The sequence below is a fragment of the Dermacentor albipictus genome, chromosome 1 (assembly GCF_038994185.2).
Source record: "Dermacentor albipictus isolate Rhodes 1998 colony chromosome 1, USDA_Dalb.pri_finalv2, whole genome shotgun sequence".
Taxonomy (NCBI): Eukaryota; Metazoa; Arthropoda; class Arachnida; order Ixodida; family Ixodidae; genus Dermacentor; species Dermacentor albipictus.
In genome coordinates this window covers 92,915,012-93,203,369 of record NC_091821.1, presented here as the reverse complement: position 1 = coordinate 93,203,369, position 288,358 = coordinate 92,915,012, and the positions used below count along the sequence as shown (strand labels likewise).

Here is a 288,358-nt window from a genome sequence, read left to right as displayed (position 1 = left end):
GATTATGTGCACCTGACATTTCCCTGGCATAGCGAATCCTGTAACACAAACATGCTTGAGGTCTCTCTCACCAAATCACGTTACCGCATTCCCTCCCTGAATTTCTAGTTGTACAGGTCGGGTTTGGCTCCCTCCCACCTCTGCTCGTTTTGCAATGAGGAGGAGACGATACATCACTTTCTTTTATCTTGTCGCCGCTTTACTGTGGCAAGAAAAAGATTGTTGGAAATACCTTTTCGAAGAATTGGCCTGGACTTGACAGAATCTGCTATTCTTTCGTTCTGGGCGTCCGCTTTGGGATTCAGCCACAGGGATGCTTGTTTCACTGTCCAAATATTTCTCACAGAATCCAAACAAATGCCCTGCTAAATTCTATTTTTATGTACTTCATACTAATTATTACTGATTCGATATAGCTTTCCTGATTTTATTTTAACTGATAATTCTACGCTATTCAATGCTAATTCCATATATATTCAGAAATTTATGTTCCATATCAGTTTGGAATAATCCACCCATTTCTTGGACAATCCCCCATCGTGGGTAGGAGCCACACACGTGTAGACAACAACATCAAGTACGCCCTGTGGGTATGCCCTATGCTGGACGATGGGGAAAAGGAAATGCCACCGAAAGGAAAGTTGAAAAGGGAAAGTTCAACAGTAAATATATGCACCAGACATGCACAGCAGACCTGCGTTTCGGAAATACTCTACTCACCACACCATGCTTTAAGTATCCAAACAAGACAGAAGCTCACAGGAAGATCAAGAGGAAATTATCAACATGTCTCTGAAGCCACCGTTTTGACAAGGACGAAAATAAGCCCTGTTGCCCAAACGTTGGCTCCAGATATATCACCTATTGTATTTGGGGCACTTAGACAACAGGCCCTTCACAGAGGAGAAGATCATGGGCCCGTCGCCTCGTGCGTCTGCTATGTGAAAGGCCACAAAGACGCTGGTGCGTTTCTTGAAATGCACTAGCCTGTGTGACCACCTGTGGGTAACTCGGCTATGAACGCTTGTGCATGTAACAGTGCAAACTGTGAACTTCTTTCTTCTTTCTCCTCTTTCCACCTTCCCCGGAGCAGGGTAGCCTACCGAGCTCAGCCTGGTTAACCTTCCTGCCTTTCTCTTATGACTTCTCTCTCTCTCTCTCTCCGAATACATCCCTTTTTCGACAACTGTTGACGTAGTTTAAATATTTTTCTGAATATTTTGGTATTTAACCAATACGCTTGCAAAGTGATATTGATATTGTAAATAGAGTATTTGCGGTTGCATTTTAGTACTATTTCTTAAGATACTCTTCAAAATATACTTCAAACGAAGTGCACTGGTTGCTTGTGCAGAAATGTATTGTGGCATTAATTTCTTGGCCGATGACGTGCACTTGCATTTTACGAACTGTGTGCCCTGATTTAGTGACAGATGACACAAAATCAGAGCACGACAAGCAGGTACGCTGTCGTTTATTTTAATTATGATGGTTGTGTGCAACCATTTAGAGTTACCGCTAACCGCAACGGTCCACTGTGTAAGGCACCTGGCTTCGCTGCGGGAGGTGCGCCGTTCGAACGCCACCGCCTGGCAACGACTGGTTTATAAGGTGGGTACAAGCAGCCCCACCGACCGGGCATCCGGCTTTTCAGGTGTGCGTTTCTCGGGAAAGGGTTCGCCCAGACGACGGTCATTGCTGGGCAAACAATAAAACAAAGCACAACACAACCATTACAAGGGTACCTGCCGGCCACATGCCGGCACTTTTCCAAGTGGGTGCCCTTCTCAAGCGCTGAGGGCCCGTATTTGAAGAGCGGCTCTCCAGGAGCGCACTTTTATTTTTTTACGGGTAGGTACCAGGTGGCAGTCCTCGTATCTCACCTACGCGGCTGATGCTCCACCAGACTGAGGCCATCTGTGACTGGACAAGGGTCGTCCAGAGACTGCGAAAACTCTTCAGGGCCTCCATTCGAGATGAACCCCCACAAGAAAACGAGCACCAGGTTGGGGTACATCTCTACCGATAGAAAAGCCGGTGAGTTTCCAGTGGGACAAAGGTTCGAACTCAGTACCTCCTACATACGAGACGGAAGCCCACGTGGATGAAGATAGACGCCCACCCATGAAGGATGAGCATATGCTCAGCAGCAATCCACCACACGCCACGGCAGGTGCTCAATTCCAAGGCCCGTTGTGAGGCATGGTGAGACTCCTATGAGAGTTCTTTAAAACTGATGGTAGCGCTAAAAAGGACGAACACACGGCGAAAAGACGACACGACTACGAGGGGACGAGCGTTCCCTCGTCGTTGTGTCGTCTTTTCACCGTGTGTTCGTCCTTTTTAGCGTTACCATCAGTTTTAAAGAATGCATCACCAACTAGCCCAGCACCAAGTTTTATTGAAGCATAATCCTGTGAGAGGTTGCCCCTGAGCGTCGAGGTCCTAGAAGGCCGACAACATGGCCAGAAGCACGCTCAATCGCACCTATTTTACCGGCATGTACCCGGCATCAGTGCCGTTATGCCTCCATAGGATGGCGGATGCCCAGCAGTGAAGCCACCCGTGGTCGGAAGGATATGGGCACCTAGAGAGCTGGAAAGGAGCGTGCGGGACGTCCGCTAGAACCACAATACGCCACATTTGAGATGAGAATCCTCTTCATACAGCCGAGCACCAGGCCGGGAGGCCCTTCTACCGATAAGAAAAGCTGCTGCCAGCGCTGCGGGCACCGCTGCTGCAGTCGTCAAGTCAGCTGACTTGTTCCGCACTAAAGGACAAGAAGCAACAAGGTCAGGCACCGGAAGAACTACTGCTGCCTGCTACATCTCCCTTAAATGTGGATTTATTCGCACGAAAACATAAAAAAGAGAGATAAACAGAAAGAAATATATGAGCAATATGCTTGAGTACAGCACGTTCGCCTTTTCAAAATTTCTTGCACACATGAGCCAAGACAGCGCAAAAGATGCTCGAGACCACCAGCCGTTTTACACACGGGCTAAGTTCCACTTCATCCCGTTTCACTTTCGATTGATTCACTGTGTCGTCACCCTATATCAGGATATGGCTGTCAAGGCAGCGCAATGCTGTCTGTAGGCACCTTGCACGGAAGCTTTACACCGGGACAGCAGTGCCAGAACACAAAGCTTAGCGAATGGTAGAAACAAAATGGAGACACCCGATGCACAGGCTGGGCGTGGCAGCCCCGATTGCTTATCACGGGGGAACAGTGTCTGAGATATAAAAATATCGAGGTGCTCACGCCCCGAAACTGAGCATGGTTTCGCTCCAGACCATAAGTGTGAACATACCCGAACTTAAGCTCGGCAAAGTGCGTTGCACAACTGGCACAACACTCCGACGAGCCGCAAAGCGTGATTGCCTCTCTTTCATGTTGTTTGAAATGATGTCCCATTAGAGAGTTTTAGATTAGGGGACGCAAGCGGCTTGCGTACGTAAAAACTAGAGGTGATGGTACTGCGCATGTGCAGTACCGTCACCCTTAGTTCTTGTGTACCCAAGCCGCTTGCGTCGCCTAATCTAAAAGTCTATCATCTTCGCAGCCCAAGCGGCTAGTGTCGGCGACGCTGGGGAAATAAATGCAAGCGTCGCAGCGCCATCTGACCGGTGTGGGCACCTGAGCGGTTCGGTGTGTCGTGCGGCTCATCAATATCGCGTTGCGTTGACGTTGCTGAACGCCTCTTTGCTTGACTGTTAGGCGCTCGAACACCTGCTGTTGCCTTGAGTTCCTCGTTCTGACTAAATTGGACGGCGATGGACGTGCCTTTGGAATCGTCATTAGCCTCGCAAGAAATTACCGCTGCGGACGACATTTACGCGGCCAAAACAACGTAACTAACCTCAAGTCTGCTTCAAGCGTATAAGTTGTTTCGGACACATCAAGGAGAGTACAGGTACGTAATTGAACTTTTAATTCTACTCGACTTCTCGCAGAACGCAGTGGTCATACCTGTCTTCTTATTTTATTTTTCCCGCTTATGCTACACTTCGACAGCGAACAAATCACGTTTGTCGAACAAAAAACTTGGCTTGTTTGCTCAGCCACTACATCAGGTAGCTCACAGGCGGGCACGCGCACAAGTGAACCTCGACATAATCTTTTTTTTTTTTTCATCACGCAATGCCTTCTTAGCGAAGCTATGCAACTATACCAATGCCATTCGATAGCACGCTTCTGGTTCCTGTGAAAGAGCATTTTCTTATATTCTCCGTGGTGGGCCAGTGGCTACAACGTTCCGCTGGTGAGGATGCGGGATCACATCTCGCTCGCAGCGGTTTAACGACCCTGCTTTTCCTTTCTGTCTCCCTGATGGGGGCGGAATCTTAAAAAAAATAGTCTAGGTAGGTTTGCGCACACTTTACTGGCTCCAAGGTTATACCACTGCCATTAGACGCAACGGAGAACCAGAGCCAACTGTCTCTCAGGCAGTGTGTTCGAAAACTTTAAAACTGATGGTCTGTATTCTGCTGATATACGGTCGTACAGGTGCCGAAGCGACATAGTCGTAACTCAATAAATGTTGCATTTTTGGTCAAGAATAGCCGTGCAGTGCCGTAACATTTTAGGTAGATATGGCTGAACACAAAATCAGCTGACGTTAGCCACAACCTCGTCGTTCATCCCTATACTGCGAATTTCTTCTAGCTGTTATGCAGATGCTGGTTGTTGCTGGAGCAACAAATAATTTTTATTTTGTACTAAGTACCTGTCTTGGAAAACGTAGCTTATACAGAAGTTGCAGATTTCCTGTTAGTACATTGGTTATACGGTGCAGTATACTTCGTATTCTTTTTTAATAAAGGGCCCTGAACCACTTCTTATCGAAGTGGAGAGAGGCATTTGATGTGAAAATAGTGAATATCAGAAATACTTTGCCGCAAAATGCGGCAGCATTTGCGTTCAGCACAAGCGGAGTTATTGGCAATCAAACGCGGCCTCCGCCTTGCACTGCGAAGGCTACAGCGCAGTGGGGCGTGCCCACAACGCTCCACCTTCTAAATGTCACCGTGGCACGCAGTTCAAATTTCATTGTGGACGTTCACTTAGCGCGTCATAGGTGCCTACGACGCGCTAAACATAAGCCAAACGCTGTTGTCCTCGGCAAGCCGCAGTGCGCTTAGCCAGTGGAGTCGTGACGGCACCCCGCGTCTGAGGTATATATACGCCCTGTAGCCGACCGCAGCTTGATGTCGGCTACCGGCCAATAGCAGCCGTCTAAGGGAATGACAAAATAGTGCGTCCGATGACGAAACAGTGCGCCTAGAAGGGAGTGAGGACAGGGCCTTCTGTTGAAAAGCGAGCGTTTAAGAGAAAGTCGAATTCGCGATCCGCTTGCAAGCTCCACGCACCGCGTACGACAGCAAAACTTGGCTGAGATGTTCGCACCAGCGTATGCTACCCGCGGACAATGTTTCACCAAGTCTGAGGGGTGGTTCAGGGCCTCTTTAAATGCTTTGAAAAATGACGACATACGTACTTGACGTTAAGCATATTTCACACGATATTTTGCAGCCCTTAGATGCAACTTCCTAGAACTTGAGATTTGCGCTATCACAAGAATTAATATTTGCATTACTTAAAGATTCCCGTTTGCTATATTCCATTTTATTCCCTCAACGTATCTTTTAAAGCAAATTTGCAACAAGTAATTACATTATTCTAGAGGACTTTTACGGCTGTTCTGGTGGTTTTTCTTTACACTAAGAAAAATGACAATATTGGTCATGGCATGGTCACAGCGTTGGGATACACAAACCCATCATAAAGGACGCAAGTCCTCACTCTGTACGTGGGTCACTGTAATGCCTTCGCATTATCAGGGTCGGCTTCACCTCCACCTAATATTACAATGGCCCCGGGACCAACCCGCTTTGAGTCTACGCGAAGAACGGGGGCCTGCGAGCGTCTTGTACAACGCTATCGCATTAAAATAGACAATACAATGAAACCTGCATGTAGACAATAAGAATTATGGTTACAAATTCGAAACAGGCCGCAGTCGCGCATCACACCCACAAACCATAGAAGGGGCTGCGGGGAGGGGAATGAATTTATCTGCACAGATGGGCGCGTACTAAACAAGAAGAGTCGTTCCAGGGCGTGACACATATTGCGGGCGCCCGTACGCGCGTCGCGATGGAGCAAACACAATGCTTGGAGCTTATATATTTGGTTGCGCGCAGGGGAACTCATGCCGCCGCATCGAGTGCGGCTTTATCACAGTAGCCCGTTGCACAAATGGGCGCGCACGCAGGAGGAAAGACGATGCCTCAAGTAAACACGCGGCGTGAATACGCGCGCGCGAGGAGTGTTTAAAGAAGCAAGGTCTGCGCGGTCACTGGAAAAATGCTATGGCCCAGTAAAATAAAAGCAATAAAACACGCATACACACGGTACAATAAGTGTACAGGACGAACACCGGCGCCCTCTGGATTTCGTGTTAGTCTCATACCCGCATATTGCGTTGGCCGCACAGTTTGGGGCTCGGCACGCATCTTGGTCGGCGGTTGACGTAAGCATCAAGCAACGCGCCTAATAAGCAAGTGCGCCCACATGGACGACCTGGCGCTGTTGACGTTTTCAATGCCTAAGTATTCTACTTGCCTCAGAAATCTGTCCGTCTGTAACGCGTGACATGATGGTTCCATAAGTATGCATGGGCTCCTATGGGAGTATACAGGTGTCCCACGTAACTTGAGCCAAACATTAAAAATATGCAAATGCCATGTATAGCTGGACAGAGCCAAGGTATTCGGTCGCCTGGAGATACTCAGATTATTTTTTTCCTTCCACCTAATTAGATCAACTTCTGAATGTTATATTTAGATGAAAACTGTCAATGAGAAAATTGTAGGGCGACATGAAAAACTCCCGATACAGCTTTCTGTTTCTCGATACGTGCTACATAAGAAAGCAGTGGGTGAACAGTGGGGCTAGTTTCGGTATTGGTAATAAATCGTCGCCACGGCACTAGTAGCCAAAGGAAAATTCAATAACTTTAGCATATATGGCTCTCTTTTCGAACTACATAACATCAAAGTGAAGTGATGCAGTTATGTGTGGAAATAACATGTGCATTTGGCTATTCTCGTTTTCGGCGTCTTCTATCTTTATCTGGTCGCTTCAATTATTGTGCCAACGGGCGCCGTTTCCGCTCTTATTGCTTCGGCTGCCGTTCGCTTCGTCTGCTCCTGCCGCTTCCTACGCACGTGCACGATTTTTCGTATGATCTGCAGTTTAAAACTTTCATTCTGTGCCTACGAATGTTCCGGCAATGTCGGAAAAACTGAGGAAAGGATGCAAGGCTTGCTGCGCGGCGGTGTGATGTGGCAACTCGGGGAGCGACACAAGGGCAAAATTTTTCCGTTTCGCAGCGGACGAGAGGTGAGCACACTTTTTCTGCAGTCGTTATGAAAAAACAAGTGCTGTGCTTATCAAAACAGATATAGGACGAAACGAAAATGTTCCGCGCTTGTTTTCAAGTGAATATCCTGTTTGGTTTGGCGGGCCGCATTTTTCTGCGGTGCTGTAAAAAACTGAAGCTACTTGGCCGATTGATGCTAGCTGACGCGCAGACTGAAATTTCGCTTTGTTTTATGTTAGCGGTTGCTCTTCCTTTTTTCCACGAGTAGAAAACTTGCAATCTATATCTGCGGAAGGTATTGAATGCTTGCTGCACAAACTGGTTACGCTGGAGAGCATTCCGGTGGCCAGTCTTTTGTTAGTACATTACCATCCTTGAATGGTCATGAACACGGCAGAAGTAAAAAAAAGAAATCAATTACGTACCACTCACCGTTTGCGTTTTGAATTACAAGAAGTTCGCGTTAACTGTGTGACGACATAGGATCGCTTCACTTTTCAACCTGTGCCTACAAGGGCTGAATTTTTTAGTCACTTCTTCATGCTCTCAACTTTGGTTTCCCTCGTAATTGTTCTTTTATCATAACCAGGCTGTATTTTGATAAAAGAACAATTACGAGGGAAACCAAAGTTGAGAGCATGAAGAAGTGACTAAAAAATTCAGCCCTTGTAGGCACAGGTTGAAAAGTGAAGCGATCCTATGTCGTCACACAGTTAACGCGAACTTCTTGTAATTCAAAACGCAAACGGTGAGTGGTACGTAATTGATTTCTTTTTTTTACTTCTGCCGTGTTCATAACCAGGCTGTATTTTGGATGAGCCATGGTATGTGCTGACGTGTCTCACATGTGCTCCTCGATTTTTCGGCAAAAGGCCCGGTAATTCGCCCCAGCTCATGCAAGGTCTCACACAACGGCATCCGTGAAGTTACAAGGACCGTGTGGATATCGAAATCTGAGGTGCGAAACCATTTCTCTCCGATTTAGGAGGATTTTTTCTACGTGCACAGTGTCGCTGCGAGCTAAGCCTGAAGAAAGCAGGACCTAGCGGCCGTGCATAGGCGTGGTCCGGCGGGGCCATCGACCTTGCCGGGGACCTAGAGGCGACGTGCTTCAAGAAAATGGCGTCCGCTATGCGTGTGGAAGTGGACGGTGAAGAAATAATGCCGGATGAAGTTTCCGAGAAGTTTGGCTGGCGCGTCGCCGGTGAGAAGAAGACCCAAGCGCAAGAGAGCAAGCTAAGTCTAACCCCGGTCAACGGGGGGCCGGCGGCTGCCGGGCATCGTCGCCCGCAGCGGAAAAATTTCAAGAGCAAGCTACTCAAGGCAGCGAGGATGCCTGTGTTGCCGAGGCAAGATATCAAGATCGTCATGCGTCCCAGGGGAGGTCTGGACATTGGGGAAGTATCTAGATTCGAGATCAGCCGAGCCATCGTCGCAGCTGCGAATATGAGTGGCGAGGACGTGACGCAAGATGTTGTTTGCCCGAACAAACAGCAAAACATAGTTGTTATCAGCACGCCTAAGCGAGAGAACGCGGACCGCTACTCGGCAGTCAGAAGCCTCACTATCAACGGCACGGCACACGAAGTCAGCGCCTACGAGACCGCCCCCCACGGCACCGTTAAGGGCGTCATCAGGGGTGTCCCGATGACGGACACTATTTAAGAAATCAACGACTACATCGTTCAAGAGTATAACCCCACTGCTATGCAAGCCAACCGCATCGGCAAGACGACAACGGTGGTCATCGCATTCGACGGCGACAAGGTCCCGAACTACATCAGATACGGCAACCTGCTAGTCGAGTGTTCGTTGTATCGCAAGCAGATCGATATGTGCTACCGTTGTGGTCGCCTCGGTCACCGGATGGACGTTTGTCCTAACCCCGAAGACAAGATATGCCGCGGTTGCGGCATGAAGAATCCTGAAGAAAGCCATGTTTGCAGTAACCCCAAGTGCAGCCTCTGCGGGGGCAACCACTTCACCGCGGACAAGGAGTGTACAGCGAGGTTCAAGACGCCATACGTCGTTCGTAAACGGCGTTGGGAACGTCAGCAACGAGAACAGGTGCAGCAGCAGCGGCAGCAGCCGAGGGGGCCAGCGTGGCAGCAGACAGCGTGGCAGCCACCGAGCGGGCGTCGCAGCCGCTCCCAGACCAGGCGAGGGAGAAGCACGAGCGATACCAGGTCACCATCGGCAGCTGGGGCTCGCAGGCGAGAATCTCGTTCGAGGTCCAAGTCGAAGACCCGGCGGAGCAACGGCGCCGAGAAACAGGTGGGCTGGGCAGCGGGGTCTCCCGTCGCTCTCGACAATAGCAATTTCCCTCCCCTCCCCTCCTCCCGCCCTTCCAAAGACAACGAGTGTAGACACTGTTTGGAACTCAAGGAGATGATAGAGAGGCAGAACAATCAAATCAAGGACCAATACAATCAGATAAAAGCAATGATGGAGCGTATCGAGACGCTCAGTAGAACAAAGAACAGTGATAATGACGTCATTGCAGTTAAAAGGAAAGTACCCAAGAGAGACACCACCAGCGCTACTCCAGCGGGGACGAAGCTGATCACGTCATCGGCGCAGATCACATCACCGGCGTTGACGCAGTCAGTGACGCAAACTCCACAGACAGAAACGGCAGTGGTTGCCATGGAGGAAGAGAAGGCTGAGGCCGCCGTTGCTCCGACAATGGAGTCCGTCATGAGCATGCTTACGCAAATCTCCAGCCAAGTTTCCCAAATGTCTGCGCAAGTGAACAATCTAACAGTAAGAATGGATAATGTGGAGGCCAAATGCAGCCAACTCTCCGTTAGAGTCATGACGATGGATGCGAAAAATAAGCATCTCACCTTTGCCAAGATGAAGTCACCACGGCTTAATCTACGGGTCAGGCCGCGAAAAGTTGGTTCCGTGCGCAAATCTACCGCTCAAAAAGTAGAAAATGACGAACACTAAAGGAAAGCAGAAAGAGACTGCGGTGTTATTTCAATGGAACTGTAGGAGTATTAGAAACAAGATAGGGGAGTTACAACTATTCGTTGATAAATTGGACCAAAAACCGGATATCATAGCGTTACAAGAGACCAACGGCCGGGCCAAGCTCGCGGGATACATTACGTATACGGACCCTAGCGAAAAGGGTACTGCGATCTTGGTCCGCAGCAACATGGCGGCCACACAACACGTGACCGCTCAGCGAGGCTGCGAACATACGCTCATCGAAATTCACAGCAGAAGAGTGGGGGGGGACAAGAACTTTTTCGTCCTGAATGCTTATTGCCGACCGTCCAGCAGGGTCATTGACTTTGAAGGCACCATATTGGACTGCATTAAAGAAGCAAAAACAAGACCGATTTTAGTGCTAGGAGATTTTAACGCCGCCCACACGATGTGGGGTTATAAATATTCGTCCAAAAGAGGAAACCAATTGGCTAAAGCTATAGAGGACCACGACATGGAGGTGGTTAACGAACCGGGCGTACCAACCAGGACAGGCACTAGCACGGTCAGAGACACCACACCTGATCTGACGCTAGTTCGGGGGAACCTCGACGTAACTTGGCTTAACACGGGGGAAAATCTTGGCTCGGATCACGATATAATTTGTGTAACCCTCGGGGGGACTGACATCAAGGCGAAACTGGGTCAAGCCAACATTACAGACTGGGACCGGTTACGTAGAAGCGCAGACAGTGAAGGCGAGGACGAAAACCAAGACACCAAGACGTATGAGGCATGGGCCAAAAAGCAACGCGAATTTGTAAAGAAATTTACGCAGAAGATTACTACTACCACGCAAATTCCCTTCGTAGACAGCAGGCTTAGTCACATGTGGGCGGCCAGGCACGGTCTTACTCGAAGGTGGAAGAGGCAAAGACATAACAAGAAGCTTCGCAAACGTATACACGCGCTCAACAAGCAAGTGACCGAGTATGCGGAACAACTATGCAGGGAAAACTGGATGAAGATGTGTGATGACCTGCAAGGCACACTGTCTACGAAGAAGACTTGGAAGCTGTTGCGACACCTCATAGATCCATTCAAAAGCAAGAGCGCATGCGTCCGAGACCTCACAAGAACGATCAACAGTTACGACGGGGATGGGGAGAAGCTCATTCGTGAACTCACAAGTAAATACCTCAAGACTGAGAAGAGCGGTAACCCGACTCACGAGTATGAAGGCGATAGCAACGTCGAGATGGACGAAGCCTTCACCGAACTGGAGCTGGTTGCGGCCATCGATGAAAGTAATCAAGGCAGCGCACCGGGAATTGACGGCGTTACATACAAGATGCTAAAAAATATGGGCGACAAAAGCCGAGCTGAACTGCTAAACCTCGTCAACGCGTCCTGGGAGAAGGGCTCGTTACCAAAAGAATGGAAAGAAGCGGAGGTGCATTTCATTTCCAAGCCAGGGAAACCACCCCACGTCGACAATCTACGCCCCATCTCCCTCACGTCATGTGTAGGGAAGGTGGTCGAGCGTATGGTGTTCAAGAGACTTCAGAGACATTTGGATGTCACTGATCAGATGCCACCGACCATGTACGGATTCCGGAGGCACCTGAGCACGCAAGACGTCTTGGTGCAAATACACGAGCTGGTTATCAAGCAAGCGAAGACCCCTACGCCAAGAGCTATCCTGGCGCTCGATCTCAAGGGGGCCTTCGATAACGTCACACACGAAAGTATTCTTCGTAACCTGCACCAAACGGGATGCGGAAAGCGGACATTCAAATATGTGCAGGATTTCTTAACCAATAGAACGGCAACCATCAAAATTGGAGAGAAGTCGGAACCGATAGCCCTGGGAGACAGAGGCACTCCGCAAGGATCGGTTCTTTCGCCGCTTCTCTTCAACCTGGCACTCCTCCCTCTCCCGACTTTGCTTCAAGACATAGAGGGCATAGATCACGCTCTCTATGCAGACGATATCACTGTGTGGACGTCGAGGGCAGGGTCGGAGAGTTGGATGGAGGAGACCCTTCAGAGAGTGGCAAAGACCGTGCACGAGTTCGCTAAATCGTGCGGCCTCAGTTGCTCGCCACAGAAGTCCGAGTTACTCGTCATCAAGCCAAGAAGAAAGAAAGGAGACCAAGAGAACGTACGCATCACCATCGACGGGACGACCATAACACCAACCACGCAAGCACGTATCCTGGGTGTCATCTTCCAGAACAATGGCAAGGCGGGAGCGTCGATCGACAAAATCAAAGTTTCAACGGAACAAATTTCGAACATGATCAGAAGAGTCACAAACAGACAAAGGGGATTGAAGGAGGACGATGTACTGACGCTCGTCCAGGCCTTCTTGACGTCGCGCATCGTTTACGCGGCGCCGTACCTCAAGTTACTGAAAAAAGACAAGGACCAGTTGAACGTCATTATACGAAAGGCAACCAAGTTGGCGCTGGGCATTCCGAAGCATTCTTCGACCGACAAGCTTCTCGGCATGGCCAAGCACAACGTCGTCGAAGAGCTAATAGAAGCTCATCTATCTAATCAAAGAGTTCGGCTCAGTCAGACGTCGGCGGGACGTCGCGTTCTTTCCAAGTTGGGCTGGCAAGAGGCAGAGCGGAAGGAAACGGGGCCGTTACCCAGGTTGTGGGTGCATAAAATCCACAGTAAGCCACTGCCTAGAAACATGAGGTCGGGTCGTAACGACGGCCGCAGAGCAGCTCGTATAGCGGCCTTGACGGAGACTTTGGGTCAAATAGTAGAAGAGGAAGAGGGGGTCACTCTCTTCACAGACGCTTCGCTACCCAAGTTTTCATCGAAAGCAACGCTGGCAGTTACGACGCGGGATGTGCTCGTAACCTGCGCCTCCATCAAGACGTCTTTTCCAGAGGTAGCAGAAGAGGCCGCTATAGCGCTAGCACTCACGCAGCCCAAGGTGGGAAGAATTGTCACCGACTCGCAAAAGGCGTATAACAACTACAGGAAGGGGTGGGTGTCTCTTGCGGCACTAGATATTCTCCAAAGGAAACGCGACATACATGAAAGGAAAGTTGAGTTAATATGGACACCGGCTCACTCTGGGCTGGAGGGCAACGAACTTGCCCACCAGTTCGCCCGAGAGATGGAACACCGGGTTGAGGAAGATGAGCCACAGTCCATATTTACTTACAGAGACATTACGAACCATTATAAGACGGAGAGGCGCCGTTACCCCGATCCTCACAAATCGCTTAGCAGAGAACAGCAAGCGATCTACAGGCAAATACAGGCAGGATCCTTCCCGCACCCTTACCTTCTAAACAAGATGTACCCGGAGAGGTACGAGAAGGATTGTAACTTCTGCAAAACTCATTTAGGCACGCTCCAACACGTCATTGGAGTATGCAATTTAATCAAGGCGATCCCCCCACCTCTTAACTGCCCCACTACCCTACCCCATGCCTCATCCACCCTTACCGAGCGATGGGAGACCTTGCTAACCAGCACCGCCCTGGAAGACCAGCTCGTCCTGATCTCCAGGGGCCAGGCGGCTAGGGAAGCATATGGGTCCCGTGAAGAGGGAACCACTTCCATCAACGGCGTCTAAGAAGATGTCGAGCTCGGCTCAATAAAGTTGTTTCTCTCTCTCTCTGTATTTTGCCCATATTTCAGATGTGACATATGCCGAAACTACGCTAAATCGGGAGCCCTGGCTGGGCTGACATGGGAGCAGATGTATGTAGTACAACGGTTATACGCGGGATCGAATCCCGGCCACGGCGGCCGCATTTCGATGGGGGCGAAATGCGAAAACACCCGTGTGCTTAGATTTAGGTGCACGTTAAAGAACCCCAGGTGGTCAAAATTTCCGGAGTCCTCCACTACGGCGTGCCTCATAATCAGAAAGTGGTTTTGGCACGTAAAACCCCAAATATTATTATTATTACAACGGTTATACGGCCTCTGATCGGACCACTTCAGAGGAAGGAACTACGTCGACCCTCTGGTGGTCGGCTGTGGCGAAACGAAAGTATGCTGTACTAGAAACAAGTACTATTGAAAAAATTGAAATGCTTTTGCCTCCCTCGTGACGAAATTCTCGAAATTCTCGTGACGGATGACCTCCAGCCAATGATGGGACTCGTAACATAGCAACAATTGCCCTATGCTTCGAACAAGTTGCACGAAATTGAGCCTATAGGCTGTTAATGGCCCCCTCACCAGGTCTGAGCCGATGATCGGTCGGGACGGTGCTCTAGTAACGTCTGTTCACTCAGAGGGCGATCATCTAATTTCCTCAATGTGTTGGACAAAGATTGTCTTTGTGCTTGAAATTGAGGACAATGTCACAATATGCGTTCATTGTTCTCCTCGCATCCGCAAACATCGCATGCAGGACTATTAGCCATTCCAATTAGTGCTGAGTAGGCATTCGTGATGGCAACTCCAAGCCATAACCGACACAGAAGAGACGCTCCTTCACGTCGGTGTAGACGTGAAGGTAGTGAAGACACTTTTATGCTTTCTCAGAACTTCTGGTTTGCGCGAGCGACTTTGACTCAAGTGCTGTCCGTACACGTATCTACACCTTCTCTCTCCCTTTTCTCACTTCCCCTTCTCCCTTCCCCCAGCGTAGGGTAGCCAACCAGCCTATTGACTGGTTAACATCCCTGCCTTCCTATATTACTTCTCTCTCTCTCTCTCCCTCACCAGGTCTGGCCATTTTGAGCTGACAAGCGCAGAGCATACAATGCGCGCTAACCATCGTGCTTGAAAAGAATTACATCGCTACGCGCCACGGAAAGGTCTGAAATTTCAATCCGAACGCCATTTTCCCTTTCCCTAGCCGCGACCGTGCTCCAAGCCGGACGGTGAGGCACTCGTGTCCTTGCGCCTACGTACTTGTGTCCGCAGTGTGACGTCGCTCGTAGTGACACGTGAGTTCGAGAATTATTCAAAGCAACATGTTATTTGTGTGATCTGTTGATTGAATTCACGAAATGAAGTTTGGAGAAATAATAAAACTAAAACGGAATGTCTGCGTGTTTGTTTTACTTCGCACCGAAGCATTCGCTTCGTCTGCCTTTCCCACGGTCGTGCGGTCGCGTGCGCAGGTACCGAAACTATGCCATTTTCTACCGTGTTCCAACTCGTGATCATGCTCTGTGATACGCTTGTTCTGCCTCAGTATCCGTGTAGCACTGAATTATACCGCTAGTGATGTGTCCTTAGCGCGCGAAATCGTGCGCTGCGCGAAACCAGACAATCTGAACACTCGCGCGCGTCGCCGTCAGCGATAGGGTGCCTCGTTGCGCGCCGCCGTACAGGGTGGTGACACCTTTTGGCCTGCGCCGCGCTGCCGTTTTGCTCGGCGGTCGCCATATCGGGGCGAGTCGCTTGCTGCGCCCGTTCCTTCCAGCGCTGGTAAAGCAGCATTGTTGATTTTGCGAAGGTGCTGTGTTGTGCACCAGGTGCTGGGTGCTTGAACTGTGTTTAGTCCAAAAACCAGCATGCCAGGGTGTTGTGTACCGCTGTGTCCCGGTACAATGAAAGGCATGCGCTGTTTTCGCTTTCCATGGCATAAGGAACGGAGAAGAGTATGGGAGGCGAAAGTGGGGCGTATAGACTAAAATTCGAATGATAACTCGAAGATCTGCGAGGTAAGCCATAACCTTTAGGCTGCTTATGAGTATTGCACCTGTCTACTTTTAGGTACCAGCATTGTGTCGTTAGAATAATGCCACGAAGCTTGCTTTTGTTTGTTTGATCATTCTTAAAGCGGCCGGCACGCCGCATTATCAGTTTTTCTGTGACGCCAGATGCGACCAGATTTATCTCGATTAATCCGAGCCACGCGCGACTATATCGGGTTCCAGAATTTTGTCGTCTTTAGCGTGTTATCTCCAAGTTTCCTTAGCGGCTTTAAACCGAGCTCAGCCGAGAGCGGCAGGCATCCTGTTCATCGATGACAGCCGAGCACGTTCGCTGCTACCGCGGCCGCGAAGTTGTGCAGTTCTTAGTAGGCGCAAGTCAGCCTAATAAAGTGTTTCTTTCAATGTTTTCGTTCTCTTATTTGTTTGCGTGCGCACGACATTAGGCGCAAAGTGATTTTGTTTGCCTCTCATATTAGCGAGTAAATGTGCAAGATCTTTATACAACTGAATTTGCTGGCGCAAGCGCATGCTAAACAAGAATTTCGGCCGACGCTCCATTGTCCGCCATATCTCCGATCGCCCCAATATGGCGGTCACGAAGGCAGTGTCTCTGCCCTGTACGGCGGCGAAAGTGCGCAGCGCCGAAAAAGAAAAGCGAGGAGAAAAAAATGAAGGCGGAGCACGTGACGTATGCGTCACGCGATCCTAGAGGTCCTCGAGGTGTTACGCGTGTTGGTTTAGTTACTAATTGCGTTAAATTAAAGTTAAGGCAAACGTCAAGGAAGCCCTTAGCACCTGCTTGATTTGAACGTAATTGCGCAGTAGGCCAGTCAATGTTTGGATAGTTGAAATCTCCGAAGAGCAAGATACATGTATTCGAGTACTTTTTCGCTAAATGGACCAGGATATTGTTAAGCTGAGGGCTCGAGTGCAATTACCGCACAAGCAATTGCAGATTGTAGCTCCATATCTACTCCAGTTCCCCCGCAGCATTCTGGAGGCTACGGGCGTATAGCAGTAAGCAGCCTGCAACGGCATCCAGAATCACCTTATCCGCGCCCCGTCGCCTGCTTGCGCCATCGCTCCTAGCCCACGATGACGCCCTACGCACAATCTACGCGGTTCGTTTGTCAGGTAAAAACTGTGCACGACAGGCCGCAGCACACCGAGATCCAAACCCCAGGTTTATTTTTCTTATGTTGTTATGCGCTCTGCTCTTGCCGTTTGGGCAGCAGCACTTCCCCGGCTCGACCCCTCTTTCCAAAAAAAAAGCTACAATTGTTTTGCCGCACTTGTATTAAAACAATTTCGAGCGGGGTGGACGTCGCCCAACGTTATATCACACAAGATAGTGCACTGCTCAGTCGTCGACCTCCACTGTTTACTACAGCTTTCGCAATAAATGTTGACTCTTTGTTGTCACAGTCGAGCGTTGAACGGTTTCTCGTGTTGGGCGAGAAAATATGCTATAGGTGGTAGTTTCCTCCCCTTATTTGTGTTTCAGTATAAAAAAACTAACGATCCATGGCGGAAAACGGGACGAGAAAAACCAGACAGGACGAGCACGCACTGACTACCAACAGCTGTATTTATTTTGCGCGCACACAAATATATACGCTAATGGAGGAGATAGGCTGCTCAGACTTCGAAACCGCGCGTGCGTCCTAGCAGTGAAATAAAACCAGAGCACTGAATCACTCAGTCACTAAGATAGCTAGTCTCTTCGTTATGGCAACCGATTGTGGCTGCATTTCCACGGGGGCGAAATGCAAAAATGCCCGTGCACTATATTTAGCCGCACGTTAAAGAACCCCAAGTGTTCGAAATTATTGCCGGAGTCCCGCACTACGGCGTGCTTCGCAAACATAACGGCACAGCCTCAGCACGCCCCGCAGCCTCCTCCACGACGCACGTGTGGCTCTCAGCTGCATTATCTGAAGGCCCTCCTGAAGGAATATGCTCTTCTCACGATTCCCGTGGACAGCAAATTTGTCTACGGGAGCACATACTGTACTCCATGCTTAACGAATTAATATGAAATAAGAAGTATGGGCATGTTCTAACAGGGTACAGTTCGAATATAAAATGAGCGATCGAATAAACCGCATTACATGAGGATGGCTCCCTGAACTACATGGAAAGTCCACTTATTAAACGGCACAAGGTCAATGTCTTGTATTAAGAATAAATCCAAAACGCTGCTACACCTGCCGAAAAAGTATGGAGGCAACGGGTCCTCGCATAAGAGGCCGAAGGTAAGGGAGTGATCTTATTGGCGGCACAGATAAGTGTGCTCCCTAATTATTGCACTGGAACAACAAAATAAAGTACTTGTGCACTCCGTTCACGTGTGCTGCAAGTATTGTGCATTCCCATGAACAGTGTAGATGAACTATGGAGAAATACAATTAACCCCTCATCAGCGTTATATGGCTCGAGTTAAAATCAAATACTAATACATTACCATAAAAGTGCGTGCGTGCGTGCGTGCGTGCGTGCGTGCGTGCGTGCGTGCGTGCGTGCGTGCGTGCGTTGCAATTGACGTCGAGACCGCAGTCAGTCAGTTGCACTTCGCTCCTCAACGAAGCAGGACGTGTACCGAGTGAGCTCTTCATCACTTTGCAGTGCAGTGAACGCGGTTTAATTCATGGATCCGAAACCTCAGATTTGCTACGTAATGCTAACACATTTCTTTAGCAGTTACAGCTAAATCGCCACTAAATTTTTTGGTTCTTTGAATGCTGGTCTCCTGACTTGTTAGATCGCAGTATTCGGCATGTCAGTGAAATGTGCGAATAAAAGCGCGCAAATGTGTGCCCGTATAGACTCGTGTAAGGTCCGTACTTTTTTTCACAATTTTGACCATTTTGTTCAAAATGGTGCCGGCATAGCCCACGACTGTTGCCTCAGATCTATGTCAGAGGTCAATGCGTAGCTCTCGCCATCTAGTAGCGGCATGCGGAAGTGCGCAGTGCGCGGCATCGGGGCACCAAACGAGATTGCTTCTCCATTGGAAACTTGTTTTTTTTGCAAATTTCGGGCTGCCAAGCTGAGGGTGCGGCTCTTACACGAATCTACACGGTATATAGTAACACTTCAAATAACCGATCTTCACCCGGTACAGATGGCCATGGAGATTGTCGTGACTCCAGCCGAAGAAACGCCCCTGAGAGAGGAGGAGAGTCGGCACTCCTCGGACAGCTGCTCACCGCCGCCGCAGATGATGTGCAGCAACAATAGTTACGTGGGCGTTCACTCTGGCGCCTTCCTGGACATGCACAGCGCCATGGAGGTCTCCACGTCGGTGGTGCTCAGCTTCTGTCGGGAGAACGTGCTCCGCCACTACTTCCGACTCCTCTGCATGGTCGGCTGGCGGCCCCTGGTGGACGCCAGCGAGCACGAGCGCTGCCAGCCCGCGCTGCAGACGCTCAACATAATGTATAACGTGGTCGTCTTTGTCGTGCTCGTGATGGGACACCTGCTGCAGTACGCGTCCTGCTTCCGCAGGGACGGCATCGTCAACTACCGATCGCCGTCGCTCCACTTCCACACCCTCAAACACTACGGCTGGGTCGAAGGAACTGACGCGGTAATCCTGACGGCCTCCGCTATAATTTTGAAGGAGTAAAATGAAGGCGAGCTTACCAGTAACTCAGTATCAGCCGTGTACTTACATGAAAAATAATTACCAGGCTGATAAAGCTTAGGAGAGCGTTATAGAGTTCCATATGAAGAGCGAGTACGTTTTATTTGCAGGAAAGGCAGAGGTCGGCCTGAGCACGCGCGCTTTCGCCTGCTACCGTGTACTGGGGAAGAGGAAAAGGGAGAAAAAGAACTGGCATTTCGACAGTATACTGGAGCAGTAAATAAGATATAGGCCAAGGTGTATCCCTAAAAGAGCATAAAACTTCACTTCAGGCTTGTAGAAAAGATTAGGAGGTGAACGACAAAAACTTGTGCGTACACAAACTTATTTTCATTTATTTTTACGATGTCCTGTGAGTAGGGCAGCTATTATCCTCAGGTGCAGCACTCTCGTTCCATGGTAAAACTACCGCAGTGCTCAAAGTGATAATTTACGCATAAGGAGAACCGATAATGTGAGTACTCGTAATACTGAAATAACGAGAAATGCATACGCCAAAACAGTTCGTCATCTTGACGCACGCGGATCAGTCAATAACGAAAGTTAAGCCAGGGAATAGTTTGGTGGCGGAGTAATTACCATTAAACAAAATATTTTTGGCGCCTGACTGCGTCTTTCTATTGCAGACATGTGGCGGCAGCTGGTTCGCCGTGTACGTCCTACCCGCGACAATGCAGGTCTCTGCGTACGTAATCTTCTTGGTGCATATGCGCTCGCACGAGAACGAGCAGTTCCAGGCACTCGTGGAAAAGGTGTTCCTGCAGCTCACCGCCACCGGCGTCTGGAACGCCGCCAGGAAGCGCATAACGCGCCGTCTCCATGCGGTATACGCCGCCGGAGTGCTCTGGATCGTCGCCTCGGTGGCGTCGCAGGTGCTCAACATCTACGCCGGTGGCACGCTAGACATCGAGTGGATCTACGTCTCCGAGGGAGACGAGGACGTGCACTACTTCCTCCTCGTGGCGCTCGTGGTGATGCTCATGTTCCACGACGTCGTTGGCATGACCATCGCCACAAGCTACGCCATCCACTGCCAGCTGGTGCTCGTCTATCTGCAGAACATGTCGCAGGCCGTGCGCGAGAGGCGGATGACGTTCCTCGAGTTCTACCGCGGCGTCGGGGAGGCCCGCAAGAGCGTCCGGTATCTCAATAAGACGCAAGCGCTCGGGGTGACGGTGCAGACGACGTGGGTAGCCTCTAGGACGGTGGTCTGCTTCTACGCCCTGCTAGGCACGCCGTCGACGCAGTGGCAGCGTTTCTTGGCCGCCTGGCTCAACGTCGCCGTCTGGTTCTCGCTCCTGCTCATTCCCCTGGTGCAGGCGAGTCGACTCAGCTCTGTGTGCAACCACGTCAAGGAAGTTGGGCTGGAGCTGCTGGCGCGCCCTTTCGGCTACGCCAATGAGCCGCCGTCGGACCTGGACACGTTCCTCCTCTTCACGTCGTCGCTGAGGATGCAGGCCAAGCTCTGCGCCCTGCCCGTAACTAAGCGCACGGTCGTATTCGTGTTCCTGTTTATAGGACTCAGCTTGTTCATATCCGTGCAGCTTGACATCGTTCATTTCAGGCCTTAGGCGATGCTTTGGAGACATGTGCTACAGCGTGTTAACTTAAAAATGTGTTTTCTTTGTTTGTTCGTTTTTCTTTTTTACAATTTGCATGTGCTTAAAAGGAGCTTAACGTTTTGCAACTTCCCCTAAGAAATTTGTACAAAAGCAGCTGCAAACAAAATATTGATAGCGAGCTGTCCGATTTGAATGTTACTAAAGATGCGCAGCGTTTACAGTTCCCAATCCAGTTTACAGTGCTGTTTCTGCTAGTGCACAGCCAGTATCTCATCCCGTGTACGGTCGTCGGTAAAAGCGACTATCACAGGTGGCTAGCAGCTGTAGTGGTAAAATTCCCGTAAGCGACTCTATGTTTAAGAAACCATCGACAGCGAGAGTTCAGGGCACCACTGCTCGGAAAGCATATGTAATGGCCCATTTTCACTCACAAATATAAAGGAATGACGTAGACTGCCTTGTTAGAATGCCTCGGCGAAAGGACAAAAAAGAATTGCAAGCGGATAATGACTCTCTCAAAGAACACAAGATTGAAGAGAACATTGCCATCGGTGTGCTCCAAAAACCATAAAGCTGTATCGTCGTGAGCTGGAATCTTTCCGCTTCGGCCACCGGTCATTTGTGCTCATAATTGTTTTTCAAGAACTCTACCTATTTTATCGTGAACATTTTATTTCTGTGAACATCTATTGGTTTTATCAGATTAAATGCACTTCAAGTCCAGGAATCCGGGACACCTACTTCTGCGGCGAAGCCGCACCTGGAGCGATGCGGTCGGCGTATCTTAATGAGAACTATTAAATTTACTACGAAGCTGTATATACCTCTACCGTCCACGGAAATTTCGTGTCGTAAGCAAAAACACCCCATACGTGGGCCGATGCCGAAGATAGTGCAATGCCGGCCCGACCTGCGGCGGAGGTGCAGTTCGCCATTAAGGGGCCTACGTACACAGCTTCGCTGGTCAGCCTTCTTCAAAAAGTGGAGGGGCACATAGTTTTTTTTAAATTGATTACTGAGCTAAACCTCATTTTTCGCAAATTGCACTTTAGGCGCTTAATCCACACAACGGTCTGTTGGAAGCTCGCTCTGGTGGAGGTAAGGAATACACGCTTTGACCGCTTGGGAACGAAGAGTCGGCTGTCTTTATTCAAAAGTAAACAGGTTTGCTGAGTGGCAATGGTGTCGCCCCAGCCGGGCAGCCGCCTTCCTTCCAAGGGGCAATGTCCCCCACGGTGGGGACAGCGAAGTGGCGGACGGTAGATACAGGTCTGGCGCTATATGTTACGTCTAGTGAAGGGCTGAATTTTTTTTCCTGGGACACTTTTGTAGACCCGTTTTAAATGCATGGGACGATTTTTTAAAAAATTGCACTCCAGTGGCATATACTCTAGGTGACCCTCTATGTGTAGGTCCAGTTTGGTTTTATTCCGCTGGCTGTTGTTTTCTGTTTTTTTTTTGTTTTTTTTTTGTGGGGCGCTTTTGTTCGCCTACTATGCGGCAAAGGAGCCCTATAGGAGCAACTGATTTGTCCGTCGTTGTACTGAATGGAAAGGGTTCGTCGGTCGTGTTACAACTCATGTACTCGAATGTACAGCTATGATGCATATCCGCGCCCTGATGTATAAAGAAAGATGACACGGCCAGGTACTGCATCAAGCAGCGGAGCGAATGGCTGGTTGAACGAGTTCAACAATGAGGCCTGCTAAAACTGGCACGATGAAGTCAATAGTGATAATAAACCATTTATTTACTGAAACAATGCTAGTTTTGATTCGTGCACGTCGTCACTGGGGTCATTCGCACTTTTATTAAATGAGCATTTTGATTAACATTGCTAACTGATAACGCTGAGTCTACCTTTCATACAGCATTGCGTCATTGATATCACATGAAAAGTCAGTCAGTGACTCGATTGCGATAACTAGGAGTGGCACGACTGAGTTATTGATCACGAATCACTTTTAGTATGACATTGGTGTCATTTATTCATATGCGTCTTCATTGATATCAATCCAAAAGTTATTCAATGAATATTTCATTGGTTATCGCTGCTGACCGATTACGCCCGGTTATTAGTGACCCATAGTGACACGCTAAGTTCGATGTTCTCGTAATTTATACAGTATAGCTTAATGGATATCAAATGCAAAGCCATACAAACACTGATTTAAATACAACTAAGAGATGGTAGGGCCGAGTCACTAGTGATCACAAATCGTTTCGTATGAGTGCGGTAGCCTTGATTAGTGCACACCATCATTGGCATCAATCAAAAAGTGAATACATTAGTATATTTAGTTACAATTGATGACGCCGAGTCAATAGTTAGAACTAGTGATACGCTACGTTCGATGTCTAGTACTTTCAAGCAGCATAACGTCATGGATATCAAATGAAGTTATAAAATACTAATTCCCATATTACACCGAGGTGATAGGCATGAGTCATTAGTGATAACGAATCACCTTGTTTAACATGACAGTAGTAGCCTTCATTTATTCATTGTCATTACTATGAATCAGTTTCATTAAACTTCTTTTTTCTGAATATATATCAGACATAGTCGATCACATGGTAGACATGGTCACTATGGTGATCACTAGTAATTCAGTGTTTTAAGCTATTTACTCGTCTTAACTTTATGGATATAAAATAAAAGGTAATTTAGAGGGTGATTCAACTGATAATTACGAACAGAGAAGTCTGAGTCGCTAGTGACTACAAATCACTTTTCCGTAAGATTGCCTTTATTTAAAGACAGTAGGCAAAGGATAAAAAATGTCAATAAACAAGCAGTTAGCTGAACAATATGAATGATGCCTAGAGTGACTAGTGACAGTGATTTTGCAAATTTTGTCAGGTATATACAACCCATAACTTTAAGAGTACCACGTGAAGAGTTATTGACAGGGAAAATCACATTTCTACTGTGGCAGCTATAGCTGTCATTCGCCAGTGGAAGCTATTGAAGGGAGAATACGTGAACGAGTAGCTCAGAAATATTGCGAATAACGTCGGGTAGCTAGTGATCACTAATAATTTTGAGCAGTTCAATATCGTTGCATTTTTACACAGCACAGTATATTAACTTATGCTATGAAATGTCAATCAATGGCTAATTCATTTCATATAAAAGGAAATGGTGCGAGGAACAAGGAGCCGCAACACGCTGGCTGCCTGCCTCTGGCTGACGTCAGCAGAACGTTGCCTGGAGAAGCGCGGCTATGAGCGCGCGGAAGTCTCCAAGTTACGGTTTCGCGTGCTCTGATAGCCGAATTTTGTCGTGCCACAGTTCCGCGAGCAATCGCATTTTTTTCCTGGCCCAGAAAATGAAATGGCTTGTTTCTAAAATTTGTACGGAGATCTGTCTCCAATGGCCCACATCAAAGTTACAAGCTTAGATTTTTAATTAAAGCTTTGTTAAATAGCTCCTAATTACCTCGTATCATCTGTCACCCTGCAGTCGACATGTCTTTAACGGAACCGTCTTCTTGTTTTTTCAAAGCAGCTATGTAAAAATATTGCTGAAAGTTTTCGTAGAAACACCCGGTATAGGCGCACTGGCAGGCAGGCAAGGTAGTATGCTAGCAGCTCCCGAAAACTTTTAATTCTAATGCTTCCCCATGCACCGGCGGCTTTGTAGCAACAGGCGGGTTTAGCCTGGCGATCAAGGCCGGTAATTGCTCCGCCCCTAGCCAACCTTGGTTATAACAGATTTGGTTATAGTAGTGTCGTACAGCTGGCGCGTGCAGGCCGTGTCTTTTCATGGTCTTGCAGAGTCCCCATGTTGGGCTCCATGGTGCGTGGCTGGCGGCGCTGCTGAATTTTCGCATGTCTATGGCAAGTTCTTTTCCACCACTTCCTGATCGTCCTCATAAACGAGGGCGCACCGAAGAAGTTCAAGTTTTTTAGCCGAAACATTGGCAATTTCCAAGATTTCATGTAATACATTCAGATAAAAAAGAAAGTCAGATTGTTAAACCAGGAGTAGCGATGCTCTGCTTAGAATCGGCTCTTCGCAAGTCGTGTGTGCACAAAATGCAGCTTGCCTTTGACAATCAGATTTCCCGTCTTAACACGGCAGGGTTCCCCGACTCGATGGTAACGCCAGTGGTGGAAACCCTCCTGCAGAAGATAAAAGGATCTAGAAGCAAAGCAAGGGTGAGGACGACTACTATGGCCGTAAGACCTGAAGTGTTACCGTATATTCACAGGGTCACTCGAAACCTAAGGAAGGTGGCAGGCAGGTTTGGAGTCCCCCTTGTCTTTTCAGCCCATTTTAAGCTGGCGCGGCTCTGCCCCCGCACCTCCCGTGATCCTAAAGCAAGGCTAGACTTTGGCAAGAACCATATCAAGCCGTTTGCAAAATGCAATGTAGGAGTTGTGTACGAAGTCCCCCATGGCGTGTGGCAAGTCCTACATAGGGCAGACATTGGGCAGAGAGGGAACATGAACAAAAGTTAACGAAAGATGAATTGGCGCACTTGCCTGCGCACTGCAGTGCCTGTCACTGTGCACCTCTTTTTAAGGAGTTAAAGATTCTGGGGAAAAGCCAGGACCAGACTGCACGCGAATTGAAGGAGGCTTATCACACAAAAAAAAGAAAGGCCAATACTGTTTTAGTGACACTTCCATTAGGTTGTTTCAATCGGAAATATATTTTTTTCATAATTGGTTGCCCCGCTAGGCTGATGAGGGTTCTTGTTTGCTGCGTTCTGCGCATGTTCCATTTGTTTATATATGCGCACGGGCTGCCGTGAATCAACCAGTTGAACGTTACCGCCCGTGTTGTGTTTGTGTGTTCTCTTCCGCTGTCCCTGTCTTTATTTGCGGTCAATATGATATGCTGCAGGCCAATAGCGCTAACAACCTGTCTGTGCAAAGTTTTAGAAAAAATGTCAAACCGGCGCTTAATCAGCTTCCTAGAAAGTAACAACAAACTAGATTCTGTTCAATGCGGTTTCCCAGAGAGAAGGTCGACAATAGACCACCTTGTCCGCATTGAGGCAAACATTAGAGATGCGTTCATACATAAGCAGTTCTTACTTTTAGTATTTCTAGACCTAGAGAAAGCGTACGACACGACATGGCGATTTGGTATCCTCCGGGCTGTTTCTGCAATGGGCGTCCGTGGGATCATGTTAAACACAATTGAAAGCTATCTGTCTAACCGCACTTTTCGCGTAAAAGTTGGTAATGTTTTATCTAAATCATTCACCCAAAAAACTGGTGTTCCGCAAGGCGGCGTACTTAGTTAAACACTGTTTAATGTAAAAATGAACAGCCTGCATAGAGCCGTTCCACGCGCAATGTTTTATTCCGTTTATGTTGATGATGTACAGTAAGTTTCAAATCATGCAATATTGCTATCTGCGAACGACAAGTGCAGCTTGGGATAAACAAATTGTCTAAATGGGCGGATGAGAACTGCTTCAAAATAAACGCCCAAAAAAGTACCTGCGCACTCTTCTCAAACAAGCACCACTGCCTAGTATTACGATCAAGGGAGACCAGCTCTCGGTGAGCAGCCAACATAAATTCCTGGGAATTACTTTAGACTCAAAGCTCACGTTTAAATATTCAAAATCTGAAAATAAAATGTCTGAAAACAATGAACCTTCTCAAGCTTCTGTCACACACTACATGGGGTAGTGATCGAAAGTGCCTTCTGAACTTATATAAGTCTTGTCCGCTTCCGCCTTAAATACGGAGCATTAACTTATAATTCTGCAACACCAAGTGCATTAAAAATACTATACCCCGTCCACCATCTGGGTATCCGTCTCGCGACCGGTACTTTTAGGACAAGTCAAATCCAGAGCCTCTCCGTAGAGTCAAATCGGTGGTCACTTCATCTGCAGCGGTCATATAGCAGTTTTACATAGTTTGAGAGTACAAGCGAACATTGAACATCCTTGTTATTCAACCGTAAACGATATCGCCGCTGCTACGCTCTTCCATAACCGACCTGCAGTGAGGAAGCCGTTTGCTTTGCGTGTGAGGAACCTCATTGAGGAAATGGGTGTTCCCCTTCTTGAACATTGTCCTATGACTTAAGCGAAATTGTTACCGCCATGGAAGTGGCAGCTCATAGACATATCATAGACTGTGATATGTCGTTTGTAGATGTCACGAAGCGTGCACCAGAGGCACATATTAAAATGCATTTTTAGAACTCCATTATGAGTACTCTTGCACTGAGTTTTACACGGACGCTCCCAAGTCAGATGCAGGGGTTTCTTACGCAGCCATGGGCTCATATTTTTCAGAATCTGGCGCACTGCACCCGGAAACTAGTATATTTACGGCAGAAGCCCATGCACTATTGTCGAAAGTGAAGTATATAATAAAATGAAAACTTCAAAAAACAGTCATTTTTACAGACTCTCTAAGCGTCGTAAAAGCCCTGAAATCACTCTGGAAACACAATAATCCTGTACTTGTGGAGCTCTAGTCCGTTCTGTGTAGCTCATACATATCTAACCAGCATATCATTATATGCTGGGTACCTGGCCATAGAGGCATTGAGCGAAATGTTCTAGCAGATCAAATGGCCAGATCAACTACATTGCAAGCTACCCTTACCGCTGGAGTCAAAATTCAATGGAGGCTGGCGTTGCTACGCGACGGTTATTGGATATGACTTAGGTTGGTTCAGTTAAATATTAAAGCGATAGTTGTGCACTATGATGTAGCCAAACTCTACTGGTTGAAACGTTGGATTATGAACGCTATTACTGCGAAGATTTACTCCAAATATGAAAAATCTCCGCCCAAGCACCCCGTACAGACGGTTAACCAGCGAAGCTGAAACGTGCGGCCCCGGTTTTTATCACTGGGTTAATCCCGACGGTTTATTAAACGACGGCTTGGTAAGCTGCCGGTTCCTCGCTACGCAGTTGCTGCTTGCGCTCGGCTGCACGAGCCTGTTCTTGTGCACGGGCTGCAGCATCGGCACGGTGTAGATAAGCTCGTTCCCGGTTCTGCTCGCGGCGTTGCTGATCGAAAGCTGCCTGCTTCTCAGGAGTACGTGTGACGCGTGGCATACCCATTTCGGGGCCAGAGAGTGTAAAGTTTGGAGTCGGGCATGAAATAGATGGTAGCTGGCCCATGCCGTCGTCCAACTTATCCACGCTGAGGACGTTGTTGAAGAGAAGGGCTGCTTCTCATCGAGAATGAAGAATATGGGTTTATTTACAATATCTACATAAGGACGTTGTACACTCTAAGAAAAAAAGGACTGAAAGGGGTAGGGAGGTTAGTCCTTTTGGGGACTGATTTGCCACAACCATTAGTCCTTTTGGGGACGAACTGTTACTCCCCATGCACTTACTCCTTCGAGGACTAACAGTTGCCCTTTTCCGATGCTCCTCAAGGGAGGAACTGTAATTCTTTCCGATGCTCCGCAAAGGTGGAATTAATGAAATTAGGCATTTGTACCCTCATAAAAAAGAATACCGAAGCTGGAAGAAAGAAAAGAAATGTGCCCGAAAGTTGGATTCGATATTCGAAGCACCAGAACGCAAGTGCGCCAATATAAAAGCGACTCGGGATTTTGTGCAAACTGTGCAGTGGGAGTCTAACGTTGAGTGTAATTGCAACCATAAGCGACTGCGAAAAGAAATCAGCCCCAGTATTCTTAGGGTGATTAAGACTGAGGCACTACGCGATGTATACGTGTAGTGAGCTCAAACGGGGCACCGAAAACGACAGAGAAGGCCAATTTCTCTGTCGCTTAGCGTGTCCCGTTTGAGCTACACATCGCTTCATTTCGCAACCTCCTTGGAACGGAAGGAACTTAGGTACTATTTACCAGGAAAATCTAGCCGTCTATCAATGACTTGTGCGTTTAAAGGGTATTGCTCACTTATGGTGTGCGCACGAAGGGCATGGCTCTTCACATTCCAGCTTTTATGTTTCACGCAATTTTCTCACGATGAGGCAAGGTACTGCTTTGCATGTAGTTCAATAGACAGTGCACGAACTTCGAACTATTCAAGATTTACAGACAATGCCGTTTTCGCCGCATCGCTCCATGACACGGACAAAAACAGCGAAGTGCATGGGGAGTAACTGTTGTCGTTTGTCCTCCCATTCCTCTCTTTCTGACCAGGGACTAAACACTTACTCACCGAAATTTGCACACGGCACGCACATTATGCAGTTAGTCCTTTGAGTGACGAAAGCGCCCTTTTTAGGACTAACGGCCCAGTTACTCCCCTTTTCCCCGGGATTTTTCTTAGAGTGTAGTTCATCAGTCTAGCCTGACTGCGAGAGAAAGCACACTCAGCAGCCGCACAAGAGCTGCTTATAAACACTCTGTCCTCCCTAGATCCTTAGGTGAGGAAAAGACGGCCGTTCAACCTGTTGCAAACTCGGAGCGTTGAAAGTAATCGTAGCCGACCCGCTTTTGGGGGTGGGGGGAGTTAAACACACACGTTCCGCAGAGCTATTACTGACCACGCCGAGGAGAGCGCGTTTTCGCTGACACGTGTCTTGCCCCGAGCAGACGCCTCTTAATCCCCGAGCCAACCTCGCACAGTGCCCGCCGCGGCTCTCCATTGTCTGGCGTCTTCAAAGGCCTGTGAGATGGCACCGCAAAGCATCTCCTTCCAGGAATTCCCCCTGCTTCAGTCGAACCGTAAAGGCGTTGGCGATTTCACTAACAATAGTTGGTCCGCCGATGGCGTTTTGTCATAGCGGCGCCGAGGGGTTGTTGACGCGGCTCATCGTCGTCCCTACGAAACGAGTCGCCGCGGAGGGTGGTCAAGGCTTCCATGGTCTCTTCGGGGAAGCTCGCCATGCTCGAAGCTGGAGCTGGCTGAGAAAACTTTGCATGTCGGCACCTCTGCACGCCATCCCTAAAGCTCCTCCATGGCCCGGAAAATCTCGCCTGTCTAGCGCTAACAACCGCTGGGCAGGAAGAGAATGGCTGGTGGCAAGTGGGTGATGCCTTGTCTTGCAGCGACCACTTGTGCAATGATGTCACCGCCCCAAAACATCCAACAAGGACCGGCAACTGCAAAACGAACCCCACAACACGGCTCTGCGCCGAGATGACGTATCTTGGATCTTACTTTAGACCCGCTAACGGAGAACCGCTAACCCGCAGTTTTCTATAAGCTCTATATACAAAAATTACACATGCTTATAATTTATTTTTTTTTCAGCTGATGCCGTCCGGTGGAGCTTCGTTAGGGAACTGCTGTTGCTTATACCTGGTGCCACAAGATTGGATGAAAAGCACGGAACGATCATTTATATAGAGGAAAATAAACAATTCCTCATTTCAGGAGGCGTCTTGCGCTCTATGAAATTGCACGTTGCACAGATTCGATGGCGACTTGCAAAGATAGCTCGCAGTCATATTTATTTTACTAAATAAATAAAAAAAACGATTTCTCACCAAGGCGGCGCGCGGTTGAGCAGTAGAGGCAAAAAACAAATGCCATGCCGATCATTGCAGCCGGCGTAACGATCAACAGCTATAGCGTTCAAAACGAGCGCGTCCGAAACCGGACGTGTGGTTCAGGTGTTCACCCGATCCGCTTGGTACGCTACAGTCAATTCAGCTGCGAAGGTTTATGCACTTTCTTCGTGGGCGCGTTACGGGTCCCCGAGCCCACAGGGGTATCTGCCGTTGAGCTTGGACCCTTTCTGGACTATCACCAGGATTGGCCCACAGATGATTTCTTTTTGTCAACATCTCCAACACATTTTTTTTTCCAGATCCTAGCCAGAGACAACTTCAGACTAAAACTTGCCTAATGGGACAAAAATAGGTGTAGCACAGGTGAAGCAGTCACCCTCTTGCTGGCTTACGCGGCTCAATGTGGGGTGAACGTTAAGTGCAACTGGCCTGAACCGCAGTTCGCGCGCTAGCATGAGTGTCACGGCAAAATTCATAAGTTGAAGGCACGCTTTGCCCTCAGTTTCCAAGTCTTCCACCGCAGGACTTGCTCGTGCAATTAATCCGCACTGCTGAGGGCTAGTCAACTCTTGGCGAAAATAATGCGACATCGAAGTACATGTTTTGTACAGATGTGTAAATGCTATGAGATAAAGAAAAAAAATGGAAGACCCTGAAAGCAACCAACTTGTTCATGTGAAAGTGGAGCACTGCTCTCTCACGCAGTGCTCCATTGGAAACAATGAGGAAATGGAGTTTGCAGCAAAATGTGCTGTATTCACACACTCGAAGAAAACAAAAGCACACGGCGCATAAAAATCAAGTTCCTGTTTGAGTTGCTGCAATAACTAAAGCTTAGCCTGGGGCCACAGTTATTGGCAAAGCAGCAGCGAAGCGACGGAGGCAGCCCAAAAAGCATTGGCTTGTGAGGTACTGCTTGCCACCCTCCCCCACACTTTAGGGTTTACTGGAGGAAGATGCCGTATTCGAAGGGGGGCCAGCTGTGCTTCCGCTGCTGTGTTCCTGTGCCCTTGGGATGTACAGGTTAAGAAGCTTCAACTGGCATCCTCTAAGGGAAGCCAAGTGTGGCTCCATCAATTAAGAGCCGACCAAGCCATGAAGCGTGAGCATGCAAAATACTGCCGCCTTCCGCACAGAACTGTTGCTGTCGTCCTACGCCTTCAGCAAAACAGGCATCGTCTGAGGCAAGAAGCTCCGCAATCGTCCTTTTTGGACGCACTTCCGTGAGTCGGGACACGACCTTGATTGCAGCGATGGCGGCATCTTGGTCATCAGACTCACCGATGACCGAGTGCAGAAGCCGCCTTGTTTGCTCGGGTGGTAGCACAGCAGCAGCCTCCATAGAACACAGTTCAGCAGCACGGCTCACCTCTCTCTCAGGTTGCTTGAATGTTCCGAAGATCTTGATTATGGTGATCTCGGCATACTTATGGAAGTGTTGAACTGCCTCTTCAATTCAGCCAAGGCGCTTAAAGCAGCCGCTTTTACAGGCACCACTTGTTCTTCGAGATTCTCCAATAGGCACTGTAGCACGTTCCTGAAGTTCTTATCCCAGAACTCTGCTGAGCCATCCTTAGTGAGGATGGCTCAGCAGGCTCAGCAAGCCTTGTCTGAGCATGAGCTCAGACAAGGCTTGCTTGCGATGCTCCGTCCTGCTGTTGGGGTATTGAAGTATGGCAGAGATGTTGTTGAGGATGTCTTGTTCATTTTGGCCGACACCGCCACCTAGTTATGTTCGCCTGATCCGATGCATATCAGTTTCACTATCGTATTCCCAGCTCTCCATGCGCTTGACGTGCGAAGCGTCGCGAAGCCGGTCAGGCGCTGCTGCTGCGAGAAAGTGCACGGCTCCTCCCGGTTCTGGGCGCCAGCCGCTGCCTGAAGTTTCCTCCTACCAACGGCGACAGCAGCAGCTCGGCGCCTCGAGAAGGGGCTGAAGCAGAGTCTACCAGGTCTATCCCCCGTCTCGGGTCCAACGCCAGTCAGTGGATCTTGCCAGTGGCGCGGCGCAGCTTCCAGCTGTACAGCTCGTTCGGGTTCAGGTTGCTTGGTTGCTTGCTTGCTCCTCACTTGTGGGGCTCACCCACTACGGGGGATTGACGAAGAAGCAGGCGGTTAAAGGTTAGGGAAGGGGAGTGAGAAAATCGTAAACAGAAAAGTAAATCAGGGTGAAGTATAACGTTCGTGTTTATGAAGAAATAGATTCATGTGACAGGTATAGAAATAAAAAATATTTCTAATTATATATAAACAGGAAATTTTGTGTTCTTTTGGGGTGGTATTAGAATAATTTCGAAGACACAATCAGCGATTTATTCATCTATACAATTGCTTGCTTCCTATACCATGGCACGTACACACTACGGGGAACTGGCCAAGAAGCCGGCGATTAAACGGAATATAGTAAAAGGAAAACGTGCGTTTTTGAAAGGAGAGCAAGCTACCAGGTGATAAATTTTAATCAATCTAATTGGAATTTTGTAAATCAATACATAATAAATCAGTAAATTACAGTAAAATGTAATTTTGTGAAATAACGAATAATAAAGGAATAAATAACTAGGTATTCTCCTTGTGTGACCAAGGAACTTGCATACGGCCCTGCATACACTCCTGTGGCTAAAACCCAATATAGTTGCCACTAAGGAGAGAACGTTGTTATTGTTTCTAGCTACGCCTAATTTTCGGAATGGAATTTTAAAGTATTTCTCTCTCGATCGCGAATCGGCGGCAGGTTAATAGAAAATTATTAATGGTTTCAGGCTCTTTGCACAAATGACATAGAGGGGATAACGCCAGATCAGACCTGTGCAGATAAAGATTTAGGAGTGGAATACGGTATCGTAACTTTTTGAGGGAGATAGAGAGAAAGGCAGAAAAGACAGGGAGGTTAGCGAGTGTAAACACCGGCTGTATACCCTGTGCTGGGGAAAGCGGTAAAAGGAATAAAAGGTGAAAGAGGAGAAAAAAATTGAGAAAAAAATTACATAATAACGCGATGCTACGCGCTACAACATTCAAAGGCGGTCGCACAATTCAGAAGCCCTTAAAAATTTGAGCAGAGCCCTTAAGGCTGAGTGCCAAAACCCGTCTGGACCAGTGTCCTGGAACTTTTTCTTCTGTGAAAGCGCGATTGTCCAGTTTTTCGAGCACGATCGCGAGCTCTCTTCTTGACACATTATAACGGGGACTGGCACAGAGGAGGTGCTCGATCGTCTCCTCGCAACCGCAGGTGTCGCAAGTAGGGTTGTTGGCCTTTCCAATGCGCAATGAATAGGCGTTCGTGAATGCCACGCCGAGCCACAGGCGGCACAGAAGTTTTGCTTCCGCTCGTGGTAACACTGGTGGAAGACGGAGTTGCAGACGTGGATAAAATCTGTGGAGACGTGCGTTCGTGAATTCACTGGTGTTTCACAGAACGTACGCAAGCTCCCCTGAGAGGGAGCGAATACTTGTGGCTCGATGCCCGGGCTTTAAAGTTGGTATTACCACGGACGATTTCCATTCAGCAGGGATTACACCGGTTCTCCATACTGCATTATACTCGTCCAATATACGGTCATGGAAACTCTTATCAACGTTCCGCAATGCTTGATACGTCGCACCATCGTCGCCTGGAGCAGTGCGGCGTTTGCAGAGGCTCAGCGCGTGTCGCAGCTCCTCAAGAGTGAAATCTGCCTCGTCCATCTGGCAGGCTGGGCCGTAGGAAGCGGTTATCGTGCTGCGACTTGTCAAAGAAGGAAAGTCGCTAATTGTGGTGACATTGGATGCAGGAGAGACGAAAATGTCTGCAAATGCCTCCGCTATTACTTTTGGTGACTGCCCAGTCGCTATGCTCAATACAGCCGTAGGATTCTTGCAGATTTCAGGAGTGCGGAGAGCCTTCAGTATGCGCCATACATTTCCAAAACCACTTCCAGTATGCAACGAACTACACAAAGCTTCCCAGCTCTTGCGACGAAGCTGTTTTACATGCCGCCGTATGGCTGCATCAATGCTATTATATATAGTCCAGTCGGTGCGTCGTTTAGAGCGCTGTGCCCGTCTATAAGCGCGCCGTCGACATGCGCGGAGCGGGGTGGTACACGCCAACCGTAACAATACCTAATTCTAAGTACACTTTTGCTTTTATACGTTCTACACTCATCAGAATACAGGCGGACGATGGCGTTGGCAAATACCTATTTCTCCCCGAATTGCTAAAGAACGACACCAATACGTGCTTCTTTTGAGTGAGAAGCGAGTGAGAAATCGCCTCAGAAATGTGAATTCGACGAAAAAGCCAGATGTGTAAGAAATATTAAGACCAAGAATTGTTCTAGGAGCTGTCAGAAGCCGGAAGCCGTATGATGGTTGCATGTTCGCGGACAAAAAATTAACGTGTAAGTGCATTGTCACAGTGCAGCATTATTCGATTCGGCGAAGCAAAGATCAACGGGTGCCAAAAGGTCGTAGGAATAGAAACCGACGAGCAAGACGGTTATTGCCGGCCACTCGGGCAAGCGGCCGAAAGAAGTCGAAGGCAGGTTTAGAGATTATGTTGTTGTTTTTGTTGCCGCGACCGTGACGCCCGGACGGCTTTTTGTAGGAACCCCTGTGTATTCTCTGCCCCGCGCGTGCATTGAGAAGCTTGCTAATAAGGCAGGGGTGCGAATACTCCGAAATATGTGGTGTCTCTGTGCAGTCCTGTGTCCACGAATTGCTGACAGTGTATGTGTGCCGACAGCGCCATATGGCCAGCTGCCATCGTTTCTCCTGTGTTTGCGAACGAACAATAGAGGCCCGCCACGGACTCGAAAAACTAAAAAAATGACATTATGAAGTTTAACGTGCCAAAACCACTTTCTGATTATGAGGCACGCCGTAGTGGAGGACTCCGGAAATTTCGACCACCTGGGTTTCTTAAACGTGCACCTAAATCTAAGTACACGGGTATTTTCGCATTTCGCCCCCATCGAAATGCGGCCGCCGTGGCCGGGATTCGATCCTGCGAACTCGTGCTCAGCAGCCCAGCACCATAGCCACTGAGCAACCACGGCGGGTGCCACGGACTCAAGGGTGTGCGTGTGTGGTGCAATACGAATGCGTGAACTCTATCAGCAAAGGGGAAGCACCCGTTCCCTAGCCCCTAATTAAAAGAGGGCGCAGTCAGGACCTTGGCAGGAGTCGGGATACAATTGGGCGAACATGATCGCATCGTCACCAATATCTGCCGTTACCCAACACAGGAAACTAGGGAAAGGAGAAGTTATTCAAAAGAAGGTTTTAGACCGAGCTAAGCAGTCTAGAAACTGAGCCTACAATGTGCTGAAAAGCGTCAAGGAGCTAGCGCCGTCCAGTATCCCCTGGGCCACCTAGCCGCGTCTGAACTGCGAGTTACTAGCTTGACGTAAGACACGACAAACCAACGTCTGCAGCGAAGCTCACGGTAGTTCCCCTCAAGTTGACTCAAGCTGCTCAATGGAAAACGTCAGACCTAGACTCCCGGGAAACCCAGCCCAGCAATCGCATCCGCCTCAACGAGGTTGACTAGCCAGCCAGGGGCGTAGCCAGGAGGGTGGGGGGCTTATGGGGCTAAAGCCACCCCCCCCCCCCCGAAATTTTTTTGTGCTGGCATGCACCGCCGACCAAAACAACCCGCGGCGCCGGAAATTATGCTAGATTTTGTCTAGAATGTACTTTTCACGCTCGAAAAGACATTTTAGCGCGAACATTGCGAACTCGCGCTGGATTTCGCGGCAACCCCCATGCACCAGGAGTCGCATATCGTAACGCAAGGAGCCCCATCCTAGCACAAACTTACAAAGGCGTTTTGAGGGCGAGCGGGCTGGTCGCAGCATTTCGCGGAGGCCGTGGTATCTAGGGAGCGCTTGGATTTCAATTCTGAAACTTTATGGGCATAATGTTCTCGCAAACTTCTGATGCGAAAGGTGCATTGGCATTTCCAAAGTCGTGCTTTAGGTTTTCAATTCCAGAATTTTGTGGGTTTAATGCTGTCATAGACATTTGATGCCAAAGATGCATTGACTTTTCTAAAGTCGTAGATCGGACCGTACAACGAGACAAGCCATATCAACACACTATCAGACAAGTTGACAAAGCACACAGCGAGGTCCGATGAGGCAAAACATTGTGGTGGTTCATTTGTGCCGTCATTTTTTGCCACCTGCGCCAAAGAAACCATGTCAAGGCACTGATGTCAGCTACGTTGTCAACTACGATGTCAACTACGTTCTTTTTTATTTATTTTTTTTACTTTGGCTTTTAATGGCGAGCATACATTGAGTTTCTTCAGTTTTCTTTTTCTCCTACCCGCGGGCTACCAGAGCCAGCCAGAGCGCATGCATTTTTCTCGTGTTGCCCCGACCAACGCTCGGTGCACTTCGGCGCGCGTTCGTTTTTCTCTGGCCGAGTGGATTTTGGCCTGCCAGAGCTTTGGCCTCCTTCTGGCTAGCAGACGATAAAAAGAAACGGTGGTCACTCGCCGCCATCACTGTGGCGACTCGATGTGTTGCAACGCGTTCGCTTGAGCGCAACCTCTCCAGAAAGCCTTGTCTCGCTGGTGTAGGATAGCGAGCAGTATGAGTATGGTTTTTTGTGGACCAAGCGTCTCATGTTTTTTTTTTCTATATTCCTTCGGTAGCCCCACTAGGTGACCAAAGTAGACATTCGATAGTAGCGAACATGCTTTCCTTTCCGTTATTTCATTTCGGTGCCCCCCGCCCCCCGCAGCACAAAAGAAAAAAAGAACATTGTTGCGGCGCAGCGAATTGTCGCATGCTGAAAGTTCGATTTTGTCACTTCTTCTTTTGCGGAAAGTAATGGGCCACGGTGCGCTTCAGTTGCCGGATATTCTTATTACATTATTGCGATAGCAATTATACGGACACGCCAGGCGCATTCATGCCGTCGCCGTCGCCTTCATGTTCCGTATAAAGTCCAAGGGCGGTAACATCGTGACTACGCGCCGCATGCTGTATGTGTGAGTGAAAGGGGGTGGATGGGGGTAGCATGTATAGACACGTGTACTTGCCTTTCTCGGGCGACCCGTTTCACCACCTAACAAATGTTATCACACAGCGCAGGACGCGCTTGCATGTATCGGAAGTTTCTGGAATGTTATCGATGGTTCCATCCGCTGTCTGTTGTCGCTGAACCTTGTGCAATCTGATTGCATATATGCGCGACGCGAATGGCGTAGAACTTTGTGGAAGACACGCGGGTCCCAGCGATTACTCTGGAACATTCGACGACTGATCTATAAAAGCCGACGCGCTTGACCCGCTGATCAGATTTTCGACGATCGCCGAGTTTGTTCGCCGCTACGGTTGTTCTTTGAGTGTAGCCTGTTTTTGAGGGCACAAGTTCGCCCAATAGAACGCTCGTTTCGTTGATCACAGTTTTGCTGCCTTCTTAACCGTCCCTACCACGTGACAATATTTAACTATCTTGTTGCGAGGTTTTGTGCATATGTGCAGGGAACTTTGTTTTCAGTGTAACTTTTTTGCCCTTTATGAAGCTGTATCTTCGCATTTGTATATTCTATTGTACCTTCGCATTTCTAATTTACGAAGGCGAGTCATATGAAAGTGAGCCACCCCCCCCCCCCCCGCGCAATAATGGTTCGGTCCATTATCTGCGAGGCATCGAGCGGGGCACAGAGGCATCTCTCATTTCTCATTTACAAAAGTGACACGCAGGTGTGAGCATAAAGGTTTTTAATGCTCTCATACAGTGAATTGAACATGGTTGCCTGACATAATAGGCACTCCAAAATTTGAACAGCGTGGTATCGTGAGGTTTTTGACATAAATTTGTCGCCGTATGGCTGCCGTGTACAGTGAACATTGCATTTTATTTGTTACTGTGAAGCGTTGACGCAAACGGTTCAAAGAATGACGTGAAAATTGCATAGACGATCCAAGACCGGGCCAAAGCCACCGTGCAATCAGCCCCAACACAATTGCAAAGGCTGATTAGAAAAGAATGGAGGATAAGCATCGATGAATGGGCAGGGCTTGTGAACATCAGTCACGGTTCGGCGCACACCATAATTCATGAACATCTCGGTTATCGGTTCTTGTGTGCGCAATGGATGCCCAAGATTTTGAACCACCGCCAGAAGACGGAGAGGTTCGGCGCTGGCTTGACTTGATATTGCGTTATCATGAGGAGGGTGACGACTTTTTGTCTGCAATTGTGACCGGGGACGAATCATGGTGCCACTACTACGAGCCTGAAACACTATAGCAAAGCTTACAGTGGAAACATTTAAATTCAACACGCCCAAGGAAAGCAAAGGCCGTCATTTCTGTCGGAAAGGTGTTGTTGACTTTCTTTTTCGATCGTCAGGGGCCATTATTGACCGAATTCGCTAAGCCTGGAGAAACAATCAATCGTTTCCGATATTGTGAAACGTCAGATCGGCTGCGTGGCGCAATCAAGAACAAACGACGTGGAAAATTGAGGAATGGGGTCATCTTGCTCCACGATAATGCCCGTCCCCACGTCGCTGATATGGTTAATAAAAAACTGGCAAAGTTCATGTGGGAAACACTGCAACATCCGCCATACAGCCCTGACCTGTCGCCTTGCGACTTCCACTATTTGGAGCTTTTGAAAAAGCAGCCCAAGCGAACCAGATTCTTGTCGGACAATGACGTGAAAGATTAATTACAGACTTTTTGAAGCAGCAACCCAAGGAGTTTTATGAGACGGGAATCACGCGACTCGTTAGTAAGTGGGACAAATGTCTAAATGCTCATGGAGACTACTTTTAAATAATGTACCCCGTTTGTAATATATTCGCATTGGCTCACTTTCATTTGACTCACCCTCGTATATTTTGCAGAACTCCTTCTTTTTTATATGTTGCTCTCTGTTGCGACTTTTTGGAATTTCGGAGCAATTACTCAAAATACACGACCAGTGGCGGCTGTTCCTACGCAATACATTCTAACAAAGGACAGCGTCGTTGAGACTTTTCCCTGGTCGTTGCATATGTTCAGAAATGTAAACAATGCTCTTGAATGACAGAGAGATGCAAATGAGAGAAAGGCAGGGAGGCTAACAAAGTTTTATTAAAATATTTCTCCTCAACTTCGTGGCCTTTACATTTTTCATATCAGCGGCATGCACTGCTTTGCTTATTTCAAACTCATATAGTTCGAAAGTTCGTGTGATATTTGCTTTACCCATTAAATATACAAAAAACATAGAGGCACCCGCCGTGGTTGCTCAGTGGCTATGGTGTTGGGCTGCTGAGCACGAGGTCGCGGGATTGAATCCCGGCCACTGCGGCTGTATTTCGATGAGGGCGAAATGTGAAAACACCCGTGTACTTAGATTTAGGTGCACGTTAAGGAGGCTCAGGTGGTCGCAATTTCCGGAGTCCTCCACTACGGCGTGCCTCATAATCAGAAAGTGGTTTTGGCACGTAAAACCCCATAATTTAATTTAAAACATGGAAGCATTGATATCAGTTATTTCGGGCACAATTTTTGAGACATACGAGTATATTTTTTTATGAAAATTAGATATTTTATTTGTCTTGACAAGGCGTAGCGTTCAAGAAATCGTTTGCAGCATCTTTGGCAATCGCAACGCGGTTATTATTAATGTTTAATGTATTGGATTCCTCGACAATTTCTATAAGGAGGAGGCCGAGCTGCAAAGTGAGCCCCCCCCCCCCTAACGAAATTTCTGGCTACCCCATGGTTGCCAACGTTCTTCGGGCAAGCTCTACCATCGACTCCACGCTTTATGGACTTGCTGCTGCTGCGCGGCCATGCGTATGCCATCATTTTTCTTTTGAACTCTGTTTAGTTGACCACTGTTAAGTGTGTCTTGTGTAGTGTTAATTTATATATCAACTGTTAACTGTTCGTTGTATTTTTATTTATTAATACTGCAATCCCCACCGGGATTTTAGCAGGGAGGGATACAACAGATGAGAGAAAATACAACATAATGGCAAAAAAATATATGTACATGCCTAGGTCACAGTCAAGAAAGAACACAAAAAAAGTTTAAGCAAAACATTTATCAAATGTGCAAATGAAACAGAGGAACACTCAACGCATATATCATTTAGACAGTCACTATAAAATAACCAATTATGTTTCAGCCATCAAGAAGGGATGCGAAAGCTGACAAAGAGTCTGCCTGAACGATACAGCTGCTGAGGTTATTCCAGTCTCTGACTGTTCGTGGAAAAAATGAATACTTGAAAGAGTCATTATGAGAACGAAAATGTGTTATTGTTAGTTCATGTCTTTGGCGTGTTGAATGACCGGAAGAAAATGTAACCCATTCGCTAACGTCGATGTTATAGTGCCCCGTAACTAATTGATATAAAAATTTTAGTCGTGATGAGCGGTTTCTATCGGATAACGGGATTAGGTTAGCGCGAGCTTGTAGTTCAGTGACTGAGCTGCGTCGAAAATTGTTATAAATGAACTGTCCGGCTTTTTTTGACATTCTCTAGTTTCAGAATATTACCTTTTGTATAGGGGTCCCATATTATAGCAGCATAGTCTCAGACTGGGAGTACAATGGATGTGTATGCTAATCTTCTTACAGCAGGGGTAGCCAAAGTTAACGTTCTTCTTAAAAAAAATAACTTTCTATAAGCATTCGCTGTAACGTAGTGAATATGTTTATTCCACCTAAGATTGTTCGGAATCCATAGCCCAAGATATTTGTATTCAGACACTTCAGACAAAAGCACATCGTTAAAATTATACGGAAACGATAAGGGCATCTTCTTTCGAGTGATCCGCATGAAAACGGTCTTGTCGACGTTTATACACATCTTCCACCGCTTACACCACGAAGCAACACGCTGAAAATCATTGTTTAACAATGCCTGATCAGAATGATCATTAGCCTCCGTATATAGAACACAGTCGACCGCGTACAATTTTATTTTGACATAGATGTCTTCTACCATGTCGTTTATATACATAAGAAAAAGGAGTGGCCCTAGCACCGAGCCCTGCGGGACACCTGATTTCACTGGTAACTGGTCAGATTGATGGCCTTTGAATGCAACAAACTGGTGGCGATTGTTCAAATACACTGATATCCAATTGACAAGTTGAGAGTTTCTATGTAGACTATTTAATTTAAATAACAATTTACTGTGTGATAATTTGTCAAAAGCTTTCGAGAAGTCCCTAAAAATTGCATCAATTTGTTTTACGTTATTTACAGATATGGCAAAATCATGGATGGTAGCAACTAGCTGTGTACAAGTTGAGTACCCTTTCCGAAATCCATGCTGGCATTTTGTTAAGATGCTATGTGTATCTAAGAAATTCACGATATGTTTATGTATTATGTGCTCTAATAATTTGCAAGTGTTAGAGGTTAAAGAGACCGGACGGTAATTCTTTATAGACTGTTTGACGCCGTATTTATGAAGTGGTGTTACTCGGGCTGTTTTCCAGTCATTCGGGAGTTGACCTTCTTCTAAGGAACGTAAAAACACAATGTACAAGTATTTAGAAACCCATTCGGCATACCTTTTTAGGAAAGTGTTGGGTATATCGTCTGGGTCTGAACTTTTCTTTTCATCAAGTTTTAAAACCATGTGGAATATACCCTGTTTGCTTATTGAAACATTAGAAATAGGGGGCAAAAAATTCTCAAGCAGGGGTAGGATACCATCATCACAAGTAAAAACGGAGTGGAAATGCTCATTAAATAAGCTAGCAATTTTTTCTTGATCATTCAAGTGAATACCGTCAACTTCAAGTACATCGCATTGGTAATGTTTCGGTGACACCTCCCACCAAAATCTCTCTGAAGACGCTGTGATGAATTTAGGCAATGATTCTTCATAGTAATGTTGTTTCTCAGTAGATAGTTGGATCCGAAGTTTAGATGAAAGAGAAATTTCTGCCGTTGATCTGGTGAAGTACTGCTTGATTTTTTCATTTTATTTTTTAACCTCTTCAGCTGCCTTTTCAATCTCAGTGTCTCCCGACAATTCCAGGGATTCTTTTTTCTTTTCTTAACAATAGTTGGTACATATTTTTCAATGCATTCATTAACAATACTCTTGAAGCGTTCCCATAGTTCCTGCACATCTACAATATTCTCTGAAAATGAATCTAAGTAAAACGAAAGCGTATCTATAATCGAGACATCATCAGCTCGGGAGAAATTGCGGAATCGGACAGCGCTAGAGCTGTCTTTCCAATTCATATTATTTATTGTTAGTAACACAGTCTCTTGATCCGATATACCGGGAAATACATCCCACTTAGTGTGACTAATTATGGTCCCACTTACAAAAAGAGGTTCAGGATTGTTTCAGAATTACCCTGTATTCTAGTACAGGTATCCACTAACTGTAATAAATTAAAAGAAAAAGCAATGTCCAGCATGGCCTCCCCTAAACTGTCGTTATCACTTTTGACCGACATTGTTTCCCAATCAATGCTTGGCAAGTTAAAATTTCCCTAGAGAATAATGCGGTCAGCGGGTTTCACATGCTCGCTCATGTATAGCTTCAAAGAATCCAAAACTTCAACGCCAGATTTAGGAGGTCTGTACAGAGCAGCTATGACATATCGAATATTTTCATGGTAGGCCTTGCAAAAAATGCATTCAACATCTAATAAATCAGGCATTTTTAAGAGCTTAATGTTATCCTTGAAAAGGATGGCCACACCTCCGCCCCTGCTACCTCTGTCTTTTCTGAATGCGCTATACCCAAGTGGAATGAACTCGCTATCATATATTTCATTTACCCAGGTCTCCGTCAAGACAACGATATCTGTGTTAACGACAGAAGAATTCCCTCTAACTCTGTACGCTTGTTTATAACGCTCCTACAATTTACGTTAAGTATTCCTAAAGAGTCACGCTTGCGCTTAGTCTGTCAATTTTGAGGACCTCATTTCTTCAGCTTATAACGGCATCTTTTTTTCAGCATCCCAACCAAAGTGCCGATGATGCTCAACTTATCGTAATGCAGCTTTACTTTCATGTTTTTTCTGCCTTTCTTCCTTAGAACTCTCCCATAACAGCCTCCGTGTGTCACGTACTCGCTTAGAAAAGTCTTCAGATAGTGACAGTTCACTACCCTTTAGATTATGCGATGCTCTAAGCAGGGCATTCTTTTCTCGGTAGTCAAGGAATTTTAGAATCACTGGACGGGTTTTATTTCCGCCTTTTCTTCCGAGTCTGTGACACCTTTCGTTGCCTATTACGTGAATGCCTAGTTTTTTATCAAAGACTTCATCTTTTACATTTCGTTCTAAGTCTTTTGAAGTTTCAACTCTAGGTTCATGTAAGCCATAAATTATTAAGTTATTTCTCCTGCTTCTGTTTTCTAGATCATCAACATGTTCACTAATGTTGGCGAGTTGCTCCTCGAGGTTCGTTATTGTTGTTTCGATGCTTTCTACTTTAGAGTTCAGTGCACTTAAACCACCCAATCGCCGCTCGATGTCATCAGTTCTTTCTGTTAATTTTGATAGGTTCCTTTGCATTTCATTCTGTGTTGCTTGCATGTCCTGTATAGTAGAAAGAATTTTACTCTGCCCATTTAACAGTTCTCGCAAGAGATCGTTTTCTGTTGGACCTGGATTTTCTTCTAGGTCTCCGCAAACCAGAAGATCTCTAATTAATGTGCTAATAATACTAGACAAAAAATAATTTACACGAAGTGGGCAGGGCAGCAGCAGCAAAAACTGGTTATCCGATCGATAACCACGAGTTGGCATATATCTACTAACCTGCAGCATGAAGCAAAAGGGATTGTTCAGCATGTTGCCGGGATTGCTGCCGCCTCGCCCACTCGTGAAGCGCAGCTCGTCCGGCGTCTTTATAGCTGTCCGATGGGGCATGTGACTTGACGTCACTGTTGTGGAGGTGATACCCAGACTTGTCATCATCATCATCAGCAGCAGCAGCAGCCTGGTTACGCCCACTGCAGGGCAAAGGCCTCTCCCATATTTCTCCAACAACCCCGGTCATGTACTAATTGTGGCCATGCCGTCCCTGCAAATTTCTTAATCTCATCCGCCCACCTAACTTTCTGCCGTCCCCTGCTACGCTTCCCTTCCCTTGGAATCCAGTCGGTAACCCTTAATGACCATCGGTTATCTTCCCTCCTCATTACATGTCCTGCCCATGCCCATTTCTTTTTCTTGATTTCAACTAAGATGTCATTAACTCGCGTTTGTTCCCTCACCCAATCTGCTCTTTTCTTATCCCTTAACGTTACACCTATCATTCTTCTTTCCATAGCTCGTTGCGTCGTCCTCAATTTGAGCAGAACCATTTTCGTAAGCCTCCAGGTTTCTGCCCCGTAGGTGAGTACTGGTAAGACACAGCTATTATACACTTTTCTTTTGAGGGATAATGGCAACCTGCTGTTCATGATCTGAGAATGCCTGCCAAACGCACCCCAGCCCATACTTATTCTTCTGATTATTTCTGTCTCATGATCCGGATCCGCAGTCACTACCTGCCCTAAGTAGCTGTATTCCCTTACGACTTCCAGTGCCTCGCTGCCTATTGTAAACTGCTGTTCTCTTCCGAGACTGTTAAACATTACTTTAGTTTTCTGCAGATTAATTTTTAGACCCACTCTTCTGCTTTGCCTCTCCAGGTCAGTGAGCATGCATTGCAGTTGGTCCCCTGAGTTACTAAGCAAGGTAATATCATCAGCGAATCGCAAGTTACTAAGGTATTCTCCATTAACTTTTATCCCCATTTCTTCCCAATCCAGGTCTCTGAATACCTCCTGTAAACACGCTGTGAATAGCATTGGAGAGATCGTATCTCCCTGCCTGACGCCTTTCTTTATTGGGATTTTGTTGCTTTCTTTATGGAGGACCACGGTGGCTGTGGAGCCGCTATAGATATTTTTCAGTATTTTTACATATGGCTCGTCTACACCCTGATTCCGTAATGCCTCCATGACTGCTGAGGTTTCGAGTGAATCAAATGCTTTCTCGTAATCAATGAAAGCTATATATAAGGGTTGGTTGTATTCCGCACATTTCTCTATCACCTGATTGATAGTGTGAATATGATCTATTGTTGAGTAGCCTTTACGGAATCCTGCCTGGTCCTTTGCTTGACAGAAATCTAAGGTGTTCCTGATTCTATTTGCGATTACCTTAGTAAACAGTTTATAGGCAACGGACAGTAAGCTGATCGGTCTATAATTTTTCAAGTCTTTGGCGTCCCCTTTCTTATGGATTAGGATTATGTTAGCGTTTTTCCAAGATTCCGGTACGATCGACGTTATGAGGCATTGCGTATACAGGGTGGCCAGTTTCTCTAGAACAATCTGCCCACCATCCTTCAGTAAATCTGCTGTTACCTGATCCTCCCCAGCTGCCTTCCCCCTTTGCATATCTCCCAAGGCTTTCTTTACTTCTTCCGGCGTTACCTGTGGGATTTCGAATTCCTCTAGACTATTTTCTCTTTCGTTATTGTCGTGATTTGCACTGGTACTGTATAAATCTCTATAGAACTCCTCAGCCACTTGTACTATCTCATCCATATTAGTAATGATATTGCCGGCTTTGTCTCTTAACGCATACATCTGATTCTTGCCAATTCCTAGTTTATTCTTCACTGTTTTTAGGCTTCCTCCGTTCCTGAGAGCATGTTCAATTCTATCCATATTATACTTCCTTATGTCAGCTGTCTTACGCTTGTTGATTAACTTCGAAAGTTCTGCCAGTTCTATTCTAGCTGTGGGGTTAGAGGCTTTCATACATTGGCGTTTCTTGATGAGATCTTTCGTCTCCTGCGATAGTTTACTGGTATCCTGCCTAACGGAGTTACCACCAACTTCCATTGCACACTCCTTAATGATGTCCACAAGATTGTCGTTCATTGTTTCAACACTAAGGTCCTCTTCCTGAGTTAAAGCCGAATACCTGTTCTGAAGCTTGATCTGGAATTCCTCTATTTTCCCTCTTACCGCTAACTCATTGATCGACTTCTTATGCACCAGTTTCTTCCGTTCCCTTCGCAGGTCTAGGCTAATTTGAGTTCTTAGCATCCTGTGGTCACTGCAGCGCACCTTGCCGAGCACGTCCACATCTTGTATGATGCCAGGGTTAGCGCAGAGTATGAAATCTATTTCATTTCTAGTCTCGCCGTTCGGGCCCCTCCACGTCCACTTTCGGCTATCCCGCTTGCGGAAGAAGGTATTCATTATCCTCATATTATTCTGTTCCGCAAACTCTACTAATAACTCCCCCCTGATATTCCTAGTGCCTATGCCATATTCCCCCACTGCCTTGTCTCCAGCCTGCTTTTTGCCTACCTTGGCATTAAAGTCACCCATTAGTATAGTGTATTTAGTTTTCACTCTACCCATCGCCGATTCCACGTCTTCATAGAAGCTTTCGACTTCCTGGTCATCATGACTGGATGTAGGGGCGTAGACCTGTACAATTTTCATTTTGTACCTCTTATTAAGTTTCACAACAAGACCTGCCACCCTCTCGTTAATGCTATAGAATTCCTGTATGTTACCAGCTATATTCTTATTAATCAGGAATCCGACGCCTAGTTCCCTTCTCTCTGCTAAGCCCCGGTAGCACAGGACGTGCCCGCTTTTTAGCACTGTATATGCTTCTTTTGGCCTCCTAACTTCACTGAGCCCTATTATATCCCATTTACTGCCCTCTAATTCCTCCAATAGCACTGCTAGACTCGCCTCACTAGATAACGTTCTAGCGTTAAACGTTGCCAGGTTCATATACCAATGGCGGCCTGTCCGGAGCCAGTGATTCTTAGCACCCTCTGCAGCGTCGCAGGTCTGACCGCCGCCGTGGTCAGTTGCTTCGCAGCTTCTGGGGACTGAGGGCCGGGGTTTGATTGTGTTGTTCATATAGGAGGTGACACATGGAACTTGTGACTTGTGACCAGACTTGTGACACATGGAAAACTTTGTCGATTCATGATGCCGCATTCACCACGTGTCGATGAATGCACGCCAGCGTCTTGGTCCACGCTCACCAACGTTGTCGAAGCAGCACAGGCGCTAGTCGAAGCTTGGTTTCCGAGAGTAAGCACCGTAACCTGTAGCATGAAGCAAAAGGGATTGTTCAGCATGTTGCCGGGATTGCTGCCGCCTCACCCACTTTGATTTCTTTTGTCTTTATCATTGATCTAGATCAAGTGCATGTGTGGTAGTGTTCTTGTGCTTTTTGTGTTTCGTTTAAGTTGTGTGTCGTTGTCAGTCGATGAATGAATTTTTTTTCTTTCTTTCTCCTGACTCTTGACTCCTTCGCTGCGTTCGCTTGAGTACGGAACGACCAACCGGCTTGTATATCCCGTCGACGACTTCGCGCCGACGGCGAACGGTTGACAAGCCGTGACATGCACGAAGTCCGTACCGCTTGTATCTTTCTTTCCAAACCTTACCGCCCATCGCTGCGCAAATTTCCAGCTGCCCTCCGTTCCAACGAAGATGCCAACAATCGGAACATTGCAGCAGATTGACACAGTGTCAGCTCGTTTTGTTCCTGGAAGAGGCAGCGATGCTCTGCTTTGTGTTGCGGTGAAGGCACGCACTCGTGTCTTTCTTGCTGCCCCCAAACAATTGCGCTATTGGATCGAATGGAGGCACTCCTGGTGTTGTAGACTGGCACACCAGACCTATGTCCCAAAGTTGAACTTCCACCACCCGACCTGAGGTTCTCCATGGATCCATGACTGGACGCGAAGTACTTAAGGGACAAAGCTTGTGCGCTGTTAACTTATAATTGATCACTGAGTCTTTTTCCCAGAATATTGAAAGTTGTCATAAAAGTTGAGGCACGCCATCATGAGTTTCATGCTCTGATTACAGCAAAATGAAACTAAGCGAAATTAAAGCAAGATTCGTCAATGTTGCATGGGACGTCCTTCATTGCATGGTTCCAGCATCAGCACAGGCACTGCAGCATGTGCAGCATATGCAGCATCAGCATAGCCACAGGCACTGGGCACCTATTTTACCGTCACAAAACTAGTAGGACACTATGCAGCAGTGGCCAGGCTTCCCCTGTAGAGCTACCATGAAAAGGCAATTAAAGAGACGACGCAGCAGTTGCGCCAACAACGTCGCATGTTACATGAAATATTTTGCTAGACGAGAATTAAATCCTGCACACAGCGCTACTAGTAACCTGATCATTGTGAACACAACATTATCTCAATACTGCCTCTGATTGTGGCAGTCTTGCATGACACAGTCGAACATTACAAAAACATTTTTTGTCCTTCCACTCTGCGAACGATAACCAGCGAATCTGTATTGGGACGACTATATTGACAACTATATTGATTTATATGGTTATTGCTATACTGATTGAATAAAGACGCATGCACGGAACGCCGTGGTCATTATCGTTGTTTTGATTCATTCGTTACCACAGCGACTATAGCTTTGTGGTGGCTGTGGTACACCGCGACCGGTTGTACTGCTACGCTATAGACGTTCTTGCCAAAGGTTAAATCCATACACGACCGATCACACGTGGTCGGCACATTGACGCTCGTGTAGCACTCAAGTTCAATCCGTTCCAACTGCAAGATGGATACAATCCACTTACCGTCGGGGCGAGCTAGTTCGACGTTGAAGTGAACGATTGGTGGGTACAGTATTGCGTTTTATCATGCTTTTTGACACTCCAATGGGAGCGAAGGAGCGCCGCCATCCCACGTTTTATATATTGTCCTGAGGGTCATGCGTCATAACATGACCGATACGATGATAACATTCAGAGCGACCACCGCGTCTGACAACGGAATACGTGCGAAGTAACAATTACTTTACGCTGAGCATGCGCAAACCATTCCAGATCCCTGACGTTTCGACACGCTGAGTCATAGACTAGCGTTTCGGCAACAACCTTCATCGCTCCGGCGCATTGTTTTTGTCACCATCTCGGACAAATGTTTTTTCCAGATCCTAGCCATAAACAGCTTCGCTGTAAAACATCGGTTCTTGCGCTTGTGCCTGGGACCTCTTTGGGTCCCGCGAGTGACAAGGTAGTTCAAGTGCGCGTTCATTCTTTCTCCGAGGGTCTATGGGAGTGTCCGCTCTTGTTAAATGTCTTTCTCTTTGCTAGCCTGTTGACTCCGTGTTATTAAAAAGAAGCCGTGATTGCCTTTCGAGGAGCCTCTGAAAAGCCCGGAATGTACCAACGCTGGGTTTGCCTCGTCGCGTCTAACCACTAAACACTCTTAGGATAAGTCATTTCCAGCCGACGAGCGGCTACTCTTTATCAAGAACAGTGATAACGCTGGCGGGACAAGCTTTGTGGTGAAATTCAGAGCGCAGTGATAGCTTTTAATTCTTCTATTTTTGTTTCGTTGACGTCATCCCTGCGTAAGCGCGGGAAGTTTGAAAAGTTCAAGGTCAATACGCCGCGTGGTGGCACTCACGCGAACTAAACCCTGATGTACAGAAAGGCTGGATATGATGAAGTATTATTCCGCATATTTACTCTCGCGAGGTGAACGGAAACTCGTTTGTAGTATATAGAGCCTTGCTGTATCAGATATACGACCATGCTTATTGAAGTGGCTGGCTTCTGCTTTAGCTAAATTGTTTTGTATCTTCGCGATGGCCCTAGAGTCTTGTATGTAGTCCAGATTCACCTATGTATTGTTTGTTACAAGCGGTACATACTATACAGTACACCACGTTGCTAGGCGTGCAGGTGAAACTCGAAGTTACCTTGTGAATGTATCCGACGCTGTACTGTACTGTACTGTCATCATCATCATCAGCAGCAGCAGCAGCCTGGTTACGCCCACTGCAGGGCAAAGGCCTGTCCCATATTTCTCCAACAACCCCGGTCATGTACTAATTGTAGCCATGTCGTCCCTGCAAACTTCTTAATCTCATCCACCCACCTAACTTTCAGTCGCCCCCTGCTACGCTTCCCTTCCCTTGTAATCCAGTCCGTAACCCTTAATGACCATCGGTTATCTTCCCTCCCCATTACATGTCCTGCCCATGCCCATTTCTTTTTCTTGATTTCAACTAAGATGTCATTAACTCGCGTTTGTTCCCTCACCCAATCTGCTCTTTTCTTATCCCTTAACGTTACACCTATAATTCTTCTTTCCATAGCTCGTTGCGTCGTCCTTAATTTGAGTAGAACCCTTTTCGTAAGCCTCCAGGTTTCTGCCCCGTAGGTGAGTACTGGTAAGACACAGCTATTATACACTTTTCTCTTCAGGGATAATGGCAACCTGCTGTTCATGATCTGAGAATGCCTGCCAAACGCACCCCAGCCCATTCTTATTCTTCTGACTATTTCCGTCTCATGATCCGGATCCGTCGTCACTACCTGCCTTAAGTAGATGTATTCCCTTACCACTTCCAGTGCCTCGCTACCTATTGTAAATTGCTGTTTTCTTCCGAGACTGTTAAACATTACTTTAGTTTTCTGCAGATTAATTTTCAGACCCACTTTTCTGCTTTGCCTCTCCGGTTCAGTGAGCATGCATTGCAATTGGTCCCCTGGGTTACTAAGCAAGGCAATATCATCAGCGAATCGCAAGTTACTAAGGTATTCTCCATTAACTTTCATCCCCAATTCTTCCCATTCCAGGTCTCTGAATACCTCCTGTAAACACACTGTGAATAGCATTGGAGAGATCGTATCTCCCTGCCTGACGCCTTTCTTTACTGGGGATATTGTTGCTTTCTTTATAGAGGACTATGGTGGCTGTGGAGCCACTATAGATATCTTTCAGTATTTTTACATACGGCTCGTCTACACACTGGTTCCGTAATGCCTCCATGACTGCTGAGGTTTCGAGTGAATCAAACGCTTTCTCGTAATCAATGAAAGCTATATATAAGGGTTGGTGATATTCCGCACATTTCTCTATCACCTGGTCTATGGTCTATGGAATATGGTCTATTGTTGTGTAGCATTTACGGAATGCCGCCTGGTCCTTTGGTTGACGGAAGTGTAAGGTGTTCCTGATTCTATTTGCGACTACCTGAGTAAATACTTTGTAGGCAAAGGACAATAAGCTGATCGGTCTATCATTCTTCAAGTCTTTGGCGTCCCCTTTCGTACGGATTAGGATTATGTTAGCGTTCTTCCAAGATTCCGGTACGCTCGAGGTCATGAGGCATCGCGTATACAGGGTGGCCAGTTTCTCTAGAACAATCTGTCCACCATCCTTCAACAAATCTGCTGTTACCTGATCCTCCCCAGCTGCCTTCCCCCTTTGCATATCTCCCAAGGCTTTCTTTACTTCTTCCGGCGTTACCTGTGGGATTTCGAATTCGTCTACACTATTTTCTCTTCCATTATCGTCGTAGTTGCCACTGGTACTGTATAAATCTCTAAAGAACTCCTCAACCACTTGAACTATCTCATCCATATTAGTAATGATATTGTCGGCTTTGTTTCTTAACGCATACATCTGATTCTTGCCAATTCCTAGTTTCTTCTTCACTGCTTTTAGGCTTCCTCCGTTCCTGAGAGCATGTTCAACTCTATCCGTATTATACTTCCTTATGTCAGCTGTCTTACGCTTGTTGATTAACTTCGAAAGTTCTGCCAGTTCTACTCTAGCTGTAGGGTTAGAGGCTTTCATACATTGGCGTTTCTTGATCAGATCTTTCCTCTCCTGCGACAGTTTACTGGTATCGTGCCTAACGGAGTTACCATCGACTTCCATTGCACACTCCTTAATGATGCGCACAAGATTCTCGTTCATTGTTTCAACACTAATGTCCTCTTCCTGAGTTAAAGCCGAATACCTGTTCTGTAGCTTGATCTGGAATTCCTCTATTTTCCCTCTTACCGCTAACTCATTGATCGGCATCTTATGTACTAGTTTCTTCCGTTCCCTCCTCAGGTCTAGGCTAATTCGAGTTCTTACTATCCTATTGTCACTGCAGCGCACCTTGCTGAGCACGTCCACATCTTGCATGATGCCAGGGTTAGCGCAGAGTATATGAAGACTATTTCATTTCTAGTCTCGCCGTTCGGGCTCCTCCACGTCCACTTTCGGCTATCCCGCTTGCGGAAGAAGGTATTCATTATGGCGGCCTGTCCGGAGCCAGGGATTCTTAGCACCCTCTGCTGCGTCGCAGGTCTGACCGCCGCCGTGGTCAGTTGCTTCGCAGCTGCTGGGGACTGAGGGCCAGGGTTTGATTGTTGTGTGCATATAGGAGGATGTGGCCAGGTAGTACACCAGGGTGGCCCAATCCTGCTCTGGTGACGGAGTGCGTTACCGGTTCTGGTTACCGGGATCAGGCCACACTCCAGGCCTGTTTATGCAATTTTATTAACACGCGGATTTTTTTTTAATCCGGTGGAAAATTGCCGCCACCGGGATTCGAGCCACGGACCTCTTGCACGCGAGGCGGGTGTTCTTCCTCTACGCCACCGCTGCACTGTACTGTAGTAGTAGATAGAATATGTTTGCATGTAGAGCACCTGGGGCAGCCACAGGGACCGGATGTTGGCTTCGTCTTTGTCCTTAGTTTGGCATGTACAAGAGTCCCCTTGAAAGTGTTGCGTCTGGAGGCTACTCAGGGCGGGGCGGGAAAAGTCTTATTAAGTTTCTGGTTGCTGGTGAGAATTGGGTAGTATTTACTGCGGATGTTGTTCACGTTTGGGAGTGTGTTCGAAAATTTAGTAGTAAGAAGAGGTGTTGTTATGATCTTAGGGCGGGGTTTTACGACCTCGGCTTGATCACATATAGTTGCATCGGTGTATGGCTTTTGAAGGGCAGTGTTCGGGTTGTTCCTGTTTGATAGGGTTTCTTTAAGGTGATCGAGTCGATCTATGTATCATGGTTTTCAACGCAAATGCGACGTAGTCGCATGGTTTGACCTTTAAAGATGCCTTGTTTGTAACGTCTGGGATGGTGGCTCGTATATTCTAGGTACCGTCGTTTATCAAAAGGTTTGATATAGAGCTCTGTCTTTAGTGTCCCAATGTCTATATTGTTGCGTCCATAAAGTTTATGCGCTGTGTTGAATATTCTGATGTGAATTTAATAGTCGGGTGAAAAGAATTTACGAATGTTACAAATTTATCTAGGCTGTCCTGGCCATGTTCCCATATTATAAATATGTCGTATATGTATCGCATGTATGTTTTGGGCTTGACTGTGCAGCGAGACCATTGACCAGATGACACTGACCTATAACATTGACCAATTACAGGTGATCTGAATTTACTCCCATCGTTTACCAAGCCCTCAGAAAAGGTGCTCGGCTTGTACACTTCCTCTATGCGACAAAAAAGAAGAAAACTTATAAAATAATTATATGTCTGTGGCAGAAAACATAACGTGACCAGGCACCTGTACGCAAATGGATTCATAAACTTAGGTCAAGTGAGATTAAAGACGTCAATCTTGCGTCTGCATATCCACAAACATGCGCCGAATCACCACCATTTAGCATGTTTGCATTATTCTTTGAAAATCACCTCATGATCACCTTTTCAGATTGCGAGAAGTGCCGCTACAAAAGGACGTTGTTGCTATTATAAGAGGCCCGGTGAAGCCTAACGACAATTCGATCGGACAAGAAAGTTGGACGAGACGTAAGATAGACGGGGTGGGTGCGCGGTTGCGGGGGGGGGGGTGATGATTTTGCACCTGCTTTCTCGCCGCGCGACTGAGCGACTCAGCCTCTACACGGTCGGCTTGTGGGCCACTTGTCTTACACGCGCGGCGGTTATCAGGTCAGCCATTCCCGATTCGCGCCCGGCGGTGAAAGCTGATGGCGTGGTTAATTGGTCCCTTAGGACCAGCTAAAGTTTCTTGTCTGTCTGTCTGTTCAGTAGACTGCGTGTGCCGTCGCACGAATTTTGAATCTTGAACGTCCGTAGGCGACGTGGTGTAAAAGCTGTGAACTAAGGCGATGTCTGGAATTGCTGGGGTAAGTTACCCCAACCTTTTTTTACGGAAAGGATTGTTGTGTACCTATAAAGATACGCCTTATTTCTGCGTGTGACATCAAAAGATTTAGCCCAGGTCACGTTCTCCATATTACTGCTGTTTGCCGGATACTAGAATCGCATTGTACACGATAACAGCAGTAACCATGCAGTGGCATCCGCGAATTAAAGCGCATAACCTCCCTGACCTGGCCATATTACTCTGATCGCTACGGCCATTTGACGTTAGAGCTTGTTTCCTATAACGAAAATGGCGAATTAACTATTACGCAACTTGCCACTATATGACACTGGCTGTAGCATATATACTCCTGCTGAACATGATGTCACTGTCTTGATTTTCGGCTCCGGTGAACGCATTATGGCTACGGTGGAATGCAAACAAAACCCACCTGTACTGCCGTATTCTGGACTCCGTCCATTGGTCTTAGCTGGGATGCACAGCTTAATTTCATTGACGGTTTCAGAAGGTGCCGCTATCACTGCACTCTGAAAACTGGAGAGATCCTGACCGGCTCGAAGCACTCGTATGCACTACGCCCCTTATCGCATGGTGTTAGTAGTAAGTGATTGATTATACTAAATAAGATGGCTAAAAGGAAAGTAACGAAATTACTGGTGACCGCGCTGTGACTGTCTAGCTACATCTGCTGCAACCTGAACGGCAGTCAGCAGTGGAAAAGGAGTTGAGGAGGGGGAGGAAAGTGACATGAGGAGAGGATAAACTACAAGACTATTTACATAAAATGTAGATAACAACGCTATAGATATAAGGCTGAATGTGAAGTGTGCAGATAGCACGCAGGAATAAGACGCATGATGCCCCGACGCGCCAAGCTTTGTTTTACTTTGCCATAGATTGAGGATGAGGTGGCGATGAAACTAAGGCTAGCTAAACTGGATAGATAGACAACGAGAAGACGCACGCACACGCCCACACGCACACAAAAAACTCAAACAAACAACAGCTATTGATATAAGCAATATTTATTTTTGCTTCTGCAAATGATGAGAGCAAACAAAAATAAGGCGTCATGCCTCAAGGCATGTTTCCTTATGCTTGTCTGACGTAAGAGGATAGTGTTCAGTTGCTACACTTCGCGGGTTGATCGAGTTAAATCTTGATTTTCAGTAGTCGTATTTGCAGTCGAAAAACTTCGCTGAATAAGAGCTTCTGTGTTTGATTAGTGGCAATCGTTTTGCGCTTTCCCTTACCTTTTGGGTTGGCCGGCAGACTTCGAATGATCATCTTTAGGACACCGTCACAATGGGCGACAAGTTCGACAACGCTGCCTACGAGCAACGTCTCGTCATTCGCTTTGTCAGACAAATAAGTTTGACATGACAAAAACACACACACACATATATATATATATATTAGCAATTCTTATACCGGTGTGTCAGGGTCATTCACAAGACAATGTTTACGGACATTTTTGGCCAACGTGTTGCTCATGATGACAGCACCCGTAATATTCTAATGTAAGTAGGAACGATCACGGAAATACTCAGTGTCACATAGCGTCACGAAAGCGGAGCTCGATTACGCGTGCACGGGCGCGCCGTTTGATCCACGAGCCGAAACAAAGTAGCAACACAGCAGCCAGATCTCGTCGGGGCGCTGGTTGTTTGAAGAGCACCATGCATTACATCATTATATAACCTCAATCTTTCGCGTTGTTCGCGTACATGTGCACATTAACACCACCTTTACTATTTATAATTCAGTACACTTACGCGTGTCTGTTCCTCATCATAATTGCTGCCTTTCGTTGCTCGCATTCCTTCCGATGACAGCGGATAGCGTGACATGCGCTTTGTCTTAAGGTATTTCCCGATACGCCAAGTTACTTATGATTCTGAGGTGTTTCCAAAGGACCCCAATGCTGAAAAAAATAATATCGGACATAAAAGTGAATTTGATTACAGCGTCACTGAGGCATCGTGCTCAGCGTAACAAATTTAGTTTTAGTTTTAGTTTATTTAAGACTGTGCACTCGCACAAGTACGCAAGACCCGCCGAAGTATCTTAATGGCGTTGCGCTAATGAGCTCGAAGTCGCGGGTTCGATGCTTGCCGTGGTGTTCGTATTCCGATGGGTTGAAATATGGACCGCTTGTGTGCTTATTTTTAGGCGCACGTTAGAGAACCTCAGGTTATCAAAATTAACCGGCGTTCCCCACTATAGCGGGCCTCGCATTTATATAGCGGTTTTGCCACGTAAAACCCCAGTACTAGTTCGCAAGTCTTCGCGGGCTCTTATATAAAACGAGGTCGCCCGCACATTTAAGCGTGGCAGAAGATCAAGCAGTACTTTTCATATCAACAGCGGTTATAAGAACACAAACAGATCGTCGCGTAATTCCGTCGGTCGGCCGTCGCAAAATAAACGTTACTAGAGCGAATAACGCCTAATTAAGCACTGTGGTACCGCGTAAAGGACAAAGAGCAGCGATAACAAAGGACAACCTTGCCTCACAGAGGGACGAATGGACACAAATTGCCAAAGGTGACTAGTAACTATCGCGTCGAATAGTGATTGTAGCAGAGCTGTACATCTTTAAATATAGTGAGGTCAATGTTACGTGTTGGAGAACAGACAACCGAAAGAATGACAGGTTCGATCAGATGCCTTAGCTATACTTGAAGCATTGCTAGTTGTTCATGACCGAGAACAATGTTAGAGTACTTCATGGACAGTGGCGTAGCCGGAAATTTCGTTCGGGGAGGGGGGGGGCTCATGTTGCAGGTGGGCCTCCTCCTTAAGAGGAAACATTAGGTCGGATGCTCCTATCTAAATACATGTGGAAGGAGAATTCGTTTTTCTCGGCAACCACTGCACCAAATTTGACGAGGTTTGTTGCATTTAAAAGAAAACCTTAAATTCTAGTGACGATTTGTTTCGAATTTTCATTTAGGTCGTCAATATTTTATTGAAAAGTAGCAAAATCGCAAATTTTCAGAAAACGAAACAATTAAGTTTACAACTCTGTAAATCAGCGATGAAAATTGATATCACAATTCTGTGAATTGCACATAATAGTACATCTACAGCGGACAAAATTGATATGTTACACATGAGTCTAAAAATAAGTATTATGGAAATACGGCTTTTGCAAACCCTTGTACATAACATAACCAATTCATCTAAGATACAAATTGACATATGGAATTTGTCCGCTTTGAATGGTGTAATGGATGCCGTTTACCGAACCGCGATATCTGTTCTTGCTGCAGAGCTATTAACTTGTAAACTTCGTGCTTCTATTTTTTTCGAACTTTGCAATTTTTCAAAATATTTTAAACAGAGTTCAGGCCCTAAATCGAAATTCCGCTTCCAACAGACACCAAAATTTAACTTACTCTCTCAAAAGCAACAAATTTCATTAAAAGCGATTCGGGAGTTATCTCAGAAAACCGTTTCTGCGTTTTACATGTATCTGAATAGGCCGCGTCGGAGTTGGGCCCGAGCTAAAGCTTCCTCTTAAACAATTTGCCTAGGGATCAGATACATCAATAATAACTGCATTGCCATTGCCAAAGATGCTGCAAGCGAATTGTTGAACGCTACGCACTGTCAATACAAGTAAAATATGTATTTTTTCATAAAATAATAAACTCGTATGTGCCAAAAATCATGCCCAACATAACTGATGTCAATGCTTCCATGTATTTTGTCTATTTAACAAGTAAAGAAAATATAACACGAACTTTAGAACTACATCAGTTCGAAGCCAGCAAAGCAGTGAATGCAGCTGATATGAAAAATGTAAAGGCCATGAAATGAACACGTTGAGGGCAAATATGTTAATGACACTTTCTCATTCAAGATCCTTGTTTACATTCTTGTACATATGCAACGGCCAGTGAAAAATCTCAATGAGGCTGCCATTTGTTCCAAAGTATTACGCAGCAGCAGCTGTCACCGGTCGTGTATCGTGAGTAATTGCACCGAAATTATAGTCGCAACAAAGACCACGTATAAAAAGCAGGAGTTCTGCAGAATATACGAGGGCGAGTCAAATGAAAGTGAGCCAATGCGAATATATAACAAACGGGGTACTTTAATTAAAAGTAGCCCCCATGAGCATTTAGACATTTGTCCCATTGACTAAAGAGTCGCACAATTCCCGTCTCATAAAGCTCCTTGTGTTGCTGCTTCAAAACGTCTGCAACTGACTTTCACGATATCGTTCGAGACGAATCTGGTTCCCTTGAGCTGTTTTTCGGTTGCCCCAAAATGTGGTAGTCGCAAGGCGACAGGTCTGAGCTGTGTGGCGGATGTTGCAGCGTTTCCCGCTTGAACTTTGCCAGTTTTGTATTAACCACATCAGCGACGTGGGAACGGGCATTGTCGTGGAACAAGATGACCCCATTCATAAATTTTCCACGTAGTTTGTTCTTGATTGCGACACGCAGCCGATCCGGCGTTTCACAATATCGGAAACAACTGATAGTCTCTCAAGATTTAGCAAATTCTATCACTAATGGTCCCTGACGATCGAAAAATAAAAGTCAACAACACCTTTCTGGCGGAAATGACGGCCTTTGCTTTCTTTGGGGGAGGTGAATTTGAATATTTCCATTGTAAGCTTTGCCGTCGTGTTTCAGGCTCGTAGTAGGGCATGATGGTTCGTCTCCGATCACAACTGCAGACAAGAAATCGTCACCTTTAGTATGATACCGGATCAGATGAAAAAAGGCAGCGCCGATCTTCTCCGTATTCTGGCGGTGGTTCAAAATCTTGGGCATCCATTGCGCACACAAGAGCCGATAACCGAGATGTTCATGAATTGTGGCGTGAACCAAACCGTGACTGATGTTCACACGCTCTGCCAGTTCATCGATGTTTATCCTCCGTTCTTGTCTCATCAGCTCATCAACCTTTGCAATTTTGTTAGGGGTGATTGCACAATGGCTTTGGTCCGGTCTGGGATCATTTTTGCAACTTTCACGTCCTTCTTTGAACCATTTGTTCCAACGCTTCACAGTGGCCAATGAAATGCAATGTTCCATGTACACGGCAGCCATACGGTGACTAATTTCTTTTTGGAAAACACCTTCAGCTGTCAAAAACCAGACGGCACCGCACTGCTCAACTTCTGGAGAGTTCATTACGGCACGCAACCATGTTCAACCCAGTGTATGAGAGCATTAAAGAACATTTATCCTCACACCTGCGTGTCACTTTTGTAAATGAGAGATGCCTGTGTGCTACGCGCAGGCCTTGCAGATAATGAACAGAACCATAATTGCGTGGGGTGGGTAGGCTCACTTTCATTTGACTCACCTTCGTACATTAGAAATGCGAAGATACAATGGAATATACAAATGCGAAGATACAGCTTGATAAAGGGCAAAAAAGTGCCACTGGAAACGAAATTCACTGCACGTATACACAAAACCTCGCAACAAGATATTTAAACATACGTATAAGTAAGTCTCCAATAAGTCTACGTATCTAAGAAAAAGTCACAGTATATAATGCGTCAAACAAGGCAATGCGTCCAACAAGGCGCAGGTGAAAAAAAGATGTCGATATTTTTTTATGTGACATGACGGCACGAATGAACCATCCTAACGCTTCGTATCATCGGGCCTCACTGCGGGCTTTGTCAACTTGTCTGAGAGCGTGTTGATTTGACTTGTCTCGTCGTATGGCCCGATGTGCGACTTTGGAAAAGTAAATGCACCTTTGGCGTCAAATATTTATGGGAGCATTAAACTTACAAAGCACACGTTTGGAAATGTCAATGCACTTTTCACATCAAAAGTTTACGAGAACTTTATACCCATAATGTTTCGGAATTGATATCCACGCGCTCCGTAAATTCCATGATAGAGTGTAGATTCCGCGGCCTCCGCGAGATGCCGCGGCGAACGCGTTCGCCATGAAAACATCCTTGAAACTTTGTGCTCGGATAGGGCTGCTTGCGTAATGTGACTCCCGGTGCATGGGCGTTGCAGCGAAATTCAGCCCGAGTTCGCAATTTTCGCGGTGAAATGGCTTTTCGAGCGTGAAAATGACGCTCTAGACAAAATCCAGAATGATTTCCAACGCCGGGGGTTGCTTTTGTCGGAGGTGCATGGACAGCACGAAAAAATTTGGGCGGGGGGAAATGAAGCCCCATAAGCTCCCCCCCCCCCGCCCTGGCTACGCCCCTGTTCATGGACGATGTCTATATGGTTGTATCGAGCGGCTTTGCAGCCTAAAGTTTGGTGAGAACCAACAAAAACTGACATTAAAGATTGTAATCTGTTTCATAGTAATTTCGCAAAAAAATTAAAAGCAACGTTAGACAGTGTGATAGGTCTTTTATTTACCGTAATTTCACCGCGACGATTGTGTCGAAGACTGCTCCTTCACGGCCGCATTGCGTTCGCAGGGAATAAAAGTTGCGTTACAGGCTTATTCTCCTAGTTCACAAAATGATTTTAACGGGTTACATTTAAGATAACATCTGAAAATATGTAATCCCTTCTTTCGTGGTTCAAATTATGCCTTAAAGATGCTCAAGGGCAAATTCAGCAAACAACACGCCTACCCATTACCTTTTCCTATCTCTCAAAGAAAAAAAAAAACCTTATAACTTCACTGACGATCCACAAAATGATTCTAACTGGTCACGTTAGAGGTAACAAAAAATATTAAATTCCTTCTTTATTTATTTACATTAAAGCTTAGATGTATGCACAAGGGCAGATTAAACAACGAACTACACACCACGTTGCCTTCTTCAGTCCAGTCATCCCTTGCCCAAGATCGCGTGAGTGCCAGGTCAGCGAGGCAGATTAAGTAACATGAAATCAGATACTTCTCAAGATTTCGCATTATATTCGAAATAAATTAATATTTCCAATTTTGCTTCACCCTTGCAAACCATATATTTTGATAACAAATATGTATCTTCATAAATAGTTTGTGCAAATATTATCTGTACAAATATTATCTGTACTTTTACGCCCATTTTGCCTACCTTTAACCGCCGGTTTCTTGGCCAATCCCCATAAAGAGCGCCAATCTCACAGACTACGCAGCCACGAGTGAATGAGCAACTCCATTGCAATGAGCCCGTTCCCATGAACTAGCAACCTCAGTCGTACAAACTAACGAATGTTTACCTAAGCAACGTTCAAGTTTGTTCTTCGCTTCACACTTCATATTATTGGGTTCAAACCAACAGATGTATGGCCCTTGTAATTTTACTTTCCTAGAACACAAAATAGATTTAACAGTTCACATTTAAGGCAGAATGAGGAAACACTGAATCCCTTTTGTGATTGAAATCAAACCTGGAAAATATTGTGAAATGGACCAATGTGAACGTCAGCGGCGTTCAATTGGACATTAACGCTTTCGCGTTCACAACATATACGAAGTGCTGAGGTATCCTCGGATCTTTTTTTAATTTCCGCTGTACCCGCCGCGGTGGCGTAGTGGCTATGGCGTTGCGCAGCTAACCATGGGGTCGCGGGTTCGGTCCCGGCCACGGCGGCAGCATTCCGATGGGGCGGAGTGTAAAAACGCTCGTCGACCTTGCTTTGGGCGCACGTTGCAGAAAACCCAGGTGATGAAGATTAATCCAGAATCTATAAATCATTTTAGAATAGTGGCTAGCCGGGCTTGTTGGTACGAAGGCATAACTTTAGCAAATAGCGCAAATAACGGGACGCCCTTCCGCTCTGTGAAGAAGGATGACCAGCGAAGCTGTGTATGTGGGCCCCTCAATGGCAAACTGCACCTCCGCCGCGGGTCGGCCCCGGCATTGCACTATCTTCGGTATCAGCCCACGTATGGGGAGTGCTTAACGACTGCTTCACCTCCGCCGCGGGTCGGCCCGGCATCGCACTATCTTCGGGATCGGCCCACGTATGGGTAGTGCTTAACGCCTGCTTCACCTCCGCCGCGGGTCGGCCCGGCATCGCACTATCTTCGGGATCGGCCCACGGATGGGGAGTGCTTAACGACTGCTTCACCTCCGCCGCGGGTCGGCCCGGCATCGCACTATCTTCGGGATCGGCCCACGTATGGGTAGTGCTTAACGCCTGCTTCACCTCCGCCGCGGGTCGGCACGGCATCGCACTATCTTCGGGATCGGCCCACGGATGGGGAGTGCTTAACGACTGCTTCACCTCCGCCGCGGGTCGGCCCGGCATCGCACTGTCTTCGGGATCGGCCCACGTATGGGGAGTTTTTTGCTCACCGCAACAACACGAACATTTCCGTGGACGGTAGAGGTATACAGCTTCGCTGTAAAAGGGGCACACGACACAGGCGCTGACTTCCATCAACTACGTTTATTGCGCCAGCGTGGAATATATAGGCAGAGAAGCAAGACTGGAAACAAATGGCGTGAAAAACATGAGAAGAATGACTTGAGGTTGCAGGTGGGCGGCAATGAGTTAAATTTGCAGTCAGGTGCGGCTTTCGTCGTGCCTGCGCATCAAGCTATTCGACGGTTTCGTCAGCGTAAGAAGACGACACCAACATCCACGGAACTAGTCGCAATCAGAGAGACAGTTCAATATATTTCGCGACAGCCTCCTCAAGTATGGACAGTCTTCAGTGACGCGAACTCGGCTCTGCAGCTACCTATAGAGTTGTAATAAAATAAAGTTCTTACAGAGTGTCAGCTCTTCAAACTGCCGAGCTATACACTCCAGCGGAAGAGAACGACCACCACATTACATTTCAATGGATCTCCAGTCACTGTGGTGTACACGGCAACGAATTGGCCGATGCCGAAGCGAAGAATTCACTCTAAGAACCAGAGCCACTGCTTGCAATTCCTTTTTCAAGAGCCGACGCCAACTGCCTTCTCTCAAGTGTCATCCGAAAAGCGATGCGATTTCTTAATTAGAGATAGATCTTGCGTCCGAGCCAAATTGGTTTCATACCAGGGTATTCATTATGACAAGCTCTATTGACCTAGAAAGTTGCGTCAAACTCCCACGGCGCGAAAGTCAGTATATGCGGATTTCGTCACTCTTGACGTCCCAAAAACGTATGATCATGGGGGAATTTGTCAATACGCTGAAGAACCATAACTTCTCCAAGAACTTTCAAGCATACATTGAACGATTTTTTAACATATAACTTCATTGCTTCAAAAGCGGCAATTTCTTCGGCTAGGTACGGGCAGGTAAGATGCGTTCCACAACGGGCAGTGCTGTCTTCAGCGTTATGTAATATTCTACTGAGCTTCATCCCATGTAATGAGGATGCACATGCTTACGTCTATGCTGATGACATGGTAGTTTTTTCGTCGACAAAATGACATTCACGGACTTCGTCAAAAATTACAAGCACTTGTCTGTTCTAGAAAGATGGCTCGACACCATGCATCTATCTCTGTACATCAACAAATTCGCTGCGGGCCCATTCCATTCATATATATATATAAGCCCGCAAATACACGCAAAGTGCCTCGAGCGGCCAGTCGCGCGATAATTTTGCGTGAATTTGCGGGCTTCTTTCACGCTCAGAAAAACACTTTTTATGTAGCACGTATTGAACAACAGAAAGCTGTATCGGGAGTTTTTCATGTTGCTCTACAATTTTCTCATTGACACTTTTCATCTAATTATAATACTTGAGGAGTTGATTAATTAATTATGGCTAATTATGTAATTAGACGGAATGAAAAAAGTTTCTTCGAGCGACAAAACAACATTACCTTGGCTCGATCGAGCTACGTGGCATTTGGATATTTTTTTCAATTTTGGCTCAAGTTACGTGAAACACAATGTATATAGTAGAGTGGGTGACAAGACGCCGTGCCGCTTAAGACTTCTTATGCACTCAAGTGCAGCGATACTGCTCTGCTGTTTTTTAATAATAATTGAAGCTTAGTTTGCAGAATGATTGAAATTAATCTCACAACAGAAAGCGACAGCGTCAGCTGCCATACAGCACATTATTAACACTAAAGTTTTCAGGGCGCCTTGCACATGCGTAAAGAGAATTTACGACCCTGCATTGTCAGCGCTTAGGAAACGCGGGTTAATGGCCCATATTTCCTGTGTCACCTTTTTTTAACATTAGAACGCATCTACCAGTCTTCATGACATAGCATGAAATTGTGTCAACGTAGTCAAATTCATATTTATTTAGCTACACACAGCTCCGATTCAAGCATTACTTCGGAAGTGGAAATAAAAAAAAACAACAAGTACAGTGTAAATCCAATGCCTACATGCAAACACAACAAACGAACATGTTAGAAATTTGCTAGAAATATACCATTGCTTACACAATATCAATTTCCAGTTATATGAAATCTTACTCAACTTAGAACTCTGGCGATCGCCAAGAAACCGACCGTTTAAAAATGTTAGAAATGCTTGCCCTCTGCCGCAACACACCACATGAACCGCTCTCGCGTCGAGTCGACAATTGCGCAGCATTTTCGGGTCGATGCTTCTACAGGCGGTAACTATTCTCATCTTCGTGTCGTTGACATCGGTAGGCTCAACTGCATAAACGCGATTTTTCACGTAGCGCCACAAAAGATGGAGATAGACCAGTGGAGATAGATCAGGGGATTCTCGGCGGCCAAAACATCTCTCCTTCGCGTCCAATCCACTGCCGCGGAAAGTTAAACCAGTTCTTTGCAGTGGAGAGAAATGTGGTGGAGCCCCGTCATGCTGGAACCAAACTTGCCGCAGTTCGTTGAGAGGGAGACTCAAGGCATATTTATCGACGACACCAGCAAGAATTTCGTGTGCATAATTGTTTCCATCAAGGTTCCCTTCGAAGAAGTGAGGGTCAATTATTCTGTCCCCAACTATGCCACACCATATATTTAGACACCAGCGAATTTGGTGGTTGTGTTGCCGTAGCCAGTGAGGATTTCCTTGCGACCCGTAGTGAGCATTGTGAATGTTCACTGTGCCGTTCCTGCAAAATCGAGCCTCATCAGTCCAAATCACTCTTTGTACGAAATCCTTATCTTGGTCAATTAATATTATGGTAAAATTACAAAAGTCTGCCTGTTTTTCAAAGTCTGCCTCACTTAGGTCCTGATGAAGGCTCGCATGGTATGGATGAAACACGTGCTTTTTTAGAGCGTTGTGCACTGTTACCACGCTTTCACCACATTGTTTAGAAATCTCTCCGATGCTTACATTTGGCATTGAATGCACGCAGACAAGGACGTCAATTTCAAAGTCCTCAATAATGATGCTCTTCTTGGGCTGTCTTTTTTGGTGAACTGAGCCTGTTGTGCGAAAACGTCTGAAAATGCTAACAAATGTCGCTTTGGTTGGAACTCGCCGATCCGGATGCATATAGACTCATTGCTAATGAGGCATAGCCGTTCATCTCCGCCATCGACCGCACTACATTAGATTTTTCTGCCGTAGAATAGAAGCTCGACCCAGACGAAGCAGCCATTTTTCTACGAAGACGGTCCCAACGCACGGCTTGCTTCTTCCAAAGGTCGAGCTTAGTAGAGACAATCAGTGGCAAAGGCAAAGGCACATAATGGAAGCTCAGTGGTTCACTCGATGCGCTTTAAGGCGATGCCTGATCTGTTGGGCACTTTCGCAAAACCGCGAATAAAAAATTCGTCAGGCATACACCAATGAGGTGCATTACTCACGCCAGTTCACAGTCGTCCTTCTATTTCACAAGTTTTTCAGGCGTATAGGCAATGCAGGGCTTTCAAATCACACACTTCGGACGGGTACAGCGTCCCTGGAACACCACTGGCAACTAAGGTGCTGCCCGGCAGCTGTTACCTTTGTTTCATGCTTAGCGCTTGGATGACTTTGAGCCTTCGAAACGAAAAAAATAAATAAATAAAACCAAAGCCAGTATCGTAATCCTGCACTTGATTTGTTCTACGTTACGTGTACGGTGGCACCACGCTTTGTCCCAACTCTGCAAGTCATTGCTCGATTTTGCCGAACTGACAGATTTCCTGAAAATTCCAGGTTCTCTCTGATGGTAGACACCCTACATAACTGGGCAGCAAATGGAGCGATCGGCGTTCATGCCACACTAAGCGTGATTCCACCAGAACCCACCAGGTGTGACAATGCTCCATCTGGGGACGGATACAGCGTGACGGCAGCTTGCATTATATTTTCGAAGTGAGATTGCAAAGTTTAACTGCTAAAGATGCGCAAAAACGATATGGTAGCAGAAATAATTGCACCCTTTCAAGTGCTAATGCTTCGTGCAGTGTTCCATGTGACTTACCTTTATGCATGCGCAAGGGCGCACATCTACATCCGCAGTTTTTATTTCTGCAATAACTTTTTATTTCCATTATGGCCCTAAAGCTGCTGTTTTTGGCACATAAAAAGCAGAATTAAACACCATCTTCTCTTTCACTTCATCCTTGGCATTTATGTGCTGATACGGACACTGAAATAGATAGAAAAAAATTATAAGCGAGAATTCAGCATAACTGATGTTAGGCTGACGTTCATATGCTACAATGCGACCAACAGGAGCTTGGACCGAGCATTATTTTCTCTTTTCTTTATCTGAACTGAATATTGAAAAAAGATGCCTGTGGTGATAGCACAGTTATTCTGGCCAAAGTCAATTATACACGAAAATGTAAACATTAATTACACAGGAAATCGCAGTGAGTACTTAGCTAACTAGCATATTTTATTCATTATCATTTTAACGACAGTAACACATCGATAACTGAAACTCGAAGAGGCATGAAAATTTGTTCGAATTAAACGGAGTTCAATACAACGAAAGCTCGCTGAATGGGGGACTTGTGTGCAGCGAACCATGACACAGACAGTGCACGTGCATTGAGTTAACACGCGTGAAGAGTTGCAGAACATTTACAGTCGCCGGCCAATTCTTCGCACACGGACGGGGCCGCAAAAATGTCCATAGTAGGGCAGTACCAAAAAACGCACTTCGACGGTAGCTTACGCGCCGTTCCGTCCAGTAAGTGGGTATACAAGCTTGGTAGGCGTTCGCAGCTGGTTGGTCGCCCGCAAACCCGAACTCCGCTTCTCGCACTCGGCCGTCAGTCCAGACGGTAATTCACACCGCATCCGCCTGGTGCGCGACCTTGCGACGGTTCGGAAAGCGAACCGTTCGCTTGCCCTCGCTTGATTGGTCAGAATACCGCTTTCGTCATCAAAGGCCAATTCTGACCAATCGCGCAGAGGCCAAGCGAACGGTCCGCTCTCAGAACCGCTTCGAGCCGATATACGCTCAAGCCACCCATCGCCGCACGCGTGCGGTCGCGCGAAAGATTGCACGTATCAAACACTTGTGCACAAATTTCGGTTTACAATGTGTAAGGTATACACTGTGCACACAGTGTAAATGGTAATTTGTGCACAAGTGCTGGATACGTGCAATTTTTCGCGCGACCGCAAGCGTGCGGTGCGGCTTGCGGCGATGGGCGGCTCGAGCGTAAATTGGCCCTAAAAGAGTCTCCACAATAGTCGACTACAGCAGTGATGCCAACGCTAGGAATTTGTCCCTAGATCTAAGGATCTTTAAAAGCCGCTGACAGCTGTTGGCTAATGCGTCCCAACGACAGATTCGTTACTCACCTGCAGGCTATCGTATTTTGTAATAATCTATTTCAATTCCAACTATTTGTTGGCTTTGTCGTTGGCTGGGACGCTGTGGTTATCGTTCAGATCGGCCACTTGGCGTGACAAATATCACAACATAAATTCATCGGCCCTTCCACTCTGTGAAGGACGACCAGCGAAGCAGTTATGTGTTCTAATATGACGATATATATATATATATATATATATATATATATATATATATATATATATATATATATATATATATATATATATATATATATATATATATATATATATATATATATACCGTGCCTGTGACGAGCCCCGCGTAGGGGATAGCTACGACGCGCCTTAGCCACCGCGGCGGCTTCCGTCCCGATGCTGATGATTTACAACCCCTTCAAAACGGGGCACTGACAAAAAAGTCACCTAGCCTGCTTGAGCTCATCAGGTAATCTATGCATGCTTATCACACTAGCATTTTGCCTACATCTCGCTAATCGTTTCTAGAACCTGTATATTTAACTCGTATAGCTACCTATGCCTGTAGCCGATCTGGTCTTGTCAATCCCTTCCCTGCTTTTCTTCCACCAATTCTGTAAACGGCTCTTGCCTATATCGACTGCTCACCGGTTAATGCTTCCATCCGTTTTAAATCCCAGCGCTCCTGGAAGGCGGACGTTACCTACGGGTCTCGCAGAGTGAATACTTTCGCATTCCACTATAACGTGCTGAGATGTCTCCGGATTTCTGCTGCAAAAGACGCATGCATCATGCTGTTGCGAATATTTGCCCCGGTACGTTCTTGTCCTTAGGCAAACAGCTCGGGTCTCAAATAGAAAGGCACTGCCCTTAGTGTTATCCTACAGATTCCCCTTTCCTTTCTTGCCGTTCTTGTAAATCTATGTGGTCTTTCCTGTTTTCATCCTCTGCATCCAATTTACTTTATTTGTTTCTCTTACTTTGTTTTTGATAACTCCTGGTTACCTATTTACAATTTCAATTACTGTATTTACTCTATTGTAATGTGCGCCCGTTTTCCGTGACGAAAAAATATTAATAATAAAAAAATAAGAACCTCGATTGTAACGTGCACCCGTTTTCCATGACCAAAAAATAAATAAATAAATAAAGAGTAGAATACCGCGCATCTCGTGCTTTCATACAGAAATATTCTCTCTCATTTGGAAAAAAAACCGATTTATTACCAATACACTAAGGTTGCGATAATTAAAAACACAAATGGAAATGGCGTACCCTGCCGCCAAGATTTTCACTGCGCCGATACGAGTTGCGTGGGGCAATACATATCACTCGTCGTCGCTATCAGACAACTCCTTATCGTTATCAATGGACCAAAGCATTTCATCCTCGGTGCCGTCCATGACATTCGAAATCTCGCATCTTTTAAAAGCCTTGTTGACTAATAATAATAATATTTGGGGTTTTACGTGCCAAAACCACTTTCTGATTATGAGGCACGCCGTAGTGGAGGACTGCGGAAATTTTGACCACCTGGGGTTCTTTAACGTGCACCTAAATCTAAGCACACGGGTGTTTTTCGCATTTCGCCCCCATCTAAATGCGGCCGCCGTGGCCGGGATTCGATCCCGCGACCTCGTGCTAAAGCCTTGCTGACTATGGCGGACAGGATCGTGCACCATGCACCTTTCACCCATCCAAGAAAGTCCTGCAGCGAGGCACGCTTCATTTTATTGGCGGGCGTGAATTCGTGGCAGCCACTGACAAGCCATTCGGTGTTCCTGCGCCCGAATTCTACCTTTCACTGGCTTGCGCAAACTAACGCTGAGCGGCTGGAGCTGCGATGTCATGCCGCCGGGTATCACGACAACGTCGGTGTTGCATGCAGCCAGCTTGTTCTTGATGCGCTGGTCAAGGTGGCACCTGAACGTGTTGAGCACAATCATCCTACGCAGACCCAAACTGCCATTGGGTCTCTTCCGCCAAATGTTATCTATCCAGTCTGGCGAAATGCGAAAACACCCGTGTGCTTAGATTTAGGCGCACGTTAAAGAACCCCAGGTGGTCAAAATTTCCGGAGTCCTCCACTACGGCGTGCCTCATAATCAGAAAGTGGTTTTGGCACGTAAAACCCCAAATATTATTATTATTATTATCTATCCAGTCTGCGACCAAATCCGTGGTCATCCAACCTTTTTCATTTGCGCGCACAATCACGCCACTCGGAAGCACGATTCCTTTCGGGAGCGTCTTCCGTCTGAAGATAGGATACGGGGGCCGCTTGTGCCCATCCGCAGTGCACCAAAGCATTGCAGTGACTCTTCTATTTTGGAGAAGCGGCCCTGCTTCGGTCCACTGTAACCCTTCCTTGTTGCTTTGCTGGCGAAAATATTCTTCTGTTTGCACCAGACCCGCACGCAAGTTTCGGGAACTCCAAACGTCCGTGATGCGGCCCGATTTCCATCCGTCTTCGCGTACATGATAACTTTCCTTTTAAATGCGGCATCACGGTGGACTCAGCGTGCCTTCGCAGTCGGCGCTTCCATGCTGATTGAATAAACGCAGAAAACGGGAAGACAGGCGGCAGACTAGGTTACACAAAGGAGGCATTGGTTACACCAGCGCCTGGTTACACGTACAACATGGAGGTATGCTCATGGAGGAAGCTCCGGCAGCTACACTTTTACACTCTTAAAACGGTTGCACCATTTGGGGGTGTGTATTTGTCCCACAACAATAATCGTCATCTGCCTTGCTTGCGTTTCCTTTCCTTAAAACTCGGCGCTCGCTACTTTCCTGTCGAGAATGCTGCGTCACACTGATAACGCGCACGCCGTTCGTGACTGGGAAGTACCGGGCTCGCAGCGTTAAAGAAAGGAAACGCGGGCAACACAGATGACGATTATCACTCTTAGAACGGTTGCACCATTTGGGGTGTATATTTGTCCCACAACAATAATCGTCATCTGCCTTGCTTGCGTTTCCTTTCCTGAAAACTCGGCGCTCGCTACTTTCCTGTCGAGAATGCTGCGTCACACTGATAAGGCGCATGCCGTTCGTGACTGGAAAGTACCGTGCTCGCAGCGTTAAAGAAAGGAAACGCGGGCAGCACGGATGACGATTATTGTTGTGGGACAAGATACGCCCCAAAGGGTGTAAATTTTTCTAAGAGTGATCGTTGTGGGACAAGATACGCCTCAAAGGGTTTAAAATTTTCTAAGAGTGTACACTCTTAGAAAAATCTACACCTTTTGGGGCGTACCTTGTCTCACAACAATAATCGTCATCCGTGCTGCCCGCGTTTCCTTTCTTTAACGCTGCGAGCCCGGTACTTTCCAGTCACGAACGGCATGCGACTTATCAGCGTGACGCAGCATTCTCGACAGGAAAGTAGCGAGCGCCGATATTTCAGGAAAGGAAACGCAAGCAAGGCAGATGACGATTATTGTTGTGGGACAAATATACACCCCAAAAGGTGCAGCCGTTTTAAGAGTGCAGATACAAAAGTACACCATTTGGGGTGTATAGCTGCCACACAACAATTGCTGTGGCAGCTTACACCCCAAAGGGTGCACATTATTCGTATTATTAATATTATATAAATTATAATAACATTATATTAATATTACTAATAATCGTCACCTGCCTTGCTTACGTTTCCTTTCTTGAAAACGCCGCGCCCGCTACTTTCCTGTCGGGAATGCTATATGTCATGCTTGATAATGCGCATGCCGTTCGTTACTGCGAAGTACCGTGCTCGCCGCGTTAAAGAAATGAAATGCGGACAAGACAGATGACAGACAGATGACAGACAGACAGACAGACAGACAGACAGACAGACAGACAGACAGACAATGAACTTTAGTTGATCCTGAGGAGCTTCAGCGGAGGCCCCTATCGGGGACCCGCGGAAGCCGCTGGCCGCGTCCAAGTCGGGGCAGGAACGCCGTGTTGTTCCGCCCTTTCTCGGGCCCTCTGGATTGCCTCTAGTTGTGTCTGGAGCGATGGGCTCCGGAGTGCCTCTTCCCAGTCGGCTTCGCTGGAGAGAGGGCCGTTAGGTAACGCGGGGCATTGCCAGAGCATGTGCGCTAAGGAACAATAGATCTCATTACAGTCCGGACAGCTCGAATCGACGTCTCTGTAGATACGGCTGAGAAAGCCCAGCGAAGGGAATGAGCCCGTCTGGAGCATTCTAAGTAAAACTGTCTGAGACCTGTCTAACTTCGGGTGAGGAAAAGGATAGGCCCTTCTGCTAAGCCGATAGTGAGATGTTATCTCGTGAAAAGTAAGGAGCGGATCGTTCTGCTGGATTTCATCCTGTCCCCATAAGGCCTCCATGCCGCCGCGGCGTGTTAGATCTCGCGCACGGTCATGGGCAAGCTCGTTGAGGTTAGGTATGTTCCGATGAACGTCCGCACCCATATGGGCGGGAAACCGAGAGATGAAGTGAGTGCCAGGGTTTGTTCTCTTTTCCAGAATGGAGGCAGCCTCGTGGGCTAGGTTACCCGATTCGAAAGCTTTGATGGCCGCTCGTGAGTCGGTGAAAACGTTGGTGCGCGAGGGGTCGGTCATGGCCAGGGCTATGGCGACCTGTTCCGCGACTCCACTTGAAGCAAACCTAACCGACGCCGAGGAGCGTAATTCCCCTTTGCCGTCAATGATTGCCAAAGCGAACGTGCTAGAGTTGCCGTACTGAGCCGCGTCGACAAAGACAGTCGAATCCTGATTCTCACTGGCCTTCTGTAAAATCGCCCGTGCTCGGGCTTTTCGTCTCCCTACATTGTATTGCGGGTGCATATTCCGAGGAAATGGGCTGACCACAAAGGTTGCCCGTGCCTCCCTGGATAAGGTGATTTTCCGTTCATTGAGTATTCTTGGAGCCATGCCGGCCTCGTCTAGGATGCGTCTCCCTGCCCTGGTTGACGAGAGCCTGACTACCTGAGCGGTGACCTGCGCTTCGATCACTTCATCAATGTCGTTGTGCATAGCGAGTTTGTTTAACCTGTCCGAGCAAGTGCTTACTGGTAACCCCAGTACCTTTTTTATGCTCTTGCGCATGAGAATGTTCAGCTTATTCTTTTCGGTTTTGGTCCAGTTAAGGGCCGAGGCTACATAGGTGATGTGGCTCATTAGGAAAGCGTGATGGATCCTGAGGAGGTTGCCTTCACTTAGTCCCTTCTTTCGTCCGGATACTCTAGCAACTAGTCTTAGCATGCTCTCAGTTTTCGCCGTGATGCGCGTGAGCGTTTTGGCGTTACATCCCCGCGCGTCAATCAGTAATCCTAGGATTCGGATATATTCGACTTGAGGAATGGGCTGCCCGTTTCTCGCAGAGAGGGATATGGGAAGTTGGTTTAGGGGGGTGAGCCCCCGAACACCTTGCCTGGCTGGCCTGTAAAGTAACAATTCAGATTTGTTTGGTGATAGTTGGAGGCCTGTGTCTTCCAGGTAGGACTCCGTTGCGTCTAGGGCTGATTGTAGCGAGTGCTCTACCTCTGCAAGTGATCCTCTGGGGCACCAAATCGTGATGTCGTCTGCGTATAGCGAGTGGATTATATTAGGAAGGGATTTGAGCCTTTCTGACAAGCCCTTCATGATTATGTTGAACAGTAAGGGGGAGATGACTGCTCCTTGGGGAGTGCCTCTGGCCCCTAGTGCGAACTCATCGGACTTGAGTTGTGCAATCCTGATGGTGGCTGTTCTGTTCATGAGGAATGATCTAACAAAAGCCTGAAACCTTGCTCCCAGACCTAGGCTGGCCGTGGCCTGCAGGACAAATCGATGAGATACAGTGTCAAAGGCCTTGGTCAGGTCAAGGGCTAAGATGCCCCTAACATCGCTAGTGCTGTTATCGAAAATTTGCTTCTTAAGGAGTAGCATTACATCCTGTGTGGAAAGGCCGGGCCTGAAGCCGACCATGTTGTGCGGGAACAGTTCGTTGCGTTCTATGTAATCCGATATCCTGTGCAGGATCGCATGCTCCGCTACCTTGCCTACGCAAGAGGTTAGCGATATCGGCCTTAGGTTGTCAAGGCTTAGGGGCTTACCCGGTTTCGGGATAAGCACAACCGAGGTCGCTTTCCACTCGTCCGGGACGCACCCATTCTCCCACGTTTTGTTGACCTCTTTCGTTAGCAGCTCAATTGATCTATCATCCAGGTTCCTTAGCAGTCTGTTTGAGATGCCGTCCGGACCTGAGGCCGACCTGCTATTTAAGTTGTGAAGTACTGCTCTGATTTCGGACTCCGTGAAAGGGTCATCGAGCTCCTTTAGAGCCGATTTACGCTCGAGCCGCCCATCGCCGCAAGCCGCACCGCACGCTTGCGGTCGCGCGAAAAATTGCACGTATCCAGCACTTGTGCGCAAATTACCATTTACACTGTGTGCACAGCGTATACCTTACACGTTGTAAACCGAAATTTGTGCACAAGTGTTTGATACGTGCAATCTTTCGCGCGACCGCACGCGTGCGGTGCGGCTTGCGGCGATGGGCGGCTCGAGCGTAAATCGGCCTCCTCTGAGTGTGCTGCGCCTAGCGGGAGATACCTATTGGCTACCTCGACTAAGAGCGTTTGTTCGGTTCCTCCTTCTTGTTTGTACCTGTGAATGAGGCGGCACAATGTCTGTCTTTGATTGCTTTTGGTTTGCGTGTCATCTAGCATGTGCTTAAGGAGATTCCATTTTCCGCCTGTGCGCATGCGCCCATCGACTGCTGAACAGATTTCATCCCATTGTAGCCTAGCTAACTCGGTGCAGTACTGTTCAATCTCCCTGTTAAGTGCGGCAACCCTCTTTCGCAACCTCCGGTTAAGCCTTTGTGTTTTCCATCGCCTCAAAATAGAGGCTTTAGCTTCCAAGAGATGTGCGAGGTGCGGGTCCATCCTGGAAACCTCGAGCTCGGTTTGAATAGTTTTTGTAGCCTTTTCAACGTCTGCTCTGAGTCTCTCGACGAGTTCACTGAAGCTGGCGTATTCGCCAGTGTCCTCCTTTCTGAGCTTACGGAAAGCATCCCAGTCCGTAACTTTAAATTCCCTGGCCTGTGGGGCTCTGACCTGAAGGGTAACACTAATGATGAAGTGATCGCTGCCCAGGTTTTCTTGCTTGTTATCCCATGTTGTTTGCTCTACATTTCTGATAAGGGCAAGATCGGGGGTTATGTCTCTAGCCACCGACGTGCCCAGTCTCGTGGGGAAACAGGGATCGGTGATGACTGTTAGCGCTAGGTCATCGATGGCCCGCGCTAGATTTGTGCCCTTAGCTGTCTGCCTGATGTACCCCCATGCGTTGTGTGGGGCGTTGAAGTCTCCCGCGATTACTAACGGTGCCTCTCTAGCGAGCGAAGCCGCCTTCATAAACAGGGAGTGGAAAGACTGTCTCTGATCGGATGGTGGGCTGTAAACATTGAGGATGAACACGCTTTGTTTAAGCCAGCTGTTGGGGATAACCTCAACCAGAAGCGCCTCCATTCTGCCGCGACCTGGCGGAATATCATGTTCAACGTATGCGAGCTTTTTGCTCACTAGCGTAGCTATACCTCTCTTGGACTCCCCCCTTGCCGCCACCGATTTGTAGCCTGCGAGGGTGGGTGTAACACACAGTGTCTCCTGTAGCAAAATTACTTGCGGCCTTTTGGCCTCAGCTGTAATGTACTGTTGCAGCGAAGTCTTGCGCCTTTGAAAGCTAGCACAATTCCACTGCCAAATTACTAGATCCTTTTGAGTGCCCGCCATTTTGCTAGTTTAGATTTTGATGACCCTTCGGGGCTATCCCAGTGCCGTCATTAGCTGCAGCTTGCCTACGAACCTTTGAATTGGCCTTTATAGCCATCTTGTTTTCAACTGCTACTACTTTATTCTCTATAGCTCCTACTTTACTTTCAAGTGCTCCCATGCGCTGCGCGAGCTGGTTAATGCTTGCCTGATTTTCTTTGGAAATCCTAAGTAACTCTTGGAGCATTTTGTTCTGCGAGCTTTCCGCACCGGCCATCTCCGACTCGCTCATCTCCGAGTCGTCCTCAAGTGGAGGGGGGGCCTTACGTTTGGCTTTGCTGACCTCGACTTTGGGTTCCTGCGTGCTTTTCTGCACGGCATTATCCGCCGCTTTCGCACCCTCGACCCTGCTTTGAATGGCCTGCGCAACTTTCTGCTTGCATAGCTCTTCTTTGAGACTAGCAATCTCCTGACGTAGTAGTTGAATTTCCCGCTCTGCACTATGCTCTGGCGATACCGACCGCGTTACCTTTCTGGGTTTGGGCGTCTTCGCCACTCGATCCGCCCAGGTGAGCTCCTCCTGAAATCTCGTTCGAGACGCCGAGCGCCCTCTGGAACGGGAGCGGCTCCGCTTGGCGTCGCGCCACCGCGTAGATGGCGTCCTGGAGCGACCTCTTCCAAGGGTGCTGGCGACGCTGGTACATACGCTGGAGTCGCGTGACTGCATTCCTCGGGCCAGCTGCATCTTCTCGGCACGCCGGTGGCGTTGGCGTCTTCTCCTTCTGACGATGTAGGGGACGTGAAACCTGTGTTTGCATACTCTGTCCGCCGTGGGATGTGGGCCTTCGCATAGCGAACACTTTGGAATGCACTCATGATCATCCGCTGGTGATTTCTGTCCGCACGTGCGGCACCACTTGCTGTTTGGGTTAGGGCAAACGTCGGCACGATGTCCTAAACCTCCGCAGCCGTAACAAACCTCCGTGTGTCTCCTGTATAGCGTGCAGCGAAACATGCTGGCGCCGCAAGACACATAACTGGGCACCTTCATACCCTTGAACAATACTACCACAGCCGTGGTGTTCTTGATTCTTTTGGCCTCGATGGCTCCTGGGTTGCGGCGGTTCACAATCCTTGCTCGGAGTTGAGCCTCGCTGACATCCACGTCGACACCCCGTATTACTCCTTTACACGTGTCGTCAGGGGGAGCCGGGTACACAGAGATCCGGTACGTGCTTTCGCCTAGTCGGACTTGCTGTGCCTTTACGTAGGCGCACGCATTTTTCTCGTAAGGAGTACACACCACATAGATGTTTTGGGTACCGTTGGGGCAAATGGTGTCCTCTTCAATTTCGGCCGGAGCCAGGGCCGCCGCCATGGCTAGGGCTTGCTCGAAACGTATTTGGCTAACCTTGGTCACATTCAGGCCGTCCCTTGGCCTGACGATGATGCGATACGTGTCCCTTGGCAGTCGAGGGAGCCTTGAAGTGGCGACGATGCGCTGGTACGCGCTCCGTGGGGCGGCAGTGCAGCCTCCGTCCTTTCGCTCACCAGGTCTTGGGTTGCCTTCGCGGGTAGTAGTCGCCACTCTCATCCCCTTGCCGTTCTTGCGGCCATATGTCGTCATCCAGCCAGGGCTGCTTGCTTCTTCTTGAGAGATGTCTTCTCCCTCCACGATCTCCATCCTGCGCTCCATCTTGGCCCGTGGTAGCAGGGCTAGGCCCCGGCCTACCCGCGCTGCCTCGCCGAGTTTAGGCCTAGCTACCGCGCTAGGGTTGGCTGTGCCGCGGCGCAGTCGGAACTTCACACACTCGTAAAACGTCGAAAACGTCACCCACCGTGAAACGTCCGGTACCGGTGAAGTCCTCACAACTTGCTGCGTCGATTAACGCATAATTTACTCGGTTTCGAGGAAGGAAACCAACCGAAATCATTGAAAAAAACAGAAGCCGAAATCATCGCATCCGCACTAGTCGGCTTCTTCGTCTTCTTCCCAAGACAGATGACGATTATTATTTTTTTTTGTAGCAATAGAAGGCAATAGGGTGTAATTTTGCTGAAGAGTGCAGGCTAGAAGCGTGTACGAGGCAGCCATTTTTCAAATGCCGATGGTGATATGGTAACGCAGATTTAGGGTCGTACTCGATTCGAACGCGTATGCAATTTTTGGACCCGTTTTATCGGGAAAAAGGTGAGCATTAGATTCGAGTAAATACGGGAGCCTGTATCTGGTTTTCAACTTTCTTGACCTCTTCCTTCATTCTGTGTCCACGCTTATGAGCTACATATATTTGTGCACTTTAGCCACACATTTATTTCCATCCATGTTCTTGAGTCTTTCTTTGAAAATTTTTATCTGCGCTTCTCAGACTTAAAAAGAAGCCCAGCTTGTGCCACCCTGTGCTGCCTCAATCATTTGTGGCTTTACGGTGGGTCCACAAAGCCAACCGGCCAACCAATCTTGTTGTTCCACCACTTAGGTGATTCCCCTCCACCAACTTCTTAGCCGTGTTTGCCTTATCTCATGCTGCATGACGTCTACCAGTTGCTTGTATTCCCAATCTGCTTTAGGAAGCGCCTCCATTTAATTTCTTCTCTATGCTGCTTTTTGGGATCTTTGCTATTGGCTTTTCATTATTTTTTAAGCATTCTGGTGTTATTAGTTCCTATCTTTCGTCGATATCACTCCCAAACTTTAAGGTTATACGTTTGTGATCCCCAGGCTATATTTCTGACGTTCATCTTCATCATTTGGTCAAGTCGTTCCTATACCCTTTCCGAGACTAAGGCGTAGTCGATTCTTGACTGCCTATTTCCAGCACTGCCACGTTACTTGTCCACGACACTCATTCTCCCTTTTAACTACTATAAGGTTCTGTTCATCGCACAGATCCAGCCCTAGAGAACTGCTGTAATCAGTATATCTGTCTAAATCCACCATGTGGGCATTCAAATCTCTTACTAATATCCCCTAGCTTGATTTCCTGAACTAAATATATCGCTCCTAATATGATCAATCAATTATTTATTTTGATATCTGCTATCACTACTTGTTCATATAGGCAAGCTACTCCCAGCCATGTCTCTTTTTCTTTTCTTCTCATGTGCCGTAAATTATTAAATGCTCCTTACATGACTCTTTTACCCTTCGTCATTATACCTTGCTTAATTAGGATGCCTACACGTCCGCCTTTCCTTGACCCTGCCATTCTGTCACACATACCCATTTAAAAGTGTCAAGAACGGGCAGCTGCTCCAAATCGTGGCAGTGTGCCACGATTTCCGGAGTCCCCCACTATGACGTGCGTCATTATCAGATCATGGTTTTGGCACAGAAAACTCCATAATTAGTTACATTTTCAGAAGTCTGCAGTACTGTTCATTTCACTGCTGAGCCCGTTTTACTCATGAAGTTTCACTGCCAACTGAAGTGAAACTTGGCATTAAGTACTTGCAGCAAAGCAAGCATTTTATTTCACTTCAAAAAGAATTAGGTCTACTGTAATAGGCGAGGGAAAACGTATAAAATTACGCACGAATAATTTTATTTTTGTGGTTATCGCCTTATTTGGGTAACAGGAAAAGTTTGAAGTACGAATTATTTGCAGCCTCGCAGAGGAACAGTGGCTGGCGGTTGTGAGAGCGTGCGCGAGGCTTCACTGCAGACTTAAGTTGTATCCGACTATTGTGGCATCTTTTCTTTTTTATTAGCTCTGGAAGAATTATAGAGAAATATATACTGTATATGCGGAACAATCACAGTACTTTTGGATCGCTGGTTTACTGCTCTACCAAGTGAAGTGCCAAAACCGACTCTATTGTTATTTGGGAAGTTGCATAACGATGCGAGGCCGCCAGTCCAGTACAACCATGTAGAGCGCAGGACGCTGCGGCTCTAGACGTACTGCGCCCACCGCAGAAGGTTAGAAAAACACCTACATAAGCACAGCAGAGAAGTGGCTATTTCAGGCGGCTCGACCGATAACTGTAGAAGTGTCATTCAAAATACACAGAATTGTTCTCCACTTCTGGCAGCGTTTTCTCTACTCCCTTTTTGAATAAAAAGATGTTGATCCATAAATATTTTCATAAACAATGGTTAAATTTGTTAATTTTCGCTTTTCCTTCCCATTTGGCTGTTGCCTTGGCTTAATTTCTCAACTCCTTGCGACTCTTGTTTACAGTTGCTAATTTTGCACAAAAAAGTGCTGTACAATTAGGGAAGAACCAGACGAGGTAATGGGTGACAATCATATTGCTTATAGGTTTAAGGGTTATTGAACGGTTTGATGATGGACGCTGTTTCACATTACTTTAATTTGTACTTTATTTCACCTATATCGTGGCTATATGGTTCCGATGATATGCCAGTGTCGCGGCGAGCTGCCACTCGATGAAATAATGAAGCAAAAGCAAAACTCAAACTCAAGTGGCATTTTCTCCAGCTGCGACTCATTCCTCAAGCATACAGACCAGCTGACTATGAACCGAATCCCTTTCCTGGTCCCTGGTTCAGTCTAAACAAAGAAGGTTGAACTAATGAAGCAACAGCCATGTGCGTGACCGTTAAATAGATGGTGACAACTGAATGTATCTCGAGTTAATCACATGGGCACTGAATCGATGAGAAAACTGGCCTTCACACACCAGAAGATGCTGATAAATAGCGTCATCCAAAAGGAGTGAAAAAGGCAGCAAAATATTGACCACCGAATAGCTGTCAAGTCTCAACATTGATTTGGCGGCGCTTTAGGAATGTGTGTGAGGATTGGTGGCGTGGGCGGGGAGGGGGCGCACCTTGGTATGTGCCTGTCACAAGCTCAGGACTTTGACCTCAAGCGACCTTTTCACGAGTGATTAGCGCTCATCAAGAGTGCATACCGGCATCTTTTAGCCCGGCGGCAAAGCCTTCCTCTCCCCTGTGGTGCCTGCGACAGCCTCAAGTGAATTTTGCTATTGTTGGAATTACAAAAAAGTCCAATCATCCAGCGCCGGCTCTGAAGCAACTTACGCTCCTATTACTGCACCAGACGCATCATGACCACATTCATATATATATACCGATGGTTCGACCTCACCTACCAGCTCAACTGCCGTATTCGTCGTTCCAGCCAAGAACATTACAGTTAAATTCAAATTGTCACACACGACTACATCTACATCCGCAGAACTTGCAGCTCTCCATGCCGCTATGATGTACATCACCGAAGAGCCAACAGAGAAATGGGTCATATTTTGTGACTCTAAGGCAGCCCTTCACAGCACCAAGTGTGCATTACGTCACAGAACTTACGAGCAGATGATATCTGACATCAGGGAAGTGCACCACCATGCTCTGGAAAGAGGGCGCAACATTATATTTCATTTGCATCGTCGGCAACAACCTAGCTGACAAGGCTGGCTGGTGTGCCCACGAAGATACCAAGACGCGTCCAACACCTTTAGCGAGGTCCGACACTGCCAGTGAACTTCACCTAGTTGCACGCAAGAAGTCACAAGATCTTTGGATTTCAAGTGCCTTCAATTGCAGATTACGTAAACTGGACCCCACGCTACGGCTACAACTGCCATCTAGCCTTTCCCGCGGCAAAACAACCTTGTTGTGTTGCATGTGGTTGGGAGTGGCGTTCACGAATGCATACTCCTACCGTATGGGAATGGCCAAGAGCCCGATGTGCGACTCCTGTGGGTGCAAAGAGACCATCGAGCACCTACTGTGTACCTGCCCTCGCTACGATGTCCAACGCCTCTCTCTGCAGGCAACCTTACGCCGACTGGACTCGAGACCGTTCACCGAGTCAAAGATACTCGGACCGTGGCCACACCCGTCACTGGCTCGAAAAGCGATTCGTGCACTAGTGCAGTACTTGAAGTGCACTGGCTTAAGAGACCGTTTATAGTGTCCCTGTGTATGGTGTCCCTCCCACACGTACTCAGTGCTTACTCTCTCCCTTTCTTCCTCTTTCTATTCCCCTTTCCCCCACCCCCAGTGTAGTGTAGCAAACCGGATGCTGTTCTGGTTGACCTCCCTGCCTTTCCAAACCTTGTTTTCTCTCTCTCAGAACTTTTGAGACTAGCGCCACTTTTGAGATAAGCAGCATAAAACTTGCGGTGAAAGGCTTTATTGTTCCATTTAACTTTTTTACAAATAGATTTTTTGAGCAGTGAATTGAAACACTGACTGGTACAATGCATTTCATTGCAGATTTTGGAAAGGAATATCTGAAAAGTGGTGCCAGTCCCAGAGTTACAACTAGAAGTGTAGCTCACTGGCTCCAATTTGTAAATTGTAACACGTGCCTTAAAGTGACTAGTTATACATATTAGTTAGAAAGATAGTAAAATTTTATTATTGGGTCACTTATTCACTTCAGTTTCACATACAAATAATGTCCACTTTTTGAGTAATCCATCTCAGGGAATAAAATTGTGCTATTCGCCACAGGCAATTTTTAAAAATTGTGTTCACGTTAGAGAACAGAAGAAAACACAGACATACATTTGGTACATGCACCTGTATATAAAGGAAAAAACATTTATTTCAAAATGCTGAAGAGTGAAGCTGCTCTCTGCTTTAAGAACTTCAGCACAAAAGCAGCCCAAATGTGAAAAAAGGCAGTGAAATTTGAGACATCTCGCTGACAGCATCGTTGACATGCTTTGCATACAAGATTCAAAAAGTGACAGATTGCTTCCATTTTCCCCGCTAGTAATCAACCTCTTTTTACAACAATTCTAATTTTGTGTTTCAATATGTAATGTACTTTTGATGTTTACTACACTAACCTGATGTGCGGGGTTGCAGAGTTTTATCTATAATTCCTCTTCTAAGTGGCACCAGCAGCAATTTTCAGTATTACAGCCAACTAAACTTGCCCCACAGGTCTAGACATGAGCAATTTCCTTGTTCCATTGTTCCCACTGTCATGATCACTCAAAATGTAACAATCTTTCACTTGTTGCCCATTCATAAGGTGTGCAGCTGACAAGACTTCCTCTTTTGACAGAACACAGCACATTGAACCTGTGTTGTCCAAGCTGTGTTGTACCATTGTTAGAGTAGCGGGAAAGGGTGGGGGAGGTTTGTACAGCAGGGGAACAAAGCACAGTGCCCCTCAGTCAACAAGGTGCTGCTTATAGAAGTGGGACATGTGCTACCTAAGTCGGGACATCTGGCTACTTTACTTATTCTGGAAAAAATTTTTGATTATGATAACTTTAAAAAAATGAAAGCTGCTTGGACTGTTTACCAGCATTCATATCTTAAGTTATGAGTTAATACCAGGTAGTGATAGAGAAAATAATATATTATTTAAAAAAATACACTAGCGATTCTCCTACTGAGGTTAAAAAAAGCTTGGAATAATTCCATTGGTCTCTGGAATGCTTCCATACATGAACACCACAATCTACTGCAGTTCTGGACACATCAGTATGAAACCACAAATTTGGGACATGATAGACAAAGACAGAAGAAAGAAAATTACATCACAGTGTTTCCTTTCTTCTGCCTTGTCAGTCATATTACCCAAACTCATGCATTATAAATACTACTTTCTCTTAAAAACACTATAAGTCATAGGAGTGTTGTTGATGGTACACATATAAATATATTTTGTACAGTTTGTCCAAAATTCAAAGCACAAATTAAAGTATCAAAGGGAACGCAAATGTGCATAGTATGAACTGTACATTATTGTGCATAAGTAATTCATTAATTAAGCAAGCTTTTATATTATTTGCCTAATGATCACACTATCAATAAAAATGTTGTCTCCAGTGTTAAAAAACATCTCGATTAATAATTCTTAGAAGTCAACTTTTACATGATTCTTCTTTTAAATCCCCATAGAAGGCAGGCACAGTTACATATTCTGGCAGCATTTTTAAGCTTCAGAAGCTTATTGTCTAGTCCTAAAGAGAGAACAGTTCGACAGTTGGCCTGTCGTTTTGACAATTCATTTGGACATTTCTCAATGTCCCCTACAACTTGATAATTGATATGGTAACATATTTATACTGAAACTTAGCTAATCATTTCTATATTTCATTACACACAATGAAAAACATACTAACGGTCAAGATACACAACTGCTAATAGAGTTGGTATCATTTGCAAAGGGCTTTTCACTGCTCAATTTGTGTGAAATTTTAGTTGGCACTTTATGACTCACGTGACGACATCCGCAGCCACAGCACACACCACGCACGTAATGATGGAGCCCAGAAAAGACGGTGAAGCCAGTCACAGGGTCAGTATATGTCTTCTCACCTTTCTGCAATAGGAATACAAATGTGTGTCCCAAAGAAATGTGTATGAGTGACAAAAAAGGTGACCACCAAATAGCTGTTGCTATTCGGTGGTCACCTGTGGTGGCAATATGTTACTGCGTTATCTTGTTTCAGACTGCATACACTGTAATCAGCACAATGAAACTTGAAAGCAAGTATCGTGGGAACAAACAACTTTTCAAGTGCAAATGACTTTACAAGGGCGAATCAGAAAGTCTTTGCCCCTATCTTTTTTAGCCAAATTACGGCTGTAAATACAAATTCAACCTATCCATTCCCAGCGGTGGACCTTTCTTGGAGCGGCCTGGCCTTATCTTCCCGTAGCTCCGCGGCACGGCGCTGCTGTCAGTTGTTGAAGATGGTAGTTGTGCTGCTCACGTCCGTGGTGTACGAGCAACGAAGTGTGATTCATTTTCTATGGAGCAAGGGATGAAGGCCCATCGAAATTCCCAGGGAAATGCAGCGCACGTATGGGGAAAGGTGTCTCAGTTTGAAAAATGTGAGGTAGTGATGTTGTGAGCTTGCATAAAGCCATGAAGACTTGCATGACAATGAGTGTTCAAGGAGGCCGCATGTGTCACTGACTGACGACAGGGACATCTCAAATTCAGTGCTGCGATGGGACAACTGGTCTGAACCAATGTAGAGACTATGTGGAAAAATAGTGTAAGGTATATATTATAGTATGTCTATATGCAATTACCTGTATGTACCTTATCTTGGCTGATAAAAATAGGGGCAAAGACTTTCTGATTCGCCCTCGTACAAATGCTTGCATCTTCTTACGAACGATACATATATTTATGTTTGCACCCCAAAGAGAACTAATATGACACACACTCGGTTAGCAAAATTATCATTGCAGTAAGGAATTCAATATTGTATAGTGCATCAGAAAGCTGCTAGTAGTGTTTAAATTCTCACTTTGGAGACATAATATTACTGTTATATACAAATAAATAATTTGATTTCAAGATGAAGCATGAGCAATTGCTTCAATATTTATCATACTTTGACCGTGACTGAAGCTAAAAGCACATAGTCAAGGTTTTAGTTGCTCTTCGAGAGGCATGTGAGCCAGCTACAGGGTTAACTCTTTCATTACCACGAGAAATGTGCTGATTTTCAGGGCTTTTATGTTTTAACATTTTATTCCAAGACATAGTAGTCGGAAGATATAGTGCGATACATAAGATTATAGCCTGATCACTGGTGATTTGAACGAATGTCTAGCAGTAATAATTGCTCAGACAATTTTTGAGAATTCTCATGTGAAACTTCAAAGAATTGTCTCAAGGGGTGTGAAAAAAAGTTATGATGTGCTATTTTTTATACAAGTAATTACAGTAAAAAAATCTGAATTATACAAAATATTCATTTGGCTCCTAGATCGCAACTCTTGTAAGTTACACCCTGCAAAAAAAAAAAATTGTTACACAGATTTATTGACATCAATACTAGCCATAGTGATTATGTGCGAAAGCAGTAGCATTGCAAATGTGAAAACGGGTAGGTTCTAATTGTGCAGGGAACATTTGTTTTTACTCATTGAAGCAAGTACATGGTTCCTGCTTTAATGCATTCTTTAAGCTTGCCAAGCAATGGTTTTCACGTCAGGGAGCATGCAGAGGAATCCTCATACTTTATTTTGTTTGATTAGCTTTTCTGGGCAAGCAAGCGGGTCTAGTGTAGGTTCAGCTAGTGCTAGAGCCTCCATATGCATTGTCCAGTTCATGTGCAGTGCTGTACAGTAATGAAGAATTGCGCACAATATTGTACATTAATGAATAACAGCACTTGAAGAGGCGGTGTTCAAAATGTAAGAGCTTAGACAGCTAGTCAAGCTTTGGTTGAAGGTTGGTCTGTAATGGACTGCGGGCTCTTGTGTGCATGAAAACCTTACATGGCAGGAAGGATTGCATATCATTTCTGCATACACTGTCGAAGCGCTGATGGATAAAAGCAACACACAAGGGGTAAAATAAAGTTGCATTTGATATTACTCAAACAAAATTATCAAAATAACACACACTCATGAGCATCTACCATTGTTTGAGACATCGTTAAAACATCTATACATATGACCAGAAAAATGACATACCGAGAGAAGCTTCTATGTCTTCGCTGCTGCTGTCATTTAAAAATTGCCTTGACAGATGGATCGAAGCACTAACTTTGAGTCTTCTTATTGAAGACGTGCTGGGAGCATCGGAGGCTAATCTCGATGATACTTCCAGTGAAAGTTGTATTTTTCTGACTCCCAATGTGCCAAAAATTGTCAAATCTGATAAGTAGCTAAAGTTCAGTCATCATTTCTGAGGGTGCATGATGTTGCTAGTAGAAGAACTGAACAGAAATGTATAATAATGTATAGAAAAAGTGTCTATCGAATTGCTTGATTTCAATAGGCACGATAACAAAAGCGTTAAAGTAAAGAACACCTAGTTTCAAACACTTGTTGGCAATCAAAAAGAACCAGTCTATTTCCTTGGCACTGCTACCACGAGGCACAAAAAATGGCGGAATTTGCACCTCTTTTGTCCACAATTGTCTGCAGCCCTACCTAGCTTTTGGAGCGTTATCGCTTTACGTAACTGTGGCATGTACACCAGGATGAAATAGAAAGCAATAAAGCTGCAATGAAGCCACAACATTTAAGAAGAAATATGGTGAATGCTATGATCAGCACAATCCCTTGATTTGACTGCACAATATAACCATGTCCAGTGTTTTGAAAAGAAGGTGGAAAGTTGCTGCACAAATAACATTTATACATCACTCAGGGATTTCACCACAAGCCGTGTTTATGGCTTCTGTATGCCTACGGTTACGACTAGAACTCATATAATTGAACATTTGTGTACTAATACCAGTAACGCAGACCTGTGCAGCCACAGTGGTAACACCACCAGGTAACATTTAGTTCAGCAAGAGTGCACAAATCCCCAAGACAAGAACCAAGGCATCCATTGCAAAGGATGTTCCGAGCTTTCGGGGAGGAACACAACTGGGTTGCCCCAACTGCCCTGTGATCAACGTCAATCTCAAACATCAGATCTGGTCCTGTCCTGCGACAGCCAACCTCAGGGAAAAACACGCCCAATCTATAAGGGTAGCATCATATGATGACTGGGTCACACCGTGCACAAGGAGATATGTGGCGCTTTTCTTTTCCTTCGACGAAGAACAGCATGATCATCCACCCCTTATGCAATGTCTCTAGGGGCCTGTAAGGCATTTTTAAATAAACAAACACAAAGACGTTTTTGACACATCGTATTTGAACAAACTGCCACAAGGTGCCGCTACGTACCAGCACTGCTTAGAGTTATATTACTGTAAGGACTTTCTTTAGGTAGCCTAGTAATTGAAGCACTCCATCCACGTCTCTACTACTGTGGTTATAATTGCATCTCCACTGTACCGGCATTTTTCAAACTCTCTCGTGTCAGCGCAGTTCACCTGATTATCTTACAAACCGAACAGCCTATACAGCTATACCACTTATACATCGAGGATGTATACATCCTTGATGTGCGCTGCATGTAAATATCTAAATACTTATATTGTTTTGCTTATATGCGTGAACCCGTACTAGCCTTTAAGGCCATGGATTCAATCATGATCAAACCGTGTAAACATTAGAGGACTGTGAATAAACCTCAAACTTCTGACGAGCACGTACCACAACACAATGCACTTTGTGTTGTGGATCGTGTGCACAGTATATGAGACGGCACGGCAAGATTTTCAGTGCTTTCTGGAATCAGTAATTTACACGTACTTGGATGTTCTAATAAAACACATCATTGTGCCGCATGGCTTAATTTCATGAAGGGGCTCATACTTTTATAGCACCTGCCGGCTGCGAAAGCGCGTGCATTCGGTCGTTGAAAAACTTTCCTTTATTTTAAGGTGGACTGTGCTCTTGGCTGTAGCGGCCTAAGAGGCGCGAGTACACTGTGGTGAAAACCCAACATTTACCTGAACAGCAAGTTTATGTGCTTCATGAACTTGTCTTTCTTTTTCAGACAGACGACCCAAACAAACAGATGCATCTATGTCAAGAAAGATCTTTCTGTATTCCGCTGTCCTCTGGCGACGCTCCTCTTCGGTCTTCGGGCCAGGATTACTTTCTTCTTCTGCACTAGTCCAGAAACACCGCGTTAAGCGACACCGACGCGCCAACGTTCGTGCTAGCATTTCTGATAAATCTGAACACAGCTGCTTCGGAATGCAACAATTTTGGCCGGCTGGATGCCCGTACTCACGACAGCTATGCTGTATCATAGCATCATGTCAGGCAACAATCATATAGGCCACTGAAGCCTTCACAACTCGCGAAATCTAAAGCAAGCAAACTAAAAATGTTCATACTAGCTGCACACAGCCTGCGATGCAGCCTAAACGAACAATTTCGAAGCAGACGGATTCCGCCATGCCATAGCCACAGAAACTCTGAAGGCCAGCGCTCAGAAATGAAAAGTATTCTCAAATTCTCTCAAATTAGCGCTTACTACGATATTATTTTATTATTGTGTAAAAATTTATGAAATAGTATAATTATTATTTAAACGCTATAAAGTTGACTATATGGATTTTCACTCTTGGAACCAGTGCTCGTTGTCGCTGCTATCATGGCGCTAGCCGTTGGGCTAGGATGGCTAAATTCTCGTACTACCGATTGAGGGGCGATCGAAAGTTTATAATAAGCAGATTCACTAACACCATTGCTGGTACAAGTCTCAAGCTGCATAAAAAATGGGTTCAAGAATACGGTAAGTACGCAATTGTTTTCTTTTATTGTTTGCCGACGTGCGGAGGAGTGGCTGTGAACGATGATGCCTCCCCATCGTAGGTTCTGTTTGTTTATTTCTAGGTCATGTCACCCCAATTAATGTATCAAATCGCGTGCATTCGCGTGCTGCTATTCAAATTAGCCATTGCTAATTGTGAACGCATAAATTTAAGATGTGACTCGTTGCCGTTGTTGTTCTCCAGCTGTTTATGTATGTCACAGCCGTTTGATAATTCACGTCTTAAATTTTTGTGCTCATCGGCACGTATGAATCAGTGTACCAGATTTCTGTTCTGTCTCGGAACATCGTTTAAATGGTATTGTTTCGCGTGGTTGGCGCATGTAGGCGTGATACGGCGATCTAGTTAGGTGACACTTAACTGATCCACGACCCTCGATACCCACGCAGGGACTCGCCGTCGAAAATAATTGAATGCTTCTGCGAAGTTGTTATACCGAGGAATGGCAACGAAAGTAAGTGTTTCATTTTCTTGCCGCTATCTTCTTTGTTGTTGCATGGCTCTCTTCTTGGTAGAATTTATTGTGCGCCTGGTTTATTTTATCTCTGGATGAAATGACCTCGAGCCGGCTCAAAACGCTACTGCATGCGAAAATATCACTTTCTGCCGCTATGCATTAGCTAATGTGTATTCCTGCAGTTATTACCGGCTCCTACGCAGCTGTATTTTGTTTTATGATTTTAATATTCGCTTAGCGAAACGATCATTGAAACTGGCCTTAACTATGTTGATTCCTGTTGTGATAAACATACCGGAAATTGTAGCGGTGGCCTGTTAAAATTCAGCTCTGCCACAACACGGCTCATGATGTATTTTTTATGAGTGTTCATTTGTGTGAGGGGGCATGTTCTAACAGCTTCAAGAAATGCATAAGTGGCAAAATGTGATTTATACAGATGTTAAAACTGACCGGTTAAATTTCTGGTTAATTGCCCCTAGTGGCTTCTATTTAGGCCGATGTGAGTTGTAAATTGCGTAGCTGTGAAATTTATGCTGGCTTATGTGCTGTGGGTGAACGGTAGACCTTCAGGTGGTAAAAATTAATTCTGAGCCCTCCACTATGAAATCTATCACTGGCTCTGTGTTGCTTTGCAATGTTAAATGCATTTATCACCATGAGTTAATTAGTTCATTTAATGAGGATAAAGCACACATTTGTTAGCTTAACCAGCTTCATAATAGCAGCTGCTTTGTATTTATGAACTATGCTTGCTTTTCCAGGCAGTAACCTGTTAGTTGTGGCACTCGGCAAATACACTGGATTACAATTTTACTAACAGTGGTGGGTAAATGGATAATGAGGACAACAAATGTATGTCAAGCAAAATATGCCATAACCAGCTATTTCCAAGCCAAAGTTAGCTTGTCTTTAATTATTTTAGACTACTTTTGTTTCATTGGTACTAGCAAGTACTGTGTTCTGGTTATAAAGTAGAATTGCTCAGAAATGTAAGTTTGTCTTTGACTTGCAATTGTTGCAATAGTTGAATGATAAATAGGTACTTCATCTTATTTAGGAGGTTATTCAACCGCATTGGATAGAGTGTGTTATGACCTAAGGTGTCGTGAAAATACACCTGCCATTTGCAGCTTTTTTTTGTCATTGGTGACAGCCTTCTAAGAATCTTTCTGCTGACAAATTTTAAACATTGCAGGTGCATGGATTGTGCAGAAATTTCCGGATTCTTATAACAATGACGTGAGTGTCTGAATCTCTTCCATAGGTTGATCAGCTTGTGTCAGACCTGTTTGCCTGTATTGGAAGAAATTGTTTTGCACTTATTTCAGGAGGTGTTAAAATCTGTACCAGAGTTTGCCTACCCTTGTGAATTTACCAGGTAAGTGATGTTGTGAATAATGTGAAGTGAAACTTTTAACTCTGCACTCGCAAACTAGCTTTATTGTGACATATAGCAGTGTCCCTGCTTTTTGAAAGTGTTCTACAAGTCACTGGGTACTCCTGATGTAAGGATATACAAATTAAATATTAAATACAAGGTTTCTTTAGGGTTAGATTTGTATATCAATATTGTGAGATCTTAAGTGTACCTGTCTTGGTAGCCCAGTGCCTATGACGTTACGCTGCTGAGCTCGAGGTCGTGGGCTCGATTTTGGCCGCGGCAGCCGGATTTTGAATGAGGGAAAATGCAAAAACGCTCATGTACTTAGAATTAGGTGCACGTTAAAGAACCCCAGGTGGTCAAAATTAGTCTGGAGTCTTCCATTACGGCATGCATCATAATCAGATAATTTTGACATGTAAAAACCCAGAATTTAATTAATGAATGAATTTAAAAGTATGCAAACTTTTTCGATGTTGATAATAGGTGCAATGCAAGAGAAAAAACTGGGGCTTGTGTGCTTGCATCAAAAGAACAATCGGTCATGGCACTCTGTGGGGCATTTTTGTGACCTATGTGGTCACCAGGATGCTGAACTATGCAAAGCCTTACTTCTGGCTGCTGCCATTACTTCTTTTGCTCTATACCTCAGAAAGAGTTAAAGATGGAGCAGTAGCCACTGAAAAAAATAAAAGAAAACCTGTTAAGCTTGGTCTCTGAAGCAGAACTGAAGAAAAACGGCTTGAATATTGTAGTTTTGAATTCAAGCAGTTTCAGGGAATAGGCAGTAAAAAAAGAGAGAGAGATTCCTTACCAATTTTCATCAGTGTAGCTAGATAGTGACTTCATTTCGAGCAGCTCTAAAATAATGACCTTTTATCCTTGAACTGCTGTTTAAAAAAAAGGCCCACATACAACCCATAGCTGCTTGGAGGTGGCAGTAGTTAAATTGCACTTGCATTTGGTGCCTTCTGGTGGCTAACTTGTGGAACCTGTCCCGAAGCCCAGTGTGGCATAATATAATTCCTGTTGGAAGCGCCCACATATTGTTGAAGTGTAGCTACATACTGTTGTTTTCTTATGAAGAACCTACCTGGATTTAGTAACACTGAATCATTTTTATAGTGCTTTCTGTATGTAACTACACAGCCCCTGAGATTCTGCAGTAATGTCATGTATTACTGGACAATATTGCTTGTCCCGTTGCATTTATGTGCAATTATTATATCTTCATCTTGGTGCAGTGTATAAGTATGCGCAGTGCTCTGTTATGTGAAGACTAGGGATGCAAGGCACACTTTCATCTAGCGCTTCTCTTTTTTTGGGCCTTCATAGCCTGCAAGCTGCGTTAGCATCCTTGGTATATATTTTCGCAGGGGCATGGTTCTATGGGCACACTTGAGCTTTTTCACATGTACACAGTGGGTTTTCTCAGGTTTTCAATAATGGATGCATTTGGACATGGACTTTTTGTTTTCAACACTTTTCTATAAAAACCCAGCTGCTTTGAGACCACTTTTGTTTCTTTTTTTAGTCATTATACTAATGAGTCATTACGTCATGTTCATGCGCACATCTTGTGTAATTTCTCTACCTTAGATATTGTGAGGTGCTACAGGTAGATAAGTGAAGAAATGAGTTTCAAATGACAAGTGAATATTTAATGACAAAAAATAAAGATGAATTGGGTGTAAAAGCAGAAGCTGTTAGCTGGAATAATCATAATCACTTGTTGTACTTCTGGAATTTTAAACCCAAGTTATGAATGGTTTCCATGCTATAGGTAATGAATATACTGTTTGTACAATTCTTGTTTCCAAATTAATATAAAAGATCCCCATGTCATCAGTTTACATTATTGATTCTAAGTGGGTGCTCTGCAGCTTCTATTAGTCTTTTGTATGTGTGTATAATTCAGCATTGTGACAATTTAATAATACAAGGCATGACAGGAATGACTCTTTGTCCATCTCTAGTTTGCATGTGATAGCCGATATCAGGAAGTGGCACAGTAGGGGGCATTGGCGCTTGCAATGGCCAGACAGGCAAAGACACTAGCCTGAGAAGCTACTCCCTAGTTGATTCAAAAGTTGCATTCCATAAGGGGGAAGATTGCTTTTACTAATCTGGCATATATTGTGGAATTTATGTGGTTCTAACATTAAAACTCTAATGAGCATCAATCAACTGGCTGTGGCCACAAACATTTTAGTGCCTCTGTATGACTGGACTAACATCACTGTTCTCAAGATATGAAAAATAGTTTGTGCATTCGAGTTGCTGCAACAGAGTGCTGGCTAACAACAGTGTTGTTTCAGATCTAGAAAGTTTACATGATGACTTTCGAACAGCAAGAACTAAGAATGATGAATGGCTGACTAGTAGGTAAAATCTCTCGCCAGTCACGGTGGATTAGTGGCTATGGTGTTGTGCTGCTAAGCACGAGGTGATGGGATCAAATTCCGGCGGTGATGGCTGCATTTCGATGGGGTCGAAATGCAAAATCGCTCATGTCCCATGCGTTGGGGGCACATTAAAGATCTCCTGGTGGTCAAAGTTAATCTGGAGTTCCCCCACCACGGTGTGCCTCATAATCAAATCATGGTTTTGGCACATAAAGCCAGAGAACTTGGAATTCAGTAGGTAAAATCTCAACGTAGATGTGACAAAATCTCTTCTCAGATATTGTAACTGAGGGTCATTCTTTTTTATTAGATAGTTTGGGAAATCCTCATGTCTTCTGGTCGTAATAATTTCTTGTGATGCATTGGCATTTGATAAAGTTCAGCCAAGGTGTTAACAGTGACAGAGAAAGTGGCTTGTAGACAACCTATTTAGTCAGTTTGCATGCTTGGAAACCTTGAGAAACCTGGTCGTCTGACACATGTGGAATTTGCCATGGACTCGCTAAAGAGGTTGTCCTCAAACTGCCCAGTCTTCTGTCATCGATTACAGCTGTAGTCCACCCTTTAACTGCTGCTACAAAAGGGTGTAAGGGGTAAGATATGAGTTATAATGCTTCTCCAGCCCATTGCAGAGGTGACGCGCATTAGTGCACAGACAGTAATTAACAAAAAGCAGCTTCTGTTTCCATCCCAATAAATTTGTCAATTATTCTGTTTATTTTTTATTTATTTATTTTTTTTGTTCATGGTAAAATAGCTGCGTTCTGTGCATAAACTGCTAAAATAAGCAGCTGTGAGTTGGAGTTCTGACTTGGCACTACGTCGTGCCCTGTTGCCCCTTAAAATTTTTTTAATTGGTGTATAGTAGACATTACTTAGACTTTACTCGTTCAAGCTTCACCAAGTCATATACAAAATTAGTTTGCCTAACACCATGCCTAACATTGGGCACCATGCCTGTTAGGCATGGTGCCCAGGACTTTCACACATGCTTAAATCAAATGTGGGGCCTATTTAAGTAATGCTTAATTAATGAGCATAACAGGGGCTTGAGCCCCTCAATACCCCTATTGCTCATTGCATAATGAAAATCTTGGCCCTCGCAGTCTTGATGTGTTAATGTGGTATAAGAAGGTTTGTGGGTACATCTGAGATCACATACTGCATGATATCTGCAGTTTCATGGGTGAGTGTCCTGCATCTGCCACTATAACCACAAATATGAAGTTTATTGTAAATTTACCCTCAAGCCTGTAACTTACTGTACAGTTCAATGAAAAAGGAATTTTTTTTCTCCATTTCTTTCTGTGGCTTCATTGTCTATTGGCTTCCTGTACTGATATAACATTGTGTGTTTTGTCTCACTTAATTTTTAGCAGCATCAACAGCATAGAAGTACAGGCAACTGAAAACATTTTGTTCTTCGGTTAGCTTCATGACTTCTCTATGGATGTCTTATTTTATAATTAACCTCCATGTGATCAGAAAGCAGGTGTGCCATTTGTGCACAACCAGTAAGTTTTTTTTTGTATCTGCTTGTCTGATTGCCAGAAGCCATATAGCATTGCACTTGTGCAGGGGCAGTACTAACCAGTGATATAAGTAGCTAAATTTCCTTGGCCTTTTCTTTTCCTATCACTGTTGTGCCAGCAACTGCATCAGCTGTAAACATGACAATGTGCTCTTTTTGTTTCTTTTTTCTGAGAAGATTACTGGCATGTCTCCAGAATAGCAGCAGTGAGTTTTGTTTTAAACATCAAAGTGCTAATGAGGTAGAGCTATTGCCCACTCCCCTTTTTTTGGTGTGTGCTCTTGTTTATTTTATCATGACTATACTCATTGCTTATATTCTAGTGATAGTCTGTGCTGATTATCTGGTGGCTGTGTTTTATATTTCATGACACAGTAAATTGATATCACAAAGTAGCTGCTGTTCTCCTTGTTACCATGCTAGTTAGAATAGAGAAGCTGTGGGTGCTCTAGGGGGAGCAGAGAACTGAAAATAAGAAAAATGGTATCTCTTGTTGTTTGCCTTTCTTTTTTGTCAACTCTTTCTCGTAAACTTCACATGCTGAGTCATATCAGATGGCAAACAGAAAAAAAAAACAAGACCTTACTGGCTGATTATTTTTCGGCATCTCCTCAGCACAAGATCACTATCGTTTGTTAGAGCTTGTCCAGAGTGATTTGTAGTGGTCTCTTTGACACATCTTTGCCATCCTACCACCATTTCAACAACTTCAAGTACACTGCCAGAGACTCGAAACATGCCATGAGATTTTCTAGCCCCCAGGCTGCTAACCTCCCCTTATAACCAGTGAAATAATTGGAAGCATAAAAGCTCTTCATTTTTTTCTTATTGCTGCATATTTGAGTACTCTGGAAACATGTCATTCCGTATTCTCTCAGGATTCATGTGCTGAAGTTGAAATGAATACCCATGACTAGCCTAGTGTTGGAAATTTTTATTGTGAGCACATTGCTTTTCAGTGGGGTTCATGTCTTTTATTGCGTAGTAACATGGATTCAGTGGGAAATTAGACAAAATTATATTAAATGTGCATTAGGGTAAGAATTTTGCAACTTGACTCTGTGTATGATATAACATATGCCTTAATGTTAGCAAAACAAAATGTAAAATACAGGTTCAGTTCCCATCCGCAACAGCCGCATTTTGATGGGGGCTAAGTACAAAATGTGTACTTGGATTTAGATGCACGTTAAAGGACCCCATATGGTCAAAACTGATCAGGGGCCCCTCCACTTCGGTGTCACCATAGCCCCAGCGTTGCTTTGGGAAATTAAGCTCTGTGAGTCAATCAATCAGTCAGAATGTAACTGACAGTTTTTAACTAATTATTCACATGTTGGTGTAAATTGTTGTCTACGTTCTTTTTTTTTTTTTTTGCTTAAAAGAGGCTAAATGTTTCGGCGCAGAGCTGCAACAGTGCAATTGGCCTAGCAGTAGTAATATAAATTCTTTCCCAGAAAAAAAAAAAATTATAGCTCAGGAACTACAACTAAAACAATGTGGTTTATTATGAATATGTATATTGGAAAAATGTTTTGAAATTATGGGGAAATAATTGTATGTTTAGTAGATCTTCAAGCTGTTCACTAATCTGAATACACATAGTTATGTTTTAAACTGTAGTCACATGCTTTTCATTATTTCTAGCACTGCAGTGCAGCACTTCAGCTTTGTGTTGACGAGCATTGACAGCAAATGGACGTTCGGCTATTGTCGTCATGCTCCCAACTCTCAGACCTGCTTTGTGCTTTTAAGGTGAGTTGCATCATGGTGGCTATAATGTGCACGTAGTGTGCGTAGATCATTTTGTGAAAACTTCTGGCCCAGTATCATTAAAAAAAAAATACTAAAGAAGCTTACCAGCCACAGTTTGTAAAGGGCAAGTAAAATGTTTTAATAATTTTTCTAAATTATAGAAAAACATGCCTTTGTTCTCCATAACTATGTCACAAAAGCAACAGCACCAACTAGCCCAACTCTCTTAGTGAGAATGTGCTTAATTGTTTCTTAGGCATGTTGGACTTGTATGTCATATGTTCCTAATCATGTTCGCCTAATGTAGAATAAGGCACAATAATAGTTGATAGCATTTATTATGCGAAGCATACTAGCTGCACAACCATGCTCTTCCTTGCTGCACCGCGCGCGGCCACGTAGCTACCATATGACGTCATAACAGCTGCAAAAGTGGAGGCTCAACTCGTGCGCTCGCTTGCGGCCGCGTAGCTACATTGCCGGGTCTCAGCTCGTGCGCTCGCCTGCATGAGTTGTTTCTTCGTCTAGCCGAACCAAATATAGCCAAGCAACAGCAGTTCACCAGGCTAAACAGTGGTTCAACAACTAAAATAAAGGCTAGTATGCTTTTTCGTCCCCATGCATCAGATGCAAGCTCTTTAAGCTGGATTCACACAATGGACCAAATTCTGTGGATAAGCATGACTTGGCTCAACAGCAACGAATTGTGCCTCCAACAGCAACGAATTGCGCCTCCAGCAGCTTATTGGCGTCGTCCATGTGTGCGGTGTGATTGGGCGGCGTTGAGCCGTGTAATGCTCATCCGTGGAATTTATTCCATCATGTGTCCAGCTTTGTATGGCAGCTTTAAAGTGCACATTATGAATATTAATGCTGCTGAGTTATCAGTTGCTGGGATATCAGTAAGTTTTAGCAGTTCCCTGTGGGTCAACTATAACAAGCTCTTTCGATTGCTTTTTGAAGGTGTCATTATTTGTATGCATGCCCTTTCGTATTTGTTAACATTTTATCAGTGTCTCACTTCTCAGCCTCTACTTAAGTGCTAAAATCATTTTCAAAGTATTCGCAATCAAAGTGAGAATAAAAGGGACCCAGCAACACTTTTTGACTATATAGTAAACAATGCTGCACAGTTGCTAACCAATAGTGTCATAAGCACCTAGTCTAATATTATTCCTGTACTAGCAGCAGGGAGTTTTCAGTTACATTGAATAAACCTCCTGATCTTGTTTTCAACTTCCCCACCACTTTTCGTGTGTATTCCAACACACAGATAAGCGTGATGGCTATTGTCCAGATTTATGTAGGTGTTATGTCTAAGCACTGTCTCTGGCAGAAGCAAAAGTGCAGAAATATTACTGACAGGGTGGCGTTGTCATCTGGTTGGAGATGGCGATACCATTGGGCCAATTCTATAGTCTCCAAGACCAGGCGGCACATGTCACTGTCATACTGATACGAAAACTTGACCCAATGATGGGTGAATCATGACAAGCACAATTCTGCTTGTATGTGGTGGCATAGCTTCAAGTGCAGTTTAAATTATGAAAAGCAAGACAAGGCCATGTGGTTGTGGCAGTGGCAGTATTAGATTGCTGATAACTTTATTCATACAGGGTGCATTCAGAAGCTCTTTGTCAAAAAAAGGATTATTAAGGGGATGGCTTTTGACACCATTTAAATTTTGCATCTTTCATAAAAGCTGCTGCGGACCCCTTAAGAAGATCATGGAATTAAGATGTGGTTCCTAGCACTTTGTTATGCCTCACACCTTCTCTCTTTCTCTTTTTCACTTGATCATTTTGATTTTCCTTCTAGCTACTTGCCCTGGCACGAAACATTCTACAAGGTGCTCAACCAGATCGCAGAACTAGCCAACAAAGAAGATGTAAGCAAAGATTTTTCTCTTGCTTTACTAACGTTGTAATACTATGTAGATTTCCCACATGTTTTACTTGTGACAGCCATCATACCGCATTCCTTTTCAGTCTAGTCTGATGGGTCACTTCTTGGAATCTCTCTATAACACATCGGTTCCTGAACCTGGGTTTCAGCTAAAGGTTGTGTACGACACGGATAAAAACGTAAGTGTATTTTTTTCTTGCTAATTTTTTTTCCCCAGCATGCAAACCAAAGGGACACAGTTCTTGATATGTCACATTATGAAAACTTGTGATAATAAAGGAATTACATGTGGGGCTTTATGTGGTGCTTAGTGCCACGTGTACAACTTGAACAAGATATTCAATTTTTTCATCACTTCTCTTACTATACAGTGTATGAACTAAAATATTTCTTTAAAATAGTGTTTAGACACAAGAAAGGCACATTAACAATTGCCGATAGGTTAACATGTTGATATGTAGACTGCATTTATTGAAACCTTCAAGGTTTGTTTGTAGTGTGCATGTTTTGGTGTACTGTGGCACCATGTAGCCAAGCACGTGGGGCTTCAAAACACCATTGCCCAGTAGTGTCTGACATAGAGGAAAAGAAAAACCTTGTGGTTGAGCTGATGTTGAGTGTGTTAGGTATTTGAGGCTCATCAACAAAGGCAGTACTCCATCTTGGCCTCTGCGTCTCATAGATGGCATATGAGATTGATCCACCCTTGGGGAAATTGGTCACTTGTCTTTTTCTATGACTTAAGTCTGCCTTTTTTTTTTCTCCCTTTCCTAAATCTATCCTGTTGTTCTATTCTCTTTTCTCCCTACTTTCCATTAGGTGAGGGTGATAAATTACTATTCGCTCATTGCTCAGGGTTTTATTAACTTTGTTTTACAGCATGTCTTATCACATTATCTTGCTAGTTTTGGACGTTAGCTTGGACAACCAGTATGGCCAGCTGAACATTAGGTTAGCCCCACTACATCGTCTCTTTTGTCTTGTTGATGATTATCGTCTTTGTCCCTCTTGTGGCACCGTGACATAACCCCTGGCGGCGAAAGCGCCGACCCAGTGCCTTCTAGATGGCGGCCGCATGAGATGGCTTGAGACAACCTACGTGGACGATGTCAGTAGATGTGGACGATGGGGAAGCATCGGCTAAAGCTACTTCATAAGTCGCATCACTGAGCTGTCGGATGACGTGATAAGGGCCAGAGTACCTGGAGAGCAGTTTTCCGATAGGCCCACATGCCGTGAAGGAGTCCAAAGGAGGATGAGGTCACCGGCAGAGAACTGGACATCATGATGACGATTACCGTAAACAGACAACAGACTTCTGTCTTGCCTGCTACTCAGGAAGGCGACGGTGGGCAATCTGGCATGCCTGGGCGGCTGTAGCTATAGCGTTGCGAGCATACTCAGACGGGGACCTCAGACGGGGACGCGAGAGCAGTTGGCAGGAGCGTGTCAATAGGCAATGTCGGGTCACGACCAAAGAGGAGATAGAAGGGGGAGTAGAGAGCGGTGTCGTGACGTGACGAGTTTGACGCGAACATCACAAATGGAAGTGCAACGTCCCAGTCATGATGATCTGAGGAGACAAACATCGAGAGCATATCTGTAAGTGTTCGGTTAGGGCATTCAGTGAGGCCGTTCGTTTGAGGATGGTATGCTGTCGGGAACTTGTCTTTCGTGGCACAAGAGAGAAGTAGATCTTCAATAACCTGAGATAAAAAGTAGTGGCCCCTGTCTGTGAGAAGCTGGCGAGGAGCTCCATGGCGTAAGATGACGTCTTGGAGCAGGAAGTCTTGGAGCATGTCCATCATGCACTCGAAGGTGGCTGGAGCATTGCACATGCCGGATGGCATGACTCAAAACTGATAAAGGCCATCTGGCGTAACAAATGCGATCTTCTTACGGTCCATGTCATCGACGGCAGTCTGCCAGTAACCGGAGCGCAGGTCTATTGATGAAAAATGCGTCGCACCATGTAGGCAATTCAGTGCGTCGTCTATGCGTGGCAGTGGATAGACATCCTTCTTTGTTATCTTGTTCAGATGGCAGTAATATATGCAGAATCGCCAGGGCTCAACGATGGTGCAGTAATGCCCTTGGTAAGCATCTTATCAACCTCCTCTTGCATTACTCGTCGCTCGGCGTGTGACACGCGATAGGGCTATCTGTGAATGGGCGGTGCATAGCCGGTATGTATGCGATGCTGAATTAGGGAGCTTTGTCCCAAAGGCCGACCTCCAAGGTAAAAAATGTTGGAATAAGATGTGAGCATATGACGAAGATCATCGGTTTGTGTGGGGGTAAGGTCGAGGGCTATCACCTTGGTAATGTTGTCGTGCGCGGGAGGCGACGTGGTGGAATGAGAATTGCAGGCGGCTGAAGAGTAGGAGGAAGATGGAAGAAGTGAGAGGGAAGAAAGGTCGTACTTGTGCGATGAGAACAGTGTGGCGAGAGATCCCTTTAGGTAGTACCTGAGGGCAGAATCCGAAGTTCAGGAGTGGAAGGTAAGTTTTGTTAGCCGATACGATCACTACTGTGTGAGGAAACGACACGCCTTGTGAAAGTAAGGCACTGACACAGGGAGTGATGACATAGTCATCATCCGGTATACAAGGGTTGGGCACAGCAGTGATGCAGCTCAGTGCCTGCCGAGATAGGTGAACAAAGTCGGCGTAACAGAGCTGGATCGATACGATGTCGGTAAGGTCAGTAACATCAAGGAAATCGTTTGACTACACCAGTCGAGTAGTCAATCATAGCTGAGTGGTCAGATAAAAAATCAAGGCCAAGGATCACGTTGGAGGGCACTGGTCAAGCACATGGAACAATACAGATGTGTGGCGACCGGCGATGTGACACAAGCGGCACACATTCCCAGCACAGTGGGAGTGCCCCCATCAGCGCAGGACTAATGAGCTGAATGAGCGTCTTTACACGACGGTGTAGTGGCAGTGTTGGGGAGTCGCACAAACTGTCCGGCAATGCAGTGGCTGTTTGCATCTTCGAAACGTCAGCACTCACGGATAATTTCGTCTACAACACGGGACTCAGCAGGAGTGAGAACTTTCTTGAGCCGCTTCCGGAGATCAGCACTCATGACCGAGATGTGTGCGCCGGTATCGATCAGGGCAGTGACAGGTAGGGCATCAACTTCCACGCCGATTAGGTTCTGATCTGTGTGCAAGGTAAGGAGATGATTTGCATGTCAAGAGTCTAATGCAGCGTCACCTCCGGGAGCTGCATCCGTCAGTTTTCCGGGGATGAGTGTACAGAAGGGTGAGGCGATGAAAAATGACTGGGCAGGGGCGAGCGGGACCGCCAATCGTGCGGCGGTAGTGAACGGCTCGAGCGTCTGATGGACGCTGAAGGGCCGCAGTTATGGTATGTCTGGTCATTTGGAGCATGAAATGGCTGGCGCCGGTTGTCATTGTGGCGGTAGTAGAATGGGGAGCGCGAAAACGGGGGCTACGAAAACGGCAATAGCGAGAAATGTGCCCCACCCCGCTACGATGGAAGCATATGGGCTTGTTGTCTGGTGTTCCCCATTGGGCCGGATCTCGATAGCGTTGAAACGTCGGTGGAGGTCGATGAAAAGGGGCAGGGCTAACCGGAGGGCTTGTTATGGAGCACACGGGTTGAATTCCTGCGTTGGCCAGTTCTTCGTGGACAACTGCGTGGATGAGGGAGATCGTCGATTGCGTATCCTCAGAAGGGCGCGCGAAAGAAGATGGCGACGCAGCCTTGATTTCGTGCCGTACAATTAGGACAACGCTATCTGTAGTGGACGATTGAGGAGCCGAATGAGCGTCTTTGCACGACGACGTAGCGGCGGTTTTGGGAAGCCGCAAAAACTGTCTGGCAATGCGGTGGCTGTTTGCGTCTTCGAAACGTCTGCACTCACAGATAATTTCGTCTACCGTCGAGCAGTCTTCAAAAACAAGCAAGTTAAACGCATCATCGGTGATGCCTGTCAGAATGTGCCTCACTTTGTCAGCCTCGGGCATACTGGCATCGACGTGGCGGCAACGAGCTTGGACATCAAGGATGTATGCAACGTGCGACTCGGTAGCTGTCTGAGCCAGACAGGATAGGTCTTTTGCAGCAGCGCACTTGCGACCAGCGAGCTTGCCCAAGAGAATGCGAAGTTTTTGCTTGCATACATCCCAGCTGGTCAAGTCTTCTTCATGTGTGTCATGCCAGGTGCATGCTGGTCCCTGGAGGTAGAAGAAAAGATTTGTGAGCATCGCTGTCGGGTCCCATCGGTTGTGTGCAGCGACGCGTGTATGTGCCAAGCTACTCTTCGATGTCAAATTTGTCGGTGCCGTTACCAGAGAAGAGGCAGGGGTCGCACGGATGGGTCAAGACCACTGATGGTTGCGGTGTCGCGGATGCTGACGGTCCGGGTGCTGACGATGTGCTTAACCCAGCAGCCTGGTCGTCTGTCAGCATGGTAGGACGGTTGAGGACAAGCCTGCTGTGGAGTTCCGTCTTGTGCAATACCCCGCGCCTCTACCAAAATTGAAATGTGCAGAGATATGAGGCTAAATGGACCGTGTTTACTCTGCAGAAGATATGGCCGGTACAACCAGTATGGCCAAATGTTTGGTCAGCCCCACTACGTCATCTCTTTTGTCTTGTTAATGATCGTCGTCTTTGTCCCTCTCATGGCACCATGACAATATATATATATATATATATATATATCACATCACATCACAACTGTTCCTCTCGGATTGATGTATGTAAGAACGACCGGGTACCCGGTCTGGTGTCTTCCCTACCACGGCCGAACTGCCATTTTTTTGTAAACCGTGACGAAGATCGGTTTTTTGTAAACCGTGACGAAGATCGAAACTGTCGAAATTAAATACTTGTTCTGTTTACCTTGTAGCACCACTCAAGTTCTTTACGTTTGAAAGGTAGCCTGAAGAAACCCTCTTTGCCTACTATATATATATATATATATATCCACCGAGAAAAGTAGAAAAGCATACTATATGTGCCTCGACAACAGGATTATAGTCCATAAAAACGCTTCTTGCTTCCAAAAAATGCTAGTAATAGAATCTGCTTTACCTGTAGCAGTGGTCATATGCCTTTCTGTAGTGTGTAACAAGAAAAATAATTTCAGCCATTTCAGTGTGCCTGTTCAGATCATACAAAGTTACCGAGCATTCCTGAAAATGTGAGTATTTGCTATTCAAGCTTTTCCTACTAATGTATGGAGTGTTCATTTAGGTATTTAATCAAATGATTTGTTTGAAAGTTAATGAGATACAAATAACTGCAATTTATTTTGCACTTGAAGGTTCATTTGCAGAAGAATTAGCCTGGGCTTAGTATTAAATTTTGTGAAATAATCTTCACTCATGGCAAGCCTGTTGTGCAGCTTTGGCAGATGTCCTCTTTTTAATGTTAGTAGTATTTGATTTGTGAAGGCTTTTCTTTGTTCTTTTGTTCGGAGGAGTTGCTGCAAAACTAAATATATGAACAAAAAAGGGCATGAAATAAACAGAAAAGGCTTCTTTCTTAGGTGTGGCTGTTCAGGCTATTTAGTGTTCAAGTTATTCTTACATAAATTTGTTTTCTTATCTGAGACTTTTCCCTTTGAAATAAGCCTTGCATTGTCTCCTTTCAGAGAAATCTGACGGAATACTTCAATGCAGTTGATGCAACAAATATGATTGTGTTGTTTGCAAGGTATGTTATTTTTTTATCATCTGTATCTATCTACAAGTTTTCGTCATTTCTCTATTCCACCATACCTCAGTCCCTCCCTAGTTTTTTTGGGTGGCACTATTCTGGCTGTGTTCTTTTTGTATAATACAGAGTTGTCTGATAATGGTTTAGACTAAGATATGTAGTATGTTCAGTTTACTGTGCATTGCTGATGAAGCAGCTCACACATTTGCCTTTGTTACCTATGTAGCATGCTACATGAGCGAAGAATTCTGATCACTTCAAGACGCCTCAGCAGGTTAAGTGCCTGTGTTCAGGCAGCAAATGCTCTTATTTATCCCATGGAGTGGTGAGTAATGTTGATCCTTGTTTGAATTTGTAGCGAATTACTCTTTGCCGGTATGGCAAAAAACTTTACTGTGTACATGGTTTGTGGCTCCTTTGTACTGTGTTTAGAGTGTGTACATAGTGCTCAGCAAAGACGTAGGGTTTCTATGTCTTGGATTGTTGTTTTCGTCGGGATGAGGAAGAGCCACTCTATAACTGTATGCTGTGAATGAAGTCCTCTTTTCTTTATTTTCAGCTCATAATGTGTCTGTTGCCATACCTGAAAGTGTGAATATTCCCATTTGAAGCACATTCCTTTAAAGAAAAACCTTATCAACTTATCATAGTTTATAGAGTTCAATGTTTCAGAAGCATGCATACAGTGCCTGACTGCTGTTAGGTGTTATTCAGCTAAGGTGGAACTCTTTAAGCTGATAATTTTAGACCTTTGTTAAGCTTACCACAGACGCAATGCAAAAAATACTGATTAACATGAACTATTTCGTTTGTGCACATACTGGCATTAGTGAAATACTGGCATTGGTGCAATCATTGCTTGCTTCTTTGATTGGATCTCAACTTCAAACCATGGATGTGTTTGATGACTGTATAAAACGTGGGTACTTTGTCCCTGCTGATTTCTTAAAAATATATTTTTTTCCCCTTGGAGTCTCACTGTTGACTTTTCTCACTACTGTTCTTTTTTTTTTATTATTACAGGCAGCACATATATATCCCTGTTCTTCCCAATCATCTTCTTGATTACCTCAGGTTTGTTAAAATACTTTCTACTCGCCATAGTTCATGTTTTTGTCTTCAACAGTAGTGCAGTCTAAGCTGAAAATGTCGGTGTAGTATTGGAGCCTGTTCAATTACTGGAGTCACTATCAATGGTCCTGAATAGAAATTTCTGACACAGATGAATTCCCTTTTAATTAATAACAGTACTTAGATATTGGCTGAAACTGGCATAATACTGTTTGCTTTATATCTAAATCAGCAAGTATTCTTTTATGGAAAAACTGAGCAACACTAGTGATGCTACTGGGGACATCAGCACACCAGTGAGTATTTCTTGTGTGTCTATGCATACAGCTTTTCTTCCAGCTTTGCGTAACATTGTCACCTTTCACTTGTTTATGAATGCACTGCACTTTAAAAGTGCTTCAAATACATTAACCGGGAGATGTTTGTGGCAGTGTCAGTGTGGTAGCATAAGGGACAATAGCAAAGGATGAAACAAATTACAGCAGCACATAATTTGATTGAAATAGTTATGTAGATTGATCTGGCTTTGGTGTTACAGAAGTTCATTTAGCGTATATGTTTTTCATTTTTTTTTCTTTTCCAGTGCTCCAATGCCATTCCTTATTGGTGTTCCTGCAGTTACACTAGCAGTGAGTAGCTTTCTTCCTCCTATTTTACTATTTGTATTGCCTTAGAAGTTGTGTTAGCCATATAGCACACAGTATAGTCCACAAAGGACCCTTGGACAAGTTACATTTTCTTAAGTTATGGTGCATGCATTTGTGCATTCAAATTTATTAGTTTTTTATCAGCAACATTGCAACTTACCATGATTAATACACACTGCACACATGATGCAGTAAAACCTCGTTAAACCGTACCTGCTTAAACAGTAGTTTCATATTAAAAGTAGTAAAGTCAAATCCCCGACTCAGCGGCCATTGAACATAATCTGTTTTGTATCCGCATAAACCATACCAGCTTATTGCGTACATATATTGGTTAACACTTAGTGTTTCCACTTGTTGTTGCGCAAACACGGCAGTGCGTCATTTCCATCGGGTGGCCCGGCAGAACAACAAGCCTCGGAAATCAGCACAATGACCTCCAAGCGCCCTGTGCATTTGTGCGTTAACCCTTTGAGGGTCGATTTTTTCGCCATATGCGACCGCCCAGGGTCGATTTTTTTGTTGCAGATTCTGATTCTTCTTAGGGACTTATTTCGAAAAAAATGTATCGTAATTTTTCTAGGGTGACCGTAAAGTGAGAAAAAAATCTTTTGCGTTGGTATATATGCACTCTTCATACATGAATAACAAAAATAAAAAAGAAAATAAACTTATCAGAATTACAAATTTTATGCATTTTTATGCACATAGTTTAAGGCTTTGAAAATCCGCACAGGAGAATATTTCACAAGCCTCAAATGTTCCTGCTCTTACACTAATACGTATGTCCATAGCGTAATTGAACTGCGTAGGTGCGTGCACTCAAGAAAACTGTTTGGTTATGTGCCCATCAAAAAAAAAAAGCAACACATGTGACAAACTTCCACTAATCTTCATCTTATCGCCAACCAGCTAGGGCGATTAGTTTTCGCCAGTCTTAAAAAAAAAGAAAAGAAACGGAAACGCATGCACGGTGGCATCCTTCCTATGCATACCCCTGTGAGCACTAAATGAGCGAGAAACAAAAGGTCGCCTTTTGAGCAATCAGGAACGAGATAGCCATCAGTTTCGCAAGCGCAAAAAGCCGAAACTGCCCACGAAACAAAATCCAAACAGCCGCCCGCCCACGCGTGCGCCAATGCGTGAGCGCATTGGTGCGCGCGCATTATATAGATGTGCGGGAGCAAACTAGTGCTAAAACAAACCATGCAACTAAAACTGAGAGAGATAGGCGCGTGAAAAAAATTCCCTGTATCCCTACATAGTGGCAGCGCATGACAGAAAAGAAAAAGTTAGGAAATTGACGTGCTTTCTAAACGTACAAACAAGGACTCGCGTCATGCTGAAGCTCGGATAAAATAGACTCTGGGTGCTCAGCATAGAAGAAACATTAGACATCGTTCGTGTTATCGAAAGTGATACGAAGTCGGTGCTGGCACACGAAGTAATCTACTGTTGACTACGGTGTGTGGCATTTGGAATGCGAAGCAGCATTTCCTTGGCAGCGCTGCTGTGACTGTAAAGAGGTGTCGGCTACAAGGTTCGACTTTTCGCCATCGTTACCTCTGTTGTTGCCGAAGTGTCGCCTAGCGACAGGGATAAGGACGACATGGAAAGCGACAGCACAGGCGATTCAGGCCAGACAGTGGCAGAAGCTGCGCGTCATGTCAGCCTCATACATGCAATCGTCGCAACGGGAACAGCACCCTGCAATGAAGAGGTGCCCCGCGACTTCTGCAACACTACCGCGCCTGTGCATAGAGAATATGTAGTGCCAACGAGGAATAGCCATGCGAGTGTTTGCCGAGAAGAGGGGGCTGGCTGAAAAGCTGGCTCACAGCTTCAGCAAGTTTGAGGCCGCTGTCGTCACTGCTAGGCCGCCGCGGTATCAAGCGAAAATAACATGTTTGTCGCACAAAGTAAATAAATACTACTGCATGTTTTTTGCCATTTCGTCGGACTTTCTCTGAGTTCCGTTTTTGACAGGTAAGTGGGCGATCTCATGCTATTTTGGTTAAGCAGTACTGCCATTTGGTGCATACTTTTTTCGAGCTCCGGCCGACTACGGTTTAACGAAGTTTCACTGCCCACCCTTTGTGGCAAAATACTCAGGAAGTCACTCGGGACAATGCTCTTAAACTCTTTCAAGATGAATGACATGCAGATGCTGTCTGTCATGTGGGATTGGCAATTTATGGTTAATAGGAAATGCTTGTTCTATCACAGTGTGCTCTCAAACTGAATTTTTAAACAGGACCCATTGTTTTTCAAGGATTAACAGCCATTTGTACTGACATGACAGATGTTCATAATGAAGTTGGGCTGAGGTTTACTGTCAAAAAAAAAAAATCGCGAAGAAGGGAACAAGGATGTGGACGGATGAAGTGTAAACTACCAACTCTTTGTGACCTGCAAGATTCCTGCTGGGACAGCCACCAGTAGCTCCTGTTAGTAACATCGCCACCTAAGGGGCATCTAGTCATTTCACACTTGATATGGAAAGTTTTGTGACATTGGGTGCATTTACATTTCCTACTGTTAGCAAATAACTTGATGGTTTCTGCTAAATTCCAGAGGGTGTCTAAAACTGAGCTCGGTGAAGTGGTTATCCTGGATGTTGACAACAACAAGGTTGAAACCCCCTTCAAGGATGTGGAAACACTTCCAAGTGAAATTGTGAGTAGCATATTATGATGTGTGCAAATTGACATAAACATTGTCTGTACAGTATGCTGCGCCCTTCATGATTTGGATGACTATACAATATGCCGCATTGCCCTGCATATGAAGGTGCTGAGGAATCCTTAGCCTGACTCACTGCCACAAACTTGGGCAGTAATTCCTTTAGTATGATGTTTAATCAATCTTTAATATTGTAATGCATAATTTTCCTTACATTATTGGGAAGCACAACCAATTCATGTTAGTGTAGAGTAAAATTCACTCAGCTGCATGCCATTCTGAATTGTCATTCCTTTTATATAAAGGCATATTTGGCTGTCTATCCTTGGTTGTAGCTTCTTTTCTTTTTGCTGTCGTCATTGTGATTGGTACACTCTATAGTTCTTGTGTGCAGTTTTGCCATATGTATAAATTCCAGCCAATATTCTTTTTTTTTAATTTTTCGTGTTACCCTCTTTTCTGCCCAACCTTATATTGCCGTCATACCACTTTAGTATCGGTTCCTACATTTCTTTGGGTTAAATTGCTAATTTGAGCCGTATGTACTCTGTCGAGTTACTTTGTACTTTAATTACCCCCCTTACTCAATGCCCTGTCAAGGGGTCTGTAACATATTTTCAATAAACAAATAACAAAGCTAATAGAAAGCCTTCATCACAAGATGAGCCTGTTGAGTGGTAAGTGTCCCTCATTCTCTAACGTTGACAAATATTGTGAAAAATTTCAGTGAGGACAATCTGAGATCACAAGCAAGTGATATGAATAACAATGCTGCAGATGCTACATCTGGGAGCTTCTCTACCGACCAAGACGTATGCATCTAGTAGACAAGCACAGATTTCTCCCTAGGTCTAGCAGAGCCACTTCACATTAGCAAGATAGCTGGCTGACTGACATAGCCCACCCCTTTCTATTTTATGAATTATGCTGTCAGTATTTCTCTAGACATTTTATTGCAGTTATCGAGGAATGAATGATAGCCACAGTCACAGCACTAAATTGCACATAGGTCTTAAAGTGAGCTATGGTGCTCACTGGTGAGCACCATATGGTGCTCACCAGTGCTCACCAGTGCTATGGTGAGCACTATTAATCACCTCCCCTGGCCTTTATACTGAATGCTGCAAAAAAAGGCTTTATGATAAACAAACTCTGTGCCATGTCTTAGATCTTGAATCCTTTTCCTGAGTGCTAGTTTGTTCACTGCCTCACAAATTCTTCAAAATTTTTTTTGGTGACGGCATCGCATTAATATGAAAATTTGACACCATCTTGTTCATCCTGTGTGAAACGGAATAGACATAATGAATCATGGCGAATCTTCGTTCTAGTGAAAAATTTCAGCAGCTAGTTAATGCTGTGTGTTGCTGGCTCCTTTTTCTATGGCCTGGTCCCATTGCGCTGCTTCAGTCATGAATGAAGATACAGTATGATTTCTTTTAAAGTGATAACTTTCTTTGCAAACCTCTTCTGGTTTTCTGTTATCTGGCTCTGGGAGTAGGTAGCATAGTTGGGTGGAGGAATGATACAAGTAGAGAGTAGCCAGGGTTAAGGAGGAAGGCATTATGCTGGGATAGGTTGGTGCATGCTCTGATGTTACTGGTTGGTTCCTTTGTAGCTCCTCCACATATCACGATGCCATCATGCCACCTGTGGTACAAGCGCCGGCGCCACTTGGCTGCTATGGAATTTTCTCAGCTGTCAATGACATCAATGCCGTGTCTGGCAGTTGTCTATGCATTCATTTCGTCCTTGCGGAACTCAAAAAAAAAGGGGGGGGGAAAGAAAGAAAAAAGATTCCCTTCAGTTGCCTTCATAACAAAACAAACATAACTAAGTTAAGTGCAATGAAACAGGCAATTGAAGTGGCACCCCAAGTGAATCCCCACACCTCGGGAAGTTCGAGAAGAAATGACGCCATGCTGAATCCTAATGTTGCCACTACGCTGCCACACAAGGGACATTGAGGGAGCGCTGACTATTACAATAAATTAAAGAAGCATGCAAACAAAACAACATGACACCACCATAAATACTGAGAAGAGGGTTATTGTGCTTCACAATGGCATTGATGGCAGCTGCAAAAAAATACTTCAACAGCCATTTCATTAACCCTTTCAGGCGCCACTTGCAATTATGCATAGAAAAAAATCTTTTTATATATAAACATTCTTTTTGGGACCTAAGAAACACAAAACCATCGAATTCTTGAAAGTTATCATGAAACTTTATTATTTGCAACATCGTACACAATTGTGTACACAGCGCCTCGGTGGTCACAAAATCCACTTGTGGAATGCGAGGAAGCAATTTCTCTCTTTCGTCAGGCACAGTTGCACGGCGCATTTCATGCAGAATATCCGGGTGCCTCGTGTGCACTTCTCGAGCTTGCACCTGATTCGCACCTTCTGGTCGCGGGATTCGGACCAATGGTCAAAGGAGTCGTCGTAGTGCGCGTCGGTGCAAGGAAGCGATATTCTTGCTTTTTTGCCCTATCTTTGGTTTTGGTGCTTGGATCTCTGCAAGAGAAGGCCTTCCACGCTTTTTCTCGGGTAGTACCGACTTAATTAATGCTTCGGCAGCTTGCAAGCAAGCGAAAATTCATCAAATATAGGAGTTTAGCTCCAGGCAGCGTTTGATCGTCACGGTGGTAGTCCAGCCGAGAATTGCAGATACCCAGGTTCACAAAAGGAAAAGACACTCTGTGTCCACTTCTTCAGCTTGCGTTTCCCCTGCAGCAGCATCTTCCTCTTCTGTGAGGTTGGTGAACGCAGCTGCAACGCAGGCGTCGGTCGCTTCGCACGTGGCTTCTTCTTCGTCATTTTCCCCAACGTCTGAAACATTTATCAGCAATGAGCTCTAAAAGCCTTTCAGCTGTCTTTTGGGATTTCTTATACTTGTTTGCATTGTAGAAAGAACGACGAATGGCCAAAAAACCTGGAAAGAAAATCGAAGCAACTCTCAGCGTTCTTCATTTCTGCAGCGACCACGGCGCTTTGTACACAATCGTGTACACATGCGCGTGCGAGCGTTAGCGTTCGGTCATCTCCTCAGAAGGGATAAAATTATCACTCCTCGGGTACTTCATATGATGCACAAGCGCGTCTAATTTTTTTCGCTTGCCACAATAAAAAAAAGCGGCTCTAAAAAAATAAGAACTTGACTCACCGCTCTTTGCTGCTCCGGCGTCCGCCATTTCTTGTTTTGATATGAACATCTTCACCGAAATGCGACACATGGTGCCCAAAATGCACATGGTTGTCAGTTTAAAGTTTGGGAATGTGCTAAAGCCAACCTAATAGAAAATTGCGCGCCCTAAACGCGAAAAAAACACCAGAAGTACAATGTACACAATTGTGTACAAGGCGCCTTAAAGGGTTAAGGACCCATTTTAGTTGTGTGCATTGTATATGACAGCTTATAATCACGTACACTTATGGTCACACACGATATTGCAGATTTTGACAAATAAGTTTGATGGCTTTTGCAAAAATTTTGTATTTTGTAAGCAAATTCTGGTGCCTCATTTTCACTCATATATGTCAGCGAACATAACTGTAGAATTCAGGCACCGCCACTTTTTCGTCACTTACAGTAACCTGTGAAAGTTAATGTGTCATCAGTATGGTTGAGTGGTCAAGAGTTTCTGACCTACCATTGTCAGAATGGGTTGTCTTTGCAACATTATTCTTTTACCAGGTAGATGGCAAATTGCCCTTACAAGGAATCTCATCCACAATGTGCATTTCTCTGAAGGTTATTTGATTAGTTATCATTCTAGCTTCCTGCTGCACTTAAAGTAGTCTACTAATTCACCTTCATGCTGCCATATCCTATATCAAGCAAGCCTCCATCTAGCTTGATTGATAGTGACGACTTCATCAAGGCAGTCATCCCAAGTTTAGTTTTCTGACCAGAATGATTTCTTCTTTGATTATGAAGCTTGCTTTTCGATGTAATTGTATGGGTTTCCTTTGCAGCATTGTGCTGCTATTGAGGAAATGGTTGATTTTTCTTTCATGAAACTCCCTCTTTGACATGAAGCTTGCTTTTTGAGGTAACTGTATGGGTTTCCTTTGCAGTATTTTGCTTTTATTAGGGAAATGGTTGATTTTCCTTTCGTGAAACTCCCTCCACCTTGCAGGTTTCTGCAGAACTCGATTGGTTAACTGAGTGGTTGATTTTAAATTTATTTGGTGAATTTTCAGTGGTTTAGCCAGAACATTTGCAGTAGCTAAAATTATTGTTAATGAGATTTATTAAGTTACTATAGACAAGAAAGCAAACCAAAATCATTGCTATGGTAGTTGTCTACTTCTCTGCATACAGAAGCCTAGTCTTGAGAAAAGCCTTTTCACAGCTTTCTTGTGCAGAAAGTGGGTTCAAATGAGATAGTCTTCCTCTTCCTTGCTCTGTAAACCTAAGGAGCTGTTGAAGGGAAGACAGTGGGAACAGATGAAGACAGCTTTGGAAGGGTGTGTTTGCCTTGCATGTTAATGTAACCTGCTCACAGTGTTGGGGTAGGAAACAAACCATTCTGTGTAATCAGTATATTGATGGGATCTGAGTGTGTTCAATATTGTCTGCTTTCCAACCATATACAAAAGAAGAAAACCTGGAAACCTTAAAAGAATGAAATAATTTTGAGGGGTAACTGCAAAATTTTAGCTTTTGCAGTGGCCATACTTCAGAATTTTTTTTTAGGCTTGGTAAAGACCTTCAGACATGTTAGGTGTATTGAACTTGGTGGTTTAATATAATGGATATCTCAGTGGATGGGCAAAGTTTTGTTCATCTGTCATATTCTTTTTGGTCAGGCATATAGCTTTTTAGCACTCCTGTACGTCGGTGAGAGTTACCTCACGCAGCACGTAGCCGCGTATACAGTCAACAACTGATTTTCCGGACATATCCGATAATGCGGATGCCTTTGCAGCACCGCCACGTACCCCATTGAGTCAGTGTATAAGAACGTCTGAAATTTCAGATGCAAGAGCCCTTCACCATCTGATTTTCTGGACATTTTGCCATGACCGCAAGTCCGAAACGACGTCATCGAAGCCATCGCCGCCACCATGTTTATTATCTCACCACCTCGAACCGGTGCTCTCGCACGCAGATTTTCTGGCAGACATAGCCACCACCGCGGTACAGTGAACTAAAAGGGGCATTGCAGCACACGGAGGCAGCACCGCATAGGGGCAGCTGAAGCCGCTGGTGGCAAAAGGAGCGGCGGCGCTGCAATCGCTCACTCTTGCACGCGGTGCCTGTTTGTTGTGTGGCTTCAAAGTGCTTGATAGGGGGTGTTTCACCTGCTTTCTCTGAGTGTCTGCTGCTTTTAAATTCATGAACATTTCAGCTTGCTTCAACAACGAGGCCGGTGGCTGATATTGTGCGACATTATGCGTTTGTGCAGTTCTCATTTTTCATGGTCTCACTTAAGGTGCTCTTAAAAGGTGTGCCAAGAAGAAAACAATTCTACAATGTAGCTGCTTAATTTAAACTTACTTTCGTTGTTACGGAGACTAGGATTTGCTGAAGAAAAGCAACCAGCGGAACTTTTGTAATGCAGGTCATTTGTTCTTGTGCCCATTACAATACCAATTAATGCTGTCATTGCACTAGTGTGGAAAACTGATATCCAGATATCTGAGTCTGGATATCATTTTTCGGTGCCCTAACCGCTCTTGTGTGCTTCCCTATGCACTGTGATGCCTGTGTAGTGAGCATTTAGTTACAGATTACACAGACCACAGAATTGTGCCCCATCTGTAAAATGCCGTACGCATATCCTCAGTGACAAGAATTGCATTCTATGGATATCCTATGGACATCCACTGCTAGGACATCGATATTCTAGGGATGTGTTGAATACGTCCTGCAGACATCCATTGCATGTCCATGAGGGACATTATGTGAACAAACTGCGTACATCTTATGTACATATGCCAGGGCCTTTTGCATATTGTTTGCCGTAATGCAAATTACCGTCGCAGCACACGATGATGCAATGGGCAGAGCGCCCATGCATCAAGAGCAGGTACATTGTGTGCACATGTTATGCGCGTGCACACATGTGCGCAAGTGCAGCATACTCCTGATTATTGTAGGCCTTGCGCCAAGCACAATTACGTGGTTGCACGAATTGTAGTTTTCAAAGTACTAAATTGCGTTAGAAAATTTGTAGTACGACGTAAACACAAGCTGCAGACGTGATAGCTTCGGATTGTAATTTGAACATGCCAGGTAACATAATTCTGGTATGAGGAAACTCATGAGACATAGCTTGAATTGGAGGACAAATATTCATGTGCATGTCGAAAAAATGTCCATGTTGGATAACCTTGGGACATTCGTACTAGGATATCCAAGGCCGACGTCCAGCAGATGTCCTATTTGTATCCGAAATGGCGCATAGACATAGGAACATGATTCAGATGTCCTATGAACGAAGTGTTTTCACTGGGTTGTTAAACTGTTCGGCAAAACATGGTCACCTTAAACACAACAATGAGCTGCTTTTCTATTTCAGCAAAACTATCGCTTGGCTTCCGGCATCATCGTTGTGCTAGTCCTCTCCTTCTGCTCATTCATATTTATTGTGCGGGAGCACAATAAATTTCTTCCCATTGTGGGCCGATCCCAAAGATAGTGCAATACCGGGCCCACCCACTGCGGAGGTGAAGCAGGCTTTAAGCACTCCGCGAACTTGCAAAAATATGCTTAAAATCTTCGGTCCAAATACAACCCGTATCGGATACTAAGTTGATAAGAACAGATACTACACTTTCACTCGTGTCAGCAATATCTATGTTTGTACTGCCCTCTCTTTGTCAGCATTGCAAGTGCTTGCATTTCTCCTTTCGTTCCGCTTTCCCGTGGTGGCAGTCTCATAAGCGTGCTGACCACCAGGACCGTGAGGCAGAAAGAAATGCGCATTGTCCATGTGGCCCCGATCCTGCAGACTTGGAACATTTCACCAGAGCAACGGCCAGGCTTCAGAGGGAGGTTGTGGGGAACCAGTTTTGTGTGGCCTGTGTTATATGTGACCATTTGTGATGTTGAAGTGACCTCATAACCATTGCTGCACTGCGGGACATCGACCAACGCACGATCGCCTTGGCTACGGTGAAGTAGTGTGTGCCCTCGGAGTGTGATGGGGTGCTTGATGTTCTACGTGCCAGAATTCATTAGTAAAAGGTGTTGTGCCACGTTTTGCAACACTACATGGGTATGCATACCCACTGTGCCTCATCACCTTCCGAGGCACAACATTGTGAAGGAGCGACTAGTTGTGCCTCACCTTCCATTCACCATTAAGGGGCCCACATACAGAGCTTCACTGGTTATCCACCTTCATAGGGTAGAGGGGCACTGCATTTTTCAAAATACCTGGTTGCTGAACGTATAGTAGTGATAATTTTCTATCGTGTTGAAAAAAGTTCATCGGGACGGGACTCCATTGTGATCGAAAGTGGCCATTTTCTTGATAGCGTGGCTAGGTTCCAGCGGCGAGGGCAGTCGTGCTAGAGCAATTTCAGAAAACACTTTAGCATCTGTGGCAAAAAACAATACACATTTCATTGTCTGATCGTAAGCAGAGAATACAGACCAAATAAACGAAGTGCTTCGGCCAGAAATCTGAACAAAACCTCCTGCACTTGTCAAGCATATGTGTACGTCACAGTGCACGCAAGCATTTTGTGTGCTGCTTTTTCAAGAGTGGTCGATCGCAGCGCCGCCGCTACTGGCTACACCGCCTAAGCCATGCGGAGAGTGCCTCCTGCAGCACTTCTCCTTCTAGTACACTGTTACCGCGACAATGCTATGCCTACATACTTTGCTGTTCGGTCTCGTGTTTTTCATTGAAAGAATTCGTCACTGTTAGCAATGGTGTTGACTCCGCCTTTCTAAGGCATTTAGTTCATAATCCTCGCCAATGACTTCGAAGGTCGGAATGCGCGACGCATTGCCTAAGTCGGTTCGCGAAAGTACGCAGTGAAGAATACGCGAAGTATTGCGGTGAAGTATACCAAGAGTGGGAAGGAGCAATTCTCAAGGATTGAATCCTGGAGCCGCCAGAATTCAATCCTGGCGGCTGCGGCCACATTTTGATGGGTACAGAATGCAAAAAATGCCCGTGTACCGTGCATTGGATGCACATTGAAGAACCCCAGGTGGTCATAATTAATCCGGAGTCCCCCACTGCTGTGTGTGCCTTATAATCATAATGTAGTTTTGACACATAAAACCTTTGAATTTAATTAAAATTAATATGCATGGGATGGTTTGGAAAAAGCAGTGCCATAACAGTCAATAGGTCACTCACCCATTCATCTCGCACATGATGCTACTACATACAGGATGCAATCAAACCTTCTGGCTGTTTGTGAAAGGACACTGCTGGCTTAGCATCTCGCTTGTACAATTTTACAATTTGGCACTAAACAGCCAACAGTCTTGATGCAGCTGAGCCCTCTGTACTTTGCACACAAACAAGCTCCATGCCATCATTGACTCTTCAATGTTTCTGCAATTCAGAATGGGGCACATTTTTTTTTTACATGCCATGTTTTAATAAACCCACCATGCTTTGCATCCTGCCAGCAATATAAATGCACTGCACAGCCGCATTGCATCCTGCATTTAAGTCCTATGCAATGCCACCAATAGATGCAGAAGCGAAACAGACTAAAGATACTATCTGGTTTAAGCTGTACAACCTGCTTGCAGCAAAGTATCTATGCTGCAAGCTGGTCGAATGAATGAAACCCACGAGTAATGCACCCAAACATAGTATTCAGCTACATTCGTCTTGGAATACCACCTCTGTATGAAAAGTCAGTGCAAATGAACTTGGTAGCTAAGTAGTGTAACAGAAATGTAGTACTCCAGTATACTCATAGCACTATACAAGGTTGCAATATGCATCTCAGTGACTGCCACTGGCAACAAAGCAGAGACTGCTTGGCACAAGCAGTAGTAACAAAAGAAAGAAAATATTTTTTTCATTATCAACACTTGTCATTTTTGATGAGTAGGCTTCAAGATGGGGGCATGACACTCCCTGCCATTTATCCATCCTCTATGTCACTGAGGTGCTCAAGTGGGGGACATTAATGGAATGGGCCCTGTGTGGATTTTCTACAAGGATGGCAGAAGGCACAGCAGTGCATCTAGATTGACAGCCTTTTATATACACTTTCCAACAACTTTTGTTCACAGCCAAAAGTACATGCAGATGATGAAATATGTCTCAACCTTTCTTTTTCTAGTTTATTACGTTCACCTTATATAGGCTTGTACGTGTTATGTGTAACGACTTTAATATTAAATTGAAACAGCAGTGCAAAATTACTACTGCACTACTGCCAAAAATTTGGAAAGATTGGTCGCTCTCTAGACGATCACAAGAAAGAAGACAGGACAGGCGCAAAGTCCTGTCTTCTTCCTTGTGATCGTCTAGAAAGCGCAACCAATCTTTCCAAATACAATGAACCAACTTGCCCAACAACGCATTCTGCTATACTTCCAAAAAGCACAGAAATTGGAGTTAAATATTGTAAAATTCGATTGCAAACAATGGAGTTCAAGATTGTAAGTTGCTGAAATTTTGGTAAATCTTGAATTTCATCAAATCAAAGTTCACTGTAATCAAAGTCCAAGTGTGCATGTTATATTCATATGGCAACTTGCCTCGAAGTGAGTGTATGCATGGTGTCCGTATTTACTTGTGTAAGACCTGCACTTTCTTTCTTTTTTTCTTTTCTTTCTTTTAATTTTAACAAAGTGTGGTTCTTTCACAAGTCAGGCATATAACTACCTGCTAAATCTGTGGGCATTATCGCAAATGATGTTGGGACAATGTCTAGCTGCCCACCTTTTTGTGCCTGCCCATCATTCCCGACTGACAGACTTGATGCACAAAATCGCTTAAAATTGCCTGAAGTGCTAATGCGCCCTAAGAGTAATGAGAGCAAACCGTTGCACAAATGTTCGACAATTCACAAAGAAGGTAAAAAAAAAGGAAACAGCAACTTCACTGGATGGAGGAATAGAGCAACAGGCAATGTTGCACCCTATAATTAGTGGCAAAAAAAAAAAATAGCTAGCTCTGTCCACTAATGGCGTTCAAAACCTATCCTACTGTGCCATGACTGGACTAGTGCTGGGCACTGGCCCTACTCCTGTCCGGTCGTGGCTGTGGTGCATGCATTGCGGCAGGTCATTTTGGTGAAACATTTTCCTTTTTGTGAATTTTTGTCCTCAGAAAGTGTGTGTCGAGATTGGGTTGGGGGGGGGGGGGGTTGAATAGATGCTTTGTAGTGCCATTGCCTGGGCACATCCATATTGGAATTACAAGGGCACACCAATATTTACTTGTGTCTTACTTGAGCAAATATGGTTTATCCATCGTAGTGGCTGAAAAGCTGCGACTTCTGCAGAGCACATTCACATGTTCGGTTCCCACTTGTGGCTACTGCATTCTGGTGAGAGCGTAATACCTGTAAACCGAAATTGTGGTGCTTGTTACCTCAGGTGATGAAAGTTAATTCATAGCTCTTGTAGCTGTAGCGTTGGCACATAACTCATTTTTGCTTCTTCTACTGCTGAGCACAAGGTTGCAGGTTTCATTCCAGGTCATGGCAGCGGCATTACGATGGGGACCATATGCAAAAATGCTAATCTATCATTCTTTAGGTGCACATTCAAGAACCCCAAGTTGTCAGAATTAATCTGGAGTCCTCCACTGCGACACCCCTCATAAGCATGTTTGCAGTTTCAAGACAATAAGCCATTAAATATCTTTTTATTTAGGCTATTTAGATGAGATGTATAAATGTGGCTTGTTACAGATCATTTAGACAGAAGGCAATGACAAACACACTTCTTGCTTATGCTGCAGGTGATGCCACTGAAGCGCAGTCTGCGCACACATCACCAGACACTGGGTGATGGTGTGTCACAGGCATTCCTTCGTGCACTAGTGGCCCTGATGGGTGGCTACCGGGAAGCCGTTCGCATGGAGGTGGGCCAGCGAATTACGTTTGACCCTGACCGCTTCCTGCAGTCACGTCCTGCCAGCCTTCGACCCTTTTTAGAACGCATGCTGCAGCTCCAGATTTTTCATCAGGCAAGAAATGCCTTTGTGCTGTGAAATCCAGAGAAAAGACGGGAAATGCGGGAGATGGAAATTCAAGACGATGAGCAAAATGTGAACAAGGTGAAAGCAGGAGGTATAAATGCAGGTGAATGCAGGAGGTATGTCCCAAAGAGGCTCCTGCATTCACCTTGTTCACGTTTTGTACTGTGAAGTATTTTGTAAAATATTCTTTACACCAATACCTAATGTATTGGGGTACAACAAATGCAAGAAAGAAACAGACAAGGCTCTGTGTGGTAATCTGTGACCATGTGCTCTCAATCAGGATGCATGTGCTGTTTCAAGACTGCTGGCGTGGTTAAAAGTTGGGCAATAATGCATGCGCCTCTTTGGGACATACAGTGGTCTCTTTAAACGGAACCTAAAGGGACCAGGGAAATTGGTTCCATTTATCAGGAGTTTCATTTACTGAGAGACAAAGCTGAATACAATTTCATGAATACAAAACCAACCAACCATGAGGAAGGTGTTCCAATTAAGTGATTTCCGTTTATTGAGATTTCACTCTATTTAGAAGCCAAGATAAACATTTATTGCTTTTTAACTAACAGTGGCTTGTAGGTATTTGTAAAGAATAACACGAGTATCGTGGGTGCTGCTTTCTTTGTCAAAGTGAAAACTTGAGTGAGAAAAATGTATCTGATGTGAAATGTAAACTTTCACTTTTTGGTAGTTCCCCTGAGTCCCAAAGTTCGGTATGTCTCCAATTTATAATTGGCACAGTCACACCTTGGTTTGTTAAGAACTTGTCTCATTCCGCTTTAACATTTCCCTTGATTTCAAAGCACAATTTTTATTTTGCAATGTATTCTTGCATTACATTTTTGCTTTAACATTTTCATGTTTCATATGCATTTCAGGAGCTTCCGTGAGAAGCGTTCATGTTTAATGCATGAGACAAATATGTTGCTATGGCATTAGCTGGTGTGGCACTTGTTGGCACATTTGCTGGGTGCATTTTGGCTCCTTTTAGTGTGAGAGATTGTGAGCAGGATGTTGCCAGCTCCTGTGAGCAGACAGTGACAGCGGAATCTAGCAATGTTATTTCATCAAAAATCATGGCTAGCATAACAATGGCATAACAATGAACACAATCTAATGACTGCATGGTAAACAGCTGTGTGGTGTATGGTTGCACTGCTTAGGTGGCACACACACACATAACAACACGAAATGGACATGGATCTTACAACAACTGTGTAGGTGTCACCTTAGCACTTAGCAGCACAGCCATAAGTCATACCATACCAAGTAGCCTCTGTCGAAGCACTTCTGAATATGGTAAACAAGGTGGGCACATTTTTATGCGAATCGTGCATGCTAGTGTAAGAACAGCAAGGTTTTCATATCCTATATTATTGGTGTCATTTTGAGGTTCATGGTATTTGCAATGGTGATCACAGTCTAATGACATCGCCTTATATATAGCAGGTGCATTTTTTAATGATTCTTGAACATTTACATCAGAATAGTGAAGTTTTCAAGCAGGGTGGCTTATTTTCACACCTGTGCACATTTTTTCTTAGGTATGGGTTGCAACAGTAAAATTCAATATGCCTTGATACTGCATCTCTTCTCTGGCATTGAAGCGCTCAAAAAAAAAAAACCATAGTGCCTTTTAGCATCGCCAAACTGATCACTGTCATTAGATGTGTGGTTTCTCTGAACCGCTAAAACAACTTGAAAGGTCACTGCAGCCAGACTATGTGAGCTTGCAGGTTTAACCTTATGGTGAATATAATGATAAAGCATTTGAAGCATTGTGTCATCACCACCATCCTACGTGAGGACTTAATTAAGGGAAAATGAGACAACCACCCAATCGTAGCATTAACTACAAAGGAAACCCATACTGGTTCCTCGAAAGAAAAGCCTCGCAGTTGAAGAAAAATTAGTCCTGGTCTGGGACTCGAACCCAGGACTACCGCCTTTCCAGGGCAGCTGCTGTACCATCTGAGCTAACCAGGTGGCTAGCAGGTGGCAGGGCAAAGTCAAATTTGTCAACAACTCGAGGCAAAGGCAAGAGTTTGACGTAATAGTTGTGCGGAAACCCGCAAGGTGGAGAGAAGAAATTAAGGGAAAATGAGACATCCACCCAATCGGAGCAGTTGCTACAAAGGAAACCCATTTGGGTTCCTTGAAAGAAAAGCTTTGCAGTTGAAGAAAAATTAGTCCTGGTCCGGGACTCAAACCCAGGACTACTGCCTTTCTGGGGCAGCTGCTCTACCGTCTGAGCTAACCAGGCAGCTAGCAGATGGTAGGGCGAAGTTGAATTTGTGAACAATTCGAAGCAAAGGCAAGAGTTTGACTGGATAGTTCTGCGGAAACTTGCAAGGTGGAGAGAAGAAATTAATTAAGGGAAAATGAGACATCCACTCAATCATAGCAATCAGCTACTTTGGTAGCTGACTGCCAATGAGATGATGCTGGTTAGGTCTAGCTGGAGGGCATGCCGGGTGGTACGTCGTCATAGGAAGCTTACCCTTGATATATGTCCTGCCCGTAGATGAATGCATGGAGATCTGGCACGAGATTCGCATACTGGCTAAACTGAGGGCAGCACGCGTAAAGTAGGGTTTATGGGTGATCAGCTGACGACTAATGTGGATGCATATAGCAAAAGTTTTTTTATGCATGTATACTGCTGTAAATGGCAAAAACGCGTGTGGACAATGCGAACTTGTGGAACACAGCTTATAACCTGACTTCGTTGTGGAGTCAAGGTCGCACACACAATAGCTGCACTTTACGATAACGTCCATTTCAGCGAGTAAATGCGAAACACACTCACAGCCTCAACCTATTCTTCTGTGGTGCTGGAGTTGTAAAAAAAAAAGATTTTACCATAAAAATTTGTTTTTCTGGCCTGTCCGGTAATTCAGACATTGTTAAGACCGTGTCCATATCCGAAAATATTAGTTGGCAACTGTATTTACTTTCTGCGCACAAACTGAAGGGCTAAAGAGCGACAATGCGTATGGTGCGGACTGCGTGCCACTGACACGTGGCCAGAACAAAAGGCTTCTCCATTGCCTAGGCAACCCATGCTCAGCCAGCATGCTGCCGCCATGTTTGCTTTTTTTGCTTTTGATGCTTTCGCATCAAATGGGCCATTGAGCAAGAAAGCCGCCGTCTGTAGCAGCAAAATGGCACCTAAATTCCCGTTGGCTGCGACGCCATCTCACGAGCGTGCTTTGACGGAGCAGAGCAGACAGAACAGTGTTGTATCGTCATGACATCACATCACCAGCACACCTTGACGGAGCAGATACGGCGATGCAACATTGCGGGGCAAGATGAGTGGTCAGCGACACAGTCGCATGATGCGCGCGCACAGGTGCCGCCATCTCGCTCTCGGTCGCTGGCATGCAGTCCCTATCTCTCTTTCTCATCCCTACTAGGCTTAGCTGATGTGCATGCCTGCTGGCATTGGGGGCCGCTGCTGCTTCCTCACTCATTCGTCGTGCTGAATGGCGGTGGCATGTGGCGTTCGCACTGCAGGCTGCTGCTGCTTGTTGGCTTCGGCAGCACGTACCGTGATGGTACATTACCTGCAGGACAAAGCTCGAAGCACTGCTCAGCAGTGTTAAATTGGACATTAATGCTTTTGCATTCACAACACATAAAAAGTGCTTAGGTGTCCTCGGATTTTTTTTTTCTCTTCGTTCGCTCACTCACTTTGCATTTTCTCTTCCTCCTCCGCGTCACTCTCGTTCTCCCCTTGGCCGGCGCACCTCATGGAGAAGTGCGCTAGCTTGTCTGGGATTTTCAGGCAACTGCATTATAACCGGTATTTCGTCTCGCGCAGCTCTGCTAAAGTGGTATGCATATACATTGAGTCCTGTGGAAAGATAAACGGGAGTCAGAAAAGACTGCTATAATATATGGTACTGCACTATAAGCACTTACATTATAAGTGGTCTGAGCTGTAATTGAACATGTAAGCAATAAATGAATGAATAAAACCTAGGAGCGATTCTCTGCACGTGGCACTCCAGCTGTTCTTTGTTGCTACACTTGCATTCTAAATATGGAATTTGTTTCCCTCTTTTACAGTTTATTGAAGGCAGATTGCAGATTCTCAACTCCTGTGAGGTCCACAACGACATATTTGAGCTGGAGGTGAACATGTTTGATGACAGCTCCAATAAGCAGTTCAAGCAGCATTACAAGTACTGGTTGGCAAACATGAAGGTGGGCAATTATTTTTGTTTTTTTGTTGACTGAGCTACACAATCTGGTGCTCAAAACTAAGTTTAAAGGGACCAGTGATTGTCATCAAGCAATTAAGAGCACACATCTTATCATGTGGTAGGGACACCGATATGCATACACACAAATCAACAAAATTTAATTCGATGTTCTTTAATTCAGTAAATTACACAGTACCTGAAGACAACACATTTCTCAACTAGTAATTAATTTTTTTGACAGTGAAATTCAGATTATATGCAAAACTATTAAAAACAAAAACAAAAGAAGTTGGCGATGGGGCACGTGCAGGAGTGTGCACTCACGCAGAGATGGCGCCACGCAACTGCAAATATCAAAACTAAGTGGTTTCAAGAGGTAGCATCACTTTTGTTCTACTTGAAGAAGCAATACAACTGGCCAAACTGTATTTTGAAGCGCAACATAATTACCTTTTTGTATTGTCAGTGGTTGACTGCTGGTGTTGTTTCATTGTAGTGGTACCAATCCTGTCCTACATATTACAGTTTACATATAACATGAACGTACTCGTTCATCAGTTTAGTTTACTTAATGTTCCCCATTTGTGTCTTTTAAAGGGGCCCTGAACCACCCCTCGGGCTTCGTGAAATAACATAGTCCGCGGGTAGCATACACTGCTGTGAACACCTCAGGCAAGTTTTGCTGTTGTAGGCGGTGCGGGGAGCTCGCAAGCGGATCGCAAAGCCACCTTTCTCTCAAACTCTCTATTTTCCACAGAAGACCCCGTCCTCACTCTCTTCTGGAGGCTTTATTCCATCATCGGACGCTTTATTTCGTTATTCCTTTAGACGGCTGCTATTGGCTGATAGCTAACATCAAGCTGCGGTCGGCTACATGGTGTAGATACTGCGGCCACCGCGGTGTGCCGTTACGGGTTCACTGGCTAAGCACGCTGCGGATCACTGAGGAAAACCATGTTTGGCTTATGTTTAGCATGTCATAGGCACCAAACGCGGAAGTCATGGCATATCCAAAATGAAAGTTGAACTTTGCGCCATGGTGACATTTATAAGGCAGAGCGTTGTGTGCGTGCCCCACTGGACCTCAGTCTTTACAGTGCAAGGCATTGAAGAAGGAACGGAAGCACAGTGGAGGCCGTGTTTGATTGCCAATAACTTCACTTTTGCTGAACGCATTGAAGTACTTTTTGCGGCAAAGTATTGCTGAAATAGCCTATTTATACTTCAAATGCCTTTCTCCACTTTGATAAAAAGTGATTCCGGCCCCTTTAAAGGCTGACTGCAACGAAACTTTTGACCATGTAAAAAGCCTAATTTTATGCAAGTATAGAAAAGCTTCCATACAAAATTTTACGCTTGAATTACAAGTGAATACATAAAAAAAGAAAAGCTTACAAATATAGACGTCCTTGATACCTAAAATAGAAAAAAAATTACCACCCAAGCACTTTGTACAAATAGTTAACCAGCGAAGCTGAAACGTGCATCCCTGGTGTTTATCACTGGGTTAATCCCAACGGTTCGTTAAAGTCTTTCTCAATTATTCGTGACGTCTTTGTGTTTCTTAATGAGTTTACATGCATGTTCGGCTGCAATAGAGAGAATGACGTCAGTGACGGTATGGCCACAGTCTGCCATTGTCGCTGTCGAGTAGGGTTTTGCAAATCGTGGATATTGAGTTCAGAGTGAATTCAAAGCTAATAGTGATTTTGGCCGAATATTTTCGAATCGAATATCGAATAGTTGCTGCTCAAAAATCTTGGCCGGGAAGTGGCATGCATAAGTATTGGATGTATGCAATTATTAGGTTGACTAATATGTGAGAATGAGACCACAGTTAATTCAAGTATGACTTATTTATTGAAGTACCGAACTTCGTTTTTTAGAGAAAAGTTTGAGAAATGCTTCCAAGCTGAATTTTCCACACTGTCGTTTTGAGTCCATCTTGCTGACCAACGAAGTTTCCGCTATTTTGACACTGGTGATGTCATGCACTTATCACCTTCTTTCACAATATTATTGTTTAAAATTTTTTGAAATGTTGTTTATGAGTTTTCTCGGAAACAAAAGTTTCTAAGAAATTATGAAGATTATGAGAAATATTTTAAAGGTACTTATTTTTTTATCCGAAACTTGTTTTTATTGGCCGCGAGATCGACCTATAGGTGGCAGCACCGCCGCCCCGTTAGTGTGGATGCGTCGCCCGTGCGGTGTGTGGAAGTGTAGGGAGCTACTGTTTTGATTTCGCGATTCTGTGCTCCGTGCCCGCAGAAAACGCTTCATTTACCATCGTGAGATTTTGTTCGGTTCCGCAATGCAGCACATATTGCACAGAGCCAGGGATAAGCTTTCACTGCTATCTCGTTGACGCGGCACGTCGCCGAGAAGGGCTCGTCAGGCTTCGGAACGGCAAGGCGCCTTCCAAGTATGCGATGGTGTGCAGTAAGCACTTCGACGATGGTGCTTTCAAGCGTTCGCTGACGAAAAAGGATGGCGAGTAGTCCAATATGATATCACGTTTGGGAATCCTAATCGGCAATCTGGGCATTAATGTTTGCTGCATGCGTAGTTGCTGTGTGGTTGCTGTGCGTGTGAAGATCGTTGCAGTCCGCGAAAGTTCGTGTCGGCGTGGCCTGGGATGCCAATAATGAGTTGCCTGTGCTTTTATATACTTCCGCAAGTAAATTAACCGTGTGTCCACGCATGCAATTTATTTTATAAACTTCATGCGCCACCTGCGCAGTGAATTCAAGGGTCGCGCTCAGCTGCGAGTCCGTTTAAACGACCGTCACCGAGCGTGACTAGTTGTCACGTTTTTCGTTGTCTTTCCTCAGCCACTGGAACTGTTCTCTGTGTTCAGAAGTGTAAATACGAGCACCGAAACACGGCAAGTGTGTACGCATGATCTCGTACAGATTAAACAGTGTCGTTTCGCGAGCCAACAGCGGATGGTCCATCAAGCGATGAACTGCAAATTCAAGTGCCTGCATGCGAAAGTAATTAAAGGGATCTAATGATTATGATACAACATAAATTATACGTTGCATGCTTTATTTGAGCTTCGTGTAACGGTTGCAACTGGTTATAAAGCGACTCGAAAACATTTTACAATGGTAGTAACACTCTGAAACTAACTCGCGATTTCGTAGGTCTGGCTAAAAACAAAAATCGACAAAGCAACATAAGTTCTCTAAATTTATCGCATAACGTAAACACATCGCAAATCAGCGAGTCAGCTTAGTGTGATGTAATGTAAACAAATCGCGATACGCGCCGCGACCAACTACATCCGAACAACTTGAGGCAATACCTTTACCCTGCAGGGCATGTGCAGTTCAATTCTGCTATTTTTGTCTCGTCGGTGAAATTCAGGTCGCCTCGGTGTGGGTCTTTACTAAGCGCGGACGACTGCAGCACGAATGCGATAACGTGCACAGGACCATCAGAGCAGCAGGCGGAAGCGACGGCACTACACTCAATGATGTGGCCCGCCGCAACGACTTGGTCGCCTTCGACGAGACACCAGACACCGTCCCTAACATGGTTGAGAATTGTGCTTAGAGGCAAGGGTGCAGTGAAACGGGAAAAGAACGCATGTTAACCTCACAACACGTTGAAAGGAGACGAGCGCACATGGTGTGGTCGCTTTAAGCAAATGCTTTTCGCATCAGTACACTAAAAACGTACAGCGATTTACTTTACGAATTTCCGTTACAAAAATGAAAGAATAACAGGTTGAGAGGTTACTAACCATCGAACAAACCGTCCTCGTCAACATCCATCGTGATTTCGCGAACTACGATCGCTGCACACTGCGGCTGGAGCGGCGACGGGCCACCGGCATCCACACTTGGGAGCTTCGTCACCTCGCCGCTAGGAGCCGACTCTGTTCGATCTTGAGGCCAATAGCTTAGTGTCTGGATGCGGCGGTGGTGAGAAATCAGTGTGGCAACCAGGGCGCCAAGATTGGCAAAGATGACACTGGCATATACCGGCGTATCTGGAGCTTGTTGCTCGGTTTCTTTTGTTTGTTGTGGCCAGACCTCACCAGGACTGGCCATTTTAAGCTGACAAGTGCAGAGCATACAGTGCACCCTAACGATTGTGTTTGCAAAGAATTGCATCACTACGCGCTGCGGAGAGGTCTGTAATTTCAATCCGAACGTCATTTTCCCTTTCCCTCGAGACGACCACGCTCCAAGCCGGACGGTGACGTACTCGTGTCCCTGCGCCTATGTACTCGTATCCGCAGTGTGACGTCGCTCGTGGTAACACGTGACTTCGAGAATTATTCAAGGCAACATCTGTTATTTGTGGGATCTGTTGCTTGAATTGACGAATTGAAGTTTAGAGAAATAATAAAACACAAATGGAATGTCTGCATGTTTTTTTGTTTTACTTTTCACTGAAGCAAGAGAGATGTACTTCTGCTTCGTCTGCTTGTTCCCACGGTCGTGCAGTCAAGTGCGCAGGTACCGGAACTATGCCGTTTTCTACCTTGTTCCAGCACATGATCATGCTCTGCGATACGCTTGTTCTGCCTCAGTATTCGTGTAGCACTAATTTATACCGCTACTTATGTGTCCTTGTTCACAGCGTGCAAAATCATGTGCTGCACGAAATGAGACAATCAACAGTTCGCAGGCAGTGCCGTCAGCATAAGTGCGCAGTGCCGAAAAAAAGAAAAACTAGGAGAAAAAAAATTAAGGCGGGGCCCGTGACGTATGTGTCATGCGATCCTCGAGGTCAGGTGTGGGAGGAAACAGGGAAGGAACTTCACTTGAGGAAGCTAGGCGGGGCAAGTGGAGAGAGTGTCTCGCTTGGCAGTGGAGCTCGCTCCCTGAAATCATGGGTTCGCAGCACTGTTAATGAGCTGATTTGAAAAATTTTTGTGGCAGAGTGCTTCGTAGAGGACACGTAACAACTTCCAGTGTATAACCGAAATTTGCTATGTGGCCTGGTGAGGGGCCCCTAAATGAAGTTGATGAAATGACTACAGTTAATATATTTGCAAACTCCCACTATAATATTTATATAGTTTTGACGAACGTGAGTCAATCTTTATTTTAAAAATCGTGCCTTACTGATTACAGTCAACATCTAATTTTTTCGGACTTCCTAGGGGCCTGAAAAAAGGAATGCTTCTTTTACTGCCCTCAAGGGCTCGAACTGCTATAGGCATGCCCGAAATAACTCTGAAGGCCTGCCAGTACACTTATTAAGTGTATCGATCATCTCACTGTGACAGGAGACGTCAGGTGCACGCACGTGTAATTAAGGAATACATACTGTGTCCCATGACATTTGCCTCTTCCCATTCTTGGTATGCTTCACCGCAATACTGCGAGCACGTTTCATCGCGTAATACTGCTTTATTGAGGCGTAGCTGACTTTTGCGATCTGGCATCATGCAATGATCGTGCCTTCTGAGCTTCGAAGCCTTTGGCGAGAATTAGAAAGGCAGAGTTGGCACCATTGCTAACAGCGGCCAAATTGCTTTAATAAAAACACGGCACCGTACAGCAGGAAGCTTGGTAGTGAACATCAAATAGCTAGGCCTAGCATTGCCATGGCTACGGCAATGCTAGGTGCAATGCAATGCGGTAGCTACGGTTGCCAGGGGATCTGCAAGCGTGAGCGCCAGTTTGAAGCAGCGAGGTAATCAAAATGGCAGCGGTAGTAGCTTTGACCAATGCCTTTTCGAACCTGCGGTCATGGCAAAACATCCGGAAAAATGGACGAGAATAGGTTTTTTGTGTTCTAAATTTCAGTCATTCTTGTACATTCACTCTATGGGGTACCATAGTGGTGCCACGAAGGCGTCTGAATTATCTGGCATTTCCGAAAAGTCGGGCGTCTGGAAAATGGCTTGTTGACTGTATTGGACAGTAAACAAACTTGCGATCGTGAGTTTGCCAACACTTCGAAAAGCACGAATATTATAAGTGCTCTCGAAGCGAATACTGAATAGTGTAATATTCGAAGCTATGATTAGAAAATCCGAATATTCGCACAACACTAGTTTAGAGTTTGCTCAGTGGCGAGGTTAGCAGTATCTACCCGCCATTGCCACTTGCGATTCTTCAAAATTAAATTGCTTCAAAATTAAATCTTTCCATCAGGTAAGACAATGAACAGGTCATACCCCCCTTAAGTGATGCTGAACGAAAATCTGAAAAAATGAGCGAAGCATCGAAATTCGGCTCGGAAGACGCGAGTGTTCCGAGCCGAATTCATATTTTTTAATGGATGGCTGTATTTTTGGAGGATTGTGAGCGCCTGATGGCTGCAGGCCGGTACACGCGTGGTAGCCTACCACCGTTACATCATGTGTGCCGTCTTGCAGCAGCAGCAGGTGTTGCTGTAACAAGATATTGAAGTTGCTCGAAATTGTTCATGCTTAAGTTCTGAACACTGTACAGAAACAGGATGGCGATTTGCATGTTGTGTCCACAATACTCACACGCTAATACAAACACTGGACTAATGCGCAATAGCGAGCGTACGCATAGAACGCCTGTGGCGTCTGTTTGTCATCTGCTCTGGTCCACCTTCTACTTGTGCCAGCGCTGTGGTGCATCCACTGCGGATGTATATGAAGCTCTCCCATAGCGTTATGCGGAAGTTTCATGACCAGATGACCATGCTCCCTTAGAGGTTACAGAATCGAGCATCTTTTCCTTCTTTAGATCACTATCTGTCTGACCAGCTGAAAAGTATTGAAGGACCCTACTACTACAATGCCACAGCGCCCTTTCACTGACGTGCTGCAGCTCTGCAGCAAAGCAGGGCTCATCTGATAGTCACTGTCCTCGAAGTGTTCGGAGCACAGAAAGTCATGCTTTGACGTTACCCATGTTGGCTGCGATAGGCACGCAGTTCTTTGGCTCAGCCGAGAAGGTATGACACGATTTGTCTCGCCTGACGATACTTTTCTCACACCTTTGCGCACAGCAGCGTAGAGGCATTCTCCTGTGTTCCAGGTGCTTCACTGATCACATTACAAAGCAGCACACAACACAAGTGCCGATTTCGAAGACTTGAGCAGAAGCTTCACTTGCGGAAACAAGTATGTGGCTGCGAGAAACGACGGAGTTGAGACGTCGTTCGCTGCCATCCGCCGCCGTCCATGTGGGTAGACAGATGTGAGCGATGGCTGGCACGCCAGTATCTGGCACAAACGCGTCACTTCCTTTAGTTAATGGTGCTGCCGCTAGACGTGGTATTTTGCTAAAAATGCATTAAATTCATTATTTTCCACTTGTTTATGCCTGAAAACATAGCTCTGTCAACCACTTTCAGCATCGAAGCTTTCATTTGGGCTGAAAATTTCGGCGGCAAAAGATTTGTTCAGTATACCTTTAAGCAATGGCTTAAAGGCGAGGCCGCATTTACCCCCGTAAATGCGGCCTCTCCATTACGACGACAGAAGACAGGTGAAATTCTTCGCTGGAATGATCAGTGGCAACGGAGCCAGCTGTGGAAGAAGACGATGATGACGAACGCGCTAGTAGTGGCACGAGGGCATTCGCACAATTGCGGCAAGGGGCGCCAACGAACTAGCTGTGGAAGACAACGCTCGAGCCATTGCTGATGATGATAGTTTTCTGTACTCTGGAGTAGAAAGACGGATTTTCGTTTTGCCTAGCCATATAAAGCTTCACTTTAAAAGAAAAGGAATAAAATCCGTTGTCATTTTTCACCCGAAGTAACACACAACCTAAAATGTTCAGAACCAGTGCTGCTCTTCGGTATGACCTCCTAGATTAATTAGGCAGCGCCAACGGCGCTCTTAAAAGTCACGGAGGCATTGTGCTGGTACTTGCATCATATCATTTAACCACCAGGTGCAAACGTCATCTGCTTATCTGCTGTTTAAACCTATCAATGTCACTGATGTACCGATACGTTTTTGTGTTTCTGACCTGTCATGTCACTAATGTCAGGTAAGAATGTGAGGACCATACCAAGAGACCATTGGCTATTATCCATGCCATTTTTGGCCTCCTGCATAACCAAAAATAAACCGCTGTTTGTTTTATAGTACCTGACAAAAAAATAACTCTGAAGATGCGTCACCTCTGCCAAAACCTGCCACTGAAAGGGTTCAAGGCTGCTAATAAAAAAATTAGACCACTACTTGTCTTGTAGCTTTAATATATACACTTGAACCTTGCTATAATGAGATTTGATATAACAAAATAATGGACATAACGAAGTAAATGCAGTTCCCCTTGAAATCCATATAGAGGTCCATGTATGTAAAACCTTGTTTTAATCAAGTAAGATTGTTCTGCCAATGGGTATTATGAACTAGATTTGTCTCTGGAACCAAAAATACTGACCATTGAGCACCGAGTACAGTAGAACCTCGTTCATACAGTTAGGAAGAAACTGTGAGAAAGAACATACTAGCTGGGAAAACTTATGATCCGAAGTAACTAACGGTGTTTTTCACTGGTCGATTCGGATCAGGATTTCTTGCTCCGCGGCAACGAATCCGAATTTCACTGGTCGATCTGGAGCGGGTTCACGCGTTCCATTGGTCGTTTCAGATCAACTTGCTCCGTGCTGGATCGCTCTCACTTGCTCCGCTGCCGAGGTGCGGATTCGCACGGAAATAGCTCGCGTCACTTCTGTCTTAAAGCGAAATCGGTACCCGGTTGGTACGCACAACATTGTGTCCTTCGCAAGATGGCTGTATCGGTGCTGCTGCAGAGCTCGCATTTAGCGATGAGAGCTCGGACGACAGCGATTACGAGGTGACGCAGGTGCTATACGAAGCCTTCTATGCACGATGTCCATGCACAATCCTTGCGGCCGCGACATGGAAATGACGGACTCTGCGACTGCCGCGGTCAAATTACGCACGGAGGACGGCGAGTTTGGTTGCCGTGGAAACGTACAGAGCGGAAGTCGGGCATGGTTTCCAGAACTGGTTTGTGCAACGTGTACGCATACATCCTGTGTGACCCCCCGTGGAGCGTCTTTGCGCTCCGCTAGCCAATTTGGATTTGTGAAACCCGAGCACTCACTCGAGGATTTCGGCGGCCGCTCCAGATTGACCAATGAAAAACGCCATAAGGAAACTGACCGACTCAACTATTGTTGACACCTACGTAATGGGAAGCATCGCGTGGATCCCTGTGGCACAACATGAAACTGAAACGAAATCAAGCTGGTGGGCTACGCTGGATGCCACTGAAGCAAAGCGTGATGCCCTCATCACACCGCCTGCAGCAGGCAACTGCTGTGCGTTTAGATTATCTGCTACTAAAAAGTGTGCAGTACGCTACCAATGGCACTATGCATCACGCGTTGTAAAACAGATAGGTGATGATACTTATCGCAATAAGTTTGGTGGCAATAGCTCTTAATGCGGCGTGTGACGGCCTGGGCAGAGATTTGCAGGTAATGGAATAAAAAACTGTGCGCGCCACCATTTTCACGTGAAACGCGTGGCTATATACTGTCCTTAATCACGTGCACCTCTCGCCTTGTTCACATGGGATTTAGCAGTTGGAAAACGTGTACAATCGCAGTCTACAGCAGGGAATGGCGGTGCGTTTTGGTTATCCCCTATTAAAAGCATGTGCTACGCTTCAGGCAGCACCATGTGCTGTGAAACAGATAGCCAAAGATGCTTATTGCAATAGGATTGACAGTGGTAGCTGTGAATGCTGTGTGCGATAAGCATCACGCTGCCACATAGCGGCTCGGTGAGCTGCAGAGCCGTAGCCGTTTTGAAATGTTTAAAGTTATGGATACCATTGGGCATATACTGCTGTAAAGGGCACTAGTTGATATAACAAAGTAATGGATATAACTACGTAAATAATTTTGGCTTCCCCCTTCAACTTTGTCATTACGAGGTTCGACTCCAAAAATTTGGACTTGATATTCTGGACTTCATATATGCACCGTCAGGGTTCCCGTAGAGCTAATGCATTCTCGCGACTATTTCTCAGACAAATTTAGGCCCCAAAGTTCGATTTTCCAGACTGAATTACTTGTTCTGAGCCATACTCGATCTTGTACGCTGCTATGTTGGATTTTCTGCTAGCTCTGTCTGGCTTAGCTTCCAATGGTCTGCTCTGTAGCCTTCAATATTGGGAGGCACACTCTATCAGTAGGACTCTTTTTTTTTTTTTTTTTAACCTGCACTTCGTGCAGGCTCATGTAAATGAGTGTTATGACCTTTCGGTTAACCCCTTTCTGCTCGTTTATTACATAACTAGGGTCTCGAATGCGGCAACATTGATGCCTTAAAGTAGCATGTGTGGGTGTAATGGCCGGTTGCCTTCACCCAAAAAGATCACGTTCCCGTGACGACTGCGGCAGAAAGAATGTTCCACATCTGCCGCCAAGGTTTGTGAGTGAAATAGATAGCCATAGTTATGGATACCATAGACTGGCTAACACTCGCATGGTTCTGCTAGGAAACATACCCAAGAAAGTGGATGGAGAAACGGCGTCGCGGTAGCTCATTTGGTAGAGCATCGCATGCATAATGCGAAGGTTGTGGGATCGTTCCCCACTTGCGGCAAGTTGTTTTTTCATCCACTTTCATTTCCATCAATTTATCATTTATTTCATTTATTAAGCACTAGTAATTCCCCCTATGTTGTCCTTGGTGTCAGTGTTTGTTGGCTTCTTATGATATGACTAATAAAAATCGGCCCGTCGATTAACCCCCTTTCTTCTTGTTTACTCCAAAGTGGTCTCTTACTCATGACAGCACAAAGTGCATACATGAAAACAATGATATGCTCATGCAAAGCCAAAAGTAGAGGGCTTCTGTGAGCAGGCTGCCACTGTGGGCCAGCTCTTTTATTTCTCCATCAAGCAGATTTGTTTCTTGCACAATTGATGATTATGCTGCAATTGGCAGTTTGTATTGGAAGTGAACCCCTTTTGCTCTGTTTTCCTTATTTTTCAAGGCTGTGGACAAAGTTGACAATCCAAGCCTGGAGTTAAAAAAATTGGCCATTATTTTAAAATGCAGTCAGAAAGTTTGCGAAAGCAGGTCACATCCAGCTGCGTATAAAGCAAGCCCCCCTTTTATCTGTGTTAGCTTTGGTATAGTGTGGCTTCTAGAATTTGAGGCCATGTACATAAGAGTGGGCCAAAGCCATGGAGTAAGTGGACCACTTCATTCCAGTATTGAGGACTTTGCCATCGGTAGTGCTAACAGCTGCAGCAGCTGCTCAGACCCCAGAACCTATAAGATGTGTGTTTACATTGTTTGGCATAAATGAAGTGCTAGTTTGCACATGCACCAGGTTTACATTTATCTATTGTCACATTGTATAGTGACGGTGAAGCGACAGAATCCCTGCCAAACATTTGGTTGTGATTTAGCTCTTTATTGAGCGAACTTGCACCCTGAAAGACAAGCGACACTCAAATCACAATGGTAGCAGTGTGCACAGTCGGATCTAATCTCATAGGTGAAGCCTCCACCATTTATATGTCTCATCATACATTCCAGAGTAATTGCTAGGGTTTAAAGAATCCGCAACGTTATTTGACATGCACGCATGGTCTTATTAGACATGTATCATCTGCTTGCTAAGAATATGGCAACATCACTCAAGAAATCGGTCAAGCATCTTTTGTCCCGAGTGATAACTTAAACTTAACAGTGAATCTGCCGTGGTTGCTTGGTGGCTATGCTGTTGGGCTGCTGAGCACGAGGTCGTGCGATGGAATCCCGGCCACAGCTGCCACATTTTGATGGGGGTGAAATGCAGAAAAAACCTGTGTGCTTAGATTTAGGTGCACGTTAAAGAACCCCAGATGGTCGAAATTTCGGGAGTCTTCCACTACGGCGTGCCTCATAATCAGAAAGTGGTTTTAGCACGTAGAATTCCGTAATTTAATTTTAATTAATTTTAACAACATTTAAAATCCGATGAAAAATGGTCACCGGCAGAAAAGCAATACAAGTGTAGTGGGGCAGTATTATGATGTGTAAATTTTATTTTGTACTTGCCAATAGAAGCAGAATGCAAATACACTAATCTACTGTGCTTCAGGTGTGCGGTGAAGAATCTCAGGTGGCCGAAATTAATCTGCAGCTCTTTGCTGCAGCATCTCTCATAGCCCTGTCATGCTTTTGGATGTTAAACCCCACATATCAATCACTGTTTGGTACTCGTTGAAGTTCATCCTTCTTAATATATTTTGAAAATTCATTTTCAGAAAGAAGGTGGTGCATTGCTGAAGTCCATGAAGAGCAAGGTTTGTACTGTTGTTTCCACATTTGTATAGGTCCATGATTCTCATACATTTGTGGGAATTCCACTAACTCAAATGTTGAGGGATGCCTCTGCCGTTTGCCTTCAGATAATAATAATAATAATAATAATAATAATAATAATAATAATAATAATAATAATGTTTAATATGACAAAGGGTGATATAGATATGTATAAAGATCACTCATAAAAATATGTGTGTGAGTGGAGGTAAATGGTCACCCATAAAACATCTGCAGTCACTAAAATGAATACAAGAGACTTCCTGTGTGTAAGTAAATGCAAAACCAGCTTGCATATTAAGAAGGCAGCTAAAGGCAGCATACGTGAAGGCAGCTGAGTGATGGGTAGCACTGTAGCAGTAAAGGAAAAGTGGGATGCGACGCGCGTGCACTGATTTAAGTGCTCGTGGAACTTGTGAAAGTCATCCGTGGAATTCTTTTGCTCCGCAGAGCCTTGTTTCTGAATATTTGGCGTAGATTATTATATATTGACAATGACAACTGATGCAGACATCTTGTGATCTCATTCTAGGCGAACCCAGCTGTCCGCAATGCCTACAAAAATGTAAGTACCTTCATGGAGTGCTCTATTGCTGTACAACATGTAGAATGCATCATCTTTACAAAACGAATTAAAAGCATAGCTCTCGTATACAGTTGTACCTTGTTGATATAATAATTGTGGATATAACAAATTATTAAAACTGCAAAGTAAATGAAATTTTTTCTCTGCAATATTGGCAAGTAACAAATACACACTCGTAATGGTTATCTGACTGCAACGAAGGTATTTTCGTCTCGTATGCAACATCGTTATAATGAAGTTTGACTGTATAGCTGAGTAGCAAACCAAATTGTGCATTTTCTGGCCTTCTATTGAAGAACTTGTTGAAGGAAGACACTGCTTCTAGGGGCAGAATATTGGCCCAAATATTATTTCGGGTTCCTTTGCTTCACGTTGTGTAGAGCATTTATTTTTGCTTGATTGGACTCTTGTATCCTCCTTGATTGATTTAGCCTTTGCCGTAATCACCATGAACATGTCGGGAAATGTTTTTCCTCATTTTCTCAAAGCATCATTTCTGATGTTGCAATTTTGGAGTAATGATATCTCTGGTTCTGCGTATACTATCGCAATTGTTCTTGTTATTTTTTTTATTTTATAATTTTATTTTTTTATTTTTGTCATAAGAGTTCTTTTATTTTTTATTTTTGTCATAAAAGTACGCAATTAGAGAGTTCATTAGGGCCTATAATATGAGCAAATATTGTTACAGAAATTTTCAAAAAGTTATATTTTTGACCTGGGTGTCAGTACGTTTTTTTTTTATTTAAGAAGCTTGACATGCTCTTTGGCCAAAATCAGTCTAGAACATTGATTCTTGTAGCACTGCAAATTATGATCACTGGGCATCATTTTGATATGCCAGTCTCCTTCATAACAACCAGCATTTCAGAGAGAGCTTACCTCCATACTAGTCCACACACACAAAAAAAAGGTTTAATATTTTAAAAACTTTCCACACAGGAAAATCAATTGCATATTAAAACCAACATGCCAGAATACATAAGTAATGTAACTTTGATAAGAATGCACCCATAACTAAAAAACAAAAAGGTATAAGTAGGATGTACCCCATAAAAAGTAGGTCAGGCCAGGTGGTCACATGTCTTGGCGATACATGTCGTGGTTTGAAAAGAAGACGAGGATAGCAAACATAAAATCTTTTATACTCTGCTTAAGGACCTGAGCAGGAACGGTGCATTATTTTTACAGTAGTTTTGGGTGTCTTTATTGTAGTACGTAGGTCATCCTGTTTAGTGTTGTTACTGAGTAACGTCATGGAGAAAACTTTGAAAACTTTTTTGTTACTTGAGATTTGGCAGCATGATGATTTATTTATTTATTCAGTAACGCAGAAATTCCCTTAGGTAATTTTATCAGGGTGTAAGTACCTGATTCAACTGTAGAAAATGGCAAGAACACACTCTCACAAAGTAAAACATGCAACAGGCACAAAGTAGAGTACTACAGTGATAAATGAAAGAAAATGCAGTACACTAAGACACAAAGGGAATTGGTGTAGTTTGTAGAACATTGATTGTTGGTTAGGTTACTTAAATTAGTTGCTGTCTATGGAAATATTTAAAATGGGTATGTTTTATTCAAAAAGAAGTTATTTTATGTATTTCGCTAAATGTTATTGCTTTTCAGCAACAGTAAAATAGATGTGTTTGGACCTTGCAATAACGAAATAACGACCTTTTAACACAAACAAATTCATTTTTGCGAGAATTTCATTGTTGTTAAATGAGACAGCCCAGATAGGTAATGCGTCTCTGAACGAAACTTTACTGTCAAAATTTCATTAGCCTACTTTGGCAAGCTTTGCTCAAGAATATATAGCTGCATTGCCGACAGTACAAAGTGTGCCGCGTGCATCGATCAGCAGTGGCAGCACTGCTGTGGGGCAGTGTTCTCGGTCAATAGCTTTCGGAGATACGACAGTTCTTGCGGGATTTTGTGTAATTCGGCAACCGACGAAGAGCAGTAGCACTCCACACATGCAGCGGCATTTCTACAGCGCACGCTGTCACGTGTAGGCGCTGACGCATCCGGTGCCGAACGTGAAAGTGATGGTATTTCGTATACCCAAAGGCAATCAATGGAAATTATGGCCCCTTCGCGCATATCTACGTTCGGCACCGAATCCGCACACAATGCCTATCAGGGGGCACCAAAACCAGCGTTTTTGAAGCAAGGGATGCCTATTCCCAGATGATCGCTCAATCACGGCCCGATGCATCACACTCGATGCTGCGACCACCATCTCAAGCGCCATAAACAATTCCACTTCGGTGGGACACGGATTTCCTTGTTTTTGCTGCATTTTTCTCACCGAGGTGCACATTATGCATTGCACTAGTTGTGGGAAAACCGTCGTCACATGTCAGTAGCAACATGCGTGCCACTTCAAACAGCCGATCAACAAACAAGATGGCAGCCATGACGTGTTTCCAGTGCGCATGATCACTTTTGGCCCTTGGTTCTTTCTGTAAACAAGAATGGCGACGCTGATGCAAATGTAATGTAGTGGTATTTTGTTTACAAAGCCGGCGCCGAACAAAACAACACACGAAGAAGGGGAACACGAGACAGCACGTCTCGTGTTCCCCTTCTTCGTGTGTTGTTTTGTTCGGCGCCGTCTTTGTAATCATGCTTAACCAACTAGCCCACCAGCACATGCTCAGTTGGTATTTTGTGCAACTTTAGTGCAAAGCAATCGTATTTTAGCACATTTTGGATCCTGCTAGCCTTGTGCGAGTAGGTAATATGTGGGGTTATGTTATGGCAAATTTCTTTGGTGCAGGAGTGTAGCACAGCGACATTTTGTTGTCGAGAGGTATGTAATGCATTGAATTTTATGGGCAGCGATACGAAAATATTTCGTTGTCACGAGAATGTCATCGCAGGATTTCGTTATTGCAGGTTTATACTGTAGTTTAAAATCTAGACAAATTTGCTTAGAAGGAATTGACTTGCTCTTCAGGATACGTCCCAAGTCGTGGTGTATAGCAACAAACCTGGGCTTGTGGGAATATTCAATATTTTCTTATATCTGATCAGATGTTAGCTATTGTGTATTCACTTCAGTTTGTGTTTCAGCATTTGAAATTGTTTAGCTATTCCGAGCAAACGAATGTAAATTTGAAAACATGTATAAAAGACAGCTTCGGTGAGCAAGTCGCATTGCCGTTGACATACCTCATAGCCAGGGCCGCCCAGTGACAAATTTGTTTACAGTTGCTGATCGATTTTTCATGCCACTTTGATTATTCGAACATCCCTAAGGCACTGCCACCTTTTCTGTTGACAGTGTATAATGACGACAAGTTTTGGATGCCATACAGTGTCTCACTAGCTTTTCAGACATGATCCGCATCCTTAATATTGGAAAAATGGCAGCTGTTCAGAAAGTTGGCACCATTCAGGTTGCACCCTCTCCTTGTGATTTCTTTGGCAAGGGGGTTCCTCAACTTACTCAGAGCCATACGATCATTGCAAATAGATCTGCATCGACTCGGCACTAAACCATAACTTCGGTTGCCCACACTTGTTGAGCCAGCATTGATTAGGCCTAACAGCCAAAGCAGGGATGAAAATTGGCCACTGGCCTTCGTGGTAGGGGGTGACAAATCATCATGAGAAGAATGCAGCTATGCTGATAATATGTTCATATGAGTGGCTTATCGGTGATTAGGCCCAAGATCAGGTGCGTAGGCTAAACTGAGTGGCATTTGGGTCTGCGGGCGACCAGCCTACTACAGTAAGTGCACCTACCAAGTTTGTCCGTGCACTCACTGAATGGCGCTGGTTAAGCTGACAAGTAGTCAGAAAGCAGCAAGCTAATTTGCAGAACACAGCCTACACTGCTGGCTTTGTGCACTCAAGGCCACATGCGACATATAATTTTGCAGCATCACAAGAATGTGTGACTGCCAAGCATAAAATGCCCCACAGTCTTTACCATTCCAAAATTACAAGTAGTCAAAACCACAACATTCAGGAAAAGTCTGCAAACGAATCTTTTGTACTGCTGGTGTTGTAAAAAAATGAACAACTTTCATTTTTGTATGAAAATATCTGGATAATAGCACTTGGAAAGATGCAAACAGTTTCATCTCTTAAACAGTTATATTTTCAAAGTAAAGGATCTTTAAAACATATTTGTTAACTTCTGGCTGTTGTATAGGTTTTATGTAAATCCCATAATTGTTTTAACTATTTCATTTTGAAACAAAAATAAATAATATTCAAAGAAACCTACACAAAATTCTGAATGCTGGCCATAGCTTGAACAGTCTGCTTCCGTAAGAAACTCATTGTCTCCACCTTCTGTCTTTGTGCTTTAGTTGTGCTCATTTTTTTGTTACTCCTTTTGTGCTTCCAAGTTCACTGGAACATATAAAATTAAAGCACTTGGCTTGTAGTCAATGTGCCTAGGTTCTGCATTATTTGAAACTTACAAGCAATACTAAAGGCATACATTTAAGCATTAAAGTGATTAATCTAGTGCTCCAAAAGTGTCTGAACAATCACTTTTACTGATAATGCAGCTTTTGTGAGAAAGTGACAAACATAGAACAGGACTGGTGCCACCATGTGTGACAGTACAATGCCAGTTACCCAGACATAACTTGTAATATTTCTAATTAGTAAATTGTAGTCAACTACTGATTATAAAAAAGTCAATTACATTCCATTTCAACTGGAAAAAAAAACTGCAACAAATTAGGTTTTTCTGCAGAAGAATTCTCTGATTCTACCTCCTATCATATCTTTGTTAATGGTACGTGTGAGTTTGGTGCTCTCTCATTGTGGCCTTCTTGCTCGAAGCATGCAGTAGCACACAGCATAGCGGGACTTCTGAGGTAGTCAGTGCAGCTCAAGATACCTACTTAAGTGACTCCATTCGTTGTGGGTAGTAATAACTTTAATAGCAACAGAATTGTATAGCCCCTTCAGTTGCCATTTTCTTGGCTAAGTCATCGCGGTACTTATGACAAACGTTCCGAGGTTCCGAGAAGGATAATCTTAAATTTTTTTACCTTTAGTGCTCCTTTGAGCCTTTCATTTGTCATTTTCTCACTTTAACCTAAGCTGCTTTGAAACTGTAGCTTTACTGTATTGTGCTGCGAAATACGAGATGCACATATACCGTGCAAAGCTGCAATGACAACCCTTCAAATATAATTTAACTACTTGACCTCCCACGATCTATGCTGCAGTTGTAGATATATGTAGGGGTCCTCTCTGAAATGTTTTGATGAAAACATTGATGGGACACAGCAAGTAGGTTTAGGATACTCTTCTTTCATCACAGCAACAGTGCAGCAGCCAATAGGTGTCTGCTGCACAAGGTGTGTGTTAGCTGTTCTTAGCCGCTGTTAAAGCTCTGTGACCTGAATGTTCATTTTTTATCATCATAAGAGCCTTTGCAACACTTGAAGGTTCAAAATCTGCAACTGGTGCCAACAAACAGATTTGACAACATGCAAGAGCACTACAAATAATCCAATGGTTCCTGATGCCACATGCCTCTCTCTCTACCAAGATGCTCTCCTTGGAAAGGATGTTACAATGCAGGCCCACCACGTGTCATGACTTCCTTTCATGGCAGGCCCTGTATCAAGGAATACCATCCTTGACGGGGCAGAAGCTTATTTACATACTGTGTAGCTTCCAGGTGACATAGTGACCAAGAGACTGTTGTACTGCTTATGCCCCCTTTGAAGTGAGCTAACTTCACTAGTGAGTGCTTGTGGCTAAAGAAAGTGTAAATTTTTCATTCATCTAAGAGCTGTGCACCGACTGTTGGTGCACGCTGCTTCATAAGGAACAGGCACAGTAGCAGCTCATAGACGCATTTAAACCTTTCTGAACCTACTGTTTTTCCATCATCATAGGACTCTTTGTGTCATTTAAAAGGTTAAATGATTCCCACAGGAATTCAGAAAAATGGGGCGTTTTAATCATTACAAATGTGACATGTTCTACAGCTGAGTTCCTTTACATCAGGGCTGGATATTTTGAATGAATAGAGAGTTTTAGAATAGGGGCCCCGAACGTTTTGGGGCCCCAAAGAAATAGCGTCGAAGCTACTGCGCATGCGCAAGATGCAAACTGCGTTTGGGTTTTGCGTTGGGAACGCTATTTCACCGATTTAGCGGGAGCCCAAATAGCGGCCCCGAAAGGTTGCGTCGGCAAACATGGCGGCACCCATTGAAGCAACGGCTCTAACCTAGCACAAAACTGGGTTCGATTCGCAGTAACGCGTGAAGTTCACAAGCTAGGAGAAGTGACTGCGGTTATCGCTTTCTCTCAACTAGCATGTGTTATGAAGATTGACTCATTAGACGCCGCTGATTTTGAATTTGATTGTGGATTTTATGGCTCGTAGGCCTAACACAGCTAAGCTTGGCTGGTGAAGGCTAGTAAAGTTGGTTTGCTCAAAACTAAGTGCAACTAATTGTTTGCTGCTTACAAAATAACCTCTAAATTGTAATTAAATGCGAATACACGCAAGTCACAATTATTATTCCTATCATAAAATGGTATATTTTATTTAATTATTTCTAATAGCTTTTCTTTGACGCCGTAGTGGCGCTGTCCAGCGCAAGACGCTATCTGCAAACGTAAAACCCTATTCTAAAACTCTTCACTCCTACGTGCCCCAACGCTAACACCCGCAAAGCTCTTTGGGGCCTGAAACTATTGGGGCCCCTATTCTGAAGCTCTCTATTGTCTATATCCCCGTCAGGGGGACACTGTGTGCACTGTTGTGCATGCAAAGAAAGTGCATGAAAAGCAAAAACACCAATGAACATAATAATCATTTAAAATATTTCGCAAATATCATGAAGTGCGTCTGATTATTTATTTATTTATTTATTTATTTATTTTCAATACTGCTAGTTCCATCAGGGACCATAGCAGGTAGACATACAGAAATGAAAGACATGGTAATAAACGTGCACATACAAATTGCGTGTCAATAAGCCAAACTAGGAACGTAAAAGAACAAGGTAAGAATACATAAAAAAACAAATATAGATATCACATTTCTAGGAGACATGTGCAGCAATACAGAGAATACATCATGAAAAGGACAGCAAACGGGAACAAAAATAACAGTAAACACCTTCACGATAATCAGCATGGCTTACAAGAGTTGCAAAGCATATTATGTGAATAAGACTGCGTTACTGATTACTAGATGTGGATTCTAACCGTGATGTGAACTGAGATAGACTTGTGTTGAAAGTTTGAATGAGTGTAAGGTACTTCAGTAAAAAATTATGCACGGTAAGTGTCTTGGTGTTTGGTCTCAATATAAGTATGTTACCATATAGCAGGTGCACTTCTTTAATTTTCCTGATGTTTTACATCCAGCATACGTGAGGGCGAATCAAAGTCTTTGTCCCTATCTTTATTACTCAAAATAAGGTATATACAGCTCATTACAAATATGCATACTATACTGCGTACCTTACACTATTTTTCCGCATAGTCTCCACACCGGTTCAGATATTTGTGCCATCGCAGCACTGAATTTGACATGCCCCTGTCGTCAGTCAGAGACACACGCGGCGTCCCCGAACATTCATTGTCATGCAAGTCTTCATGGCCTTTTGCAAACTCAACACCACCACCTTACACTTCTCAAAGTGAGACACCATTCCTCATACGTGAGCATCGTACGTGCATTTTTCTGTGGATTTCGATAGGTGTTCATCCCTTGCTACATAGAAAACGAATTGTACTTCCTTGCTCATATACCATGGATGTGTGAAGCACAACCGCCATCTTACTGACAGCAGCGCCGTGCCGTAGAGATACTGACAGATAAGGCCAGGCCGCTCCAATAAAAATACACCACTGGGAATGGATATGTTGACTTCACATTTACAGCCGTAACTTGGCAGAAAAAAAAATAGGGGCAAAAACTTTCTTACTCGCTCTCGTATTTCATATGGCTAGATGTGTGCTCTCCAAGTAGGTTAGACATAAAATGGTTGATGTTCTCATATATGAATATCCTGTAGAGTTCTCACATGGAGTCCACATTCTGTATACATTACAAAGCATAATGAAGAATTGGAAATTCTTAGTCTGCTCTGCAGCAGTACGCTCTTCATAATTCTGAAGATGGAAAATCGTGGTGAAGCTAAATTTTAATAGATAGATTCAATTGGCACCTGAAGGGGACATCAAATGCGCTTAATATTTGTTTGTGAAATGTCACATAAGTCTATGCAATCTATTGTGCATGTGTATTTACCAAACTGATCATTAATGAGGCTAACTTGCGGCTATATATTAGACTGTATCTGCTGAGTCATTTGGCACAGTAGAACCTCATTCAAACCTTCTGAAAAAAAGAAAACCGGGCTTACTGGGAATACATACAATCCCAACTCACTAAAAAATTTGCAGACTCAACAACATCTATGTAATTCGAAGTGTTGCATGAATTGTTGCAGCATAGGATGCCAACATGCATTGTTGTTTGTGCGGATTCAGCAAGCTTACGTTGGCGCCCCTGGAATTCGGCCTGGGTCAGAAGTTTCTTCATGGCATGGAGTTATGGCATGCCCACTCGGCTTTTGTTGAGGCTAAGACGTGATCGAGCTGGTATGACCCGAGCGGCCCAAGGTGCACATTGTTTTCTTGTTGCATAGAGTTTTACATTGCGACTAGAAACTGAAATGAATATAAGCTGGTGGGCAACGCTGGAATACAATGCCGCCAGAGCGAAACACGACACTCATTTCTCCCCACCTGCAGCAGGGAATAGCGGCGCATTTGGCTTATTGCCTATTAAAAGTGTGCAGTACATGTTCAACGGCGCCATGCCCCTTGTGCTGTGAAACAGATAGGTGAAGATGCTTATTGCAATGGAGATTGTGGTGATGGCTGTGAGCACGGCGTGCAACGATCTGGGAGGAGATTGGCTGGTACTGAAATAAAAGACTGTTTGTGTTAGCGTTTTTATCTGAGATGGCCAGGTGAGTATTTTGGAAAAGCTGCTGTGGTGGGCGACTACTGCTCTCAATCGCTTGCACCACGTGCCTTTTTTTGTGGGACTTTACGGCCGGAGAACGAATCATACGATGGTAGTTTGGCGATATACTGAATGTTGGTGCCAAAAGATTGTGTTTCCTGGCAAAGTATAAACCGATAAAAGAAGCGTAACTGTATTGAGTTTTTTTTTTCACCACCACGAACATTGGCGGCGGGAAATTGTAACGGGAGCATATCAACGAAGCTCTACTGTATCAAACACTGCAGTGCACCATTCCCCTGTAAGGTTCACTTTCATTCAGTGCTTCCTGACTGGAATTCTCTGTCTTGTTTAAGCTGCCCTGATTAACTGTAACAGTCTCTTAAGTACATACACTTGCACCAGAACTACTTCACGGATGTTGCTACCAGGGTATTAAGATCTGCCCCAGTGACATGTGATCAGTTTTTGCCCACAACTGCAGACTAAGTGTGACGGCTAGCTGTGACATTTGTAAATGACATAAGATAATGGTATTTTGTTTCTGTCTTTATGCCCCTTTTATTGAGCCACGTCAATAATTGTAGGAGTGCCACTAGCATCACACATGCGTCAGTGCGATGTGTGCTATTGTGCGCAGGAGGACTTGTGACACGTGGTGCACACAGCATGTAGAAAATGGCTTGTAGAGTTTATCATTTATGTACATGGTGGTCATGCATTGGCATGCTGTATGTTGTCATTGCACTATGCACTGGTGATAAGCAAAATTAAGGGATGGGTCGGTCATCGTAGAAGTAGGCCATGAGCTGGACTTGGGGCTGGCAATACTGCGACTCACATTGAAGGGAACCCTGGCTATGAGAGTGTTTCTACATTTTTGTTGAAAAAAAAATGCCTTTAATATGTTTGCTGACATAGTTTCATAATTTTATGCTATATAGCCCTGTAAGTGAGGTATCTAAGAGAGCAGAGTGCTTTTCCAGGCAAGAAAGCAGCTTAGGAAGAGTGCTTCATGGTATGCAACATGGTATACATGGTCTCCACTCTCAAATGATGTTCCAAGGGAGGTGAGGCTAGGATGCAGTAGTGTTTGTTCCTACCCTGACCAATTGACTGCATTCAGTAACACTGCATTCATGGCTTTTTTAATTTTTCTGTTTTCCTTTATAACTAAAGGTAAAACTTGCTGCTTGGTAAGCATTGCTGTGGTTAGTGAAATGTACTGGCGCATGCACCTTATGGCATGTTGGTATTGTGAGGATGTTTGCTGTTCATTTGTTTTCAATAAGCCTCTTTAGCTGTGATGAAATTTGCACTGTAAAGTCTCAATGTGAGAAAAGATGTGAGATTACATATAGCATGAACATGGCAGAGCATACTCATTGTTTGTACTAATTTAGCTGGTGCTTTTTACAGAGTTCTTTGTGAGCTTGCTTATCATTATCTTGCTTTACACTTATAGCATGCTGAAATGTTTATCTGCAGCATTTCATAGAATCCACTCATTTTCAACCTTGTGCTGCTTTGGTGTTACATTAAACATCCAGTGCTTGGCAATATGTTTTATTGTGTGAATGTTAAAACAGCAATCTAAAAAAAGTGATAGTATGAAATGAATCTTACAATCACAAACACAACTTGGGCATCTAACATTTCTTTGTGTGCACAAGCACTGCTAGATAAATAAACTTGCTCAAGCATGTAGCCAGTTCATTGCTTGTTTAAGTAGGCCTGTCTTTTGTATGTTAGAACAGTGTGGATTTTTTTTCATGTGGTGTCTGCTCAATGAACTGCGAATATCTGTTCTGATGTATTACTGGAACAAGTGTTAAACACATAAATTGTATTGAAAAATTGTTTTGTAAGCTCATAGTTTATGGTATATGGGGTGATAATTTTTAATAGGGTTGTGTGAATAGTAGTGATTTTTGAGACCAAATTGAAAACAAATCGAATAGTGCCAGAAGCAAATCAAATCGAATACTCCTCTAATAGTTTTTGAATAATGAACAGCTGTTATCACAATTAATATAAAATGATGTTCAGATCCCAGTATTCTTAAAGTTAGCAAGTTTCTTTCATTTTGTAGTACGTTATAAAGCATTGTTAATTATAAATAAATGGAGCATTAGAAGCAAACAAGTAGTTTTGTCGCATGCACACGGCTCTTCATAGAGTGCAAATGATCACTGTCCAGCCTGTAAAGTATGGCTACTCAAGTGAGCCTGCTCCACTACACAGGTTCTCATGTTTTATGTCTATACTATGCTCGTGGTGGTGATAATTTAACATACTCTTGCTCCAGTTTTATGTTTATTTGCATACAGTTGACGTTCTGAAATATTCGAAATGTATTCGCAAAGATTCATATTTAGAATAGTGACTATTCGACTCGAATACCAAATCGAATAGGATACCGTTCGATTCGTTACTAGAATAATTTGAATATTCACACACACCTTATTTTTAAGCTTCATGTAATTTTTAAAATTGCCTATTGCAGATGTCGTAATTCTAGTCCTTGAGCTGGATTATTCAAAGAGGCAAACATTGCTTGCATGAAAATCGAAATATGTATTCAACTAACCAATGAAAATTCACTAATGAACTTCTTAAATAATTGCTTTATGGCCCATATGACAACTTATGAATTGTAGCCTGGGAGTTTGCAAGGCGCATCTACTTGGAATAAATTTCCAGAATGACACCACTTTGGAGGTATGTGCTGTCAATCTCACCATTAAAATTCACTGTTCTTCCACTTACTTTTTTTTACAAAACGATCTTTTATGCATTGAAGCACAAAAGTTACTGGATGGGCCATGCATTTTCTCCCCCCACTTTGGGAAATAATGCCTTGAAACTGGCGCAATCATGGAAATTCATTTCAAGTGGATACGTGTTGCAAACTTACCCCGGATACTGTTGGTAAATTGCAAATGTGCTGTTATGTAATTAAGAAGTTCATTAGTGAAATTTAAATAATTACTTGAGTATGCATTCCAATATCTCGGGCTAGTAATGTCGATCTGTGTGAATAATACAGCCCGAGGACAAGAGTATGCTATCTGCCACAGGCGATTTTTAAAAATTCTGTTAAAACTAAAGAATTATGACTGCATCTTTTGTTTGGGGTACCAAACAAAAACATAGCTTTTACTGCTCCAGTTGGTGGCGTAAATAACACATGGTCATGCAAGCGGAGTCCAAGTTACTGAATGGCACGCTGTAAGGTGTAGGAAATTTCAGTTGTCCTTGTTTTGGTTGTCTGTGAGGCGACGAGCAGTGCCGCAAAGCTGTCCAGGTCTGTACATGCTATGCATTAAAAATCTCAAATTTTGACCTGCTTGAGCCGTTGTCACCGTTCTTTAATGATCAGTTTCTGGATAGAAGACAGATGTCACAAAAGATATATTTTAAATCCCTACTGTTTCTGAAAAAATCCTTTAGTGCTTGCTTCTGTGGTTCGACTTACATAAAGTTGTGAAAATTTTAGTTTTGATCAATAAGTTTTTTTTTCTTTTTTTTTTTTTGCATTACCCAATACAAAACTAACCAGTTCAGAGGATGTTTCACTTAAGTGGCAATTCTGTTTAAGCAATTTCAATTTAATAAACTAAACTGTGTTGCTTGACAGGTTATAATTGGTAAAGGTATACTTATGCTTACTGTGTGATGTATCTTTCCCAGGTTAAAGACAAGGGCAGGAAAGCCTACACAAATATTCAAGGAAAGATTGCTAACATGCAAAAGGTAATATTTATATGTTTTTGTCTATTTTTGTCATGCATTTGCACAAAAAGAAACATGTTTTTTCATCATATATCAAACTGTTAAAGGAACACATGTACAAAAGTTTAGTTATGTCTTGTCTGCTGCAGTGAGTAACTATTAACCCAATAATTATGGAATAGGACTAATTTTCTCGAGCATACAATTAATAACCTATATTGCAATGAGTCTGTTTTGATTTTAACATTACTTGGAGTGCTGTGACATTGCAGATTGCTCGGTAAGCATAGCTGGTGTGATAACATCGTATTATTAACTCCTGATATGCACTTGACATGCAAGTCGGTAAGAACGGATAAGAGGAGTCCCCTTGACGGGAGAGAAGAGTATCAGGTGCTCCACATTGGAAGCAACCGGGAATATTTGACATAAGGCTAGTTCTTTAGAGGAAACAGGGTGGAGGGGTTCTGAAAGAGCAATGAAAAAAAGTTTGAGGTGAGGAATACGCTGGCCTGTTATTTACTGAGTGCACATAAAAGATCAGAACAGCCAACTGTATCATTGGCACTGTTCACTCTTACCTTTTTCACAGGCCTTCCTTCACACCACGTTGACATATATGTTGCAAGGCACCACCATAGCTTGAAGTCGGTCACCCGTTCTGCCTATAAATCAGTTAAATATGTGTCATAATTTTTCTTCACTGTTTGATTTGCTGGAGGGTATGCATGTGTACGGGTGAAGCACATAGGCATCTCAACTTCAAAATTTCTCAGCATTTCTTTAATGCAAGGTACCGTGTGCTTTCTTTAAACGAATCCTCAAGGGGCCTGGGAAATTGGTTCTGTTTATCGGGAGTTCCATTTACTGAGAGACATTGCAGAGAGCATAACATAGATACAAAACCAACCATCCTTCAGGATTGTGTTCCGTTGAAGCGGCACTTCCATTTAAGCAATCTCCGTTTATCGAGATTCGACTGTACTTGCTTATCATACATAACAATTTTCTCTTGTATGAGTGCATAGTGCACTAGGCAGCATGGCATATATTGCACAGACACGGTGAAGTGCCATCTTACACTGTGTTTTCTGTGTTGTGTTATCAGTTTGAGTTGCCTTGTATAGTCTTTTGCACTATACATGCAAATATATGCATTAGCAACTTTTATGTGCATCACCTTCTACCTTATTTTGCAGTTTTTGAAGTTTTTGCAGAATTCAAAGAAACATACAAATTCAAGAAAAATTTGTTGTAATATACCTCTGCACTCAAATTAATAGCACCATATGAGTACTTTTCGGGCATTATTAACTGCTGCAAGAAAGCATAGTAGGAGGTACAGGTACTGTCATGCTCAGTATGAGCTACAGCGTGTGAGCGCTTGGCAAAGCAATCTCAGGTTGGATAGTAGTGCCGATGGCATAGTGCCCCTTGACCTAAACGGAGAGGGTTCTGCTGTTCTTGTTTCGAACGTTGCCTCTTTATGCCTTCTTTTGCCCTCTCCCCACAGCTTAGTGTGCAGATTATTGGTCTCATAAAAATGATAAATACAGATGATGGCTACCTTTTGTGTTATGTGTCATTCGTTGATCTACGCCGTTCAACTGGTGACATATTGCAGATTAATGACAGCACGTTCGTAGCAACATTTATATTGTGTATACTATTGCGATTGCAAGCAGGAAGAGGGAAATGACAAAATGTAGGCATTGAGCAGTAATGCAGAAGACTGTGACGACACATCGAGTGGCAATAATTCAAGCATAAAATCCTCAAGTGACAGCAGTTTTCATTTCCAGAAGCATGACTGATACCCAGCTCACACAAAATGTGGCCACTGGTATTTTTAGATTACTTTCATGAGACAAAAATTTCATCCTCATGCCTTGGGAGAGAGGGTGAAAACAGGCATGAAAAGGCAGTGTTTGAAACAATAACAGCAAAACCCTCTTCCTTTAAAGGGGCCCTGAAACACTTTTTAACATAGTAAAAAGAACATTAAATAAAATTATGGGATTTTACGTGCCAAAACCACGATTTTAGTATGAGGCATGCCGTAGTCGGGGACTCTGAAATAATTTGGACCACCTGGGGTTTAATGTGCACCTAAATCTAAGTACACAGGTGTTTTTGCATTTTGCCCCCATCAAAATGTGGCCACCGTGGCTGGCTGGTATTCGATACCGCAACCTCATGCTTAGCAGCCAAACACCATTGCCACTAAGCAACTATGGCGGGTTTAAAAAAACACGAGGCTACTGTGAACATGCGAGCCAAATATTATTGCCCTGCATGCAGCAGGGACTTCATAATCTCATCTAAAACGCAGTGAACAGACGCTCTTGCATCAGTAATGTCATCATCGAAAGCTGATAGAAAGCAGTTGGCCAACCAACACTATTGGCTGATTTCATGATCGCGTGAACATTTGCAGTAATACATAATTGCTAATTATGAGTTAAATAAATGAAAGAATATATGTCTGTGATCTCATAAAGAAAGAAAAATAATTTGATCTTTTCACTGCCTATGGCTGCATCCGCTGCGCGTGGCCTCCAAGATGGCAGCAGTGTGCTGCATAGCATAGTCTACTGCAGCCACCGCAAGCTGCCGCAAGGAGCCCATTCGCTGCCGAGAAACTCGACTTTTTGCCAAGGCCTTGCTCTTATGGCTTCTTTGCTGTGTAGCTTCCAGCACACAAGCGAAGACGAAAAGAGAGAAAAAGCCAGGTATCAGTGCAATAACTTCACTTATAGTTGAAAGATGTGAAAAAATTTTTGCAGCATGAGATTCGCGAGACGACATACTTTAATAGCGAGGTCATTTTATGATTAGTCAGAAAAGAGTTTCAGAGCCCCTTCAAGTCGGGGTCATAGCGCCTATCAGCTCTAATATCCAACCTGGCAGAGCACTTTGCCACTTGCTTGCACGCTGTAGCTCATACTGAACGTAACAGTACATTGCATAATTGTGTTTACCAGATATAGCCTACGAAATGATTGGCCTGCTTCTCTTAGCACACACTTTCCTGCATTTCAGGTATTTCTGTGCTTAGATATTTAAAGATATTTGGGGAAAAATCCCAATTTCAAGTGCATGCATTTTCACCAAAAGAAGTCTCGACACCTGCGCTACCTCATGTTCTATGCATTAAATGTTTTTAGCAGCATTTTGGTTTGCAAGTCATGCTTGCAGCAGTATTACGTCAGTATTACATGCTATCACTCAATATAGAAAACAGTGTTCTTTGTAAACGTTACAAGTTTTGGCCACTGCGTGTCACAGTGACATATTGTGGTACCAGTTCACATTCACTGATAACACTAAAGTAACAGCCTGCTGTCACATTCTTGACAGGTGAAGACGAACCAGTACGTGAGAAAGTAGCTAACATGTTCTAGCATGGCCATTTACTTGTGCAGTTTTGACTAGTAAAGATTCCAGCGTAGTCCCAGTCAGTATGATGACTGCTTCTCAGAGTGGTTGGCATATGCATTAGCCAAGTAGTTTTCCTTGAGCACTTTGTATTATTGATTCTTCAGTCTTCTTCTAAACTGAGCAGTCTTACTATTTCAAGTGCAGTTCCAGTCAGCTCATGGTGTCTTACAAACTGCACCAAAGTATCTTTTACTGTCCAGTTCATTGTTCTCGTTTCATCAGTTTGTTTTGTAGGCAAGTATAGACTGAGTATGTGAAACATTTTTGAGACCCGCTGTGGTTGCTTAGTGGCTAGGATGTTTGGCTGCCGAGAAGGAGGTCGCGGGATTAAATCCCAGCCACAGTGGCTGCCTTTCGATGGAGGTGAAATGGCAAAACACCCACGTACTTAGATCTAGGTGCACGTTAAAGCACCCCTGGTGGTCCAAATTATTCCAGAGTGCCCCAATATAGTGTGCCTCATACTCAAATTGTGGTTTTGGCATGTAATACCCCATAATTTAATTTAACTTTTTAAAACATTTTTTGAGCCATCAATGTGTATGTGGTTGTGCAGAGTAAGCAAAAGAAAATAAAAAGTATGTGAGAGGAGGAAAATGGGAATATTTGGGCCACTCAAATTTGTACCTCTTGCCAAGGAGGAAGGGACACAGTAGTGATTGTTCAAATGTAGCGTATATTAGCCACAGGGATAGCAAAGAGGTAGTTAAGATAATTGCTATATGCACATAAAAAAATCTGTGTAGATTTTGCAGGACGTTTTATTATACATTTGAAAGCACTATTGAAATATAATTTCAGCCACAGGAATCTCCAAACTGAATTAAGAACTTTTGAAGACAGTGCCATCATCTCTCCATCTCCCCAGAAATGCCTACTGAAAGGCCTGTGGGTTTCCTTAAAAGGAAGTTTACGTAAGAAGCTCCTATCATTACACATTGGAACAGAGAAATACCACATTCACTCGCGTAAGGCCGGCATTCCTACTTTAAAGTTTGAAAATTGGGGGGGGGGGGATGAAATCTTTAACTAATAATTTCTTTTTAATGGAGCACAGCACTGAACAAAAGTCTGTAAACTAACTTTCCGCTTAGCTGGCACTAAAAAAAGAAAAAAAAAACGAAATTGATTTTACTGTCACTATTTTTCTTTTTTGAACCACCCAATAGTATTTGGACATTATTGTGGCATTGTCTGTGTCTGAAAAATTGTTCAGCGAGTGTAAATGTGTTTGTAGTCTGCCGCCAATGGCAGTGTTATTTTGAATAGCAGTTTGAGTGCAGTTAGAGGTTTCAGTAAGTGGCCATAAGCCTGCCTCGTGCAAAGCCCACACGTAGCAAAAAATCTGGAGAAAAAGAAACAAGTGTGGGCATTACACGAGTAAATACAGTAGTTCTTTTCTTTTTTTGCCTCCACTGCACTGAATTTGATAAAATATTTTGATTACATAAGAAAAAGGTAAAACCTACTGATGCAGTGGCCACATTCCAGTGTGGGCGGAATGCAAAAGCACTCATTTACTGTGCATTGAATGCAGGTTGAGAAACATCAGGGGATCAAAATTAATCCTGGTTACCCCAGTACGGTGTGCCTCATAATCAGATTGTGGCTTTGGCATGTCAAATCCTAGAATTTAATTTAGTTTATTAAAATACCTATTGTAGGGAGCAGGGTTTTGGTTCAGGCCAATGTTTTTACAAAAATTGTGAAAACAGCAATATGTAAGGAAACTGAAGCGAGAAGTTTACTACTTGGCCATAAAAGAAAAAGAATTGGGTGAGGTTTAATTCTCGTAAACCTAGTTATCACAAGCAAAATGTCTGTTTGGCTTGGTTTTGCAAAGATTATGCACACAGTGTTTCATTAAAGTTAGGCCACAGTCTTTCACACACATTATACATACTGCCAAATGGGTTGTCTGTGATGTCACGGTGAAACCTGGCCATCGCAGTTGAGCTTTCCTCCAGCTGAAGGGTGTGGTTTGTCAAACATTCGTTGTGGGTGCCATTGCTTGTATCCATGGCTTCATCTCCTTGTTCATATCTCTGAACGACGGCGGCAGTTGCAGTAGCTTTGATCTTGGCACGCTTCCGCGCTTGGTAAGCTTCTCTATGACGTGCTAATCTGGCCTCCCTTTGCTTCGGTGTTTCAGCAGGCAACTTTGTCTTTGCTTAAAATTTCATAGCCTGTTGCTTGCGCTGAAGCGCACGCACAGCCGACCCAGCCGGCGCGCCATCCATGATGAGACTGAGCCACCAAGCTCTGGTGAAGCAGCAGCTATAAAGGCTTGTTTATAGTCTTGACGTTATCGGTGTGCGGGCGAGTGTCGCTCGACACAGGGTGCGCCAGAGCGCATTGGCCGTGTCTGGTTCTGTTGGCTGCGCCAGTGCGTTGAGCCATCAGTTGAACTATAGACCTGTTGTTCTCACCAATGTGACGCAATGTGTGCCTGCGCTCATGCTACGTCAGACTTTAGCACTTGAATCGTCACCTAGTCACGTGGTATACCGCAGTGGTGAGCCTCCGAGCGAGCGCAGCGGCAATGCCTCTCCGCAGCGGATCATGTGGCGTGACGTCACACTTGCCACACTTGCACTCCAGTGGCTCAAGCTCATTGCGACGTGATGAATGAGCTTGCGAGACGTGGCGTAGTGGAGCTTTCACTCTGAACATCACAATTCTGCAAACTGCATCTATTGAGACATATAAAGCACGCAAAATGGATGTATTATCAACACTCTGAAATGTACCATTAGTTTGGGATTTGGTCTTTGTAAAACACTTCTAACTATTGTGTGAATTTCGTGTGAACTGTAAACTCGCACATCACATTTGTCTGTTTCACTTGCTCTAATAGATGCAGTTTACAGAACTGCGATATTTGTTGTTGGTGTAGAGTTTGTAAACTTTGTGCTTTAGTGTTTTTTTTTTTGGTACTTAAAATTTTTGTTAAATTAAGGCCCTACATTAACGAATTCTGCTTCCTAGGGTAGTACAATTTGTCTTTCTGTTCTGAAATGCAATAAATTTCATTCAAATCACTTCAGCAGCTTTTTAATGAGAGCATTTCTGTGTTTCACAGATAGTTGAATAGGATGTCAGACTTGACCCCAAGGTTAAGCTTCCTCTTAACATTACTGGAAGGTGCATGCAAGGGGAAACAGTAAACAACTGACATGACCACTTAATGATTTTACATTAAACATGGCAAAAGGGCTTCTGGTTCTGCCAACAAGCTTATCTGGGTGCCCATTTGATGGTGATGTGTGGAATATTGTTCTACCAGTGGTAACTAGTGTTAGCTTTGCTCCCAGCCTAAAATTTGTCTGAAGGCTACTGACATTCAGCAGCTACCATAATAATCGCATAGCAGCTGTACCAGAGAGCAAAGGGCAGGAGGGGAAAAGCGAAGGAGCAGCATATGATGACCCTGTTGCAAACACATAAGCATCATTGCAGGGAGAAAGGATTGAGGAGGAGAAAGAAAGAACAGCAGCAAGAAGAAGAAACACGCCTCACTGGGCTGTAGACACTAAAACAGCAGAAGGTCAAAAGGGGACGCTCATAATGTTTTAGTTCAGTGCATGCTCACAGGGAGGGGGGGGGACTTGTGTGAAAATGTGGGAAGCTCACAAAAGTGCGCTGGAAATTCAGGATAAACGCATTCCATGCCACTCACACATTCAAGGTGAAGTACATATATACTTGCCAAAACATTGAAGAAAAGCAGCAAAATGTAAGCATGCAGGGACCACATTCTAGGATCTCTCACTTTTGGTGATAGTATTATGCTTTCATAAGATTGGCTAAGCAAGCAGACGTATGGACTTGGTGAATGGCACACCACCCATGTGCCTTATTTTCGCATTGCATAGCCCTTGAATGCACTGACAGGGCAGTTGTCTCTCCAGTGAGGTGCCACTGTGCCAAATGGGATGCCATGTAGACGTGTAAATACCCTTTTGAAGGGACGCTAAAAAGAAGCACTAAATTACTTTAAACTGATAAAGTATTCTTTCAAAACATTATTTTCATTAATTTGGCAGTAAAAGGTTTATAACTAAATTTAATATGTAGACTAAACTTCCATTTCTTGAATTTTCCGCCAAGGCCCCAGTGCCAGTACGTCAGTCTTATGTCAAGGATTTCAATATATTTTTTCCTATTTGGGCAGTTTTAGCGCTGTAAATGTTCTTGAAGCTTTCCAAGTTCAGTCTTTGGCTCCGTTACTATACAGTGTAGGCCATCCTTAAAAAAAATTAACTTTGCTTGAGCAGATGCTGTCAAATCTCGTAACACCATAGCAAGCTGTTATGGCAACCTCATGGCAGCATTGCCACCCGTCTTTTCTTCTTATGTCTCTTTTACTGTGCCTCCTCTCATGGTAAGAGGGACTTTTTTGGTATTGTAGAAGCATAATTTACTAATACAACCCAACATTTTTGGCTTTTTAGTGTCCCTTTAAGTGATCATTTGAGGATAATGCTCCAAATAAAGGTTCAAAATGATTTGTAAACTTCACCAAACGTCACCTAGAAGCATACAAATGAGGCATCAAGGGAAAGTCCTAAAGGAGTGGTTTGGCATGCACAAAACCGTTACTATGGGGGCAATCTATTGAATGGAGGGCAACAGCAGCACTTTTATATTTTCAATTTATTCTGCTCCGTTTCTTGGCTTGGCCAGGTGTGCACTACAGACATTTAAATAGCATGTTGCACCAGTTGTATCAACATATTGCATGATTTACTGTGTGCATAAGTTTAAGTGCACACTACAGCATTGAATATCCCTGTGCAACAAGTTTGTTTCACTCTGTTACTGAATGAGGACTTGCCTTGTAAAAACATTTATGGGAAAGCTATAGGTTATGGGCATTTAAGAGAAAGTTTTAGCTCGGGTGCTCCTGTATAAATACATGTAAAAGAATAATTTGTTTTTCTCGGCAACCACCGCGCCAAATTTGGTAAGGTTTGTTGCATTTAAAAGAAAAACTTAAAATCTAGTGAGTGTTGGTTTCAAAGTTTTGATTTAGATCGTCAATTTTTTATTAAAAATTGGCAAAAATAAAAAATTTGCAGAAAACGAAACTATCAAGTTTACAACTCTGGCAATGAAAAATTATATCACAATTCTGTGAATTGCATCTAATAGTACATCTAAAGTGGACAAAATTGATATGTTACACATGAATCTCAAAAAATTTAGTAAAATGAAAATACAGCCTTTGCAGACCCCTTGCACACAACACAACGAATTCATGTAAGCTATAAATTGACATATCGAATTTGTCCACTTTGAATAATCTAACGGATGCTGCTTACAGAACTGCAATATCTGTTCTTGATGCAGAGCTATTAATTTGTAAACTTCATGCTTCTATTTTTTTCAAACTTCCAAATTTTTGAAAATCTTCTTTAAAAAATTCAGGCCCTAAATTGAAATTCCGCTTCCAACAGTCACTAGAATTTAACTTTCTCTCTCAAATGGAACAAATTTCATTAAAATCAGTCCAGGGGTTATCTCAGAAACATGTTCTTGCATTTTACGTGTATTTGAATAGGCCGTGTCGAAGTTAGACCCGAGCTAACGCTTCCTCTTAAGTAAGAAAATGTCTTAAACATTGTACAAAGCTCTGTTATTACATTTGTGTTATTTACGACATGAGGATGGGACTTTCTTTTTTATATTTGAGAAATGTATCCTTTATTGGTGTGGCTGGAGCTACAATATTGTACTAGTATACAGTGACTGTGTTGGAGTGAATGAAGTAGAATTACTGTGGAACATCCTGTCTTTTCAGGGTACCCAGGATGACATGGCATTGTCTAGGAGAGATAGCAGTCAGCCCTGGAGTGCTCCAGCCAGTCCAACAATGGGACGTGTGAGACCTGCTACAACATTTCAACCCATGCATCATGTAAGATACTTGCCCATTCTGGGCATTCTTGCATGTATATATGTAACTTAGGATGTGATGTCTCCTATAAGTAGTCTGAGTACTGCAGGGTACCCATAATTTGGGACCATATGTTATTCTTGTATTAGGTTTAGAAGTGGACAGTTTTAATGTAGGTTGGAAATACTTCAGTAAACAAAACATCATTTGATATTTTAACGCAGTACGCCTGGTGGCTGTAGCAGCTGACTAGACTGTTTTATGTGTGTCTATTTTGTAAAGCATTATTTTAGTATTAAATTATTTGCAAACAATAAAAGTAGCAGTGGTGTCAGTGAGTGAACAAAGTTTCAAACAGTATGCATTTATGCACATGCAAGAAACAACATTGGTGTTGTTGCACCGCCATTGTTTAGAATACATGGTGCGGAAGGCATCTTTAACTTTACTGTGCAAAAATTACTTTCTTATGGGGAGATGCTACTTGAAACTTAAAAAAAAAAAATATTTGTGCTAGAGATTTGAAGATAATGACATTCATAGAGTTTTTTATGTAATTCTCAACTGTGTCCTTAGTTTTTGTGTCATCATCATCATCAGCCTGGTTCAGCCCACTGCAGGGCAAAGGCCTCTCCCATACTTCTCCAACTACCCCGGTCATGTACTAATTGTGGCCATGTTGTCCCTGCAAACTTATTAATCTCATCCGCCCACCTAACTTTCTGCCGTCCCCTGCTACGCTTCTCTTCCCTTGGAATCCAGTCCGTAACCCTTAATGACCATCGGTTATCTTCCCTCCTCATTTCATGTCCTGCCCATGCCCATTTCTTTTTCTTGATTTCAACTAAGATGTCATTAACTCGCGTTTGTTCCCTCACCCAATCTGCTCTTTTCTTATCCCTTAACGTTACACCTATAATTCTTCTTTCCATAGCTCGTTGCGTCGTCCTTAATTTGAGTAGAACCCTTTTCGTAAGCCTCCAGGTTTCTGCCCCGTAGGTGAGTACTGTTAAGACACAGCTGTTATACACTTTTCTCTTGAGGGATAATGGCAACCTGCTGTCCATGATCTGAGAATGCCTGCCAAACGCACCCCAGCCCATTCTTATTCTTCTGGTTATTTCAGTCTCATGATCCGGATCTGCGGTCACTACCTGTCCTAAGTAGATGTTCTCCCTTACCACTGCCAGTGCCTCGCTACCTATTGTAAACGGCTGTTCTCTTCCGAGACTATTAAACATTACTTTAGTTTACTGCAGATTAATTTTTAGACCCACCTTTCTGCTTTGCCTCTCCAGGTCAGTGAGCATGGATTGCAATTGGTCGCCTGAGTTACTAAGCAAGGCAATATCATAAGCGAATTGCAAGTTACTAAGGTATTCTCCATTAACTTTTATCCCCAATTCTTCCCAATCCATGTCTCTGAATACCTCCTGTAAGCACGCTGTGAATAGCATTAGAGAGATCGTATCTCTCTGCCTGACGCCTTTCTTTATTGGGATTTTGTTGCTTTGCTTTGGAGGACTACGGTGGCTGTAGAGCCGCTATAGATATATCTCAGTATTTTTTACATACGGCTCGTCTACACCCTGATTCCGTAATGCCTCCATGACTGCTGAGGTTTCGACTGAATCAAACGCTTTCTCGTGATCAATGAAAGCTATATATAAGGGTTGGTTATATTCCGCACATTTCTCTATCACCTGATCGATAGTGTGAATATGGTCTATTGTTGAGTAGCCTTTACGGAATCCTGCCTGGTCCTTTGCTTGACAGAAGTCTAAGGTGTTCCTGATTCTATTTGCGATTATGATGATTATGATGATGATTCTATTTGCGAGGGTGGCCAGTCTTTCTAGAACAATGTTCCCACCATCCTTCAACAAATCTGCTGTTACCTGATCCTCCCCAGCTGCCTTCCCCCTTTGCATAGCTCCCAAGGCTTTCTTTGCTTCTTTTTTTTTCAATTCAATTCAAAATCAGTTTATTCAAATGACTATTAAGAAGTACATGTGAATCATCTGGGCCCTTAGCCTTCTCGGCTAGACTTGGGCCCATGCAGGAAGTGCGAAAATATAGTTATAGCGAGACAACTCAGTATTTTACACAGGATTCATGTAACAGCAGTTATGCGACAGTTATACACAAAGGAAGGCAAAATGCTCAAAAAATTATACAATTGTTCGGAGGACAAAATAAAAGGAAGAATGCATCACAGACTTATAGTGGAGTCGAATATTGCTGGCTCCGGAAAAATTTTTTTATATTGGCGATTGAGAATTGACCTACTTTTAAGTTAGCAGGCAGTTGGTTCCAAATTTTAGCAGTGGCATAGGCGATAGTTCTTTTACCGTACACGTTATTAACAGCTGGAAGGTTAAAACGACAACTGAAAAAATTTCTAGTTGGACGAGATGGATGTACAAAAACAGATGGTGATAGTGGGACGTTATGGTTTTGTATATGTATAACCACACAAGCTAGTTTGAAATGCCGCATAGCAAAGAAAGGTGTACTAATGTCTAAGTGACGAAAGAGCGGTGCGGATCTATCTGTGTGTTTACTATGTGTTATTATTCGAAGTGCTCTTTTTTGTAAAATTACTATTTGATTTAAGTATGTGTTATACATAAGTCCCCAGGACTCCACACAGTAAGTCATTGTTTTGAAAAAGGCAATAATACAAAATTTTTAATGTGCGAAGCGAAAACTTTCTAGCTTTTATTAGGACAAAGCAAACCCGTCTCAATTTGCTGCTTACTCGAATTATGTGAGGATTAAAATTGAAAGCTGAATCTAGAGTTATACCGAGATATACCTGTTGATCGACTCGTTCGAGGGGGTTTGCGCCTATTCGTAACTCATTTAAGCTATATGAATTTTTATATGGACTAGAGAACACAACATATTTAGTCTTTGAGGTATGTATTGTTAATTTATTTTGTAAAAACCACTGGCACATCTGAGAAAGATCACTATTAGCGTGCCTTTCGAGCATATTAGGGTCATGACTAGAGAAGAGAAGGGCTGTGTCATCAGCATACATAATAGTTTGGGCATAATTCAAAGCATCTGGCAGATCATTTATGTACAAGGAAAAGAGTAATGGTCCCAATACCGAGGCCTGAGGCACGCCACAAAGGATGGAATGAACGCTTGATACGGATTTGTTGATTTTAACACATTGCTTGCGACCAGAAAGATAGCTTTAGAAAAACTGCTTCACTTGACCTCTGAATCCATACCGATGTAGTTTTGATAGTAGTATATCATGGTTCACAGTGTCAAACGCCTTTTTAATATCAACAAAAATGCCAACTACTTACTCTTTGTTATTTAATGCTTTGTTAATAAATTCACTTAAACACTGTACAGCCGTGGAAGTACGTAGATCTGTTTTTCCTGAAACCATGCTGGTTGTCTACTAGTACGTTATATTTATCTAGAAAATGGGTAAAACGTTTCATCAATAACTTCTCAAATACTGTGTTAAGGGCACTAAGTATTGATATTGGTCGGTAGTTCTGGATGTCATCCTTACTACCGGACTTGTATATTGGTATGACTTGCGCTATTTTAAAAGCGTCTGGATATGTGGTCATGTAGAAGGATGCATTAAATAATTTTTCTAAATGTCCACTCAGTTCCTCGAACTGAGTGGGCATTTCTTCCGGTGCTACTTCCGGTGTTACTTCCGGTGTTACTTGTAGAATTTGAAATTCCTCTAGGCTATTCTCTCTTCCATTATCGTCGTGGGTGCCACTGGTACTGTATAAATCTCTATAGAACTCCTCAGCCACTTGAACTGTCTCAACCATATTAGTAAGGATATTGCCGGCTTTGTCTCTTAACGCATACATCTGATTCTTGCCTATTCCTAGTTTCTTCTTCACTGCTTTTAGGCTTCCTCCGTTCCTGAGAGCATGTTCAATTCTATCCATATTATACTTCCTTATGTCAGCTGTCTTACGGTTGTTGGTTAACTTGGAAATTATAGTGTAGCTGCTGTATTTTTTTACTTACGCCTACACAACTACAAAATATAGTGATCTTTGCAGGCACTTCCTTGTGTATAAAATTTTCACAAAGAGCATTGTGCTGTAGCTTATTTAAGTCATTGTAGACTGCAAATTGCTGCTGTCTAACCAAGCAGCATGTACAATTACTTCAGTGCTTTCTTGCACACAGAATCAATATTCCACAACCACGAAATGTTATGATGAAACCACTGCCTAACTACTTGTACTCAAGAACCCCTACATTCTCTCTCGCAATAAGATGAGCTTGACACGAAAGTGGTATATATTTGCAAGCAGATGCTTTTTGTCCATGTGCCTTCTGAGTTGGCATGACGTGGCTTACCTGCAGCAATGAGTACCAATACAGGCTCGTAATAGGTTAAATATGCAGCAACCCACTCAGAAATAAGTTAAATGATGGCTATAATTCCTGGTTGATTCTCTTTTTGAATGTAATGTCAGTGGATTTGACTTTTTTATTCACTGTCCTAATAGTTTCTGAAACGTGCAAAGTTGTTTTGCTGCAAGCAGAATTCTGTGCATTGAAATAAATTTCAAAGCAATGCTTCAAGCGAGCTAAGCAGAGGCATCCACAAAAAAGTTTGTGAAGGCACTTTTGTTATTTTCTTGTTTACATGAATCACACTATGGTAAAGTGACTTGCTTACTTTCTTGTCTTTCATTTCAGAACAATACAGGCCTGGTTTCTCCACTGAAAACGTCGTCTTTAGAGACAAGGTATGGTCCATAAAAATATTGCTTTACTCCCAGTGCAGGGAGAGCATCGCTCTTCTTGCTGCACTGTTTACATATAAAGGGTGTTTCAGCGAACACTTTCAAAATTTTTAAAGGTTGCCTGTGGCAGATAGCTCAATTCTAGTTTATGAGCCGGTCTACTCGAAGCGGCAGACACTGCTTGCACAAAAAATCGAAATGCAAAACTGCCTAATTACCAAGAATTCATTAATTAACTTTCTAGCTAATTATCTTATGACCCATATTGCAATTTACAAATTCTAGCAGTGGACTTCGCAAGGCAGATTCACTTGGAACGAATTCTCAGGACGACACCAGTTTCGAGATAATAATTCCGGAATTTGGCGGAGAAATGCATTGGCATTCCAGTTACTTGTGTGCTTCAATACATGAAACAATGTTTTGTTAATAAACTAACTGGAACGCCAATGCATTTTTCTGCAAACTTCAGGAATTTATATCTCGAAACTGGTGTCATCTTGAATGTTCGTTTCAAGTGGATCCGCCTTGCGAACTCCATGGCTAGAATTTGTAAATTGCAATATGGGCCATAATGTAATTAGTTAAAATATTAATTAGTTATTTTTTATTAGTTAGTCGATTTTGCATCTCAGTTATTAGTGCAAGTATTGTCCGCCGCTTCGAGTAGACCAGCTAATGAACTAGAATTGTGATATCTGCCACAGGCAACTTTTAAAGATTTTTGAATATGTTCACTGAAACACACTGTATGTAAGGTTCCTGGTGCTTCACATAAGTGCAAATTGCATGGTGCACTTATCTCCCGTCATTGTATACCTTCAAGCACATTCTGTTAGCACATTAGCCCAGTAATGGGCAGTAGTAGTAGTAGTAGTAGTAGTAGTAGTAGTAGAAACCTTTATTTGTTATTTTGTAATGAAGTCCCAGAGGGTGGAGCCCTCAGTTCGGATCAGCATTTGTTGCTGCTATCCGGCTGGCCCAGTCAATCAGGTATCGCTGGTCGTCCAAGGCTGTGCTGGAAAGAGTGGCTTCCCACTGGGATGAGTAGGTGTTAGGTATTGTAGGAAGGCCGGGTGGTTTGAAGCATTCTCACGTATAATGGTAGAGGTTTGGGTGTCCCCCACAGAAAGGACATTTGTTGGGATATTGGGTAGGGTAAAAAGTGTGGGGGAGAGCAAGGTTAGGGAACGTATTAGTTTGGAGCTGGTGCCAAGCGGCTGAATCTGCATGGTTTAGTTTCACGTGTGGTGGAGGAAACATCCTACAGGATAGTCTGTACTGTTATATATGCGTGTATGTAAGTGGTATCTTTTCCATCTTGTCTGGGTGGGACTGGCCTTCCACCGGCGCCCGGAGGGTGAGGCCTCGGGCAAGTGAACAATGGTTCATAAGTGGTTCATAAATCATCTACAGGGTGCTTTTGTTAGCACCGGGGAAGCTGAAAACTCCCTATGCTAACTGACTAAAAAGAAATACTGTCAAAAAGGTGCATTTGTGATTCTTCTAAAGCTTTCTGCAGTTTGCTATCTATGAAATACTGGCTAAAGTCTTTAGTGTATTCTTGAATTTTTGCCGTGTCACACGTCAGTCATTGCTTAAGTAGCTCACTGGTCTTGCTGTGTGCCGACACCTTTTAAATATCCATCTAACAAGATCGGAGCCAGTCTGTTCAAAATGTTTCCCGAACCAGCCTTCTTAAAATGTTCACTGGCAAGTTCTGTTCTTCCTGCACCAGTGCTAGGACACCTGTCAAGAGTCCTACTGAACCAAGCCTTGATGTGGTAGCTGAACTGTCGGAGGACACTGGTTCTAGTGGCTCGTTCCAGCGCATTGACATGGACCTCATGGGAGACTTGCAAGAGATTTTCAGCCGTTGCAGCACCACGAACCTGCAGGTCCAGCCGAGCCAAGTGAACCAGTTCGTCTCACCACAGGCACCACCAGAAAAACAGGTCTGTGCTGTGCACTTTAGCAGCCTTTCTTTTTCTCTCTCTCTAACTGAAAGTTATTTTTGTGAATTCAAGATACTTTCTGATCTTGCACATGCTTGTTCTCAACAATACAGTGTTTCTTTTTTTTGCTTAGAACAATTTTGTTTTTAAAAAGCGCACAAAAGTTACTCGAAGGATGTTACTACAGTTGAATTTTGTGCCCAGGTGGACATAATTTGCAAAAATATACGAAAGCAATCAATTCACTAATTAAACTACCATAAAAACCCATGTATAGCTTGGACCCGCATATAGTCCGAGGTGTAATTTGTGGACAGGAAAAACGGAAAAAAAAGTTTTAATCCACATATAGTTCAGGGAAAACGGTCACTGAAAGCATTTACAGTAAAGCCTCATTACAGTACTCTCAGTTGTATGAACGTCGGTTTATCGAATATTTCAGAATAACGAACTTTTTAAAAATCCCCGGCAGTTTTCTTATAGATTTTATGTAAAAATGTTTCACTTAAACGAATTTCGGAACAGTCAATATTTCAGTTTAACGAACTCGCTCAGAGGACCAAGGCTTGTACTGCACTGCACTGCAGGCGCAACCGATGCCCGCCCTCATTAAACCGCCGCTCCAGCGGCAATGTAACGTTGCTAGCGTTACAGCGTCCCTGGGGCAAAGCGGCAGTGCCTAAAACAAACGGCAACGAGGCATGGCCTCCGAGATCGCCCGCACAAAATGAGCGAGCATGTAATCTTGGAGGCCATGAACAAAGTAACATCGCTGGTGCTTACAATGCCGCCAGAGCAAAGCAGCCATCTGTCACACCACAAACCACGTGGTGTGTTTTTTTTCCGACCGGCTAGTTCTGGCATGGTCGTCGTCTTTCTTTCCAGTCTTCTTGGTTCCGCGTGTGCACACAAACGACCCACATGGTGTGTTTTTCATTGATATGTATAAATTCTATTTCACACATTTCTAACATATGGATGCCATGTCTTTTGCCCCATGAATGACACTTCAAACTTTTGACTCTGTATGCCATGTCTTATGTGGGTCTAGTGAATATTCAGTTTAGTGAACTTTCAGTTAAGTGAACTATTTCCTTTGGTCCCTTGAAGTTCACTCAAGTGAGAGTTCACTGTATAATGAAATGGGATATGAAGAACTAACGGATATAACAAAGCAATCATGATTCCCCTTGAAATTCCAATAGATGCCCATGTATTGAAAACCTCATTCTAACGAAGCTAAAATTTCCTCGCTATGGGTACAACAAACTTCTTTTAGAGCACAGCTTTTTGGCACCCGTTCCTGCATTTCGTGGCGCCATCGTGCCGGGGCCAGCGTGCTGCTCTAGCTGCGCGCGCCCCCGGCACCATCTCTCGCACATGGCGCGAACCTTGCTCTTTTCGCTCCTCCTCCAATGCCACCCATGTGCGGCGGCAATCAGAGCGCCGGCACAATGGCGGCTGATCTTGATGATGTGCTGTTACCCAAGCCGAAATGCATACCCGCCGCCATTCGCCACTGCGTGTACCCCCTTCCCCCCTTCTGCCCTTCTCTCCACCGTGGTGGTGGCCGCACGAGAGCACGTGGGGTTCTCGGGCTGCCGAAGCGCTGGCTTGGTATCAGCGGACCACGGTGCACGCTTCCCAAGCCGAAACACAAAGCCACCTTCAGTTGACTCACCAGCAGCGTCAGCTGCATCAGTCAGTTGTTGCCATCTCTTTGCCGCACAACGTTGCTGTGCTACGCACTGCCTCCTGCAACCTCCCGATAAGCGAGACAGCTGCGCCAATCTACGCTCCGTTTGCGGTGGCTGGTGCGAAATGTTCCGCAGATGGGTTGTCCGAGGCTCGCAAACAGTTTATATTATAATGTAATTCGTCTGCCTATATAAGTAGTTTATTCTCAGCCAGTGCTTTCTGAGCCATGAGTAAGGCAACCGGTGGAAGTCCTTCGTCTGCCACTGATGTTAAACGAGCTTGCCAAGCAGAGGCCCAGTGCCATTGCCACCAGAATCCAGGGGTGCGCTACGCCGTATCAGGCATTGGTGCAGCAAGTCTAGCATATATCCATCTATTTCTCCGGCCACAAAGCTACCTTCATGACAGTCAAGAGCTGCGAGTGGAGTGTTTCTTGAAGAAGTGAATAATAAAAAGTTGTAACTGTGCATACATGTCTTGCTCGAATTATTTGCCTAAGTATATAACAAAGCTGATGTGTTGTTGCTTGTCGTTGCCTCTGTGCGCATCAGCGATATCAGTGTTTCTATCAGTTCGTTCGTGCGATTTCCTGCCGCCAGAAAGGAGATGGACAACGGCAAATGGAAGCGCAAAACCATATCAATCGAGCAGAAGGTGACTGTGCTGAAAGCCGTTAAGTCCGGTGTGAACAAGAAAAAAAGTGGCCAATGATTTCGGCATAGCATTGAGCACGCTGTCGACGATTTTGAGCAGCAACGAAGCTGTCACCATTGCTGTGGCACGTGGTGTAAAAGGCGACAGAAAGAAGCTGCGAGCCCCTGCTTTCAAAGCTGTAGAGAAGGCAGTCTTCAAGTGGTTTTTGGACGCAAGAGCAAGCGGCACTCCTGTGAGTGGGGCACTGTTGCAGCGCAAAGCAAGGACTTGCGCATGCATCATGGGGCACAACGATATTGTGGTGAGTGTCAGCTGGTTGCAGCGTTTCAAGGAGCACCACGACATTGTCGGCAGGGCTGTCAGCGGAGAAGCGCAATCTATCGACTGCGAAGCTGCAGGGGTGGAGACAAACGTTGGACAGCAGGTACAGTTTATGCAGATACAAAACACATTATGTTCAATCACCGCTGAGTTGGGAATCTGACTTTACTACTTCTAAATGAAACTACTGTTTAAGCGGGTACAGTTTAACGAGGTTCTGCTGTATTTGTATTTTATTTGAAAAATAGATATACGAAAATGTTCAAATATTCAGCTGGATACGAATATTCGAATAAAATTGAACATGTTGCTGGCTGTGCAGGAGGAAACATGGTTCTTAGCATTTGCTTTTATCTAATCTAAGAATACTGGGGTGATGTTGTGCTTAGTTTTGTGATAATTACAATTGAATCCCGCTACAACGAAATTGACAGGGTGCGTGAAAAAAATTCATTGGCACGGAAATTTGATGTGATATTATCAAATACACAGGCAACACGTGACTCGCTGACGCAAAAAGCAAGCTTTAATTCCAAAAATAAGTCAGCTTAGCTTGTTTGCGCTTCTTGCCAAGCGATGGCACAATGCAACTCGCATGCCGCCAGCAGAGCCATTGCCTCATCGTGGTCCTGGGACCTGATGTAACACCCAATTGTATCGAATGCGTCCATGACCTGCGATGTAGTCGGTGGTCTGGGCTCCGTGTTGCGCGGCTGTTTCATCTTCGTTCGACAAAACAGTCTTCCCGGACGCTCTTCAGTATTTCTTGGTTTGTCTATTCTTCGCGTACCACCACGCACGAGTCAGCTTAAATGTACTCATTGGGATGTACACTGGCAGGCACATCTCCACTTCCCTGCAGGGCTGCCCATGCGGCTGAGACTTCATCAAACGGCGAACCATCTCCATCACTACCTTCGTTCTCAGAGTCTAAAGTCTCAGAACCCTGCGTAATGAACCCAGCCTGGCAGAAGCAGTTGCAGATTATGATGCTTCTCGTTGCGCACCACAAACCGGAAATCATTTGGAGTGCCATAAAGAGGTCCACTTTTGTTTCGCAGCCCAACTGCGTCTTCAGAAGCAGTCTTTGAATAAGGTGCTCACGGTAGGCCCGCTTGACGCTTTGGATGACCCCTTGGTCAAGAGGTTAAATGATAGAGCTGCAGTTCGGTGGGAAAAACTTTAACTGCACATTTTCCAGCTTGCCGTCCTCCATGATGTGGGCAGAACAATTGTGTAAAAGTAGAAAACCTTTCGGCTTTGCCTGCCCTTGTCCCGGTTGAGGGCTTCGACCCACTCTCTGAAAATAGCCCAGGTCATCCATGCCCGAGTGTTAGCCACGTAGTTCACGGGTAGGCTCCGATTTCCTTTGAAGCAGCGTAGTTTGGGACTTTTTCTGCTGACCAAAAGTGGCCGCTTGTCCGAACCCTCCATATTAGCACACACAAGCACGATTATTCTCTTCTTACTGTGCTTGCATCTGTGGCAGCACAGCCCCTTAAAATCGAGGGTCCTGGTGGGCAGCATCTCGTAGAAGAACCCAGTCTCATCCGCATTATAAATATCCAATAGTGCATAGTTTTTCAGGATGTCTGTGATGCTGGCTGACATCCACGCAGTGGCGCCATCACATCTGCTGAAGCGGCTTCACTGCACAAAACTTTGCTGATGATGCTGTGGCGTGACTTGAGTCGGTTCAGCCAACCTGCGCTGGCCTTACAGTAATCGATTCCTAGCATGCAGGCATAATCCCGTGCTTTTTGCCGCACAATATCGCCACTGTTCTTGGCCCACATCTCCACGAACCAGGTATGTAAACTGCCTTGTCCAAGGCCTCATGCACCGGCTGAATCATTTTCTTGTGCTTCACTGACGTCCCTGAAGCTAGCGCTTTGGCTATAGTATCCTTGCTCTATAATATTGTCGAAAGAGAGCTCATCAGAATTCCAAATTCTTCCGCGATGACTGATTTTTTTTTTTTTTTCCTGCTTCAGCCTTGGCAACAACTCGAGCCATCTCTTCCAGCGACAAAAACTTGATTTTCTTTGTCAGCTGCGACATGCTTCAGCTGATGATCCAACAGCTTCAAGAGACATAATTATTGCATGTATGTTGTTTGCACATGAACCATTTTCCTAACAAATATGATCCAAAACGTTTTCTTGGAGCTCGGATGCTCCTCCATAAGAGTGCGTTGCATCGCCATCACCAACGCGGCATGGTGGATTTCTGTTTTGTTTACGTTGTGTCTTGGCCTTAGCAGCTCCAGTTTGTATGTGTTTTTTTATGCTATCAAGGTTGATGGTTTGTCAAGGCATGAAAAACAGTTTTAGGGGTTTCTATGAGCTACAGTTTAAATAATTTTGCTCATGTCTGCTCTGTAAAAACTTAATTGAAGTGAATATGTATCCCCGAAGTAGTTCGTTTTGGAGGGAATTTCGATGCATTATGTTCTATCGGACATTGATGGGGAATGAAAAAATCTTTGTTATGGCGAAGATTTCGTCAAAGTGGACTTTGTTTGCCGGAATTCAACTGTATGTGTTGCTGGTGAAATTTCACCTATAAAGCACATTTAGCCACTAAAGTTGTAAACTGCGCAGGAAAGCCAGCATCTCAGTAGCAAGGGGCATGGGTTTGTGGACAGCAAGTGTGCACTTTTTTATACGCAAGCGTAACTGGCCAGCTAGCGTAATCAGCGAATGTTTGTTCGAAGCCTTGAATGAAGCGGAGGAGGAAGCCGCCTAAAGGTGAAAAGAATCGTGCACCGGGGAAAGTGTAAAAGAGCACACTGAGTGCTCAGCAGAGCGACGCCACCTAGAGGAAAGTCTAGGTGATGTTGAGCAAAGGGGAAGGAGAAACGAGGCAAAGTGTGGCAGAGGAAAGAAGTAGGCGGAGGCACGCTGGGTTGACCTCCTCTGGCAGTTGCTACAAGTTTTGTTTGCGATAGGGACGTACCGGGTTCGTCTCATGATAACATCGTCTCCTTGCACACCATACACTGTGTGTGCAAGTGAAACCATGTGACGGTGAGCCGACGATGGTGACTCAATCTCGCGTGCGCAAGGGTAAAAGTGGGGAAAGCGCGCGGTCTTCCTACTGAAAGGGGGGGGGGGTGCGTTCTGCTCCGGCTGCTGCTGCGTATGCCCGGAGCCTTGGCTTGAATACAACCTGCCACACTGACAATGTAGGTGTCTAGGCACACCAAGGGCTGATAGCTTCATGTGTGCTGTAGCACCCATACACTTGTGCGTTACCCACAAGTGAAACATCACTATAACCTTTTTTCTTTGCAGTGCCACCCCCAATTCTGAGCTTATTGCTTGACAGCAAGTGCGATGAGTGACTACTGGGACAGGGTCAAATGCCTCAGAGCTTACGGGTATTTGATGCGGTATTATAAAGCATAGGCTGGCGAGGACAGCTAGTGGGAATTACTAAATTTTCCAATTTAACATGAGCCAAGTACACAGTGTTTTTGTATAACAGCTTACTAGTCTAGTTTTTAGCATTGACAATGCAATCGCAATGTTTTAACATAACAAATTAACCCAACTTGCTAATAAATGCATGTGCATATCATTATTCTATGCTCAAAGCGAAGTATTTGTATTCTATTCATATTTGAAATTTTTTTATATTCGCACACCCCTGCTACTACTTAGTCATCGTCATCCGTCGCACTTTCCTCCGAGAGTCCCTTGTCAGAGATATCTTGCCATAGAAACTCATGTTCTGTGGTTTCAAGTGCATTCGATATTGAACACTTCTTGAATGTGCAACGGATGAGCTCCTTAAGAATGCAGGCCCAAGTGTCCGCGATCCACAAGCAGAGAATCACTGGAAAGGCCCAATTCAGCCATCCGGCAGGAGTCACTTCAGGCTCTCCTGACCTCATCCATTCTATATAGCAGCACGTGATGCGGTTGTCGAATGGTTCATTTATACACACATCAAGCAGTTGCAACTGGGATATCATCCCTTCCAGGATGGCGATGAGCTTAGTGCTGAACTCACGCAGTGGTTGCTTCACCGAGTCAGCCAGGTGGCAGCGAAAAAGCATCCAGTACAAGCCCAAGCAGTGCTCCAGTCCGCCAACATCACAAAGACTTTATCCAATCAAGCACCACTGTTTCGTCCACCCACCTCTTTTCTTGACAGCAGACAACATGTTTTGGACACTTCTCCCCTTTCGGCAGTCTTCTGTTTGAACACCACGTAGAGTGGCAGCTTGCAGCCATCTGCTGTGCAGGACGTTAATGGTGACCCGTGTCTTCTCATTTCCACATGACCTCACGTAAGCTTGTGTTGAGCCTTTCTGCAGCACTGATCTGGCCCAGATTAAAGTTAACCGACTTTTCCTGTGAAATCATGTGATACTGAAAGGCCACAAGCAGTTCTTTGTAGCTTTCTGGCAGCTTCTTCGATATTGTTATGGAAGGATAAAAGAAGAGAAAGGTAGAAGAAGATCGCAAGACGCTGGCTGCTGCGTGTTGTTGCTGGTCAACCATCTTAACCACATTGACTCTGCTTGTATATATATTGTAGATACAGTCTGTCTATACTCCCAACATCCCCGTAACATATTGGTAGAGGTGCGGGGTACCACGACTGTAAATGGAATTCCACAGTGGACGTCGCATCACTGTCCCTACCATGAATGATGGTGAGCATGCGAGATCAATGTCGTTGCCATTTCCAATGTCACCGTCACCAGCTACGTCGCTGTTCCCTTCGGTTGTGGTTGTGCAAACCCAAGGATCCCGGAACTTTCTGCGGGACTGTTGGCGCCAATGTTGAAGAGTGGCTGGCTATGTACGAATGCGTGAGTTGAATCAACAGATGGGACCCTATGTTTATGCTAGCTAACCTGTTGTTCTACCTAAGAGGCACGGCAAAGGTGTGGTACAAAAACCACGAAGAGGAGCTAACCAGCTGGGACCAATGCAAAGAGCAGTTAACAGAGTTGTTTGGCAAACCAGCCAGCCATAAAATTGCCGCAAAGCAGAAACTGGCCTCCTATGCCCAATCCCCCATGGAGCCCTGTTTCGCATATCCAGGACATGCTGGCGCTTTGTCATAAAGCCAATCACAACATGACAGAAGCTGAGAAGGTTGGGCATGTGCTGAAGAGAATTGCTGACGACGCCTTTAATCTGTTCATGTGTGAAAGCTGCTCTGCAGTTGATGCTATCATCAAAGAGTGCTGACAATTTGAGCAGGCCAAAAGCCGACACATCCTGCAACCACTTGCCAGACTTCCCAATACTGCTGCAACGTCGACGTGTGAAGATCAGCCCGCACAGCAGCATGCGTCACCATCAGAGGACATGGTGTGAATCTATCGACATGAACTGGATGCAATGGCACCCGCAGCTTTCTATTCACATAGTCCTGACACTACCCCTTTTTCAGTTCCCCTCGTACAAGCCATCGTTCACCCGCCGTGGTTGCTCAGTGGCTATGGTGTTAGACTGCTGAGCACGAGGTCGCGGGATCAAATCCCGGCCACGGCGGCCGCATTTCGATGGGGGCGAAATGTGAAAACAACCGTGTACTTAGATTTAGGTGCACGTTAAAGAACCCCAGATGGTCAAAATTTCCAGAGTCTTACACTATGGCGTGCCTCATAATCAGAAAGTGGTTTTGGCACGTAGAATTCTGTAATTTAATTTTAATTAATTTTAACAACATGTAAAATCCGATGAAAAATGGTCACCGGCAGAAAAGCAATACAAATGTAGTGGGGCAGTATTACGATGTGTAAATTTTATTTTGTACTTGCCAATACAGTCGAACACGGATATATTGAACCCACATGTATCGAATTGTTGTCTGTATCGAACTCGTAAATTATCCCCTTGAAAATTCTGTGTTAAAGTATAGAAATTCGTACGTTTATATCGAACGATATTTTTACCCGCCATTGGATATATAGAACGCCGCGCGATCTCGGCACTCGCTGCACCCGCGAGCTCCGCGCCTCCCCCGAAAGGCTCGGAAAATGCGAGAGCGAGAGAGGCTCGGACTGTACTCCCGCTGTGCCCGCTCTCCGCGGAACTGCCTTTTTTTTCTCTCTCTCTCTCTCTCCCAATGTCTCTCATCCTTCCCCCGCGTAGCCAGGAACGAAGGTGCCGGCAGCCTCCTCCTTTTGCCTTTTTTTTTTCTTGTTGCTTGGCTCAGCCAACCACCGCTCGTGCCTTTCGTACGTCGCTGTCGCCCTCGGAGGTGGCCATCGCGAGCGCTTTGTTGGCGGAGGCTGCGCACGTGAATTCTTGTGTTTTGTGCGCGTTCTTGTGTTTTGTGTTCATTATTGTTTTGCGTGCGTCTCACGACACGTGTGACTGGATCGTGGTGAGCTGACGCAGAAGCAATGGCCGCAGCAAGCACAAGCAGCGTCAAGAAGCGCAAGAACCTGGACTTTGCGACAAAGCTGAAAGCCATTCAGCGTGTTGAGGCGGGCGAGAAAAGTGCGACGGTGGCAGACGACTTCGGGATTCCTCGCAGCACTCTAAGCACCTTGTTAAAAAACAAGGCGGACATAAAGTCGAAAGCGGCGGAGCAACGAACGTCGGGAGCTTGTCGTGTGCACGCACCTGCCCACGAGAAAGTTGAAAAGGCCCTCTATGCGTGGTTTTTAGAGGTGCGGGCTAAGAACATTCCGGTGGATGGCCCAATGCTAATGGCTAAAGCTAAATGGTTTGCCGCTGCACTCGGTGATGACAACTTCGCCGACAACACAGGGTGGCTGCAGAGGTTTAAGAACCGCCATAAGATAGTTGGCAAAACCATTTCTGGGGAAAGCGGAGCCGTCATCAGCCAGGATATCCAGCAGTGGATTTCGAAGGAATGGCCGGAAATTTGCGCAAAGTTTTCACTCACGGAAATCTTCAACGCCGATGAGACCGGGTTGTTTTGGCAGATGCTGCCCAGCAAGACACTCGACGTCCGGGGCACCACGTGTCACGGGGACAAGATGAGCAAAGTCCGCGTGAGCGTTCTGCTCGCAGCTAACATGGATGGCTCTCAAAAGCTCCAGCCCTTTGTGATCGGCAAAGCAAGGGCACCGCGCTGCTTCAAAAACTGTAAGCAGCTCCCCGTTCGCTACGCCTTCAATAAGAAAGCGTGGATGACGCGTCAGCTGTTTACGGAATGGCTGCAAGTGTGGGACGCCGAACTGGGCAAGTCGGGGCGTCACGCTTGCCTTCTCGTCGATAATTGCTCGGCCCATCACACCACCTGCGAGCTCGAAAACATCGCGATCGTTTCTGCCGGCGAACACGACAGCGAAGTTGCAGCCGCTGGACCAGGGCATCATTAAGTCCTTCAAAGTCGACTACAGGAAGCGACTCATTGATAGGCTTTTGGTGAACCTCCGCATGGGCACCGAGCTTAAGATTGACCTGCTGGGGGCCATTCAAATGATGACGGGCGCCTGGAGAGACGTGAAGCAGGATACCGTAGCCAACTGCTTCCGGAAGGCAGGCCTCGTGACGGCCAAACTTCCCGAAACCTGCGAAGAGTGACGGCGACAACGAGTGCATGGACGACGCGTTTCGCGAGTTGTCGTTCCTTTTCCCGGCTGCCGTTCCAGCCGAAGTGTCTGCTGACGATTTTGTGGACGTTGACAGCAATGTTCAGGCTGTTGCTAGCCTCGCCGACGAGGACATTGTTGGTGAACCTCCGCATGGGCACCGAGCTTAAGATTGACCTGCTGGGGGCCATTCAAATGATGACGGGCGCCTGGAGAGACGTGAAGCAGGATACCGTGGCCAACTGCTTCCGGAAGGCAGGCCTCGTGACGGCCAAACTTCCCGAAACCTGCGAAGAGTGACGGCGACAATGAGTGCATGGACGGCGCGTTTCGCGAGTTGTCGTTCCTTTTCCCAGCTGCCGTTCCAGCCGAAGTGTCTGCTGACGATTTTGTGGACGTTGACAGCAATGTTGAGGCTGTTGCTAGCCTCGCCGACGAGGACATTGTAGCTGCAGTCGCAGGGACTCAGGCCGACAGCTCGAGTGGCGACGAAGATCGTCCTGACGAGGGGGCGGCTACACGCTCGTACTCCGCCACTGAAGTGGTGGCCGCGTTCAGCTTGATTCGCTGTTGTTGCGGCAACATGGAAGGAACCGGGCTTTCGCACCTGAACAGCCTTGATAAGATCGAGGTGGGCGTCTTTAATTTCATTTGCAAGGCGAAGAAGCAGACAAACATAAGCGATTTTTTTTCACGCAAATAAAGCATTACGTTGCGGCGTGTGTGCGGAAATAGTTGTCATTCTTGAATGCGCCGATCGGTAGGTCATCATCCGCCACAGGTAGTCTCTGGGCCTGCATTTTTTATATCGAATTTTTAATATATCGAATTAATTCGTGATCCCCTTCGAGTTCGATATATCCGTGTTCGACTGTAGAGGCAGAATGCAAATACACTAATTTACTGCGCTTCAGGTGTGCGGTGAAGAATCTCAGGTGGCCGAAATTAATCTGCAGCTCTTTGCTGCAGCATCTCTCATAGCCCTGTCATGCATTTGGATGTTAAACCCCACATATCAATCACTGTTTGGTACTTGTTGAAGTTCATCTTTCTTAATATATTTTGAAAATTCGTTTTCGGAAAGAAGGTGGTGCATTGCTGAAGTCCATGAAGAGCAAGGTTTGTACTGTTGTTTCCACATTTGTATAGGTCCATGATTCTCATACATTTGTGGGAATTCCACCAACTCAAATGTTGAGGGATGCCTCTGTCGTTTGCCTTCAGATAATAATAATAATAATAATAATAATAATGTTTAATATGACAAAGGGTGATAATAGATATGTATAAAGATCGCTCATAAAAGAAATGTGTGTGAGTGGAGGTGAATGGTCACTCATAAAACATCTGCAGTCACTAAAATGAACACTATAAACACTGGAGACACGAATCCTATTCGTCGGCGTCCCTATCGTGTATCGCATGCTGAACGTCGAGTAATCCAATCAGAAGTGGACAAAATGCTCTGCAAAGGGGTCATTGAACCCTCAGCCAGCCCTTGGGCTTCGCCTGTCGTCCTTGTGAAAAAAAAAAGATGGTACCTGGCGTTTTTGGTTCGATTATCACCGTTTAAACAACATCACCCGTAAAGACGTCTACCCACTACCATGCAGTGATGACGCCTTGGACTGCTTGCGCGGAGCTAATTACTTGTTATCCATTGATCTTTGATCCGGCTACTGGCAGATTTCAGTTGATGAAATGGACCACAAGAAGGCGGTCTTCATCATGCCTGATGGTTTGTATCAGTTCACTGTCATGCCCTTTGGCCTATGCAATATGATGGACATATGATGGATATATGATGAACATATGGTGGACTCTCTTCTGCAAGGCTACAAGTGGACCACTGTTCTTTGTTATCTTGACGACATTATTGTTTTTTTTCCCACGTTCAGCAGCCACCTTACCCGACTTACTGCAATTCTTGTGGTCTTCCCAAAGGCTGGCCTCCAACTGCACTCTACGATATATCAATTCGGGTGCCGTCACATTGCCGTGTTGGGACACCTTGTTGGTGCATTCGGTGTACAACCACATCCATAAAAAGTTTGCGCCGTTCACAGGTTCCCTGTGCCACGTTCTGCTTCTGATGTGCACTGCTTCGTCGGCCTGTTCTTTCGCCGTTTCGTCAAAAACTTTGCTGACATTGCTAGGCCTTTAAAGGGAAGCTGAAAGGTTTTCCAGAAAAAATGAGTGAACATGTGTACTTAATGGTTTTAGACCCTCCGAATTCGAATATCGTATCAAAATTGAGCGAAAGAAAGCGCAAATATATTTTATTTCGACGAAAAGTGCAGCAGCGGACACGCCCAGCTCGCGCGTCTCGTTTCCGCCTGTGATTGGTCGGGCGACCCGTGACGTCAACTTTAGCGACCGACCGCTGCCGCTCCACATGAAGCGCGGTGCCAGGTAGTTTGGTGCCGTAATGGAAAATTAAGAGGTAATAGAAAATTTAGAGAGACTACGTTTTTCTGAAGAGTTCGGCGTTGCTCCCTACATGTACGAGCCGATTGCAAAGAGCCGGCCTCTCGAAGAAGCAAACGATGATGGTGCGAGCAGTGGTTTCGACGAGAACGAAAGCGAAAGCGAACGAAAGTCTTGGGATCTCCTCGTGTTGGAAATGCTCTTTGGTGAGTAAGTTTTTTGCAAAGCGATCTAGTGATCTCGCCGATCTTTCGCCGATCTAGTGCGCTCGTTTCCGGTCAAGCAACTGCAGTGTTGTGTTCCTGCATGCCTCCTCGTGGAACGTAAGCGGGGTTGCGATCGTCGGCATTTGTGCGCTGTCCAAAGCTGTCGGCAACCTACAAAGACGGTTCAAACACGTGAAAAGCTTCCCGGTTCATGCAGTACGTGTAGTGACCTTCATCTATGCGCCATCCGCACACTACTCGTAACCGAAGTCGTAAAGGCGGCGAATTCCGTCGGCTAGGTGAGACGGTCGGTTTCTCGCTGTGCGCGAGAGATGGGGGGAGCGTAGCGTCCTGGCGTGCGCCGGCTTTCCAGCACATGCAAACTCTACATTTGCACTGCATTATGGTAGCTGCGTGCAGGCTGTTTTACAACACACGTGCAAATGGAAAATTCGCGGCGCTTTGCGACGAAACCTGCGTCGAGGGCGGGAAATAAACATGCACCTTCCGTTCAGCGTGCTAACATGAAGGAGCTCGCAGTAAATCAAAATCCAGGTTTGGGCGAGTTCGTGTATTCATAAGGCCTTCCAACACCAGTTATCATCAGTCAGTCCGCACTCGTGCCGTCTTTGTTTTCGTTGCTCCGATCTTTTCGCGCTGTGTTTAGAAAGCCTGCTAGTGGAAATTCTGGTGATAATCGTCGTCACGGAAGTGGTTGGAGCACAGCAGTGTTGTTCTTGAGGGCTTGAAATTCTTTCGCTTTGCAGCAGCCTACCACTTCCTTAAAAGCGTCTTGTCTTGTGGGAAGCAATGGAAGACAACATCGTCGCGGCCGCTGGTGTTCGTGCAACCGTAGGCTGCACAGAAAGACGGCATGATCGGCCCACCACATCAGTTGATGCTGCGCACGTTGACCACCACTCTACGTACACACAGACGCACCAACAAAGAAATGCAGGGTCGATCGAAGCAGATTACGACGGCATGCACGCAGAAACAAGCACGGTCAGGCACGGTCACGCAGGCTGCGAAGGAGCAAAACACTAAAGTTGACGTCACAACACCGCGGTTTCTGGTCTCCGCTCACATCGTCAGCGTCAGCAGCAGCGCGCGGCATTCGACGGGGGGCGGAGCTACAGCGCAATTTCAACCGACGATTACGTCGCTCCTATTTGAAAAAAAAAACCCAAATTTGACCTACATGGTTTATAAGGTTCCCGCATCCGTATATGAGCGTCTTATTGAATTCGACAGACTCTTCAGCTTCCCTTTAACAGATCTCCTAAAGAAGCACATGTCATTCTCAAGGGGCCCGGAGCAGGCTCACGCGTTCGCCGCTCTCATCGGGTTTCTGACCATCCTTCCCATACTTGCAGACTTTGATCCATCTGCACCTGCTGAAGTCCACACTGATGCAAAGCGGCCACAGCATCGGCGCTGTTCTCGCCCAACAGCAGAATGGTACCAAGTGCGTGATAGCTTATGCCAGCCGCCTACTGTCACCTCCCGAGAGAAATTACTCTGAGGAGGAGTGCTTGGCTTTAGTTTGGGCTGTCACCAAGTTCCGGCCGTATATGTACGGCTGCATGTTCTTGCTCATTACAGACCACCACGCCCTCTGCTAACTGCCTTCCCTGTGGGACCCAACAGGACAGCTTGGATGCTGGACTTTGCGGCTACAGGAATTTGCAGTTGTTGTCAGCTACAAGTTTGGACGTCTGCACAAGGACGCTGACTGCTTCTCTCGTCACCCTGTGGATCCTTGTGATCCGGTGACATGCATGATGGCTTTTACTGACATGACCGACATGCGCATTGAACAACAACACGACGAATCCTTACAGCCCATCATCGCCGGAGTGCAATCTGGCAGCACTGATGGCACATGCCACATGTTCGTGCTGCACGACGGCATCCTCTACCGCTGCAGTATCAAACTGCCCCGAGTTGCTCCTTGTCCTTCCTTGTCATCTGCGATCCGTCATTCTCAAACAACTTCACGAGGCACCGACGGAGGGACACCTTGGTGTTTTGCCTACTTACGACCGCGCACAACAGCGGTTCTTCTGGCCGGGTCTCTACCGCTCTGTGCGTCGTTATGTCGCAACTTGCAAATCGTGTCAGCACCGGAAGAAACCTCCCCTGTCACCTGTCGGACAACTCCATCCAATTGAAGTTCCCTCTGAACCTTTCTTTTGCATAGGCCTTGACCTGCTTGGCCCTTTTCCGACGATGACTAGAGCAAATAAGTGGATCGCTGTCACTACTGATTACACGACGCATTATGCGATAACAAAGGCGTTGTCGACTAGTTGCAATACTGACGTTGCCGATTTTCTCCTCCACGACGTCATTCTCCACCATGGTGCACCTCGACAGTTACTTACAGACCATGGCCGCTCATTCTTTTCTAGAGTTGTCGATGACCCCCTCCGCTCTTGTGCCACGGAGCACAAGCTGTCCACCGCCTACCACTCACAAACGAATGGTCTTATGGAATGTCTCAACCGAACACTCTGAGATGTTGTCGATGTACGTCTCCAATGATCACTGCGACTCGGATGCCATGCTGGTCTACGTGACCTTCGCATATAACTCGTCCTAACATGACACCGCAGGATATTCACCTTTTTATCTTTTGTATGGTCGCGACCCCACATTGCTGTTTGATACCATCCTTGTGCAAAAAAGAGGTGAGGCGTGCAGATAGGACACAACAGTAGAGAAGTGGACAACACGAATGTCGACTATCAACTGAAGGGAGCACTGTGGCAAAAAAAGAAAGGAGACACAAAACTTATCTCTGCAAGCTCAGGTTCGTGTTGTACACCCCTCTGCTCTTGTGTCCTGTCTGCACGCCTCACCTCTTTTTTGCGTTATGAGTCCTTACCAACTAGCTCAGCTTTCTGTTGTTCCTACAATACCATCCTACTTTCTGTGCCGCGTGTTGCAACTGAGTACGCTCGTGAAGTCATTGATCGCACTCACATGGTGTGTCAAGTTGCCCAACCTCATTTATTAGCCTCGCAGCATATACAAAAGGAGCATTACGACCTGTGCCATCGCAATGTTAAGTACGCCCCAGGTGTTTGGGGGCTCCTTTGGTCACCGTGTTGTCGGGTTGGCCTCTCCCAGAAGCTTCTCTCTTGCTACACAGGGCCTTATGAAATCCTACATCAAGTTAACGACGTAAATTACGAGATCTCGCTGTTACAGTTTGATCTATGCTCAATTCTGACGCCTGTTGACATTGTGCACGTTTCGCGGCTGAAGCCATACTTCACTTGCAATTCTTCGCCTAACTTGGTGCTGAGGCGGTGCTTCAGCACCCGGCGGTCCTCTTACGGAAGGATAAATGATGAGAAAGGAAAAATAAGATTGTGAGATGCTGGCTGCCACGTGTTGCTGGTCAGCCATCTTCTCCTCATTGACTCTGCTTGTATATATATTGTAAATACAGTCTGTCTATACTCCCTACATCCCCATAACAATATCAACGTGTGCCAATGTAAGAAAAATCCAGCACGGCGGATAAAACTAGACGCCCAGTGCTTACTTGCCTTGTAGTTCATCCACAGAATGGCTTTTTCTCCAGCAATCTCTCTTGCGTTTGCTTTCAGTAGCGAGATGTGCAGTTCGTTGCTCTTGAATGTGTGTGTTAGGTTCAGTTCAACTTCAGGAAACACTCCATTCTTCAGCCCCCGGAAACTTCTCAGGCTGCTGCACACTAAGAGAGCTTCCTTTTTGCTTCCTCCAACCGTGAATGCTGCGCCCGTTCATACCAAACTGCAACTCTGCAGCAAAATTGCTGATGATTTCGGCAGCTATGATCACTTTCCTTTTAAATGTAGCTGAGTACTGGTTTCGTGGGCCTGACTTTGTGCAAAGTATGGCCGTTGCAAAGTCAGTGTGGCTGTTGTGATGGTGGTTACAATGGCAACTGATGATTAATTAATTATGGAGTTTTACGTGCCAAAACCACTTTCTGATTATGAGGCACGACTGATGATGACGGAAGAACCTGGTGATGATAGTGCCGCCAAGCAATACTGAAACTGAAACTGTGAATTTGGGCTGGAAATTGTTGGGTTCCACTTATACTACGGGGCAGAAATTTAACATGGTAAGATCCAGAAAAATACCTCAAACTATGTGCGGGTTTTTACGGTAATTACAATGATTAAGTTCATTGTTTTGAACTTGACGACACTGTTTATGTTGGAAAGTTGAAGGAAATTGTCATAAAAGTCTGTGGCCATGTTTCAACACTTCAAAACAGCCATTTAAGTCTGAATAATTGGCCTCAGTCTATTTGGTGAATTTACCTGATAACGTACGCAGCACTGCGAAGTTCTGCTCTCAGTGCAACCCTTGTTTTGATGCAGCAGAGCCGCATAAAATTAAGCCGAGCTATACGGGCACAATAAAGCAGTCCATCTTACCCCTGCTGCTCAAGTGACTATGCATCAAATTGTGAGTTTCGCGCAGCTGCAGTGGTAATAAGATCGTGGGAGGAGGGATGTGTGGCGGCAGCTTTATTTCACACTGCCCTGCTACGTCACAGGAAGGTTACTCTGTAAGCTGTACTTCACAGTGCTACTTGTGTAATTACATAAATTCAACAAATAATTTGACTCCAATGATTTCGGTTTACATGGCCGTTTGGGAGTGTTGAAACACGGAACTAGACTTCTATGATGATTTCTTTGGACTTTTCTATATATAAATGTACCGTAATGTTTGTAACTCAGAAGTGAATGCAGTTAGTCTAATTAGTGAAGTGACTGCGCTTTGGCTTTTCTTGCAAATTATGTTCACCTGGGCACATGACTTATCTGTATCGATGTGATTTGAGTTGCTTTTGTCAGCTTTTTTAAAAATGGTGTTCAAAGTAAAAAAAAAATGCACTGTATGAGTAGTGATGGTGTATAGTAACAATTGAAGGTAGTGAGGCTTGTGCACTTACAGTGCCCTGCATAGATTCAATAACTGCTGTGCATGCTTATAATACACGCTGTTTATATGCTCAACTTACAGCATTACAGTGGAAAGACGCCGAAAGAAGGATAAAATACCAGTTGTATTTGAACTCGAGCCTGGGTAAGAAGTGGGCACTTATCGGGCTTAAGCCATTGCTTCCCAGTTATTCAAGGGTCCCTGAAATTGTTTGGGCAAATTTTGTGGATGCATAGGGTATAGCTTCAGTAAAACATTTGCGCCACAGTTTAAGTGAAGCTACTCATATTAGCAGAGCTATAAACGATTACAAGTTACCCTCCTCCCTAGTCATGCTTTTTCTCAATTTGTTCGACGAGCGATGAGGACTAAGCTCTGCCTTTATTGGCTCTGTGTCATGATGTGAAGTCGTGACGTCTGCGTCTGCTGTCTTGGAGCAAGCGCGTGAAGCCTGGCCGTCAATCTCCAGCAAGAGCTATCCAAGCAGCCTGCATTGCAAGCGTTCTGCTGCAGTGCCAAGCATTTCCGGTATTCTGGTAAACACAGGTGGGCTGGTCGATTCAATGGATGGGTAGAGGCATAAGCTAAAGTCCCTCCATACCACTACCGCTATGATGAAGGGGCTTTATCGTAAACGTGAGCGACCTTAGTGGCCCGCACAGTGCAGCCACCTGGTGGTGCAGAGCTTAACCAGCCAAATGCAGAGCTAATATTACTATAACCAAGCGTAAAACATTTTAAACATTTAAACGTTCAATGGGTTCACAGTAGTGCTGGTGCCAAAAACTTACAGCGTCAGCAAAGTAGAGTACACTTGGTTACTGCTATATTAGCTCTGTGTTTGTCATTTTGAGCTCTGTGCCACCAGGTGGCTGCACGCTGCAGGCCCGCTCACATTTGCACCTCAACCCATCTGGCAAAATGCCCAGTCTGCCTGTGTTTACCAAAATACTGGACACACTAAACCTCTATATTGTGGTTGTAATCCTCCAGCATGAAGTGACAGCCACAAACACATAGATCCTGGCTCCGATTGGATACCGACAGCCCGATCTGCTGCAGCCAGTTGCTCACTTGTTGCCTTGCAGAAAGACACGATGTTACAGCTTGACATGCTGCCGATCACTAGGTTTGCAGCTCACAATGCAGCAAGGGCGATTCATAGTCCTCGCGAAAAGAAACCCCAAGACCAACACTGACTGCACAGCTCGTATTAACACAGAGCACGTCATAACACAAGCAGACGACACTTGCTGTGTGGCGGAAGTGCTTGTGTATCGATAAATTCGCGTTGTGTATTCTCTATTACTTTTTGTTTTATAAAAACAAATCGGCCAACGTTCTAACTATTATGAACAGCATTTATTCTCCATAATGCTGAAAAAAGTTTTGATGATGCAACCTGGGTAGCCAATTGGATAGCTCACCCAACTGACGTCATGTGTGCCAGCTATGTATGTAAATTGTAACGGGGCAGCTGAAAACTCAGCTGTGATCAGTAGCAATGCACATTTTTAAAACCGCTTTACACAGAGCGCTTAAATGTGTCACTTAATGATCAGAAGGACCTACCCTAACGACTTGGTACAGTTATACAAAATTGTTTCAGGGTCCCTTTGAGTAACAGGATGGCGCATGTGTGTGTGAAAAAAGGGTGCATGCAGAGGTTTCTAGTGGTCATCTCAACTTGTTTCTGAAAGGCGGAGTGATGCAAATAGTGCATCTAAAGAAACAGATGAAGAAATGGGATTTTATTTTTATTAACGACATTCTTTGGCAACCACTGTAAATAGGTAGCATTGGCTACTTTGTACCCAATGCCTGTGGCCTGCTTTTTGGCATGCTACTGGCTTTGCATTGTTCACATAAAACAGGAGTCTCGCACTTAGGTCATGCACCGAACTGCACGCATTGCTCAGGGCTCACCACAGACTGCATTCTGGTATTTGAGAGAACAGGAGCATTTGTTAAGCCTTAGGCAACATTGTATGGGACAAAGCAGTGGAAACTCAATAGGACAATGCGAACTGCACAAATGGATTTTGCATGTCACATGCTTGAGTCTCCTATTGCTAAACGAGGGTGTATTGAATGAGGAAGGGCACAGAGATTGTCCCAATGCTAACATATGGGCAATGCAGTGAATGAATAGATTGCCTTTGTCCATTCTAGCTTCTGGAGGGTAAAGTCAAAGAAAACAGTTTACTTTGCACTATAAACTCAAAATATGTTTATACTACTTAATATTATACTCGTAAGCACTAAAACGTTAGCATCTTATGCAGCTAAACCTTGATTTAAAATCTTCTAAAGGCAAATTTTGAGTTTAGCTAGAGTGATACATTGTAGTCTGAAAATCTCGCAGCATGTGATCTGAGCCAAGACGGGACTTAGTCTCTGAGAAAATAGCAATTTAAGACATTGTCTCTCAAGAAGAGAATGCATTGCCAGAGAAACACAAGTGAAGATGTGTGACTCATGTGTAGGTGCAGCAGAGAAAGCCTGTGGTGTGCGAGCAGACTCAAAAGCCATGCTCTGCCAGGTTCTGCATTTACCAAATTAGAGAGCCACACCAACAGAGTGCCGTATTCCTCGCAAATAGAGCTGACAGAGCGTCTAGAAGAGATCATGCTGCTGAGCTTTGTAGGAAGATCTACTAAACTCAGGGTGTCTACCAACCGGGAAAACCGGGAATTCTCAGGGATTTTCAATAGTCTGGAAAAACTCAGTGAAAACTCGGGGAATTTGCGCTTCTGTCAGGAAAAATTAGCTGTAATTTATTGAAAGGGAAAGAAAGTCGCGCTAAAGCTGGCTCGAGTAGGAGGAGTTGCCAGTGTTTAGTCAACGACCGACTTTCCGGACGGCCCGATAATTCGGACGGCTTCGTGGCACCACCACATACCCCATACAGCCTATGTATAATAACGTCTGAAATTTCGGATGCAAGAACCCTTCGCAATCCGATTTTCCGGACATTTTGCCGTCATGGCAGGTCCGAAACGGCATTAATAAAACAACCACCACCGCCGTTTTGATTACCTCGTCGCTCCTCGAACCGGCGCACTCGCACGCAGATCCGCTGGCAGCCGTAGCCACCACCGCAGCAACGCTAGGCCTAGCTGCTTCTGCGTTCGCTATTAAGCTTCTTGCCGTTCTGTGCCGTGTTTTTCATTGAAAAATTCGCCGCTGTCAGCAATGGCACCGACTCCGCCTTTGTGGTCCTCGCGATTGGTTTCGAAGCTCGGAAAGCACGACGCGTTGCATAATGCCGGTTGCTGAAAGTCAGCTTCGCCTCACAGCAGCAATATTACGCGGTGAAGCGTGCGCAAATTATTGCGGTGAAGCTCAACAAGCGTGGGAAGGGGCAATTGTCACGGGACACAGTATGTATCCCTTAATTAAACACGCGTGCACCCGCTGCTTCCATTCACAGGATGAGCACCGATATGCATAATAATAAGGCAGGCCTTCAGAGCTTTCTCTGATGTGCTGCGGCAGTAAAAGACGGGCAGTGGCGTACCACCTATTGCTAGAGTGTTTGTGAGGGGGGGGGGAGGGGAAATCGCAGACGGTCTGATCTTTCACTCTCTCTCTATATATATGTGTATATATATATATATATATATATATATATATATATATATTGCCAATTGCTATTACAATAAGTGAAATAGCCTGTAAATGCTTCTGTTATATGTATATTTAACCAAGAGAGACTTGTACCTATTTTATCAATTACACATGGTGAACCATGAGGGCCCAAAAAATGAGCTGAATTTGCATTTATCTCTTGCAGCTATATAACATCTCAAGATGATACAGGGGCAAAAGGCAATGAGTGCACCCACAGTGGTTTCGGATCGCACCCAGTGCAGCAGTACAGCGTACATAAAAAGGCACTTTTGCTACAAAGAATTTTAATAATTCACCAAAGATTTGTACTTGCTGCATAAGTCTACAACATAAATGTATCTCTAGTTTAGGTAATAGTACTGTCGAGGTTATATGCAATGGCGTACAATCAACATAAATTACTTGCAATATTCACACACACACAAAAAAAAATGGACTCGCCATCCCGGCCCTGCGACAGTGGACGTCCAGCAAAGCTGTTAAAAACCACCACTACAACTGCTGAGGAGGGTATGAAATGCTTTAGTGCTTTATAATGCCCCCCCCCCCCCCACCCCAACTCTTCCCACCACTCAATTTCCACTAGATTTGATATCTGTTGAGTTCACAGTTATTCCAGAGCAATTGGATAAATTCTTTGTTCGCAAACACATTCGTAAAGCTATGAATAGCTTACATGCGTAATATACTAAAAATATCATAATTAATTAAGTTCTCTATTTTTGAAGTTTGCCTACATCTTTGAAGTTTGCCTTTATTTTCGCCAAATATAAACAAAATGTATTGTTTAGTTCATGGAGGTCATCGCTGAAACAAAGACAGAAGTTGTTTTGACGCATGAAAATAAGGAAAGAAAAAAATTACCGACGATTACGTTACTTCCTAATGCGAAATTTGAGCGCAGCAAATAAGCTGTTTCACCTTTTCGATAGATTGAGGCAAAGAAATCGAGCAACACAGCGGTTTCACGTCATTTTGGAACCAGAGCCGATCACACACTGAACACAAACTTCCAAACGGATTGTCTGTAAACTGTCGCCGGAAAGCATTTGTTGCACCCTGACTGTTTGCGAGCCTTTGTTTGCGTTTGGCCTCGGCCTCGGCCGCGCGAACGGTAGAGTCTTCTCTGCAACGGCGATGAGCTTCTGCTTCAGCCTCGCTTACTGCTGGTTGCTCTCGACGGCGGCGATGAGCCTCCGCTTCGGCGGTGCGAACGGCAGGGTCTTCTCGGAGGCGGCGATGAGCTTCTGCTTCAGCCTCGCTTACTGCTGGTTGCTCTCGACGGCGGCGATGAGCCTCCGCTTCGGCGGCGCAAACTGCAGGGTCTTCTCGGCGGCGGCGATGAGCTTCTGCTTCAGCCTCGCTTACTGCTGGTTGCTCTCGACGGCGGCGATGAGCCTCCGCTTCGGCAGCGCGAACGGCAGGGTCTTCTCGGCGGCGGCGCTTAGCCTCTGCTTCGGCGACGCGTACTCCTGGATCATCTCGATGGCGGCGACGGTAAGCTTCTGCTTCGGCGGCACGCACCTCTGGATTCTGACGGCGACGGCGCTGGGCCTCTGCTCTGGCAGCTCGTTTAGCAGCAGCAGCAGCAGCAGCAGACTTCCATCGGTCGTCTCGCTCATGGCTCAGAAAGAACTGGCAGATAATTTCGCAGTGGCGAACGGCAGCGGCAATTTCGGCTCGGGCGGTGCACATATACAGATCCGCCGCCACCGATCTGGCTCTCTGATTGCCACCGCACAGGGCGAACGGCAGCGGCAATTTCGGCTCGGGCGGTGCACATATACAGATCCGCCGCCACCGATCTGGCTCTCTGATTGCCACCGCACAGGGGTTGCATTGGAGGAGGAGCGAAGAAAGGAATTAAGTTCGAGCCGGCGCTTTGACAACCGGAGACTCGCAGGAAGAGGGGGGAGGGGGGCGGCGTGTACACCCAGCGGCAAACAATGGGGGCAGAAGCGCGCGCAGCAAGCGGACAACACGATAAAGGGAGGAGGGAAGAGATAGCAGCGACTGACTGATGCCGCTGACGCCGATAGTGAGTCAACCCCAGCTGCGGAGTTGGTTTCAGGGACAACGCCGCCGATGCCGACACAAACAATATGATACCCTCGCTTCCGCAGCGCTAAGAACCAGGTCTAGCCGTGGGAAGGTGGTCACGTATTCGTCGACGTGCCGGGGCCTACGTGAAATAACCGGCGCGTCGGCAACTGAAGAGCACCCTATCCGCCACACAAGAAAAGGGGGGGGGGGACCTTTCCTCCTCTTTCTGCATGGCGGCGACGGTGTTCTATGCAGTCACGTTATCTTGACTCTCTAGCGGCGTCAGCGGCATCCAGCGGTATCAGTCGGTCGCTGCTAGCGCTGGGGGGATGAGAGGGGGGCGGAGCTGGTTACGAGGCCGACGACGCCGCGAAACCCAGGAACGGACGCCAAAGAGCTGCGCTCTAAAATGACGGTTCATTATTATGTGCGCTTTTAACCGGACCAGGAACGTAAAAAGTTTGTCACACATTGCAGTTACAAGGGCCCCCCTCCACTTTCCACAAAATATGAGCCTGTTGTAAACTACAGCTACAAACACTGGGAAGCATAGTTGATAGCGGCCATATCACACGCTCTAATGCTTGAATAGGAAAATTTTACAAAGGCTGTATTTGATCCAACCACTTTGCACAGGAAGTTTGCATTGGGCACCACCAATTTTCACTAAATTTGGTCTTGGCGGCTTGTATAGTGCTGCCAGAACAGCGGGCGCAATTCTTCCGCTCTGTCGAGCCTCGAATGACGAACTTCGGGATCCTGGGCCCTGGAGAACAGACGTCAAACAAACAAAACAACACAACGCTGCACCACGTGTAAGCGCAGGCTCTTCACCCCTGACTCGCCAGGCCATTACTGAGTCAAAATCAACCCTGATCTTTTATTTCCCCAATTTTCACAAAGCAGTTCCAACCACCTTTCCAAACAGCTATCCATTTCTCCCCGAATGCCGACAAGACCAGAGTACTATTGTTGTTGCAAAACAAAGTGTCGTTGACGATGCAAACAACAAATGAAAGCAGCCGAACATAACTTAAGTGGCCTAACTACACGAACAACATGTTTCCAATCTATCGCAGTGGCGTACTTATCGCACGTATTGGTGCCACTGGACAATCTGGTCAACCTCACAAGTACGTAATCACAAGCGCACTAGCCTTGTGATCACTAAACAGAACGCGTACTTGCGTTGTAGGCAAACTTTTCATTTACGCTTACTCACGTTTCTTCCCTGAAAGTCCTACAGGACACGTGACTTAAACGAACAATTAAACTTGCGGGACTTGCACACTCCGCAGAACCCTTAAAATAATGCGTCTTTTAATAACTCGTTCCACGCATACTTAGCAGCGAAGTCAGAATACGGCTGCCCTCAACACACAAGCAACCCAGTCATAAATCTGCTTCCTTCTGTCCACACAGGACACGCGCTAAAGGAACTAAGGACGCTTCTCAATGCAAATGATACACTTACTGAAAACCTACGCGGTTAACCTTAGAAAAAAAAACGCTTATAAAAAGAAAGAAGGTTAACTAAAACACACGCGCGTTACGATAGGCCTCTCTCTGATAACCTTGACCCTCAGGTTACTCGCACACAAAAGAAAGAAAGCCTATTTACTCATTAACTAACACTCACGAGACTACATCTTTCAAATCTCGGAGCTTCTCAAACGAAAACACAAACAAAGCTCAAACCTTACACATTGAAAGAAATCCTAGTCTCAAATCGCGAAAACTTTCCGATGCTCAAAATAAAACAAAACAACATGCTTTACTTCCACGGAAGCTCTTGGCCTCCCGTTCCAAATGCTTACGTCTGACTCACACTTTGAGGCGTGCCCGAAGTGGTTGCGGTTTGAAAGCTACTGTGGCTGCCGAGGAACAAAAGGGCTGACTCACTATCAGCTCCCCCAAGACGTTACGGTCTCCTGCCAATTTGCGTCCTGGCGCCCCGCTTTCCTCACAAATTCGATTGACCGCGTCGCTACTCCCCACCTGGTCTCGTCTTGCCACCTTGCGCTTCTTCGTACTGCACACTGAGCTATAAAAAGAACTACGGAACGACGAGGAGTTTAACAGCCCCGTGCCCTTTGTCCGCGTCCGTGCAGAACATGCTTCTCGGTCTCCTTTTGACCGGTGGCTCGAACGTTTTCGATGCGTCAACATCGTCAGTGACGACTGCACCTTTTTCCTCGCGTCCTGCCCTCTTGGGTCTCTCGCCGTCTTTGGCGGCGCTACATTAGTCACCGTCTTTCGGTCTTTACCACGCTTCTTTTTACGGCGCTTTCTCTTTGCACTCGCTTTCTTGTCGCCTTCTCGTGCCTCGTGCTGGCCGGTACACATTTCGTCGGCCCGGATCGGTCTCTTACCCCCACAGTCTGAGTGATTTACATCTAAATCTACTCTCACTTTGCCTCGACTGGCGGACAGCCCAACCGACTCTTGAACAATGCAGCAGGCTTTACTCGAGTTGGACAACTCGCACTCTTGCGAACTGCCCTCTACTGCATTGCCCAGCTCACGCTGTGCATCGGCACACAGCCCGTCAGTATCGATCGCTGTCTCACGCGCACAGTCCGAATGATTAACAACGGAATCATCCCTATCTAGGCTATCTAGCCTGGCGGAGAGCCGCACCGATCCCTGAACAATGCAGTTGTTCTCTCGTGAACTACGGAGCTCACCATCCCGAGAACTACTCTCAACTGCATCGTCCAGTTCGCACTTCACTTCTGCACGCAGATCTGGCTCTACATGGGTGCTCGCGTCTGTCGGGTCAGCAGTACCCTTTTCTTCGCTAGCAACCTCACTAACATTACAAGCGACGCACACGCGCGGTAACTGTGCCAATTTGTTCGCAGTTGGCCTAGCTGTCTCTAGAGTCATCTGTTGGCACAGCACCTCGTCGCTCTCCTTGTGGCCTTTAACGGCCTCTGTTGCCACTAAAGCATTGTTAGCAGCTAGCCTTTTCCCTTCACTTATGAATCTGCAGCCAATCTCACAGGCACTACTCTTCTCGTCGGCTTTTGGCGAAAATCTGCTCGATGCTGCCTCATTCTTTCGCTCTGTACTACCTACAGAATTCTCAGACAGCCGTTGTCTCTGTGCCATTAACTGATCACAATACTGTATCTCTTTGATCAGTGCTGCCTTCTCTCTCTCATACTTTTGCTCACGCTCACGCTTACGTTCCTAATACTCACGTTCGCGTTCATTCTCACGTTCGTGACGCTCACACCTAAGAGTAAGTTCTTGAAGCTCATGCTTCTGTTCATTCTCGCGTTCTTCACGCTTACACTCACTCTCACGTTCACGACGCTCACGCTCCCGTGGCTCCTGTATCACCTCCCAAGCAAGCTCAATGCTTTTGTCATCATTGCCACTATCGTTAATCGCCTTTATGATAGCTGGCGTTTTCATCCGTTCGTCCGCCTCAACTCCCAAATCGTCGCACACCAACAACAAGTCTAACCTCGTCAACCTTCTAAGATCCATGGCAGCTGCCCCGACAGGTGGTTAGAACTGTTTTCCTTAATTAATTTGTGCAAACACACAATGCAACAAACTCCAGATTCCCAGAACTATCAAAATGAACACACAACATTTGAGTCTGGCGAATCAAAAGGAAAAAAACCACGCGCTCACTTACGGTTGCAGCACCCTGCCATCCGGTTCATTTGTCCGCTGTTCCCGGTTCCTCCGGACTCCCTGGGTCGAAGGCTCGCTCTTCTTCGGCACTCCCAGTTTCTTCGCACCTCTTTCGACGAAGGCTCTCTCTTCGTTCTTCCCGGTTCCTTAGGATCTCTCTCGACGAAGGTTGATCCGTAGCGCTGCCACCAGCTGTTGCATTCGGAGGCGATCCTACCGCTGCCAACCAGTTGTAGGGGTTGAGGACGGACTTCGGGATGAAAACAAACTTGGGAGGGTTTATTTTACATTATATACAGAGAGGTGAGAGTCAAGTAACAGTCGTACAGTCATTACGGGCCGGCAGCAACTCAGACGCTGCGGCCCACGGCAAGAAGTTCGAGAGAGATGAATCAGGGAATGCTTTGGTCTCTCTGGAATGCTTCTTTTAAACCCTTCGAGGACTGGAAGTCGCGTCATGTTCAGCCAATGGGAGAGTCCGCTCAGATGACGCCATTTTCGGCCAATGGTTAGCGCCCGTGTCGTGGTGTCACACCCGGCGGCTCTCTGCGGTCTTGCCTTGCAGACTTGCCATGCGCTTTTCAAAGGCGGAGAAGGGGGACGCTGGGGCTCCATTGTCCGAGGGCCCACCTACTCCCGTTGGTACAACCCCGCTGTGGTGGCAAATGCCTTCTTCAAAGGCGAAGAAGGGGGACGCTTGGGCCTTCCTGGTACATCACAGCCGTCCGGCTGTCACGGCACATTACCGCCGTCAGGCCGTCCCGGCACAGTACCGCCGTCTTGGTTTGGAACCCACTTTACTTCCAACAGTGCCGGGCTATCCCCTCGCTTTCTGGAAGAGTCAAGCAGAGAATAGCTACCGGCGGCGTACGAACTTGTTTGCACGTGAACTTGTGGCCTTCAACTTGTTTGCTCGAGCGCTCCTCTGGAATGTGCTTTCCGCGTTTCTGCGCTTCTCAATTAGTTGTGCTGCGATTCGATATGGTCTGGCGGAACTCGAAGTAGGCGCAGGAAACAGCTCCATATCTAACAGCACATAGAAGAAACCTGCAATACACATCAGTAGGGCTTGATGGTTGGGCTCATGAAGCCAAGAATCATAGTCTGGTGGACTTGTGGGATGTAGGCTCACTGTTTGTATATTGCTGAAACTGGCCTGCGTTTGTATATTTGATTGTTTATGCAGCTTGGCAAACTGCCAAAAAAAAATTGCAGACATACTGTGGCTTTACTTGTTCATGTCTTAGCGCATAGTTTTTGTTGACATGCTTTGGTTTCACAAACTTTTTTGTTTTTACTCATTTGAAGTGCACCAAATGTGGAAAGCATGTTGCAAGTCTAAATCATAGAAGTGACGATATAGCACACTATACGCACGAGGAAAGCCTTTCTTTTTAAATAATGAAACTAGTTTGGTAACTTTTAGTCTGAATACCTCATTGGTGTGCAAAATGTTGACTCTGCTGTATTTATACACTATTTCAGTTAAAATTGTGACCATATCTCTTATATGGATATATGTTGGATCCTGCTTCAAATAAGATTGCTGCCTGCACTAAGACCTGTGCCAAAATGTCAAATGGCTGTTCTACCGCTGCATTAATGATACAATAGGCTTCCGCTAATTCGACTCCGTTAATTTGATTCCGACGGGCGCATCTACATTTTCATAGGCCCGAACTTCCGTTATGTTGATCTTAAAGGTAGCCTTCGCCAAATAATTCGAACTTGATTAGTTAGCTTCGCCGCAATACAGCTGTTTTGCGGTGAGACATACCAAGAATTGAAAAGGTCCACTGTCACAGGACATAGTACGCGTTTCTTAATTATACAGGCGCGCACACGCCGCATCCGGTCACAGCATGTGCACTTGGAGGCCTAATAAGCATACTGGAAACCACTCGGGACTGTTTCTGGCATTGCTGTGATGATTTGAGCCCTCGTTTCGACTTCCATACCTGTCTCTTATGCGAGGCAGGTATGTGGTAGGGCCTAGTACGCGTTCCTTAATCATACGCGCACGCGCGCGCTTTCCGTGCACCGAGAAGTGGAGAAAAATCTGTTTTGGGAAAGCTAGCGAAAAGGAAGGCGGTAAAATGAAAAATCTCGGAAAGTCGAGGGGATGTTTAAAGCCAACAGAAGAGTAGGGGGTCTTTCTAAAACTCTGACGGCCTGCCATGTACACTTATTAGGCGTCTCGATGCTCGTACTGTGACTGGAGACGGCGCATGTGCTTGTGTAAATTAAGGAACACGTGCTATGTCCTGTAACACTAGCACCATTCTTTGATTAGTATGCTTCACTGCATAACACAGCTGTATCGCGGCAAAGCAAACTTTAAAGGCAGATACTGTCAAGCGAATTAAAGGCATGTTTCGGCATTTTTTTCTGCCTTATGTTTAATTCGACCTGCTGGATAACTCGACCTATTTCGTTGGCCCCGCCAAGCTTGAATTTACGGAAGTCGACTGTATTCAATTAAGCCATATTTTCAGTTTAGCAAATAGCATTTTCCTACCTCCAGAACATTTTCATTTTTTACTATGCATTGTTTTTGTTTTTTTCGATTTCGCACTTCGATTTTTCTTCAAGCAGTATACAGGCATTTAGGCCTGCCATAAGAGACTGGTACATATAGAAGAGGTCAGCAAAATGCATTGCTGTGACAGTTACTGGTTTGACATTTTTTATGAGGTAGCCGGCTACTGCTCACCTTTATATGTATCTACTGTTCAGCTGACTTAGCCGTTCCTTCAACACCAGTTCCAAATACTTGTGTTGCAAGATGTATCGTTGCTACACAGGGGCAACATTCACTAAGCTTGCACTTGGGTAGCTACAGTTTGCAGAAAACATTCAGTGGCACAGGATCTGCACATCATTGTGCATCTGAAGTCTGGCCTTGCAGCCTATGCGATGGATATGGTGGTACTTTGGTGCTGAGCCATCCAGAGCCTGACTCAAAAGATAGTCAGGTGGTTACCCCTTTCTCCAACGTTTCACGCATTGCAGTGTACCAAAGCTGATGCTTGGTGACACTGCTGTTTTTTTGCACCTCTGGGGTGTTTTTGCCTCTTTCCCTTTCATACTCTTTATTTGCTTTTCACGTCCTCAGTTTCTTGCATTTTTGTTTCACTTTGTGCTGCTGGTATTGCTTCTTTCACTTTGCTGCTTTTGGTAGCATCAAAGCACACACCAAAGAGTGCCTTGTGAGGCAGTGCTACTCTTAGCACTTGCACTTCATTGGTGTCATAGTGCCAAAGTTGGCTGGAGCATCGGCTTTCATGAGGGAAAGTCCCAGATTAAAAACTTGCGAAGGTGCCTTCTTTCCTTTAAACTAATACATATAAAGCAGAGCCCCTCTAAATATGCTTTTCAACCAACTATGGGAATAGAACACAGCAGCCAGGAGCCATATCGTGTGGGCATGCTGTAAGCATCACAGGTAAGTACCAGATTCAGAAATGTTATAACAATGAAAATGTGTCATTCAGTAACATATTAGTGAGGTTCTACCATATTGTACGTTATCGTAGGCTTGACAACACTATGATTGTCATTGCCTGGAAGTTGCCATGTTAATGACATTTGGCAACAACCTGCATGTACACTGCAACAGATGGAATCCCCTGTAACAGCTGTGGCTCTTGAATGCGAGATAAACCTGCCATGGTAACTCAGTGTCTGGGGTGCTGTTCTGCGGAGCATGGGGTCGCAGGTTCGATCCCACCTGTGGTGCCTGCATTCCCATGGTGGCAGAATGCAAAAACACTTGTGTACCGTGCATTGGGTGCACATTAAATCACCCCACAATGTCAAAATTAATCCAGAAGCCTCCACTACAAGATCCCTTATACCCCGCTTTGCAGTTTTGGGCAGTTTAACGTCACAATTCAATTCAAGATGTGAGACGAGGACGTCTTAAGATCAAGTGGGCTATTTGTGTCACAGGATTCAAGACACAACCACCTGTTTGTTGGCACAAATTGGAAGTGCAGAAGCCAATCTTTATATTGTTTTCTGAAAAAAATTCAATATTTTAATACAGTTCTATGAAAACGTTTCATAAGTCAGCAAAATTGTTTTGCACTGGTGACCTTAGTGCCCACAAGATGTGGTCATGGTTTGATATTTGTGATTCTTGTGACTCAGAATGACCCTTAACGTATTGCTATTAGGTCAAGGAATTTATCTTAGTTTTTTGTCATTGCAGGCATTCAGTGACCCATCACTGCATAAAGTGCCTTTGGCCCCACCTCCAAGAAAAGCAGCAAGGAGCACCAGCCGACCTTCACCATCTTCAGATGCACCACTGATTCGTCTGGATTCCCAGGAGAATGATGATGAAATTGCCAACCACCAACCTCCAGCGCCTGCTAAAGGAGTTTCTGTGTTGCCACCGCTTCCGGCACATCTGGTGCACACAACTAAGCCAGCAGTACAAGCAGTACAACCAGGAAGGCAGACGGTGCAGCCACTGGTATCTGCAGTACAGCCAGCAATCCCAATGATACCACCAAGGGGGCAAGCAGCTTCAAATCAGTTGCCATTGGCTGCAAATGCTGCTGCATTTGCAACACATTCATATGCTCCATCACCCTATTCAAATCTGCAGAGACGATTCCAAGCTGTACCTTACATGGGAGCTCCACACCAATCTTTTGCAACAAACCCATTTCTTCGGATGCCTTGGACTCCACCAGTGACACCACCAGTGACACCACCAGTCACATCACGTCCTCCTATGGTTCCCGTTTCACAGCCAGCACCATCTCCAGTGTTCCCCAAACAGCAGGACCCTTTTGCTGACCTCATTGACCTTTGACTGTGCTAATTGTGAGGAGGCACTATGGCCATACAAATGCTTCAACGCTTCCTATTTATTTTCGTTTAAATGACATAGGCATAAATACTTGTGTATATATTAGCCTCCGAGAGGAAGAACTTGGAATGTGTGGAGGACTGAGGTATGGGGGGTAGGCATCAACATGTGGAGCTTTTAATTTTTGAGTGTCATGCAGTGATATAGCGTGATGAGTTTATCAAGTTCTTGTTACTCAGACTGGGCTCTCTACACGGATACTGGGCAGATACTTTGTAAAGAGTTGAAAATGTGTGTGTGTGGGTGTTTTCCCCTATCTTTGTATGTACAGCTTTTATCTTGGTATAATCCCTAGAAAATAAGGCCTTCAGTGCTGTCACTTAGTTGACATCTGCTTTTGCAATGGTATTGCCAGTAAAAGTTCTGTGATAATCTGATGCAGTGTTCATCGTAAAATTTGCCAACACTATGCTTAGCACAAGCATACGCGCTTCACTTAGTCTTGATTTTAGAAAGCAGTGCAAGCTACTTGGTAGGGGAAAAGAAGGCTTGAAAAGAAAATGCAAGTGTTCACAAATAGGTAGAGTGAAAGTCACACAAGAAAAAAGACTATTAATTTTTAGAATATCATTGTTTTGTTTGAAACTCAATCTAATGCAAAGTAAAAGAAAACACACACAAATGAATGAAAAAGTAATGTTAGAGACTGCATAGGAATGTGCATACTTTTATGCCATGCTTTGAGATACCTAGTTTGGGCAAAAGATTTCAATGTAGATTCAATGCGTATATTTTCTGTGGATTGTGTGACTGCAGAAAAATGAGCCTAGATAACTCCATATTAGTTACTCAGTAAAAAGGTAGCTTCCTTTAGAGCAGAATTTATGCTGTATAAAACAAACAGTTTTCTTTTGCTCATTGTGACTTGTGTATTGGTTGGTAATTGCTACAAGACTACAAAGCATATTACTTGTAATGTGAGAAGTGTATGATTGCCCAATGCCTCTCAATTTTTGATCGTGATAATGACCAGTTTAGTTATAACAAGTGTATTTTTGTAAATTTCCTTGGTGCCCATGGGCGGCACTCAACAAGCCTAGTATCACTTTTTACTTGTATGGTCCTTGAGAGAGAGAGAGAGAGAAAAAAAAACTCTACAAACAAATACTACTTTTAAATAAAAAAGTTCAAGGGCTGGCCGCAGTAGGATATAGTCAAGAATTATTCGGGAATTCACTATGCACTTGGCACCAGGCAGCTGTGCACTTGCTGTTCTGTAGTTGTGTGCGCACAGACTTACTGTGTAGCTGGGCAATGCAAGAAGTGGCAAGGCAGTAGCAGTGAGCCAAAACATTCTTCTCGTGTGCACCTGTTGAATCATGTCCAAGTCCTAAACACTAGGCTTTCTATAATTGTGAGAAAAGCTGGGACCTCAATTACTACTCCCAGCACATAATGATATTAAAGTTAACAAATCTTCAAGACTACTAGAAGGCTTCCTGGACAGGCAGAGAAGCGGGAAGGAGGAAGGGTACATGGAAGGTATATAAAGGTGCAGTGTTCAGGAATTAAACTACTTTGTGGCTTCAGTGTTTAGCTTTTCTTTCTGTACGCAATGTCATTGGCACAGATAGAGGGTTCAGCAGAGTTGGGGTTGCAGCTTGGGGACTCTCTAAAAAGAGCATCATTTGCAGGTGTAAGCATTGCATTTATTTCCATTGTAGTGCAATGTAACATGATTGCATGAATGACTGGTGGAATGGTCTCTCAGCTCCCTCTTTTGTCGTAAACAGGCAGGCACCTATGCTTTTTCAGTGCCAGCAGCCTAAGTGCAGCCATTGCATTGTACATGTATTGTTTATAATGTAGCAGAGTTGCATTGCATGTTTCCTGGGAGCATTCGGTGCTACTGCCTCCATTCTGATGCACTGTAGATGCAGGCTAGCCCTACAGGCGCCAAGCCGGGCACAGCAGAGGGACAAAACACAGTGCCATTGGGACAGTGGTACTGCAGCCATAAAAGTGATACCATGTGCCACCTTAATTTGCACATCTTGTCACTTTAGCCATGACCACCTTCGTGGTTCATACAGGAAATGTACTGTTTTTCTTACACTTATCTGTTGTGCAGCAACCATCTGCTGCATTCGAGAAGCCAGTGAGAGCTATAACATAACCTTGTGCAACTCTTACAATTTATTCTAAAGTGTATGCTGTGGCCCATCCTTGAATTTTTTTTTTTTTTTTACTGCAGCAGTGTATCGTTAATTAATAAATACTGCTGCCATGGGATTACACTCAAACGTGTGAGCATGGCCCACATAGCTGCCAGTGCCACAGTGTGTTGCTGTTGGGTCTAAGTAATCACCAGAAGCGTGCGTGTGCAGCTGTCAACAGCAAATGTAATGGCTCACTTCTCCAGGTGCTATGTTGCTACTGCAGCCATTACATCCACTTGAGCACGCAGGCTTGGTGTGCAGTATTGTACCCACTGGCCATTGCTCTATGGTGCTGGCTGCTGTGTAATCCAAATGAACATTTGGGTTGAGCCTGACAACAGAAGTATATGAACAAATCAGTTGAGAGCCATGTCAGGATATGCTGTGTTGAATCTTCAAGAAAATGCAACCAATTTGAAGTTCACAGGTGGAACTATATTTGCTCAAAGCCATGTGAGATATTTTCACTTTGAGCTTTCATAATGAGACAATATACCATGGGTTTCTGTGACAACTGTCTAATTTTATGAAAAATAGGGAATTCAAGATAATTCTTGCTGGCTAATCTTTGTACCAGTGGAGGATGTCAGAATGTTTGCAATAATCACCAGTATGATTTCTAACAATGTCTCCCTATTACCTTTTTAATTATTGACTGTAGAGGGCATGTTATAAATACAGCATTGAAGTCAGTCAGTACTTACAATCAAGGCATAACCATTTCTGGAAACCTTGTATTTCTCAAAACTGGTTCTAAGCACTGGCTCAAAATATGCTGCGAAATACCCTGCTGTTCCAGCTAAGTTTTTCATACTGCAATTTTCCACAGTGTGGAAGCATATTAACTGCAACAGCAGCACAGATTTTGAGTACTTATCAAAACTGGTGCCAAGGTAGAGAGTTTCTGGCAGAAGGGTAATGTAAAAGTTAATTGAAGAAACTTTTTAATTATTTATGATATTGGTAATCATCACATTTATTATGATATTTGGTGCTGTATAAAGCTTTGTAAATAAAATTATAATTAAAAAAAAACTTGTTGCTGAGCTAGTTGGTTCATGACTTAAAAACGAAAGTTACGGTGCTAAGCAGACGATGATGAAGTGGGACACAACCGCCCATATCCCGTACATGGCGCCCACATATGTTGTTTGTGACTCACTTCGTCCTCGCCTGCTTATAGCTGTAACCTTTGTTTTTAAAAAAAGTATAATTTTGTCACGAATTCCCTGTTTTTAATAATCTGGGACCATGTCTGCATAAACATGCAGTATGTAACTTCTAAGGGTTGTTTTGCTACCTCTACAAGTTTACAAGTCACAAGTAAAATTTATGAGCCGGACAGTAAGACTGCAGTCATGGTGGTGCAATAGTGTAACTACAACGTATGCCAGTGCCACATTTGCGCTTGAGTCATCTTGTGGCCATTGCTTATTTGCCATAATTCTATCACCATTTCAGAGTTGTCTCAAAAATGGTATGGAAACAAGCTGTTGATGAAGGAGCTTAAGTTCATTAATGGTGTCATGGAAAGAGGTTCTTCGCTGTACTAGTGAGTTCATGCTGGTAGCCTCCCCAACGCTCTGTGCAAGTGAATAGCATAGCATCAGTGGCATGGTCAGCATGGCCGAGTAAGTTGGCAGAGCTGGGGTTCACTTAAAGATGGGCAGACACTCTGGCATGTCATTTTAAAATGCGAGACAATGAAGTGTTTGAAAATTTCCATTTACGGAATATTTTGAATGGTAAAATTTCAAAAACTTGCAAAGCCTGACCTCTGAAATCAAGTTAAAATTTTCTTTCTTTGTCACAGTGGCTTTGTTTTAAAAGGCTACATGTGGTTGTTGTGAAAGTGCGCGCAAGGAAAGTTTTGGTTATCTGCTGTAGTCCTTGGTTTCAACTAGACACGGAGTGAGAAATGTGGGTGAGACTGCTGTGTATAGAATACTTTGAAATATTTTTTAAAATCTGTTGATTTCAGTGAGCAATCTTTTCCATATTTATCACCCTCTTTATCTCCAGCCAACCAGCGCAACTTGCGTGAAATTTGTGTCTGTATATATTGCGAAAACTGTAGCACAAAATATTTCCGTTCTGGTTTGAGTGTTCATTATGCACGGCCCAACATGATGTGTGCCAAGCAAAGAACGTATTCTCCTTGTAGATATGATAGAATGCGACTGTTGAATATTTCTCAGTAAGTTGGCTCTAGTGAAGTATATCGGAGCTGTAGTTCACTGTAGTTAACAGTACAAAGCAAAACACTTGCCAGCATTGCTATCTGCAGCAGTAGCTGTGGGTTTAACTGTCATGCATTCATCAACATTGTGCGACATTGTTTTTTAAGCAGCATACTTGTTTTTTGTGCAGTATATTTGAACCTTAAGCAGCTTATCTGCATGCTTTATGTACATTGCATGCAAGGATGTTGGATGGCACACACAGTCGACAGTGTGAATATGTTGCTAAAACGTGTAGCCTTTTGTGTGTTGCATAATCTGATTTTTGCGACTGGAAGCTGTCGTTTGCTCCAATCAAAAAACTTCAGTGAGAATAGAGTATTGAGCATCAGGTATCGCGTGAGTAAGAGGTGACAAAAGGGCTACTGGCTTTGTAATTTGTACTTTGGGAAAAAGAAATTGCACTGCTGTTTTTGCCTATCATAGTTATGGACACTGTCATGAAGGACAGAGGCAGTTGATAATATCCAAGTTACAGCGATGGTGAAGAAAAAAATGATGCAGTGTAAGAGTGTAGGTGCATGCCTTGTTTGTTTATTTAATGCAAATTCTAACCACACTCATAGCTTTCTAGCATCATCAAATAATTTTTTTTTGAAAGGGAGGGGTGTACATTTTCAGGTATGTTGCACAAATTTGGTTTAAGGATTCATGAATCTTTTACTCTTGCCATTTCAAAATTAGTTTCTTTATTCTCACTTGACTCCTAGATGAGAGTGTGACTTCACACGTTTGTATTACATAGCTATAGTAATTAATAACATGTGCAAGTGCAACTGCTTTTCAAAGTTCATGAGACTCTTAAAGACTGTTCTGTCCACAGTAGCTGCAACTAGATAAAATAGCAGTTGTGCAGAATAAGTATTTTTGTAATTTTATGTCTGTATCATTAAATATGTAGTTGCAACAGAAATTGTGCCGAGGACATCTTACAGATCACCTATTGATGTTTTATTTCTACTGATTGGTATGGCTGGGTCTCTATCATGCATGCAAGCTGATATTCATGGAGTGATTTAGTTCTTGCTTCTGAAACACTGAAAAAATAATGATGCTGTGACCCCCTTTGTCCCCCCCCCTTTCTTTTCCATTTGTTGCAGCTAGGCTTTTAGTGTTTAGCAACTATGGCATCTGTAAAAATACCTTGCAACGGATTTTATTCCATTATTGGGTACTGCTGTCCTTTTGCTCATTCTTAAAACAGGTGGTACTCTAAATTACTTAATTTTTATGGCATCTTAATTTTGCAAATAGTCTGCAATCCTCAATAAATTGGTTTTTCAAACAGTTCTTGGTACTTGCTTGCAGAAGAGATCCTCTTGAGCATTACAACCACCTGATTTTTTTTTTAATATGGCCAATTATTTCTAGAAATGGCAAGAAACCAAGCTTGAGAGAAAATGAAGTCATTTGCAGTATACTGACACTGAATCATTTGGTGCTACCTTGTCACAGATGTACTTTCTTTTATACTGTGTTTCAAAGTGAAATTAAAACGTTTTTGTTCTGCTATATATATGTGATACCCCAGTCAGACTGGCAAATTTAGTGCCACTTGGAATGCACTGCACATCACTGAGCATAATTTTGGCACCTCAGTGCTATACAGGAAAGCAATGTCATTTGGAATTTATGGCAGCGGAGTTCTATAGAAAGAATTTGAAAGGATCATTAATATTTGGAAAGTAGTTATTAATGCTGCTTTTATTCATTATGAAAAAAAAAAACGCATAAGAAACTGCTTGAACTGCAACACTATATAGCCCACAGCCCACCTGGGGAAATTTCTGATTTGCTGTACTAATAAATGTCGGGCAAGGATGTGACAGCAGCAGCCACTGCAGTTGAACGTCGTAAGCATAACGCACCTGTTACGGTTAATTGAAACAAACAGTTGAAATGATTTACTTGTATAAAAATACCAAACTAACAAAAAAAATACCAATGCTATGCTATTTTTGCTCTCTTACAACTGCTGTTGTTGGTACTACGCATTTCAGGGAAGCTGAGCTAAGTGGAGTGAGTTTGCCAAGTGTGATCCTTGCGTCAGTGCTCGGAGAGTGGCACTAAACTTACTCCTACAACAGCTTTTGAATGACATTAAAGAGTTTCAGATTTGGGGGATGCTAGCATTTGGGGCCCCAAGCACTAGGGGGCCCCAAATGCTAGCGTCCCCCTAATCCAAGACTCTCCATTAACATCAAGTGACAATTGTTCATATTGAGACTAAATTTGCCATTCTGAGAGGTACAAATATATTTTGCCACATATGTAGTCACTGCATCACCCTGAAAAGGTGTAGCTTCTAGCCTGTCACAAATACTTCTCGGAGAAAAAATGATGTATGATTATGTTGTCACTGCTCATATGCAAGCATGGACGTCAGTGAAATCTATAAAAACTTGAAGTGTGTTAGGTGCCACGAGGTCAAAGTAGAATTTTTGTGCATTGTTATTGATGTTTCTTGGTGGATTTTGTTCTTAAGGCAGACATACTGTTTAAGACCGAGCACATGGATCATTGTATTTGTTTTTGTGTGCACTGCCGGAGTAATTTTACCATTTTGCTGGCATGTTCAACATGACCTAAATGGTGCCCGAAAACATATTTACCTTGTTTAGTTGTTTTTGTGAATAATAGAAACCATGCTGTTTGAAAATGTTTAGTTAGCAGAGGTTATTTATGACATGTATCATTTTTTAGTGTGTACTTGCAGTGCCTTATTTGACAGTTAGCTTTATTTAGATTCACATGCACAAGTTTCATTTTGCTAACAATTTTATGCTACTCTTTGTTTACACTACACCTTTCTTTTACTCGTAGGACTGTTCAGTGTGTGTGTAGTGTGCTTGCTGCATAGAAACTGAGCAAATGGTTATTATGCAGATGGGTTACGTGTGCGCTTGATTTTTTGAAGCCAGAGTGACACTTGAATGTATGATTGTACATTCCTACTGACGTCAGTGAGAATTTTTTTTAATGTAGAGCATTAAACTATTAGCATTCCTGCTGTGTTGTGCCTTAACTATGACCTGCACCTACTTACTGTCACCACCATATAACATGTCTAGTTGCTACTCACTCCAGAAAGTGTTCAGTGATATCCTTATTCGAAAGCCAGTGCACCTGTAAGTGCATACTGTAGCATGAAACAAAATTAAAACTATCGACAGTGAACAAAAATTATTTCATGAAGCCATTTGTAACTGATGTAAACTGAAAATATTTTTGCATTAAGCTTTTATGTGACATAACAGCCGTCATGCTGGAGGACAATTTAAGAAAAATACTGTTTTCAACAATTTATGGGGTAGGACTACTTGCCACAGTGAATATGGCATTGTGCTACTGAGCACAAGGTCATAGGTTTGATTCCTGGCTGCAACTGTGAGGATGGAAAGTAAAAATGCTTGTCTACCGTGCTTTGACCGCACATTGAAAAACCCTAGGTGGTCATAATTAATCTGCAAACCTCCACTATGGCTTCCTTCATAACACATTTTGCAATCTTGGGATGTTAAGCTGCCCCATAATTTTTTTTAAGGTAGGACTATTGCCCAAATAGCCTTGCACAATCTGTGCACAGGCTTGAATGCACAAGCCTGTGCATTCACTGCTGGAGCTCCACCATGTTAGTAGACAAGGGAAGATAATGTACAATGTTCCATATAAATTGAACGCATCATTGAAGATTTACTTCTTGGCTTCTACAAATTATTCAAAAGATTTTAACATTCTAAATTTGTTATGTAAACTACACAGCTTATGCATGCATGGAATGTGCAGTACAGCTGCCAGTAAATTTTCTCATTGGTAAAATGGCAAAACTATATTGAAAAGATTTTCTGGCCTGAACATGCAGCTTGTATTTTGTGTGTATTTTCATTGCATCTGTTCATTCCAGATAGGGTGCTTAGCTACGAAGTACTTGAGCTGCTTTACAAATCCCACAATACGTAAATATTTAGAGCGAACGTAGGTGCATTAGAAAAATGGTTGGACTAGTGCCCAAAACGGCGTTGCAGTCGGCGCGCCCATACCGACTGAAGCTGAATCATCGCACGTCCACTGTCGTGCGCAGAGATGCAACGCTACGTTTACTTATTTACACAGCACTACTATAGGGTACTACCGTGAGCGTTCAGTCCAGAGATGGTAGGTTAGTTTCATATGGACGCTCTGGCAGCGCATTTCTGTACTATGGAGGCAGACTTCGTTCTACATGAACGTCTCGTACATTCTACTCGGCCACCTTCGTGCGAAAACGACGACGGCGACTTCGGGGGTTTTGTAGCTGAAAGAGCCCTCAACAGCCAATGTTGTAATATATGTATGTATGTATATATATATATGTATCGCGCACGCACTTCGTGCAGCATATTTTACGGTATCAAAAGAAGAAAAACAAAGTAACGAGAAACAGCGTAATTCGAGAACACGCTGCGCCCAAACAATCCAGGCCCACAAATTTAAAAGAAGCCGGCGCACGCCGCAGTGGAAGGCACAGTAGCCTACTGTGCGCACCGCACAGCCGATGGTAGTGTTCTGCACATCAGTCACAGGTAAACAGCAAAGTTCATTCCACGATATGACATGCCATTCTATTTGTCATTGCGAGAAGAAATTGCGGTGATACCCAAGTCGCTCACGGTGAAACTGATTACATCACCAGCCCTAAGTATAGCTGCAGGCTGACGGCCCAATGCGGTCAACAGATCGGAAACGCCCAAGTTCTGCACTTCAATGTCACAACAACGGAACGTCCCCTTCACAGTAGTTTTTTCATGCATGTGAAACGTGGCGGCGTGACCTGCCAATCCTGTCATGCATCGCAGGAACTGCTGTCTGAGGTAGGTCCTCGCCTCTTGCTGTCGTGCCACCAACTCATCTTCGGCTTCCTTCGGTTGCTCACAACTGTCATCGCCTTCCGAAGCCATCTCGGGGACCGGTATACACTGCTATAAACCGGTGTCGGTCACCGATGTTCGGTATTCAGCAGGAACGCTCCTAGCAGCCTCTTCTACGACTGCTAGTTGATTCAGTGGGCACAGAACGCGTTTGCGCAAGCTGTCGCCGTGGCGGGCTGTGGCCTCCGCTGTCACTTCACAAAGGCGATCGCTAGACTACATGCAATCACGCACAGACGTGCATCACAGAACATGCGTGCATCAGGTGCATACCAAAAGTGAAACAGCGGAAGTAGCCGTCAAAAGGGGTCAAAGCGCCATGTGACCTGTGATGTAGTTCCGCTAGCCAATATGGCTGCCACGTGGTGGAGGCTTTGCGTACGGTACGGTGTATTTAGTATCTGATGCTTGGGCAGGTGGTAGTTCGGATATTTAATGGAATTCGCCATACATTTACTGTAGTTGCTACACTTATTACTCGTAAGTGCCAACAGTACTTTACATAACGCTGGAACATGAGCGAGGTGAAAAGTAGAAAAAGAAGCGCAGCGAAAGCGGCCGCTGACTCGGAGAGCTTGTCATCTGTTGAAGTGCTTGAAGGGAGCGACGACCCCAGCAGCGCTAACGGTACGCTTCGTCACGACGGTGCCGCAAAAGTAGTATCAGAGGTAAGTAAGCCAACGTTTCACGCTTTGTGATACTGTTTGTGTGCTATCGCATTTGTATGTTGCTGTCTCAAGCTGTCACAGAATTGTTGGACTCGTGTCTAAATATATCGAAGAATTATCGCGTAAATTCCCGCGACGGCACGTTCTAATGTGGACACGGTGACTTTCTAAGTGATCGTGCATTATATAATCATAATGTAGGCTCATTTGACATATTGTTTTGCTTTGCTACTTGCTAATGCACTTGGTCAAGAATATGTGTATCTGCTTGTTTGTTGACCACCAAGGAATCTCGTCCTACAGGTTCCTCGTACGGAAACGAACAGCGCAGTTAGTTACTTGAGCTCGTGGCTAAATGGCTCCTCCAAAGCTTTCACGGTCAAGATCGAAATTGATGCAATGTCTGTGGCTCTGTTTTTCCTGGCGCTCCTGACAAGAATGTGGAGACTAGAATATCCACGAAGCATCGTGTAAGTGTTGAATCTGACTTATATCTTCAAATGTATATGTTAACCGAATTTATAATCACTTATTGTATTAAGTAACCCGTTTTTTGGATTACATCTTAACGCGTGCTAACGTCTTTTTTTTTTTTTTTTCCAAGTGGTTTCATGCCATTTTGCTGCAGTTATGTGTGTTGGGGCAGCATGTTTTCTAATGTTGTATTTATCTTGCAGATTCGACGAGTTGCATTACGGAAAATTCGCAAGCTTGTACATGAAAAATATTTTCTTTTTTGATTCACATCCTCCTCTTGGAAAGCAGTTGGTTGCACTAGCAGGTAAAAAAATAAGGTGGCTTGTTTTCAGACGTGTCACTTATTCAGCATCAGCTCCGTAGCTGTGCATCTTGGTACACCAAATAACGGGCGGTACTGGCTTCAATACATGATGTGACTTTAAATTCTCCTATAGGCAGTTTCCTTCTCAATACTGCAGGAAATTTTAACAGTGCTCTGGCATTTCCTATTGATGCATAATGAGACGAACAAATGAGTGAAAAGAGCTGAACTAGGTCTATCCCCCCCGCCCACCTCCCTTCATTCTTTGCTTAGTTCATTCTGGAGTTTAATTTTTTTAGTTGAGCTACCTGATGCATTCATCAACAAGAATAGTGAACCAAGTTTCTCAAATAATGTGTGAAAATTCATGCCAGCATCAATTTCTTTGAGCTTCTTTGAAAATTCAAGCTTCTGTGATTGCACTCCTTTTTATGCAATGTTTTTTATGTAAGTGCTGTTTTTTTACCTAGTTCTTCTAATGCTTTTCTTCCATTTGCTGCCCCAAATCATCAGCAGTTACATTGTCACTGCTAGAAAGTAATTCAGAGTCGCAAAGCCCATCACACTTGTTTAACTGACCCTATGTGTTACTGCAGAAATGTTGACAGCAGACAAAGAGAAGCTACCACATTATTAAGAGGCTGTCAGTAAATTTTACTTGCTCACTGAGTTGCTGTTGAAGGCATGTGCTGGTGGTGTCATTCTGAAACATCAAAGAAAGAAGTGAACAAAATGCCTGTGTGCTTATGTCTGCAGTGTCACTGCTTACCAAAAAGAAAAAAAAAATGAATATAGTTCACGAAGTTGGCACCATAGTTAAAAAATTTTGCTGCTACTCATACATCACAGGTACATCAAGGCTGAGTAGTTGCTCCCACACCCCTCCTTTTAAATTGCAGACATTGTCAGTGCTTGGAATACGTTTGTCAAGCATGTAATCTGCTACATGCCACTAGCAAGTTTCATGCCATATTTTTTAGATGGGCATTCAAACTACTTGTGGTTCTAGCGTCCAGTATTCGGGTCACTTCCTGTAAGCCAATAAGCAGAAATAGCGGTACACATACAACAAGGAAGTTGAAGATTTGCTGCCAATCATATTTCAGAATTTGTAGCATACAGTCAACTATATGGAGCCTACAGACATTAAAGCCAGGGAAAGCATAAGGGAAATGAACTCTTTTTTAATTAAAATGTAGACTATATGATGAAAATTGAAGAAAAGGCAGCTTGCTGCTGGTGAGAGCCAAACCCACAAACTTGGCATGACATATGCGGCACTCTGCCAATTGAGCTATTGAGGCGTCCTCAGTACGCATGATTCTTCTCACTCATTGCATAGCAAGCATGTTGACTCTAGCAGCCTTGATGCTTTTTTAAGGGGCCCTCAGTAATACGTAATTGCTAATTTTTAGTAAATAAATGATAAATATGTTTGTCTTTGATCTTAAAAAGACTGAAAAATAATCTCATCTTTATATTGTGCATAGCTGCATCTTCTGCACGTGGCCTCCGAGATAACAGCGTCGTGCTGTATAGCATAGTCTACCATAGCTGCCATGAGCTACCATAGCTCCCACGTAACTTTAGCCAATCTTAAAAAATTTGCAAATGCCATGTAGCTGGACAGAACCAAGGTAAGGTTGTTTGCCATCACTTGGAGATACTCAGATTATTTTTTGCATTCTGTCTAATTACATAATTAATCTTAACCAACTTCTCAAATAATATAATTAGATGCAAGGTGTCAATGAGAAAATTGTAGAGCGACATGAAAAACTGAGTCATGAAACTGACATGAAAAACTGAGCATGAGATTCGTAGGACAATGTGATTTAATAGTGAGGCCATTCTATCATTAGTTAGAAAAGTGTTTCAGGGCTCCTTTAAGGTAGCATATGAGGGTTTTTTTGACCAGCTCCTGTTTGCATACTACATGATGTGTGCGATTGAAAGGGTTTTCCACATCCACTGCCATGCCCTGTGTGGCACTGGCTTAACACTCCCAGGGCTAGATTTAATACACTTGCATAAATAATGAAGAATGTGGACAAGGGGACAGCTGCGACCATAGCTCGATTGGTAGAGCATTGCACACCTCCTGTGCAGGTTCTGGGTTCATCTCTCGCCAGTGACAAGTTGTATTTTTCATCCACCTTTTATTTCCCCGGTCATTATTATTTTTACATTTAAATTACAAAACACTGTTAAGTTCCTTTATACTATCCTTTGCTTCATTGTCTGTTAACTTCAAGTGGTTGGTATATACAAGAAATGAGCCCCTCCATTCTCCTCATTGTGTTCTCATTGCATAAAGTGACGTTTTCCACACAGTATTGTAAAAAATCTTTGCCACCACAGGAACCCATAAAGGTGCACCAAACCAAGCAAAGCAAAGAAAATAGGTGCCTGCCTATTGTAGAAAAAGTGTAGCTAAATTTTTTCCGTCATGTTTTGACTTGAGGGCATTCCCTGACATATTTAATGTTCTATAACTTGGTGAAATTTTCATTACATGTGTCACTTTATATGATCTTGCATCTTGCTTTATTGTATGCAGCATAGCTGCATTAGCCTGCATGGAATATTAACTTTTTGCATATCTTGTTTATCATAGTATGATGAAGCAGCCACTTTGCATGTAAGTTTAAGCAGTTGTCTTTTATGCAACTTTACCTCTTGTGTATTGTTTCTGGCAACAATTGTGGTGGTTTCCTGTTCCAGGATATCTGGCAGGCTTCGATGGCGACAGTGAATTTGACAGGATAGGTGGGAGTAAGTGACCTGACTTTACTTTTTTCTCTGTTGAGTGCTTTCAGTATGACTCTAGACAACATACAAGGTTTTGAATTAGAACAAAACATATTCTGTTATCAATGTAAGGAGTGCATTTTCTACCTGGAAAATTTGCTCTGCTTTGTAACTTAAGTCTAAAGGTTGTTCATGGGGAAACCACTATCAAAACTTTATTGAACTGTCCTTTGTATATGTATAATACCTCAGTTTAAATAAAGATCATTTTATGAACACTGTCAACTTTGGTATGAAGGAAATCAACTTTTTTCGCAAATCCATTCTTATGTAAGAACAGTCCGAGATTGTGTAGCTCCTTCACTATAATTTGACTAATTATTTTTCAGCACATGGATGGTTATTTATGCAGTGTTCATTATTTTTAACTGCTTTGTGTATTGAGCCCTAAATTTGAAATTGCTTAGTGCTTTTGACAAAGTTATATTAATAACAGTTTCCTGGTGCAGTGGGTAAGTAACCACCATGCTTCACTTATGTTAGGCTAATATATTGCACCAAAAGTGATTGTTCCAAAATATTGAACGTCAAATACTTTCATTGAATGTGAATTCATTGCAAAGCAGTACTCTTGTTTGAAATTTTGAATATTTGTGCATCCTTTGCATTGTGCCTTCATTTTCACGGAAAGAGCAATTTTATACTTGCACTTTGCACATTATTCAGCTCAAGCCTTGATAGATCAAGCACTTGCTGCATGAAAGCCAGTCTGAGAGGATGCCTTTTGCCTATTTCTTTCTAGGTTACAGTGCATCAGTCCCATTGTGGGCTTTACGACTTGTGCCAGCATTGTTTGGCTCACTGTTGGTGCCTGTCACTTACCACCTTGCACTGTCACTTGGTTTGGCCCAAGTGTCAGCAGCCTTGGCTGCCATACTTGTACTTTTTGAGAACTCTCTTCTTACCCAATCACGGTTTGTCCTCATGGAAGCCATCCTGATGTGCTTCTCAGCACTGGGCCTGCTTGCTTTGCTCAAGTTCCGGAAACAGAGGTCAGTTATGATTGCTACATTGTTGGGCTGCTCAAAAATTGTTACTTTAAGTTGTCTGCACTTTGGCTAAGGACAACCTTGATGAAGCCTGATCACTTGGTAATAGAAATAGAGCTCACACATTTAATCCTGAAACCTGCATATTTCTTGATAGCAGAGTACATAAAAAGTCCCAAAATTGTGGCAACTATTTTTAGTCACTTGAGTGTGCTGAAAGCAATATGTTTTTGGGAGGCAAGCAAAAAAGGCCAAGTGAGAAAAACCTTGCCATAATTTTTCCCCTGCCTACATTGTGGTTCAATATAGAGTTTTTGTTAGTTGCATTACTAGTCATATAGACATTCCATACAATAAATAAATAAATGCAGTGCAAATTCCTACAATGCGTTGTGAAGATTGAACCACACCCTATTGCCTTTGTGTGGGCTTTCACTTTTCTTCTTTAAAAGCCACTATACACATTAATCTGTATGGAACAAACCAGTATAAAAGTTCCTAGGTTCAAGCTATTATTGCAGGAGTGGAGAAGCTTGAGGCACAGGGAGTGCTTCACGGAAATGCCATTTTCCTGTCATCCTTGGATTAGGCATACAAGGCTAATCGCTAATGAGTCACAGTCCACGTTTTTAGAATGTCAAGATCCGTTAACGATTTTTGATGTATCTCCTCCCAGTATGAAAGGTAGAGGCAGGCATGTTTTTATGCAGTTTAAAAAGGCAGTATGCCCTTTCACTGCACACTTGGATAACCTCCCCAAACATTTTCCTTGTTACAGTAATGCAAGTGCTTGTATCAACAAAACATGAGCGTTTTACAAAAGCTTTAGTCAAGTGTAATATCATTGTACACCCTTCATGTTTCTGCGTCTTCTTTCAATGTATGTTTGACAGACCATCAAGGAATCTCCCATATGGATGTTGGGCCATTGAAAGGCATATTTGCTTACTGCATGTGCTTGCTGGTGTGGTTTTTCCTATTTGGTTGAGCAATGCCATATTTTATGAAAGGTTGACTGCAACAAAATTTGAGACCATTCAGAATAGGCTTAGTGTCCATATACAAGCATCCTGCATGCAAAATTTTACATTTAAAATACAAGTGAATGCATAGCAAAAAAGCTAGCAAAAATAGTCATTTTTCATAGCGGAACGGAAGAAAATGCTGCCACTTACTGCATGCTGGAAATGATGCAGAACCCTTATCGTTAAGAACCAGTGCAGCACAGCAGCTGGGCATTACCTCAGAGATCAAGCTATGCCTGTGGCGTGCTGAAAATCTTACATCATATCCACTAACCACCAGGTGCCTATGTCTGCTCAGCGGCTCTTTAAAAGGCTGTTAATAAGAAAAATTATATTTACCAGATCTGCAGCTTTGCCAAGGTTGCTTCAATACTGATATGGTACTAATGTGTAACCAATGCAGCCACGGTGAAATTCGTTGCATTTCGCCTTTAATAGCTCCAAAGCCTCTCTAATTTCTTGTTTGTAGTAGCCTATATGACACCTGCCTTTTTATTACGGAAAAATCCTATGCATTGTTTTTTTTCCCTCCGGTCTCTTCAGCTCAGCTGTCCTTATGGTAGTGCTACTGTTTTTATTGCTATATATTTAACATTGTGCAGGGTGCATGATTCTTTCTTTTGATTTGTTACGTCAGTTCTCCAATGTTTCTAATATATTTTTGTTAAGGCTGGCATGCTTGCAGTGTAATTACTAGCTGGTGTGTTCGTATCCTTTTAATTTCTTGTAGCATTTATGAATAGCAAAGAGGCAAAAGAATAGGGTGAACCAAGGGGGCATAATTTTTAATAGTAACAACCACATGAAGCTAAGGAAAGCATGGGAAATTTTTATTGGCTTCATTGTCTGGCCTAGTTGTTAACAATAACTCTAGCCCCTCGGTTACCTCGATTCTTCTCCCTCGCTGCATAATGGGGGTCTTGACTGTGGAAGCCTTGATGTCTTTAGGTGGCAAACAAGGGCTTGGTGGCCATTTGGGGGATGCCTGCAGTTGAAAGGATGTTCCACATCTGCCATCATGGCTATGATTGGTGCCAGCTAACACTCCTAGGGGTAGACCTAGCACACATACATAAATACCCAAGAAAGTGGACATAGGGACAGCTACTGCTGTAGCTCAATTGGTAGAGCATCGCAAGTGTGATGCAGAAGGCGTCTGTTCAGCTCCCACCGGTGCCACAAATTTTTTTTTTCATCTGCTTTCATTTTCTGTTGTTGTTTCTACACTTCAATTAAAATGGACAGATAATTTCAGCCATGCTTTTCTTGGCTTCATATGAATGACAAAGGTTATATGTTTCACAAAATCAGATCACCTTAGCCGTCTTTTCCATTAAGTATGCTAATAGAAACATTTAATGATCTGACACACTCGCCTGTAGTATTTTTGGCTAGCGCTAGTGTAAATGTTAGGTTTTGTATTTAGTACTGCTACATTATCAGTTAAATGGATTTCAGATGGCAGGTTACTACTGCCTCATACTTGTCTCAAGCCATGTTGCCTCAAGCCTTGTACTATTTCTATTGTTTAATCTGTTCTAGGTATGACAGTGTGGTACATATACATCTGGTCACTAGAAATGTCACAAACTGAACACTCATGTCTGGAGGCTGTCTGCCAAGCCTAGCACAAGCTTTCCAGAAGCAGTTATATACCACACTGAATCGAGACTATCATAATTAAAATGTAATTATTGCAACACATGAGAATGCAGTTGCTATGAACCGAAGTGGGTGAAATGATAGTTGTAAGTTTTGTGCTGATCACGCTTCTCACTGTAGCTTTATAAGCTACAGTGAGAGGCACGAAACTTTGTCATGTCATTTTATAAATGACATGTGATAGCCACCTAGATTTTTTTAACATCATGTTTCTTTATTACAGATCATTCACATTCTCTTGGTGGCTATGGTTGATCCTGTCTGTCTCATTTCTCACGTGTTCCATGTGGTAGGAGCCCTTGCACACTCCCGTGTCCTTTGCGTTAAGTAAAATGTTTTACTTTAGAAGACTAATAATGTTTTTCTTTGCCTATTTTCTTTCAGCGTCAAGTACATAGGCATTTTTTCTATGCTTTTAGCAGTCTACATAATGGCTAGAGATTTTTGGAAAATGCTTGGAAACAGCTCTCTCTCAGATGTGAGTGTGAATGCCACTTTCCTGACAGATTACTATTGTGCATGCCTCATTTTTAGAAATGAAGCACTCATTGACATTAAACTACATTATTCATTTTTTAAATGAACCTTGTTTTAATATTGAGACTCGTGATGTTGACTTTGCGATAGCAAATCAGCATGCACTGAAAAGGTGCCTTCTTTAGAGAATAAAGGGAAAAATATAGCATTTAAGCTTCTTTTTGCAATGATGCCAAAGGTATTTTGATGGCATAGACACTTTAAAGGAAAGCCATTCTTTGGTGTAATTTGAACTTGCATTTAAACTTTTGCTAGCTTACTTCAGTGAGATTTTGTATGCTGAGATGGTAAAAGAGATGGGAATGTATTTTCAAAGTTACATGTGTTGATATTTTCATACCTAGAGTGCTAGATTTAAAACATGACCTTGAATACTATATACGGGAGTAGGTCTAAGCATAGCAACTTCATTGCGTAGTCCTCGTTTTTTTCCAAACCACCACACCTGTGAACTAAACATAGCATTCTTTAGTATCTCCAATGTACATAAAATATTATTCAATGTCATCATCTACATTCATATCACTTGTTACTACTGCTGCAAGATTTCTTGGAGAGGGCTGGGCTGGCTTCTTTAAGCGTGGAGATGAGTGTTATACCGGTGCCTCACGTACACTTCTGTTCACGATTGGAGCTGATCCAGATTGAGCTTGATCTGGATCAAGTGTTGCTACACTGTCATTTGCGATCGCAATCTTGCAGGATACGAATCTGGATAATCGCAATTCGTGAATCGTGATCAGACCTCTTGACTGCAATCGCAGGCTGAAGCCTGCGCCCTCTAGTGCAGTATTCTGAACGTGGTACATTGAAAAAGTGAAGGCAGCTCAATAAAAAAAATGTTTAAAAACGTTTTTTGTCTGCAATAGTAAGTTGTAAAATTGAAGTATTGTAAAAATTTAACCATATTTAAATCTGAATTTGTAGCCAAGGCATCATGCAGTTCTGAGAGTTCCAGACGATAATAACTCGACCCGGATCGTTGGACTGTGTAGCAGCGACCATTGTTGATAGCGATCAATAAATTCTGTCTGGATCGGCCCCGTTCATGATTAGAAGTGTACGTGTGACATCGGTGCCACTTCTCAAAACAGTGATGCATGTGCATTTGTTATTTCACCTGCATTTATAAGAAAATTGTGTGGCACAGGCACAATTGTGTGTCTGGTGTAAGAGCATTGTCTGGGCAGGGCAAATGCTGCCGAGCTTTATACAGGCTAAGTTAACCTGTACTCTTAACTTTTCCAGTGTGCATTGGTTAGCCTTGTGCCTTGTGGGATTCGTTGACTTCCAGGACCACTTCAATGAGAAGCGTCAGTGGTAAACTTCATTTGGAGAAAATGGTATAAGATACCAATTTATAGGTCACAATGCAGTCTTGAGCCATGACACAGGCTTGTGGCACATATTCAAGAATGTGAACGTAACATTTGCAAGCTATAAATGTTGCTTTTCTCATAGTACCAGGCAGCTAAAGCAACAAAATTAGAGGGCTATTAGAGGAGGTAGGCATTAATTTGACCATCTTTCTTTTGCATTTTGCTACATAGAGTGGTTCAGAGCATGTGCATACATGGCAGGAGCAAGGCAGAGAGGAAAGATGACGCAAGAAACTAATTTGGACCTTTGTGCTGCGTCAAATGTGCACAGCGCCCTCTGAAGCTCCCTGTGCGTGGCCATATTAGCCTCTTGACAGCTGTAATTATCCGTGATCCCCCGCACAAGCATTGCAGCAATTGCAGTGCTTACCTTTCTACTAACGTGCAAAGCCCAGAGGGAAGCTAGATAGCATGTTATAGAAGAAAGGGAAGAGGAGGCAGAGAATGCATAGAACCAACGCAAGTGAATAACACAAGTGAAACAAGTAAATAACAGCCTTGCCAGTTTTTACTTGCAGTTTCCATACAGAGGGGGGAGGGGGGCTGTTTGGGAGAAGTTGACGTGAGAAGGCGAGGAAACGCTACTATTATAGACACGACTGCGGTTGCGGGCTAACAGGATAATATAAGTTCAGGGTACGGTACGGTATGTGAATAAACACCATGCTAATTTGTCAAGCGGACAACTTACTAAGGGTATGCAGTAGCAGAGCTGCATTAAAGCATACTGCAGTGTCTTGGCAACACTGTGGAAGTGGTCACATGTCAAGTCAGCACTTCAGTGCTTGCCGCTGCAGCTTTTTGGCAGCCGCACTGCTCGAGTTCACAGGCTTGATCCTGACCGTGACAACTGCATTTCGAGGGGGTGAAATAAAAAAAACACTTGTGCACTTAAATTTAGGGACACATTAAAGAACACCACAGTGTCAGAATTAATCCGGAGTCTGCCATGCCTCATAATTGTGGTTTTGGCACGTACAGCCCCATAAATTCAATTAGTTGAATACTTCTGCCATGGTGCAATGCACCATGTGAGGCAATGAATATGCTCAACCCTCTCAGTGGTTATGAAGTATGGCGCACAACACCACCTCAAGCAAACACTTCCCTCTGTTTGTTCTGTGTACTACGCAGACAAACAGCAGTCGTGCATGCAAGGTAGCATCTAACATCAACTCACCACTCTTGTGTTGGACTGGATGTTGGAGAAATTAAACATTTGCCGTCGACATCACTGTTAATTATCGTCAATCAAAGCAAACAGCGCAGAAAGCTTTGCTTACATTGATTCCCACAATGCATGGGATCCGCATGTTTTTTCTGTCTGGATTGAGTGATAATTAGTCTTGCTTTGTCCTTTACATTGCATTGCATTGTAGCCTACTGGAACATAGTAGTCTAAACAGTGTACACTCTTGAGCACATGCTAAAGTATGAGGCAGTGTTAGAATAGTGTAGTTGTCGGAGTAAAAAATTGGCCAACTCAGCAGAGCTTGTCGAGTCTTCACTGCATAAATATTGTTGAGTTAGCTTGGCCAGACTGTACATTTTGCAATGTTGAAGTTGGGAGGCGTGACATACACTGGAGGTAATTTCAATGAAAGCTCTTGTTTAAGTTTTAGAGCGCAGCTTTTAGGCAGCCATTTATGTGGTGAGCACCGACATAACCAAGTGAAAGAGCACAGGGAAGAACGAAAGAGCAAATATGGAGCGCAGGAGGGGGGGGGGATGAAACGTATGAGGAGGAAAGTGGAGGAGGAGGGTATGGCAAAAGCGTGAGAAGAAAAGTGTAGCATGGCAACAATGGCTACGAGATAGTGCCAGAGTAGTGCGCATTGTCTGGGAGGTCTGTCTGTGGCAACTGCTATGAATTGCACCCATGCATCACCCATGCGCTGTCTCTCACAACGTACAGATTAGCGAGGTATTCGCAACATACTTCGCTTTGTTTGCAATGTGCTGCACGAGACAGATTGTCCGCATTGGCAAATATATTGTGCAATGAAAAGACTCACAGAGCTTTGCTCAAATTTCGCATTAGCGGCCATCATAATCGTCAATGATTCTTTTTTTACTCTTCAATGTGCTGTATATTGTCAAATCTAACCAGAAATAAAAGTGCAGTCTTTCATTCATAAATGCAAGGTATAGCTCAGAGATTAGGGATTAGCAGCGTGTTGAACAGGAGGTGTAAATTAAATTGGTCTTTTGTTTAGGGCTCATTCACCAGGGTTCACAGCGATACGACCTTGAGAACTTTTTAATATGAAACTGCCATTTTCTGGACTTGAAAATCCTTCAATTTCGTCAAGTGATTAAAAATTATTTAATCTTGCCTTCAGCTGAGCTTTGTGTATTTCACCACAAGGTTTATGTGAGCCAAGGGTCAAGCAAATCCAATTCAATTGGCATCTTCATGACATTTTCCTAAAAAAAAAAACTAGAGGGAACTATGGTACTGTGATCAGTTAGCTACCAGAGAATGATGGTTAGTACATGAACTTGTGCTTGTGGCTTCAAATGTTCTTGTCGCATTACTCATTGCACTTGAGCTTTCTAAATTTCCAAATACTCATGGTCTTGTAATAGAAAAACAGCAAGGCAATTAAGCTCTGCACAAATGCAGAATCATTGTGCATGGCTGCATTGATAATGCAATCTAATGTTGAAAGTGATCAATTTGAAAAGTCACAAAACTGTTTGAAGACAGAAAGACGATGTTTAGGCAAATTCATGTAGTGCCCATCATTCTCAAGCTGGCTGAACTGCCATACTTTCGTCTCCTGTAGACACTAGTACCATAAAAGTGTAGGAAGCTGTTTTGTGGTGGGTAGCCATCTTGTTTGTGGTGGCTGGTGATGGTTTATGTGAAAAAGACTTAGCGAGCACATGCTTTTTTGTTCCATGTGCAATAAAAAGGGTTTTGTCATTCTTTAACACAGTGTTTTGTTTTTAAACTGGTAGGCATTGGGGCTCCTTAATTCCCGAAAATGTTTTGGCAGGGCCTTGAAAGTCCTTGAATACCGCTACTTTTTTTTTCCGCAATAGCTGCCACCAACATTCAGTAAAAGAGTTTGTGGCCATGTTGTATTTGTGCAAGTATAATATGTTTACCTTTACAAACCATGAACTCTGATCCTCCCCTTAATGAGAAATCATAGTACAATGCGGTCCACTGTTGAAAGGGATGTTTGTGCGGATCTCGCGTTACAAATGCTTTAGCTGCAAAGGTCCGTTTAAACTATGTAAATGGACTGCAAAGGTATGTACAGAGGTGGCAGAGCCACTAACCACAAGTCGCCCTCTGGAAAGCTGGGCGATCGTACACTTGCCAGAGGAGAAAATTTGCGTGCGCTCTACGTTCCTGTGTTCCCTTTTACACTTGACTGCAATGCACATGCTTGGCTTGCATAAAGCTTATACTGTTTTTTTTTTCCCAGGGAAAACTGTGGGCACACTTCATTGCGAGGGCAACTGTGATGACAGTGGTGCCTCTAAGCATCTACCTTGGTGTGTTTTATGTGCATCTGAGCCTCCTTACTAGGGCAGGTCCTCATGACAATATTATGACGAGTGCTTTCCAAGCAAGCCTTGAGGTAATTTTGAGCTGTCTCATGGTATCACTCTGCTGACTCTCTCTTTGTTTGAGCTCAGCGTTGTGTGTTGGGATCCGATGTCTTTTTAATTCCCCTACACTTTCTGTTCAGGTGCTGCAGCCCCTTTTTATTTGTTTCAGCAGTGTATCGTGGTGGCATCTGCACATTACCATTTGTTTTACACAATTCAGATTTCATGTAGCATGAGTTCACAGGATTCTCAGCACTGAGCTAGTGCAGAGTAGTGCAGGAGATGAAGTGTCAAGCAGAGAGAGGTTATGTGAAGTTATATTAGAGACATTGCCCAGGCATTTCAGTGTCCACCATGCTCTTGAGAAGCTATAAATGTTTATTAGATTTGCATCCTTTCTGCCATTGCAGGGAGGATTGGCATCCATCACTAGAGGCCAACCTTTGTCAGTGGTCCACGGCTCACAGATCACCTTACGGCACACACATGGTCGTGCCTGCTGGCTACACTCGCACCCACATGTTTACCCGGTCAAGTACCCTGATGGCAGAGGCAGCTCACATCAGCAGCAGGTGGGCCTTTTGTGGAATTTTTCATAGTGTAATATCTGTAGTTATTAAATATTGTAAGCATAAAATGATGTGCTAAACATTAACAGCACCACACAACTTATAATTTATGCAAGTGGTAGAAGCATGTTTATTTACTTCCATATATGTGTAGTAAAAGCTCAATTTGTATTTTATGGGAGCAGAAAGAAATGGCTGAATTATCAAACTGGATAATTGTTGAATGGACCAAGATGACAATGAATGATTAGTATATCAACATATCCTCACTTAGGTAGTCAATGAATTTACTACCCTCATTTATGTTTGCACGAAATCTGTATGTTAAGTGCAATTTTTGCCAACTCGTGCAAATGGCATATAGTGCTCAACATTTCATGAGAACTCGTGTGGTTCCACTATGGTCTCGATGACATCTGTCATGTTGCACTAAACTGGATTGAAGCTACTACTAGTTAACTGTTGCATCCTTCATCCCACTATAATGTGGCACTATGCCCAACAAAGAACATGCAATAAACGAAATGGAAATTGTTCGCAACAGCAATTATATCTGGTTCAATGGCAACACACATGTATGACAAGATGCTCAAATTCATGAAAAGACAAATCACAAATGTACATTAACAAAGCCAAGTGTTAACAAAATGTTCATCTGCATTTGCAATTTGTCTTTTCATTTACTTTAGCCTCTTGGCATAATAAAATTTTGGTTTGTTGGCTGAATATCTTGAGATTTTGACATTTTACAGTGTTAAGAAGGGCAGTGACAACAAGAAAAGAATGTACACTGTGCTGACCAAGAACATAAAATGTAGCTAAGCGCAGTTAATCTTCAGGTGCCATTTAATTCTGTCCATTGAAAACTTAGTGTCAGCACATTTCTTGTACCTTCAGAATCATGAAAACTCTACAGCTTTAGAATGGATTTGGAATTTTCAATTCTTCAGGGAGTTTTGTCAAGTTTATAGAATGTGTATTCCATTTGAGAACTCTTTACAGTAACATAAGTTATAAGAATAACAACTATTTCATGGCTACCATAGTTGAAAAGAAACTTGAAATATATTCCTGATGTAAAACATTCTGAAAACAATGAAAAAAGGGGACTTGCTACATGAAGAACAAACTGACATTGAGGGCAAATGCCTTCCAGTTCAATTTACGGAAAGCACTTGGCAGTACAGGTCCAATCAGAAGTGGTTAAAGATGTTTGCAACATGTTTCAAATATTAAAATTTTAATCAGCGTTTTTGATTTTGGTGCACTACCTTCATGTGCATAATTATGCACGTAGCACCTGAAAATGGTTAAAATGGTCAAATGTTGTTATCAAATAAAACTGTACAAATACTTGGATATCATTGAATAGTAAACGTTTGAATAATTAGATTTGCAAATCGAATATCTGCTATTTGATCTCTCGGATATTCGGTGAAACAGCAGGAGTGGTCAGCGCCTTAACGCAAACTTCCTTGGGCCTACCGATTTTAGAGACGTGCCCCTGCTCTCTCCTCCTGGCTAAGCCCCTGGCTCTACCATGGTCGAACCACGCAGGGCTAATGATGGCTACGCATATAGCCACACGTGAAGCAGTGATCGAGTCATGTGATGCGTGGTCCACACTTTCATCTATCATGCAGATTGACCTTCAGAAGCTGATCATAGCCCGCAAAACCCACCTGCGCAAAAAGCTAGGAAAACCCTTCTGTATTTTGGAGGGAAACTAGAAAGGGAAGCTTTGTATGCAATAAAAGATAGCCATAATAAAGAGGTCAATTATTAATCTGAAAACCTGATAAGATTATTTGGTGCAACATGACTTTGCTATTTATTCACCTTCAGACAGCAAAAAGCACTTGATTCTATTTGACAGGCAGGTGTTCTACATTCATTAAAAAAATATTTTCCAGACTTTCATATAGAACTGAGTTGTAATCAGTGCCGGCATACTAATTGAGCGTTCGCTTTAAAAAGAGTAGACCACACTGTACATCTTTATTCCTAGGTACATAAGTTATTGGAAGCTTGCAACATTCTTATTGTGGAATACAAGTCGACTCCCGAACAGGAGTTCTGTGTTTTCTTGCACAAAGTTTGTAAGCATTAAACTTCATGATGAATTTTCTTATATGTATTCATTATTAAATATTCATTTCAGTATTCTGTTTGTTTAATTTCTTGATTTGATTCGGTATACAATTCAAAATCTATTATTCGGTATTCGAACATGTCTAGTGTCAACCATATGAAGCCAAGGAAAGCACAATGGAGATTTACCTACATATTAAATTGAAATGCAGAATTAGTTGCGAAAGGGAATTCAATTTTGATTAAGCTTCCATTCTTAATATGCTTTATATTCTTTGTACGACCATGAAAAGCAAAACCTGATATAGAAAAGAAAAAAGGCAATGAAGATCGAAATTGGAAGAAGAGACAGCTTACTGCATGTGGGAGCTGAACTTTTGGCCTGAGTACTGTGTCCCAATTGCACTTCTAAAGGAGAAGCAATGGGTAAGCCACCATTCAGGCTATTAGAAAAAACATAGATATCATACCTATTTGCTTCCAAGAGATGCAGCAAATTATGCTGCATTACAGGGTTGCTGTTTTCTTTGACATTTTAATGGGACACTTAAGGCAAATATTAAGTCAAGCTAAAGTGATTAATGCTCGAGAACATCTCAGGCGTCAATATTATTGAGAACAGAGCTTTAGTAATAGAGAAATTAAGGTAAAGGTAGGACACAATTTCAGACTCCACCGGGAAATTTCAGCATTAGCCCGTTGATGTAAAAACTCATTCTAATTTTCCCACTTGTTCTCAACCATTGGTAATAAAAAGATAACTGCATTGCATTATAACATGGATGAAAATGCTACTTATCTACTTCTGTTTGAATGGGATCGAATCCCGGCCACGGTGGCTGCATTTCTAGGGGACGAAATGTGAGAAATGCGAAAACACCCTTGTACTTAGATTTAGGTGCATTAAAAGAACCCCATAAAAAATGAGTTTAAGACGTTTGCAGGGATGACATGGTCACAATTAGTACATGACCGGGGTAGTTGGAGAAGTACGGGTGAGTGCTTTGCCCTGCAGGGGGCATAACCAGGCTGATGATGAAAAGAACACCAGGTGGTCCAAATTTATGGAGTCCCCCACTATGGCGTGCCTCATAATCAGATCGTGGTTTTGGCACGTAAAACCCTATACTATATTTTTTACTTCTATTTGATTCTTAGAAAATAGAATTCATTGACACTACCCTTGACAACAATGTGGCGGGTGGTCAGAAGGTTCTTTTCGCTCAGCCTGTGGTCTCATGTTTTGGTAGTTTTTGTATTGCGTAGTGCTGCAGTTGCTTTCCTGGCTCGCAAACCTCAAAACAAAGAGGCAAGCACATACGTGCAATATTCAACGCGATAGACAGATCCTGTCATACTGTCGTGTCTCATGGGACAACTATATGGGGTGATCATTCTTAAGTTTTACAGAATTTTAAAAAAAAAAAAAAAAAAAAAAACACCCGCCGTGGTTGCTCAGTGGCTATGGTGTTGGGCTGCTGAGCACGAGGTCGCGGGATCGAATCCCGGCCACGGCGGCCGCATTTCGATGGGGGCGAAATGCGAAAACACCCGTGTGCTTAGATTTAGGTGCACGTTAAAGAACCCCAGGTGGTCTAAATTTCCGGAGTCCTCCACTACGGCGTGCCTCATAATCATAAAGTGGTTTTGGCACGTAAAACCCCAAATATTATTAGAATTTAAAAAAATCCCCTTTGGCAGATATAATTCGTCCATGAGGTTGATTATTCAGATAGGCAGACATTACTTGCGTGAGAAACTGAAACACATGATCATCTAATTGATATAAATTAACTAAATTTTAATTAACTTTATTGCACATACTGCAATTTACGAATTGTTGCCAGGGAGTTTGCAAGGTATAACGACGTGGAACGAATTTTCAGGATGGCATGGGTTTCTAGATATGCGCCATCAAACTAGTAGTAAAAATTCACTCTTGTTCAACTTACTTTTTTAACAAAATACTCTTTTATGCATTAAAGCACAAAAGTAACTGGAACACCCATGTAAATTTTCGCACACTTTAGCAATGAATATCTCGAAACTGGTGTCATCCTAAAGATTATTCTCAATGGACATGCATTTGCCAACTCACCGGCTACAATTTGTAAATCCCAATATGTGCCATAAATTAATTAGGAGGTTGATTAGTGATATTTTAATTAGCTCAATATGTGTTTCGATTTCTCTTGCAAGTAATGTCTGCCTCTGAATAATCCAGCTAAAGGACTAGAATTGTGCTATCTGCCACAGGCGAGCTTTAAAAATTATGTAAACCTTAACTATGATCGTCCGGTATACATGGGCGCGGCATCGAGAAAAAAGTAGCGACAAACTTTTGTCGTTTAAATCAATACAATTGATTTCTCGCAATTGAAATCTACAATTGAAATCTCGCATGCCCAAGGCCAAGATTTCAACCAGTGGGTTCTCGATGTAGTTTAAATAACCAGTTCTAGATATAGTTTAAATGTACCCCACCTATGGCCACGCCTTGCGGCCATCGGTGAGTAACATGGCGCCCAGCCATGAAGAGACCGAGCCACGACAGAACAGTGGATTCGGTGCCACAGCTAGTTTTGGCCATTGGTGTGGACCATTCGGGCATCCCGCAACATCGTATGGAAGTTGAATTCTCTGCTACTTGTAGTTTGTGTGAGTTTTGTGAGCCAGCAAATCCAACACAGCACTACAAAATAACGAAGCTACTGAAATGCGAATGGATGGGCAGCGCTGAGTTGAGTGAAAATGAGGCCTTTCGACTGCCTGCATCATTGTCAAGGGTAATGTCAATCACTAAGCACAGACTGCTGGGCTAGTTGGTTGTCAATAGCATTATGAAACATCATTCCAGCACACAAATAAACACGGACAATCAGAGGAGGACACTGAAAGATCACAAGAAGAGGCCATCCTGCAAATTAAAGCACACCAAAGCCCTTGTTGACTGTGAAGTGGGCGTGGTGTATAGCATTCCCCTTGCCTTTGGGAAATGTTATATTGTCCAGTCTGGGCACTGTCTCAATAAACACTTGCTAGAACATAGCAGGAATGCTGCTTCACTAAGTGGCAATGGCCATTTAGCCAACCACATTCGCCGTTGCTCGCATAAGCCAGCATGCAGCGTTTTTTGAGAAAACATTAATGTTGCACAAATTCAGCACTCAGAAAAATTGAGAGATTTGAAGCTCTTTGTACCTCTAATGAAAAAGACTACTGCGTCAGTGCTCCTTCTGTGGCGCTCGGGAAAAAATAACTTGTTTATCTCAGCGCAAACCTGCGTGTCATGTCACCCAAGTAGGGCAGTAAATTTTCAAGATTGTTCATGAGTGATGTGAAACTTTTGCCTTCATTTGGCTTTTGTTGCCTTTGGTGGTTATGGCTTGGTTCGAGGAATTGTGTTTAAGTGGTAGGGTGCAACAGCAGCGCCTCCCTTTCTACGTAAAGCCCTGTTTTCCATGAATAAAATTCAGTTGAATTGTGGCGTTGTTGTTGTCCCTCTCTGCTTGTCCGTATTTATTTGTTGTGTTGGAATGATGTTTCATAATAATGTCGATCAGGGGCGACTTGCAGAATCATTTAATAATGAAAATAATAACGAATTTAAGAATGCGTTCTTGTGCGGACTAGGCATTGTCTGTGGAACACTTAAGAATGTGTTCTTAAATTCATTATTTTCGTGATTAAATGTTCATGCAAGCCTCCCCAGTTCTTTTTTCTAAAATTGAAATATAACTGGACAAGTAGCATTTTCTTTCATCCTATAATGCAATACAACGATGTTTTTATACTAGTTTTTATACTAGTTTTTATACTAGTTTTTATACGATGTTTTTATACTAGTTTGTTTTTAGTACTAGTGACAGAAATTAGATGAGGAGTGCCTTTGTCACCGGGCAAGTACTTTTACTTGCCCTTCTACTTCTGGTAGTCTTGGAGCCAGCATTTACAGCTTCAGCCTCTCTGCTAGCCGCCTCCAATGAGGTGGGCGTTCTGACCGAGCTAGGCATTTTGATGAATGGGTGGTGGCGTAAACTAAAGCCCCTCCATACTACTACCACTGTGATGAGGGGGCTTAATCGTAAACGTCAGTGGTCTGCGCAGTGCAGGCACCTGGTGCCGCAGAGCTTAACCAGCCAAACACAGAGCTACTATTGCTGTAACCAAGTGTGAGACGTTTTAAACATTTAAAAAGACATGTTCATGATTGTGCTGCTATCAACAGTTTACACCAGCAGCAAAGTAGCAAAGCACTTGGTTATTGCTATATTAGCTCTGTGTTTGTCTGGTTGAGCTCTGTACCACCAAGGGCACGATCGGAGATAGTCGTTCGAAATGTGCGTTCAGTTTGCATTCAGTTTTGCATTCAGCGCCGACGGGCGCGGCCTAGGTCAATTGCTTGTGGCGACACTACATGCAAACTGTAGTGTCGCCTGAACTGTAGTGTCACCTGCACGACGCAGCCCCAGATGGCTGCGTCGTGCAGGTCGTTCACGTTTACACCTCCCTTCATCTGGTTAAATGCTTAGTAGTTAGCTTGCGCTTGCATTTACCCAAATACCGGACACACTAAAGCTCTCTATTGTGGTAGTAGTAATCCTCCGACATGATGTGACGGCCATTGATGTGTAGATGCTGGCACTGATCGGAAACCAACAGCCTGATGCACTGCCACTCCACTCGCATGTTGCTTTGCAGAGGGACACAATGTTACAGCTTGACATGTCGCCAAATGCTAGATTTGCAGCCCACAGTGTAACAAGGGCGATCCATGGTGCTCTCAAAAAGAAAGCTCGAGACCAATACTGACCGTGCAGGTTGCATCAACATGGAGAACGTTGTAACACAAGCAGACGACACTTGCTGTATGCCGGAAGTGCTTGAGTGTAGTGATAAATTCTCTTTCTGGTTATTTTTCTCTTTTTTTCGTAGAAACAAATTAACCAACATACGAACTGTTATGAACAACATTTGTTCTCCATAAGGTTGGAAAAATTATCGATGCCGCGACCTAGGTAGCCAATCGAATAGCTCACCCAACTTAAATTAATTGGCCTAAGTAGTATATCAATTGGGAAGAGGCTGCTGAAAACTCAGGGGAGCGGTGCTGCTGCCATCGATAGTGATGCATATTTTTAAAACCTTATAATAAATTACATGCCTTAGGCAGAGCGCTTAAATGCATCACTTAATGATCAGAAAAACCTACTGGAACAACTCAGTACGTTTGTACATAATCATCAAAATACACATGAAAATTTTAAACTTGAAACCCTATGTTTTGTTTAAGCTGTATGAATAATTATGACAGTGTTTTGACAAGGAATTTTAATCACAAATTTAAAGAAGTGTGCTTGCTTCAACACTAAAGCTTAAGAGCTGGAGACTGTTAGAACTACCCCAGTAGCAGTTATATAGTACAACCTATTTAAAAATGTTGCTTCATTCACATAACGGGCTTATTTTACTTTAATGTTGCATAGAAAACACAGGGAAGGCAGGAGATGAAAATTTAAGACAATGTGCAAACAGCTGATCGTCTTGTTCACCTTGTTCTCGTTTTGCTCATCGTTTTCATGTTGCATGTGATTTTTATTAAACTCCAACAATACATCTGCTGTAACCATGAGCCTGTTACCTTGTGCTCACTAGCAGAATAAGTAATGGTGTCATATCTGCATGGAATTACGAATTATGATTTTGAGGCAACAATGGCACATCAAATAAAAAAATTCATGGCAGTCGCAATGGGTGGATTGCTGAACATTTTTATTGCTATTTCTCTTTACTATTTTAATATGCCGAATTTCTTGTGATTTGTTTCCAAGCTGAAATTGCAGACATTCAATTTTGTGAGGCAGGCTGAAGATTTAGCATTTGGAAGAATTGGTTCTGTAAATTGCTTATACAGCTTATTACTAATTGTCTGCCTTTTCTGAAACCGTGAAAGTTATGCAATATTTAGGTATTATCAGATGTAAGGAATACAACTAACATGCAGATGCTGTGCATATAAATAATAACGTAGGCTATTTTGGCAATACAGTTAAACCTCGATATAACAAACTTCAATATAACGAAGTATTTAACGTTTTGTAACCTCTTGCCATAGAACACCGTGTATTTAAAACCTCAATGTAACAAAGTATGTGTGCCATTGCAATATAACAATTTCACTTGAGCCACAAAGGAATGCCGCGACAATAAATGGAAACTTCCATGGACGCAGATGGTCAAATGATTGAATTACAAGCGGCTGCTTGCAAACACACCTCTCAAATAGCATGCAGTGCGACAAGAGTGACCGCCAAAGTGGAGCCGCATCATGTTCCGTATAAAGTATAAGTGCGATAAGATGCTATCACGGCCAGCGCACTTTTTGCTTTAGGTGCGAGTGAAAGTATGCGAGAGTGAGAAAAGAAAGATGGTGGCTTCACGAGTGCCGCCTTCCAGCTCGAGCAAAGGGAAAGGGTGGGGAGGGGAGCTCGCTCGCGGCAACGTGGTCAAGCTCATGCACTTGAAGGTTGGGGGGGGGGGGGGGTAGGTGCTTCCCGATTTCTGGCGCGGGTCTCGGCCATGGCTGCGCATGACTGTAAACACGGCTAAGTGCATACGCAGTTGCGCACCCTACTTTAGAGGAAATCTGCTGCGTCTGCAAAGAGTGGGCGTGCCGAGACGGCGTGGCATCATGTTAGCCGTCTTCATGCGCTTTTAGTATTGAGGTTGCATAATCTTGGGTTTGGGTGACTCGTTGGAGCCATAGGCAGACAAAGCATTCGCTCCCTGCTGCCAGCGCTTTTCACGATAGCGTCATCCCAGTGCAAGTGAGGCTATCAGCTGCGGTGGCGGAGTGCGCACGAAAGCGTGGCTAGCTTCGTTTAATCTGTACCCCTGATGTAAAGATATTGTCGACGTAGCATGAAAGCGTGCCATTCATCGCCTACTCTCAAATTCATCAAAATAAATTGTTTTCTTATTCAAGTTTGCCTTTTTTTTATTGTCCGGTAATTCAGAAAATTCTGCGGCCCCTTTCCTTGTAAGCAAAATCTATCGGCGACTGTACCTATTTGCATAAAAGGTCGAATTTCAATACAATGAAATTTCATATAACGATGCAATTTGCCAATTTTACCTACTTCGTTATAGTGACGTTTAACTGTATTTGTTGTCCTTGGTGGCTATGGTGTTGGGCTGCTGAGCACGAGGTCGTGGGATGTATCCAGGCCAAGGCGGCCGCATTTCGATGGGGGCGAAATGCGAAAACACCCGTGGTACTTAATTTAGGTGCACGTTAAAGAACCCCAGGTGGTCGAAATTTCCAGAGTCCTCCGCTACGTCGTGCCTCATAATCAGAAAGTGGTTTTGGCATGTAAAACTCCTTCATTTTTTTTGTATTTGTTGTCAATCTGTGTGAAAGTTTGTGTATCGAAGTGTGTGATTGTGTGTGTGTGTATATATATTGAAACTTTTTATCATATTTCTTTGATTCGGATTTGATTTCTGTAACTCGCATGGTATTTGTCTGCATTTTAGCAATGCTTGTCACCAAATGTTTTGGTATATTCACTTAGTTGCATGATTTATGGTACATGTACTCGTGATGTTTCATCAAGGCACTGTTTCGGTTCTACTGTACATTGTTCAGTACAGTAATGTTCCAATAAGCAAAATAATTAAAAAGGCAAAAAAGACTGCAAGAAAGAAAGGACAGTTAACCAGTGGTGCTGAAATCTGCATGTAGAATAGAATTATACTATGTGTGGTTCTTGCACATTACTGATGTTAGGCCAATTTTAGGTGACATGCTACAGCTTCAAAGATGTCAACAACTGGTGGATAGTCAAGCGTCCATCAATGTAAGTTACTAAATAAGGTTTTTCTTTTTGCTTGTAATTGTTTAAATACTATTAACTGTATTTATAATAATTTCTGGCTAAGTGATGTCCCCCCTTTTTGTTTTTCTGAAAGCTTTTTAGCTTATGACCCTGTTTTAATGATTCTACATAGAAACAGTTTTTAAATGAGTAATCAAGTTGCATTTTGCACAGTAATATAATATAGGTGGCTTGTTGCCTACAGTTGTTAGATTTTTATTGTTCTGCAGATTTCGTAAAAGCATCCAGAAGCTTTTTACATAAAATTTGGTGTCTGCTTTATATGTTTCCATGACACTGCATTTTCATCTACTGCTAATGTAGTGCAAATGCATAAGCAGTTTATGTTTATGGTCATAATCATCTAAAACCACAAACAAACTTTAACAAATATTACGACGCGTACTCATAAGTGTAAGCACATAAAGTTTTTTTTTAAATCGTTTTCCATCTTATCATGCCTTCTGGTGCGCAAGAGATGGTAACGCAAAAGTTTGGGCTAATGGTAAACAGTTTGCACTGTAGTGCCATGCATCCCACTGACTTGACATCTTCACAAGCAGCAGTGTTACAGATGTCACGAGGTTCAGTGCAACTGGCTCTCTGATACCCTAACCAGCTCTTAGTCATTACCATTGTGTGTTTTCTGCCTAATATGCAAGAGCATGTTGCATTGCTTTGTGCTGAAAGTGTCAGTGTGGTTCAAAACCATCGTGGGCTTCCTCATTTGTTTTAATATTTTTTATGTGGTCATTGCCATCATTGATGGCTTTTTCACTGCAACATAATGTTAAACTGCCTTCATTTATTTATTTATTCTTTCTACATTTTTCGGTGCCACTTGTTAATCCTTTGGCCGTCATGATTGCCATCCCTTCATCACTACACAGTGTTCAATGCCAACTCCAACAACTTGAAGCTTGTGCTTGTCTATTCACTTTGCCCTGTTCTTTATTGAGCTTGAATTGTTTTGCAACGTGCATTTTTGCCCGGTTATATTGTTTAAGAGAATGCTGGGATATATTTTTCTGGTTGCTACCGTTTCTTTCTTTTTCTACTGTAACAGCAATATGTTTTATATTAAAGCATGTTAAACCATCAGAAAACTATTGTTGATTGCTGTGTCTTATTCTGAACCATATTCCTTAGTCTGACCTGCATATTGATATGAAGTTAAAAAAGCAATGATTCTCACCCATTTGTTCTTTCAGAAAGGACATAGTTGTCTCAGACCCTCCGGATGTTATCAAGCATGGTGACATTGTTCAGCTCATTCATGGCATGACAAGTCGGGCATTAAACAGGTATGTGTATAATATGTTTAACAAAAACATGATTCCCTCATTCCAAGGTTTCATTACTTTTCACTATACGTTTAAAATGCTTGTTTTGTCTTATTCCAAACTGCTAGATCATTCATTGTTCATCATGTTGAGTTATTCATTATTCAATGTCTTATTTGTTTCTTTTTTCACTTGTGTGTGCTGTGGTCATTGGCATCTTGCATGGCACTATTATCACTTAATTGTCATCTGGAGGTATTGTTCAGACTTAAAGCAAGCTGCTGTCATGCTAACTCAACACTTCTCTGTAATTTAGTTGTTGCTTCACTAAGTTGTGTTTACAGCATTGTTTACACATATTGTTTCTCAATATCCCATTATATTGGAATCACTGTAATGTGATCTGTACTGCCAGTAATTAGTAGTAGCGCCAGTAGTTAGGCTAAGCAAAATTGATGTTATTTTTTTCAAGCTGGAATGTTAATTCTACATAAGTGGATGTATATAAACAAGAGATTACTTGCCAGCAGAAAGCAGACTGACTGCAATATATGTTGGTTGTCTCAAAAAATCAGATACCAGAATTCAGAGGTTCTAAAACAATTTTCCATAGCAGGACACAAACTCATCTACAATGCCCATAGCTGTTTTCTTGTTAGTGTATTATTAGTGCCAGTATGAGCATAGCTTTTTAAGGAAGCACAAAGCAAATGCAGTATATTATGAATATGATGTCTGGCAATGACAGAGGGTCGCACCATCTCATCCCAGTGTCGTGCTGATGCCAAAGCTCAGTGTGATGATGGGCACCGCAATACATTATGAACTCCAAAAGGGAAGGTGAGGGCATGTTAGTTGTGGCACTGTAGCATCTTATTGCTGATAACTCTGGTCATATAAGTTGCATTGAGAAACTTTTGTTGGAAAATATTTATAAGATGCCCTTTAATACCAGACAGAACTTCATGAGCACACTGCAAGCGAACAAGCAAAAATTGTCTAGTCCATGGTTGAATGGGAAGCACATCGGGCTGCTGCGCTGAGGGAACATGGTTCGAAACCAACCGTCGAAGCAACTTGGGTCATTGAGTCTGGGGCAATGTGTACATATGTGCCGCTCTTCCACAAACCACTTTCACGCTGACATGGGTCACTGTAGATGTGGGACTAGGTACCGTGCCACTCTTCACTGAAACTATTTGAAATGAAGCATCAACTTGGAACACTGGGTATGCGCCATTCATCAATGAACCTCTTTGGTACACTTGGGTCACTGGGTATGTGCCAATAGGTGTGTGCCACTTTTGAATGAATGTCTTTGAAACCAACTTGGGTAATTAGGAATGTACTGTTCTACAATGACAAAAAAGATCTTTAAATTTATCCGATGTTAGGCAGAATTGAACCCATGTCACATGGGTTCCTCAATGACAGCAACCCGACGCTTTAGCAGGCTATGCCACAAATGCATTGGATATGTGCTTGCTAAGCTGCACACTACGTGGGATGTGCTGTGATACAGAATAGCTGGGAAAAAATAGCACGGCTGCCGCAATGTGCATCAAGTTTCACTGCAGAGAGTCATGCAATTTCCATGGCTGTGGAAAAAATAATACGTGAAAACATTGAGAACAGCATCATTTATACAGACTCACTAAGCATACTTGCAGCACTTCAGCCTAGGAATGCAGTTCTGCCAATAATCAGTGACATCCTACACAACATAACAGGAGCCACGAGGCGGGGACAAAACATCAAATTTTGTTGGGCGCCGAGCCACATAGGAATCTGGAAATGAGAAAGCAAACGAGAGTGCAGTGAAAGCTCGAAATAAGGAAACCAAAACATAAGAATTTTTTACAGAGATTGCATGAAATTAGTGTGCCATAAACTGAAAGAAAAATGGCAGTTTGCATGGAACAATCAAACGAACAATAAGCTACGCCTTGTAAAACCCATCATAGAAGAGTGAAAGTTGTGGTATAGTGTCTCCCCCTGCGAGATCTCCGTGTTATCATTCAGTTATGTTCCGGTGTAGTCTAGCTAGATGGTGCACCCCCCTTCGGTCATGTGTCGAGCTTGGACCAATCAGAAGGTGCCATCTGGCATGTGGAGTCTTCGTGTAATAAACAGCCGCTAGCCAGCCCAGTCCTTTGTCCGGTTTCATCAGGAGCAGTTGGCTCCGCGTCTCCCTCTCTGCGTCAGGCGCTCGCCGCGCGTTCGTCGGACGCCGGGCCCTTGCTTGCCTGCCGCTGCCGACACAACAAAAGTCATGTTCACACCAAGAACGTTTTATTGAAGTTGTCTTATGTCGCCTCCGCATTGGACACACACACCTTACCATAATTACTTGCTGACAAAAAAAGAAAAGCCTGTTTGTGACAAATGCGGAGACGAACTTACAGTAACCCACATTTTACTCTCCTGCAGACAACTTGAGACATTGAGAAAAAAATATATTTTACGCCATTTTACAGCAAACGCATTTCTTTTCATCCTTCATTGATTTTAAGTGAAGATGCACTGGTTGGGACAATTCATGTATTTAGCTTTTTAAAAGAAACTGGTTTCCTTGAAAAATTGTGAAGCCTGACCTTGTTCTCTTTTACATCCAGTGACACACCTCACCCACCTTCTCATGTCTGAGAAGAAGGCTGAAGTGTTTATTTAATTTGTTGGAATCCTTGGGGTCCTCTATCAGAAAAGGATCTTTTGAGGTTGCCCAGCTTTTTCCTACATTATACCTTGCGATTGGCGCATGATAGCCTTAGTTGCTTATGCGCCATTAAACTGAACATCAACATCAACAACTTGGGTCACTGAGTAGGTATGCGGTAAGTGAGAAAACAATTCTCAGCATCTGCAAGCACCGGCGCACCACACTTTTCGTCTCGAAAGTCACGTGTGGATTTCTCTGCAGCACCACTAGCTGGCACAGCTTGTCCAGAAAGAAGTGCAAAAGAGGAGTTTGGCAATCGCACAACGCATTTCTCAGGGTTCGCACGCACCAGCGCGCCATGCACTTCTGAGGCCATGAGCTGGCTTCGTAGTAGCACCACTAGATGGCGCCGAGTGTTCTTGGGAAAGCATGAAAGAGGGCTCCTGCTGCAGTATACGCCTCGTACATACCGTATTTATTTGCATAATTATCGCACCCCTGAATTTTGTTGTCGAAATTCAATATTTTTTCGTTCCCATGTAATGATCGCACCCCGAACTTGCCGCAGCGATATGTCGTGTGCCAAGTCTAGCTAATGATGGTCGCGCTTACCATATGTCGAATGCTGCTGAATGCTACGTGAATAACTCTTCAAGACATACCAAGCAGTCTGCATGCACCAAACATTCTTAAGCAGATGCGCCATTTTATTCCTTTTATCACTTTCCACACTTCCATGAAAAAAAAAAAGAAAGCTACAACCAAACTTGCCTTGGCCTTATTACTTGTAGGCTTTATAATGGTTGTGGTCAACAACAACAACAAAAAAAGGTACCTTTCGATTCTTCTCGTCTGCACTCGTGGGCACACAACGAATCGTGAGCGGCAACGAAAGTAGCCACGTTTACACTGATACATTAGAAGTGTACCCTATTCATACGCCGACGCTTGTAACAGAGCTAAGATAGTCGCCCACACTTAGCGGAAATGTGCCATATGAGGATAGTAGTGAACACAAATGTCGCAGTTTCCACAGCGTACCTGCCATGTGTTTCTATGTCACTGGCAGCTAAGCACGCCCATCTCTTTTTCTGTCCCCTCAAAGTGGACATGGCTACGTTATTGCCACGAACTTGCCAATATTAACAATGCTATTCACAACTGATACGGAAGGAACAGTTCTAATGCACTTAATGTACTCACAAGAAGAAAAAAAATCACGTTCGGCTTGCTCTGTTAGCCTTAATTTTTGTTTTGGTGTTTCGCACTGTTACAGCAGCAGCCACCTGTTTGCTGGCCTGTTGTCATCCCGCAGTAAATGCGGGACGAAAAAAAATTTTTTTTCGCAGGAAATTTCTCCTGCGTAATGATCGGACCCCTGAATTTGCGTCAGTTTTTTAAGCAAAGTGCAGTCATTATGCGAGTAAATACGGTAACTCATTTGATGGGGCCATTGCGTTGTGTTGCTATAGTGATTCAATCCTAAACGCATTACCATCGACAGTTATTGTGAGATGGGTTCTGCCGAAGTTTTTCGTAAATTCCTTATGATTGGTGAATTTCTCTTTCAGCCATGATGTTGCTTCTCCAATGTCACCTCAGCACCAGGAAGTATCATGCTATATTAATTACAACATATCTTTCCCATCGCAAAACTTGTGGAAAGTGGTGAGCAACATTTTAACACCCAAGCCTTTATCTTACGTCTTGTTTCAGTAGCAATGTTCAACACCTGGTTCTGCTTGACATTTCAGGACATTGTGAACAGAGACACAGAAGGTGACATCTGGCATACCATACATTCGCATGTGCGACTAATTCATGTAAACACATCCCAAGCTTTGAAGGTGAGCTGAAAGCCATGTTTCAACAAAAATTACCCTGACCATTGTATGAGCCATAGCTTGCTGCAGACTTAAAGGAGTACTCACTGAAAATTTTTATTTCTTCATTGGATAGCTTTAACTCAGTAAATATGCTATAAAGCCTCATTTACTTGAGAGTGCAACAAATGTTGAGCTCTCAAATACGTTCCTGCTTCATGTAAACAGCTTCAAACAGGTGCCAAGTGCAGTGTGGCTTCAGACATGAAAGAGGGGACTATTAATGTCGCTGAAACCTCATATTGAGGTCTTGTGGTACCAGAAACCATTGACTCTCTCTCTCTACACACTATGACCATGCTGCTGAAGTTCATTCATCACTCCATGGAACGAGAGGGGAAAGCGTGTTCTCCTTCTCCAAGATCAGCACACAGTTGGAACAGCTAAGCTGGTAGCTTTCATAGACACAGTCATTGTAAGGCCTTCAGCCACCACACAAGGCTGACTGGCGTGCTCTTGAGTTGTTTGTGATACCACAAACTCCACTTTTGGTGACATGAATAGTCTCCCATTTCACTTCTGAAGCCACCCTAGTTTTGTTTTCAAAGCTCTGTCTTTCTTTTTTTAGCGAAGCTGTATATGGCTAGGTTCTGAAAATTTTTGGGTCCGTCTGTCGAGTTGCATTGACAGAGAAAATAAAACGTCATTGTCTATGCACCAATCGTGACTCGTTTTCATCACCCTAGCAACGTTATCAGCAGTTGCACTTTGGACTTGCTATGGGCAGGACGCTCATAGTTTGCTCTGAAGAAGAACGTACCCTCAAAGAGTGCCGACTTGAACAACAGCGTAAACAGGCGTGAAAGCGACAAGAAGCTGCCGCCGCCGAACGTGCAGTGGCCGACAGATCAGGACCATTGAGTAGCTCCTCTGTTACCGACGAAGAAGTACAGAGGGCCATCTGGAGCATCAGCGGTGGCAGCAGTGAGAATATGTGCAGCGACAGCGGGCGAATATGACCGACGAGGAATGGGCCATGGATGCCAAGTGCAAGTGCTGTGCCCATCAGGACCCCGAGTACTGTGAGTTGGAAAATGCAAGGCATCGACTTGGCTGCAATCCATCATAATGTTTCCCTGGGGCGATGGTGTTGAGTGGGAGTTTCTGGGCAACCCGTTTGACGCCACGTGTGTGGTATGTGATAGACAATGGTTTGCCGAGGACTTGACCACCATCAGTGGCATGCGTGGTCAGTGGCATTGTGGCAATGTGTGCACTCGGGGTCCCGATTGGCACAATGCTTGCACTTCGCCTCCAATGCCCACTCCTCGTCGGTCATGTTTGCCCACCATCGCCGCACATATTCTCGCTGCCGCTGCTGTTCCAGACAGGCACTCTGTAATTCTTCGTCGATGTACTACAGTGACCACAAAGCTATGGTCGCTGTGGTAACAAATGAGAGAAAATACAATGCGATAACAACCACGAAGTTGTATGTATGTCTTTATTCAGTCAATATCGCAGTAAATATATAAATCAATATAGTTAACACAATAGTCATCCCAATACAGCTTCGCTGGTTATCCTTCACAGAGCAGAAGGTGACTAAGTTTTCTTTTTTTTTTTTTCTTTGCCGATGAACACAACCTTTGTATGATGTAGCCTGCTACTGTTGCTACAATTCTACTAACCCCCATTTGCTTCCTGTTAGGAAGTCCCCCTGACAGTTTTTACTTCGGGACCTCGGACTTTGTTTGTGTTTTATGTGTCCTACTGATAAAATAAATTTAACTTCAACTCTGCAATTGCTACGTGTTTTGAACGAGTTGCGTAACAGTTGCTGTTAATTATTTGCGGCACCCTTAAATTGAGGCTTTGTACCATAATTATGGAGTCCGCAGCTATATATGTATATATATATTTTTAAAAAGTGGGTCACAAGTCAGTTCACCTTTAAGAACTGTGTAGCATTCATAAAGTTGTCTCACTGAAGGCATGTTTAGCTGGTCTTCAGAGTGCTCTAGACTCTTCTTGCAAGCAGCATTGTCTTGTGCTGGTGAAAAGAGAGAGCATGCATATTGCATTTGGCTGATTCTTTTTGATCACTCTCCTCCTGCGTTGAGTGCTCTCAGGTGCTCCAAACCCTGTCGTCGAAGTAGTCAGAGAGATTTAGAGTGTTTCCCGCCACGTCATCACAACACAGCATCATCGCTGTTGGCGACAATCTACTGTAACTTAAACAGACTTTCGTCCCACCAGCATGTATACTGTTTCTTCCCAATAGTGCCAGGAGCATTGGCTAGGCAAAATTGGATGTTTGCTGTATGCTTACATGGTTTTGCATCTTGCCATTTCCTTCGAGAGCAAGTCACATGTTCAGCTTGCATGTTCATTTTCTTCTACTGAGCTACTGACGGATCTGCCCAATTCTGATTTGGAGGATTGAGGCGACCAGTCGAAAACACCATAAGTGTTTGGAATTGTGGGAGCTAGCTCTAAGGATGTTGATTACATTTAGAATTTTATAAAAATTGGAGAGCAGACTATACAGACTTTTATAAAAAGGCCATGAGCATAGCGATGGTGGAATTTTTTCAGATGAGTTCCTAGGCAAGGTAGAAATGACTCAAGGTTCAGAAGACTAATTAGCTACAATTCACTCATTAACATTTTTACTAGTGCCTTGGGGGTAGTTGCCTATATGGCAAATTTGGAGGCAGTCACGTTTCCATGCAACCCTCCTTTTTTTAAATCTTTAAAATCACACCTAATTTGAGATATTGATAATAAAATTTCAATGCTCAATCAAGGCACTATCAAAACAGCACACCAAGAGTGCAACAAAGGCTGCCCACTATCGTATCAGATGGAAACGCCCTGTGATGAAAAGTGCAACGAAGTTTGAAACGGTATATATGTCGTGGCCAGTCGCAACAGATACTGATAAAGCACGTCCTGCCTGGCAAGCAGCTGCTGCAACTTGCCATGTCACTATTTGCCCCGACATGCCATCAGTCAAACTTTGTCACTGGGTGTTTCCAAAGTCTAATGTAGCAGTGGGGTGTGCTCATGTTCAGTATTGCCTAGGTTGTGCATTGAAATTTGATGATGAATATCTCGAAATAGGTGCTATTTTCGAGGTTAAAAAAGGGGGGGGGGGTTGGATTGCACTGAAATGTGACTGCCTCCAAATTTGCCAAATAAACAACTGCCCCCAAGGCTCTAATGAAAAGTTAATTCACAAATTGTTGTTAGTCTTCTGAAACTCGCGTTATTAGGACCAAAGTATGTCTGCCTCTCCTTGGTTCTAATTTGTAAGTCCCCACAAAAAGGGGCGGGTGATCAAATGGATTGGTGGTTGGTAAATCGTAGCAGTGGGTGGCATTTCTTCCGCTGCCCACCATTTAGAGAACCCTGCCTAATCATAAATCTTTTTGGCAATATTGTCATGTATGCTTATATAACAGATGTTGGTTATCACGATTATTTTTGTGTCAGATGCACCTTGCTGTAACAATGTTCAACTAACAAAGTTTAATTCTTGCATCTGCACTTTTACATTCTCATGCCTGTTCTCTCATTGTCACCTGTTGTGCCTTCTCTTTATTCCCCTCCCACCTGTTACAGAATGTCTAGCTAGTGTCTAACCTGCATCATGCCAACCTGTGTGCCTTCAAATTACATAAATGCTTTCTGTCTTGTAATTTCAGTTCAGTGGCAAACAGCTTCCTGACTGGGGATTTCACCAGCATGAAGTTGTCACTGATCGTTTTCTTTCTCAAGATGATACGGTGTGGAATGTAGAAGAGCACCGTTATACGAAAAGTAAGTGCCACAGAGCCATCTTTTCTGAGAAAGACAGCACAGACGGTAGACTTGCAAATTATTTTACTTGTGTAGTTGGGTTACAGTCTAGTTGCCCAAAGTACAGAAAATTGAGAGAGTCGCATTTTATGAAACCTGTGCAGCTGCGTTGCATGAAGGTGCCAGTATATTGTCGTTCTCTGACCTTTTTCAAAGAGTACTAGCACCATTCACTTCAAAGCAAACCGTCTAGTGATCAACAGGTCTTGTGGGCTCAGCTGCCATACTAGGGTCAGTTGTGTCACATTTATTATTTTTATGAGAGCACTGCCTTTAAATAAATATTCTCCGCTATTGCATTGGTGCCAGTAAAGTCGCTTGAAAGGGTAGCAAGTTCTCTTGGGATTTATGCAAACAAGTAAATGCTAAGCAAGAAGGCATGCCTTCACATGTCCGTGTTCATTATTGGATATAGCTGGCATAATTGAGGATTGGACATTATATTTCATGCTGTAGGCTGTTATGTGACTTGTGCTGCAATAGCATACTGAAGCCTAGAGTAGTGAAACCTAGTGATACGACTTCACTGCATTATACTCGGCCTCACTTATTCCAAGGAAACTCAGTGTAGGAAGATATGTGTACAGGGTGTCTATCAACTGGGAAAACCGGGAATTCTCAGTGATATTGAATAGTCTGAAAATACTCAGGGAAAACTCGAGAAATTTGGGCTTCTATCAGGGAAAATTAGCTGTAACTTTATTGAAAGGGAACGAAAGTCACGGTAATGCTGGCTTGAGTAACAAGGAGGAATCATAACAAATCTACTTAGACGCCCGATAATTCGGACAGCTTTGCGGCACCACCACATACCCCATAGAGTCAGTGTATAAGAACGTTTGAAATTTCGGGCGCAAGAACCCTTCACCGTCCGATTTTCCTGACTTTTTTCCGTGACTGCAGGTCCGAAATGGTATTAATCAAATAAAGCCACCACCGCCGATATTTTCATTACCTCGCCGCCTCCAATGGGGCTCTGGCATGGAGATCCGCTTGCATCCGTAGGCTACCGTCAGTGGTCAGGCGGTGCAGTGATCGGCTCAGCTATCAGCGCCACCACGTTAGTTCCACGAGACACTGAGGCAGCCACTGCTACGGAGGCATGCATTTGCGGTGCTCGTTTGAAATGGGTCGGTCATTCTTAATAGAGTGTTTTAGCAGAACGTTTTTGACGGTCTGCTCTGCACTCGCGTACCCGCTCACAGTTACCGGAGCGGCGGACGAAGAATCAGTTTTAGCGGAGCGCCCGGCTGCGTCCGAAAGGCATGTGCTTGCCTGACGTGCCACCTTGCCGCAGAAGGTAAAACCGCTATGAACATAATATTCAAGTTGTAAGAATTGCCGCAGTAAAATAATATATTTGGAATTACTCAAATGTCTGAAGGCATTTCACGCAATACATTGCATTTTCATTTCTTATAAATATATATAATCCTTACGTTAACAAAACCGTTACGCTGTGTTGTAGCCAAGACAAGGTTTTTTTGCTCTTTCAGTACACCTAAAATGTGGTCCGCATAAACAAACGTGCACACATGGCAGGGTTCTGGAACGGGTTCATGGCCACAACCTCCCGAAGTAGAAGAAGATCTTCGTGTCTCCTAAAGTGTACTCTAGGTTTGCGCTTTACAAATCCCGATTCAAATGACCTCGTTGACGGGCCAGCAGCACTGGGGGCAGCCATTTTGCTTCGCTGGACCCGCTTGACGCGCTCGCCGCGCTCCGCTGAGAAAGCGTTCTAGCGGAGAGGGGGCTCCCGTCCGCTCGCCTGCTCACTGCTGAACGGGTCGCGCATGCGCACTTGCGCTTCCGCTAGCCCGCTGAGCGGAGTGGACCATCAGAAACGCTCTGCTAAAACAGCCTAATCACAGTTCAAGGCAATTGAAGACATTGAGGCCCATTTCGGACCACCAACGCTTGAGAAAGAACGTCAAATTTACTACTACAACCATGTATATTGTGTAAAAAAAGTAACCAACCTGCCATGGTTGCTTAGTGGCTAGGGTGTTGGGCTACTAAGCACAAGGTCGCGGGATCAAATCCCGGCCATGGCAACCACATTTCGATGGGGGTGAAATGCAAAAACACCCGTGTACTTAGATTTAGTTGCAGGTTAAAGAACCCCAGGTGGTCCAAATTTCCAGAGTCCCACACTACGGCGTGCCTCATAATTAGAGAGTAATTTGGGCATGTGAAACCCCATAATTTAATTTTTTTAAAAGAAGTAAACAGCACGGACATCACAGCGAAGTGCTTAAACTAAACTATAGAGCTTTAGGTACCAGAACCACAATCTAATCATGAGGCAAGTCATTGTAGGGTACTCTGGAATAATTTGTACCATCTGGGGTTCTTTAATGTGGACCTAAATCTATGTACACGGGTGTTCTCGTATTTTGCCCCCGTTGAAATGCGGCCGCTGTGACCAGGATTTGATCCCGTGACTTCGTGCTTAGCAGCCCAACACCATAGCCACTAAGCAAGCATGCTTATGTTGTCGAACTCAAAGTAAGCTAACAAATACTTATTTTATGCCACTTAAGTGAGTGAATACGGCCGTGGATGTTTTTCAATTGTCATTTGTAACTTCATTACATGCGAGCATTCCTTGCACCTCACGATTGTAGAATTTTTGGTGGATTGGCAGGCAAGTGCTTTCTTCTCGGTTGACAAAGTGTCTCGAGCATATTCTGGTATTGTCGTTCGGGCTTCAATGTGAGAGGTCATCACCACTGGAATGGAATAAAGAGCAATCAGCTGAGACTAAACAGCCTGAAGTCTGAACATATGTGTGCAAGCCTGTGCAAGAGAAATGCTAATTTGCGAATACTCGACGTGTGAGGCCTACTTGTGTACTGCAACCTTAATTCTGCTATAAGCGCGAGAAAGCATCGGCATGAATGAGCCCATTTCCAGCAGTCGTGTCTTGATCTTGGCAGAAAGAAGCTGCATGTTGGCTTATTAATGCCCAACAAAAAGCACAGTGCATACAAAGCTCCAGCACGGAGCGCTTACAACGCTAGATTTGACATGTAACAACCACTGCACATTTGTTTTGGAGTGAGACAAGCTAAACAACAATCTAAAACAATTTACAACAGCGGGAATCAGTTCACGCGCTTTTATGCAGTTGTCGCTTAATTGTGCATTTTTACAAATGTTGCTGCTAGGTAGTTCTTTTTTTTTTACATTTGCATCTTAGTTCATTTAACAAATTCACAAGTGCGACACGAACTGCGATGACCCACTTCAGTCGCCGGGTTGCTGCCCACAGTTTGTGGGGATGCGCGACTCTGACGCGTCCCCAGATATCTTGTTTTCCCGCATAGCTCCTGCAGTGCGGCGTCTCCACGTGGCCTGCTGCCCGCAGCGGTCGGAGTGGTACTAGTGCAGTGCGAGAGATGGCGCGAGTGTTGCGCTGCTGCGGGGTTCTTGGGTGCGGGAAAGACAAGGCGCTCCCTTTGGGGTTCGGGACAGCAAGCAGTGCGGACGTGCCGTGTCGCGCGTGCGCCGATCCAAGCTTCTGCGAGACCGTCTCGTGTGGCCGCCTTCAAACGCGCCACCGTTCGCGTGACCATACATGCGAACGACCAGGCGTTGGGATCCAGCATGGGGCGAACATATTCGCTCGCTATCCGGTCGCGGTGAGTCGGACTTATAGATTTGTCACGCACCCGTCAGCATGTTTTGTGGATAGCAACTCGGCTAGCAGGCATTGATCTATGAAAGGTGCAATAAATGCCCTTGTGATTGTTTGCACTACTGTGTTGTCGTTCCTTTGTCCCAAGAGCATGGGTGTGAGAACCCCACAAGTTTTGAAGAGAAGCAATACAATTTGATGCCTACATCCCCTTCGCGGTTGTGACAATCCTTAACGCAGCAGTCTCTGTGGTTGTTCATTTTGTTATTTTGTTCACACTTCTAACGGAGGAGCTGCCACGACGCCGCGGTGAATCCATAGGAAAATTGAAAAAGCAGGCTTTCAGGCAGGCCTGAGCACACCACAGACAATGGTGAAATAGCAGTGAGGTACCACCGCTGCTAGGTGGCGTGACATGTACAGGCAAACTTCATTTACATGTACAGGCAAACTAGCCAGTAGCCATCACCGCGGCAGTGCTAGGCCTAGCTGCTTCGATGTTCGCTGTTAAGCCTCTTGCCGTGTGGTGCCCTGTTTTTCATTAAAAGCACTGTCAACAGTGCGACTCTCCCTTTGTGGTCCTCGTGATTAGCTTCGAAGCTCGAAAAGCACGGTGCGTTGCATGATGCAGGTTCCTGAAAGTTAGCTTCGCCTTAAGAATGTACGTAATGAAGCGTATGCAAAAGTATTGCGGTGAAGCAAAGCAAGCATGGGAAGGGGCAATTGTCACGGGAAGTAGTTTGTACTGTATTCCTTAATTTTACACCAGTGCACCCTCCATCTCCTGTCACAGTATGAGCACCGATATGCCTAATAAGTGTACTGGCAGGCATTCAGAGCTTTTTCGGATGTGCTTGTGGCTATTTTAGCCCATAAGGACAGTAAAAGACATGCATTCATTTTGTCGAACTGCCCGACTTTTCGGATGTCTTCGCAGCCCCCAGGAAGTTCTAAATATTGTGTGTTGACTGTACAACTGGCCAAGAGGGTGTTTCAAATGGTTCGTGGGGCGAACGTGCATTGGAAGGAGGGCGAGAACAGAAAGGACCTACACATTGAGGAATGAACGGGAAAGGATGCATGCCGCCGTTTCTTTAAAAGACCTTGAGCTCAAAAAAAAAAAAAGAGAGAGTATTGACTGACGCTGAGATGCAGGTGTCCCTAACACAAACCAAAATAAACTCTTTCCAGTAGTGAAATGCAACACTGAGGCATTGTGCGCGGGCTGAGGGTATGTCAGGACAGTTGAGGTTGACTTAACAGCTGTTGAGAGAGAATCTCACTTGTGACAAAGTTCGGGCCTCATACCAATGAGCTTTAATCAATTGATAGAAATAGCTCACATTCAAAAATATTTGCTTCCGTGTGCATCTCCTTTTTATTCGTATTTGAGAATGGCTGACTCGATTTGCAATGGGTTTTACCATATTTTTTTTTCGAAGATATTTTATTTGCTGTGCATTTTACTAACCCCTCCCTTCTGTTTTCTTTTTGAATAAAGTAAGCACTACCCCTGACTACAAAAACTGGATTAAGTTGTTTTATTTTTTAACATGCATTCTAGAGAGTGACAGCATCGGGCAACATGGTGTCAGCCTGCCTTGACATAAAACAAAGTTTTGTGTGACTCTGGGAATTTTGCAGTACTCGGGGAACTTGGAAATATCAACTTGGTAGACACCCTGGTGTAGTAATTTGCTCTTGTGTGCACTGAACTATTTCGACATTTTAGCAGCCAAGTTTCAAGTGTTTTTACTTTATCTGAAAATTAGAAGCATATGATAATATCATTCTAATAGCTTGTTTATATTCTAAGCCTGTTTTGTGACAATACTGCTGGTAACTGGGATAATGAAAGCAAATCAAGGAAGTGATATATAACAAGAGGTGAATATGTCTTTTGCCGCCTTGACTAAGGCTTTCAATTTTTATGGCATCACTGGGAATTACTAGGAGTACTACTAATTACTGTTGCTCTTTGAATTTCTGCTTAGCACAGGATTCATGGGCATCATTCTTAAAAAACACGAGCTGAAACTGAAACGGCTGACCTGTGCTATTGTATTGCATTGATTGATGTTGACTGCATTTAATAAAAATAAAATTTTCTCCTTCCCAGGCCTTGTACCGTGCTTTGCTCAGTTCAGTGGTTACACTTAATTTTTTTTGCTATGCAAGCATGTAGACTTGCGTTCAATATGAGCTGCAACAAGGGGCCTTTGATCAGAGGGGCTCCAAGACTGCACAGCACTGTTATGTGAAAAATTGGTTTAATAAATACATGTAATTGGAACGGTGCTTTGTTCTCCAATTTTTTGTATGCCAGCATCACTATGTAGTCTTGGAGCCCCTTCGACCACAAGCACCATGTTGCAGCTCATATTGAGTGTGACTGTAGCTTCCTGCACGAGACAGGCTCATCAAAATGGCTGCAAATTGTCTCCTGTGATTTTTGCTATTATGCTAAATAATCAGTCAATTTTTAACATGCTTATTGTATGTAATTGTAGATTCCGATGAAAAGGAAAGAGAGCGTGACATGGTCTCAGCAGAATTTGTGCCACTGCAGCCTACGCACTTGACATTCTTCCAGAAGATGTGGGAGCTTCAGGTAAAGTGTCTTGTTAGAGAGAGTGATTTTGTTTTTAACTTTCCGCACATACTGAGCTGATAGCGAAAAGGTCCATGGACTTTGGACTTGTCATAGTAATTGGCGGCAAAAATTTGCAGAGTCATCATTTGTGAGAAGAGCCTTGCTTGAATAGTATGAGGGATAACACGGTGCGCTCCTCATAGGTTTGGCTGTCGTTGCTCATTGAAAACAGCACACTGAAGCCCTCCTGGACATTCTATAAGCACTCTCGAAACGACATAATTTTTTATTACAATAATAACCTTGGGCAAGCAGAAAGCACAGAATGGTTTATAGATGCTATCTCTTTACCAAATACGTACAGTGAACGCCTACTGCACGCGGACACTGCGATGGAGTCCCCCGAACCAGTTTGTTTTGGGAAGATAAGCATTCGCTGAGAGCAAACTGTGAAATATGTTCTCATAATGGGCTGTCTACATAACCAAATGGAGCATAACAGAATGAAGCCTCAGTGCAGTGATCGCAACACTTGCAATGACCGACTGCGTATATGCATCTATGTCTGTGCACAATGTTTTGCTTTCGCTGCAAGTACATTTTCGCACCGTGCTACGAGCTTAAGGTTGCAGCATATGAGCATTTGAGAGTACACGAATGACCAATGTTGCGTGGGCACTATCAGATCTGTTTAAAAAATAATTCGTTATAAGTAGCGACTTCGATACCTACGGCAACTTGTGATGTGCTGTCGCTCGCAATGATCCAATCTTCTTTTTTGCTTCTAAATTCTTGTACGTTTCAATATCATTATTTGTCAAGTTGCATTGCACTGTATGTTGATTGGTCTTCTCGGCAAGCAATTTCCTGCTGCCTCTTTTTCTTAATCCAGTACATTCATTATTTGGTGCTAACGCAAACATGAACATAAGAACTGAGGTGAAACAGCGCGAAAAAGACGAGGACACAAGGAAACAAATACCACAGACAAGCGCTGACTGCCAACTGGAAGTTTATTTGAAGTTTATTCGTCTTTTTCGCGCTGTTTCACCTCAGTTCTAAGTATGAACCAACTAGCCCTCATCAAGATCTTACTAATGAACATAAGCCATGCATTTTTTTTAAATGTGCTTCTTATCGTTCCTTTTTGATTCCAGTGAACTTGCCAGTATGTAGTATCAACAAGTTCAGAGCAGAGCTTCATGACATTAGCCGGGCAGTGTGCGCGGGTGAGCGTCTTCGTGCGCGCTTACTGCTACTCGCCGAACATTGCAGCCCTGCCGCTGTAGCAGAAATCTTCCTCGCGAAGTGCTTGCTGCACAATCGAGTTGTAGCCAACGGCTGCTTGCCGGTTATAAGTTTTGCAATATAAGCAGGGTGTCTACCATCCGGGAAAAACTGGGAACTCTCAGGGATATTGAATAGTCTGGAAATACCCAGGGAAAACTCAGGGAATTTGTGCTTCTATCAGGGATGATGAGCAGTAATGTTGTTGAAAGGGAACAAAAATTGCAATAATGCTGGCTCAAGTAATAGAGAGAAATCGTAATGAAATCTCTTTGACGCCGTGTCGACCGCTGGAGGACTTGCCAGTGTACAGTCAGCGACCGATTTTCTGGACAGCCGATAATTTGCACGGCTCCGTGGCACCAACCTTATAGAGTCAGTGTATGGGAACGTCTCTGAAAACGTATCTGAAATTTTGAACCCAAGAACCCTTCGCCGTCTGATTTTCCAGACCTTTTTCCTTGACCGCAGGTTTGAAACGGCAATAAACGAAGCCACCACCACCATCTTGATTACCTTGCCACCTCGAACCGGTGCTATTGCACGCATATCCTCTGGCAGCCATACCACCACCGCGGCAATGCTAGGCCTAGCTGCTTCGACGTTCGCTATTAAGCTTCTTGCCATTCTGTGCCGTGTTTTCATTGAAAGAATTTACCGCTGTCAGCAATGGCACCGACTCCACGTTTGTGGTCCTCGCGATTGGCTTCGACGCTCGGAAAGCACGACGCGTTAGATAATGCTGGTTCCTGAAAGTCAGCTTTGCCTCAGTACAGCAATGTTACGTGGTGAAGCATACGCTAAATTAAGTGTTGCGGTGAAGCATTACAAGCGTGGGAAGGGGCAGTTGTCACGGGACATAGTATGTATTCCTTAGTTATAGATGCGTGCACCCACCATCTCCTGTCACAGTACGAGCAACGATATGCCAAATAAGTGTACTGGCAGGCCTTCAGAGCTTTCTCGGATGTGCCTTTGGCGATTTGAGCCCTTAAGGGCAGTAAAAGACATTCATTCATTTTTTTCGAACTGCCTGAATTTTTGGATGTTTTCACGGCCCTTAGGGAGTCCGGAAAATCAGACATTGACTGTGCATGACTAAGAGGATGCTTCAAATGGTCCGTGGGGCGAACACGCGGTGGAAGTAGGATGAGAACAGAAATGACCTACGCATTTTGGAATGAACAGGAAAGGAAGCCTGCTGCCGCTTCTTTGGAGGAGCTTGACCTCAAAAAACGAAGTGTTGACTGATGCTGAGATGCAGGTGTCCCTCATCCAAACCAAAATAAACTCTTTAAAGCAGTGAAAAGCAACATTGATTTCTTGTGTTCAGGCTGAGAGTATGTCAGGACAGTTGAGGTTGACTTTCCAGCTGCTGAGAGAGAATCTCACCTGTGGCAAAGTTTAGACTTCGTACCAATGCGCTTGCTATCAGTTGATAGAAATAGCTCATATTCGAAAATATTTGCTTCTGTATGCATCTACTTTTTATTCGTATATAAAGAAGGTTCGACTCGATTTGCAATGGGTTTTACCATTTTTTTTTTTCGAAGATATCTTATTTTCTGTGCATTTTACTAACCCCGCCCTTCTGTTTACTTTTTGAATAAAATAAACACTACTCCTTACTATTCAAACTGGATTAAGTTGTTTTTTCTTTAACATGCTTACTAGGAAGTGACAGCATTGGGCGAAATAGTGTGAACCCATGTTCACATAAAAGAAGTTTTGTGTCACTCAAGGAATTTTCAAAGGCACTCAGGGAAAACCTGAAAAACTCAGGGAATTTGGAATTGTCAACTTGGTAGACACCCTGGTAATCTTCACGCAGCTTCTTGTCCTGCGGGTATGTGTGAAGGCCGACACCAGGCTCTGTTAGGTACGTCCAGCAGTGACTGAGCAGTAGCCTGCCATGTTGGATGCCTTCAAAGGCAGCCACTACCTATTATAGTGCTTTAAAGTGTTGTCAAGCAGACACCCGAAGCAGGAAAACCTCCCCACTTAAACAGAACTGCAGTGCAGGTGGGATTTAAGCTTTTGTTTTCAGCTCACTTCAGCGCTTCCGAAGCAGTCGATGCGGCCGCTGTGTCCACGTGATCCCTCACACCACGTCACGCCGACTGCGGTACCAGCTTTTCCAGTGGTGGAGCTTGCCCCCAATATTTTGAGAGTTGTGATGATAAGACAGATGTCTTGACAAGTGAGGGTACCGCATTTTTATGAAGATATTATGCCTTACATGAATGCACTTTATATTAATTTTAACCCTTCTGAAAGCATGAGCTTCAGTTGTAGGTGGCAAAGTTGTTATATCATTGCAGATCTGTCTGTAAAAGTGGCTGAAATGTGAGCTCAATGTTTTCAGGGAGCATTACAAATAGAGGGTGCAAGTGGTTTAGCTGACTGAATGGGGAGGATCAGCAACACTGCAGGTCATTTACCCAAAATCCGCTTGGGTTCTTTTGTATGCAGTGCCAATAACATCTGCTCACTTTTGGTCTGCAATTTCTAAAGCTCCCTTCTTGCAATTGAAAGGCCCCTTATGGTCATAATACTATGTTGCTTTGGAATTCTTTTCATGAAACGCTCAGCAATATATGTAATCAAAGCTTTTGTTTTTTGCTTTTTCAGTACAAAATGTTATTAGTAAACCAGGAGAATGTGCAGGACCACGTGTACAGCTCTGAACCAATGGAATGGCCACTAATGGTTCGTGGCATTGCATACTGGATTAGTCCCGTCACCAATGTAAGTGTCTAAGGTGTAGGAAGAATTCTATAACTGTCTGAAAAATGAATGAGAAACTTGGCTCTGATCAACGTTATATATTTGATGCATACAAATGTGTGGCAAATGGAGTTTTTTTCGTTAGGTATGCTGCCAAAAAAGGTTAGATGTGAGGTGCTTGTGTTTTTTGTCTTTTGTATGAATTCAGAGGTTTCAAGTGGAACTCGTGCTTTTTGAAAGTGACCAGAACATTTCCTAAGTTGTTAGACCTGTGGAAACTGTGCTACTACAAGACAAATTTTCTTTTTTTTCTTTTTTTTCTTCTTACAAGGTGTATTATATATGTATATAAGGGTAGAATGGGAGCACTCTTGGAGGCTTTACCTTGTCTTGGTTCTTTCGTGCACAAGGAAAGTCTTTTGAAACCATATCAAGATATGTCAAATATTGTTTGTTCAGGCTCTTTGTTCATGTTGAGCAAGTATTCTGCAAGTAACATAAGCTGCGCTGGGCACTTCTAGGGCACTGTATATGCTGTGGTATCATCACCAGTGGTGGTCCGACTGCGCTATTTGCACCATTTTGCTACAATTCGACTTGCCTGCTCCTGGCTGCACCCACTCAAGTGCAATTTGCGCCGACTGCGCAAAAGTGCTGTATGTTTGCGGTTTCACTCCAATACCATGTTTTCAGTGGGGTATGCTACTACAGTCAACGACCGATTTTCCGGATGCCTGATTTTTCGGATGTGCCCCATAATTCGAATGCCTTCTCAGCACACCTTGGTATGCCCCATAGAGTCAATGTATAAGAACATCCAAAATTTCGGACGCAAAAACCCTTCGCCGTTTGATTTACTGCACTTTTTGCCATGACCGCAGGTCCGAAACGGAAATGATGGAAGCTGCCACCGCTGCCATTTTGATTATCTCGCCGCCTAGACTAGGCGCTCTTGCACTCAGATCCGCTGGCAGCCATAGCCACTACCGCGACAGCCCTAAGCCGAGCTACTTCGACGTTCGCTACCAAGCTTCTTGCTGTTCGGTGCCATGTTTTTCGTTAAAACAATTCATCGCTGTTAGCAATGGCGTCGAAGCTCGGAAAGCATGACGTCTTGCATAATGCCGGTTTCCAAAAGTCAGCTTCGCCTCAGTACAGCAGTATTACGCGGTGAAGCATATGCAAAGTATTGCATTGAAGCATACAAAGAGCGGGAAGGGGTAATTGTCACTTGACACAGTATGTATTCCTTAATTATACACGCTTGCACCCGCCATCTCCTGTCACAGTACGAGCAGCGATACGCCTAATAAGAGTACTGGCAGGCCTTCAGAGCTATTTCGGAAATGTCTGTGGGGATTTGAGCCCTTGCGGGCGGCAGTAAAAGGCATGCATTCGTTTTTTCAGATGTTTTCGCGGTCCATAGGAAGTTTGAAAAATCGGACGTTGATACAGAACTATGCGAATCGATTTGTGGACATTTAAATGATTCAGTTTGCGACTCGAGTATCTACAACCATATGTTTCGCATATTTGGTGAAATACTTGGCTGAGGTCAGTGCATTGCATGCAGCCTTACCAGGGCGCTTGGTTGGTTTCGGGACAAAAAAAATTTAATTATACAGTTTTTATACGGTGAAACCACAATCTGATTATAAGGCACGCATGTCTTGGTACAAGGGTAGTCCGTGTCATCCACTCCAATCAAAGCAATTCCTATACCCGACACCCAAAAAGGGAACGGCAGTGAAAGCAGTGCCTGTGTGTGAAGGTATAGGACTGATGAGCCACTAGAAGGCACGCAGATTCATACGTTTGCACATGCAATTTGGAACTTTCGGTCAGTCTGTAAGCTTCTATGCGTTATTGCAGTAGTTGCCAACTTTTACAGTTGTCAGAAACATGTATGCATGATCTCGGAACTAGTCAGCGGTTAGCCACTCATACGAACATGTTAGCGGCAAGCTTTCTGTGACAGCTTGTGGAAAGCTTGTTATACACATCAGCCAACAGCCAATTTTCGCCATGGTACACTCCTAATCGGTAGTACTTCGAAAGGTTGGTCAGGTATCAACAACAAAAGTTACGGTTTTACGCCAGATCGACTCGCATCTATTCGCAGAGGCCACACGACACATGGGAAACCGACAAACCATCTCACAATGAAAGCGAGTGTACGGGAGAGTACGAATGTTGTTCTCTATTGCCATGACCATTTTTATGACGTACCGTATGGAGGCCTCTCATCTTGGCACCATTCCTAGATGCTTGGTCTCTTGTCAAGCTTCTAGCATTGTTATTTAGCGTGATACACATTTTGTCTAGTGCTGTAAAGCATATCAAAGCATATCTGTCATTTGGAGTGCACATAAGTCATTTGCCATCACTTTTTGTCTTGTGCCTGACAGCGCAAATTGTTCTAGCACATTTGTAATTTTATGTCTGTCTTGCACCCAGGTGCATATCTTTGTTCTCGTTAGCCTAAAAAATTTTATTTAGTTGTTTACAAATTTAAGTTCCTTGCCTACTCAAATAAATATGTTTGCAATATACTGTGAACGGCATACCGTCCGTAGGAAGTCGAGCTTAATTGGTTGTTGTTGGCTTTGTCTTGGTTCACTTTTGAGCAGCACTTACTGATTGCACAGTAATAACAATTTTTGCCGAATGACTAAAGATTACTGCTGTACTACTCCAAGTGTTTCAAAAGACCAATTTTTCTGTTCCGAAACTGCTCCAAAATGCCGGTGTGACGGCTCCTAAACTGCTCCAGAACGACATTTTTCTCGCTTCAAAAATTGCTCCGAATCCTAAACTGGCTAGACCACCACTGCCATGAAGTTATTCTTTGTCTTCTTACTTGCATTTATTATTGCTTTTTCAGGCCCAGATTCACTTGGTTGGGAATGTGGTTACTTGGTATACGGCCACAGTCTGCCTCCTCCTTTATGTGCTCATCTTTTGTTTTTATCTTCTGAGGCGACAGCGGCTGGTCTGTGACATTCCTGAAGGTACGTGCTGTGTGGGGTTTACTTGGAATTGCTTGGTAACTGAAATGGTATTGCTGTGTCGTTATTTTTTTGCAGGCAATTTTTGAACGCGTCTACCTTTCCTGCATTTCAGTTCGTCTCCTTTCATTTTTTCCCTGTGACAAACATAATTACAATATTGTAAATGCAAGCAGTTTTTACTGGCAGCTTTTCTTGAGCAGGAGAAAAGAACATTTCCTCAGACTAATTGGTGGGAGGAAAGATCAGGCAGCGTATGTTTGCATATGATTAGTTGAGCATTGTGCACATTGGTTGTGAAACACCAGCCTGATGTGAAATTCTAGTCTACCTGCTGCATGCATGTATATACAAATGACATTTAGCTCAAGTGTTCTTGACAACTTTGTCTGATGATTGGGCAGGTTTGTTTGCAATGTCTAAACTGCAAAACCTCTTTTAATATGCGTACATTGATGTTTGTGCAGATACATTTGAGAAGTTCAGATTTGGAGGAGAGCTGTGCGTTGTGGGCTATGCCATGCACTTGGTGCCATATTTCTTTGCTGACCGGACACTGTTTTTGCACCACTACCTGCCCGCACTGCTGTACAAGATCCTTGGCATCATCGTCGTGCTGGAGCACCTTGACTATGTCCTCTGGTAAGTGAACAGTGCTTACAATTAATGACTATAGTTTTTTATTCAATGCACTAGGTTAGTCACAAAAGTTAACTGTGCCAGGGCTGCTGTGTTTAAATGAAACATTCTGCTATAAAATGTGCAAGTTCTAACAAGTGTTTGCCCAACGTATTTAACTGTTATGCTTTCTGCATCCCATAAAGCCATGTCATCAAGAAGAAGTGGATACAGCTGGGATTCTATACTTCTGTTATCATCTGGCTGCTGGGTGTCATCTACGTGTTCTGGCGTTTCTCTGTATTTTCATATGGTACAACTGCCCTGTCAGCACAGGATGTACTGGACCTAAAGTGGAGGGACTCTTGGAGCTTCATCATTCACCGTCCTTGATTTGTATTCCTGTATGGAATCTGTAGCCTTCTTGTTACTGGAAGGGATCCTTTGTCATAGCGTTCTTTTTTTTTAAGCCAAATTTTGAAGTGTAAGAACCCCAGTCAGACTGGCAAATTTAGTATCACTTTGAGCAAGTGCACCGCGTTTTCATTAAGTGCCATTTTGTTGACACAAGGCTACACAGCAAAACAGTGTTTGGAATTGGATACTAAAAAGGCATTTGAAATAATTGCTACTATATGAGAAGTAGTAATTGATGTTGCTTTTTTATTGTATAGAAAGAACTTCTTGAATGGCATTTGCAGAAACTGCTGGGACAGCACCACCACCAAGCACCAAGGAAGTTTTTTTATTTGCTGTAGTACATGCAGGGCAGAATGTAATAGCAGTGGCCACTGAAATTGAGCAGTGGAAGCACAAGATATTTCGTTGATTGAAACAGATGCAATTGGAACATTACCTGTAAAAAAGTACCTAATTTGTTTCCAGTTTTCCTTTACTCTTTCAACTGCCTTTGTCAAGGCCACACACTTGTAGCCTCGACACATTTGTAGCCTGGTAAGTGAGTTTGCCACCCGCACTTAGAAATGAGTGCACTCTGCTACAAGTGTCACTGGAGTTTCTCTTATGACATCCTCCAATCAAGAGACACTTGCTCAAAGTCACTCTGAGTTTGCCTGTCTAACAGATTGTTTATCAAGTGGACATTGTGGGTTGTGGTCTCTTGGAAATATTCTGAAAGAGGAATAGAAACGCCCTCTGACTGACTTTTAATGGTCTCACTTAGGGAAAAAAAAACTAAATTTGGGTCATTTAGGGACAGAGGGCATTATTTCTACAGTGAATGTCTTGCAGACAGCTGGTTGGTGGCTAGACGCTGTTAATTTACTGCAGTTTCGTGCAAGGGTGAAGCAATATATGCCTGATACTAGCGCACTACTATAAGAAATGACACCATCCAGAACTTTATTGCTCTTGTGGATGCCTGACATTTTCTTCTTCCTGTCCTGCTTTATCAGATGCCGACCAACCATCTCATGTTTTTAGAGAATATTTTAGGCAAGTTGCATTAACACATTGATCATCATTTGTTGCACTGGCACTTGCATACAACATATATTGAGCCATCTAATACTTAAATGTGCTTGGACATTGTGGTCAGCACACTGCGGAGTCATGAAACTTCACTAATCTGTGTCCACTTGTAAACAGCAAACTCTTCTCCAGAATCCTTGCTGCAAGAAAGGCACCATACTTTATGTTTAGTATGGAATGTTTGTGGGTCGATGGTACACGTATGAATGTTTATCTTTTACAATGTTTGTTTTATAGCTGGTGAGTTTTTGCACCAGAAACTTTATTTTTACTCTTGATATAACACTTTACAGTGCATGCCAGTGAACGTGTTTTGATGATTTATTTACACAGGAATTCTTGGACACTTATTTTAGATATATTTTATGGCTGGGTGATCTGATGTTTCTTGTGTGGCACATTTATTGCCTGGTTTTATATTTTGTAGACTTTACAAGCTACAATAGGCATGTTACAAACCATTTTAGAGTAATTAGAATGTAATCTACATTTAATCATTCTTTTATTAATTTATTTTAATGATGTGTTTTTCTGTGTTCATCGTTGAGAAAGTGTCTCGTTTGAGGCGTACAACTTTCATACTCTAACTTTATAAATAGCATGTTACCTATAGCAATAGTATACTGAAAGCAAAAAACAGTGAACCTTAAAAATTTATTGTGGACTGTTATGGGTGCCGTCGTGAATTTGTTTACCTTTTGTCATGTTCACTTTTTATGGTATGGACTTTACAATCTGTGAAAAAGCATGTAAAGATGAGAATCTGCTGACGGATTTAATTACTTTTTTGTGTGTTTGTTTGAATGGACATGTTCATATTCATAAAAGCTTACTGGGACCGTTCTACAACCACTTGATGGGGGAAACCTTCATGCAGTAGTGCCACTGTTAGCATGTTATTTTTTTTTAGCAAGACCAGAACAAGATCAAACATACTGCACATGTGCATTTGCACGTTCGTTTCAACATTGCATTTTCTTTGAAATATGGGTTTCTGATTTTTAAAGTGTAAGAATCTGGAAATAATATGCACTTGTTAAAAGTGATTCGTAATTTCTTCTAAAGACTTCAGGCACATGAACTGGTCTTTATTATCCGAAGGCATTGGGGCACCTTTCATGAGATTTTGGAGTGTATGCACTTAACATGAACTCTTTTCCTGAAATGTTGATGGGTTGGTTTTATAATTGTTTTCTTTATACCTTTAATGCTCATTCATTGTTTAGCCACCTTTGCTGTGATTCTGTATGGTCTAAATTTTGATATATATTGTTACAGCATTGTACTTAATGTTAGTGAAACAAGCAACACTTCCATTAAGAAATATTGTTTCTTTTAAGGTTGTGACATTACAGAAATATATGCACCTTTTACAATGCACTGTCAGGCACTTCGATACCACAGTAGTCTTGAAATTGTTTAATTTCATCATAGCCTGGCCATGAAACACAATTTAGTGCAATGCAGTTGTTGCTTGCACATGTGCATAAGGCACCTTTTGGTTTCATACTGAGTATTCAGGCTGCAAAATAATTATTTCTTTAATGGTGCCTATATTGTTCAAACTTTAGCTCCTGACAGTACTTTTATACCAGAGCAACGAATGTACACTCTTTTTGGTGAATGTTATTGTGAGTTCTGTGCCTTCCTGCAAGTAATATATCAGCATAGTGTTACCGAGAGAGAAGCAACCTGCTATGAGCTTGAAAGAAAGATGTGTAGGAATATGATTATTGTGAAGCAAAAGTATGCCATAAAGATGGCATAACTCTTCGGAGCATGTGGCAGTAAACCGTCTAAATTTTAAAAAAGTTATTCAATACAGTGTGTATAAATGCCATCAGTGCCTTTGTGATGTTGATCACAAATGTTTCTAGGAAACCACAACCATGTCTTGAGTTGAATTTATTCAAATTTGTTGTTTACTTGGCATGAGCTAAAAAAATAGTAAATTTTATGGCATTGCACTTTGAAGAATGGGCTCTGCAACACCTATTACCAATGGAACTGTCTTACCCTGCAGATTAAAGACACCTAAGGGGTCAAAATTAACCTTAGCGCTCTGCCCACTACATTGTCCCTCAAACTGTTGCTTTGAAATCAAAAAACCCATCTTTCTGTCTTTGATGAACCAGTGAATGTGTTCTTAACCATTTAGACATACCATTTAGGTAATGCCTTGCATGTGTGATTATAAGGTAATTATGCACCCCGGTCTAGTAGAAAGGATAAATACTATGAAATTCTGAAATGCAGGAGAGGGCAGACAGGTTTGTTGCAGAGGCCCTCTAAGGGACAGCTTGTCTGTCAGCCTTTCTTTTTTCTCACTCAGTATGATGTGATAAAGTCAAGGATCAAGTGTCACTTTCAAAACCAAGAAGTAAATGTGAGCTACTATGTATGCATGTCTCTTGTCAGTTTTCTCAAGTGACTTGTTTGTGCAAGTGCATTGTCCAACTGCTAAGTGTCCTAATTTATTTGTTTTTTACGCAATGTGTTCATGCTGGTTGTCACTTCATATTGAATGGGCCTGCTGTTGTATGCATATTGAATCTTGCTGTAGGCACAAAAATGTTCACTTGAATTTTCTGCATTTATTTCTATGGTGTACATGTGGTTGGCAAGATTAATTATTCATTCGAATAACACTTCAAAGAAGTAGTGGTCAGGGGTGTAACAACTTGGTCTCACCATCAAGGCCATTATTAAAGTGAAGCTTTCTTTGCCTCTTTCTTCGACTTTTCCACTGCTGCTCCTGATGCTGCTGTCACTGTCTTGCACGCCACGTTAGGAGGTGGTTCAAAGTGTGCATCTACATGGCAGGAGTGTGGCAGAGAGAAAAGGTGGTGTGAGAAACACGTATGGACCTTTGCATCGTGTCGCATGTGCATAATTCCCTGTGGAGCTCTCTGGGTGTTGCCACAGTACCCTCTTGACAACTGTAATTATCCATTACCCCCCACAAAAGCAATGCAGAAACTGCAGCACTTTCTACTAATGTGCAATAGTCCGGAGAGGGGTAGATAGAATGGCCATGAGGGGGCAAGGAGAGGAAGCAGAGCATGGGTAGAACTGACGCAGTCATGAAACGAGTGAATGACAGCATTGCCACTCTTCGCTTGCAGTTTCTATTCCTGGGGGTAGTGTGGGAGGGGGAAAAGGCGATGTGAGAAAGCAAGGAAGCACTGCTACTAGACATGACAGCAGTCGTGGAAAAACTTGATAAATTTAAGTTCAAGGTACAGTACGGTATGTTTCTGCTATTGCTGAAAGATATGCACTATGGAAATTTGCCAAGCGGGACAACTGACGCATGGCGTGCAAACAAAGCCGCATTAAAGCGCCGTATCGTCTATGCAGCACTGTGGTAGCAGTCGCACGTCAAATCAATACTTCTGTGCCCGCTGTGTAGCTTTGTGGCTATGGTGTCGCTAGAGGTTGTGGGTTCAATCCAGACTATGGCAGCCACATTTTGACGGGGCCGAAATCCAAAAACACTCATGTACTTAGATTTAGGTGCACGATACAGAACCCCAGCTGGTCAAAATTAATCAGGAGTCTGCCACTACTGCGTGCCTCATAAACCGATTGTGGTTTTGGGCACATACAGCCCCATAATTCAATTAAAGCTTAACAATTCTGCCAAGATGCAATGTGTGGGGTGAGGGCGTGAGGTAATGACAATGCAAAGTTTCTCCGCAGGTTATGAACAATGGCGCCCAACAATGCCTCAAGCAAACACGTCTTGGTGTGTGATCTTTGTAATACGCAGACAAACAACAGTGGTGGTGCATGCAGGGTAATGTTTAACATCTACTTACCGTTCGTATTGCACTAAACCCTGAAGAAATTAAACATTTGCCATCAACTCCGCTAATTATTGGCAATCAAAGCTAACAGCTCAGAAAGCTTTGCTTATGTGTTGATTCTCACAATGCGTGGAACCTGCAGAATTTTTTGCTTCAGGGGTCCAGTTAACATGTACTTACATGACGGAAAGGATTGCATATATCTAAAAAACTAATATATTTTTTTCTGGTTTTCTGCAATCTGCGTTGGTAGCATTGCCCCTTTTTTACAAGAGCAACTTGGGCAAAGCATTTCGCTTGTGTTTGAATCTACCCATTGGTAAGCATTTCATGCATAGATCAGTTAACCATACATAAAAGCTACACCCAGGTGACAGTGTGTTGCCACATAGTAAGTTCTCAAGTGACAAACAGTAACTTTTGAGTACCTGTTGCTCTTTATTTATGTGACAACTTGCCTACTGGCAACATGCCGTATCTACTCGCGTAATGATCACACTTTTTTGTCAAAAAAATTGCCTTAAATTCAGGGGTGCGATCATTACTCTGGTGAAATTTCCCACAAAGGGAAAAAATTTTTTTCATCCAGCATTTGCTGCGGGATGACAACAGGTCAACAAACAGACAGCTGCTGCTGTAACAGTGCGGAACCTAAAACAAAAATGTTGGTCGGCAGAGCAAGCTGAACGAGCCAAACGTGATTTTTTTTCTTCTTGTGAGTACATTACGTGCATTAGAACAGTTTCTTCTGTATCAGTAATGAATGATATTGTTAATATTGACAAGTTCGTGGCAATAACGTAGCCATGTCCACTTTGAGGGGACAGAAACAGAGATGGGCGTGCTTAGCTGCCAGTGACATAGAAACACATGGCAGGTATGCTGTGGAAACTGCGACATTTGTATTCACTACTATCCTCATACAGCACATTTCCGCTAAGTGTGGGCAACTATCTTAGCTCTGTTACAAGCGTCGGCGAACGAATAGGGTACACTTCTGATGTATTAGTGTAAATGTGGCTACTTTCGTTGCCGCTCGCGATTCGTTGTGTGCCCACAAGTGCAGACGAGAAGAATCGAAAGGTACCTTTTTTTGTTGTTGTTGCTGACCACAACCATTATAAAGCCTACAAATAATAAAGCCAAGGCAAGTTTCGTTGTAGCTTTCTTTTTTTTTGTCGTGGAAGTGTGGAAAGTGATAAAAGGAACAAAATGGGGCGTCTGCTTAAGAATGTTTGGTGCGTGCAGACCGCTTGGTACATCTTGAAGAGTTGTTCGCGTAGCATTCGCCAGTATTCGACAAATGGTATGTGCAATCATCATTAGCTATCATCATTAGCAATCATCATTAGCTATTATTAGGCACACAACATATAGCTGCGGCAAGTTTGGGGTGCGATCATTACGCGAGTGTGATCATTATGCTAGTAAATATGGTATTGTCACTGTGCGTAGCTTCTATGCATGGGCAAACTTGCCTGCGCATGAAATGTTCCATGTAAGTGGCCTCAATGCTTATGGTGTCAAGACTGATGTGAGGTGCATGGTGTATTTAATGTGGTAATTCCCACATGAAGAGCACTCTATTGCAGGACATATTGGCCAAGTTCGAAAATCAACAGAGGATATGACTAAATACAAGGCATTGTCTGGCTGAGCTTCCTTTTTTGTTGATTTTGTCAGAACACTGATTTCGAATGGCAAAGTGAATTCTGAGCTCTTGTATTTTTTTTTTTTTTCAGCTCAGTATATTTGCTCAGCATGCAGTGCTGTTTTATCCTTGCGATCTGTAATGCCCCGAAGATTATCCCATCAAGAGCCAGGTCACATCTTTTTTTTTTCTTCTGTGAACTCGTACTAATCTAAGATCTCATGTCTCAAAATGCTTGATTTGCAGTTGTCGTGTCTCGTTCATTAGTTGCACTCAAGAAAGAATACTGGGAAGCAAGCTGGGAAAATAAGTCTTAGAAATGAAAGGCATGTGCTTTCTGTTGCATGAAAACGTATTGTAGCACGAAAGCACAATCACACAGAAGACAGACACATGTCACAGGCGCTACCAATAACTTTATTCGAAAGACAGCAAAACACGTACAGTTGAGTGCCTCCACAACTAAATGACCTGTATAACGAAAGAATAATTCTGTCGTTCTATTGTGAGCTGTGTGGTGCACAATCTTTACAACCAAGTGACCTGTATAATGAATAATTTTGAAAGTTTGAAGCACTTCATTGTAAAGGTGTTTGACTATATATACTGTTCCAAAAGCACAGGTGCACCAGCCACTGAAGGCGATTATCATCGCCCTCAGTGGTGAATTAGGGTGTTTTCATGCCAAAACCAGGTCTGATAATGAGGCATAACGTAGAAGGGGACTTGGGTTAATGTTGACCTCTGGGGGGGGGGGGGTTTATTGTGCACCCACCGCACGGGTGTTTTTTTCGTTTCGCCCCCATTGAAATCGGGTTGCAGTAACCGGGACTTGATCCCACAATCGCGTGCTTAGCAGCGCAGTGTCAAAGCCACTAAGCAATCATGGGAGGTGAAAGGTCTGAAGAAAGTATGCTCCGTTTTGTACCAAACAACAAGGCTGTACACAATCGCAACATTTTCTTTTATGTATAAGAGTTCCAGTAGCTTACGTGCCATAGCATTGTAACACTCGAAAAACCAGAAGTGTTGCGTGATCATGCTCCGGTGTGCCTTGACTCTAGCGACACCAGTGGCCCCAGGAGCAATATTTTGGGGCCTTGAAGTGTCAGCCCTTATACCGGGTGTTCCAGCAAACACTTTCAAATAAAAAAAAAATTGCCTGTGGCATTCCATGAGCTGGTCTACTCGAGGCACAAGAAATTAAAATGCATAATTGACTAATTAACGAAAATTCACTAATTAAGTTTAAGCTATTTAGGGACATACTGCAATTTACTAATTCTAGCTGGGGAGTTCACAAGGCGGGACCACTTCGAATTAATTCTTGGTATGACACCAGTTTTGATTTTTAATTCCAGTACTTTGCGGGAAAATGCATTGGCATTCCAGTTACTTTTGTGCTTGAATGCATAAAACGTTTTGTTAAGTGGAACGACAGTGCATATTTACAAGTTTGCGGGTGCCTATCCTGTAAATGATGTCATGTGCACAATTCTTTTCAAGTGAATATGCCTTGCAGTCTCGCCTACTAGAATTTGTAAATTGTAATATGTGCCATAAGGCAATTAGTTAATGCTTAATTAGTGAATCTTGTTAATTTCTCGATTATGCATTTATGTTTTTTGTGCAAGTAACGTCCGCCTCTTTGAGTAGACTAGCCCATGGTCTAGAATTGCTGTCTGCTACAGGCACTTTTAAAAAAAATTGCGAAAATGTTCGCTGAAACATCTATAGTGGCAAGCCGTCTGTGTTGTCTTCCACTGATTGCGAGCTGAATGTTTTATGCGGTAATCGCCACCCTATGCGATGACGAGGCGGTTGCTGAATCAAGAAATTGATTAAGCACAATGATGATGATTTATTGCCATCCCCTTTGAAATGAGGTGGTGACAAATAGTCGCCTAGCCTGCTTGATTTAAACGGGTATGCTATACATGTTTTTTATCTAGCGTTTTTTTATACATCTCCGTAATCTTTTTTTTTCCTTCATAATTTACCTCGTACCGCTAGCTATGACTAAGTGATCTGCTCGTATCAATCTCCTCCCTGCTTTTTTTCTGCCAGTACTCTAAACGTCACTTGTTTATCTTGACTGCTAACCGATTGGCGCATTCGTCCACTTTAAACTCGAGCGCTTCTGCAAGGTGTACATTACCTAGGGCAAAGATGAGGCGAGGCGCCACCTTTTGATTCCTGCACCGTGATTCACGAAACAGGCGCCCATTCCTAGAAGGCACTTTGCATGAAGTTGTGGCTTAAAACATGCCCCATACCCACATGGAGTATTGGCCACACTAGGTTGATTGAAAAATGCATAGAATAAAATACCAAAAGGGGTTAAAGACAGACATTCAGAATGAAACATTGGGCAACTAAATGATAATAGAAATTTTTTTAGGGTCTATACATAAATTCAGGACAACAGAAAAATAAGGTTAAGCTTCTCACAGTCGGTATCCTAGCAGCGAAATCTTCCTGAACCTTCAATGAACTTGTGTATAGCAGTAATCATTGACCCATGGCTCGTGTCTAATTGACAGGTGCCAAAGGACAAGATGTTTGCTGTAGTAAGTGCTATACCCAGTTTATTAGTTGGAAATAAAAGGAACATTCTGCAGTGGTAAGAGAAGTGGCAGCAAGAAAGAAAGATGGTCCATAGTTTCTGGTTCATTGCAAAAAGAGCAGAGGTTAGGTATGGATATACCCATTGGCGAAGGAAAGAGAGAGAATGAAACCTTTATTTGAAGCAGTGACTTATCAGTCGAGGTGGGAGGGTCCCTTATTCCAGGAACCCTCTGGCTTGGATCGCCCTCCGGGCCCGGGCAACAAAGTTTTCATGATTTGGGGGGGGGGGGGGGGGGGGGAGCTTTCCGAACCCTGTGTGTGTGTGTATATAATTATATAATATATATATATATATATATATATTAACATTTAAAAGCAGGTACACTTGAAGAAACTTCGTGTGACCGCGAAGAATTGTTCGCTGAAGTGGTGACCTCATATCAGTAATACAAAACCTCATAGTAGGAGACGGTACAATTTTACAGCCGAAGTCCTCTCGCACCACCAAGAATCTGGCGTCCCTCGGTGGTGCAATTTTCCTTAGTGAAATTGTTTTATACTTTGCTATCACTAATACTGCTTTGTTTTTTCGGAGAAACTGCAGCATTTTTTTTCTTTTCTGCTGCACGTGACTGCTGTTGATTCTGATTTCCAGTGAATTCGGCTTGGCCTCATTTCGGGTACTGAGTGAATTAGACAGGGTGTCCCAACTATCATGCACGAAGAATTAAAAAAAAGAGCAATTGCGTTACTCCAAGAAAACCTAGTGCATGTTCTTTCCAGTACAGTGGACTGGCCGTCACACATTTTTTCGCCACTGAGATCGGCAATTATAATGATCTATCACGACAAATACTGTCCTAGTTATCAAAGTGTGAATGATGCATTTGTAGGCACCGCCAAATGACATCTAACTTCAGTGTTTTTAGTGATGTACTAATTGTGTACAACTTTTTCCAGCTGGTAAAGAAACCCCACGAAAAAGGAAAAATATCACGTGACTGCGCGCCCACCCGCATGTGTGGGTTTATTGACCGGTTGCCTTCACCCAAAAAGATCACGTTCTCGTGACGCCTGCAGCAGAAAGGACGTTCCACATCCACCGCCAAGGTCTGTGGTGGTGGCACTGGCTAACACTCCCAGGGTTATACTAAGGAAACAAATACCCAAGAAAGTGGATGGGTAAACGCGTCGCGGCGCTGCGGTAGCTCAACTGGCAGAGCATCGCACGCGAAGTGCGAAAGTTATGGGATCGTTCCCCACCTGCGGCAAGTTGTTTTTTCATCCACTTTCCATTAATTCATCGTTTCTTTATTTCATTTATTAAGCACAATTAATTTCCCCTATGTTGTCCTTGGTGTCACTGTTGGCTTCTTATGATATAAGCTGTGGTAATGACATTTTAGGTGCGTATGTGGGGGGTAGGGTGAGGTAGGCTTCGGCATCGCCTGTGCCCTCTCGGGAAAACTCCGGAGGGGGCTCGGGCCCCGGAGCTCCCCCCCCCCTCGTAGTCAGTGCCTATGGATAAACCAGATCTATGAAGGTAAAAATTTAGGCGGGGAACCCTACAACGGAAGCTTGTTAAGGTCACCTGGCATTGTCGTGAAAAGCATTTGCTCATGTTCCACCGGAAATTTAGATGTCGAAAATAATGTGCAGGAAGTAGGGATGAATCATTACAATTTATAAATAAAATACGTTTAAATCTGGCTCCCGTTATGAAAGCGAAATAGGGAACATTTAAGACTGGGCCATTTAGTGACGAGGATGCATGCGAGTGAGCTGATTCATTTAAAAAGATTCCACTGTGACCTGGGACCCAGACAAAGCAGACTTAAGAGAAATTGTTCAGACAAACGTCCGAATATACTCGGAAGGTGTGACCAATTATTACAAAATGTGTACAAACCGAGAGTGCATTGGTAACAACTATTGCTTTATAGCTCTGTGGACCGAATTTTCTCATGGCTAGAATAATTGCCAGAAATTCTACAAGAAATACTGGAGCATAATTAGCGAGACGGAGGTCAAAAGGCCAGTTAAGCTGATTTGAAAAGATGCCAACTCCGGCCTTCTCTAAATTTTGTGTTGCAGCCGTAGAAATAACCAAGTGAGACGGAAATTATACTAAGATTATCTTGAAGGAGACCAAGTATGCGCTCTGAAAGAAGTTTTGCGTGTTTTGGAAAAATGTCATCAAAAATCAGTTTCACCTTTGACAAATTAGTTTTTCGAGATATCACGCACAGTAGCTGAACATGAAGTTTTGATAACAGCGTCTGAACAAAAACAACTTGCGGTTGTCGGTAACGCCGCCAGTGTGTTCTGAAAAAATGAATCGGGAGAATTGATGAACATGGATTGGAAATGGGAGAGGGGTGCATCGTATAGCTTCAGTTGCTTAAATTTGGACTGAAGTGAAGCGGATGAATTCCAGCCTCCACATAAAGCGAATTGGGTAGCCACAAAACGTGGCAGCTGAAGACATAGACGCAGTGCTTGCCTTTCTATTAGTAATAAAGGTCTAACCTTGTATGCTGCACATCCTGAAAAAAAAAGAACAGAGTGAAATTCGAGGATGAGGTGGACGTAAAGCTTAATCAGCAACGTAGCCCTATGCATTACCCGTCTTTTTATTACTGAAATGGCGTAACAATCCCATTGCACGTTCTCCTTTACTAGCATTTGTTTCGATTTGCTACTGCCACTTTAGCGTACCATCATATGTTATCCCTAACTACTTCAAAGCTGCAACTTGCGGTATGGGCTCATTTCGATAATGAGAAATGAAAACGAGATTTGTCAATGGAGACACAAGTAATGAGCATTTCTTGACGTTAATCGAAAAATACAGTCCATCCAGCCAGGGCTTGAGTGCAGACAATTAAGATTGCAAAATTTGGTGTAACGTATTGCTATGCCGTGATGATGAAAAAAGTTCAGTATCATCAGCATAGAGATAAAGTTGCACATCCTGATGATCTGGGATAGACGATAACAAAATGTTAAAGCGTAGAAAGAACAGGTTCCCTTTGGTACGCCACGCACCTGTTTATATGTACCCAGTGTAACCCCATCCTTGGAACAAAATAATTGTCTATTGGAAAGGAATTCTTCTATCCAGACCACTAGATAGTCTCGGACAGCACAGCTCGCTAACCTAGAAATTCAAATTCAATGCTCGACACTGTCATATGCTTTCGCAATATCTAAAGTTACCAAAGCTGAAACATGTCGTGATAGTCCTGCGAGTCAAATGCAGCTTTCTAAATCAACGTGAGTGGACCATATGAAACATCGAGGCCTAAATCTTATTTTTTTTTTCAAGCAAAGAATACCCTGGGAAGAAGTGAATTCATTGAGCCGGACGTGAATTAATTGTTCTATTATTTTGACTATGTTCGATGTAAGGGCAATTGGCCAAATGTTGCCAAAGGCCTATCCAAGGTTTTGATTTTTAAGTAAAAGCACAATTCTTGCAATTTTTCAAGAATCCGGGATCCATGTTTATTGAAATGAACAGTTGCCTATATTGAAAACTCATTAGGGAAATAGTTAAATAACAATTTAATCATAGCTTTTGTGCTACGGTCTGGTCCAGGAGCCGATTGATGTGCAGCTAACATGACAAAACATAGTTCCGCCATAGTCAGTTCTACAAATTCATATGTCAAACCATTAAACCTGTTAGGTCTAGAACATTGCGAATAAAAGTGTGCTTCAAGCCCTTTTTCGATAACATCTAGTGAATCCGCGACTTCTTTGGGGGATAGAACAGAGGAATGCGAGTCATACGAACTGTTGGAGATTTTTGTGCTCCAGACTTTTCCATGCTGCTTTTCTTCGCCTGTAAGCCCGTGTACATGCTTCATTCCACGAAAATGAGTTTGACGGCGAGCTGCCAGACATAACCAGAAACTCAGCGGGCTGAGTCGCAGAATTTAAGCGTAGTATACACCGAGACAGCCCTCCGCTGATCATCACAAGTGGTCAGAGATGATACCCTTGAACTAATCTCTGACTTGTAACTAATGAGCCGGCTTAGCTGTACAATAGGAGCCTGACGTGAAAGCGTAATTTCAAATGTAATGGGTAAATGATCGTTACTTGTTCCATTGTCAAAGGTATCCACGATGAAATAGACATCTGAGCAGATGAGAAAGTCAGGTCTAATGCAAATGAGAATCGCTCGCGTAGAAAAGTAATTCGACCTGAATTGTGACATTGAAAATTGTTATCATTCACCCAATTCCACAACATTTTCCCACAAACGTCCGTTTTCATTCCCCAAGGGGTGTGGTGAGAATTAAAATCCCTTGCCAGGTGCATTGCATTTGAACAAGTTCGGTACAGTGAGTCCAGGTGATCAGTGCACTTCACTCCGTTCCGGAAGTACGCGTTAACCATTGTAAACGCAGTGCAACCAGGCAGTAAACATCTAATCCTAAATGTTCGCAGTTTGAACGCAGATGTCTGAACGCACTGCCGCGCGCTCTGCACGCAACAGTGGAACGAGATTCGCCGGTGCTGTTCAACCTGGTAATGATCGGAATAGCCGAGAAGCTCGCGGACATCGAAGACGTCAGGCACACCATCTACGCGGACGATATCACGCTGTGCGTGACCGACGGCAGCGACGCCCACACCGTGGGCGCGCTGCAAGCCCCCGTCGACGCGATAGAAGACCAGCTGGAAGGCACCGGACTGAGATGTTCGCCGAGCAAATCGGAGCTTCTCATACTCCCACCTTCTAACAACGGCAGAGGAAAGACCAGACAACGCGAATGCGAAAAAATCAGAATCGTAACCAAATCCGACAACGTGATCCCCGAGGTCGGCAAAATCGGGATTCTAGGCATGGTCATCGAAAGGCACGAAAGAAACGGCGAAACCATCGCCCGTCACGCGGCAAAAACGGCCAACTCGACTCGACTCCTCAAACGAGTCACTTCCCATAAGGCTGGCATGAGGGAGGAGAGCCTAATTAGGCTCGTCCAATCCTTCGTCATCAGTCACGTCGCGTACGTTGCAGCCTACCACAGGTGGCTGCAACACGAACGCAACAAAATCAACGTAATCATCAGAAGAGCGTAGAAGACGGCGCTGGGCCTGTTCGAATCCATGAGCACGACCTGCTTCTTACAACTCGGGATACAAAACACGCTCGAAGAAATAGCCGAAGCGCAACGTACCTCTCAACTAGAGCGGCTGTCCACGACAAAAGCCAGGAGGAAGATACTGGACGACCTGGGAATAGGACGCTCGAACAAGGCGGAGATGAAGCTCCCCGTCCCCTAAGAGGTCCGACGCCAGACCAGAATCGACTCCATACCCAAGAACACGAATCCGGAGTTCAACAAGGGAAGAACAGCGGCGAGGGCCAAAGCTCTCACCGACGTGCACGCCAACGACGAGCACGCGCGTTACGTGGATGCGGCCGAATACCAACGAAACTCCTTCGCAGCGGTCGTCAGAGACGTCAACCAGCGCCACTAGAGCAGAAGCCAGTGTGAGAAGAACCGGAACAAGCGGAGGAGGTGGCTATCGCCCTGGCCATCGCCGACGCTGACTGCCATACGGTGCTGAGTGACTCGAGACAGGTGGTGCTTAACTTCGGCAAAGGCCAAATCTGCAGGGAGGCCGAGCGCGTACTGCGAGCGGCCAAACTGCAAGGCAGAAAAGTAAGAATCAAGTGGTTCCCGGCGCATGCGGGTGACGCGTCGGAACGCAAACGGCACACGCAGCGGCGCGAGCGCTAACCAACCGCGCCCCGGCGACAGATCGTCTGACGTGGTTGGAGCCAAGGACCGCATGACGGACTACAACGACATCACGAAGGTCTACCGCCTGGCTCGTAAGACTCTCCCAACCCCGCACCCGAGGCTGAGCCGGACGGAGGCGGTACAATTGACAGCTCCAGACCGGATCGCTACCGAGCCCGGGATTGATGCATCGCATGTACCCTAAGACATACCCGACCGATAAGTGCAGGGTCTGCCGGAGGGAGACGGCAGATTACACGCACATCTTGTGGGACTGCATCAAAAATCCAGAGGAAGCAAGATCAAGAACGATCTCGCCGTGGCGATCGAGGCAGCTGCGAAGAGCTACGACCAAGACCAACAGCTCTGGGCCGTCCAGCAGAACCTCGGGGCGCTCGAAAGGCGAGCCGGCAACCCAGCGAGCCGGCAACGGCGAGCGGAGACCCGCGCCGAATAACGGCAACCCCGTAGGTGACGTAAGCCCTAGTCGGGGCGCGCGAGCGCCCAACTGCAGGCACAAATAAAATTTGCTCCAATCCAATCAAAAGAAGCAGTTACTTTATGATACATGTTTGGGGGGATGAAAGTAATGCTAACAGCCCTCCGCCTCTACCAGGGCGATCTAAACGAAATGTTCCAAAATTATTAATAGTAAATCGCTGATGTGATTAAAGCCATGATTCTCAAAGTAGGACATCTCGAATTAGGTTATGAACTAGCTAAAGTAGGTCATCGTAACCGGAGGATGTAGAGCGGCAATTCCATTGAACTTTTACTGGTGCAATGGTGATCCTAGTATGGATGATTCCACGGCAGAACGTAACGCATCCTGCTCGTGGTGTTCTCCCTTTTCCTTTTTTCGCCTTAGATATAGAATCAGTGGGAGGCAGTAGGGAACTGTTACGTCTGTTGTTAATGGTCCCACGCTCCTGTGCCCAAATGAGTGCCTGGCTCCTGCAGTCGATGATAGATGATAGGGGAGAACACACGGAAGTATCATACCAATTTGTGTCTGACTGTCAAGGTTTGTTTCCTTTGAATGTTGAGCAGAAATACTAGTTAAAGTGGGGGCGGCAGCAGAAGAGTGCGATTGTAGGAGGCTGTTGAATTTGGCAGTTGGTTGGAATTTGGCAATTTGGAAAGACAATCACCATCCACAAACTCAAGCGGACGGCGGTGTCGATATCCCACCTAATCCTCCGAGTTTCTGCACACCACCGGGGAATGATGGAGCATGACCTATGTCGTCTCATTCATGCCTTCGTCCTCAGCCGCTTTCTCTTCACGCTCCCCTACCTTAAACTCCAGGGCAGAGAAATCTCCACCCTGGATGCCATGATCCGAACAGCATTTAAGACAGCACTACACCTACCCCTAAATACCTCCCCGAAAAACTCCTCCAGCTAGGCCTACATAACACGATAGGTGAGCTTATTGAGGCCCACCGACAGACAATACATACGTCTCGCGAGAACCACCACCGGCAGACATCCTAAACACCCTCGGTATCAGAATACCAGCCACGGATCCCACACCGCTCCAGGTCCCCCACCACATTCACCGCGAACTTCTTATTAAACCTCTCCCTAAAAACATGCACCCCACCTACCACGAACCCCGCCGCAGAGCTCGCGCACGGGCGCTCCATAAACACTATGGCACGGAACCGGATGCTGTGTGGGTGGATGCCGCATGCACAGGTGAGGACGCGGTTGTTGCCATCACGAACCCCTCCCTACAACCGATTACCACCCTTCACATATCCCGAACTGCCACTTCGGAGGAGGCTGAAGAGGCCGCCATTGCCCTAGCTATTACGCGCACGGAGGCCCGGTATATATTATCGGACTCTAAAACTGCGATACTAAATTTTGCTCGCGGGAGAGTTCACGTCCCAGCATTTCGCATTCTGAACTCCCTCGCTGCACACCCGCCCCGCCACATGGAGCTCATATGGGTGCCTGCCCACTCTGGGAATCCTGGAAACGAGGCTGCCAACGCTTTAGCCCGAGGTTCTCTCAACCGGGCAACGGCGGCCTCCGATCCAGGGTTCTCACGGGAGCGCATGCATTCATTCAGTGAACTGACGCAAGCCTGCGAAGCCGAGCGTCGGCTCTACCCCCCACCCCATCCCTCCCTCGACAATTATCACCAGACACTTTGGAGGCGGTTCCAAACACGCACCTTACCCTCCCCTTATATACGCTCGCGCTATCGCCATGTCCACACCGACCCCTCCTGTACCCTCTGCCACCACCCCAAAGCCACTCTCGATCACATCCTTTCCCTCTGCCCGGCGGATCCTGCCCCGCGGGGCCTGGAGCACCTTACTACTTGAGAGGCTTGAGACACCCTACTGCACTCCGAGGACCCGGCCAAGCAAGCCATCGCCACAGGCCGGGCTGCCAGCGTCATGAGCCTCCGGGTCATGAACGTTTGAGTGCAGTGGGGCCGTGCGCGGGCCCAAGGACCTACTTGTCCGCAACTCCCCTGTGCGCAACAAAGTTACCACCATCATAATGAGCGAGAGCCGCCACAGTTGCAGCATCTCGCTGAAGATTTGCAGGCATTCGCACTGTGTCCATATCTCTAGGAGTTTCGGCACTGCAGTGGTCTAGGTGTCAACGTCTCCACGCGGATTAAATACGGCCATGCCTTCACCTCAGACGGGCGCGTTAAACCGGCGAACGATGCTATAGCGCTCTCAGTTGGAACTCGCTATCGCCCACTGACCTATTGCATCTTGACAGAAACAACGCCAGCCGGATAGAGCATCTTCAAGAAAGCCTCAGGAGTGATATTGCATGAAGTCATTCGGTGTGCAACTATCGCAATGTTTATTTTTATTTTTCTCGTAGGTGGTCGCTGAACAGCTAGGGTCTGTACACTCTAAGAAAAGTTTGCACCCTTTGGAGTGTATCTCTGGCACACAACGATAATCGTCATCTGCCTTGATGCGTTTCCTTTCTTGAAAACGCCGCGCCCGCTACTTTCCTGTCGGAAATACTGATAACGTGCATGCCGTGCGTAACTGGAAAGTACCGGGCTCGCAGCGTTAAAGAAAGGAAACGCGTCAAGGCAGATGACGATTATCGTTGTGTGGCAGATCTACACCCCAAAGGGTGCACACTTTTTTTTAGAGTATTTATTTTGTTGTGGTGTGGTTAAGTGCATCCTCTGTTGTGCTCAAGTTTATTCTGAGCGTTGTAAAGTGTACTCAGTGTGTCATGCAATGATTGGTTCTCGTCCTTGCAGAGTCGACAGATCTCTGTCCCGATAATTGATTTTCCAGAGTTAACCCAGCTGCAGCGTTAAAAGTTGAATAAATGATTATATCGTCGATTTACTCGTGAAGAGAGAACCGTATACATTCATTTGCTTTATATAAGAATGTGAAATTTAAATTACAAGTTATAAGCGAACAAAATTGCACCGCTCTACGCGGTATCATTAACGCTACCTGTACCCAAATTATTCGCGCCGTCCACACAAGCAAGCACAGCGAGCAGCGCGCAACTAGTGTAACATTCAACCTCTGAACACCAGCGTTCGCCGCCCAGGCTTCTCTGCTTTCATTAGTGATTGAGATCAACCTGAATAAAAAATTTAGGTTATAGTTGAGATAATTTCGGACAAAGTCAATTGCAATTAGAAATGACCGTGTAACAGCGCTCGGTCCGCATTTAGTTCGTTCTCGGTCGAGGTACCGCGATCGAAAGTGCCCCTTTGAGAGCGGTAGGAATCGCCTTCACCGGTTAGTGCACTCGCCTGACTGTCTTCATGACGAACTAACCGCGGATTGCACGTTGGAAGCAGCCAGTGATCGTTCTAGCTGTTTCAGCTAAGCGTATTTCCAATCGCTAGTAGGTACAACTGGGCGTGGCATTTGCGGAGACGACGGACGTTTGCGAGCATGCGCGAGTAAGAGCGAGTGCGAGAGGAAATGTGGGGACTTTTGCTCCTTGAATGTGCGACTCTGCCTATAGGCACTACGGAGGAGTTTCTTAGCGCGTGTTGTATGCGCTTGTCCCAAAGCGCGCCGGCAGAAGTCGCGGGGCGTGGTAGTGCTGAAACTAGCATCGCAATTTGGCGGCTCGATGCAATTATGTTTATTCAATTATGTTGTTTGCTAATTAAAACGTGTCACTATCTCGCATTATTGGCGGCGCCTCCAGGACACCGAGCGGCAACGGGAACATCAAAGCTAGAAGCCGGACTGGTCCCTGATTTGGGGCTCGCAGAGGCCTGCGCGTGCCAGGAGAGTATAAGATCGGCTGTCCGCTGTCGCTCACAGCCAATTTTTTATGCGAACGCCCCCTGGCACGCTTCGGCCTCCGCGGCCCCAACCCACGGGCCGCCGTGCTTCCAGCTTTGATCCCCCCGCTACCACTTGGGTGCCCCGGAGATCCTGCGCCGCCTGCTTTAATACAACCTCATGTGCTCTCCTGAGGCCTCCGTTTGCCGGTTACATGTGCCCTCCTGGAGCAGTGCTTTTAAAAAATGAAATCTATCGTCGCGACTAACAAAGTGACCCGCGACTTATACAACACCAGTCAGAACCTTGCCCCTTCAGAGACAGTGATCCGTGCCCACTGCCTCACCGCGCGGGCATTCAGCGGCGGAGCGTAAACAAACTCGACACCCCTCCGCCATGCCGGCACGCCTAGGTACAAACGCACGGTACACGCGCAAAGCAACTTCTCCACCGTAGTGCCTAGGCAGAGTCACATATTCAAGGAGCAAAGGCCCCCAGATTTTCTCTCTCGTATCCGCTCTTAGTCGCGCCTGCGCAGAAACGTCGAGCACCGTCAAAAGCCAGGCGGCGCTACTGCGCCTCCTGGCAGCGCCCCCAATGTGGAAACTTAAAGCAGCGCGGTCGCGCTGTGGCGCAGTCCGTTTACTTTGTTTCGTCCGCGCTTTTCTTCGCTGCTTGTGCTCACGGCGCTCCGTTTTCGACGGCGGCAGATCACCTGCTTGCGCAAGAGCGATGCAAAGATTGCAGTGTGGTTCCAAAAAGGTTGCCGACGCCGACAGCTTCTTTCGTGGCGGCAACCTCACGAATGGGGAGCATCTGCTTCCGCACGTGTACGGCGTTGAACAAATTGTGGACGATGATCCGACAGTGAAAGCCAAGTGGGTGTCATAGGTGTCCGACAAGATCGTATAGGGCGTCGAGTTAGAGGTATGCACCAAGTTCAGAAATTTAGCCACTTTTATTTCAATTACAACATAAGTCACTCTGGCAGCAGGAACTTGTGTTGTCATATTACTCGATGACTGCAGATCCAGTGGGCTGCTTGTTGACGGTTCTGTCACTTCAGAGAGGCATGTTCTGGAGTCTGTTTCACATGTGTCTTGCTGCTGCTCAAGAGCTGTGTCGCTGCAGTACGAAAGCACATGTCCCGGTGGTGCTGACTGCTGAGAAGACTGCTGCGATTGCCATTGGTCTTTTAGATGCCGCTCCCATCTGCATCCCATAGAAATGAGACAGTATGTGTGCCTATTTGTTGTGAGAATTAAATTACTCCCAATAACAGGTTTGCAAAGGTAACGTTCCTGTGATTGTGTGCACATATTATTCTACAAGAGTGCTACTACAAGTTATGATACTTGCACACTGCCAGTCATACCTTTTCGCCCTCTCTCGATCTGGTGCTTTCTTTCTGTATACAGGTGGGAAGATGGTAGGGATGTATAATGGATGCTGACTTAGGTCACTCTTGCAGTTGCCAACGAAATGGGTGCTGCCAATTCGCGTGCTTTTTGATGGCTCCCAGGGAGTGTCATTAGCAGTGCGAGCACAGAAAGAATACATGCGTTAGGCACCAATAAGCATGGCACTATACTAACGAGAAAGACCCTCTCCCCATCTTCAGCAACGCGGCCTAGCTTATAGCTTCTTATACCCTCTCAGCCTTAGGTTCAGGCAAATAACAAATTAAGATGTTTTTGGCAAACTGTACACGCCTTTAATATATGGTAATTCGGAGATGCCTGTAACTTGTGCTGCCTATTTCTTGTCATGTAACATCACTGCATGGCACGAAGAGAACTGCATTATTATAAAGCTAACGCAGTAATGTGGAAAGTTGGGCGACTTGGTGATTAATAATCATACCGTGTAGGTGAAGCGGCGCGCTGACCAGTACAAAGCGAGTGTTACAAGCACAGCGAGTGTCATGTATTCTTGTGTGTGTCTGCCTTGTCGTGGTCAGTGCGCTACTTCACCAGAACACTAAAGCAGTTTCCTTCCCAGAGTACACAAAATCCTAGAGCACAACAGCCAAAACACACATCTGCTCAAAATTAACAATTTAAATACTACATAGGCGCATATTGCCTTATATCATACTGCAATAAATATTTAATGTATGTCACACCTTATTCAATGCAGATGTTGGAGTCATTGTAACTAGTTGCATTAGTCAGCAAGGTATTTTTTCACTGCCCATGAGAAATGGCTCGTACAGACTGCTCAGCGAAATGAACCGAGACCACGTTAACCAGCGATTAACTTGGGACCAGCAGCACGAGCGCAAGCATTAGAGAGACATGCCTCACCAAAGCAAATCAAGTTCCTCGTCGGGCGAGCAGCTTAAGTAAGCTTGCGTCGATGGCCGGCTACTACAGGAAACGAATATTTTTGACAGGAAGAGTAAAACAGGAATGTGAAAGGTGGTAATTACCTTAAAGCATGCTTGGATATTGTGAACTCAGAAAGCATGGCCAAACAACAAACATAACGCGCACGTCTAGAGCGGCTGCTTTCCGATCTGCCGCTTAATGACGCACGCGACGACCCCCGCTTGCATTAAATACGGCCTGCTACCACACAAAAGTAGCCCGCGGCCCCTTTCGTTACCTGCACAACTAGTAATTTAAGTTGCAGCGTTTGGAGAAGGGAAACAATTCTCTTGAGCTCGTCCATGCCGATCGCGAGGGAAGGCACAGTGTAATCAAATAAGTTCGGGGGTTTTTAAGTGCCAAAACCATACCAAAACCACGAAATCATTATGAGGCACGCTGTAATGGAGAGTCTCGGGAATAATTTTACTCTCCGGGGCTTCTTTAACGTGCACAAAAATCAAAGCACACGGTAATAAGGGTGCTCTTGCATTTCGTTCCTACCGAAATGCGGCCGCCGTGGCCGGGAATGGAGCACGCGTCGTCGAGCTTAGCGGCGCAACACACATGCATTTACCGCTAACAAACGGCGGATGTCACCAGAATTCAACTAAGCGACACGACTAAACAAACGGTCGTGTGCTAAAGCAGACATATCACTATTCCGTTTTCATCGAGCGGCCGTGATATTGCACGCGAATGCGAAAGTATGAGACTTACTGACTCGGCGCACTGCAGTTATCCATGCTTGTCGTCTCCTTCTCGCACCACTTCCCCGAAAATGTGCAGAACTTCACGGGCGGCGTTCGACCTTTCGTGTTTTCGAGGCTGCTGTGGCAATCAACAACACCGTAGTATTGCGTGCCACCTTTCCTGGCTGATGAGGTCGCACTCGCCATCGCGAAAACAACGCGCACGAGCGCTCCCGCCGCACAGATTCAGGGGCGCGCATCTACTGCGCAGCGACGACCTCCGAAACTTCCCTCGGTCCGCTAGGGGAGCATTCGGCGCTGGTGCCGCGCGGGCAAACTTTAGGTTGCCTCGTCTTCGTGAGCCTGCCTCTATAGGCACAAATGAGGAGGTATCTAACGCGTGTTGTATGTATTTATCCCCTATAGGGGACAAATACATACTTGCCGGCATGCCTATACATATGCCGACATGCCGGCATGCCTATAGGCATGCCGGCATTACGGAGTGAGGTCCAGTTTCTTTTACGCTCCGCCGCCGGCTACCCGCGGGGTGAGGCATGGGCACGGATGCCCCATTTGGTGATCGCTGTGTCTGATGGGGCAAAGATCTGACTGGTGTTGTATAAGTCGCGGGTCGCTTTTTTAGTTGTGACGATAGATTGCATTTTTTACAAGCACTGCTCCAGGAGGGCACATGTAACCGGCAAACAGAGGCCTCAGGAGAGCACCTGAGGTTATATTAAAGCAGGCGGCGCAGGATCTCCAGGGCACCCAAGCAGCGGGGGGATCAAAGCTGGAAGCATGGCGGCCCGTATAGGTCGGGGCCGCGGAAGCCGAAGCGTGCCAGGGGGTGCTCGCTTAAAAAAATGGCTGTCCGCTATCGCGGGCAGCCGATCTTATACTCCCCTGGCACGCGCAGGCCTCTGCGAGCCCCAACCCACGGACCAGTCCGGGTTCTAGCTTTGATGTCTCCGTTGCCGCTTTGGAGTCCTGGAGGCGCCGCCAATACTGCGAGCGAATGATACGTTGTTTTAATTACTAAACAATACGATTGAATAAATATGATTGCGTCGAGCCGCCAACTTGCAATGATAAGTTCAGCACTACCGCGCCCCGCGACTTCTGCCGGCACGCCTAGGGACAAGCGCATACAACACGCGCTAAGAAACCCCTCCGTAGTGCCTAGACAGAGTCGCATATTGACGGAGCAAAAGTTCCCACATTTCCTCTCTCGCACCCGCTCTTCCTCGCGCATGCGCGCAAACGTCCGTCGTCTCCGCAAGTGCCACATCCCGTTGTACCTACTAGCAATTGGAAATACGCAACCCGGTACGTCGCACTCGGAACCAGTAGCAGTAGCAACTTTCAAAGGAGGTCAACGCAGTACGCCTTTGCTCCCACCCTCCTCCTCTGCGACGCCTGCCGAACGCCACCTAGACTTTCCTCTAAAGGTGGGCGTTGCTTTGGCGCGCGCTCAGCGCGTTCCTTCGTACTTTCCACGGCGCGCGATTCTCTACTTCACCTCCAGGCGCCTTCCTCCGCAGGCGCTCGCTTCCCTCGAGGCTTCAAATGTAACATCGCCGGTTACACTGATCGGCCACGTGCGCTTGCGCGTAAAAAAAAAGAGAAGAAAAGCACATTTAACGAGTTGGAATCTACAGGGTGTTTCAGCTAACTTGGGCCAAGTATTAAAACACAAACATAGGTGCTACGCATGTCGAATTGGCGTAGTATTGTTCTGAACCAATGTGAAGCACGTCATGACATTTCTTCCAATCCGCCACGCTGTGTAATTAACAAAGATTGCTTAATCAACTATTTGAATAGTAACTCTGGCGAAAAATCTTTAATACAGAAGTTGTAGCGCTTGTTCAGAAACATCGGATTATTTCATATATGTTAAGATAACTGCCCTGTTTAATTTTTTCCAGCTTGTCTTCAACGTGCTAGAAAATTTAAAATTTACCACGTGACTGCCGGCTAACGCGCCGCGTTTTTAGTGCCCTCAAATGTATGTTGAACGATTTAGCAAAAGCTGCTCCGCACACAGAGATCGATTGAACAGGCTGTCGGTGACTGCGATGGACGTTAAGTGACAAAATGGGCATACCGCCTTAAGAAAAAAATTTCGGGCCGAACCATTCATATGGTGGCGGATTAGCCAGCGAAGCTGTCGATCGCATACCAAGCAGCTATGGCCCAACTCCGCGTCCAGAGACATTCCCTTGAATTAGGAATTCACCCCGGCGAAACTCGAAGGAGGTGGCAACTCACGCTTCTGCCGCTTGGACGCAAACTCGGACGACCTAGCTTGACGCTTACGAGCAGCCTCCAATGCGGGATCTTCATCGGTAGCTTGCGCTGGACACCGACGATTAGACTCGCGTTTGCTCTCGCTGACGTTATTCGGAGGCAGTCACTGGCCGCATTCTCCGCTTTCGCACGGGCACGTTGTCGTTGGTTATAGTCGCGTCTCTGCTGTCGGCGCCTCTCTTCGTACATGACTTGTTCTTCGGCCGTGCGCACAATGCGTGGTCTTCCCACTTTTTCCATTCTTGTTGCAGTTGTAACTGTTGCACTGGTTTACATATGCAATGCACAATCTGGTTCTTACAAAGCGCGGCGGCTACCGCGGCGCACACCCACGTGTTTTCGCGCCACAACTGCAGCGCCATTGTATTGAAGGCAGACGACAGCAGACGCAGCCGGCAGCAACGGCAGCCAGCGCGGGTGCACTTCCCCACTGCGCAGGTGCGATGCGCGCTGAAGTCACTTGTCCTTTCTTTCTTCTGCGCCATACTATCGTTCGTTCGCCAGCCCAGGTACTCCTCTCCCCTACCTCTACGAGACGACGCAGCGCCGCCATCTTTTTCGTTCACTTTCCGGACGTAAGCCAGCCCAGATACCCCCATACGAGACCATGCATACGGCGCTTTCAAACAGGTCCGTCAGGTAAACAGCTTCGCTTTAAAAAATTTCTTCAACGAAAATGCGGCCGCCACATGCGAATGCGATGGGGAACCGGAGGCAGCATGATTTTTATCTCCGTCCTTTATCACACTATCAGCCTTGGCCTCTCCATGTCTTAGGTACTTCTTTATCGTCTGCACATGATTATCATCAGATCGGTTTCTTCGCCTTCATCGCGTGTGGGGACTCATATTGAGACTGACTGATCTGTGCCTGTAGTGCGATTGGTCTTCGGGCCTTATCAAAGGGCGTGTTAACTGCTACGTCACAATTATTTATATATAAACGCAGGACAAAGTTTATTATATTTTTAAAGAGGAAGAGGTCACAAACTAACAGTTAATTATAATGGTATGGATAGCCTATGCCTAGAGAATGAATTTGTTTTGTATGTTAACCTCGCTTCAAATAGCTTTGCGCGCTTTCTTGAACCTGAAAAAAGAAAACCTACAGTTTTCAGTGACTTCAACTTGATTTCAACTAAGAAGTCATTAACTCGCGTTTGTTCCCTCACTCAATCTGCTCTTTTCTTTATCCCTTAACGTTACAGCTATCATTCTTCTTTCCATAGCTCGTCGCGTCGTCCTCAATTTAAGTAGAACCCTTTTCATAGGCCTCCAGGCTTCTGGCCCGTACGTGAGTACTGTTAAGACACAGCTGTTATACACTTTTCTCTTGAGGGATAATGGCAACCTGCTGTCCATGATCTGAGAATGCCTGCCAAACGCACCCCAGCCCATTCTTATTCTTCTGGTTATTTCAGTCTCATGATCCGGATCCGTGGTCACTACCTGCCCTAAGTAGATGTATTCCCTTACCACTTCCAGTACCTCGCTACCTATCGCAAACTGTTGTTCTCTTCCCGAGAGTGTTAAGCATTACTTTAGTTTACTGCAGATTAATTTTTAGACCCACCTTTCTGCTTTGCCTCTCCAGGTCAGTGAGCATGGATTGCAATTGGTACCCTGAGTTACTAAGCAAGGCAATATCATAAGCGAATCGCAAGTTACTAAGGTATTCTCCATTAACTTTTATCCCCAATTCTTCCCAATCCATGTCTCTGAATACCTCCTGTAAACACGCTGTGAATAGCATTGGAGAAATCGTATCTCCCTGCCTGACGCCTTTCTTTATTGGGATTTTGTTGCTTTCTTTATGGAGGACTACGGTGGCTGTGGAGCCGCTACAGATATCTTTCAATATTTTTACATACGGCTCGTCTACGCCCTGATTCCGTAATGCCTCCATGACTGCTGAGGTTTCGACTGAATCAAACGCTTTCTCGTAATCAATGAAAGCTATATATAAGGGTTGATGATATTCCGCAGATTTCTCTATCACCTGATTGATAGTGTGAATGTGGTTTATTGTTGAGTAGCCTTTACGCAATCCTGCCTGGTCCTTTGGTTGACTGAAGTCTTAGGTGTTCCTGATTCCATTTGCAATTACCTTAGTAAATACTTTGTAGGCAACGGACAGTAAGCTGATCGGTCTATAATTTTTCAAGTCTTTGGGTTGAACTAACTTTGGCTAACTTAAGCCAGAGTTTAAATATATGCAAATGCCACGTAGCTGGATATAACAAAGGTAATGTTGTTTGCCGTCGCTTGGAGATACTCAAACTATTTTTTCCATTCCGCCTGATTAGATAAATAGTCTTGATTAATTGGCTTCTAAATTATTATAGTTAGATGAAAAGTGTTAATGTGAAAATTATAGAGCGACATGAAAAACTCACGATACAGCTTGCTGTTCCTCAGGACGTGCTACATAAAAGTGTTCCCGAGCGTGAAATTAGCCCGCGAATACAAGAAAAATGCCCCGAGTGGCCAGTCGCGCGGCAATTTTGCGTGCATTTGCGGCTGCTGTGAATCGAGCCCACATGTCACCCACCCGTCACCCACGCGCCGCCTCTCGCGATCTCCGAGGCAGTCGCGCCACACATCGCTCCATTTGCAACGTGCCGCACGAGACAGAATGACCGCGCCAGCCACTATATCGCAAAATGAAAACACGTATGGAGCTGCGCTTAAATTTCACATTAGGGAGTACCGGGATCGCCGATGGATTATAGGGAAGCTGTATATGGCTAGCCGATTCTTCTGTCCGTCCGTCGTTCGGTCGGCTGTACGCCGAAAACTCCTCCGGCGAAACCTCGTGCGCATGCGCGAAAAAAAAAAAAACAGAGAGAGAGAGAGAGGCGCGCGATAAGCCAACACCACCTACAGGTAGCACAAGCCCTTTTTACTCCGGTCCATGACGTCACGCTACCTGGCCCGAAATTTCAGTTGACAAGCCTGGCGCGATGAAAGCGGGGACGTCAAAATCACTGTTGCCTACTTGGGAGCATCCCCATTCGATTCTACGGCAGTCGGGCCAGGTAACACGACGTCATGGATCAGAGTGAAGCGCATGCAGGGCTCGAGTATAGCGCCTCTACGCTTTGAGGGAATCCTCTCTCATCCACTAGGGCTTGGGTGATGCGTCCAACATTGCATTCTCCCACCACCACCAACCCTCTGTCTACCCCAGGGGGTGGGCGTTCGAGCGACTTGACAGTTCGTCGATTCTTGTGTTAGCCCCTGTGCTGGTAGCCGTCCAAAGTCCCGCGCATTCATCCGAGCTGCTCTGGGCCATTTGCTGTCCCTCAAGCAAATCGTATGAGGTTTGTGGGAACTCTGTCAGGCTGGCGTCCTGCCCGTTCTACACCGCCGGGCTTCGGGCAGTGTTCCCGGCGGCACTGTCCTGTTTCCTGGACTGTCAATCAGTGCAGCGGCGTCAGTTCGGTCTTCGCTTCTCTCTGGCTATCGTTTCTCCTCGTTTGACGCCATCTAGTTTCAGCAGCACGAACTGCTGGCAGCAAAGCATCTGTAGATGTCCTATCTTGTGGAGTCATGTTGGTAAACCTAAAAACCAAAGCTTCTTGTGGCCCTGACGAAATCCCTAACATCTTTCTAAAACGTTATCCTGAACTTATTGCCAGCTTTCTTGTACGAATTTTTTCTTCGTCTGTGCTGTCGGCACAACTGCCCGATGAATGGAGAGTGGGCCGAGTTGTTCCAATATTTAAAAAAGGAGATCGACTAAGATTACAAAATTATCGTCCCATTTCTCTGACATCACAATGCTGCAAGCTCTTGGAGCACATCGTGGCAAACTATATAAAAGAATTCTTAGCTGAAAACAATGTGCTCACGGAGTTTCAGCATGGCTTCAGAAAGGGTTATTCGACTGTAACACAATTGGTATCAGTGATTCATTCATTTGCTTTATCTCTAGACAATAATGGCCAAATAGATGTAATATTTTTAGATTTCAGAAAAGCCTTCGATAAGGTTCCGCACGACAAATTAATATTCAAACTTAGAATTATTGGCATACCTGACATTTTCATAAACCGGATTATTGCTTACCTGAGCAAACGCACTCAGTACGTTACAATAGGTGAACATAGCTCGGCCACTCTCCCAGTCACATTAGGGGTGCCCAAAGGTAGTGTCTTGGGGCCTTTACTGTTTTTAATTCATATAAATGACATTGTTATAACCATAACTCCTGGTGTGCAAATTAGACTGTTTGCCGATGACTGTATTTTGTACAGTGACATAACTTGTCAGAATGATCAGACTGTCCTCGAAAAGAATTTAAATAACATATTAAAGTGGTGTAATGAATGGGGTATGTTTATTAACGCTGATAAATCCGTATTTCTTCGTGTTACTCGTAAAAAAAGCCCACTAACTTTTTCTTATACGCTAGGTTCTTCAGCTCTGCGTGAAACTCACAATTACAAATACTTAGGTGTTACTTTGACTTCCACATTGTCATGGAACATGCACATTATAGATATTTGTTCTTCTGCTTTCCGCAAACTCTGTTTACGTGAAATTACTGTGTTATTTTACATTTATTAGACCAAAGTTAGAGTATGCATGTATATCATGGGATCCTTACACTAAATCAAATATCGTGCGTCTTGAAAAAATACAAAGAAAGGCAGTCAGGTTTATATTTAATAAATTCGCAAGACTGGACTCTCCCTCCAAAATTATGACAGAAAACTCCATAGCTACTCTTGAATCGCGCCGAAAGCTGCTAAGACTTGAATTCCTTTCCCTTCTTCTCAACAACAGGCTTGAAATTAAACCATCGACTTATATAACGCCTGCACTAACACGGCAAACAAGACAGCATCATCCGGATTCACTAACACCCTATTATGCTCGAACTAACACGTTTAAATTTTCTTTTTTTCCCAGAACAGTATCAGACTGGAACGACAGTTTACAGACACAGTGTGACTAAAATTTGTATAAATCTGTATTTGTTTGTTCTTAATTTGTTCTCTTTTGTTTGTATACGTTCTATTGCCCCTCTGCTTGGACCGAAAGGTCTGCAGTATGTACTAAATAAATGAATAAATAAAATAAATAAATTTCCTCCAAATCATTTTTGGAGCCACTGGTGTCGTGGTACGTTGGAACGCGTAATCACGTGTCGATTGGCTCATTCAACGCGCTGCCAGTAAGCCGCAGAAACTGTAATTACGCAGCACATAGTGCGCTGAAAACGACTGAACAAGGTGTTATAGCACACAATAACAGGTTTTCCATCGGAAATCACGCCCTTAATTCGAAAACTAAAAACTTGGCCATTCTTCTCTTATTACCCTGGTAATTAGTGCACAAAATTATTTCCAGTTACGGAAGAGGGCTTATGACAGAACGATATAGGTATCAGTCGTATAATACACCACCCTTCATTCCTTCTTTTTTATCTTCTTTTTATCTTTGTCTTCTTTTTTGCGTTTCGTATTCGTCAGGTACGTCAAACGTTTCGGTCTGCCGGTGTTTAACCTTTTCACGGCGCTCTTAATTGCTGTGATAGCGCTCCACATGTGCATGTGCGACTATAATAAAAGTGAGAAAGCCCGCTCTTTTAGCTGACAACGAATAAAAATTTTGAGCCTGAAATAGACGCCTATGCAATCGCGTCGTATTTCATTCGAATTCATATATGCTGAACCCAAATTCTACTGTGCCAACGGGACAAAAATGGCTGCGGCTGCGAAGCCGCATTTACTGGGGCTTTCTGACATCCGCAGCGGTGTACAGGCTTTGGTCTGTTGTTGCGCCGTCGTATATGCGTGTATTAATGCGATTAACATTCTTAGCCTACTTCCCCCAGTACAGATTATAAATAAAGGTGTCTTCAGCAATGCGCTTTGTCGCTACATTGCTTGATTGCTGATCGCATTAACGTCGACAGTCATTGCTAGATGGGTTCTGCTGGGTTTTTTCGCAACAGCTTGGCTATCGCATAGAATGAAATAAGAAGAAAAAAGTTACATTTTTTGTCAGTTTTACTGCCTGTTAACGTATGCACAGCTACTGCCAAAAGTGTTCGGCCCACTTTGCTTATGTCTGCATCCGCCCTCCTCACTCCCAGGGCAAGAGTTCCACTCACTTTCTTTTGTTTTGGAGCGCTATTAGAGTGCGTTGTCACAGTAAACGAGAGGGCCGCATATTTTTCACGTATAGGCTATAGATATGAAAGGCTCGCACATGCGCAGTAATGCACAAAGTAAACTTTGGAAAGCCTTTAATTGTGCACAACAACAACAACAACATTCAACATTCTTCACACGCACGATATTATCTTGCATGCAGGCAACGGAGGAGGGACAATAATGCGGACATGACCATGAGCATTTCACATGTTTTTGTTGGAGTTAAAGTGCGTCTGTGCATTATTCGCTTAAATATTGAGCAAGCGAGCACGCAATCGATACGTTTAAGAAATATTCATGATAATTGAAATCCTCACTCAGTTACACAGAGTGTTTCCGAAATGACAAAAAGGAAACCGCTTGAGATGCGTGGCGAGCAATAGAACTCGTATGCGAAGAAAATTACCTGAAAGAACACGGCTATAGAGCACTAAAAAACGAAAAATTAAGCAGCACTCAATGCTTGTTTTATTGTGTTTACGTGAATAAATAATTGTTATCAGAGTGTAGTAAATTTACAGAAAAGTACGAGGTTAGCTGTGTATAAACTTACCATATCTTTGTTTACACATGTTTTCAAACGTTACCTTGACATTATCTGCACTTTCTTCCGTTTCACTTAAAAATTGAGACCCTGCTGTTTTATATACACTTCAAAAATGTACGACAGGCTCTGAAAGTCGCGACGGACAGTAATATACACCATAGTTGCCGACACACCTATATCCTCGGCATTTTAGCTTGGCGGCGGTTTTTCGCGCCATAAAAGATGGGAGCGGCGTTGCCCGGCAACAAAATAGGGGCCGCTCCCTGTGCACGAAAAGGTTTGAAAGCGCGGGACACAGAGGCTTCTAGACACGTTGGCACGCAAACATCACATCGGGAAAACAATACACAGCGCCGACGCCTCCCACACGTGGCACGGCGGCGCATGCGCCTGACGGGCGCTCTCCAAGTAGAGTAAGCTTACAGGGGCCACTTGACTGCCTCCGTTACGAATTTTGCAGTGTATCCCAGATTAAACATTTCAGGGCGATATCGGGGTCAGATTCACAGTGTTTCGTCCGAAACATCTTTTGATAACTGACACCTTGACTGCCATCGTTCTTACATCGTGCTTTGCAAGTCGCGGGCCGAATTCACAAAGTTCTTTCGTAAGAGCTATTTGGCCGGTTGCCTTTGCTAATAATAAATTTGCTGTCGTTATTAGCTTCCTTTCACGAACAGTTACATAACGCACAGATTCACCTCTTACATGGGAACGGTTTTGTAGGTGAGCTGAGGGATTCCGAAAGCTTTTAATTAGTAGGAACATTTGTCTTTGGAGTCTCGGGCTGTTGCCTTTGCTAGCATCTCGTTCGCTTGGTCACCTTTATTTCTGGCCATGGTGAGTACATTGGTAAAAAGAGAAAGAGAAAAAGAAAAGAATAAATGGTTCTGGAGTTATAACGCAATTAGTACATTAATCAATTAATTAGTGATATGTTTATATGAAAAAAAAAATGCTCTATGGGCTTGACATGAAGGTTTCAGGGCTTAAATCAGCATTTGCAGGCATGAAGCTGAGCGGAGCATATACGATGCATCAGGCATTGCAGGGTTAAACCAAGAATGAACCGTAAAAACGAGCGATGGTAAGTAGCGGCAGGCGAAGAGGCTCAGGCGCAGGGCAACCACTAGCGAACTTCTGCTGTAGTCAAATTTGGCGTGTTCTGGCCGTTAGCCTTGATCTAAGCCACGAACTCCTCATGGGGAACCAGTGGAGAGAGTGCGCGCCACGCAGCGTGCGCCACCGAAAACGCACGCAATAAGTGCGAGTTCAGCGCACCAGTAAACGCTCGCGGCCCCTTGTTCATGCGTGCACACAGTGGCTACAGTGTTCACATCGCACGCGTACACACGCCGCCCAGTGTTGCCTCCAGATTCGGAACTCATCTCTCCATACGCAGACAAACGATCGCTTTTCTGGGGCCTCAGTTGATGCGAGCGACACACGGCTGGCCTGCAGCCAACGACTTTACGGTGAACGTCGGAGGCCACAGCACCTTATGCTGCCTAGCAGGGCCAATCAACTATTCTCCGTTTATGCAAAAATACGGCCGCCACGACAATGTATCCGTACACGGGCAAAGTCGCGAACTCGTCCCTCGCGTCTAGTCCATCGCTAAGCGGCGCCCTCTGAAATGGCACAGGGTAACGTAATTTGTATCGTCGGTGTACTGCTTGTCGCAGCTGGGATAAAGCATGGCCTTTGGAGCCTTGAGGTCTACCCTGTACTTTTATACTTGGCTCGCTACCGCTATGTTTCGAGCACAGCGCTTAGAGAGCAAGCCAAGGAACTAAATTCATGTAAATTTATGCACGCCGGAATATGGTCCCAATATTGCACGAGCCATCGCCGTTATCACACGATCTACATACACAGTTTCGCGGGATCGAATCCCGGCCACGGCGGCCGCATTTCGATGGGGGCGAAATGCGAAAACACCCGTGTGCTTAGATTTAGGTGCACGTTAAAGAACCCCAGGTGGTCAAAATTTCCGGAGTCCTCCACTACGGCGTGCCTCATAATCAGAAAGTGGTTTTGGCACGTAAAACCCCAAATATTATTATTATTATTACATACACAGTTTGTGCATACTAAGAAAGGTGTTATTACAGAAACAGTTATCGCGAACTGCCCAATCTTATTAGAAGTTTCATAACTGTTTTTTTTTTATCTGTGAGAAGGTTCGAAAAGGTCAAGGGTTCCGAAGCTTCACTTCTGTCAGAACTCCGAAATTACTGCATAGGAGTCATCTTTACTTCCTACGCTGCGTTTTGACCGAACCTGAAAAATAAATTCCGTAGAGCACGTATAGAAACTTGCCTGAATTCATCACTGTTTCATCTACTGCTTTCTGGCCGTGCCTGAATACCTGTTTTATTACGGCAATGCTGAGACAAGAGCCGCACTATGCCTTAGCCGATACTCTTTCGAATATGAACGCAGTGGTTCATAAGCACACCATTTGCTGAGTTCTATCATGGCTGCCACAGCGCACGGAGTTATTAGCTGTCTGAGCAGGCAAAAAGCAGTTTTCTAAAAGTGGCGTGTTTAAATTAAACAAATTCTGCTGACCACAAGTGGGCATGCAC

General features: G+C 44.4%; 3 protein-coding genes and 1 pseudogene across 3 annotated transcripts; 3 read left to right on the top strand and 1 right to left on the bottom strand.

The window, feature by feature from the left end:
• Positions 1–3,583: 3,583 nt before the first annotated feature.
• Positions 3,584–22,005, top strand: LOC135902650 (uncharacterized). Its single transcript, XM_065432866.2, has 3 exons — positions 3,584–3,917; positions 19,101–19,565; positions 20,249–22,005. Exons 2-3 carry the CDS (start codon positions 19,101–19,103, stop codon positions 21,191–21,193), a joined length of 1,410 nt encoding a protein of 469 aa, XP_065288938.1. The 5' UTR covers positions 3,584–3,917; the 3' UTR covers positions 21,194–22,005.
• A 66,665-nt stretch (positions 22,006–88,670) lies between these two features.
• Positions 88,671–204,789, top strand: LOC135902652 (DENN domain-containing protein 1A-like). Its single transcript, XM_065432868.2, has 22 exons — positions 88,671–88,829; positions 89,259–89,323; positions 90,525–90,568; positions 90,658–90,707; positions 96,294–96,401; positions 98,220–98,289; positions 98,390–98,485; positions 103,435–103,488; positions 103,942–104,003; positions 104,233–104,331; positions 105,030–105,080; positions 105,661–105,706; positions 108,299–108,400; positions 119,313–119,540; positions 123,627–123,764; positions 135,968–136,006; positions 136,558–136,590; positions 149,285–149,347; positions 158,571–158,687; positions 163,374–163,423; positions 165,159–165,375; positions 196,712–204,789. Exons 1-22 carry the CDS (start codon positions 88,813–88,815, stop codon positions 197,321–197,323), a joined length of 2,361 nt encoding a protein of 786 aa, XP_065288940.1. The 5' UTR covers positions 88,671–88,812; the 3' UTR covers positions 197,324–204,789.
• LOC135902679 (U2 spliceosomal RNA) lies at positions 115,033–115,212 on the bottom strand (annotated as a pseudogene).
• A 2,249-nt stretch (positions 204,790–207,038) lies between the features above and the next one.
• rt (Protein O-mannosyltransferase rt) lies at positions 207,039–258,366 on the top strand. Its single transcript, XM_065432867.2, has 19 exons — positions 207,039–207,354; positions 207,658–207,824; positions 208,032–208,135; positions 210,860–210,910; positions 211,689–211,938; positions 214,846–214,911; positions 215,007–215,100; positions 219,979–220,134; positions 220,516–220,677; positions 230,566–230,624; positions 231,854–231,946; positions 236,156–236,252; positions 236,339–236,431; positions 240,118–240,232; positions 246,422–246,522; positions 250,423–250,539; positions 253,403–253,529; positions 253,994–254,168; positions 254,351–258,366. Exons 1-19 carry the CDS (start codon positions 207,202–207,204, stop codon positions 254,535–254,537), a joined length of 2,367 nt encoding a protein of 788 aa, XP_065288939.1. The 5' UTR covers positions 207,039–207,201; the 3' UTR covers positions 254,538–258,366.
• Positions 258,367–288,358: the final 29,992 nt, after the last annotated feature.

What these genes read in the sequence shown, in the direction of transcription:
- LOC135902652 (XM_065432868.2), top strand. An exon ending in AACTAGCCAACAAAGAAGAT is followed by an intron (nt 98,290 to 98,389) that starts GTAAGCAAAGAT and finishes ATTCCTTTTCAG; the next exon opens with TCTAGTCTGATGGGTCACTT. An exon ending in AGATTGCTAACATGCAAAAG is followed by an intron (nt 149,348 to 158,570) that starts GTAATATTTATA and finishes CTGTCTTTTCAG; the next exon opens with GGTACCCAGGATGACATGGC.
- rt (XM_065432867.2), top strand. Translation starts at nt 207,202, where the DNA reads ATGAGCGAGGTGAAAAGTAGAAAAAGAAGCGCAGCGAAAGCGGCCGCT. An exon ending in ATTTGACAGGATAGGTGGGA is followed by an intron (nt 210,911 to 211,688) that starts GTAAGTGACCTG and finishes ATTTCTTTCTAG; the next exon opens with GTTACAGTGCATCAGTCCCA. An exon ending in GAAACAGCTCTCTCTCAGAT is followed by an intron (nt 215,101 to 219,978) that starts GTGAGTGTGAAT and finishes TTTTTTTCCCAG; the next exon opens with GGAAAACTGTGGGCACACTT.
- LOC135902650 (XM_065432866.2), top strand. Translation starts at nt 19,101, where the DNA reads ATGGCCATGGAGATTGTCGTGACTCCAGCCGAAGAAACGCCCCTGAGA. An exon ending in GGGTCGAAGGAACTGACGCG is followed by an intron (nt 19,566 to 20,248) that starts GTAATCCTGACG and finishes TTTCTATTGCAG; the next exon opens with ACATGTGGCGGCAGCTGGTT.